At 39.9% G+C, this 231,851-nt stretch overlaps 13 protein-coding genes and 1 long non-coding RNA gene across 17 annotated transcripts; 6 read left to right on the top strand and 8 right to left on the bottom strand.

Annotated features, from left to right (window-relative positions):
* Nucleotides 1-19,158: 19,158 nt before the first annotated feature.
* helt (helt bHLH transcription factor) lies at nucleotides 19,159-20,889 on the bottom strand. Its single transcript, XM_070828521.1, has 4 exons — nucleotides 20,863-20,889; nucleotides 20,167-20,271; nucleotides 19,894-19,990; nucleotides 19,159-19,634 (listed from the first exon to the last, which is right to left on the bottom strand). Exons 1-4 carry the CDS (start codon nucleotides 20,887-20,889, stop codon nucleotides 19,159-19,161), a joined length of 705 nt encoding a protein of 234 aa, XP_070684622.1.
* Nucleotides 20,890-28,394: 7,505 nt separating this feature from the next.
* Nucleotides 28,395-50,700, top strand: acsl1a (acyl-CoA synthetase long chain family member 1a). Of its 3 annotated transcripts, none has more exons than XM_070854294.1 (21): nucleotides 28,395-28,454; nucleotides 40,631-40,840; nucleotides 41,886-42,000; nucleotides 42,346-42,410; nucleotides 42,516-42,617; nucleotides 43,421-43,520; nucleotides 43,647-43,822; nucleotides 44,066-44,098; nucleotides 44,300-44,351; nucleotides 44,438-44,511; nucleotides 45,305-45,382; nucleotides 45,992-46,126; nucleotides 46,304-46,438; nucleotides 46,560-46,655; nucleotides 46,758-46,830; nucleotides 46,951-47,039; nucleotides 47,910-48,026; nucleotides 48,149-48,292; nucleotides 48,403-48,504; nucleotides 48,586-48,657; nucleotides 49,059-50,700. In XM_070854294.1, the coding sequence occupies exons 2-21, from the start codon at nucleotides 40,646-40,648 to the stop codon at nucleotides 49,197-49,199; spliced, it is 2,094 nt and encodes a 697-aa protein (XP_070710395.1). In that variant the 5' UTR covers nucleotides 28,395-28,454; nucleotides 40,631-40,645; the 3' UTR covers nucleotides 49,200-50,700. The 3 variants fall into 3 exon arrangements, with proteins under 3 accessions (XP_070710395.1, XP_070710380.1, XP_070710387.1); XM_070854279.1 differs by lacking the exon at nucleotides 45,305-45,382 and adding an exon at nucleotides 45,168-45,245; XM_070854286.1 differs by lacking the exons at nucleotides 28,395-28,454; nucleotides 45,305-45,382 and adding exons at nucleotides 37,447-37,468; nucleotides 45,168-45,245.
* Nucleotides 50,701-50,970: 270 nt separating this feature from the next.
* On the bottom strand, nucleotides 50,971-56,279 carry primpol (primase and polymerase (DNA-directed)). Its single transcript, XM_070854306.1, has 14 exons — nucleotides 56,218-56,279; nucleotides 54,963-55,196; nucleotides 54,785-54,879; nucleotides 54,537-54,675; nucleotides 53,795-53,942; nucleotides 53,489-53,591; nucleotides 53,246-53,394; nucleotides 52,983-53,145; nucleotides 52,785-52,882; nucleotides 52,546-52,632; nucleotides 51,676-51,784; nucleotides 51,522-51,598; nucleotides 51,375-51,421; nucleotides 50,971-51,292 (listed from the first exon to the last, which is right to left on the bottom strand). Exons 2-14 carry the CDS (start codon nucleotides 55,134-55,136, stop codon nucleotides 51,059-51,061), a joined length of 1,623 nt encoding a protein of 540 aa, XP_070710407.1. The 5' UTR covers nucleotides 55,137-55,196; nucleotides 56,218-56,279; the 3' UTR covers nucleotides 50,971-51,058.
* Nucleotides 56,280-58,111: 1,832 nt separating this feature from the next.
* Nucleotides 58,112-60,782, top strand: LOC139199132 (ecto-ADP-ribosyltransferase 4). The gene is made up of 4 exons (XM_070828154.1): nucleotides 58,112-58,192; nucleotides 58,423-58,514; nucleotides 58,600-59,300; nucleotides 60,239-60,782. Exons 2-4 carry the CDS (start codon nucleotides 58,461-58,463, stop codon nucleotides 60,309-60,311), a joined length of 828 nt encoding a protein of 275 aa, XP_070684255.1. The 5' UTR covers nucleotides 58,112-58,192; nucleotides 58,423-58,460; the 3' UTR covers nucleotides 60,312-60,782.
* Nucleotides 60,783-63,344: 2,562 nt separating this feature from the next.
* Nucleotides 63,345-68,518, bottom strand: tacr3l (tachykinin receptor 3-like). The gene is made up of 5 exons (XM_070827481.1): nucleotides 68,151-68,518; nucleotides 67,223-67,411; nucleotides 66,974-67,124; nucleotides 63,669-63,865; nucleotides 63,345-63,567 (listed from the first exon to the last, which is right to left on the bottom strand). Exons 1-5 carry the CDS (start codon nucleotides 68,516-68,518, stop codon nucleotides 63,345-63,347), a joined length of 1,128 nt encoding a protein of 375 aa, XP_070683582.1.
* A 3,537-nt stretch (nucleotides 68,519-72,055) lies between these two features.
* Nucleotides 72,056-76,992, top strand: LOC139198711 (N-acyl-aromatic-L-amino acid amidohydrolase (carboxylate-forming) B-like). The gene is made up of 7 exons (XM_070827636.1): nucleotides 72,056-72,217; nucleotides 74,731-74,957; nucleotides 75,133-75,325; nucleotides 75,482-75,575; nucleotides 75,677-75,784; nucleotides 76,065-76,177; nucleotides 76,467-76,992. The coding sequence occupies exons 2-7, from the start codon at nucleotides 74,731-74,733 to the stop codon at nucleotides 76,659-76,661; spliced, it is 930 nt and encodes a 309-aa protein (XP_070683737.1). The 5' UTR covers nucleotides 72,056-72,217; the 3' UTR covers nucleotides 76,662-76,992.
* Nucleotides 76,993-77,673: 681 nt separating this feature from the next.
* On the bottom strand, nucleotides 77,674-83,556 carry cldnd1b (claudin domain containing 1b). The gene is made up of 5 exons (XM_070856566.1): nucleotides 83,439-83,556; nucleotides 82,565-83,128; nucleotides 81,455-81,562; nucleotides 80,956-81,093; nucleotides 77,674-78,986 (listed from the first exon to the last, which is right to left on the bottom strand). The coding sequence occupies exons 2-5, from the start codon at nucleotides 82,848-82,850 to the stop codon at nucleotides 78,766-78,768; spliced, it is 753 nt and encodes a 250-aa protein (XP_070712667.1). The 5' UTR covers nucleotides 82,851-83,128; nucleotides 83,439-83,556; the 3' UTR covers nucleotides 77,674-78,765.
* Nucleotides 83,557-84,741: 1,185 nt separating this feature from the next.
* On the bottom strand, nucleotides 84,742-92,024 carry glb1 (galactosidase, beta 1). The gene is made up of 16 exons (XM_070828196.1): nucleotides 91,811-92,024; nucleotides 90,961-91,130; nucleotides 90,081-90,231; nucleotides 89,241-89,301; nucleotides 89,046-89,140; nucleotides 88,750-88,930; nucleotides 88,487-88,545; nucleotides 88,285-88,406; nucleotides 87,978-88,018; nucleotides 87,298-87,410; nucleotides 87,141-87,215; nucleotides 86,896-86,985; nucleotides 86,693-86,806; nucleotides 86,423-86,554; nucleotides 86,014-86,247; nucleotides 84,742-85,470 (listed from the first exon to the last, which is right to left on the bottom strand). The coding sequence occupies exons 1-16, from the start codon at nucleotides 91,862-91,864 to the stop codon at nucleotides 85,216-85,218; spliced, it is 1,947 nt and encodes a 648-aa protein (XP_070684297.1). The 5' UTR covers nucleotides 91,865-92,024; the 3' UTR covers nucleotides 84,742-85,215.
* Nucleotides 92,025-95,360: 3,336 nt separating this feature from the next.
* On the top strand, nucleotides 95,361-98,493 carry ccdc86 (coiled-coil domain containing 86). The gene is made up of 4 exons (XM_070827794.1): nucleotides 95,361-95,926; nucleotides 96,720-96,849; nucleotides 96,944-97,018; nucleotides 97,860-98,493. Exons 1-4 carry the CDS (start codon nucleotides 95,448-95,450, stop codon nucleotides 98,016-98,018), a joined length of 843 nt encoding a protein of 280 aa, XP_070683895.1. The 5' UTR covers nucleotides 95,361-95,447; the 3' UTR covers nucleotides 98,019-98,493.
* A 2,715-nt stretch (nucleotides 98,494-101,208) lies between these two features.
* On the bottom strand, nucleotides 101,209-101,562 carry LOC139199230 (uncharacterized). The gene has a single exon (XM_070828267.1). It carries the CDS (start codon nucleotides 101,560-101,562, stop codon nucleotides 101,209-101,211), a length of 354 nt encoding a protein of 117 aa, XP_070684368.1.
* A 6,039-nt stretch (nucleotides 101,563-107,601) lies between these two features.
* rnf24 (ring finger protein 24) lies at nucleotides 107,602-138,518 on the bottom strand. Of its 2 annotated transcripts, none has more exons than XM_070856624.1 (6): nucleotides 137,952-138,518; nucleotides 123,015-123,164; nucleotides 118,895-118,937; nucleotides 118,024-118,065; nucleotides 112,507-112,586; nucleotides 107,602-110,579 (listed from the first exon to the last, which is right to left on the bottom strand). In XM_070856624.1, the coding sequence occupies exons 2-6, from the start codon at nucleotides 123,155-123,157 to the stop codon at nucleotides 110,438-110,440; spliced, it is 450 nt and encodes a 149-aa protein (XP_070712725.1). In that variant the 5' UTR covers nucleotides 123,158-123,164; nucleotides 137,952-138,518; the 3' UTR covers nucleotides 107,602-110,437. The 2 variants fall into 2 exon arrangements, with proteins under 2 accessions (XP_070712725.1, XP_070712724.1); XM_070856623.1 differs by lacking the exon at nucleotides 137,952-138,518 and adding an exon at nucleotides 125,883-125,969.
* LOC139222530 (uncharacterized) lies at nucleotides 113,167-113,989 on the top strand. Its single transcript, XR_011585928.1, has 3 exons — nucleotides 113,167-113,204; nucleotides 113,452-113,527; nucleotides 113,679-113,989. It is a non-coding gene; the product is annotated as an uncharacterized lncRNA (long non-coding RNA).
* Nucleotides 138,519-153,370: 14,852 nt separating the features above from the next.
* Nucleotides 153,371-170,175, top strand: smox (spermine oxidase). Its single transcript, XM_070828346.1, has 7 exons — nucleotides 153,371-153,462; nucleotides 160,367-160,601; nucleotides 162,125-162,351; nucleotides 164,300-164,473; nucleotides 166,328-167,072; nucleotides 168,430-168,590; nucleotides 169,692-170,175. Exons 2-7 carry the CDS (start codon nucleotides 160,394-160,396, stop codon nucleotides 169,842-169,844), a joined length of 1,668 nt encoding a protein of 555 aa, XP_070684447.1. The 5' UTR covers nucleotides 153,371-153,462; nucleotides 160,367-160,393; the 3' UTR covers nucleotides 169,845-170,175.
* A 9,895-nt stretch (nucleotides 170,176-180,070) lies between these two features.
* Nucleotides 180,071-210,194, bottom strand: fbxo41 (F-box protein 41). The gene is made up of 13 exons (XM_070828136.1): nucleotides 209,646-210,194; nucleotides 208,194-208,423; nucleotides 194,855-195,062; nucleotides 190,533-190,606; nucleotides 186,934-187,322; nucleotides 183,905-184,140; nucleotides 183,678-183,793; nucleotides 182,966-183,118; nucleotides 182,705-182,800; nucleotides 182,474-182,592; nucleotides 181,913-182,071; nucleotides 181,568-181,683; nucleotides 180,071-180,444 (listed from the first exon to the last, which is right to left on the bottom strand). Exons 1-13 carry the CDS (start codon nucleotides 210,192-210,194, stop codon nucleotides 180,382-180,384), a joined length of 2,508 nt encoding a protein of 835 aa, XP_070684237.1. The 3' UTR covers nucleotides 180,071-180,381.
* Between the last annotated feature and the right edge of the window lie 21,657 nt (nucleotides 210,195-231,851).

The raw sequence follows: 231,851 nt of genomic DNA, 5'->3' as shown, positions 1-231,851 counted from the left end.
AAAGCACATGTGTGAGTCTGTGTGTAAAAAGAGACAGCGTCACGCCGCCCGCGGTCAGGGCAGTGCCCATGGCAGAGCAGCCAAGGTGGACAAACACACACACACGCACGCTCCCCCACACACATAAACACACTGCTGCGGAGAACGAGAAGAAATCCCCATGACCAATCAGGAAGACCTGGAGACACTCAGTCAGTGGGGGACGAAGAGATGGACATGGTGGGAGTGGGGGTGGAGGGTGAGAGACACAGAGGCTGAGGGAGAGAGACGGAAAGAAAAGAGGTTCATGAGAAAGAGGGGTGGGGTGAAAATGAAGACTTGCAGAAAGGCGATATGACAGCAGGTCTGAGAGTGAAGAGTGTGAAGTCTGGGGATGGACGGGATTAAACAAATGTGAACTCCAAGTTCGTTGTCTTTTGCCGTTTGGCTGTGGTCGTGTCTGAGTGACACCACCGTTTTTGGAGCTCATCAACAGTTGTCCTTGTGTGGTTATCAGCTACAAATATCTGGTAACGATCTGCGTGGTCGGGCAAGGCTTGGCTCAGTGCAGTAACAGATTTTACAAATGTTTCCTTATAAAATATGTTTTAAACCAAGAAATTTTGACCAATCTGTGTTTAAGCAAATACTGACAGCCATAATTATCTACTCCACACATGTCCTTGTTGGAGCATTATCTGTATGTACTTTTAGCTGATTTGTGATTATTGACCAGTTCATTTTACTAACCAAGCTGACCATTATACTCGCTGTTTGAGGCTTATGTGTTGCTAATATAACACTGTAAGTATCTGGTCTAACTTTTAAGTATTTTACTCTTTTGGACTCTCTTTGGACAGCTAATTAGTACTTTGGGCAATTTGTTTTCCCTGTTACTGAACAACTTCATATTTTTAATACTTTTTGTCCAACTTTGGTTCTGTACAGATACCTAGTTCAGTCAGTTGTAGGCATTACATCTATATGGCCAGCAACTCAGACGATAGATAGCGTAAATATATCTTGTATATCTTATTAAACCTTATAGACGCTTTTGCTTTTCTTTATTAAAGCTCTGTACACTTATTAATCACATAGTCAACATCGTGTTGCATCTATCTTAGGACAGTTTACACTTTGAGTAACATAATATAGTATATAATAGTATACGGTGGCATAGATTTGAAGTGTTGCAGTCGCTGCTTTTGTTTTTAAGGTTTGGGAGTTTCCAGACTTCACACGTGTCGAACTGCTGTGTAGTTGGACTGAGAAGCAGCGGTGCAGGCAGCTCCATTCACAGATTAAGTTCCCTAAATTGGATAAATTAGACAAAGTAAACTTGCTCAGAGTCTATTTTTAGGGTTTAGGGCGGCTGTAGGACGAGAATAATTAGGATTAGTCCAGAAAGAGGTGACAGAGATCGTATATGCGTGTGTATGTGACTTGGTTATCTCCATTAGTTGTATGTATGGTGTCATTTCATGCCTCATTCTCACAAACGTATATGTGGTTTAGTTTTTGGCCTCCCCTGTTAATCAATCTTTTCTTAAATTGTTCACTATTATGGATATGACAACGCTTTAAGAATTCTTGAGCCAAAATTAGTTGAGAATCATTGCTCCATAATAAGCTTTTATCATGTTTTTGTTTTCTTAAGTTTGTCTCCAACACAAGGATTTTCGTAAATACAGGTATTATCCTGCATTATCCAGATGCAGTATTACAATATCACAGTATCACTCACTTCCACCAATTAAATGATGTATTTCTTGTGTATTTTAAATATCAGCAGCAGGTGCACAAATGTAATGCCATGCAATCGGATTTGGTAACAACCTCCCTCAACAAAAACCCCAATTTCTTTGCTGGGTAATTTCTCTCTCCTTTCCCTCCCTCTACCTTGTTTCCTTTACTTTTTTCTTTAGAGATGTTGAATAGCAGCACTCATTTCTCACTCGTGATGAAAGAATTCCACTTAGAGCGGCGCTCGTTCAAGACAAACTAATCAATTCAAATGAGTAATATATTTGTAGCACTCTCAAGACGATGGTCCCTCTCACGTAAGTGTGTGAACGTCATTCATCCATTCTTCAATCTCCTCAGAAAGACAACAACCTCTTCAAACCTCAAGGCCCTTTAAGACGGATTTTGAACCCTCTTCACAGCCCTCAGCCCCAAATTAGTGGGGTCATTTTGAGCTGTGAAATAATCTCATCTGGAATTAGAGAGTGTAATGAGGAAGACTTTGTCGCACGGCTTGTCAAGAGTTTAACCTGTAGTGTCTCTATTGTGCACTAGTGCTGGTATCTATGTAAATGTATTGGTTTTATCATGAACATTATGTCGTCCAGAGGCTGTCCGTCCTTGGGGAGTGAACATCTTTTATGTTCGTCTTGTATTCAGAGTAGAAACTTTAAAAGAAAAAAGGATGATTTCACCCAATTATACACAGGGAGGCTCTAGAAATGGTAGCTTCTTTTATCTCTATAACTTTTATTACTCAGGATATATCATTCATGTCTGTTATCATTAAAGTGAAATAGTGAACCTGAAGTGAACCTGCCCCTGCTAAATACAGAGGGAAAAAAATAATTAGGAACACAGTACCATTACTGCAGCCTAAACAATTATTTAACTGTCGAATCGATCCCCCTCTGGCACATTACCAACAAACACTGATCACTATGAGATTTAGTACAGTGCTATTTTTTGGCTTACATGTAGTGACCATCATTGATAAAATCAAATGTTTTCATGACACCAAAGGTGAGCAGAACCGTAACTTATACCTTTCTGTTCTTTTTCTATCCCTCACATTTACTCTCTCTGCTACTAAATAATTTCAGTGCATAAACCACCTCTAAATGTCACAGATGTTTAGTCAAATGTAATGTCTTCATACTCCTCTTGTCCCTGTCAAAACACGGTTTGAGATTATCTGAAAACCTTAAAAGTAGATTAGTCTAAAAAAGCCATAACACCTTTGATAAATCAATTTGTTTTGATGTGTGTTTCTGCATGTGTGTGTGTGCATTGGTGTGTGTTGCGCTTGTGTGTTAGTGTGCCTGACAAAGCATCACTGACCCTTTGATTGGGAGGATAAGTCGCTGTTTGTGCGTCCATCTTGATTTGATGGCCGGTGAGAGGGCTGATTGACCCCGTGACCTTTCTGTGTGGGGCAACGCTCCTCGGTGTCCGGAGCTCCTGTCAGCGGGTTAATGAGCGACGGCTGCTCAGGGCACGCTGGGCCTTGGCTAAGTAACTGGGCCGGATGACCACCCTCTGCTCTGACCCTTATTCCTCTCTACGGCCATCAGTTACACACCCCCTCCACCACCACCACCACCACCCTCGTCCTTCCTCCCCCTCCCAGAGAGAAGCTGGGACTCAGGACTTAAGCTCAGGTTTGTCCAGCTGCTGTTTGGGATGCAGCGGTGCTCCTCCCAACGCAGGCACACACACATACACAACAGCCACATCATCTTATTTAGTTTATACACATGTATAGATCTTTCACAGATGAGTTAAAAGTGTTGATACATATGTTCAGACATATTATAATTTGTGATTACAACTATATTATATTATCAGTCATTGATTATCTGTTTATACACCAGGTACAGATGCTTCATTATGCATTTATAGTACTGAAAATTCCCTTAACTCTGCTTAAAACTACATTATGTTAAGTTGTAAACTATATTCTAATTATTCATATGCTGCTAACAAATGCTAAGTTGGTGGTCACTCAAAATAATGTGCTGCTATTTTCGGTATATATTTTATAATCGGTTTATAAATTGTAACTCATAGATATATTGATGGTTTATAAATATTTCATTAAATCTTTATAGATCGATGGGTAGAATCATCTAAAAAGGCTTGCCAGGTTGTGAGATCTTTATTTGGCTGGTGCTCCTTCAAGATAACTTACTTTGTCTTACTAACATTTACAACTTCGCACTTAATAGATTATGTAAAAAAAAAATTCTGTGACCCCTAATTAAAATCTTACAAACATTTGTAACTGCAGACTTAACTTATTAGCAAGTGAATTAATCGTTACTAAAGAATCAGAAGTTTCTCAATTTATAATAAGCTATCTGTTTTCTATCTGTCTAGAGGGTTATTGTTTCTATCTATCTATCTATCTATCAAACAACAACAGCAACCCTTCATGAAGTATTTGTTACTGGAAATGGACACCAGATTTTGTAATGTGTTAATGGATTAATAGTTCTGCATTTCATTCGATGAAAAGTTTTCAAAATCTATATATAATATGTAAAAAATAAAGATATATGTATAAAGAAATGTGTCTGAGATGGCAACACCGCATAAAACATACAGGTTAGAATGTGACACTGAAAAATTAGATAAAGTATGGACAGAGTAATTAAGGATCACAAAACACATATGATCAATGTAAGATACATCTGCAGAAGTAAAAGGGCTGTTTGTTCATCCTGAAGTTTACAAGAGTTCATTTGCAAAATTGTGTGCACCTAATATAAGTGAAAACTTTGCTATTATCTTTCAGTTTTAATCCCAATATATCCAAGTTTCCCTGATTGTGTAAATGTATCCCATTCGGTCAGCAGATTTGGCCCACAATGCAACAGGCTTGTTCCTTGAAGCACGTGAAGTCTGGGGCCACAGCTGAGAGCAGCCCATCCCAGTGTGGACGTTTGTTAAAGTGAACAGGGTAATGAATTTTAAACTGCTATAGTAACAGCTCTCAGACATGTGGTTTTAGTGTGTGAGCATGGGTGAGTGGGTGGGCGTGTGTGTGTGTGGTTGGGATTTGCGGTTGTGTCTGTGTCTATGTAATTTCTATGAATGTAGGGGATATGTGCATAAATGGGGGTGGGGGCTGGGAGTCATTCTCTGTGTACGTGTGAGTGTATGTGCCGAGGATAAAGACCTAGCAAACCAGCCTGGCTTAGTTGACAGGTGACAAGGGTTGTTTTGAATGGGGATTTTGTAATACCAACAGTGAGGAAAAAGCCAGGGTACCAAGGGACTTCTGAAAAGAGAGAAAGAGGACTTTTCTTCTAGCAGTGACGGAAGAGAGAAAGGGCCGTGAAGGCTTCGAGGGACTTAGGGATCCCACTAATCAAACTGCTCCACCGTCTAGCGCACTCATTTTTATTCAAAACGCAGAAATGCTAAATCATTCCAATCGGATTGATCCCAGTGTCAGTGCCTGTGTGGTATTTTCATTCTCCTCTTTCCTCCGTGTCCTCAACTTTGACATATCAGTCAAGCAAGGACAGAGCTGTTACAAAGAGTACTGATCCAGAGGCAGCCTAATGGTTAAGAAGTGGCATTTTAAATGTTGTTTGTACATTTGCATAAATTAACAAGCCCTCTTGAAACAAACCGCTTCAAATCGCTTCGTCTACGATTTCCTCAAAAGTTTTTGAGGGTCGACCTTAATATGATATTTCTGTGTGTGTTGTCTCACATTGTGTGTGAAAAGAGTACGGTGTGTGACTGAGGGTGTTTAACAACATATAGTTAAAACACAATGCACAAAGCAGCAATATATTATGACCTACTGCCGCTCACTAACAGCCTACACACACACACACACACACTAACAAACACATTCGTAACACTCAATAAATCCCATCGGACTTTAACGCATAATCAATGTATTTTTTCAGTTAACTGAAACGTCAATCAGTCTGAATATCAGTGTAATGATAAAAAAAACACACATTTATTACAAACAAACCGACTGTCTGTTTGTTTGTGTGTGTGTGTGTGTGTGTGTGTGACATTTGGAGGCACAATATCTACATCTTCACATGTCATGGTGAGTTCAGGGACTCCTTTGCTAATGCTCATCCTCACACTGGATCTGTTTGCCTCTGTGTCATCAACACCTGCATCTGAACTTCTCCAAACTTATTTTTGCTCCTCGTTCCAGAACTGATGTGAAACTCCTCTTTTATCCGCTCAGTCTCTGTGTGAGAACAGGAAACCGCTTTGTACATGTTCGTCAGTTGACTAGTCATTAGAAGTACCACTCAGCTCTGTCAAGTCTGAGAAATCTGATTCAGAGTCAAGTGTGAGTTATGTTGCCTTGGAGATTACTTTTTTTTTTTACTGAAAACCCTGTATTGTAAATTGGGGGCATGGAATTTTTTTTTTTTTTAAGTGCAATGTTTGGGAAATGTAAGACCGTGCGTTTTTGGATCTTGACCCACACAAGGATAAAAACTCAGGACATCCTTGTGTCTGTTGTATCCTTTTTATTTCTCTCTGTCACTTCTGAGTCCCCCATCTTTATGAAGTGAAACGTTGCTTGCAATCATATCAACCATATAGCAATACAGTTTAACACAGATGTTCTTAATCCTCTTTTTGATACAAATTATCTTCCCCATACTAACAATATCTCTGTGATGGACAGCTGACCAGACCTCAGTGTTTACTCAGTACTTTATTTCCCATAATGAATACTGGGGTATTCGCTGAATCTCTTTTTTTTAAAGGAACAATCAGGTAAAGACAGTGAGTGATTGATAATTGGACAGTTTCATACAGTAATTACATAAAAACATATAACATAAGAAATGTTTATCAGTACATAATTTCTTCCCCTGAGAGCTCACACACAGCGAGGTGCAGATCAGTGTGAGCTCCAGTTCAAGTCCATCAAAATTAAAACGCATCGCACAACTCTTGTCCAGTACACCACTCTTGATTCACCAAACATTTTGGGTTTCTCATATAAATACAAATAAATGCATTCTGTATCCTTTCAACCCAAATAGTTCCTCAAAACTATCAGTATATAAAACAAATGGCGGCTGTGGCTCAGAGCCAGAGCAGGTTGTCTATCAGTCTGAAGATTGGCAGTTTGATTCCTGCCTCCTACGCATGTCAAAGTGTCCTTGGGCAAGGCACTGAAGCCTGTGGTGAATGTGAATGTAGCGTAAAATGTGTTTTGAGTGGTTGACAAGACTAAAAAGGCACTATACAAGTACAGTGAATTTACCATTTACGTGCAGTACATATACCAAAGTTTGTGCATCATACCAACATACATAATAGTTATATTTTAAAGCAAAATGTACCCATTATGTATTTCTGTGAGGCTTTACCCCACTGATGTGTGTGTAAAAATAATAGCTATTGCAAAATCAACTTTTTTTCCTATTTCTGATCGTATCAAAACCCAACATCAAGTATTGGAGTGGTAACATTTCAGTTTACAAAAAACTGTGATTATAAAATACAGAGAAATTCTCTTTGCCGAGAAGTCAAGTCATAGACAAAGAGCTGTAAAGTTATCTTACACAGCGGCGCTCCTCTCTTTCTATGTCTGACTCTCTGCTACACCTCTTATGAACAAACGGCAATAACAAAAGATCCTAATTCAGGGATATTATGATACAGATTTGGGGGGTATAGAACTGTGTTAAAAGTACTGTCAACACCAACCACAGATATAGAGTAACATAAAGTCAACCATGTTTTACAGCGGGGATCTTTGAGACCCCAAACACAAAGTGTGTTAGTAAGTATGTCTTTAGCTGAATTTGTTTACAGACAATTATGAAATTATACAAAATGTTGTTTTTGTACAAAATGCATGTTAATGCAATTAGCCATTAGTCATATGCATCATATGACTTCTTGTTCACTTGTTCTTACATCATACACACTTGCAGCATCATGCAGAGTTTTTACACTCTAAGCCCCCCTGAGTGTGTTCACCTCAGTAACTGGACTAACATCTGAGTGGATTAGCGACTGCAGCGAACAGAGAAATTGGTAATTGTATTTAAAAGAGACAAGTTTTTAAGGTTAAACACCCCTGCTGTGACCCAGCCTGTCCTACGAAGAGCATTTACTCAGGCAAACAGTGGCCTCTCCCCCACCCGCACCCCCCCCTCCACCCAATCACACCGACTATAGTGGCCTGTAGCACCCCAGGAATGAAAAGAGGAGCACTGACTCAACTCTCATCCTCTCCACTACCGTCCGCGATTAAATCATGAAATCATTTAGTGTTTGTGTGGTCTTCCCCGGCTATGAGGAGAAAGGATGGGCCGGGTAGAGACAGAGAGGAGGGATCCAGCTCGAGTCCGTGTGTGGGAACCACATAGGGAGAAATCCCTGGCTGATCCTGGCCAAGACACTTTGTTTTTCTCCCCTACGCTCCCACCCTTTCCCTCCCTCTCTTTCTCTACATCCATTTTTGGGTTTTCATTTTTATTCATAGGGTGATCGGGGTGGAGGGAAGGGTGTCAAGAAAGCAGGGGGCAGTTTGTGTGTGTGTGTGTGTATGAGTGTGTGTGTGTGTGTGTGTGTGTGTGTGTGTGTAGGAGGAAGGGATTGTTGGGTCGGCTGATGCCAATGGATGTAGGTGCAGGCCTCAGACCAGGCCTGCCAACAATAGCCACAGTGTTGTTTGGGTAGTTGCGTCCAGGACTCTTGGACATTCTTCCCATGTCAGTATAATCACTACTGGGAGGTAGCTCCATTACGGATTACCATATCATTAATAGTATCCATGACTTTTGTTCAAAGGCTACTTGTGTAATGTTGCCTTGTGGATGACGGCTAATCCGCTGAGCTGCAGCTGTAGGAAAGAAGAGGGGTAGATCCCACCATCAGTCTCTCTCTCGCTACCTCACACACACACACACACACACACACACACACACACACTACTACTACTCCACACATGCAAACACATATAGAGGCATCTCTCTGTCCAGGCCCACGGGGATCAGGCCCCTGAAAGACAGATACAAACAACAGTCAAATACAAAGTTCCCCCCATAGAGAAAAAGAAACATCCATTCTACACTTCCCAACTGATCCCCTCCTTAAAGCCAAAGACCAACCCCCTGCCTCCCCCCTTTCTCTCCCTTCTCCTCCCCTGTCCCTGAGTTGGCTCTCGTCCTCCCATTAAAGCCCCCCGCTCTTTAGCGCAGCCCTCCTCTCAGATGGTGGGCCAGATTAGGAGGGGAACAATAACAGTTTTCAATGTAAAATGTGCATCTTGTTAGTCCTTTTTCTCTCCTCTCCTATCTTATGATGGGGAGAGAAAGGGAGAAGCGTAAGCGGCCATTCAGAAAGTTATCTGTGGGTGTCTTCTCGCCACAAAACGATGGCTTGTTCTGTGGCTGTTTTAATCCTCCTATTTCTCAGTCTACTGCTGGATTTTAGCTAAGAACACCCAACTGAAACCTATAGACCAGGCTTTCCATAGGCGGCTCAGCGTTCAGTAGATATAAAGTTTTAGATGGAAATATCTTGATGCATTTCTTTCAGCGTTTTGGAATGACAAGAGGAACATCTTGGCGCTCTCTCGTTGGTGTGCTATTTAAAAGTTTTGAATTTGTTCTTGAATCATGATGATTCTACAGCCAAAACTAAAATTTAATTCAAAATTTTAAATAAATTCTCTTAGCAAACCATTCTTTATAATATTATATATATACACACACACACATATATATATATAACTACACAGCAAAACGGAGAGTGTCTGCAAAGAGTGTCTTGTTACTATCTCCATTTATTTACAGTACATTTACCCTGTGGTATGTTTACCCAGAACTTTACCATGATGTCTTCACAAAGCAATATGGAAATCAGTGCGTTTTTCTGCATAGACAATATGTTGTGATGCTGAAGACTTTGAAAGGCTTTGTCTAGTTTAATGTCTGCTACAAACAAGGTAAAATTCACAGAAGCAGTTTGTTTGAAAGGAACCCAGCCGCGCCTTGGGAAGCCTGAGAGTCACCCCCGGTGTTGGCATGTTGGAGGGGAGAGCTGCCAATTCTGAGTGCAGCAGATACCTCTGAATGATGCACTCTCAAGCCCTTGTTTGCTTTCCTAATGGGCATTAATGTTGGGTATAAAACAACAGTCCTTTGTGTGTATGTTGGCTCTGTGCTGACAGTGGGAGTGAGATTCTGCAGTGAAGTCATATAAACACCAAGAAACAATACGAACAGAGTTTAAAATTCTAATAATTCATTTGTTAATAAAGGATATATTAGTGATATCATAGTGCTGTTCACAAGGCTGTGAATGAACTTTCCCACTCACACATGAGAAACAGTTTTTTTTAATTAAATCATACATTTAATGTTTATTTTTAGGAAGTCACTGGAACAATATGGCACAACCGTACTGTAAACAATCAGTGTTTGTAAAATACTCAGTCAATTCAAATTTATGACAACAAAAACCAGAGGATGAACTTATTTGTATCGACTTTTGTAATCATTAATAGGATGCTAACGAGTTATGTCATCATAGTGAAATTATTGGTAAATAGTGTGTTGATGGAGAAAAAGGCAGCCAAAATTACTAAAGTGTTTTTTATGATTAAATTAATTTTATCATAGCTGTTGAAAAAGATAACTAAAAAAATATCCATATAGACAAAAACATTAAAGCCTGATGCACAGTAAAAATAAAACTTCTGAGATATTTTCACATGCATGTAGATGAACGGCACAAGCAATACAGATATGGTATACGTAAAAGAAAAGATACATCTCAACAGGTGCAAGCACTCAAAATGTTTATAGTCTGTTCATGAAGGTGTTGGTTTTTACGCAACTTGTTATACTTGCACAAAGACTCTTTGATGATATTCAGTGGGGAAAAAAACATACTGTGACCAATTTAGTGAACAGTGTGTAGGTTAGAAAATAATGTCTGTTTCCATTATAATCAAAATGCAGAATCATGAGATCACCGCGGCCGTCTACGTTCTGGTTTCCTGTCATCTCTCTACTGTTACCTACAGAAAGACAAAAAAATGCACAACACATACTTAAAAAAAGCTTTTCAGAACCATAGCAAATTGCTTTAACATACTTAAACTCTCACATGCAGTAACTGCTTTGGTTTTTTTTGATTACTGCCTTTACCTATTGTATACAGAATAAAACACTCACAAACATATGTGCATTTACTTAAACATACAGTATACATATTTCAACGTTCAATGGCCAATCAAAATTCATTGAAATATATGAAAACGGTTGCTTTCTGTGAGCTCTGTTTGCCCCATTTGATGAATGACTTGTGTTGTTTCAGACTGATTTACTGCCTCATGTGGATGTTGGTCCATAGTCTGTGTTGAGCTGCATCATGTTCTTGGTGTCGGACACGGGTGCCCTGCTGTGAAGGTCACGTCGAGGTCAGTGAGGGTATGACCGCTTCGCCCGCCACCACGATGACCACTGCCTTTACAACCAAGCAGACTGTTAAAACAACTATAAAAGCCAAGGAAACACTTAAATGTACAAAATTGCTTCAGAGTTTAAAAACGTCTGCTGTCATCTCTCCATCTCTCCTCCCACTGTGTGAAAGTCTGTCTTTGGCTCTGCTTTATCTCCATTTATCCTAAAGCTGCCTCCTACTAAAAAAAAAAAAAAGCTCTTTCAGTTAAATTAAAAGCATTCAGTCACACTTTCAAGATTCACACGAGAAAATGTGTCGCTGGATCTCATTCTGTTTGACCGCATGCAGTCACTTGAGATGAAGTCTTCGACCCTCACTGGCTGCCAATCTCACTTCTGCTTTATTTCTTTCTCTGGATTGGTTACTCAGATCGTGACCTCAGAGGGTGACCTGTGGCACCCCAGGGTCCCCCCTCGCCTGGCCCTACGCTGGCCCCGGACGCAGCTAAATACAGAGGAGCGGCCGTCATCTCGCCGGACAAAAGGGCAAACATACCATGCTCGCCCCTCATGAGTCCAGCCAAGCGCACAGGGAGCACATTAGGACCTCTGGGTTTTATTTACCCTTTCTTTTTGGCCCTGCAAAGAGTCGACTGGGGCGTCAAGTTTGTCAGGTGCCTCAGCTGTGACCGTCTGACCACATCACACACACACATCCTTTTCAGATTCCCAAAGAGCTTCGTGTTGCATTCTCCTGATTCACGTTGTCGGTTTTCATATTCTCCGTTCGCCACTGAAGCGTTATGTTTGAGAAAGATTTCTGGCAGGAATAAACCAGCCTTAGTACAACCTAAAGGCTCCCTCAAAGAAACCTTCACACGTGAATGCAGCCTCAATCAATCACGAGAGTGATTGAAGCTGAAAGGACGGCTCTACCTCATTGAATCCCAAGATGGGAATTCCAGTGCTGCTGGAGATCTTGAGCTCTACTTGTAGATTAGAGGAGAAAGAGGCGAGTTAAGTGTGTGATTCGGGGAAATAAAAAGTGAAGTGATGACAGGACTGAGATCAGGTTACAACTCAACAGGATAATTAAATTATTTCCACTTCGACGCACAGATAAAAGCTCAGCTTCTTGAAAAGTCCTACAGAATTTCACCCAAATTTCAACCACAGTCCTATATCTGTTTTTATGAACGCTTGCTATATAATTTAAAGGGCTGGTTCACTCAAATTAGAAATAAACATATTTTCCCTTCCTCTAGTGGACCCGCTGATAGTATTGGTTTTACCTGCTCAGGGTTTTAGCAGATAAAACCAAAGTAGTGCCACTATACATACCCTATTAGAATAAAAGCAGCAGTACCACAATGTGTTCATTAGTGCATTATTATAATTGATGTCATGTTTTCTAACATCAAATGTTTTACATGAAAACTATTCATTTGTGAAGTAACTGTCGCTGACAAATAAATGTAGTGGCAAAAAAAAGCACAAAACATTTCTGTTTGGAGTCTAGTAGCATAAAGTCGAAGTGCTTAAGCACGTCAAAACTGTATTTAAAATACTGTACTAGAGCAAATTATTTATATTAGTTATTAGTTATTTTATTACTTCCCACCATTGTGGATTTCTACTTGTGTCTCGTTACAAAGGACACAATGTGGTTTTCACAGCATCAAGACACTTTTGCTGTCAGTCATTTACTGACTGTTTCTTTGGTGAAAGTAGGATACTAGAAATTAAGTTGCTGCTTAAGTTGGAGACATTCAGGGTTTCTATTTGGGCAGTTTGAGCCAGAGAAGGTTAAGTGAGTAATTTGACTGAGATCTAAGATCAGCTTCAGGTTTGCTTGTACGATAATCGATTAAACATTAAGAAATTGAGAAGATTGTATGCTGTTTTGAAAAATGAGGAAGAAAGAGTGCAAAATGTCCCGCTTTGTATTGAAAATGTTTATCCATGGGCTGGCTATAACAGTCTGGTTTACATTTATAATATATTTGTTTTAAGGCTAATCTTAATTTTCTATTCTATAGTTTTCTTAGTTCGTCTTTTTCCTGTTGTGCCACCTGTACAAAAGCAAATTCCTTGTTCACACACACTTCTTTTTCAAATTCTGAAAAAGATGAGTGTAATTTTGTTTTCTATACATCTTTTATGATCTAAAAGTCATATGACAGATGATGAGCTGTTTATAGGGAGACCAGAAACAATGTCAGACATCATGATGAAGGCCCAGTAGCTCTATGATGTCTGATGAAAGAAGCTTGGAGCACTGGAGGAGAGTTATGTGACGTGTTTTACACCTCACTGTGTTAGAAATCACTGAGTGCAAACTGACATCAGAGCTTAGTAAGAAATAAAGCAACAGAACCTCGATATGCCAACAAAAGTGAAATGTTACAACAGAAAACTTTAAATTGCATTTCTGCAGCGCTGCTGTTCATTTTTCTAAATGTGAAGTAGTGCTATATTAATTAAATGTCTTTATTAAGGGTGCTTTAATTTAACATTTTCCTCCAAATCTGAATAATTTATTGATGTTGTCAAACTTAATGCCATTAGTCTTTAACAAAAAGGCCTTAAATCATAAATTATGCCACTCTATTGGAGACGTCCTGTGAAATTACCCACATGGTGTTATTATATGCCGCCTCTTTACACATACTCCCTTTATAAGCACACACAGGAACTGGAATGTATGGTGCTCTTTGTCTAACAACCATGCAAAATTACCTGATTTATCTCGAGCACTTTACGATGTCACACTGTCTGTGCTCGTGACAAAAGTGCCCCTTGTTGTGGCACGCCAGATAACCAAACCCACCCTCATGAAACTCTCAGCGATGATCTAAAACACGCTCTCTCAACCTTTTGTCCCCCAAAAACAAAGAACTGCACTTTCTCTTGGCAAATGATGCCTTAATTGTGCAAGTTAACAAGCTTGCTCTTTTTTCCCATGAATAACAAAGAGTGTTGGTCCCAGTTTGTTTCTTTTTGTTTTTTGTTTTGTTTTTTGTTTCTTTAACTCAGAGCTCTTTTCTATAGTGTGTTGTTGCACGCTTGTTGGACTGTTCCCATGCTGCTCTCTGCCTCCATATTTCTCAGATTGTCTGCGGCGGTGGCCGGGCTGCACACGAGAAAAACAGAAGAAAAAGACAAAGAGCAAGAAATTGTGTGACTGAAATGATGGTCCCCAGTGGGATATTCTGTACAGTATTCATTATGTTTCCATTTATATCGGAGATGTCTTTGACCCTTCCCTGCTTTTGCTCCTTTAAAACACTGCCTCTTTTATCACTCTATTCATTTTTGGCTTAAATATCTCAGTTCTAAATGGAGGTAGTGTTGAATAGGACATCTCTTAAGGATTTGCATAATCTGATGGCATCACTGGTGAGCACATGGAGAGTTGTGCCAAGTGCAGAAAGGTGAAGTCCTCATCCCTTGGCAGGGGGCAGAAGAGACTGGAAAAATACTCATACAGGAACTTTCATAGCCGATATGCTCAGCCGAACATCATCGATTCAGCGTGCAAAAACAACAAAAAGTATTATGTCTAGAAAATTAAGATTTAAATATATCTATTTTCTGTGTTCATCTCCAGAAACATTCACCTTTCTCTATAAAAAAAAATACGTATCAAATACGTCACTTTCCTCACTCAGCTCAGTGATGTGCTCTCAGCAAATCACCCCCAGACAATCAAAAGGCATTGATATGTGCTGTGTTTTTTTTCTCCTAACAGACTCCATTCATGTCTGCTCTCTTCTTACAGTGCCCGTCATTCTTCAGACATCACTGGTGCCAAGGCAGTAGGATGGCTGCCTCTCTCTGATGGGAAACTGTTGCTCATGTGCTGGGTTGGCTGCCAAGTTTTGGCATTATTGGTAAGAGGAGGGGGGAGGAGGAGGAGGAGGAGGATGGGGGGGGGGGGGGAGGGGTGTATACAGAAAGGGGGCCCTGGAAGATAGTGGTATCTGTTGTGGGAATGCTCTTCATCCCGTTCCCCCCTTTTCTTAACACTCCCTCTATCTCTCACTGTTTCTGTTTCTCTCACTCTTCTTTCTCTCTCTGTCTCCCTCCCCCTCTCTCCCTCCCTCCCCCCTGCTCTCTGTCTCTGTCTTTTCATGCTGGAGATCAGACGACCATCCTGAGGTGAGCCGGCGGAGGATCCGATGCCACTGGAGGACTTTGATTACCAACCAGCACTGACTGTTGGATTTCTCACAGCTTGTGTACTTCTTTGGCTTCGCTCCCAAAGCTCGACTGACGACACACACACACACACACACACACAGACAACACAAACACACCACACAACAGTAAAGGAAAGAAGATTTACTGTTGTACTCTCAGAAGCTTAGCTAACCGTCTAAGCCTGACTTCAGTGCTCATAGGGGTGCAAAGATCAAAACAGGAGCTCGCGACACTTATGGGTCCCTCTTTAGGCCACAGCAGTGTATCCCCACCTTTTTGCCTTGATACCCCTTAAAGGAATAATTCTACATTTTGGGAAATCTTAAAATCTTGAAAGTCTTAATTGACTTTCTTGCCAAGACACAGATGAGAAGATTGATGCCACTCGTGTGTCTGTCCATTAAAACTACAGCCAGCAGGTGGTTAGTCTAACTTACTGACTTACTGACTGAAGCAGGGGGACACAGACAAAATCCACCTCCTAGCAGCTTTAATGCTCACCAATTAGCACATATGTAAAGTAGAAAGATTCTCTTTGCACTGGCATATTTCACTCGTTTTAAAACCATAAGACTGTAGGTACTCTATAAGGTCCAGACCCTCAGGTTGAGAACCACACGTGTGCTCCCACAGGTGCTCTAGTTGTGTTTCTACAAACATAAAGTCTGAACAAAGTCCACATGAGATAACAACTGCACCACAACATAAATAAAAATGGTTTGGTATCTATTCATTTATAACATTCCTGCAAAACAATGCAAACAAATCTGCATATTAAACATTTGGTGGAGCTAACACAAACTATTATATGTTTGTAAAAATCTTAATTTTCACAGTAACTATGTCTGTCAGATACATGTAGTCGAGTAAAAGGTATAACACTTTCCCTCTGAAATTCACTGGTGAATATAAAATGATAAGATAAAATAAGTCAGCTTTGTTGATGACGCAATATTTATTGATGGGAAACTGAGGTGTTACATCAGCAGAAATACAAGAACAGATGGATAAATACATAACTTCAAACACTTTTAAAAACTAGAACATGATACACATTTTAGATTTTTGTTGTAAACAAATGAATAAAAGATACTGAATCTTACGACGTCATAAATACAACCTGTAAAGTGTATTACGACAATTGTAGTGGAAGTTGCGATAAAGAATTCGTAACAAAATTTACTACTGAGGAGATGAAATTGGGCCGTGGGTGTAAAGTGTCTGCAAAGAGAAGTGCAGCTTAAAATGTCGTTATTGTGCTTGAGCCTAAAAGCAGCAAGTGTGTAAAGTGTGTGTCTTATAATTGAGATAATAGTGCAAAAATCGTATCATAATCAATGAACAAAGAACAACTGTTAATCGTAAAAAAAAAAAAAATAGATAAACAATATAGACATTCTTTGTTTTCATTTATTTCTCATACATTGATAAAATACAAACACATTAAAAAACAATAATTTCTTGGACTTGTTTCCTTTTTTGCATGTTGATGCAACTTTTCATAAACCTGCGTGACTTCATGTTCATCAGAGTTAAAAGTATAAATTCAGAGTGTGAATTACTTTCATTCCAGTGATGAATAATTTTTCAAAAGAGTGGATTGTTATTGTTCAGCATGTGATATTAATGCGAAAGACAAACATTCTCAAACTGAAGCTTTACCACCGCGGCTCAGTTTACATGACAATAAATGGTTTGGAGTCCTTTTTTTTTATCTGTGCTCAATTTATTATTATTCATGTGAGGTTCTGCGGCTAAATCTTTCTCATCTGGCTGACCATGAGTCTTTTTCTTTCCTGTTTAAAGTCGGGATTTAAACCAATATTGGGGCTGTAGGGATCCAAGTATTCCCTCAAATCCTTTTCTGTTTTATCGTATTGTCACTTTTTCCATCTGCATGGACACTGTCTTTCATTTCTTTCCTTTTCTCTCTTGTTGCTTGTCTTTTTTTGGTCAGGGGCTGGTTAATGTGGGTTTATCCAACCATCCAGGCGATTAATGTGGGCTTATCCATGCATCTGTCATCTCCCCATCCACCCAGAAACGGATGGATCCTTCCATCCATCATATGGTATGTATGTCCATACATGTCACACACATATGAGGACCCCAATAACACACCTTGTTTTGTGGTCTTTAGTAACATGTCCAGGTATTACCGCCTGAGCTGACACAAGGAAGAGAGAGAGAGAGATCTGAAATGATTTCAACTTTGCTTCTTAAAGGAAAACTAGCAGGGAAAAGTGTTTTCTTGAACTCATTCAGAGAGAAACGTTGATTTCATGGTGTTGATTATTTTTCTTCGCAATCACTCAAGGATAAAGCACAAGGACGCAGAGATTGTTCTCCTTTCAGATGCCCCACAATGGAGCTCCTTGGTTAAGAAAACAGCAAGGAGTTTTCCTCCTGCTCTCTTTTCTAACTTCTCTTTTTACAATCCAACACCATACAACTCACTTAAAGAAAGACACAAGGAGCCTGGAAGCAGTTTAATGCATTTATTGAGACCCTGTGGTCACATATAGCAGACACAAGCTTGGCAAAAACAATTCTCTTTTGATCAGATTAATTCCCTTTTCTGTGGGAGGCAAAAAGCACTTTCTATCAGTAACTATTCCCAATATGGCGTTCCTTTAGAAAGTGAGAGAAAAGTTTAAAAGGCTTAGATCTCGCAGATTTAATGTAATGCTGCTCACTGGGTACTATGTTTGAATGAAGAAACAACACATTTTACATGAAAATGAGCACCAACTTTTACTTCCCTGTCTGTCTTCTCTGCATAATATCCCTCTTAAGTCCCAATGAATAGTCAACCTCATTTCCCTAAACATATGGAAATAGTAAAACTTGGCTAACGTTCAGAAGAAGGACGACTATTATCCTGTTTTGATACTTTCATCTGTAACTCTTTGAAATCCTATGCAACTTTTTACATGAAATACATCACAATTACTTCTTTGTGAAAGAGTTTATATACAGTAATGCCTTATATGAACATCTTTATTGACTTATTTTCCCTTGAAAGCTCCCAAAAATGGTTTGGTATTCAATAACAGATTTGAGTTTTAAGGCAGGGGGAGTGATTGGTGAATCAATGGTTTTGTTAACTGCAGGTTTGTTTAAGTCAGGAGCTGGTGGCTCAGTGGCTCATATCTGCCCCCTGGAAGCCACTGTGACACCCATTAAACACAGGGATCCACCCATAAACAGGTCTGTGGACCAGACTGAAGAAAAGTAGTGGCTGTGCACCCCAAACACTGAGCTTTTTGGGTCTTTTTTGGAGCTTTTGATAAAGTTCGAGTCTTTGCTAGTCTGCCTTGATTCACTTGCCTTTGAAAAAATAGTTATTTTTGTTTCTATTACGCCACTTTTTTCCATTTCATGACACACGTTTGTAAGCGCTTGGTTAGCTGTCAGCTCCCCTTCTATATATTTCTACTCAGCAATAATGCATAAGGAAAAAAAAACAATAAATCAGTAATAATTCTCTTAAGATTTAACGTTTTAAACATCTTGTCACACAGTTTCACTTGGAAGTGTTTTATCTCCCTCTTCACTTCCCTTTATTTTTTTCCGAACAGTTTATTCTTACAGGAAGGTAACAGGATCGTATTTGCTTGTAATTTTAATGTTGTGTGGTTTTACGCACATAAAGCGTCACGAAACCACCTCAGACTGAGTCTAAATGATCACAAAACAATCTGAGATTTAGTCAGAGATATTTATTCACAACATGTACAGGCTCTATTATCATCATTCACACATATATAAATTAAGAACATTAACAAAACAGGAAAAGGAAAACTATTTACATGGCGTGTTGCGCGCTGTGCAAACTAAACGTGTTTGCGTGTGTGTGGCCGATGAAGTTGAAATAATGGTGATCGAGTCCCTGCACCGGTGACAAGTATCCCGCGTGCTGCTGTGTGTGCGCAGAGAGAGGCACAGTTGGGTACGAGATGCCCGGGCTGCGTGCCGAGCTGTGCCAGGAGAAGTGTCCCGGTGGACTCTGCTGGTACACGGAGTCAGAGGGACTGTGGCTTTGGTGCTCCGGAGAGGAGTGCAGCTGGCTGAGGTAGTCAGAAGGCTCTGGCATCGAGCCGACGGAGCCGAACACAGGCTCGGTGACCACACGGGACTTTGACTGTAGGAAGGCGAGGATCCGTGCGTACTTGATGTCTTTGGTTTCAGCCCTGTCCTCTGTGGTCAGGTAGTGCACCAGGTTCTTCATACACTCGTGGTATCCGTAGTGGAAGTAGTTCGCAAACTCAGCCAGCAGCTCACCTGGAATGAAGCAAAGTAAGCAGCGATTACAACTCAGCTGATATCAGATGATGAACAACTGAGCGCAGCGTAGTTTTGGTGATCTGATTCCGGTGCGTAAAGCTGGACTTTCAACAAAATGTATAAATATAAGGGGGGTTAAACTAAAAAAGTACATAAAGACACAAATAACTCGTATTTATACTTAATCAGAATCATATAAATTGTCACACAACTTCCCAACAGACATGTGGGATTGTAATGCGTAAAGTGTATTCACCTTTTTCTCTCCCACGGGGGAAATCCGCTGAGTGGAGCGCTCGCAGGTACTGAACTGTCATTTCCAAGATTTCAGCCTTCTCCAATTTTCCAGAGTTCTGCCAAAATATAGAAAAAAAACTACATTATAAAATGTTTAGCTGCAAATATTACACGACCAGATTCTTTAATGAACATTGGCTGATAAACATTCCCATGCTAGATTGTCAATATTGTAGAATAAAGATGATATGATATCTCTCTCACAAAACACCCAGTACAAATTTTACAATACCTGTTTTGCTAGTGCCATTGGTACTGTTTTTCCTAATTCGTTAAGGCAACGATTAATGCGGTCCCGTCTTCGTTTCTCAATGACTTTGTGAGAGATGGGAGTTCTCTGTGAAAACAAGGAGAGAAACAACATAAGTACACGGAAAAATACAATACACCTCATTTATCTCAAATACGCAAAAAAAAAAAAAAACATTCATTCAATAAAATGTATGCAGCGACGAATTATTTTGGAAACTTGACGCTGAGATCTGTAACTCCAGGAGAGTTTGCGCGCCGCGCGCTGTGCTGCTCCAGAGCGCGCAGCAGGCATCTGTGCTCCGGGCAGTTTCTATAACTCTGAGGTCATATTGCGGATGCTTTGAACGACGTTTAAAAAATCCCCAACACGACCTCAATTTGGTTTACTCTAAGTGTTTCTAACCTAAGTAGTTACATTATAATTGCCGTATACTCCGTACGTGTGAGAAAGGCCAGTAGCGCGCTGTAGTTATCCTGTAACGCGCGCAACAGAGGTGTTGGACAATAGATTTCCCCTCCACTAGCATAAGAATCACTCCAAGTTGTACTTAAACAGTATTCGGTGTAAACGCTGAAATACAAAACTCCACAAAGTAACTCAAAAGTGTTTTAAAAAATTGCCGCGTTTCCAAAATAGTTCAGTCCTCATAATGCAGAGCGCACACGGAGCGCGTACCTTCCTGTCTTTCATTTTAGATGCCATCGACGAATATCTGACCAACTCGTCAAAAAATCGATTCAGTTGGAAGGTGGAGAGACGTGATGCTCTGGCAGGAGATGAAGCAAACTGAGGTTTGTGGGGAAAACGGGTCCTTATAAAGGGATCATGCGAGGAACTCTGGCATTCATGATGTAAATTATTCCGTGGGATTAGAGCCATGCATTGGGTAAATGTGTGCATTTAGGATCAGTTAAAGAAATAGTAAAAATCTAAAGCCATGGGCTAGCAGGGGGGCAAACCTGCTTTGTTAATCCACGTGGCTGTTCAAAAGACACGTGATTACTTTTGGAATATTATTTGCATAGTAACAACCCAGGCGGGAAATAAGAAGTGAGCGTTGGGATCGCCTGATCCGGCGGGGCGCACTGTGCGCACTGAAAACAAAGCCGGCGAAAAAAGAAACCCTCTTTCTTCCAACTCGCGTTTCTCACACGATCGCCTGTTTACAAATCCCAGCAAGCGATCTTAACTCTCATCCAAGCCCGGTCCGAGTTTTAAGGCCTGTCCAGTGTCATTAGAGTAATTAAGTAAGCCTTTAATAGGCTGTTCCGCCAAGTTCAGGGGAGATCTTTTGGAGACGGAGTCCCCCCGTTTGTTCTCGGCGTTTCTCACACGACTTGCTGACACGTCCATCTTTTATGAGAGATGGCAAGCTTTTTGTTTACATTCTTTATTTTGTTGGACTCCTCGGCAGGTGTGTGATTAGCCCTGGCACACGAGCGTCGTCTGCGTCAAGGCCAGCGTCTCCAGCAGCCTCTGGCACACGAGGGTTACCCACCACTGGAGACTCTTTGGAGAGGCTCAATTTGTATCCTATTATCCTATACGAAAATGTCTATTCAGTCGAATGAATAGTTTCATTGGCCTAAATTTTAATAATGCTGTGAAAGAAAGGGAGAAATAAAGAAGAATGCAGCTGGTGTGAACGCGCATTATTCCCCGTCACCTGCAAGATGGGTAGCCTGGAGACCCCTATTCATTTGCCTAATTTCGGTCAACTTAACAAACTTTGGGAGAAATTATACTGCCATTGTTATGAAGGGTGAAGCTTTCTGATCGAATTAACAGCATGTTTTGATCCGGTAAATGTCATTAGAAAGAAAGAAACAATCGCATTTAAAGGGGCCTGGGTAATGCGCCAAGTGGAGACGCCAAAGCGCAAACTGCACAAAGGGTGCTAGTAAATGCCACAGGGGACTTTTGTACCCTCACATTGCTCAAGTTTTTCCCCCCAAACAAAGGGCATTATTTTATACTTGAATACATTTCATACAACAATTGGCTGTTTTCTTCAAACATATTTTCACAGCAAGGTTAACAACAGGTTTATTGTGTGCGCTCCTCGCGGATTCAAACTGCTCTCATGCGCCAAAACAGTTTACTCCAATCCTTTTTATTTCACTGAGAACGTTTTAATCTCGAAACTTTCACCGTGCTTGGATATATTTGATCCTGTGAGCGATGTCGAAGAATAAAAAGCAGCGGAGATCGAGAAAGAAAGGCTCACAAGACATCTGAAGCGTTTGGAGAGTTTTTAGAGCACCATGGAGAGAAAAGCGCGAGCGAGCGGGACGGGGGCATAAAATCCAATTACTTGACTGTGCAAGTTTTAACACTTTTTATGTGTTTGTCCTTTGAAATATGGAGGGACTTGTGTGCTGTTGCTTTTTCAAAAACTGAATAAAATACTGGAAGTTTTTGCTGAGAGACTTTGTAATGCCAAGTGTTGCGTCAGTACTGTGCGAGGCCAAATGATGCGTCAGGATTTATTGTTCTGTGATGAGAACAATGTATTTCCGTGTTAAAATGCTTTGTTAAATGGCCCGACAGCTATCTGAATTTAAGAATACACGTCTGATATATTTAGATTCATGGTAAAATATATGCCCAGCCACTACATAGCCACATTTTTTACATTATATTTTTATTTTTTTGCCAACTTGGTTCCATTAGTACTATGATTTAAAAAGTACTTGTTGTTTTTTGGATTAGTTGTTTTATGAGCAATATTATTCATGATATTTACATAGAAATATATAACATTACTGCCCAAATTTGACCGAGTTAGTCAGACAGGCATCAGTCTTTACGCATGTGTAGGATAAATTAGTAGTTGTAGTCTTTATCGATTCTTATGTCGAATGTATGTTTTGATTGCATTGATCTAATAGGTCCTTTAGGCACTAATGATACAGTAGAATATTTAATAGTATACTGTATACTCCACCTGGCAATAAAGGCGTCTTAGTGTACGATAACAACAGTAATTTATTGGCCATAAAAAGATATACATACATACATATACTCAGCATAACCACAAAAATGGACTTTAGTAACAATATGATCAAACAGGAAATACATACATATCATACATAGATATTGTGGCTGTATCCGTTCTTATTATTAGTAGTATCTATTTATTTAGTATTATTTACTTTTCCTTTTTGTGGTTTCAGCAGATAGATCTTGTGCCAACAGCACATGACTCAGTAAAACGTAGATATGAATCCACTGTACGTTAAATTTAGGCATTTTTGGCGCACTGTTCTCTTTCTATCACTGTCCATTTAGCCAGACTCGTCCTGCTATCAGCGAGTCTTGATGCTTTAGTTTCTGGAAAATATCTAATGTGTCAATGTTTAGTTACTATCCATGCAGCACAGAGCAGGAAAATATTTACATTAAAACAATCCAGATCCTGAAATGGTACAAATGACTTAAAATCTATCAGGTGGTAGCAGTGAGATCTATGTGATGTTGCAAACAACAGACCACTAGATTGTCCTTAAGTGTGTGATATTTCTTAGATGCATGCAATACCAGTGGAATATACTGTAATTAACATGTTGCAGGCTACATGTTATGTGGCGCTAGTTTGCCGTTGTAGCCTGATCCTACATCTGTGGCTCAATATTGGAGCTTTTGGTTGTGCACGTAAAATAAAAGGACAAGAAGAAGAAAAAAACTTATTGCATGCGTTAGAGATGAGATGCTGTAATAGAGTAATGCTCTCTCTCTCTCTCTCTCTCTTACACACACATATAGACACAAAATCTGCAACAAAAAAAAAGAAAAAAATAATAATAATAAAGAAAAAATCTAATAAGTGGTAGCTTTATTGCTCCTTTGTATGTTTATCACCAGTGTCTGTACAGCGGCCCGGTACAGGAGACTATAAATAAGCCTCCAGCCAAGCCTAATTTGTGACAGCAGCTCAGTGAGGAGTGTGTGTGTGTGTGTGTGTGTGTGTGTGTGTGTGTGTGTGTGTGTGTGTGTGTGTGTGTGTTGTCAGGCGCTGCGCTCTGACCCGTGGTGACCCCTGAGGGTCCCGGACACAATCCTTTGGCTTGGTGCGCCACCCTCAGCCTGAACTGCAGCAGTTCACACGGTCCCCATTGAGCCCGTGGAAATTATCTAAGCTGGGTTCAGACTACATGGTTCAGCAGCTACAGGCCCCTTTGAAAAAGAAATACAACAGCAATAGAGGATGAAGTTTTACTCATTAAAGCTTGTGAACATGGCAGCAACAGTATAGCCCACTTCTGACATTAAGCTTTCTGTATATAGCATCTGTAAACATCCTTACTCTGTATATTCTGTACATAATCTTTATATATTTTTGTACTTGCTACTAATTGCACTTCTGGTTAGATGCCAAACTGCATTTCATTGCCTTGTTCTGTACAAGTGTAATGACAATAAAGTTGAAGCTAATCTAATCTAATAGAACAATCCTCACATGAAATTTGACGTAGTGTAATATTACAGTGTCCAAAAGAGAAAATTATTATAAATCACTATAAACTCCTTAAATAATTACAGGAACATCACAGGGATTTTACATCTTGAGAGATGAAAGAAAGAACAAAATGAAGTTACTTTTTTAAATCTCCCAGTCATCACAATAATGATTTACAACAAAAAAACACCAAATTTTTTCTTAAAACTCACTATTTTACCACTGACAAACAGTGATGAACTTCTGATCACCAATGGTCTTTAAAATATTAGAGAATGTCATTAAAAAATCTTTTAGAAAATGCCTTTATAAACAATTTGGTGGAGATATAAAGTTCTAACATCATTTTTTAAAAAGTGTGAAAGTGCTCCCTCAGGTGGTACACTTTGGAAACTTCACTGGTCTGTTCACAGGAGGATATTTGGAGATGAGGAGCTGTACTGAGTTTTGTATAAGCAGACTTCAACAAACTATAGATCTATCATTAATTTTACAGGAATATTTATGCAGATGTTAGAGCATGAATCTGTGGGATCAGATGTCCAAAAATATCTCTTTTCAGGGAAACTCCATTCAGTAATGTTATAGATAAGATAAATCATATAGTCACCACAAACCCACACCTAAGATGTTGTGAGTTAGTGAGGAGAATATGCAAAGATCGTAAGGATCTCCAAATTGTAAGTATTTGGGTGAATGTACTTGATTACTTTCCAGCACAGGTTTATTGACGGAAATGCTGACACTCACAATCATCAAATGCAAACCAGCACAACCAAATTTATATTTTCTATTTATTTTGTCATTGTCATGTTGAGCTGTCTGTTTTCCTTTTCCCTTTTATTGAGGTGCTGTAATGCTTTAATCTGAGGTTTTAGACCAGGAGTTGTGACCAATCTGTGTTGCCCACTGCTTCCTTTGCGTTATTAATTCTCTTTTATTGGGATTATACTCATTCAGGCGTCTGTACTCTGTTTGATTTGTATTTGCTTAATGTGTGGATGGCCCTCATGGGCCTCTGTAGTCACTGCAGCTTTGTGTATCACTACTCATGATGCTGAACTCACTTAGAGATCAATCAAGTGTGGCCTGTACTCATTTGACTGTAGTCTATTACGAGTTTATATCAGTTTAGATCCTTCCCTGCGGTATGTGGCTGTAGATGACTTATTACCTTATACGGTGATGGAAGAACTACTCAGCTCTTTAAGTAAATGCCAGCTGTACACTGTAAAAATACTCCATTACAAGTTTTACAAGTGTAAACTTCAAATTCAAGTTAAATCCTAATGAAGTAAAAGTGCAGAGATAATATATACATCTACTGAAAGTGTCAAACGTAAAAGTAGATATACTCATTATCCAGAAAAATGACATATTTAGATTGTTAATAGAGATGCATCAGCTCGTTCACAGCATTTTACTGTTGGAGCTCGTCAGCCAGTTTTAACTTCTTACATATAAATAGATATCAGTATAAGAAAGCGACTAAATGCAATTACTCAGGCACTGTACAATTTTGAGGCACTCGTTTTTTACATGAGTAATTCTATTTTCTGCTACTTTATACTTTTACTTCATTACATTTCAGAGGTATATATTGTATTTTTTACTCCTCCACATTTATTTGACAGCTTTAGTTACTTTGTAGATTCAGATTAACAAAATACAATCAACAATGATGTCATATTATTATATTTTATTTTATTATATTTAGAATAAATAAGACTTTAGATAGACTTTATATTATATCCAGTTTATAAAGTAATTAGAATTAACTCCGCCTTTCTCCAATAGTATAATATAGATTATTGTTAAATGAGTGGTTTTACTTTTGGCAGGTACAATTTACTGTTGATACTTCTGTACTCTTGAAACAGGAAAATACTGTATAAGGTGTGTTGTTGCATATGAAATATGAAAAACAGAAATTTTAACACTATTAGCACTATTTGAAACAATACTTGATTTTTGTAAAAGTAGTACCAGTAGTGCTCTAAATGTAGTCAAAAAGGTCGTGCCAGGTCGTCATTGTAAATGAGAACCGGTTCTAAATTGAGCGACCTGGTTAAATAAATAAAAAAAGTTCATCATTGCCTTTTCCAAATAGTATAGTGTTATACTTCTATTGTAACACAGCAACATGCCTCATACTTCCTGTTTCAAGATACAAACAGGTCAGACATTTGAATTAAAGACAGGTTGAACTGAATATCAGCTGTGGTGTTATCTTTGTAAGGTTGGGGCATTTGCACTTTTACGGACTGAACTGCCAAACAGCATAAAATTCAAACTAGGTGCTCCACAGTTACAACAGCAGCCACTCACACTCTGGGTTAGCAGTTACATAAAACACTTTGAAATGGGCCTCTACAGCAACTTCACTTTTGACTTTAGATTTTTTCTGAAAATGCTTTTTAACTTTTACTTTATTCAGATTCTTAATGCCAGACTTTTAGTTGTACCAGCATTTTTACAGCGATGTATTATTACTTAAGTAAATGGTCTGATACTTCCTCTGCTGGCCCCTTGTTACATTTCAGATAACTGTGAGTTGTTAGTGTTTTTTAACAAAGAGGCATTTCTCATTTCTCCTCTAAACTTCTCAGATAGTTTCATTGAAATGATGGTTTAAGGCCCAATGATATAATCAATTATTTTACGCACACACAAAAATAGAGAAAAGTCCAAAACATGAATGCAAATCTGTGTAGCAGTAGTTTTTTTTCACACCATCTTGAGACCCTTTGGATTGGCGCGACCCCGAGGTTAGGAACCACTGGATTAAATCTAATCTAACAGTGGTGGAAGAAGCAGAAGATTCTGATAAAGTAATGAAGAAATACATAAATAAGCAATACAGAACAAACTGCTGCATTGAAAACTTTCCTGAAGTAAAAGTGCAGAAGTATTCATAGTGTACTGCACTTAACTTTGCGTTATCAGTGATGCATTAATGTGTTCATCACTTTGACGCTGCAGCTGGTAAAGATGGACCTTATTTTATTTACTTTATACACTGCTGTGTAGCTTGTAAATATCCCACTGCATCAACACAGTTTTATTTAACTAAACACAGTATAATCTATTTGCAGTTTGTACTTTGTATTATTAATCTGACTCTTAACATAAACATACAGTTAAACATAGAAAATTAGATGTAAAAGTATACAAGAATTAGCAGTATATTATACTTAAAGTATCAATCTTAAAAGTACAATTTATGCAGAATGGCTGATTTCAGAATACATGATATCACTGGATTGATGCATTTCTGTGTAAACATCGCTGATGATGTAGCTGGTAAAAGTGGAGCTAATTTAGTTATAATATAATATACTTTCTATATTTCTGGGTAGCTGTGAATTTCCTCCTGGGATCAATACAGTTTTATTTTTACACATAATAGCATATTTTGTATCATTAATCCAAATACTGCAAAGCAATCAGTAACTAAAACTGTCAAATAAAAGTACAGTAGCAGTAGTAGGAGTAGCAGAAAGTAAAAATACTTCTATACTGAAGTACAAACACCTTAAAATCATACTTGAGTACAGCACCTGTGTCAATGTACTCAGGTTGTTTTCCTCCTCTGCTCCTCTGCATGTCTACCTGTTACTGACACACAACACAAACGCAGTAATATGGACCAATGACAGCGCGTCTCTCAAACTTTAGGCAGAGCAACACGTGTGGTCATCGCTGATTGGCTGAGAGCGGCACCACAGGAACAAAATGTAGACTGCTGCTGCCGCTGCTGCGTGTTCAAGGACCAGATTCAAGTCTCCGGACCAGCCGCTGCTCTCAGGTCAGTGGAAACATTTCCCACCTTCTGCCTCCAAGAATTAAAACGAGCATCTGTCGTATAATCCACAGAGGTTTGTTTAAGGCGTGAAGCTTTAACGCGCCCCCAGAAAACAGAGGCTGCTCTTCGCTTGTTCTTGTCTTAAAATAGAGCAGAATCGAGCCACGTTTTGTGTCCTTTCTCCACATCACATCATCATATTTCCGTCTGTCTCTTAATGCGCACATCGACAGTATGATCAGTCTTTGTGTCTTTAGCCAGAACACTGTGTTCATCTTCTGTTTTTGTGGCGCAGAGAAATGTACACGTCTCTACATGAAGCAGACTCCCTGACACAAAATAATGGACACGTAGCGTTAGAGACTGATTATGTTTGAATTTACTGTTTGTTTTTTGTGAACTTTTTTTTTTTTGGCTAATCTCCGCCTCACCTACTTTGTAGGCTATGTGACGCTGCGCAGCGCTCGTTAGATAATAAAACGAGATTATAACGACCGTAAAAGAGGAACAATGTGCCCATTATGAAGCGCATGTCGTGGCATCCCCGCCATATCAATTTACTTTAGTGTGTGTGTGTGTGTGTGTGTGAGTGTGTGTGTGTGTGTGAGACCTGGTGACATCCGCCATGGTGCACTTTCATGAGGAAGCCAGAGTGATGACACACCAAGGAGGAGATTGCAGTCTGAACCAGTGGTTTTCAGCTGTTAGTAAGAAATTACACAAAGTTGGCTCCTGAAACTTCTTCCAGTTGTTTTAAAGTTTAGTTAAAGTTTAATGTCTCTAGGCAGGTTTACAAACCTCTCAGATTAGAGCCTCAGCAGTACTGGATGTTTGCAACATGAACACACATAAACAAGCAAGTTTTTGATTTGTTAATTTATAATATTGTGACTGTGTGTGCTGAGATATGTACTATAAAGCCTGTAGTTTTTTGTTTTTTTTTTAAATTACAATTACAATTTCCTGTGTTACAGAGGAGGTTGTGTGTAAGATTAGAGGATTGCAAAGTGAAAGAAGTCACTGGTTGTGTTTTTACTTTTTCTGTATTCCCCCAGTTAATTTTTTTTTCTCTAAATGACATTTTCAGTCTCACTTCACATGGACACACACGACTCTCCTGGATGATGTAACACCCCTATAGGTTTATGTTCTAGCCACCGGTTTTTATTATTTCAGCCAGTGGTGGGCCGTCAGGGCCAGCAAGGCCTTCTCTGCTGGCCTAAACTCAGAATCACTGATTGATCATCTTTTTAGATTATTCCTAATAGTCTATGCTCTTCATTTCATAGCATGTCTCTGTGTCTCTGGGCCGGGGTGCTTCCAGCAGTGTATGTCTGTATTAGAGCTTTTATCCAATCATATTTCAGCCATCATGTGTTGCCAGGGTCAAAGAAATCTGCCCTGAGGCCTTCAGAATCAAAAGTGCAGGCGCCTGTAGCTTAAAATACATCGCAATGAAACTGTTGCTTTAACCAATCAGATTTCGAGTTGGTGACCCCAGGGCCTTCTAGCAGGCGTACGATGACGTTAGTATTTTCACGTCCTCTGATTGGCTGGTCAGAGAGCGCAGCCAAAGCTAGCGATTCTTATCTGTAGCGACCTGCACAAGCTAAAACTTTATCATAATCGTAAGTATTAATAGCAGTTTTTTTTAACCCACAATGGCTGACGGAGGAGAAGATGTTAATTTGGTCACAGATCTACTTAGAAATCCATTTTCAAGGCAGACTTTCCAAGAAAAGCTGGACATTTTGAGGAACTGCTGGCCCACCCTGAAGCTAGCAAGCCTGTCCCAGCCGGGAAAAGGGTTCGTCCGCCACTTTCAGGTCAGCGACTACGAGCGGTACCCTCGGCTTACAGGCTCAGAGGAGCAGATTGTGTTGCTGAGAATGTCTGGTGTTGGCAACTGAACGACTCTGTGTTTGGAGCCGAGTCAGTGGTTAGAGAGTTTGGTGACTTGTTGAATTCTTTTAATTGGGTTTCTTTCTTTAGTGATGTCATTCATTCTCGTAACATGAGATACCTGTCTGCAATGCAGCGTCCTGTTATACTGCCTTTCTGTATAATATTGATGGTTTCTATAGCCGTGACGTCATAATGATGGTATTAAGAGGTGGTTTGATTCAGGTAGGACGCCTCTGAAGGCCCAGGTGTAAAATGAACGGCCCGCCACTGATTTCAGCCTTGTTTTTTGTCTTTGTAGTCTAAATACCACAGTACCCATGAGGCTTGGCTGCTGTTGCCATGGAGAAGAGAGAGGTTAAAAGTGAATTGATTTTAAGCTGCGGTGTGTGTCTTCCGTTTTATTAACACTTAAATCTTAAACTTCCACCTGCCGATAGCGGAGCACCAACAGTTCAGCTCAGTGGATGTTTCCTGATGAAAGGCACCTTGGGAGTCGCAGTAAACGTCTACCTCAGAGTTTTTATGTACCCAAGATTGTACCTTCGACTTTTTATCGAGGAGGCAGAGATGAAGGGAGTTCCTGATCTTTAGAACAGATGATTTAGGACAGAGTGTTATGCCGGACATGTAAAATTATCTGTGGAGAAGAATAAATGGGAATGGGAAACCTTCTTGTATAACTCTTGGCAAGAAATACATCACGTGTATTACCCAAAGTGTCAAACAATTTCTTTAAAGATACACGTTTTAGTGCTCACAGGTGGACAAACTATGCAATGGAGACACTTTGGCTATATGGACTCAATTATGTCTTATGTTAGAGATTTAACAAGATAAATGGGAGGCAGTGAGTACAGAGAGAGAGAGAGAGAGAGAGATCACTTGTACATTGCAAACACTGGTGTGCTCCTTTAAACGTCATTGCATCCATTAGCCAGACAGCCGTTATTTAGATCAGAGGTTGGACTTTTGTGGCAGACAGATGATGGTTAGACAGTTTTTCATCTTATGGATAAAATGTCCTGGAAATGATGTTAAAGCAGATCTTAACTCAGTCAACACATCTAGAAACTCTCCCTTTGTTTTGTTGTTGGTGCTGGCACCCATGAATAAGAAATGTGGGTGACAGAGGTGTCTATTAGTGACGAATAACAGCGTATTTTCTTGGGGGTGTAGTTCAGGGGTGTACTGAAGTCTGCGTCTTATTGCAAACTTCCTCTACCAGGAATCTGTGGAATGCAGCTCGAGTGGGTGTCTTTCTGTTTCCTCCCTGTTAATGTTGTAGCATGTTTAAAACACTAGGAAACGCTCTGAAGGCCGTGCTGTGTGGTCACATGAGCAGCTACACCCAAGACACAGTAAAGTGACCATGCAGACTCAATTATGTGTTTCTGCCCTTGACTTTCATTAGAGCAAACGGAGGGACACATCTCAAATTTCCAAAGCAGAGTGACGGCAAACCCCAGCATGTCTGAGCTAAACTACTGAGCTATCTGATGTTTACACAACAATCAAGAGCGGCTCTGACATTTCAGAGCAGGAATTTCAGGTCAGGGCAGGATTTTCGAAAAGTCATCCCATCAAAATTTCCTGATGTCATTGACTCGCTTAATCGAGTTTAAAAGAATCATGTGAGAACAGCAAGTTCAGCATCAGGCTCTACAAACCAGCCTCAAATTATCATGCTTCTCCATGGAGCGTTAGGAGAGGAGTGAATTACTGTGAGTGCTGTGTCTCTCAAATGACTCTCCAGAGAAACTTCTTGGAAAACATCAGCCATTTAAAAGGAATCATCCGATTCTAGGAAGATAATGTGTAGTTTAAAAGAGCAATTGATCCCAGAAGATAATGATGATGAAAAGCTGGCTTCATATCTCAAACCAGCTCTTCCAGATGAGAGCGTAGTCCTGCTTCATGCTTACTTTTTAGTGTTTAGTGTAACGTCTGCTCACGTAACACCAAAAATACCTCCTCTTTTCATCCAGCATGGCTCCTGAAAAACTCACTCTTTGTGACAGGTGCATCATAGGTAGAGCTGAAACTACGGTGGCCGGGAGGTGCAAAACAATTTTACAATACAAGAAACACTTTTACAAAGCTGGAGACAAATTTACATTTTAGAAAACATTTTTACAAATCAGAAAACAAAATTACATTGCCATAACACATTTACAAGTCCTGAGACAAATTTACTTTTGAGAAAACAAATTTACAAGACGTGAAACACTTTTACAAACGCCGAGACAAATTTACAAGTGACGAAACACTTTTACAAGTAACTTTTTCAACCGGAAAGGGAATGTACCGCGTTAATCGGCTCATATGTTCGCCACAAAACGGGCAAAAGACCGCTTGACTGCCGTCCATCGTGGGTCGCCATGAACTCCTTATCACTTCCGGTTCTACTCGACAGTTGGCACATTCCCTTTCCGGTTGAAAAAGTTACTTGTAAATTTGTTTCGGCCGCTTGTAAAAGTGTTTCGTCAGTTGTAAATTTGTCTCGGCGTTTGTAAAAGTGTTTCACGTCTTGTAAATTTGTTTTCTAAAATGTAAATTTGTCTCCAGCTTTGTAAAAGTGTTTCTCGTATTGTAAAATTGTTTTGCACCTCACGGCCACCGTATAAAACGGTTAGTTAATCAACAGAATAATAATGAGCAGCTACTTTGATAAATTATTCATTGTTTTCAAGCTGCAGTGCCAAACTTTCCTTCATTCCTCGACCCTTCTGTTGTGGAGATGTGCAGCTTTTATTTGTATTAAGTGCTAAGGAACTTTTGGACTGACAAAAAGAGCAATAAGACATCATGCAAAGTTCAAGGACTAGTCAAAATGTATCCACGATGAAAATAATTATTGCAGCCTAGTTTTCCAACAGCAAAACTTCAAATTAACGTGAAAAACTGGCAGCAAGCAGCACAGAGAGCTGGACTTTTTCTTTTGATTTAGAATCACTAAAGGTGCCTTATTCAGTCTTTGAGCACCGGCAGGGCTGTGGAGCAGTGTTCAAATGGTTCATACGAGTGGGTCCCTACTGTTTGTTCATGCGTGTGAAGATGTGACACATATTCCTGCTGATGGTTTCATGTTGCTTTGCAGATTGACAGTTGGTGGTGGTGATGCATGAAGAAGCGTGGCATTGCAATCACAAATTCAAAATGTTTTTAAAGAATCAGCTTTGCAAGTGTTTTATTAGGAAGAAATCCTTAAGGATCCACAAAATATAGTTTTTGACAAAACAGAATCTAAACTTAACTTCTGAATGTTAACAAGTAAAAATCCAAAGGGCTTCTTCAAGCTTGACACGCTGCTCAGATTTTACTAAGAGTGACTCAAGTGCAGTACAGTTTCAGAATGACAGTATGTTTATTTTGACCTGCAGTGTTGAGGTTATGTGTCCTGATGCCGTGTTGGTGGCTGTTGACGGGTGTGTGACCTTTGCTCCACTTAACAAATCCCATCCTCCACCCTCCACTGTGTGATCATGTGACTGGGAGTGTGTGATTTCATGAGGGAGGTCAGGACCCGCCGTCTTGAGCGTGGCCGTCTTGTGCAAGGTCAGCCTTTGTTTCCTGAAATGTGGGTTGAATGTGACCGGAAGAGGATGGAAACGAGGGCTGAAGCAGATGAAAAATGTCACACAGAAGCCACGTGAGCTTCAGCAACCGTCAAGCAGCTGTGCGGTGACAAACCGCCTTCATTATATTCCTCAGTGAATTGGTAACTGTGTGTCGGCCGACCCTAAACATTCAGCACGTATGCAATGAGAGGGTTGTCTCTTCCTGTTCACGCTTCTACAGCCTGCCTTTAGACTCACTGAGAGACCGCAGTCAGTTGCTGCACTATATGTTGTGCCATATCCCTGTAAACCTCTATGCTAGTGGGTTTACATATAGAATATATCGACTCATCCTCCTAGTAAGACTGCGTGCTGTACTATTTGTAAAACTGTTGAATTATCAATGAGGTATTTGCAGCTGGACTGAAGCAGATCCAATAAATCAATAGCACATGAATTTCACATGTCAACGCCTTAACATTTTTAGAACGGGGTCGATAGTGAGCCACTGTATGTGCTTCTACTTGTCTACGGATCCTCAAGTGTGAAGAATTCAAAAGTTTAGACTGCACCAGCTCGTCAGGTGTGTCTGGGTTGTTCTCTTCTCTCCATCGAGGTGTCGTCAGAGGATCTGTCCGAACATGTTTTGTCTGTAATAGATGACTGACAATGCAACAAGGATGTGAAGGAGCCATGATTTATAGACTCACATTACATCAGGGCTGCATCCAGCGGTTGTTTTTCTAATTCATTAATCTGCTACGGCAATGAATTGATGTACAATGAAGAAAAACGACCAAATTATTCCATTTATAAGAAACTTTTCTTGCTAATTTTACTTTGTTATATCACAGAACTTTCTTGGTTTTTACACAGAATCTTGTTAAAACAAGACAAGTTATGTTGTTTTATCATAAACTTGCCTATGGCTCAATGTCATCTACCGGTTAGTGTGGTTTGATTAAGTTTTATTTCATGTTTGGGATGAAACGCCGGCAAAGCAGGAGTATAGCCCTCCCTTGTTACTGTGAATGTGCCTGTCGAGGTTTCCATTCAAGCACGGCACACAACAAATGCCAGCAACAGATGTCTGGTAGATTTGATCAGAAGTATCTGGCTAAGTAGTAAAGCTCATGTTAGCATCATTAGTTGGTAGAAAAGCCTCTTTCTGGGTGACTGTTTAATGTTTCCAGACTGTTATGGCATTCTTACATATGATGAAAGTAACTAGTCACTTATGCAGGTTTTACAGTAATTAGCCAGACATGTTAATAAGGTAATAAAAAGGTGCTGCCCTCCAGTCTCTTTTAAATGTCAAGTATCTCTCTTACGGCTGCCCCATGTGTCAGTTAATCCACTACTCTACCAGTGTACACAGGTTGGTGTGGCAGCTGAGCGAAAGCTGCTATTGAGATTTTAAAGCCACCGTCTTGTCAAGATGGGATTAAGTAAAGTTTGTTTAAAGGCTCCATGTGTTAATCCTCAAAGGTAATAATGAGTTTATATCATTTGATCTGACGCTCGACAGTCTGGAGCTGCTCGGGGGTCACACAGCTTTTGGTTTCAGATGTATCTCTCTGTCTGTCTGTCTGTCTGTCTGTCTGCCATCCCTCAACATTACTGATGAAATCAAGTGTGACTGACCAACCTTATGGTCCTTTTTTTTTTTTTTTTTATAACTTCCTGGCTGCGGTTCAGGGTGACTCTTTTAAAAACTACAGCTGTAGTCTGCTCTCGAGCTGCACGCTGCTGCCAACTAGTCTTGATATTCTGTTATGTGTCAAATGAACCAGCTGCCCCCCCCCCCCCCTCTTTTTCCAATGTCTTGTGTGTGCTTTAGTGTGGGGTGACTGGCGAGCTGGCTCTGCCATTGGCTTGTCATCTTCCCAGGCCAAGTATGGAGACTACAGTAGAGGTGGTGGGGGGTGTCGGAGTACCGTTCGTCTCCAGCAGCTCTCGGCCAAGCAGGACACCGATGACATTTGCGTGCTGTTGACAGTCTGACAGATAAATGCACCAATAGAACAGAGCTGCAATAAAGCCATATTTTCATCTTTGCTTAATCTAATGACTGCTCTTTTGATTCATTATTTAGTCTTTAAAGTGCAAAGAAAATCAGGACAAAAGTACAAAAAAAATACAGACCAGGTCATGTATTAGTATTGCAAATGTTGTGATGTTGAAATTCAAACAAAAGTGGTGAAGAAATGTTACACGTTCTCAGGGTTCAGCTTCTCAAATGGCAGGATTTCCTCCCTATAAAATGATAAACTGAATCTCTTTGGGTTTTGGACTTTTGTGCAAACAAAAACACAAAAACAAAACACCCGAACGCGTCATCCTGGGCTTTATTATTTTTTATAATTCATAGACCAAACAACTAATCATTAGTGGAAGAAATATTGGCAGATTAAACGATAATGAAAATAAACAGACGTTGCAGCTTTCAAATTTTATTCGTGAAACAGAAAGACACAAGCAAATCCTGGTGTTTCTAAAACTAAGTTGTAGTTAGTTTGTAATTTCATAAATCAATGAGGTGATTTATTGAAAAAAAATGATTGGATATATTACTGTTGATTTCAGCGGGGGTCGGCGATATAACTATATAAATGTGTCAGTCGTCAGAGGTAATAACCAGAAAACTGTGTATATCTCCATATGTATACACCAGTGATCACACATAGTTCACTCTCAGGCTTTTTGATGTAACCGACAACTTCAGCAGGACGTTTAAATCCATGAACAGTATGTACAAAAATGCTCTACATATTACTCACAGTGTTCACTTGTCTCAGTTGAAAATGTAGGATAATAAGGTGTAAATCGTCACAACTGTGGTTAATAACTGAATCTTAGACTCCAAGGAATCTGGGTGTCTGCTCAGGTCCTTTTAGTCAGCGATGGTGCTCACATACTCTGGGATATCAGTCGAAAAATGGGGCAATCTGTCAACATATTTATCATGTAGAATACAAAGACCTCCTTGTAATTGTTGTGTAATTCTTCGTTAGACTAGTTTCACCAGTTTTGACACACGGCAACGCAAGAATTGCACACTCAGTGTCCAAACAGTGTATGATAAGATACTGGTCGATTAGCCTTGAATAAACATTCCAGAAAAATGCGTAAATCACTCAGAGCAGCCCTCAGTTCATCCCAATCAGTCTGAAGTTTTGGCCAGTATTCACTTTAAACCAATTTTACAACCATCTGACAGCCAGTTGTAGTCTGTTCGCACTTTTGCTGTTTCCACAAGGACAGAAAGCTCATGAAGGTGGATGTGTTTTGAAAAAAACATATTGTATGGGTTTAAATCAGCCTACTATTTGAACTGTGCTCCAGTGAGTGGCTAGCAGTGCCTCACGCGTCGGTGTTTCTGTTTGAAAGGGGCGTGTTTCTGCTATTCATAGTTGTGAGAACCTCAGAGGTCTATTAGAGGTCAGCATGAGTCCTTCTAATAGCAACTGCTGCAGCAGAGGGCCTTCCAGATAACTCTGCCTCTCCGCCTTTGGACACAGTCTCTGCCCCTCTTCATATACACACCGTGGGACTGTGAGTATAGAGATTTATAATATTCAAAGGAGTCAATAATCGGTGGTACACTCCATGTAGCTGCGTTTAAGTTGGTCATTGAGCTGACAGAGAGACGGTCCGATCATTGCTGGTTGTTCACAGTGGGTAACAGTAACACCTGTAAGATTTAAAGGAGCATTTGTGAAGTTTAATGAGGCGTTTTTTTATGACTTTATTGTATTTATTATAGAGGACAAATAGAACTGAACAGCTTTAATTCATCTATTGAATGAAAATGAATCTTTTTTTTTGGATATTTCTGCATGAAAATGGAAGAGATTATCATTGATGTTCTTTGATCTTCAAACATATGCAACAATTTACTGCTCTTAAATTGTCAGTAAAAGTCAGTTAAAGAAAAGCAGCTTGTCGGGCAGCTTTTCTTCAACACTTTTGTCCCAGTTGGCACTCGTCCCATTTGTCATGGGCACAGCGTTAATAATAGAAGTAGGTGAGAAGTCAATTGTTACCTCTGTGATGGTGGTTCATGCGTTCCCTTACCTCTAATCTAGAGGTCAAATGAGTGGGATTGATTAAGTTTATCATTACTTACATAAAGTCAGATAACGGAAGTGAAGTGCAAAAAGAGTGAGTTATGAATTAATGCATTTACATATTCTGATGTAATGATAAAAAAAATAATTGCTGGTTAGATATTTTAGCTGGTGAGCTGAAATTGGACCTTCTTGCTACAGGCTCATCCAATTAACATTTCACATTAACATGTAATTAGAAAATGGATACGGATAATAATGGATGGATGTAATTAGGAGGCGCAGACAGTTCTGGCTAATATCTCACTGTTATATTAAAATTTTAGTGGAGCGGTTCCATATATTGAAGACTTTGAAGTGTGAGGCTTTCAGCCCAGTGAGCTCATTTTTAAAAAACATTCCGACCAGAAAGCCTCACTTCCCTTCAGACACAAGCAGTGTGTGTGTGTGTGTGTGTGTGTGTGTGTGACGTCTGTGGTAATGTCCTTATATCTCCATGGAGACTTGTGATCTGAAAATGTGTGTGGAGTCATATTTCCTTCCTGTGTCTTTGTTTCCAAGTGCACAGCTGGTGAATGGGATAGCACATCTTCCTTTTGTGTGTGCAGAACAGAAACAGAAACAATGTACTTCTGCTGCCTATTTCTCATTCATGTTAGAGGTTTGTCTTTGAAAACAGTTTAGTTTTTTTATGGGTTTTTAAACGTAAAGACAGCTCTAAAAAAGATTATTCCAAATTTTGTAAAACAGAGGATGCAGTCAATGAAACGGTCCTTTTAAAGCAACGTATGGTAGCTAGTATTCAATTTTGTGCTCTTAATGACTGTAGTCTTGCTTATATGTATCTCTCAGAGTTTACAGAATATTTTTTAGAGGAAGTTAAGGTACAACAAGAATAGCTGAACGTGGAATCAGAAGATGAAAATAAAGTAAAATCTTTACAAATTAAGATTTCCAACATTTTTCAAGATCAAAACTAATCCAAATCATCTCCTAAAGAGCTGATTTCTGACCGATTTATATTGAAGGACATTGTGTAAAGGCCTTTAAAACTTTATTTTGTCGTTATACTGCAAGTTTCTCACTTATCATTACATCATCATGCCCGAAACAATACTACAGATCAATGTGACTTTTTATCCCCTCTTGGCATGTGGCCCTTAATTGGGGACTTTTACTTTAGCTGGGGCAGCTGTTTGATTTCTAATATGTTCCATACCTGGATGGTAAGAGTTTAGAAAAGTTAAAAATGTGGTGGCCTGGTGTCCTAATACCCTGAAACTTAAACATCTGATTCCAGCCAAGGATGTCGGGGCCACAACTAACAGTTATTTTAAGCAGCAGGTTATTTCCTTTATTAATTGATTAAATGTTGGTCTATATAAGATCAGAAAGCTGTTAGAAATGCCCATCACAACTTCACAGATCCAAAGGAAATTAAATGTTAAATGTTTTGGCCAACCAGCAGTCCCAAATTCGCAATCACTGCAACCACATTGTTGCATCGACATAAAACGTTGAAATAGTTTCATCTTTTTGAGTAAAGTGTTGAAAAAGTACTGTGGAAATTCTTTCTATAATGTATATTTAGCTTAAGAACGTGAAGAAAGAAAACTACTTTCCTCTCTGTCGAGTGCAATGATGCCTCCCTGATGACTCAACATGGGCCATTTAGATGTTATGCACCTTTTTGTTTTTGGCCACTCCCACTGCCACGCCCCCTTTGATGCCACTTGGCATGAAGAGTTAAACAGCCGTCCTTTGGCTCATGACCAACCTTTATAGAAAATCAAGTCTGTGTATTCAATTCAATTCAATTCAGTTTTATTTGTATAGCCCAATATCACAACAGAGTGTCTCATAGTGCTTTACAAAGTTCACTGAAATAAACAAGTGTAAGCCAACAAACAATCTAATAAAGAGTCCAGCAGTTTGAATCCATTTGAAAGTTATGTGCCTTTTTGCCAAAAGCCATCTTCATGCCAATTGGCTTGAACACACACCCACATAAACACACTTGACTTCAGGGGCAGATTTCAGCTGCCTCGTATGAAAACTGTGGTCGTCAAACGCTGGTGGAATTTTTGTGGACTGACCGACCAACCAGTCAACCAACAGAGTGAGTTATAGAGCAGCTGGCCACAGCTAAAAAGTGAATGAAATGATTAATCAGTTGTCCCACAAGTTGGTTAAAATAAAGAATAATGGCTGAACATTAGTTAATGTTCCAAAAGACGTTTAACGCTCGATAGATTCAGTGTTACGTCTATTTGTGAATGTGTGGACACAGACGGTAATTAACTTCCTCTAACTCTCAATGGGGCCACTGTGCTCGTTCCTTTAACAGAGTTCTCATGTTGTGCAATGGTCTAAAACAAGAGTCGCATTGAAGAAAAGATAAAGCACCACATCCAGCTGTGTCAAGACATCCTAAGGACCCTCTGTATGACCAGTATTATAGACAATGTCCTTCTGAAATAAGAAAGATTTTAAATGGTGCAAAATAACAACTAAAATAAAAAAAAAATAAAGTCTGTGATTGCAGTTGTAATGGATGGAAAACAGGTTATTTTATGTTAAACACAAATGCAGTAGAAGTACAACTGAAGTGTCCAAATGTAAAGCTCCTCTCTCTGTTTCACTGCAGGATCAGCGAACAGTCATGCAGGCTCAGGAAGTCCTGAGACAGCTGCGGATTCCCGAGCTGGATGATCTGCGGCAGTACGTACGCAGCCTGCCAACCAATGCGCTCATGGGCATGGGCGCCTTCGCCGCCATCACCACCTACTGGTTTGCCACCCGGCCGAAAGCCCTCAAACCTCCCTGTGACCTCGGTCTGCAGTCGGTGGAAGTGCCAGTAGGTGATCTCTGTTCTTCCCCCCCTTGTGGTAATATCAGATGTCCTACATGTCTGTCCATCCATTGTTTGTGTGTTGAAGAATATCTGAAGTCTGACCCCAGTACTGGAATGCAAAACAAAGCCAGCCAGCAGACCTCATTCAGCAGGAATGTTAACACGACCCTCTCCAGAAACTTAAATCACAGCTGAAGTCACATTTAAAGCACTGAAAAGTTAAAGTCAAACTACTTAAAGCTGCTTTATTAATTAATAATTGTCCTTTTATCATTCCAATACCAGTTTTTTATAAACCACTTTCCCCTTAACTAGGGTTTATTAGTTGTAATCATTGATTCTAGTGATGGTTAATAAGTAATTTGCTAAAGGTCAGTTTACACAGTTAATTAAGAACAATGTTTGAGTTGTTTTTGAGGTTATGTGAATCGCCTTGATTGGTGTCCATCCTCCTCCAGCAGGAAGAGATTCACAAATGTTTCTTTCAACTTTGAAATATTGCCAAAATCAGTTCTGCATAGCCTAGGAAGATTGTAGAGCAAATTATTCATGCTCTTATCACCTTCTTCTTCTTCACATTAAATTAATTCTGAATATATTAGAATGTATTAGATAGTGAAAAATGAATACATGTTAATGAACATTCATAACTGTATTATTACCAAATAGGCTAAAGAGGAGACCAAAGGATTTTTCACAACCCTGCAGCCTGATGTTTATTCTTGTGAATGGGGGGGTTACTGATCTATCTGACTGTGACTTTAACTCAATCTGTTATGAAGCAGCTCCATTAGAAAGTGGTACTTTATTCCCAACAGTTTAGCCTCCAGCAGACTTGTGTTATGCCGGGTCTTTATGTCAAGCAGTAACTGTGTGTGTGTGTGTGTGAACAAAAGACACACAGTTAACTCCACAAAGACGGAAACTGCAGCAGTCATTTTTCTGAACAAATTAAAAATGCAACAGAGGAAGGAGAGAATAGAGAACTGTGATTTTAGTTTTTCTGCTGTACCACTGCTGTGTCAAATGTGTGAATTTTATCTCTTAGGGCGGAGAGCGTGCGAGGAGGTCAGTGCTGAACGATAGCGACGAGCTCATAACACACTACTATAGCGACGCACGCACATTGTATGAGGTGTTCCTACGAGGGCTCAGAGTATCAAGTGAGTGGATCTTCGGCTAAAAAGGGGTGTAATGGTGGACAAAAATCTTGGTTCAGTATGTTTTTGGTGGGAAAAAGACAGAGTGGTTCACTGAACAACATCCTGCCTTTTACGAAAGCTTTATTTTCCTACAGGGGAAACTCCCTCTTGTTCCGCACAAAGAAAAAAACTTGTACATGTGTAGTGGATAAAACAACGCTGCATTTGTTCGGTATACATGTGCGCCGACCCAAAAGACCCACACCGACAATATTCTGTACCAATGCACCCCTACAGTAAAATATGATTATTATTATGATTATTCCAGTAAATGTAGATAAACGTGAGCTCTATTTTCTTTCTCAGATGATGGACCTTGTCTAGGATCCAGGAAACCAAACCAGCCGTACGAGTGGCAGTCTTATAGACAGGTGAGACGTGGACCACAGACACAAGCAATCTAACAGCTCACAGTTCACCAATAACCGAGTCACAATTCATTAAAAAAAATGTGATTTTTATTGTGCTTTGGGCAGGTGGTAGACAGAGCGGAGCACATCGGCTCTGCCCTCCTCCACAGAGGACACTCTCCAACAGGAGACAAGTTCATAGGCATCTTTTCCCAGAACAGACCAGAGGTACATCAGATGTCGTCACCGTTTTGTTCAGCAAAAACATCCAGTAATCCAGTCTACAGAGTGTTCACCATGTAGTGCACTGAAATTATCCCACAGCATAATGTAAAAATGTGTCTCCACTAAACGAGCGTTAACTGCCGTCACGCATTACGAAGATGGGAACAAGGTTCATTTATGTGATTGATTACATGATCTCGGTAGTATCCAAATTAGGCCATTTGATGCACCGCATGTAGCCTGGTTCCACGCCTCTGAATCACTGCCCCATGTCAGATTTTTTTCAGTAGTAGTGATTACAAATCAGAGCAAAATGAGATACCAGAAACAAGAGTTAGGCCAAAGATGTCATGAACATCCATTATTAACAGTAACAAGGAAAATGGAGTCACAATCCTTTGTTGACTTATTCACGGTGGCACGATCACCACTAAGTAGCCGTAGGAGGTGCAACACACTAATTCATCTCGTAGTTCAATGTTGAAAGTTCATTCTTAGTCATCTAAACAGTAGTTTGATCAAAAAAAGTTAAAACTCAGAAAACTAAAAAAAAAAAAAGGGTTCTGCTGAGGAAGACCATGAGAAATGGTTTGGTTTTGTTTAGCTGTTATAAAGGCATTGTGTCAAAGTCTAAAAAGTGTTTTTCACCATTCAAGCTGGCATTGATCCCTGCTATAGCCGTATTATCAGCATTTCTGTTAGCAGTACACTAATCCTTTTGATTTTGGCAGGTGTTATGAAGTCATTGATTTAATTTTTTTTTCCTGAGTAATCTTAAGCTGTTTTCTGTGTTTTGTGTGTCTCAGTGGACCATATCAGAGCTGGCCTGCTACACATACTCCTTGGTCATAGTTCCATTGTATGACACGCTCGGCAAAGAGGCCATCGGCTACATTATCGAAAAAGGTACACAAAAGGGCACCTTTAAACACTAACCACACGCCGCCTGCAGCGCCATCACCGCGCTCCACATCGAGGTCACTGATACTGATGCAAAGATAAGTGTGTAATCTGGTGCCGTCTGTTTTCCAGCTGCCATGTCAACGGTGATCTGCGACGTACCCGAAAAGGCTCGAATGATTCTGGACTGTGTCGGCGGAAAAGGGCGAACGGTGAAGATGATTGTGCTCATGGAGGCGTTTGACAGCGACCTGGTGACCCGAGGACAGGAGTGTGGTGTCGAGATCCTGAGTCTGAAGGAGTTTGAGGTGAGAACAGCCACCTGAAAGTTTCCCAGTTACATTTGAATCTTTTCTGCACAATATTACAACATGTGTTTACCGAGTGGATGTTTAGGAAAATTAGCTACTGCTGCTTGAGTCTCACTGTTATTCACTCACTGTGGTTAAATGGAAATCAGGCCTCAAGGCCCTTTGTGTTTAAAGGATGATTATCATAAGCACAGCCTGCACACACTGTATATCTCACTATGTGTTTTGGATTTTTTTCAGGCCTTGGGTGAAGCCAACCTCAAGCAACCAGTGGTGAGTAGGAACAGCAAAAAAGCCCTTAATTCTTTTTAAATGACTCCAAGGAGAATCGTCTTTTCAACATAGTTAATTCACTTGTAATCAGCAGGACAATCAGGGTTTGCACTGCACTAAAATATAGGATCTTGCACATTTCTAATTCAACATCAGTTCAGGTTTCACATGCATTAGCGTAGATCTGTGGTCTGATTACAGCCGCCTAAACCAGAGGACCAAGCACTCGTCTGCTTTACGTCCGGAACCACAGGTAACAACACACCTTGTTTACAGCTTTACCTTTTGAACACGTTTCTTTAAGTTCATGTATATTCATGATCATCGTTTTCCTTTCAGGGAACCCAAAAGGTGCAATGCTCACTCATGGAAATGTAATCTCCAACACTGCAGCTTTCATTAGAATAACGGAGGTAAACAAACACGCCAGCTAGACTGGATGTAAAATTCAGTGTGTGTGATGATGTGTGTTTGATTCTGGTCACTGGAGTCTCTCTAAACACTGTCCAGCATAAAAATGTCACTTCACTTATCTGATTCATGAGCTTCAGGAAGTGGCTGGAAGACTTTTGTGTTTGCTCTGGACTTTACTGCTCAGGAAACATAAGTTGCTGAATCATTTTGGTGGAGGTGAGACAGACTGGTGACACCACTCAGAGTTAAACATCAAAGGGCAGTACGCTTTGTGGTAAAGACGGAAGTACAACATTATTTATCATTATCTTTAAGTCCCAGGTCTTAACGTGATTTTGAGAGAGATTAGCGCTTTATTAATGCAACAATTAACTGCCATTATAATAGAAAACACAAGAAATAATATCCATCACCATTTGTTATTTGCTAGATAAATGCACAAAAAGGCATCAAATAGCAGCCTCAGACTCAGGAGATTTGGAACAAATAAAACGTAAACTCTGAGCTCGATGGTCTTTGCTTAAAATCTAAAATCCCTGTCTGACCCTCTTTAACCCCTTTTATTATTTTCCTGTCCTTCTTGGCGCCGTCTTCCCCTTCCCGTGTTCGTCCGTCCCTCCTCCTCTTCCTCCCCCCCGTGTGTGTTGTCGTCCAGGGCACTCTGAAGCCCACCAATAAAGATGTGCTCATCTCCTTCCTCCCCTTGGCCCACATGTTTGAGCGGGTGGTGGAGGTACAGTACGCCATGGTTGACTGCATACATGCATGTTTTGCTTTGTGTTTCCTCCGCAGGTACACTGCATGCTGGACCTCCATGACATTCATGTATCCTATCTCCCCCTAGCTCACATGTTTGAGAGGGTTGTACAGGTATGTGTTGGACTTGTTTACCTTCAAATGTATCACATAATGAGATTGTACGTTTTAAAGGTCGTAGACTACTGCCAGAATTATTGTGAATCACTACAGTTATTATAGTTTTGAGTCTGTAAATCATAAAGAAGATCATGTCAGAGGTTTGGTAATATTGAAAGCATGTGTGATCTGCTTTTTGCTTTTAATAGTGGCGTGTTTTCATGATTTCCTTCTAACTTAACTGCTTCCGTGTTTAATCTTGTTTTAACAAAAAGCAGCTGCACAAGACCTAAGTACATGTTAATTATCCTTAATGGCATTAATTAGTAGTACCAAAAGATCTGAACTAACACTCATCCATTTGCAGCTTTAAAGAGCATCTCTGTGCTATTATGAAGTGACTCAAAAAATGCCACACTTGTCAATTTCATGTTCCTCTTAGCTGTTCTGATTCATGTGTGATTGATAAATGACCACAACAGGTAACAGCTTCTGACTTTGGAGAATACAACAAACATTGCATATGTAGTCAGAGGTTCACAACAAACACTGCCCCCTTGTGGATAAAATGCTGAACTGATTTCACTTGGAGGAGCAGGAATAAAGCAGGTTTCTTGTCATCAGGGTGTCATCCTCATCCATGGGGCTCGCATCGGATACTTCCAAGGGGACATTCGGCTTCTGATGGATGACTTGAAAACGCTGCGGCCAACAGTCTTCCCCGTGGTCCCACGTCTCCTCAACCGCATGTTTGATAAGGTCAGACATCGAACAAGTTTAGGTAGTTTATAGAGAAGAGCCAACTCTTTCAGGAACTTTCTTGAATAATTCTTTACTTTGCATTTTATTTTTTATTCAAATAATTTACTTGAGAATGTATCTGGCCTGCTGCCAAATGTGGTGACCACTACTAGAGCCCGTCTCGCTTCTCCACAGGTGTTCAGTCAAGCCAACACGCCGATGAAGAAATGGCTGCTTGATTTTGCTTTCAGGAGGAAGGAGGCAGAGCTTAAAAGTGGTGTGGTCAGAAAGGACAGCATGTGGGACAAACTCATCTTCAAAAAAGTCCAGGTAAACACGGCCTGGTCCGAAAAACGCAGCTTGTGTTTTTGTTCACTTTTACAAATTAAACTGATGATACTTACAGCAGATGTCAGGCGTTGAATGAGGCCCCGTTTGTTTCACTCTGCAGGCGAGCCTGGGCGGTCGAGTCAGACTCATGATTACAGGAGCAGCTCCGGTGTCTCCCACCATCCTGACGTTTCTACGAGCTGCTCTGGGCTGTCAGGTGAGCCACATTCACTCGCCTCGCTCACTGACAGTCTGGCTATTTTTATCAGTAACGACTTTGTTTTCATGAATGTCACTAAAAACATGCCCTGCGCTCCAGTTTTATGAAGGTTACGGTCAGACTGAATGCACAGCTGGGTGCTCCATGTCGATGCCAGGGGACTGGACAGCAGGTAAACACTACACCGGCCAAGATCTCCTGTCCATTCTCACGTATTGCGGCTTATGTATGAAATTTACTCAATTATACTTTTTAAACGTGAAACTGAATTGTGACAATTGTGTTTTTCCAGGTCACGTCGGGCCTCCTCTGCCCTGCAATGCTATTAAACTGGTGGATGTGGCAGAAATGAACTACCTGGCAGCTAATGGAGAGGGCGAGGTGAGGAGTGCTGCTTCAGTAACAATCAGAAACATACGGTGGCAACAAAAGTATTTATTGGCTTTGTCTTAAACAGTATTTTTGTAATACTTACAAAGAGACCAAAACCAACAGTGAATCCTGCTGACAAGTATTTCCACAGCCTGATAAAACACTTGCCTCAAAGCCACACAACAATTTTTAAAAGCACATAAAAAGAGCCATACTGTTGCTTTTGGGGTGATTGTACAGTATTCATTCTTTGTAATGACATGGCCAGTGGAGTTTATTCTAAAACTGTTCCATACTAAGCAGAATTAATGAGAAGAACCAAAAGAAAGGGGGAAAAATGTTACAGTGTTGTGAGGGTTGGAAAACACACTTGAATACACAGCAAAATAAAGAAGGCAAATTAAATCAGGAAAAGTTGACAGTCTGAAGCTGGTGAATAAGACGGTCTGTAGGCATGTTAGCACTGTACTTGAGCTAAATGCTAACATCGGCATGCTAACATGCTGATGTCCATCAGGTGTATGATGTGCCATCATAGTTTGACACGCTAGCATGCTAACTTTAGCTAATTAGACACTAAATGCAGCAGAGGCTGATGGGAATGGCTTCAGTTTTGCAGGTTTTTGATCATTAACCAAAGTAATAAAGTCATAGTGGCGCCACATGAAAAAATTTAAATGAAAAAATGAAAATGAAAGTCATCCTGAAAGGGAAATGAATGTATTTTCAAATGTCATGTTAATACATTAAGTACAGCTGTCAGAGACATTTCAGTAAAATCTACAACTGTCATCCTCATGGTGGCGCTAGAATCTGGGCACCATGAATGTCTGTAGGAGATTTCATGGATTTTCACCTATTTATCATCTCTGCCTGTAGGTGTGTGTCAAGGGACCAAATGTATTCCAGGGATACCTCAAAGATCCTGAGAGATCGGAGGAGGCGATCGACCAGGATGGATGGCTGCACACAGGGGATATTGGGAAATGGCTTCCTGTAAGCAGCCTGGAGGCCACTGTCGATCTTTGGTCACCGTTTTGGTTAGATGTACATAAGTCTAGCTGCATAGCATCAGATACTATAATCTCAAGCTGTGTTTTTCTCCTGGTTTGTGGCAGAACGGCACTTTGAAGATCACTGACAGAAAGAAGCACATTTTCAAGCTGGCACAAGGAGAATATATCGCCCCAGAGAAAATAGAAACCATCTATAATCTCAGTGATCCAGTGGCTCAGATATTTGTTCATGGTGACAGCTTACAGGTGAGTAGTTAATGTGAAACTGCTGTGGCACTAAATATTAGTTATTCTGATTATAATGTGTCGTCTTTGTGTAGCACTGATCCTCCTGTTATCCGTCTAATATTTGTCAGGCATGTCTGGTGGGGATAGTGGTTCCTGATCCAGACTTTTTACCTATTTGGATCAAGAAAAAGGGGATTGAAGGATCCTACTCTGAACTGTGCAATAACGAGGTGAGATTTATTTCTGTCAGCAGCCCAAACACACAGATCCACCTGCTACACATGCTAAGATGCTTTCCTGACTGTTTTTAGGATGTGAAGAACGTCATTCTGGAGGACATCCTGAGGTTGGGCAGAGAAGCAGGACTCAAGTCTTTTGAGCAGGTGATTGTTGCCACGTCAACTGGTCTGGCATTAGAAACTTAGCTTATAGAATGATTAGTCAGTTAATCGATTTCTTTGACCAACTGAATGAATCGACATCTATTTTGCTAATGGATTTGTTTTCAAGGCATTTTCAAGCAAAAACATCTTATGTATTGTCAAAATCTGCTGTTTTGAGAATAATCTGCATATTTTAGGGTTTTGGAGTGTTGGTTGGACAAACAGTTTGAAGACATCACCTCGGCTATAGAATTTATGATCAATTAAAAATAGTGAAGCATGCCTAACCTAAAGATTAACTGAAAAAATAGCTGCCAGATTATACGACAATAAAAAGTTGCTGCAGCCTTTTTTTCACCCTTTGTTAATCATTGTGCTGCTGTTCTGTTTTTCCTCTGCAGGTGAGAGACATCGCTTTACATCCTGAGATGTTTTCTGTCCAGAACGGCCTGCTGACACCCACCCTGAAGGCCAAGAGGGCTGAGCTTCGGAGCTGCTTCAGAGAGAAAATTGATGAACTGTATGCCAAAATTAAGATGTAGACTGGGATTGAGGAGTATTGTAAGGAAGGTGACAATCATTTCTAGTACACAGCCAGAACCTCTGCAATCTTGTGGGGACTGCTGTCAATCAAATTGGATAATGAATCTCTGTTATAAGTATCTACTGTCCCAGCTTCATCTCGTGAAAATACCACAAAATTTTCCCATCTGTCACTGGGCAATTAGTTCAGATTATTCCAGACCACATCGTCGTGTTGTAAGGGTTAAAAAGTACAAGGGGAAATGTGACTTGATCATGCCTTAAATTGTAATGGGGAGAATGGTGCCGCTTTTGTTCCCACTTGGCGCCCCGTTGTCTGTTCTTGCACTATGTAAACCTGGGTGGAGCGGGAACGATGTCCCGTGTGAAGTGCCTACATCACACACAACTATGAGTCTATGGCTGTAACCGCTGAGCGTGAAGATGTTTTCAGTTGCCCTTTGCGCTTTGGCTCAGTCTTGTGTTGAAGTCTGTTCTCCTTCAAATATTTTTGCTCGTGTTAGAATAGTGCAGTAACTCAGATATCTACAGAATTGAATGTGCCAGCAGTAATTTTACTAATTTTGGCAGCAGAGGACGCTGCTGCTCATCATAAATTATATAGCCTTGCTGCTTTAACTAAATGAAGTTAAAGGTCATGGTCAGAAAGGTCCAGCACATGAAAACATTTCTGCTAGTTTTATATTGTGGGAGCTGCCGAAAATAATCCTATAAACATGCTTTTATGACGGTGACAAAGTATTTATATACCAGACTATTTAATGTTTTGGTTATGTATTTAAGTTGATATTTAATGTAATCATTGAGCCTGTAAATAGTGTATCTGCTGCAAAGTATCGTGCCTGATACTCTGTGGTTTCCCTGCATTCCCATGTTTCTCAACGCTTTAGGCTAAAGGACTGATAAACCTGTTTTAGTGCACAGTTTAGTTGGTGGCCTGTTGGAAATGTTGTTGCTTGACAGAATTGTTTTGGTTGTTTTTGTTTTCTTTTAACACTGCATGGGAAATATTGACTGTTACCATTCTGTACATGCAGTTCCCTCTTTTAGATTTTTTTTTTTTTTTTTAAATTTCAGTGCCACAGATTGCAGGATAATGCTGCAGACTGATTTATATAATGCACAAGTCTTCAGGGTAAATATTTGGATTACTGGTATCACAGTTCATTCAAAGAGGCCGGTTTTTCAAAATTAATTCCATGTCCTTGTCAGCATTTCATATTAACTTTTAGCAGATGGTCTATTAAACCACCAGGCCTGAGTAAGACAGAGCAGCATTTCAGCTGTTTGATAATATATTTTGTTGTAAATTCAGATGTTTTCACTAAATTAAGATCGTTACACACATCTAATCATGTCAAGTCCTCCTTGACAGTTCAAGCCATATTGTTTTTTTTAAAGACTTGTGATATGAAATGGGCAAAGGTGCAGTTTTGTGCTGAAGTTAAGTACAGTGTTTTTATTTATCTACTGTACCAAATAAATCAGTTTCTTCCAAAACTGTGTATTTATTGTCCTGTGTAGTGGGAAACACATTTTTATAGATCCCTAATCCATGATTTCTAATTGAGGCTAGAATCTTGAAAGTTTTATGTTGTAATTGTTAATAAAGTGCATTAATTAATGTGTCTTGGTAACACTTTAAATCTCGCCATTTAATAAATAAATTTAATATTGCCACTCATTATCTCTTCATGCACCAGTCTCCACTTATAGGTACTTCATTGTGTGTTATAACACATTTTTCATGTTTTTATACTGTTTATAAATGCTACATAGGAAGAATAAAAGTAAAATGTTACTAATATCAGTGATGCTGTACAGCCAGTGCAAAATAAAATAAAATAAACCTCACCCTCTACTGTGATTCAAAATCCACCAAACATCTGAGCAGCAGCTGATCAGAGATATCCCCACTGGTCTGTTCAAACTCCTCCAGGCTCTCTAAATAGTCCCGGTCATCCTGGCCGTCTCCCCACTCATCAGCAGCTTCCTCCTCCAGGCACGCTGTGCTCCGTGGGGCCTGGCTTGGTGCCTGGCTGGGTTCAATGTTGCCAGCCTCGTCCATTAAGTAAGCCTGGTCTTCCTCATCCTGTCAGTGAACAGAAGACATGATCACAAGCTGCTGTGTGCTGTGAGGAACATCCTGAACTTTAAAAGGAAAGCAAACAAACCAGTGTCATGATGTAGCTGATGCAAATCTCCTGAGGCAGCGGGTAGCCTGCAGCATTAGAAAAGTTTATCTCAGACAAGCGGTATTACCCCACACACAGATCATGTGCCCTTGAGTTGTTATTGCAGCTGTTAGGGACATGACATACTTGACGACCTGAAGTTCTTGCATTCGGGATCGTGACACTTCTGGTACCACATTTCCTCTTTGAGATCCACGACGATCCTGCAGAGGAGGATGAGACCGAGTCAGAAGGGTGGAGCTCACTTTAAGATTGTCAACAGAACATGAAACATACGTACATGATGTTGTTGCTTTTATGAAACCTTCCCACATTTTCACACCAGCGGTATTTTGCAATGTCGTAAACAAGCAGCTGCTCAGCAGCAAAGTAGTTCCATCGTCTGATGCCTGTTTAAAGAAACATAACAGAAACACAGTCCAGACATTACTGATATACACTGTTTCAAGTGTCTGCATAGTGCAGATTAGCTTACCCTCATTGGTATAAATGGGATGGACAAATTACTAGAAACATCTGTCAGTACAACATAAGCTACATCCTCCAAAACGATCATACAGTTGAATCAATTCCTTACTGGTAAAAATTGAACATGAAGGTGGAGTTATTGTAGAACTGATTTACATAAGAAGAAAATCAGTATTGTGATAAGATTATCAAACACATCGTCCATTTCACTCAGCAACGACTTAAGCTCTGAAATTTGTCATTCAATTTTAAAGCAGGTTTTAGAACTGAGAAAACATAAGTTAAAGGTACTTCATGAAGCTGCAGAAAGTTTGTTGTGTAGGACTCAAACAATTAAGTTGATCAACAAAAAAAGCTATCTGCTATTTTGATAATCTATCGTTTAAGTTATTCTCTCCACAAAAGATGCCAAACATTCACTGGTTCCAGTTTATAAAATCTGAGAGTTTTCTTCTGCTCTCTGTTTTGTACCATGTTAAGTTGAATTGAATATCTTTGGGCTTTGGACTGTTGGTTGAATAAAACAAGATATCTGAAAGTATTACCTTGTCACTGGCATTTTTCACTGTTTTCTGACATTTTATCAACCAAACGATTCATCAATTATGAAAATGGTCATTAGTTGGCCCCAAACTAGACATACAAATGTATTGAAAGTGATGAGCATATGCTCAACGCTTACTTCCATGTACACCATCCTTTTTGACCAGAGTTAATACAAAGTTGTCTACTTCTTGATGAGGGGACGACTCGCAGCCGGAAAGTGATTCTGTCAGTGATGGATGGAAAAAAAGTTACGTAAATTAAAACTATGTATGCTGAAACGTATGAAGTTACAATGTTGATACACTGACTGATTATATAATACACTGTATGTATGCACAGTATAGAGAGAAGTGTCTGTTGTCACTTCAGTGTTACCTGGATTTGTGACTGATCCTTTTGGGCAATGAGGCCTCTGGGTTTTGAACTCCTTTGTTTCTGGGACGTCCCACGTAAGAATTTTCTGACCTGTAAAACTAATGATATATGAATATATATGAATTAGCTATAATGTTGCGGCTTAACAAAGGAAATATTTCAGCACACAGAAAACTGAGTTAAAGATGCTCAGTGTACCTCAAATTACAGACCAAGGAAGCCAAGAATACACTTTCCTCTGCAGAAACTCCCTTCACAGGTTTGGCAATAAACGTGTTGTCGTCTGCAACCGTGAACGCAGCGTTCTTTCCTGCTTTCGATGACTTGTAAAGGCGGAAATTTCTGTTCTTGGTGTAAACTCCTGTTTTTGTAAGTTATGGAGAGATGAGTATTTCAAGAGGAGTAATCTAGAGAAGCATTGAACACAGATAAGTGCAAGAAAAACTTGTGGTTTGTCTTACCAAGATCAACAAAGAGACAGTCTTGGCCATCCTTGTTTTTCACCTGGAGAAAGGTGAGGTCCTTCTCTTCCTGCTTGCGCCTCTTGGTCTGAGGACTCTTAGCCATCTCGTGTGCCTTTCCTGGCTTCTCCTCAGGAACTGCATGTGATCTGCTGTCAGCGCATCAATGAAAAAAATTACACAACATGATGATAGCAGAGAAATTAAAATAATTATATTCACAGATTCAGATTCAAAACAAACCGTGTTTCACTGTTTTCGGCCACTGAATTCATCCCAACATTCAGGCAACTTCCACTTTTGGGTGTACTCAGGACTGGCTGAAGAACTGCATGGATAAACCCACCTAAAAAAAACAGACAGAATATTCAATTAAATCGTTTTATTGTCATATGTACAGATAAAGACAAGTTTCACCACATAATGAAAATTTCACTTTGCCCTTTCACCTTCAATGAAAAATAGATGAATAGAAAAAAAGGAGATATGTGACTGGAGTTACATTTGAGGAAAAAAGGTTTTGTGTCCTCCATGCAAAACAAAGCATACCGACATGTATGTTGTCCTTGAAAGCTGCATTTTGGAGATTGAAGATGAGATGTCGACTGAACTTCTCCTCTGTGCTGGAGTCAAGATTGAGGACATTTTTTGTCGAGCATTCAATCCCATAAACGTCCATTAGCTTGTCGCAAACATACTGTCAACACACAAAACGCAGACAGGTAAATATAATGTACAATATGTCCTAACTCTTTAAGGTTATAAAGTAATGAGATAAATTACACATGAACAGATGTTTCCACCATGTGTGACACATTCCAGTCTACAGAAGCAGCTTGAAGCTAGTTTAAGTTGCACATTTGAGCAATTTTCACTTATTTCTAAAGTCAGTGCCTCTAATCTACAACCAGACCCTTTACTTCTCATATTTTGCTCCTCTGAATCAACAGTGAACTTGACGTCCCCTCAGAAACTCTTTGATTTAGAACACATTCTTTGGCTTTATAATTGTTAAACAAAGTATCATTTTTATTCGTATGTGAATCAATCAATTCAACTTTATTGTCTGTTCCAGGTAAAAACAGAAAATTTTCTTTTGTCACGGCTATAAAACAAGGTTTAAAAACCCACATTCAGGCATTAAAAACACCCCCACACATCAGAAACACAGTACAACAGGTAAAACAAATAAAACACATAAAATAGACTAAAAACACAGTGCAGTCTATCTTGCTCCAAGCTGCTCCATAAAAAAAATGAATTGCCAATGAAGATGTGAAAAGTACCCTACCTGGATAAGTGAAGACACCATAGTTTTCCCATCAGCTCCTTTGTTTGAGGGCTTGTGGAACTCCAAGTCAAAGTACAGCTTACAGACAGCGCCCTCTGGTATCACCTCATAGCAGTGCATTAGAGACTGTCTATAAGTCCTGGAAGAGATCAAGAGACAAATATCCATCAAAGCATATCATCGCATTTGTTCCAAACACACAAAAGAAGATGCTCCTCATTCTGCAATGTAGAGCTGATGATAGTTACCTGTAATAATGCCACAGCTCACTGTAACTGGTAATCAGGTAGATCCTTTTACCCAGGGGTGTATTTTCTTTTTCAAGTGCAAAAACATGTACAGCCTAGAGAATGCGAGGCACAAATATCAATATTTTTGATGTAAAACCTGATGAGATAATCCGGCATCAGCAACGCGTTGTGTTACCTCTTTGCAACTCTGAGCGAAGCTGAAAGCCAAACTTTGACGAGGGAAGAGCTTCCAGACAGAAGAGGGCTGACACGGCCAAAGTCGAGGTTTGTAGCTTGCGGCCAGAGGATTCTGCTGGAACGACTGAGCAAGCTGCTCAACCTTCCTCATTCGGTCTTCCCACTTCCTCATCCTCAAATTATTTTTAGTGATGCACTCAAGGACACTTTAGGACTGCTATCATCCTTCAACCTGAAAAAAAAACATTGTACAGAGTGGTAACTTTCTACTACTGCTAAAACTACTACTACTTCAGCACACCTTTTTCAAAACACTACACACAATCCTCTACATTTGGCACAATCTTCATGAATAAATTATTCTATGATCACACTGCCATACAAAATGCTGAACTTAAATGTCCCTCTGTCCTCTCTTCTCCCGTTACCCAGAAATCTCTCCCCTCTACGCCATCATGGAGGATCTTCTGAATCTTATTAGAATATTAAATGAACGTTGAGGAGACCAGTAGCAAGGAGAGAAGCAGCCAAACACAGATGTGTCCTACACATCACTTCCTCGCATCTCGCTGTGACATCTTCAGTGGGAGGAAGTAAAGACACGAGGAAGAGAAGCGATTTAGGGAAGCGAGGTAGCGAGAATAGTAGAATAATAAGACCTGTCAGTAAAGCACAGTACAATTCAACAGCACCACAAACTATGTCTGCAAAAGTGACCACAGTCTCAACAAAAACTGAACATTATAACCTCCATAAAAAGGGATTTACTGTTCTATGAGTACAATTACAGAAGCAGGAGTACTGTGTGTTATGCCATTGCATGTCATTGGTATGGCTCCTGGCAGACTTGTGTTATGATGTATTATTATCATTACTGCAGTCATGATGTTTTCACGTGTTTTGTTCAAATCTAGGTCTAAAACAAAAGCTGAGTAAAAGTCCAGGAGTTCCCACTGGTTCGCGGTATAATAGAGGGAGACACATAACAATTTAACTTTTTAAGTAAAGCACCTAACATCTACTTGAAAAATAAGCTTAGTTTCATTGTATTACGTTTTTTTTTTTAAATAAATATAAATACTTCTAGACTAGCTGCAGTATGATGAACAGAGCTGAAACTTTGACTCACTCGGGTGTCAGAGCTAATTTAGCAGCAGCCATATCTTGAGGTGATAGCTAACTACACAGACTGTATCTATGTTTAGCCCCCGTCACTTTAAGGTTAGCTTTGGAGTATTCTGGCCATAACTCACCAGTGTAGCTCAGGTTCTGTCCAGTGGGTTACATTAATGTTATGTTAGCGCTAATAGTCCACTCAGTCGCTTGTCACTCGGTGGAAACTGAAATATAAACACAAGCTTCAGCAGCAACGTCACTTTTTCTTTTTGGCGCGTCTGTAACCGGAAGTGGCGCTATTTCCGGGTACAACCCGGAGTCATGGCAACGCATCTACGTTTCAATATCCCAGCTTGTGTTCCTGCAATGTTTATTAGATGTAACACGATGTAGTTTAATGATAAAACAAAGCGGAGGAGACCAATTAGTTTTAAGTTAGATAATCGGCAGATGCGGCAGACCCAGCGGAGTCTTCGTGTTGAGTTTCCCCCAGAGTTGGCAGCAGGAGGACAGTTAGCTCAGCTCCCACAACTCGAACCATCAAGGCCATCAATAAGTTACTGTTTCACTGACACTCAAACAGTTACTTTTGTTTACATGCTGACTTGATAAGAGCAGTAAATATTATAATGTAAAAAAAAATATTAAATTGATTTCACTTAGAAAACTTATTTTCATTGCTATCATGGGATTTATTTGATTTAAATAAATGTTCTATTAAAAATATAATGGTATTTTTTCAAGAGCTTCCATGTAATGTGACCCAGTGATTACAAATGAGCATCACAATGTACCACTAATCTGGACAAACAGATTTCTAATCTAATGTGAAGAGGTGTGTCCTATTTGTCAGGTTTAGGGGTGGATTTCAGTAATGATTTCGGGTCTCTGCCACACATCACATGGAGGCTGAGAGCTATTGGAACATCATGATTTTTCTATAAAAAAAATACCATTACTTTTTATCTAAATATTCATTTAAAATAATGTCCTCCTCCTGTCAGCACTGGTTGAAACTGAATACGAACACACAGCTGGATCTGGAGTGAATGTCTGGGTATTATCCAATTTAAAACTTCACCACGGCCATTTGCTGCGGTAATTTTTAAAATATGAATATTAAACGACATAAATGACACAAACTGGTACTAACGAGCTATACCAAAGTATCTCATTGTCATCTGTATTAGTGATGGAAGTGTTGGCTGCATGTAAACTGTATGCTATGGTATATAGGCTACTTTTTTTCCTTCTCTTTGACGGCCCAATGTCCTCAGAGAGATCCTAGACTTTTGAAATTTAAGTTAGTCATAACCCACAAAATAGGGCCTTACTTTGTTAACAACCATAGATAAACTTTGAAACAGTGTTTGGATTTAAAATTGCTTAAATCTGTACATTTTATGTCCATAGAGTGAATATTTATTTATCATCACAACATATATTTATTTGCTATTGCTTATTTTCTACTGTTGCTTTCTTCACTCTTTCTTTTCTATTGTTGCTGCTGTAACATGTGAATTTCCCCCTATGGGGGATCAATAAAGAAAGTCTAAGTCTAAGTCTAAGTCTAAATACCATTTAGTGTCCACACTGCCACTGGGAAATCATTGACTGGCTCATTTAGTGACCACTGTAAAAACATTTCTCCCTTCCAGCCAGGAAGGAAGGAAGTGAGAGGAGGTCAGGAGGTGAAACACAATCTTACAGGACAGGAATTAGCTACTCACAAGCCCAATGCCTACAGGGAACAGCAAAGAATACAACAGCATGTACAATAACCAGTCACCTGGAAGTATTGGTGCTGTGTTATTTTAATGAATCATCAAGGAAGTGGTCTCTTAAAAGCCAGAATGAATAGGAGGAATGATTATAGCAAGCAAAAACTGCTTTCGTGTACACATGGGCATGTGAGTATTGTTTACATCAGGGCTCCCAGTGGCATGCTGTTTCCTTCCACAGGAAAGGAAAAGGAGTTGCTCGACGAGATAAGGTCTTTCACATCCAGCAGTGCTCTACAGAGAATGATCACACCCCTGTAGTTTGATTTACTTGGACTCGATTATTTGAGTTGCTCCCACAAATTTTATATTATATTTTTTCTTGCTTAAGGTATGTGCCTTTCAACATTTTCAACATTTGCTTTTCATTTAAGTGTTCTTATCGCTAATGTTTATCTTAGCTGTATTCCAAGGAAAGAAAACTGATAATGACACATTGAGGGCTTGTCCAAACAAAGCATTTGAGAAACACTTCTGATCATCCCATTTCTGGGCTGTGTGTAGCGTCACAGGACTTTTTATTTCAACTCTGGTCCTGCTTTTCTTTGATTTCTGTTACAGCAGCCTGTGCAGATAGAAGACAAGAAGAGCCCTTAAAAATGTGGGAAAGACGAAAACTCGCTGCAATCGTTTTCACTGCTCTCTACTACAAAGTGAGTATTATTTCTCTTACAAATACCTATTCAAAACTTGTCTCCTCTCTTGAACCCATATTTTAAACTTTATATTCAATTACAGGCGACTGCGAAACTACTGGACATGGCCCCAGATGCTGTAGATGACATGTATGAAGGATGCCATCAACAGGCCATGGAGAAGTTCATTAAATTAGGCCTGTTAAAACAAGAGCTAAACAGCAGTAAGGGATTCCAGAAAGCATGGAGTACAAGTACTCACGGGTGCTCACCGGTGATCCCCGGAGGAATAAAAGAGCACACCACTGCACTTTTGGCATATTTCAACGGGGATGTAGATTTTATAAAGCCCTTTAACAAGGATGTGGAGAGACTGGGCGTAAATGTGAGCACTTATGAAGAGGACTTCCATTTCAAGTCCCTTCACTTCCTGCTCATGGATTCCCTGAGGCTGCTGAATCCGAAGACGTGCAGCACTCTGTATGTTCTCTCAGAGGAGAGTTACACAGCAAAAAAGGGCTCAAAGGTGAGATTTGGAAGCTTCACCACAGTTTATTCAAGCTATAAAAAAGTAAAGAAAATGGAGGATTTGGACGGGCAAGTCATATTAAATATCACTTCCTGCTTCTTTGCCACCCTGAGAGACTGCACTGAATACAAGGATGTGGTTCTCTTATCTCCAACTGAAGTCTTCACTGTGGATGAAGTAAATAAAAAAAGTGATGCGGATGACTCGGAGTACACTGAGATCGTTTTGACACACTCAAAAATGGACAGCTTACACAACTGTTACATTTTTTCACGGTAAGGCTCCCATTTTCATGATAAAAATGAAATATTTTGCTCAATCCTGTGATTATTAACAAATACTGATCTTGGAATTATGAGCTTCAATCTGATTTCTTGATCTAAACCGTATGTGTGATCGACAGAATTACTAACAATCAATGATGAAATGTTTGGCATCAAATATTTGAAAAAGATACAAAGATCACGTAGTTTTAAAATACCTGCATTTAATCTGACCTGCCTTTCAGTCAAAATAGTCACTTTAAGTTTCACATACACATAATAAAAAGAAAATATATTTAAAATCTTTAATATTTCTCTCAAACCTTAAATATTAATGGCTAAATAAGCACATTCAAACATGTTTAACAAATAATCCAGCAAATCAGTTTCTTACAGGCAGTGGAGAACATTCCCAATATCAATAATTAACCTTTAATCTAAACAAATAATGCTTGATTTCTATCTTTACTTGAAAGAGCACCATCTTATATTTGATTCAAGATCAATTCTGTTGTCTTCTCTGGAAAATTATCTGTAAATAGAAACAACTAATTTTATTTTTTATATATATATATATAAATTATGTGCAGGCGTTCCCGTCCCCAGTGGAAATCACACCTCTGCATGTGGGTGTGGTTTGATCAAATTTAATAATCCCACATCTTTCACCAGATTATGTCACTACTTCTTGATTGGTAGGAAGTACACGATGTCCTCTTTTTCCATGCTGAGCCCTGCGGACTAAAAACGGGGAAAAACAACAAAAATTCTTCTCATGAAATAACCAAAACTGTTCTAACTTTGGCAGGAAATTAATGTACCGTGGGACCCCTTTATATGTGTAGTAAGAAGATGGTTGAATAAATAGGTTTGTAGGGTCTTCAGGGTATTTTGATGGTACAATATTATATTCTATATTAATATTTCTCTCTTTGTTTCCATCCCTGTAGGGCCCCAGCTGATGTCTCCACCCAGTGGCTTGTGTTGGTGTTTGTGGTTTTATCTCTTTTTTTCTTTAACTGATGAGCAATAACAATCAGTATCCCAGACTGTTTCTCTGTGATGTTTGCCAAAGACGGGGCTGCAAGCTTCTGTAGTCTGCTGCGATAATATAGTCATACAACTGTTAATTTCTTCTACCACATTTTTATACACAATTATACACTGAAATCTTATTTTCTATATGCAAAATGTATACTAATATCAATATTTCTAAGATAAGGCAATTCTTTTTTAATATTTCTTTTTTGTGTGTGTCTTCATTAAAGCGTGTACAGAAGAACTATTATAGGAAATGAGAAGGATGAAGGGGTTATTGGGGTTGTTCAGCAAAGGTCCCCGCAAAAGAGGAGCCGAGTATAATGCAGTTCATGGTTGGCATCTTAACACCATGGCCAGGTTTGAAAAAATAAGGCACTTTCAGCTGATAATGTCAGCTTTAGGTGCATGATTTGAGCTTTAGAAATGAATAAACAAATAAACTGGTTGAATCGGCCTTGGTCTCATTCTCTTTACACCCGTAGGTACACCTCAAATAACCTACAATAACAGTGAAGTGAAGTCCTCACATGCAGGCTGGATCCCATCTTAGAGCTTATAACCGTTTTATTAAACTTTTAATAGTTCTTGCAGAGATAAGGATGACTGATGTCCACAGAAACTATGTGCCAAGAACAAGAGTCAACAGATCTTTCAGCAATGTGAAAACGCCCTGTGTGAAAACACATTTCATGCTTTTCAGTTGATCATTGGAGCGACACTACACTGAAACAATGCAATTTAGTTGAGTTCCTGGGTAAAGCTGTATGAGGTTAATGCCACTTTACTAAAGCCACCAAAACACCCAATAGGCTGTATAACATCAGGAATTTACTCATGTTTTATCATTAACTTAATTAAAATATGTAAGTTTGATTGATCACAAGTTAATTTCACTGAAAATGTTTTCATTTTTAAACCACTTCAACGCCATCGTTCTGAGAGTGGCCACATATGTTGTGTTTGTAACCAAGCAGTTATTGATTGAATCCATCATCTTAAGTTTATTGAACTTCTTTTCTCAGGTTGGGTGAACCCCAAAACCCGTAAAAAGTCTAAATATTCTGTAACATAACTGCTTCAGTTCAGCATGTACAGGAAGTGTGAAGGGCACAGAGTAAGTATATATAGCTGTTTATATAATGAAATAAAATTAAACAAAACGGTTGATCGCACACAGAAGCAATGTGAGCTTTTATTGTATTCTTACATTATAATAACAACAATAAAACACACACACACTCTCTACAAGTGTTTGAGTCTGCACCAAATATCAGAATATTATGACACATACTGTACATACACTAATTATATACAAAAAAGAAATCATACGTACAGTAAACACTAACTATTATAAAAGTCCCAAAAAAGTACATTTTAAAATGGCACATGCTTTCTCCAACAGAAATTACAGCAGCAAGCACTTGTGAATTTACATTCTGTCATTAAATGCAGATAACGTCCAACCAGGATCATTAAGTGTCACTATAAAAGATTTAACGGCATTATCGCTGGTAGAGCAGCATTAATACAGTTGCTGCAGTTATTGTTGATGAAACCCACTGAGTCATGGTCCCATGAAATGATCTCATTAAATGTTTGACTGTTGTGATAAAGTATCAGATGCATTATTATATTGTTATATAATAGCAAACCAAATGTAATATTAAATAAATGTGATTACAAAATGTCAAAAGCAGCTTATATGATTTCTGATGCTTACAAAGTATCTTAATTTCTTCTCCACAACAAAACTAGTACTAATACTACCATTATTATTATTATTATTATTATTATTATTATTATGGGCTTGTATGTTTGACAGCTGAATGACTCTGAGCTCAGTGCGATATTTTATTTATATATATATGTTTTCTATTTCATTTTACCAACAGAAGAGAAATAACACTATCAAACAGTTTGAGTATTTGTTGTTGGTGTTTGACACTAATATCAATGAATAAAAGTATATATCAGAAAATTGTTTAACATATATGATTATAATACAATAGAGATATTTTAAATACTGTGACTCAAACCATCAGTCACATTTTACAACAGAAGCATCAATATCTTTCAGGTGATTAAGTTCAAAATTGATCAAATTGATTGATCAAAAGTACAGAACATAAACATATGTTTGCAACATCCCATGCAATAGATTTAGTGACCGATGTATTCATGAAACGCTGAACACTTTCCTGTAATATGTCATGTTAGAAATCCATCCATACATTAATCACCTCTCACTCACCCACTCTTATGGGATTTTGCTAAATTAAAACTGACCTCACATTATTTTGTCTATTTACACAAACAATCCCACCTCAATACATTTCAGGAAGCAAAATAAAAATATATATATATAAGATTGCACACTTTGTCAAACAAGTTCAAACTAATGGATAGCAGCATTTTACAATTCAAAAACATTAACCTACAAAAAAAAGGTGTTAATGTCAAACGATATCAGATATTTTGTATATATTTAGTATAACAGGACAATAATATATTTCTCAAAACCGATATAATGTGGATAATTTTTTTTTTTAATATCTCAATCAATTTTTTGATAAAATAAAACAATACTCCACCACTGCTGACATAACTCACTCAGCTACAGAGACAAGCAGGCTGTGGTCCCCATTCCCAACGCCTCACCTGTATTTGTTTATATTTTAGCAAATTATGCCGAGTTAGTTATTAGCTGCTCATATATGCACAGGCAACTGTATCATGGATTACTTTAACACTGAAGAAAACGTAAAAACATGATGATTCTCAGGCAAGTTCTGCAGTTATAAGTAATCTATGATTTTTAAGCAGGTTTAGGGACCCATGGTTTATTTATTTATCAGAAAGTGTAAAATTCATAGATGTTCACAACATCCATCAGAGATAATATTCATCAGCTTTATAAGTAAGCAAAAAGCAGTCCAATCTGCATTTGTCACCTCAAAATAATGAGTCTTGCAAACCTTAGTGAGCGTTTGGCTGCTGTGTCTCCAATGGAGACGACTAACTGCCTTTATTAACGGGCTCAGAGTTGAGCCTTGATCTGTTTCCACGGGAACAAGTGCTCTTGTCTTTGCTGAGGATGCTCGTGTCGACCCGAGAGAGGGTGCACATGCTGCTCTGGTGACCTGGTCGAAGTCTTGTGTTTTGGAGCTGCAGCTCGTCGTAGCTCGAGACCCGCACAAAGGGACACCAGCGGAAAGCCTGCTTGAAGCCGGCCCGGAACCTGCACCCAAAGCAGCCCCTGACATGTCAACATGCTTCTGTGCCTATGTGTGTGTGTGTGTGTGTGTGTGTGTTTGGGTTGTGGGGGAGACTTAAACTCACCTGCTGTTGAGGCAGCAGTAGATGATGGGGTTGTACATGGTGGAGCTCATCGCCAGCCACAGCACTGACAAGTACACCTGTTGGATGTACTTCCACTTGCTCAGACACTTGTTAAGACCCGTCACAATGAAGTAGATGTGATAAGGCAGCCAGCAGAGAGCAAAGGTCACCACCACAATGATCATCATCTTCACCACCTGCAAGAGAAACACAAAAATTATTAGCAGGGCATAATTTTAGTTGTATATATCTTATTTATATTATTTACTTTCTTGCTGGTGTGTTTTTATTTGATACTGTTAGCAGTGTTACCAGGACCCAGAGACACAAGAATTTCACTGCCAGTGATTGCTTCATGTAACTGCTGAGCATGTGACAATAAAGTCTTTGAATCTTGAATCTTGAATGAAGTGCAGTGATGTGGCCAATAGGGAGTTAAAGGAGCCTAAACTGAATTTGGGTTTTCGTTTTTTGTTTTTGCCACTTCTGTGCAGTGAAACAAGCTGTACACACAGTAGCTGACATATCATCAAATTATCAAGACATGTTAGCTAGCACAGCTGCCTGATGAATGTTAGACCAATACTCACTCTCCTTTCAGCTCTACAAAATCAAACTTTAAAAATGCAGTTTTCATGTATGAAAAAAACCACTTGCAACATTTCCAGGTTGTTTTTGAAGAACCCTCTATCCAACGTAACATAACATAAGCCCCTTTTACACAATATACGTATATGTAAAGAAAACCCACCATTGAGCTGGCTTTACTTTTTTCACACTGAATCAAACAACCATGGAAAATTGACGCCCTCAGTGTGTGAGGAAGGAAAAAAGGTGTGGTTGGCATGTAGAGCGTCTGGTCCTACTGACTCACCCTTTTGGCTCTGGTGTACATCCCTGGTGATCATGTCTGTTCAGGGACGGAACAAAAATTACTTCTGGCTCTGTCTATGTACGTTTTACACAGACAGGTAGGCTGAATAGCAGCCATTCCCTATAGAAAAGCTATATCTACCCCATACACACTGAAACAACAAACCAGTGTTTTAAGATTCATTTGCTTGGTGGGTGAGAAAACACTGTACTCTGCTTAGTGTGAACATAATCTGAACCAAAACAGAAAATATGTGAGCTGTGTGAACAACAAGGAGCTGACCCTAAAACACTGGTGGTAGCTGGGAGGAGTCAGGTGATTATTCACAGTACACATAAAAAAGTCTTGATTAGTCTTGCACATTGAAATTACTCAGCTTTTTTCAGGCTGACTGATGTCCCACTGTTTTAGACTTCTGAAACAGTCCTACCTGCACCACGTTCCTCCTCCTCAACTGGAGAAACATAGAATTAAGCAAGCAAAGCACTCCCTAAATGCCATTTGTTATTGCAGCATGCTGTCTGTTTTTTCTTCGTTCTGACCACAATGGCATTTCCATTCATTAAGTTCTGAATGGCTGCTGTATGGAGAGAAGGAAAGGGCAGTGATGACGCACCAGACCCGGCAGGTTCCAGGTAGAAACGGACGGCAGGCCGCCACAGAGCTCATCAGTGTGCTGCAGCACAATGCAGAGGTGTGGGGGGTTAAAAGAGGCAGACAGCTCTTATAACATCAGCACAAGCTCATCTGCTGGGCGAGGAGATGAGAGCGACTTCCTCTTATCTCCCACCCAGATGGCATCTTGTCAGTGTGGCCCTTTGAATCCAGCCTAACATTGTCTTGTAGCTTTGTTTCCTGACATTTATGAGTCCCTTTTATCTCTCACAGTGCAATTTTGACAGCAATCTGAGCCCTGATGATTTATTTTTTTGCATAAAGCACTTGAAGAGATTGTAAATGGTGAGTGTGCACCTGTTTCTGTCTCTATTTCTGGGTACTGAATGTGTGTGTCTGTGTTTGTGGTACCAAAAAATATTCCTAATGTAAGGTTTCTGTTGTCAATTACTGTTGGTTGTGTTTTTATTTCATTACACTAATTTTATAGATAAGTAGATGTATCAGTATGAATATTAGAATATAAGTGTGAGGTTAATTATGATGAAATTGATTAGTGTGACTTGAAATAAAAAGTTGCTGGTACAAAGTTTAGGATATTTTTTTCATAATTCATTTATCCAATTTTTCTTTCAATCCATCCTAAACCTAACCTGTCTCTCTGAATAATCCGACATGTTAACCTGCAGTGATGATTATCAATAAATTGTATTCTTTGCTGTTAATCCCAGGGCTGCCGTGATAGATGCTCGTCATGACAGCTGTGATGACCTTAATCCCCGTTCAACCTATCCCTCACAGTAACTATTGCAAAGCACACTGTGGCGTCTGGCTGTCTGATGACGTCTAACTACAGAGGGACAAGTCAAGACTTTTGCTCCAAAAACAGATCGACGTGCCCAGATGGACACTTTTCTCTGCAGTTGCAATTGAACAAGTGCGCTTGTGCTAACAGAGATACATTTTCTCTGTTTGAGGTTTTTGAGATAATAAAGTGTGAATTGGCTTCACAGCACTGCACTAAAGTGCTTTGCAGCTCTGCAGGGCACATTTTGTGATCAAAGCTGTAAGTGATCCACATGGTTTTGTCACACCGCAGACCTGACTGCGTTTCTTTTAGTGCAGAGGTCTTTATAAATGTGGACTGTTACTGCTGCTGTGGACTGGTTTCTTTGCTCCTGGGAGAATATAATACAATAATGAGAGAATACATTTTTTCATTAATTTATGATAGGCAGAGTGCAGGTTAAGATAAAACAGCAGAGGAGATTTTAGTTTTCCAGTCTGTTTTTTAATTTCATTTCTTTCTTGTCCTTTCTGCAGAAACGATCCCACTTGGAAAGAACTTTTTTAGTAAGCTTCTGTAACATTTAGTCTACTGAAGTTTGACTTTTCTGAAAAGTTATTGCCTCGCTTTTCAAATGAAGGCTCTAAATCATACAGTATCGATGAAATAAATAAACAACAGTGGCCTACAAAGAAAACTAAAATAAAACTGTCACAAATACACAGCAAAAATAGACAGTAGCACACGCACACACACACACACACACACACACACACACACACACACACACACACATGCTAATCTAGACTAGACGAGTAATAACTGTTTTGTTAGACAACCAGGTAAGAAATCTATATCACATCCACCACTTATACACCATTTTGCTGTCCTTTCATAAAAACTGTTTATCTTAATTTTTGAGGCAAAAGCTCAACTACATATGAACATAATTTGGCTCCAAATAGACCTGTGTGCTCTAAAGACACACAACCTAAGTGTAAATATATATTAAATAAATGTGGTGTTTACCTTTCGTTTAGCCCTGAGCTGTCCATGATAGTTATCAGATGAATCTCCTGGGATCTCCCCTCCCCACAGACTCACTCCCACGATGGTGTAAGTGATGCCCATCACCACTAAGGGCAGCACGTACACCAGAACTGTCACTATGATGTGATACCTGTAAAAGTGGAGGAACACATCACAAGTACGTTTTAATTGGTGTGACCTATTCAGTTCAAGTAAAAAAGGGGTTTGTCATTGTGTCAGTGTGCTCACATAAAGGGGTCGTCGGCCATGCGGGGCCAGGCCACGTAGCAGAGCGTCCTGCGGGGTAGAGCTCGGGTGGTGGAGAAGTAGCAGAGAGGGAAGGCCAGAACCACGGCCAGACTCCAGATACAGACGATGACTCCTATGGTGGCCTTCGCTGACAGACGGGGCTTCAGGGGATGGATGATGGCCATGTACCTACAGGTCAGAGGCCTGAGCTATGACTTTAAACACATTAATGTAAACATCACATGTAAACCTGACACACAATATTTCATAGCCATGGTCACTGTCACAGCTCGCATGTTGCAGAATGGGTAACTGTGACTTGCTCACTGTGTTGCTCAGATGAATATCTGAGTCAAGTTAAAAGCTGTATAATAAAATGAGCCGGTGGTTCAAGAAAAGATCCCATCACCTTTTGAAATCAAAAGTCCTATTAAGCCATTAAAGAGGATATTTTTGTTGCTGATTCCATTTTTTTTTTTTTTAATAGAAAGTGCTCAGGATCTTAGGCGTGGATGCTTTGAAGTACAACAAATATCACTCTTCATTACAGTTGTAGTTAAAAGCTTAAATCTTTCTTTCAGTGAGTTTTTTTAAAGGAAGAAAATTACAGTAACATAACAGCAAATGAGAAAAGACACATGTCATCACATACACTCTTTTTACACAGAAGTCACAAATCCCTTAATTTTCATTTCATCTTCAATTGCATCTTAAATAATCCAACATAAAAGAAAAAGAAAATAATGGCTTTTCTTAAATTATCAAAAGTTAACTGACCCAAATTTCTGAGTTAATTCACTGAACTGAATCAAACTTCCACTGCCAATTTGTTTGGCACTGCTAGAGAAAGTGAAAAGAAACTAGAAATGATTGATATATTATCCTCACTAATAACACGTCCATGCTCTCTGTGTGATTTCATCTCTACCTGTCGATGGCTATCGCGGTCATGGAGTAGATGCTCGCAAACACCGCAGTGACCGGGAAGAAGTTGTGAAACCTGCAGTAAACTTCTCCAAAGTACCACTCCCCGTGAGCCGCGTAGATGAAGTTGATGAGCGTGTTGAAGGCAGCCATCGAAACGTCGGCGAAAGCCAAGTTCAGCAAGAAATAGTTAGTGACAGTTCTCATCCGCTTGTGCGCCAGAATAATCCAGATCACAATCAGGTTTCCGAAAACAGCCACAGCCAGCACAGTGCTGTAAGCCACCGACCAGAGCGCGATGCGCCACGCCGGCTGCACAAACTGGTTGGTCAGATTCCTGGTTGTGTTGGACTCACCTCGTTCAGAGGCCATTCCTCAAGTGTCCTCAGTCCGATCTGCTTCTCTCCGCTGCTGACAGGCGACATAAATCACTTTGGCCCCTCTGATGCGCAACATACGCGCAAGAGTTTCGACATGTGACCAGAGAGACAGGCAGCGTGGTCCTGATGCTGACACCCCTGCCTTCACTCACAGAGATGCTGTAGATAAAAAAACAAAACAAAACACAACATATACGAGCAAGTTTATCAGGTTTTAGCCTGGAGCAACCCTCAATCAGATCAATCTATCAAAGGCTGAGGAGCTGATATGAGCACATGGCGCATAGGCTTAAAGTAACAGTAGTACTTAAAATTTTAAGTAAGTAAATATGTCCGAGCCATTTCAGTCCAAAGGGAGTACGCAGTCATGACCTGCATTAAAGCGATCTGAAGCCTCAGATGGGTTTGATACAGTTAATCCTCGATAGCTGTGCCATCAAAACAACTATAGCTTGAGGATTTTATGTAGGTCTCTATTATGCAACCATAAGCTCAAAACAGATAAAGAGTAGAGGCCATTAAGTGTTGTGATGGCACGACTCTCTCTGAGTAACATTTATGAGAAGAACGCTTAATTCAAAGACAGCTCCTCATGTTCCACTTCTACAAAACTACACTAAAAATCAATTATGAATTAAAGCTCAGATCAGACTCAGTGGTGGCAATCAGTACTACTCAATGCTGAAGGGTCAGGAGGAAAAAAAAACATGATCGGGATATGCTTAGATAGATAGATAGATAGATAGATAGATAGATAGATAGATAGATAGATAGATAGATAGATAGATCATGTATCTTGTATCACTTTAACTGCTGACTAACAAAAACAACTATCTTGATGACGTGAACACTAACATGACACACTTTCTCATCCAACGTGGCAGGAACGCAGCATTGAACACCTCATTTCTTGATGTGAAGTGAGTCAGCTTTTTAGTAGACTAAAGTAAAGTAAAGAAGGAAAAAAGCTTTATGGTTTTACAGATCGCTCTAAATGTTAACTCTGCTAATGTTTTTGTCACTCAAACATCAACTACACCACAGAGGTAACAAATGTGACGCCAGAAGTGTTACAATTCAAACTGAGGCCAGTGAAGGCATCTGTCTCGCAGAGAAAACACTCAATTAGTGTGTTTTTCTCCTGCTGAGTACCTCAATTAGCTAAAAGTGCACCTGCTGTGCTTGTTTTTATGGGGCGGCGTTGTAGCACTGCAATCTGTTGCTTCATGTCCGTCCTCACATCGTCAGATGAGGCCTTTATAGTTTGGGATCCCCAACAGTAAAACATTGTCTGAGCATGTGGAAGTGGACTGGTAGATTCTGAGTTTCACTGTCTTTAGAGCACACAAACATATAAACATGTGCACACTGGGAAAAGACCACAAGAAGGTCAAAAAGTCTGCTTCCTCTCAGCAAGACCTAATTACCCAGAGGCCACCTCTTCTGGGCCACTCCCTGTCTCAAATGTCACTGTTCAAACCTCTCCTAAACACACCCTGTCCCCCATGCTAAAAAGGTCACAGGCTATGAAGTGACAGCTTAGAATATCATCAGCTGCATCAAAACTCACTCCTCTGTCCCACATGATTAATTCAGGCATCATTTAATCACTGGGGAGGCAACAGCAGGGCTTCTCTTTGTCTGGTGTGTGATCTGTGTGTAACAGGATGACTGTGTAAATCAATTAACAGTGAAATTAACTGAAAAGAGTTTGATACAGCAGTGCAGTGAATTCAATCCTCGATGCTTCTAACCAATTTGTTTGAATACATACACCCCGACTAACATTATGCAGCATCACACCAGAGGAGGGAGGCTACATTTTCAAGTCCAAACCCTGATATGTCACGCGAGATCTAATGATTTGGAATCTGTCCTCTTTTTGTCCTGTGGCGTAACCACATTACATTTGTTCAGTGGAAACGTGGCCATGTCTAAACTCACTTTAAGCTCTTGGGGGTCTCGTTCTGTTTGATTGGATGGTTTGTCTCTTCATCTGTCAGCTCATCAGCAGGAGCAAAAGCTTCACGGTCATGCAGTTTGAGATGCCGTAGACAGGCATGAAACCATTTATGGCCAGCTGGTGTGTAAAGTTGATGGCAAAGCCTGAACATGTCCACACAGACAGAGGACGGCACTGGTGGAAGAAATACTCAGGTCCTGTACTTCAGTAAAAGTACCAACACAGTGATGTCTTTCATTCAAACTCTTTCCAAAAAAAGGACAAAAGTATTATCAGAAAAATTTATAAAATGTAATAGTACTTGTTCATCAGAACCGTCACTGATACATTATTATATATGACATTATTCTGGCAGCAAACATGGGGGTAGAAATCTTCAAACCAGCAGCTTGGTCTGTCGAACAGTCCTCCAAAATAAAGTACTGGCATATAATCTGCAGGGCAAGTTGGCAGTATAGTTTTCAAGGCTTGTATGCAGTTAAAGTTGTTGAATTCAACTGAGCCGGCAGAGAGAACGAGAGACAGACAGACAGACTCACTGACAGACAGACAGACAGACAGAGTGAACAAGTGAGAGGAAGCAGCTTATGATCAAGTGACTGATCCAACAGGATTACGTGTCTAAATGGAGCTTAGGACTTCTCTTGAGAGAGAGAGAGAGAGAGAGAGAAAGAAAGAGAAAGAGAGAAATGGAAGAGACCGGAGGGGTTATATGGAGGGCAAAGATGTGAAAGACGAGAGGTAATCAACATTTTAACATTTACTAGATTAGAGATTTGCATCCTAGATTTCAGTGCCCCTCCAGTGGGTCACAAGGTGCATCTGAGGGGTTTCAAGATGATTAATGGGAGAGAGAACAGAAGAAGAAGAAGCACATTTCTTGTGAGCAAATTTAAATTCATGCTCTGGACTGGTCTTTAATCTTTAGGTTTCGGTCAAACTTTGGATAGTTTTGCATTTTAAAGCCTAAAACATTTATTTAAATGACACAGTTTTGAAAACGTGGAACTCATATGACCCCTGAGACAAGGGGTCACATGTAGACTGTATTGTTTTATAAGGTTACAAGGAAAAAGCCCGAAATCATGAAAGTAAAAGAAAGTATTTAATAATAAAAGTATTAAACTCGTATTAAACTCATTTAACTCGTCGTTCAGCTTAGCTTGTTAACCGAAGACAGGTTTTAACAACAAACCCTGGTTTTCTGAGCCACCTGTATGAAACACCCCTCAGCTGCCGTGAATCAGTCTTCTCTATCAGAATCTATTACTTCTATTATATCTATTACTTGGCCTCAGTGAAGCAGCTGAAAACAGCATGTTGTCTTGTTGTTGTTGTTGTTGTTCTTGTTATTGTGGCACCTTAAAAGTTGCACCACAGTCCACAGAGCACTTGCTGTCACCTTCTGGAGAAAACAAGCTCCTGTTGCATCATAAAACTCCCTGAAATTTGAGCTGAAGAATATAAAGAAGGCTGCAACTACAAGGAAGGGGAAGGCTGGTTCAAAAACAGACTATAACTGCATGTGGCCTGATTCATGCTTGACTTTGCATTCAGTCATCTGGGCATGTGAATGGTTAACATCTCTAACTAGTAAGCAGTTTGTGCAGTGCCTGCATTGCTGCCAGGATATTAGATACTGCATTAGTGTCCCAATAGGACTTCCCTCTAAGTTCAAAGGTTGCTGTAGTTCACTGAAGTTTGTCACGGCTGAAGTTTGAAAGAAAGGTAAGACATGTAAACACTGCTTCTTCCTTATATTTTATGCTTAATTACATTGCATTATACATTAATTTGCAGTTTTTCCTGTCTGTGCTTATCATGTTATTTGAACTGTACTTTGGTCTTGTGCAAGACGTGAACAAACAGTGTACTGGAGTCAGCCGGTTGTGAAAAATACCCTATAAATACCTTGTTTTCAAAATTGCTTTCACGGTCATTCACAGTGCTTTGTATTTTTGTTACTTTAAGGGTGTATTCAGCTCCATTAAGGCAGCCTCCTATGTCTGAGACTGTCTCACTTTGAAACTCTGAACCACTTATATGTTTCTTCTCCCCAAATGTGCCAGTTTTGCATGACTTTTCGATGAGGATATAGAAATGAGTTTCTCTTTAGGAGCCTTTTTGTTGTACTGCTGATATCTATTATACATGTAAGTATTAAATGTTCATTTTCTGCATATAAATGGGAGGGTTAAAATGAAATGTTGCCACTGATTCAATAAAAACAGTGCTGAGTTTATTACTTTCTATTGCTGATGTTGTAAAATGCAGCTCCAAATGTTTATTTGGCATCATATGCCAGTGGGGCAGAGGCAAAATGACTGAAGTCTACTGGCAGTGAAGTTTTATTTGTAATTGTGGTAATACATGTCTCAATAGAGATTTGTCAATCACTCACACAACATCCCTGCATATTTTTGGAGCTACAATGCATGCACTAAATGTTAGATAATCGTGTTTATTATAAGGAAGAAAAGAAATTTCTGTGAAAAGTGGAAGATGCAAATTATGTATAAAATCCTTTAATTAAAGGTGTATAAAGGAAGTTTTAGACAATGCTTAAATTGGGACAGTGACCTAGTTTCCTTCTTAAGTTGGAGCCTCTAAGTGCAGATGTGTGATCCCTTGTGGTTTTTAGTGTTGACCTTGGAGGGGTGAGGGTGTTAAGGAGGAGGATCTAAGGGGCCCTTTCACGATGTCAACAACTTCAAGATGTGGCAGCCAGACCACTGATTAAAACTATGAAAACAGACCATTTAATTCTGACTTGTTTACTGGTTTCCCTTTAAACACAGAATTTAAGATTATTTTTATAACTTTCAAACCCCCTAGTTTACTTTTGTCCTATATTTTGGAATTTCTTTTACTGCAATAGTCTTGGGGAAAGAAGAAACAAGGGCATTGATATGATACGAGCTGGAAAAAAACATATTAACTTGGTTATTCTGTTGAACTTTAAGTGATCTTGTCTAAGCACAAACAGTGCTTAAAATCAGTTAAAGCAGCTTGATGATTTCCTACTTTCCTACTTTCACAGGATGCATCAATTTGCCAAAATAAATAAGAACTTCTTAGGCTCCGCTATGATTAGTTGTAATCTAATGATTGGCCAAATCCAGAAAAGGACACATGATATAAAGTATGTTTGGCCTGTTTTTGGTGATTCCTTCTCCTGATGATCAGTTTACTGTCACCTTACCTCAGGTATTCTTTTAAAGTAAAGCAATATCAAATTAACTTTCATGATAATAACAGATCTGGAGAAATGTACAACAACAAGAACAAGAACAACATAGAGAGTAGTTAATATAGAAAATATTTAAATGTTTGTACCTTGTTTGCAATCGATTTTCCAATTTCCCCCAAATATGAGAAATGATTTATGCATATTTGATCACATCAGAAATATCAAATCTAGTCAAATGAATTATGTTCACAATTGAATTATAAACTGAATACAACCACAGTTTTGACAAATAATAACATTAAAGATTCCAAAATGATTTAGAACATTACTGAGAGAAATATCTGGGCACTGAAGTGAGTTTAATGTTTTTTCTACATGACTGTAGCGCACTAACTGTAGGAGGAAGGTTGTGCATTAGTCTTGCAAGCAGCTGCTTGATTCTCGTTTTATTAATTTGGAGATAATCCGAGTCATAAATAGCCATACAACCCTGGAAGTGGTTCACTGAAAATGGCACTAGTGCTTTGCAGGAAAGTTGCAGAGGAACAGCTGTGACGAGGAGGAAAAAAAACATCATTATGCAGCAGTTTTTAGAGTAGGTGTTGGGGGGATTCTTTGTGTTCTCAGTCGTGCATGTTTGTGCATGTACCACCACAAGCTAAAAAATGTGAAATAGTTGAGCTACACCACATCTACTGAAATGTCCTTCCTATCAGCAAAAGGAAGGACAGTTCAATAAATTGATGACTATAGTTTCAAAACTGCCTGCATACCATATTTATTTACAGGTAAACAGCGAGTCTCCTTTGACTTAGACTGGATCAGTAACTTATTAAATCAAATAACTCACTGACTCACTTCACCATTCCATCAAAGTCACTCTCGTCTATCTGGTTTATGTTCAACACGTCTTCATGTTAAACAGGCTTTTGCAGACTTCAGGAATGCTTAGCTTAAGACTTGGTGGCTTGCTTAGACATCAGACAGAGGAATAAATAAGTAAGACAGGACAAAACTTCTCAAACACCAACTTTTTTTCCCCTGCCAACAGATGGACCAGGGCTCTTTCCCACCACTCATCCGTGTTGCCATTTGTGGTGGCACTCACGGAAATGAGATGTCAGGGGTGTACATGGTGAGAGAAATGCAGAGGCAGAAGCTCGATCAGGCCGGATCTGTTTCTATAACTGCGGTCTTATCAAATCCGCGGGCTGTGGATGCTTGCAGAAGATACATAGACAGAGATCTCAATCGCTGTTTCACAGACGCCCTTCTGAGGTAAGTCGAAAGAGATGTTGCGTCAAAACCTTAAAGTCGATAGTTGAAAAGGTTTTGGCCAAGAAGTTGTTCATTTGAAAACCAGAAAAGACCAACAAAGCTGCTTTGTAATGGTAAAACTGATGGCAGCTAGGAAAAAAGTATGCATGTATAAGAAAACTCTTCTGGCTTACAGCACCCCCATAACAGACTCCACACCCTATGAGCTGATCCGAGCCAGAGAGCTGAACACTCAGCTTGGGCCCAAAGGGAGCCCAGAGGCTGTAGATATACTCTGCGATCTCCACAACACCACTGCCAACATGGGTCTGTGCCTCATCTTTTACTCCTTAGACTGGATCAGCTTGCACATTTACAAATACATACAGGTACGAGCTTCATGGAGTAATCCAGAAAAATATTTTCAGGGATACAATTTGACCTCATGATGTACAGCTCTCTGAATTTGACTTACATAGACTTTCAAGTCAATAAAAATCTGAATTACATGAACTGAAGCAGGTAAATAATCGACTGGTTTTCAGAGCAAGATGACTTCTGAGCCTGTGAGAGCAATCCAGCTGGATATACCCCTTTCTGAGGCTTATTCCCTTGAGTCAGTGGGCAAACATGGCTTCGGTAAGTGTGTGTATCTCTCTGTCTGTGTAAAGGGGAAGAGTTTTCCTCTGAATAGCTGAACTGATTAAAGTTCAAGATGTTGTTTCTCTTGTTCTCTGCAGCCATAGAGGTCGGTCCTCAACCCAACGGTGTGCTCAGAGCCGATATCTTTAACATAGTGAAAGAGGCAGTGGATCTCACAATAGAGTGGATTCAGGGATTCAACTCCGGTAAGAAACATGGAAATTAAAGGGACAGATCACCACAAATAACACAAAAACAACCAAAACACAGTAGCGCCGGTTTTGAGACATCTGCCTCTGAGATTTCTGTCTTTACCTCACTACAATGGAGAGGCAAGCACAGAACCAGTACGCAGATATCTCAAGCTGGCCACATTAAACCACAACTGGAAAGACACCACTAAGGATAACCTTTGGATTGACCTCAGTACCTCTGGTGCTGAGCCGCCTCACGTACTTACCACTCACACTGTCCTTTTGTCAACAGGAAATACTTTTGAAGGCGGAGAAGTGGAAGCGTACACTTTGGTGAAGAGCGTAGACTACCCAAGAGATCCTTCCACCAATGAGATGACTGCTGCGATACACCCCCAGCTGCAGGTACAGGACAATATATGTCAGTGTTGTATTTAAAACTTGTCTCCAGTGCCCCCATGTGCCTCTCCCCCCAAAAAACAAACAATGATTGCAGGTTTAACTCTCACCAACAAGTCTATTTCACAAAATGTTGCATTATTCCTTTAAACAACGCAACTTATGGTAATTTCTTTTGATAATTTGTATTTACATGAGTGAATCCCTAAAGCAAGGAACCTAAATATGCCATATTTGCATTCAAATGGTGCCCTGCTGCATCATGACTCACCTATTAGCGTTTCTCTTTCCCCAGGACAAAGACTTCCAGCTTCTCCAACTGGGCGACCCCGTATTCCTGTCTTTTTCTGGGGAGACTGTGAAGCACGAAGGAGAAGAACTCTACCCTTTCTTTGTAAATGAATGCGCCTACTATGAGAAGAAGATTGCTTTTCATTTAGCAAGGAAGATCACTTTGACCTTCCCATCCATAAGTGTGAAGAAAGACTGAGAGCAGAGACAGAATGAGACGTTATAATCAGAGAAAAATGTGTACACTACACTTCTAATCATGTTTTTAATCATCTTAAAATCAACAAATGCACAAATATAAGGTAATGATGATAAATATTCTACAGGTACCAGACTAAGTAACACGATTACCTCCTCATACTGTATGAAAAACGAATACAACAGCTCTACAACAGTACTACCTCTGTGAGGCGTAAAAAGAGAGACCAGAGTTGTTGTACTTTACTTTATTGCACTGGTGCAGACGTGTGTATTAACTAGACTAGGGCAACGATCTTTTTTGCACTTTGGTAAAACATGTTTGAATAAATGGAAACATTAATCACTTTGAACTGTTAGCTGGTCCGTCTTGACTTGATTTATGAGGTGGGAAGATTTTACAAAAATTAAATTCCAGTGGATCGCTAAAAATGTGTCAGTCAAAGGTATGAAAGGCCCTGGAGCAGGATAAAAAGGTGTCTTAAAAACCTTTACTTTGTCAAGCATATTGAGAGTTTTTATTAAAATAGCTTCCCATTGTCTTACTTGAATACTAACATCAGCATGCCAACATACACCCACAATGACGACAGTTAGCATGCTGACGTTTAGCAGCTTAAACATTTACCACATTCACCAGCTTACCATAGCATGTTAGCATGCTAACATTTGCTAATTAGCACTAAACAAAAAGTACAGCTGCAGCTGATGTCAATAAACCAAAGTATTGCATTGCTATCCCCAACGACATGTTGCTAATGGAACTCATCTATTGCAAAGTATTGCACAAAAACAACTACAGACATATGCAAATGTCAAGTTTATTATTACAGAAACAGGTACAGCGTGCATCAGAATACATAAAAACACATACAAAAGCTAGAGGATACACATCAGACGAGTAACAAAACATTGTGACACAAAAACATCACAATCTGTATTCTGGTGCTAAGAAATGAGCATGTCTGGAACTTGACAGACAAGAACAAATTCATTGACTTTCAACACAAAAATCAAGTGTGAGGATGTAAATTTATTAGGATTTTCACTTTCAAACAATTTCATTTTCAAAATACCAGTCTGTCTTGGTATTAACAACAAACATTTTAAAAGCTTTAATATATGCAAAATGTGTATTTGGCTGGCAAACCAGTCAGTTAGGTAATTGATGAAACTGAGCTCTACAGGGACAGAGATTTAGAAAACATTTCAAGTATCTTAAAACTGTGAAATGTCACTATAACGAATGTAAAATGGCAGTAGTATAATTTAGGGCTGAAACATTAGAATTTAAATGTTACAAAGAGGTCATAGGTTTGCTCGAGTGGCATCATATCAATTCAGTTCTTAAATTAACAGCGTTAATAAATATTAGATCTATAAACACGGGAGACAATGAGTGGTTACATTTTTAGTGAGTGACATTTGGTGACATTTCGTCAACATTTACCACAGACTGAAATCAACAATTACCACAGGTGACAGAAATGTCAGCTTCAAAGGCATGCACAGCAAAGGCTCGATATTTAAGATCATACAAAAATAAAACTGAACATAAAGCACTGAAAATAAAAAGGCTTGAGAAATATTTTTCATGCACTACTAGAGAAGGGTACCCTGACTTAGATGACAGCAGGTCTGAAATCTGTGCACGTTAATAACCTATAACTGATTTAAGGACACTGGCAACTGAAAAGAAGGCATTTTAAGACTGCACACCAACACAATTAACACCAGAAATAACAAGTCATCCATAATATCTGGGCATTAAAATATGTAAAAAACATGCTTTGGGTAAGATACAGGTTAGAAATGCTACAAAAAAAAAAAAAAAAGGTGAAGTAGCACAACTTAAAGGCATTAAACTCCTATTTATGAGCACTTATGATGATTAGCTGCAAACTAGTTTAGTTTATTATTCCTGCATTTAGGTCTGTGATATCATGTCATTTTTTTCTATTTAAAAGATTTGCTACAAAGCAAGTGAGGAGTTATGACCCGTACAGTCACTTCGTTCAATTTCCATTCTTTCTAAAAGTCACTTAGAAAGTCAAGTCTTCAGACCAGTGGGCAGTTTTGAGGTGAGCCGCAGTAGTAGCCTCTCTTCAGGCTACTCTGTAAGCGGTCATGCGGGTGTAGTTTTTGCGGTGACTCCTGGCTGCCCACAGGAACAAAGCAGCTGCCATCATCTGCAGAGGGAAGGAGATGAGGGCGAGGTAGAGGGACCAGCCCAGCGAGCCCTCCACCCCATCTGGAGGTGGAGAGGACTGGTGGAGCAAATCCACCCCGGCCAGGAAACAACAGACGGTGCCCAGAGAGCACAGACCTGATGAGAAGAGGAGAGACTTTAAAGATGACCACCACATAATAAAGAAAGTTTGAAGCCCTGCATTCTCATTGTGAAGTCAGACAGAAACTGTGTGAATTTATGGCTGAAGCCATAAGCTGTACCAGAAGCTGGATGCTGACTCCATTAGCGCTGAACTCTTCACTTAAAATACACATTTATTTAGTATTTACCACATCAGGATTTTGTCACGGGACATCTAACTCACATAAACACACATCAATGCCTGTGTGTTTAATTGGTGAGAAAATTGTTCATTAGACCATAATCTGATAGCTAAATTGATAACAACACAAGTTGATTGAGGATCTGTCTGATTAAGCTCACCTTGTGACAACGACTGATCAGTTAAATTATACGCTTGCTAATCGGTAATGAATCAAAGCAAATGAAAACTTTCTAAAGATTATATGTGACCGTGACGTCACGGGAAAGTGAAAGCAGACGGTTAACTCACCTCACAGGCAGCCCTGACGCGCCAGCGATAGTTATGAGTTTGCTAATCGCCAGCTGGACATGTGTTAAAAACTAAAGTCATCTGCGGCTTATGACGTGCGCACAAACACCCACAGCAATTATTTCCTATGTAGGCTCAAGCACCAGCGTCATCATTGTCAGTGAATCAGGAGGCTCCATTGTCATGTTCCGCAGCATCAACACGGTTCATCCCTCCTGAACATCCTAAAAATGTAACACCCTTGCTCCCCCAAGTTGGCTCATGCCAGCCTGTTACTGTCGTCAGTCGACACGTGTTAAATGGTGCAGCAGTATGTGATGTGGCACCGCTCTGCTGCACTTTAACCTACCGAGTCTGCGGCGAGTTAAAGTTAGTGTTAAGATAGATAATCAACAGCCAGAGATGTATTTTAATGTAAGTAGATCTTTTTCAATTGCTGCCATTTTAACGAGGAGCACAGCAGCAGCTCTGCCTGTCTGCTCCTCCTCAAATCATACGGTGGCCGAGTCACCTTGTAAGAAGGGATATTATAGACGGAAGACTCGCTCAATATCAGTCATGCTGGTTGCCACAGTACTTACTGCCCTCATTGTTCAAAACGTTTTTTTTCTTTTTTTTTAATCTTAAAAACAAATTACATGAACACACACTTCTCCCTCCGGGTCATGTGCCTCTGCTTTAGATGCTGGAATAAATTAGTTCCTGCTTTCAGTCGTCACAGACTTCACACAAACTTTACCGCAGACTGTGGTCTGCTTGAGGTCGGACACTGTAAAACCAAACCACTTCCAAGTGCCTTTTTGGGAACAAACTCCTCATTTTTATTAGCTCCTGCTGCCATGTTGATATTTTCTCTCTCTCTCTCTGGAGTAACTCTCACGTTACTGTGAAATAAGGGAGCTCAAGGAAGAGATTTTCACTTTTTAACATCATCCTAAACAATACATTCAAACTAATTGATGAAAATCAATCAATCCTTGAGCTTCAAGTGTTTTTTTTTCTCTTATTGTCATTTTCTTGTGTTTGTTTTTGGGAGTAGATAACCCTGATTCATACTCCAAGATAGTAGCACACCATAACACTTGCCATCCACCATAAAACCGAAAAAAGAAGACGATGAAGAACTGTGATGAGTAGCTGTCCGACTTGTCATTTGCATCTGTGACACTCTGTGTCCTTATTCGGTTTTGTTTACTTAAATAGAGATTAAACATGACAATTAACTTTAGCCTTTGTTGCTATTTGATAACCACAAACAAAAGAATTTTAATTAAGTAGATTTCTGAACCACATGCTTGAACGGACAAGCGAAAAAAACACAAACAAACAAATAAATATATAATTAAACCCTGCCACATTGTGTTTTCTTGTTAATATGCTATTGCCAAGATGATGGTGAACATTAAACTTAAATCCTTAAAAAAAAAAAAAAGCCCATGACTAATTTCTTTCTGTGGTCCTCGGCTGAAATGGGGCAAAACTGTCTCTCACCTGCGAGTAGATGGAGCACTCCTACACCCAAGGTGGGGGTGAAGCTGCGGCACAGGCAGGCGCAGACCCCAACAAGGCCGCTGAGGAACACCAAAGCCAGAGACACCAGGGGCAGGAGAAACTGGCTCCTCCACAAGTCTGCACAGAGAGAGAGAGAGAGAGCATTAACGAAAAAGAACCTCTTAAAACCTACGCACAAAAATATTATCCAGTGTTCAAAGATGGCAGGAGCATATTAAGACATTGGAGTGAAACATTTCACAATAGTCACAGTTTGAGGTGAAAATTATTAAATTAAATTTTAGACACGTTTAGCAAATTTGGGGCTTGATGCCTAAAATTCCTTTTCCGACATGTATACAGCAGAGTGAAAGTTCACAAACTGTGGCAGTGGCCTTCAAGTCTGGTGCAACTGGATTTAAGTGGAAACAGGATCAACAGAAAACTTAAACACAACATCATGCCACCTACAACGCGGAGGGGACCGGGGTAGACTCACATGTCCTCAGCAGATCTTCCTCACTGTTGGGGTTTCCTGGGTTTTTGTTCTTTGGACTAAACTGCTGAGGAAGAGTGAAGCTCACACACTGCGTCTCCATTTTGGGATCTAAAGTCAGAATCAGAGAGCATAAATTCAACTGAGCAGTCATTATTTGATAATACATAAAATGTGATGTAGATTTGGGCAGCAGAAAGACAACAGAAATTTATTTTGCAATATTGTTTATGTGAAGGTATAAGTGGTTCATTGTAGGGATGCAATGATTCACCTTTGTCGGTACGAATTCCATAATTAATTATTATATTATTAATTAATTGACTGCTCATCTGACACCAACATATAATCAGTATAAAGATAATATTACACACCAGAGATGCTTTGGCATCAAAAACTAAGCCAGTGGCCGTGACAGATTATGACAGATTAAACATTGAAGTTTATAATGACAAAGATAATTTAATGTGTATTTAATGTGGGTCACATCTGGCTGATACCTTAATAAGGTCTACAGCACATCTGTACTCACAGTATTTTTTGCATTCATGCCACTAAGTGCCTTGGATTAATGGATTAGCAGAGAATATACATTCACATATGGTTATTTTCTGAGGAGCTTGTCAACTGAATTCCCATGGCAATTATGAAATCACAATGTATACATATCAGCATTTCAACTTAAAATGTCACATACTGTGATAGAAGATTTTATCTACATCGCTCATCCCTTTGGTGATGTAACCAATAACCATGATGCCCCAGTATTGCTTTTTGTTCTTCGTTGTTTTAAATGACCATATTCTGTACCTGCTTCAATCTAGTGTTTCACCTAAACGCAGTACGTTTTTATTGCTTCCACAGTTTATGAAATAGAAAATTCTTCTTAATGTTTAAATTAAATTTTTCCTGTAATACAACCAGGCATATTTGGTGATTTGAAAGCCAGTGATCTTAACTGCAACGTCACATACACTTATGCTGCAGACATGTGCAGCTGCTTGCCTGCATAACATTAGCTCACGGTAGGAGATTTACTTGATGATGTGGGTTTAAAACTGTGAACTTAATTGAATGGAGAGGCACAGTGACACCTGTAGAGATGCAACATACCTGGCTCTTTGAACCAGTGTGTCCGGCTGGGCACCAGGATGCACCTCCACCACAGTCCCAGGGTGCCGTTCAGGCGGAACAAGGTGTCGCTGTAGATCTTCTCATCAAACTCTCCATTGATGAACTCCTCTCTGAGCTCGGAGGCGTTGCTCCCCCCATGTTTGACTGGTGGACTGCTGTACTGGTACCAGTGCTGGGTTCCCACAGCCACAGAGAGGTACACTGTGGCCAGCAGGCTCAGCACCGAGCCGATGACCAGAGCTGTGGCATAGCGGTTGTCTACCATGGTGTAGATGAAGACAGCTCGTTTTGAGCCCGGGTTTACAAGGAGAAACTGCTCTCTGATATAAAATATATATGCAGTTTGGTTTTCACTGTGAGGTGAAGCCTTCGTTGTGTGGTTAAAAATGATATTTCCGTTTAGTGTTAAGGCACCCCGGCATGTCTCTTAAGTACTGCCAGGTAGTATGACAGTGTGAGAGTAGCACAACATTGTACTCTATTCAGTCATGTTGCTACTGTGCTGCATTTTGAGCAACATCCCAAACACAGAGGCGTCACAACCTGCAGAAGGACCAAAGACACACACAGGTTAATGTTTAGCTAAGCGTGTTTAAGTGTATTACAGCCTTTTATCTAGTAACTAAACGTAACCGATAAACTACAAATGACAACAGTAAAGGTGTTTTTAGCCACTGAGGTATGTTTGAACTAGCTAACAGATTCAAACAGAGAATAACAACGGAAGAAGCTTCCTCGGGTGAGCATCTCATTGGCTAGTGCTAATGCTAATCAGTTAGCTACATCAGGAGTATCGAGACGTTTAACTGACAACTAAAACTTAAAAATTTCAATCACAAGGTTTTTTTTTTACCTCGTCGCTGGACAAAACCAAATATTAGCGTTATTTCTCCTGCTCGTTAAATTTACAAGGGGCCTCCGCCCTCTTCTTCTACGTTACTAAGTTTTCTTCTTCGTCTTCTTTTATTCTTTTTCTGCTTCTTCGTCTTCTTCTTTGAGTTTTAATGGTGGCTGGATGACTAGCTCATATGCGCATTATCACCACCTACTGCACTGGAGTTAAAACAGTAGATTACATGGAAAAAAAACCAACAATCTAAATTCTCTGTATTATTTCTTTCTTTAAGTAATTAATTAGAAGATTGAGAACGTTTCATTATGTCCTTCCTAGCAGATTACCAAATGTAATTTTGTGTTTCTCAGCATTTAGTTGCCTCCTGATATGAATTAATCATACCTTTTGCAATCGATCAGTACATGTTTGACACCGTTAGATTTCTTAGTGTGTCCAAAATCCGATGGAGTGTTTTTAATCAAAACTATGTGTCCTGTTCAACGACAGCATGTTTGTGAATGCTGGAAAAATGTCGCTCTGTGTCCCACTATTCCTGTGTTTGGTGTCTTTCAAATAAACCTTTATGATGTTAGGAAGGCTTCTTATTTTTTATTTTTAACTGGTTCGGTAGGGTGAGACAATAACAGTTTGCCCCTCTGAGAGCACCCACAAATGTATTTTTCAACTGTAAAATGCTCTACACAGTACCTTTTCTTGGTCACAGTTGTTTAAAAGAACATGTTTTAGGCACTCTCATCAAAACGTCTAGGCAAAAAATATCAGTCTCGGTCTCTGTTATGAAGTTTTTCAGAGGCCTGAATGTTAAAATGTGATGCTGCCATCTACTGTCAATGGAAACATTTGATTTAAAAGCTGATATTCACAGGTCTAATGATATGGACAATAGAGAAACTCCTTAATTATTGTCTTCTGCCTCATTATCTCTGTTTTCTATCAATTCTAGCTGATAATTTTCTGCACAAACTGCAAACCAATTTCCTTCTGGATCAATAACGCTGATTAAGTCACATCAACAACAATTAATGAAATGTTTATCTTCCAGTGAAAGTACTAATAGAGACCACATGTGGGTATTACCGTACACACACCACCAAAATTCTTGTGACTTTATTTAAATTAAATAGAGATTAACATTTCTTCTATGTTCTCCATCTTCACTACAGCTAATGAAGCACAGCTCTATCAAGACAAATATTTCTATCCATCTCCTGGAGATACATGCAGACGTCTGACTAGCATTACGTGACACAGTAAGGAAGAGGATCACAACAGTATTATCAAATCATATCTTTATTTTTTGGTTTAAAATGTGTGTCCTTTACAAGCATTCAACTAAATCAGACAAGTGTGCATAAAATAATGTCAAAATATACAACAGCTACAGATCAGCAGTCCCATAATGTATCTGTAATTGTATGATAAAACATGTAGTACTTCCCTGATGTGTTTTTCACAATAAAACATTCGCTGAATTACAGGCTGCCTTCATGTTTTAGCAGTGCTTCAATTGGCAATACTCCCTTTGTGAAGAGGAGAAAAGGCTTTGAATGAAAATGTCCCGCAGAGTCAATGAGGCAGAGTTGATCTGATGCTTGTAATACAGCATTTGGCTAAAAATTGATTTCATCACTTTTCATTAAAACGCATTCAATCATTGATGTCATGTCCCAGATTAACCTTCTTTCACATATCACAGCTTTGTAAAATCACACGCACGTCAAGCTCAGACAAATAGTGCGCGTAGTGCAAAAGGTTTTCTTTTGTTCCCTCCTCATCACATCAAATCGTCTCTACTGAAGAGTCTCCTGTGTTGTTTGTAGTCAGACTGGACTGTAGCGTTCAGGATGGGTGTGGTAGTAAACTCCACAGCACACGGCCCTGAGCTGCAGGGAGCCTGCTCCAGCTCCAGGACAGTCACATTGTTGGGTGCTGCTGTGCTGAGGATGTTGGCAGGGACGAAAAGGGTCACCTGAGGGCCTCGGCTCGGCCAGTAACGTCCCAAGTTGAAGCCATTAATCCAAACTTGCCCCTGGAAAAAAAAAAGAAAAAAGACTAATTATGCATTTCCATGCTAGTGAATATCTTGACAGGACACTCATTTTGCTTTAATTTATTTATTTTTAAATTGTAGTGAATCTGATGTATGGATGTGATGAAGGATGACATGAAGGTGTCTGGCAGAGAACGCAGAGGACAATAAGAGATGGATACAGATAGTCTGCTGTAGCGAGCACTAACGGGAGCAGTGGAAAGAAGAAGGGTTTTTAAGTAGCTAAGTTATTGTTTAGCCTGTAAAATGTCACAAAATAGTGAAAAATGTCAGCAAAAGTACCAAATCTTTACTTTTGACAAGCTGATAATGAATTGAATGATTATTCCGTTATGAAAATTGTCTGCAATTACGTTCCTTTCGATGTCTTCATCCATTAACTACTTACCCTGAGACCCTGAGTCATAAAAAATACTGAACACTGAAATCAATAACAAATGTTCTAACAAATGTTTTTTCCTGTTGCTTCAATTATGTAGTGCTGACTGTCTTTTTTTAAAAAGAGTCAAACGGCTAACATGCCTTCCTCCATTTGGGCAGTTTGATGTAGGTGTCCTGCGGGAGGTCTGGGATGCCGTCAGGAATGATGAAGCTTCCCTCGTAGAAGGCCGGGAGGGAGAGAGCAGCAGGCTGCGGTGGTTCTGTTGGTTTGGTTTCACCAAGAATGCCCTCCCTGACCGCTTCATCGATACTGAGACTGTACATGGTCCAGCCGAGGAGCGTATCTGCCCCCAGAGTCATATTGGACACCAAGCCCTGTGCAGCAAAGAAATATGAAGATATACGCTTAAATATAACATGTAATTTGATTGCGGTGTTTTCAAGCTTGTACAACCTGCAGCCTGCGAAGCAGCAAAGCCTTGTGATAGTTAAGCAGGCACCTGCATGTCAGAGCACACGTAGTAACTTTAAAATGTAGCTGGAAAAAAACCTTAAAGTCGTTGATGTCTTTTCCGTAGTTGATTCGGCCCATATTCTCCACCAGCAGGTCCACCTGACTGCCAGCTTTCCCCGTCACGTTGACAGTTATGGCTTTATTCCTTTCAAGAATCCCCACAGCCACCTTAAGAAGAAATCAGCACGCTTATGTCAGCATACTGTGCTTCCAATTCATACGAGAAATACTCAAGATCTAATTTTTAAGAGATCCACAAGTTGCGTGCGTGAGCCTTCCTGTAATACTCCATAAGAAACAACTCACCCCGTCCACTGACACATACGCTCTGTCATGCACCCCGTTCAGTGGAGATGACAGTGGAGTTGATGTGCTGCAGTCAACGGGCAGCGTCGTCCTGTAGAGCACATAACCAAAGGCCTACAGTAGGAAAGAGATAAGTTTTTAAATAAAAGTTAAAATCAACAGTACGTTTCTACACCATAAACTGGAAAAATATTAAAGTATACCTGGTTGAGTTGAGTGAAAGTCTGAGGAAACATGCTTTTGACTGGGCCAGAGAAAGACAGTTTTTCTAAGGCATCTGATACCGTCTGGAGCTGTGGTGGCAGAGGGTTGTCTTTTAGTAGTTATTCTAGTTTTAAATCAGCTGACAGAAAGACTTTTCTCTGTAAGCTACAATAAGCAATGTGTAATTATTAAATTGTTAAAAACACAGACAGGAGTGCATAGAGAGTGAAAAACAAGTACCTACCTTTTCCATCACTACAGGTCCATATGCATACTTTGGAGTTGTTGGTGGTATCGGTCCCTCTGGTATCTTCCTGTACTGTTGTGAAAAGACACATTATTTCATCCGTTTGACATATTACGCAAAAAATACAGTTGCCGTGATACACTAGGGCTCTTACCATTTTGATCACCTCGCGAATAGCAAAGTACTTCTCTGTGAGGTCTCCTGCCTCTGTGAGCGGGGCATCGTAGTCGTAGCTCGTAGGCTGTGCACCGTATGGTGCGTTGGCACCTGAGGTATCAAGAGGCATTCAGATTTTCTTGTTTTTTTGCAAAAGAATAACGCCAGTGTCTTTAAACCTGGGTCCTATTTTTACATATTTTGGGTTCAAAATGACTGGTACCTTTGGAATTGGTCTAGTGGATCACCTCCACCTGCAAGAATGGGCGCCAACGTGCCGTATTTGCTTTAATGTAATCTTTCGGGACAACGGCTCCTGTCATAGAACTTAGAACTGTTATTTTAAGTGTCAGTATTACAGAAAGGAGTCTGGTGAGCGATTCAACAGCTGCTTCTGGTTAAATGGACAGGATCTTACATGATCTGTCAGTGTGAAAAACAAGCACTTCTAATAGACTTCTGGTGCAACGGCCCCTGAATATGATATTATCACCATTGTAGCTGGTTCTCCCAAACGCTTGTTGGTCATTCTGAACCCAAACTATGTTAAAATAGCATGCAGGTTTAAAAACACTGTCTTCCTTTCAGGTGATGATTTTGGCAACAACAAAGTCCCATGGGGCTGTGAGTCAGCCGAAATGCTAATCTCATCAAACCTGTCTGTCTACATGCACTCACCATTCCAGTACCCAAAGTTTGTTCCACCTATGAACATGTACCTGTGAGGAGAGAAATTAAACTGAAATGTAGGTGCAAATAAAACACAAATTTTAATCAATTTGAATTACAAAGCTGATCTCTTTCTTCAGGAGAATGTATTCGCAGATGTAAATTATGATTTTTGTAGCTAAATAGTTTGTTGACTGGAGAGTCATCCATCGTAACATCTTGTATATGTATCTGGCATTAGCTGATGAGTGAATTCCAGTCTTGTGTTGAATCTGCACGTGTGTTGTGGAACTGTCTCACAAATCTGGACACTCACAGGTTGACGCTGGCTCCCATGGACAGGATCTCATTGAGGGACTTGGCCACTTTGGCTGACGACACGACGGAGTGACGTGACCCCCAGTGGTCGAGCCAGCCAGTGTAATATTCAGAGTTCACCTGTTAATACGGGAAGAAACATCATGAGATAAAAAACGCAGTGTGATTGAAGAGAAAACCATATCGAGGGAAATACCAACCAAAGGTCCGTGAGGTTCAGCGTGCCTCTGTGCATCAAAGGCAGCGGTTACATTTGAACCTAACAGAACACAAAGATAAGACAGGGTATTTGTGCAACTTCCTCATGACTTCTGACTAATCTAAGACGTGACTGAGAAAAACAAGAAGCTGACGTCTCTCTTAGTAATGCATCTAAACTTGGTTTTACATCACATTACTTAAGATACCAACACATAGCTGAACCGTTAAATAATTATCTGTTTTTACAGTTACAATAGCTTACCTGGCCCAAAGTCAACAGTGGCGTAGAGACCTTGTATTGAGCCACACTTGAGGTAGCCGAGCCCAGCTCCATCCGTGGTGAACAGCACCACCTCCTCGCCCAGGTGAGAGCGGAACAGCTTGGACAGGTGACGCATGTAGTTGTAATCGCAGGCGAAATAACTTCCATATTCATTCTCCACCTGCAAAGCAAAGCCATAGCAGGAGGGAGATGTGATTCCAACATCAAATTAAGTGCTGAAACGATACGTAACGCTCACAAACCAGCAAGAGATGAGGCCAGGCCTCCATACTCACCTGTACAGTGATGACAGGACCACCATTCTGGTACAGATAAGGCTTCATCATTGGCAGTAGCTTCCCCATCCACTTGTCTACTGCTGCGACATAGTCTGAAAGACGCATATTATCGCATTGTATGTACTGCAGCATGAAACGGTGACTCCGTGTAACTGTGTTTCATCATTCGTCCTGTTTTTCTTTGATTCTCACCTGGATCTGAAGACCGCAACACAATGTCTTTCTTGTTGAGAAGCCAGGCAGGCAGCCCACCCTGGTTGACAGACATCAAACATCGACAATTTCAGCAGGTTTTAATTTGAACACAAAAAATAACCTCATGTTTAAGATCAATTGAGTTAAAAGATGGCTGTGTAATGTTTCTAGTTTTGAAGAACAATTACAATTGTAGTGCGCTTTAATTTAGGTCAGTAACAACAGACACCAGTAATGACGAGTTCTCACACTGGAATACAAACACCAAAAGACGCGGAAATACATGTAAACCCGCTCCTGCAGCATTACACCATCTATGTGCTCAACCATGGTACAAACACTCATTTCTTCACAGAATTATTGCCAAATACACCACTTTGACAGTACAATATAACAGCAGTATGCATGTTGCCATATTATTACAAAATAAAGTAATAATCGATTCATAATTTTAAAGTTTAATAATACTTTATCATTATTTTATTATACTATTGTCCTATTGTACAATTTATTATTATCATAATTCCTTTGTGGGAGCAGAATAGTTAAAAAGCTGAATGGATGATGTGAGTGCATAATCTTGCTTTTCAAAGAAAGGGTGTAAATGAACTGGTGTAAAAATTGAATAGAAGTGCAACCTTTCCCTATGAAGTGGGTTGAAGGAGAAGTAGCTCTTGTTAATAAAAAGGAGCATTAGTTATATTGTATATCATCCCACACTGACATGGTCCAACAGTAGTCATCTAAATGCTCACTTTAAGGTTTCCAGTATTTCCACACTGTCTCTGATACCATTAAAAACTCAGAATGGGCACATTTACTGACAACCTGACTCACCATGTCCCACTCGGCACATATGTAGGGTCCAGGCCGAAGGATGACCAGCAGGCCGATGTCTTTGGCCAGCTGAAGGAAATACTCCACATCTCTGTCTCCGCTGAAACTGTACTGGCCCGGAGACTCCTCGTGGTAGTTCCAGGGAATGTAACTTCAACGTGAATGAAGTGTCAGTATTATTAACAACACACACAGAAAACTAAAACATATTAATACTATACTGCTGTGATGTCAATAGCAGCTATTGAAGGAGGTCTGGCGGTCTGTATGTGGTCTGATGGTCTGATATTAGAAGTGCAGCTCTGCTGATCACCCATTGAGTCTGGTCTATAAGCTGCTGACAATCACATTCAACTAACAAATATGAAATTAAGCATTTTTAATCCACTGTCTGAGAGAATAAAGATCATGGATTTTCTACATTACAGTTATGGCTGCAACAAATGATTACTTTCAATATTGATTAGCAAATTGGACTCTAAATGATGAAAAATTGTGACATGAAAAATGTCACAATATTTAAAGTCTGTAAAGCATTCCAAACCCCAAAGATATTCACTTTAAAAACCGAGAGGACTGAAAAATATTCATTTATAAGAAGCTGGAGCCAGAGAATTATGGTATTCTGTTCTTAGAAAACTGTTTAAAATGATTAATATATTATGAAAATTGATGCTCTATTGTTGCTCTGATGTGGCTCTAACTACTCAGTCACAGTTCAGCCTTTCTCTAAACGTCTCTGCACCCAACAGAAATGTGAGCAGGTTTTTCTCAGGCAACAAATTCTCTAACCTACATTTAAAACCTCTTTCTTGATTAGTTTTTGAAGTGAAGCCAGGGGGAAAGCATACAGAGAGTGAAACACATGAGGTAAACTTACATCTGGATGGCGTTCAGTCCTGCCATGTACATCTTGAGCAGCCGATCCTTCCAGTAGACTCTGGGGATCCTGCTGTAATGGATGCTTCCTGATATGTAACGAAACTCTTCCCCATCTTTCCGAAAGCAGTCGTTCTTGTAATCCACGCTGAATGAAGGTGGCGCTGCAAGCTGCAGGTTAACACAACATAACAGCTGCATTTACAGCCAAGTCGCTTTGTGCTGAGTTCATCTGTGTAGTTAAAGTTTCATGTTTTTTATGGTGCAGGGCTGATGTCTCAGCTGACTTTAGCATGCTCCATTCAGACATTGTAACCTTGACTGTCTGCTAGAGGGTAACGGATACTTCCTGAGATGTAAATGTAAAAAAGTTACTACTACTGCAATGTAATACTGTACCTACCAATCAACATATTCTAAAATACTTTCTTGTGGAAGGTGTTTAAAAGGCCAATGAGCATTTTAGACCACATAATATACAGATTATATATATATAAATAAAACTAAAATCTATTTGCTTCACTGAACTAACAGTCTGAGCCTAATCTAACCTATCTGTGTTGAATCTGCACATTTCACACACAGCACTGATGCTAACACACCTTTAGCACTATAAAAAGTTTGGATTATTCACATTAAGATTAAGTGTGTGGCGTTGCTCTGTGTATTCAGAGACCTGCCAATCAATCTGAAAGGGAGTTCCAATCTAGGGTTTTGGATTTTGGTGGCAGGTTTTTAATAAACCCGGACATAGCATCAATTTTGTGTTTGTTTATCAATGGAATGAAGCAGCAGGGCTGCAGCTACAGCTCCTTCAGTGTCGATCACAGACTGTACAAAGATTTACTCACTGAGTGTCCAAACAGCAGCAGCAGCAGCACGTTTCCAAATGTGAGCAGAGACATGTTGAGGTGATGATGATGATGATGATGATGATGATGATGAGACTATGCTGTCCGGTTTCACCTGCAGACTTTATTCAATCTGCCTTTTCATGCAGAGTTGTCTCGAAGACAGTCAGACTCAGTATTTACTTCCCTGAGCGAGTCACACTGTCGTGTTTTGAATGAGTTACGGAAGTACAATCACGTGACGGTGTGTGGCTGTGTGAAGGCAGTTTTTAATCGGTAGGTGTCAGTGTTGGATGTCTTATTTACGAGGGTTCGGGTGAAATAAAGAACATATATATATGAAGTAAAACACACACTGTTAAACGGGTTACTAATAAGAATCAGGTCTAAAAAAATATGTAATAAACGGAAGTAGCAGAAAAGATGGAGTTTGTTGTTCTGATAAGATCTCATCAGCTATAGCAGGTAATAATAATAAGAAGACAATAACATCTGTAACATGTTAAAGAACCATAACAAAAGTATTTTTTTGTCTTGGTTGTTCAGTCTTGTAGGCCAGAGTATGAAACAGATGGAGTCACTGGGTTAAGAGCATAGTTAAGACTAATGATGCTTAATGGCTCATTATCACAATGCATTTGTGTCACTGTTTTTTAAAGGAAAAAAATTGCATCGTCCTCATATTTTCAGGAATCATAGACGTGTTAAACTTGGTCACCAAACCATGTTTTGGTCACTGCTGCTGCTCACTGTGGTGCTCTCTGAGCTGTAATGCTGCTTTTTTTAAATGGGAAAATATAATGTAATTCTGTTCTTGAGTTAGCAGGATGAAATGTTTAAAAGGCCAGTGTACGAGATCTCATTAATACAGAGGAGATTTAGTGGATATAGAGGGCATTCAGGCCGAATCACTGTTTCCTGGCTTTAATATCCAACATGTCATTATTCTCTCTGACTCACTTGTCTTTTTACAGTGCCTGCTTCTATTATTAAAACTGTATTATTCAAATCCTGATTGGTTGTTTGATTCAGACTAGGTCCAGTTCTTTTTTCTTTTTTTTTTTTACACACTGGTGTGGTGGTTAGCACTGTTGCCTCACAGCAAGAAGGTTTCAGGTTCGAATCCAGGTCTTTCTGTGTGGAGTTTGCATGTTCTCCCCGTGCTTGCGTGGGTTTTCTCCGGGTACTCCGGCTTCCTCCCACAATTCAAAGACATGCAGGTTAATTGGTGACTCTAAATTGCCCGTAGATGTGACTGTGAGCATGAGTGGTTGTCTGTTGGCTGGCAAACAGTCCAGGGTGTACCCTGCCTTTCGCCTCTCGTCAGCTGGGATAGGCTCCAGCTCCCCCACGACCCTGACGGATAAGCGGTATAGATAATGGATGGAGTGAACAGTTGGTCGACAATGGGAATCCTCAGATCATGAGCTTCTCAGGGTCACATCTCTATGTTAAAAGGACGTTAAAACAGAATTTAGTGGTGATTTGTAGTATTCAATTATTTGTCTTAACATAGTAAAGGTCCTCCTTTTCACAAGTAAAAAGTAAAACGTGGATTGTTTATTACTGCCTTTCAGTAAAAATTTGATGAAGTAATTGTTGCCATATGGCAACATCATGCAATAGAGGGGCTATTTAGAATAATAGGCTATCAAATGAGATTCATATCATATGGTGAAGACATTTGGATCATAATTAAAAATGATGCACAATCAGTAAATGTCCCACTTGACCAGTACTCATCTCTATGTGTTTTAAAGAAAGTCTAAACCATCCGTACATTATGTATTTTAGTTTCTAAACATGAACAAGGACACTGGTCATTGCCCTCCAAACACATCTGAAACCATACTATTGCCTCTGATCACCAATCATATCATACCTGATTACACTATAATAATAATATATTACAGTCTTTATGTAGTTGGGAAACTAAATACAAGTAAACTCATAAAAAAGTTTAGCCTGGAGAGCGTTGACGCCCTTTCCTGTGTTATAATGGCCTGACTATGTGTGGGGTGTTGAAGGAGCAGGTGCAGATGGTGGATGTTAAGATGTTGTGACTTATGAAGAATAACAGAAGAAAAACGTTCTTATGTCATGACCAAAGAGAGGTCGTATAACACCTTGAGTGAAACTGTGTGCATCTCGCTGCAGTTCTATAGGGACTATAGTGGTGTGGAGAGTGAGTGAGGATATATCTGTGTCATATCTGTGTAATGGTGATGACGGCTAAAGCTTGCAAGCAATAAAGGTCTACTGAGAATCAGAATATTGTGTCCTCTGGTATTTAAGATCCCACGACACTGTCGCCAGAGATATTTCTACCCTCGTCCTGTGCTCCATGAGGAAATTGTTTCTCTAAAACAGAAATTGCTTGTCCTCAGACTTGTTTCTCTCTCCGTTAAAAAAACGGCATTTTCTTAGACTTCTTCAAGACTTTCTTCTTCTTTTCTTAGAGAAAAATTACACTTTTGTCTCTGAGATGTGTTCCTCCCATGCTGCATGTAATCAGGAAATTACCCATAATGACTACACTGAGTGTTTTAGGATTCCCCTCACAGTTACAAATGTGAAATACAAAATGTGAAGCTGCTGCATTGAAAAGTTTCTTAAGGCATAAACACACGTATCTTTCACAAGCAAAATATGATCATTTGCATTTAATACATTGACTGTGTGGTAGTTGAGTATCTATGCTGTCACTAAGGTCTACTGTAACCTAGTAAAAGTGTCTACATAATGATGAGTGTCTGGGGATTATTATTATTATCATCATCTGTCATTGTTGGTGTTATTATTTAATGGAAGGGACAAAAATCTGTCAAAATCAATCAATGTAATCAAAGGGGTCACTTCACATGGAACGTATTGAAAGGAAATCTTGCATTTTCCATCAAGTAATAAGAAATACAACAGAAGAAGCGTGAAAGTCCTGAGAGGCAAGTGAGAACAAAAACAATCTGTACTGGGTTTATGACTTAACAACAGTTTAAACATTTAAAATTAATCTAATTTAACCATCAGCCCTGTGATCATTAGCTAAAATCCCTACCTATAGAGATAAAATCTATATTTTTTCAATACCCCAAGCCTTATTTCAGAACTACAACAACAATCTGAAACATGAGCCTAAAAAATGTTGCAAAAGAAAAAAAATGCAAAAAAATTTGCTGGTTTTTGCGGATTCACTGCATATTTCATTACACACTGTAGAAAAAGCCATTATTTTTATGCAAATGTTTAGGTCAAATAAATGAATAACACATTATCAATCAAAATTAACATGCTACATGAAATCAGTTTTGTATTTCTAATCATAATTTTGACTCATACTGTCAAATCATTGTCTCTGTGTTAGTCAAACATTAATTAATCGATGGCCTGTAAGTGTGGACTCCTGCCACCAGGTGTGTGTGTGTGTGTGTGTGTGTGTATGTGTGTGTGTGTGTGTGTGTGTGTGTGCTGGAGGATTTGCAGTTCACCCTCCAGACCAGCAGGTGGCGGTAATGCGCCTCCACGTTGTTGACCATCCGCCGTAGAAGCGGAAATAAGGCAACAAACACAACTCTGGCGGAGAACACACGTGGGTACGCAAGTTTATCAAAGTGATGTGGTGTCAGTGTAGGTAGAAAACATGTCGAAGAGGCAGATACCCGTGTCTGAAGAAAACACCGGCCCCGGAGTGGGACATGAGGAGGAGGAGGTCCAGGAGCCGCCGCCGGAGACCAGACGGACCCGCAGCGGCCGCACAGTGCGCACCCCTGCCGCACTGCTCTACTCGGAAGCTCCGATAAAGACTCCGGCCCGGAGGACGAGGAGGTCGGTCCTCCAGGAGCTGCCACCGGTGGAGGAGAAAAACACGGAGGAGAAACCTGTGAGTATCCCCGAGGAGAAGCTCAGCGAGTCTGCCGAGCCGGAGGCTGAAGCGGACACACACACAGCCGAAGGAGACGCTCTTCCTCCCGGGCCTGGACCTGCAGAAACGGGGCCCACAGGTGCCGAGACCGTCCCGCAGAAGAGGCCTCGTGTGGGCTCAAGTGGGAACCAGAAGCCGGTTGTGCCGCTGGGGAAACCCAAATCAGGCCGAGTGTGGAAGGACCGCAGCAAGCAGAGGTGAGGATCCCACAGTGGCTGCACCCAGGGAGCTCTTCTTAAAATACAGCTGTCACACACTGATCCAGTTCTTCTGCTTTGCAAGACACCAAAAGTACAGTGGTCAAACACTTAATTCATTAGACAATTACAGGTTATTTTACAGCAGCACCTCTATTCTTCTTCTTTATTTACATGCTAAGCTGCTTCATACTTCTCCACTATATGTCAGAAATATAAAAAAAAAATATATATATAGGTGAAATTACTCAACAGTAAATAAAGTATAGAATTTCATCTTGACAAACTACAACATTATCTCACACAATAATAGGAATTATCCAATCACAGGGGCCAGTCTGCATAGTGAGTACTTTTAATACTTTCATGTCAGCCCACAAGCCTCTGTATGTTGATTTAATCCTTCTCAGCACTATAGATTACTGTTGATACATTCGTCATGAAAATGTGCAGCATGATGAGAAAGTCATGAATCCGTTCTACTGGTGTAGAAATATTAGTGTTGAGTATTAGTTCTGACAGCAAATATCAAGTCTGCATCTGCTGAAAATGTAAAAAATCTGCTGTTGGATTATTTGTTACATGATCTAAATCTGTATCAGTGTTTTTTCAGGTAAGATTGTTGTTTGGTAGTTTGTGTTAAAGCAACATGTAACACGGAGGAATTTGAGAAGTCTGGCTCATTTCATTGAATGAAAAAGTGGAATCGGTGCATCCCTGTTTTACAGTGGGACACTTTGTCAAGCGGGTTTGTATTATTTGTGAACCTGCCTGATGTGGTTTTGTCTCTCAGGTTTTCTGCACTGCTGAGAGATAAGCCGCTGTGCTCTTCTTGGGAAAAGAAGATGGAGGCCAAGCGGGAGAAGGAGCTGGTGAAACAGTACTCAGTGCAGCTAAAAGAGGAGAAAGCCAAACAGAAGGAGGTAAGCTAAAGCTGTGAGATGATTTATCCCGAGCGTCACAGAATTTGCACCTTTTTTTTTTTTTTGCTCATTCTCATGTTTCCTGGCTTTATAGGAAAAGAGGAAAAGGAGAGAGGAGAACCTGAAACGTCGTGCAGAGAACGAACGCAAAGCAGAGATCGTGCAAGTGGTATGTTAACTGTCGCTCACACACGAAGTCTAGCAGCCCCAATTTAAACTGACTCCACAACAACCGCACCATACACCAGTTCTACTTTTGCACTAGAGAATATAAGAGAAAGAACTGTATTCTACGGCTACGCTATAAAACGATCTTGATATGGTATCATGATAAAAATGTATGCAGATAATGATGATAAAGCTTAGACATTTTTACCTGATACGGATCAATCTAACAGCCTGGCACGGCAGAATGAAATTGCAGGAAATTAGCATCTTTAAACCCAGCGTTTATGACCATAAACCATAGGCAGTATTTAAGCATGGACGATACTCACAGGTGAAGCTAAAACATGTGGATCGCCCCCCCTTTGGTGACTGCCTGCAGCCTTGACACTTCACCTACACCTCCAAGTACTGCTGAGCATTTTAGAAGTATATAATAAGAATAGATAAAACATAGTAAGCACAATTAGCAATTAATGTGTCATTTAAGTGAATGACTCTAAGCAAACTGTTTTTAAATGTTTGTATGATGCAGTGCCTCATAGTGGGACACAGACAGTTATAGTAAACAGTTTGTATTATGTGATTTTTCATTTCTTTGCCAGGTTGATATAGAAATTTCTTAAATATATTTAAGTAAAATCACATATTGCATTAGTTACAACCACATGCAGAGTAATTGTTTGGTGAAACTAACACATTAAAGTTATGAACTCGCTCAGGCTTTGATTTGCACAGTGAAAACAGGCGTGATGAAGTGAAAAAGAAGTTGTCCTTCAGCAACCCAAGCTTTCTGTTGGTGATACGACCTTTGTTTATATTCTGCCGTCTCATTCGTATCGCAGATCAAGAACACAGCAAAGATCAAGAGGATGAAGAAGAAACAACTGAGGAAAATCGAGAAGAGAGACACGCTGGCTCTGCTGCAGAAGTCACAGAAGCAGAAGCAGAACGTGAAAGCCAAAGGGCAGAAAAGTAACAAGGTTGACCAAGATCTCACTTAAAAAGACTGTGGGGTAGTAAAAATGCATCTGTTAAGGACTTTGCCTACATGTTTTATAGTCAGATGTCTGGAATACAACAAACTGTGGGAGGACTACTTTACACATTAACCTAAGGTAATTAGAAATACAGAAGGATTATTATGTTGTAACATGTTGCACCATCACCAGGTGATCACACATGAACAATTAAGATTAAACTTTTTTTTTTTGGGGTATATAAATGTCCTCTTACTCATGTGCCTATTGCCCTGATATTTCTCCTTAACAACCTGTGTGCCTATAAAACCATACATACAACCAGCTTTGTTTCACCAAGAGGATTTTATATTGAATACATTTCTAAATTGTTCATCTAATAGTCACAGTAATTGATGGTCTGGAAAGCTGCACACATAAAAGGTGAATGAAGGTGGTGTCTGCTGTATGTTGATTAGCATTTCATACAGTTCATTTCATACTCTTCCATTGTTAACATGTGGAGCTCTGAGTTTAGTGTCATCGACAAAATGTGACAAGTAAAACTCTGAAGGACTGTGTGACGTTACATTTGTCTTGACAGTTCTTAAATCTCCCCCATTTAATCAGAGTACACTGAATATCTCTGAGTTTTGGACTGTTGATCGGACTAAACAAGCAATTGGAAGGCATCAGCCTGGGCTTTAGGGCAGTATAATGGGCATTTTTCACTACTTACCAACACTTTATAGACAAATCAGTTTTGTCTCATTACTATGGCATCATCTGAGATGTGCAGTGTGTGGGAGTTTTGGGTGGGATTAATGTAAGACTCATTGTTTTCTGTAAGTAAGACGTGGGCTTGGGCGACCGGTTCATAGTATTTACAGCACTGGCGCTGCACAGTAATACATTCTTGTTGTCATGTGTTTTTGTGCATCTTCTCTGTCTGCAACTCCTCTGGACGGACAATACTGGACGGATCAGTTTTACGTGTTGAACAAACTCAGTTAAAACAGTAGTTGTGATTCACTAGATTTTCCTCACCCCCCATAACTGGCCGGTTGACATCATAGAAAAAACACACCTATAGAAAGGTTTGGTTTTGTTTTGAACCAGAGCTTCTGCAGACTGATTCCATAACTGATTTGTTAGGATCCACTGAAGTTACTCACAATACATCATGAATCAATCCTTGTCTCTATTGGCTAGTTTGACAGTAAGTTGTTGAAAACGGTTATTTCCTGTATACAGCTTGAGTCTACAATCACAAGCACGCTAAGAGGATCAAAGGTTGTAACAACAAAGATGAAAAATATAAAGCTTACAGCAGGTTTGGCATCGACTGGTGGAGATCTGCACTCTGCTGAGAACAACTTCTCTAGCAAATGAGATTAAAATGAGACCATGTAACTATTGAAAGAAAAAAATAAGTTCCTTTTCCAAATGAAAAAATAAATTTATAAGCAACAAAATTTTTTTACCACTTCGACACACGAGGGGTTTTTGCTGCTACAGCTCTTCTGCGTTAAAGGTCCCATATTATGCAAAATGCACTGTTTTAATGCACTAGGATGTGTCCCGATGTGTCTACAGACACGCAAACGGTTATAAAAGACCATCTCTCTTTTTCTCCTGCTCCATCTTTCAGTACATATGTATGAAAACACACCGTGTAGATTTGGCTCTCTTTGTGATGTCATAACGGGGTCTGTTGATCATGTGTCCTCCTCCAGCACTTCGACAGGTCGACTGTCCCCGGCACTGAAATCCTCCTGAAACTACTTCGCTTTCCACCATTGTTTTTTTCCCTCACTAACGCCAGCTCCCACCAACAAGAAAGTGTAGACTGTGAGAACAAAGCACCAGATAGTTCAGAAAGAGGCCGAAAACAGCTGCAGCAGCCACATCTGCTATGAGAAAAAAAAACGTGTTCTGATCATTAAACCATGTGAACCTGTTCTCAAAAGACCTCCAAATACAAGTATCAACTAGAAAATGAGCAGAATATGGGACCTTTAACATTTTTAGACCTTTTTAGCCCCTTTTATATTTAGCCTGAGATTCAACATAATACACAAGGACATGAATGCACCAGAGACACTGGAGCTGAATAATAATGTTTTGTTTCATTGGCATAGTCTCCGGGGGTTTTACTCTAACCTCAAACAGCATGACAGCGATACCGATTGTGACGCATAGCTTTATAATGCGGCATCTATGTTTATGAATGCATCACAAGACAGGGTTTCAGTCGAAAACACTGTGCTGTACGTTCCACCAAAATAGATGGAGTAAATTTGGAGAGTGGGTGGCACACACAAAGACACCGTGCCTCTTCCTCACCTTTGTTCTCATTCCAGGCGCTTCACACGGCACAGTCATTATTTAAGTACTGCCTAAGGAGCCTATGCACAAATAAGTCACAATGGTCATATACACACTGCTGTCTTTGTGTCTCATGGAAAGTCAACTCCATCAGTTCGTCACCAGCCTGTTTGCTTTGTAAATCCTCCCAGCTGCAGTAGAATATGTGGCGTGTCCACATATATGTATTTCCTTTAAAATGCATGGATGAATAAGGCGATTTGTCACACTGAGGTGACCGATGTGGAAGGAATGATCATCCATCGGACGTGCTTAATGCTGGGTTTCTTTCACATCATTTTTCACGTCTGTCGTTGGCCTTATAAAGGCAGTGACAAACGGAGAAGGTCGAGTTAAAGGTGCACCTCTGAGGGTGAACTAATTAAAGACGGAGATAAGAACTCAAGGCAGCTCTAAGAAGTTTTGTAAGTACAATCTTTTTCTCTCTTTTCATCTCTTTCAACAAAACAGCTTCACTGGTTTTATTATAAGATATGATAAGATAAGAGAGACTTTATTTATCCCACACCAGGGAAATTTACTTGTTACAGCAAGAGGAGATAGAAAAGGGGCAGAAATAAAGTGTTAGTAAAAGAAGTGCAAAAACAAGGGAGATTTTAGTTTTATTTTTTTAAAGTCATTTTTTAGATATCTCTGACAGACTTAATTTTAATCCGTTAACAAAATAATTTTAATTTTTTTCCTTTAGATTTTTACAGAGATTTAAAATGCTGCTGACAATTCTGATACAACTCCTGATCGTCGGTGAGTAAAGCATGTTTTTATTGTTGCAGCACCTTTTTGAAAAGGAGTCCAGTCCTCTCTTACACTGAGGTTTTATGTATTGTTCATTAGCATCAGCAAAGGCTCAGACAAACGCAACCGCCGCAGCAAACACAACTGACGCAGCTACGACTGCAGGAGCCACGGCCGCAGGAGCTACGACTGCAGGGGCCACGGCCGCAGGAGCTACGACTGCAGGGGCCACGGCCGCAGGAGCTACGACTGCAGGGGCCACGGCCGCAGGAGCTACGACTGCAGGGGCCACGGCAGCAGGAGCTACGACCGCAGGAGCTACGACTGCAGGGGCCACGGCCGCAGGAGCTACGACCGCAGGAGCTACGACCGCGACTGCAGCAGCTACGATGGCTGCGATCACAACAAACTCGACAAACACGAACAGCACTGCCACCAGCACTGCTGCTGCTGCACACGCCGGCATCGTGTATATAAGCAGTCTGGTCATGTGTCACTTCAGTGTTGCTCTCTACAAGTTTCTCTTCACCGTGTAACCTGGTCGTCTATTTATGTATCTATTTTTTACAAAACTCTATTAAACACAGAGAATGTAATTTATGTTATATAACAGTCATGTTAGGAAGCACTCGTGTTGATAGGTTTAGAAAATCTAGATGATTCAGTGTGTTAAAATGGTTAAAAGTTTAGAAAGAACTCAGAATATCTCAGTTTGTGTCTTTTTATTGTCACGGTTTGTTTCAAAACTCTACATGTAATCAGGGACCTTTATGAAAAAAGTTTTTTTTAAATATTAATAATATGCCTGGAAACAAGTTATCCTCTGTTATCCTCTGTAAAATGTTCTGACATTTTATCCCCACTCAGTAAATACAAAACTAAATTTTCCACATTGTGGTTTCTTCTAATGTCTCTTTTGTTAATCAGGCAGTGAGACAGTGTTCTGATTAATGACCCTAAATGTATCCTGGGTGTGTCGGCATACATCAAAATGACGTGTTGAGACTGAGACCATTTGCCAAAGTGACACTGTTTTTAAAAAAAACAGGCTTCAACCACAATGAAAGAAAGGTTTAAGATTCCTGTTTAAGACACTGGTTTTTCTGTTACTCAAAAGACAATGTGGCCATAGGACGAAACCCGTTCTTGATTTCAGAAAAATAGAATGTAAACAAAGCAATTTGCTCTGTACGTGCATCCTCACACACCCAGAACAGATGAACCTGGGCTACGTTACACGTGAAGAGAAGTTTGTAATGATCAATGACAGGCTAACAGTGCTCAGATTAACCAACCATGAGCCTGAGCCAAACATTTGCTGGAGGCCCTTTTTTGTGGTTTAATGACATTTTGACCAGAGTCCCCCAAACCAATGAGTACTCCTGTTGTTTGCTGTGTGTCAAATTAGTTTCTGGTTATCTAATTAAACACATATTTACTCTGGAATATGTATTGATTTTCCACATAGAGCCTCTCTGCTTCATTATCATAACATTATCATTTTAGGCAAAGTTGCCCTTTAATGGTATGTGTTTTGTCTTTAATGTCAGTCACACATACACTACTCACAAAAAGTTAGGGATATTCAACTTTCAGGTGAAATATATGGAAAATGTAAAAAGTGAATGCTACAGTGATATTATATCATGAAAGTAGGGCATTTAAGTAGAAGCATGCAATGGTAATTTCATTCATCTTAAACAATTTATTTGAAGAAAATCTAACAGTGGTAGGTATACCACAACAAAACATTTTCGGTGTCTCAATAAATTGGGATGTGGCCAAAGGACGTCCACTCCTCTCCTTTCTGTGACTCTTCCAGTCTCTGTATCACTGTTACAACCTCCTGATGACACCCTGTGACCCTCTAAGCTCAGTGAACACCTCCGTCTGAGGACTTCCTGTTTGAAGCCTCGCAGTGTTGAGGTGCTGCTGATCAATTGTTAGGTGTCGTCTTGGTCTCATGATGTCAGAATGTGAACAGCATGATGAGGAGGACTGTTTAAATACCAATTCTAACTGAAGCAGGAAATGTATTGGTCGATTCATGGATCAAACCTGTTGTGAATTTTGCTGTTAAGCTTCTTGTTAGAGAACAGCAACTTGTGCAAAAAGTACTGAAACACTGAACAGTTGGACATGTGCATTAAAAAGTTTAGAGAAGGTCACATTAAGTTCACCTGGAAAGGTTAGAATGCATTTTAGGTTCATCCTGAAATTTCACCTGAAAGCTGAATCACTGTGGTGTATCTATTAGATCATTGTAAAAGGACAGTTTCATGGGTTCAATAATGGCTATGCTGGTTTATATCTGATCTCAAACACGACCATTAAACTAAACTAAACTAACTGATTGGTTCCTCATCTCCCATCAGTCCCTTTGTGTGTCTCTACAGGATGGTTACACTGGCTGTGCAGCAGTGACACAAAAACACAGGATGACAACACACCACTGAACAAAAACAGTCAAATAAAAGTAAAATAACACGAGTTTAAAACTGAGCTGAACTCTAAGGGTCACTGAGGTCACATGTCAGTCACGTGAGGCTCATCAGTCACAAGAACCAGGGCGTGAACGTGGCGACATTTAAGGTCCATCTACATAAGCACGTAAAAACAGAAACTTGACAGGCCGTTTACCTCATGTTAGCATGTTAGCATGTGTCCACGTCGTTCAAGACGTCAAAATAAAAAAACGTCTTTAAAAAAACTTCTGAGGGATCTCACCCGACCTCCGCTGCTCCTCAGCGGCTCCTCATCGCTGTTCGAGGCTGCCAACATAGCACACCTGTATGTCTGACTAAATTGTCAGGGGCCCGGTTGCATTGTGGGTGATGTAGGCGCCAAGTTTCGACACTTACGAACAATGTGTGAGGAGTTCGGGAGATGATATTTGGCCCTGCTGTATCAATTTTGATCATTTAAAAAAACATAAAAGAATCTGTCTTTTAAACCTCTATGGTACCGTGTTGCCCTCAGGCAACAAACCCATTTTTGGCCTGTCACATCTTCAAAATACATCCCTTTGAATGATGCAATACTTTAAAAAAGAGGGAAGACTATAGGGAACCAATAACAATGCTTTAATTTGTCACATGTCTTTCAGGAGGCCATATTGAAACCCTTTTTTGCTCCACAAAAAGGGTCTGGAAACATAATTTCCTGGCCCTTTTCCATCTGGAAAAAAATATATTCACACTAATAGGTGAGTAAACCTTAATTTTTAATAGTTTAATGCAATTTATTTGCTAATTAAATAATGGAAACTTGTTAAAATGCAACTTGCCCTGAGGCAACAGCGTACCATTATGGAAAATTGCATATGTTGCCTTGAGGCAACAGTGAGCCACTATGGAATCACCATGGCAGCATGAAATTTTGTTCAAAAACATACCATTCATCATAATTTGTTTTTTATCTTTACAATTACAAATACAAAAGATAAATTTGATGTTGGTTGCAGTAAAGTAAAATTCAGGCTATGTCTGTGAAGGTCATAGGTCATAGTTATTCCTTAGGAGTTGAGCAAAAGTCAGCTGGACTTGTTGAAGGTACTTGAAGACGTTTCGCCTCCCATCCAAATCTGAAGAAGCCTCTTGGATGGGAGGCTAAACGTCTTCAAGTACCTTCAACAAGTCCAGTTGACTTTTGCTCAACTCCTAAGGAATAAAGTTCAGGCTATTACTAAGAGTCTACTATTACAGTGACCACTGGCCTATTTGGGTGGAGAAAAAGGGCCGGTGCAGTGAAAGTGCAGTGCACAAAGTGTGTCACCTAGCTGTGCTTCTCCTGAAAACACACACTGAAAAAAAACTGCTTCATGGAGTTCCATCAGCACTGAGCAGCAACACCACAAATGATGGCAACGCATGTCAGGAAGGAAACATGCATTGAAATGAAGCAGTGATGATCAAACACTGGAATTTGACACTAGTTTCTTGTTTTGCAAATGGTTATGATCTTTGTTTTGATGAAGTGGTTTGTGTAAAGTTCAAAGAATTACGCTTGGACTCTTGGAGTCATTCATTTCAATGGGTTGTTCCACAATGGTACAATGTTGCCTACAGGCAACATTCAGACAAGAAACCCTTTAAAAGAGTTCCTTTTATAATGCTTTTACATTTAAAATGACATGTATTGTAATCTGTTGAAGCAATTGAATATTTTACACGTTTATGAAATAAATTATCTTCAAATTGAAAAAAAAAAATCATTCTTTTTCACTTATGCACCATTATGGTACAATGTTGCCTACAGGCAACGAACCCCCAAAACTTCCAAAAAATAAAATTTCTTTCTTTCACATTTCTTTAGATTATGTTTATTTGGTCTATTTTAAGACAGAAAAACACTCCAAAGATTTTTTTTCTAACTGGCATCAAAATGTGTACCATAGAGGGTTAAAATAAGTGCCTGAGCATTGAGATGTTGCTCTGCCAATGAACAGCAGATAAACTACCACTCATCAACCTCAGGTCATTAAATATTACTGAGGGTCAAATCTCCCTTTAAAGAGGTGATCCAACTTCAGCCTCTCTAAGGATCATATTCAGTATATATCATTTTACCTCCATGAGGAAAATGTGAAAAGTCATCAGATAGTCATGGTGATGTTTGACCACAAGGTGGTGCTATTATATAGTCTTTAAATATGTCCCTGGTCAGCCAAAGATATTCATAAGTCTTTATTTGTGATCAGTGCACAAGTAAATCTGTACAACCATTCATTGGTGTAACCTGTTGAGATAGAACTATAAGGTTGCAGCATTTTGACAATGCATGCAAGGAAAAAACTCACACACATTCCAAAACTTGGAAATTTTATTTACAGTTCAAGTCAGTCACATGCAACATTTTCTTAAAATGAATAAACATGAAATTAGCAAAAACAAGAAAAGAAAAAAAAATGCATATTATTTTCTCCAAAATAGCAATATACAAAAATAGAGCTTACAAATACTGTACAGCAATTGTCTCCAAAAATATTCTGCTGCAGAATTCTTAGTTTTACAAACAATGTCTGTGAGAGTTCACAAACATAATCAGTGTTAACAAAAAAGGGTGCGTGGGTCAGGGGGAGGGTGCTCAGGTACGCTGGTAAAGGTGGGAGGGTTTGTTGGGACAAAGAGGGGCGTTATTCGTGAGTTGGAGGGGCACTAGAAGAGCTTTAGAGGAATAAATAACACACCATACACCAACAGGAAGAAAGTTCACTTTAGGGAGGCAGTGATAGAGATTAAAAGTCCTCAATGGTCTGGTCGTCAAAACCAACCAAGGAAATCTATAGAGGATGTGTGTACCACGATTTTCTGTTTATATATATTTTTTATAAGTTTTGTCATATTCTGAGAGAGCACGTCTGCCATCAAACATCGTGCCTTGAACGGACAACCATGTGAATCATTCAGACACTTTCACCTTGTATATTTCTGCAACGAGGCGCTGATCCTGACTGTCAGATTTCATCTGACTGTGTCTTGTCTCTTTATGATGGAGTTATCTCAGTAGCAGCACTGACGTCAATGGTGATTTCAGTGGCAGGGAGCCATTTAATACTGTATTCATGGCTGGCTCAGTTTCCTTTCAGTTTGGCCATAATCTGACACTCGCCTACCTTTTTCTCTCTCTTTTCAAAATGCAGAACCCTCCTTCACGTTGGCTGGGACTTTGATTATCGTTCGTTTTGGGTTGGCACTTTGTTTTCAGTGGGATCAGGACGGCACATGGGAAGGAAACGGGGAAGTTTAGGTGGAAAGGCTTAAAGTGTTTACAATCAAACACAACACTTAAGATGGCCAAATGGCAGGAAGTGCTCAGCTGCCATTTAGTTTACATGAAGGAGCATTTTTTTGTGCACCTTATGTATAAATACACCACTAATGATACTACTCTCTACATACAATTAACAATGGTGATATATATCAGTGGCAACTTGACTATGCAAAATAGCATGCCTTCACATTAAATCTCTTCATATTCTTCTTCTGTCTCTCGTGAACCTTACATTCCAAGACGACGCCGTTAGCAGGAACGAAGCTTTAAGACTTGTGTTATTAGCACTGAGCTAGGAAATATGCCGTCTTCAGGGACAGTGGCAGAAATACTCGATGTATAGTTTATACAGTGACATTTTGGGGAGGACAGCATGAAGAATGTTGATTCTCATACTGTAACATTCGCAGCGAGATAAAGTTTAATGAGACAGTCACATCCTCTTAATGACCAAATCCTAAGAAGCATAAAGGTACCGAGCACAGTACATCACACAGCGGACTGAGGATGATGCTTGTTTTCTTCAACATGAAGCCATAACCTCTTCGCTAACAGGCCCAGCGATCAAAACGATTCTCTGATCATAAAGTAAATCATTAATCTACTGCAGAGAGAAGAGGTTGTGTTATTTTAATTAGCACAGCCATGGCCAGTTTTGTTTGTTGAGTTTTTGATCAAGCAGGGCTGATGTGGACAATATATTTCTTTGACTGAATACTTTTTTTTAATTTAGATTTAGAACTTAAGTTGCTTTAAAATGTTAATAGTTTCTCATTAGTGGTGGCGTAGAGCTGCATGAATATCAGAGGACTGGACCTCGCTAAGGGCATAAAACAACTGATTAAAGAGCTCCACATGGGATAGAGAGATCCTGCTGTTGCTCTCCTCTAACAGTTGACATTTTCACCTTACTGCACGCTCTGACCCAACCACAAAGGTCACGCCTGTGGGGTGTGGGCAGACATTCAACAGAGATGAAACATTCAAACCACAGAGGGCAGAGAAACAATGCTTTCCTGCCACAGAAGGTGAGGTGCATTGTCACTTTTTTAAAACCATTTGTGTGTTGGGGAGCTGTGCAACTCCATCCATGACATTTTTTGGTGTTAGGGAATAAAGTGTAATTGGGGATATTGTTGTGTTAAAGGCACAATCAATATTTTTGTGTTTTTTTTTTAATATATTCACAAATTCACATTTGAATTTGACTTTGAGTTAGTTACAAACTGGATTTAGTTTCTAAACCAATCAGAAATCACAATATAAGCCTGTTAAGGCTGTTTTGTCTATTTTCAGTCATGTTTGCAACATAAGACATCTAAACAAGCCTTCAACAGCACCTTGTCTAATGTATTTCATCTTGTTCGGCCTGATAGCAGGTGCCATTCTTTAGTTTCATGTTCTTATAGTGGGACTACTCTTTTTTCCCCCCACTTGAATCACCGATTGCCCCTTTAACAATTGTGTATGATTTTCATTTGACAATACACATCACAGGTGAAAGATAGCTTATCTTAGGTCCATTACTCTGAAGCACAGCTTTTTTCCTTTTTTGAAGCCACCCTTTTTAGGTCAGCACATTTACTCACAACACATTCACCAAATGCAGCTAACAAGGGATGAGGACAAAAAAAAAAAAAAGACCACAAAGGCCGACGGGGCTTAGAGTTACTGTATATGTGGCACAAAACAAAAAGCACCCTGTACCGTACAGAAAGAGGGAGAGGGGCGAAAGCACCAGAATACTGCAGCCAAAGAGCAGAACTACCCTGTATGTATGTGTGTGTGTGTGTGTGTGTGTGTGTGTGTGTATGAATGAAAACGCTGCTTCATTACAACCTGCTGACCACCGACTTTCTAACAGCCCTAGTGGGGCGAGGTGGGGGGGGGCAGCTCAGGCCCCAACCCGTGTACTTGTGTGTGTGTGTGTTTGTGTTTTACAAAGTAGTGTGTATCCAAAAACATATGCCAAAACACATGGTGATGATATGCTGAGGGCAGTAATTCTGATGCCGGTGTCAATCCGCTAACTCGTTCACTTTATGCAGCTGTACCAAGAAATTATAATAAATCTAAAAAAAAAAATAAATACAAATAATCTATTGGGGTAGAAGCAAAATAACGGCAACTGTATATGCAGCACATTTTAAGGAGGAGCTGAACAGCACAGACGGCAAAAGCCTGCTTCATCCTGGCCTCTTCCTACATTGAATCATTGATTGGTTGCTTGGCGGATATGTAATGCTAGTTTGAGATGAATCAACGTAACGCTTCGACATTTGTAGTTTTGTTTCGTGTCTTAATATGAAGAAAGCCACTGTAACATTCACACAGCTCAACAAAATGATGCAGCAGCAGAGCAAAATAAAACTGGAACCTTTACGTTACATTTTAGAGATTTTTGTCTAATATTGCCTCCGCACTGGTGTTTGTTCTGTAATAAACAGGTTTGTAGATAAAGCACCAGGTTATACACACTAATACTGGTTTAGATCATCACAGTAGTTGAAGTAGTTAATTTTGAAACTCTGATCTTCTGTTGGAGAGGTCCTGAATTGTTTTTTTTTGATAAAGAAAAATCATGGGCGGTGCCTGTGGTCACAGTATGTAGCCTGCACTTGTATATAAAAGGCTGTTACCTGGTAACATCCTTTGATATTGAACTAAAAATATAATTTGTTCACTATATCACCTTCCTGTACTGACAGAATGATAAAGAAAGGATAATAACAACAATCACATTTTAATGAATGACAAACAGGTGATGAGGGAACAAATTCTGTAGGCCTGGTGTGAAAAATTCAGGGTTTCAACACATTCAGACTTTTCACATTTAGTCAGACATAAAGTCTCGAGGTTGCTTTGAGCTTAATTTATCGTGTGTGCGTCTGTCTGTGTGTGTGTGTGTGTGGGTGCGCGCGCAATCAAAACACAAAGCATTGTCCAAATTTCCTGACATCTACCGACGTAGGTATTGTTGTCCCTTTGAGATACTTTTTCGTTTAAAAATCAAAGTCAACTAATTGAAAATGAAAATCCATGTGGCTTTGTACTGTACATAGAAATAATAGTTAATGATAAAATATAAAACATGACCTTGCTACTACGATCACAAGCAATTAAGGTTTGACTTCTCATAAAGTGCTTGTTAAAAAAAAAAAAAACTATTTATATTTTAGTGTATTGTAGTTCTTGGCTTTTTGTGTTTTTTTTTCTCCTGGTCTTTAGCTGGTGTCCACAGAAAAAGTGCTTTGGTTGTGAAAAAGTTATCGACCACATTTTGGCCAAGGAGGAAACTTCTTCTATATTAACTCTTCTTCATTGTCCGCGAAAAGAAAAAAAAAGAAAAACAGTTGATCATCAGAACTGTCAGAACTGATATCAGGAAATCCTTTAGTGAACCAATGCAACGCTAGGAGAAGAGAGGATGGCTGCAGATTCTCAGTTTTTGTGTTTTTGCATCTGTGCAGTAACTCCAGTTTCTGTCCACAGACTCATACCAAAGTGTACCTGTACAGGTGAGAGCATGAGTGATGGGATGTGTGACTGTAAGAGATGGTCTGAGTCCGCTACACCAGGTTCTCGATCCCAGGCAGAGGCTGCTGTATTGGCACAGCGGGATCTGTGTTGCCAGCCTGCTGGGCGAGCTGCAAGACGGGCATGTTGCACAGCGGGCACACTTTCCTCACCTCCAACCACTTAATGAGGCACCTGGAAGACAGTGGGCACACAGTTAAGGCAAGAGGGACAGACAGAGAGAAGTGAGGGGGTTCAGAAAATGCAAACTTGAGTTAGCTCAACTCTCAAAGCTCATTCAAAGTCACTGTAGGACACAGAGTACATCCATTAACGTGCCAAATGTCACAGAAAATTTGAGCAAACCTTTCAAAATTGACTTTTAATGTTAAAAAATGTAAGATGCCTAATTATTGCATATATTGCTATTGGCATTAACCTAAAAATCTGTCAGGCTCTGATACAAATGGACAGCAGAGAAGGTTTTTACAGGACTGGTTTGATTTCCTTTGGATGTTGACATTTTTTTCACCATGAAAACTTGTTATCAGAGGAATCCACTGTAAATGCCAAGAATCCAAGCTGACAAAAGCAAACCACAGACTTTTACAGCTGCCTTTCTATTCTACAGGACTGAATCATAACCAAAGGTTAGATTTTGAGTGGATGGTCAGTGGTACATTAGCTCCTATGTCCTCCTATGTCATCTGTGTCCTTCACCCTCTGGTCCTGTGTGGCTCAGAGGCTCTGTGGTTCTCTCTCTGCCCACAGGAGTACGGATACTGAATCACAGGTTTAGGAGGAGGCAGCTATTCAGGGTCAGTATGTAGTGACCAAACACAGACTGCAGCTAAATATGTTTTGATCAACTGTCACAATGTTTGGTTCCATCTTTACCAATGTGAGGATTTACTGTTTTTAGGAGGAAGTCATGTGTTTGATGGTGTGTGTGTGGGTGTGTGCATGTCTGTCACACAGCTAACCTCTCAAAATACTGGACCAATCATCCTAATTAATACATCACAGAGCAAAAGGCATTCGGGCTTGGCTAAAAACAAGCCCTAACCAATCTGTTGCAGGCCAAAATGTGGCCAAAATATGGCCTGCAACAGGCAAATCTGGTCTTGTTTTGAACTGGAGCTTCTGCAGATTAATTCCACACCTGATACATTATGATCCATCAACACTATGAATGATATGACATGAATAAATTCTTGTTTCTCTCATCTTCGCCACCATCTTGACTGTAAGTTTTTTTTTAAAAACAATTTAATTGTTACAGTGACATTATACACTGCACAGCTTGAGCCTAAAATTGGTGGTTGTGGTTGTGACTGCGAGTTAGGAAGTGTGAGTTTCGTAAGAATTAAATGCTGTAGCTGTCGATGGAAGTTCATCAAAAAACATGAATTGACCTTCAGGTTGCCATGTTGCCAAGTGTGTTTTACATGAGCATTAAAAGTAAATGGCCATAGGCAAATATGATATATCATTCATGAATGAGAAGTGTTTAAAAGTCTGTGCCTTCATTTTTGCTGTTTAATAATTCCAGTTTCTGTGTTTATCTATTTAAGCAGATAGCATGCTCTTCCCCACTGAATGTTTTTGGTAATGGTCTGCTTGGAATGTCTGTTTTCTCTGTAAAACAGCATGGAAAAGGAGTGTTTATACAGTGGATTCAGTGAGTGGTGGCCACTCTTGCTGCAACTGGGGAAAAAAACTAGGCCAAGGGAGGTGTCGTGCTGATATAAACAACTCAGTTGAAATGGTCGGGGCACGGGGGGGAGGTGTGGGACAGAGTTGGCTCAAGCAATGCATCATGTCCTGTGTAGTTTCCACTTCATACGCACTTGGCTTTTGTTGTGTGTACATAAAATTATGAACTTTTTGCCATTGTTGTCAAAGTCAAAAACAGGCACTCAACCCATCCGCACGACTTCACTAATAGTGTGTAATACATTAGATTTGAATTATTTTTTTTTTATATCTACTCACATGTCTTAAAAAGCTTAAAAGCAGATAAGAAAGCATGAAAATATACAACTGTGTGGAGGAAATCTGCACTGATCCATGAGTCCTTGACTCTGCGTACGCATTAATGTCAACAAAACCTCAAACTTACTTCCTATGAAAGGCATGTTTGCACGGACAAATCCCCAGCTCGTCTTTCTGTTTGAACTCCTCCAAGCACACCGCGCATATCTGAGAAAGAGAGAAAAGGATTTAAGTGATATTTTCTGAGGAATTCAATGCAACAACTTTCAATTTGCTGGTTGTCCTCTGGTGTTTGGAGCTTTGCCTTGATGGATTGGAAGCAAACTATCCAAACAATAAAAGGTAAAGAACTCATGGAAAAAGACAACTGTGGCCAACATCTGTAAAATATTTAACAAAAAAAAGAGCAGAAGCTGACCGACTATGCTCTGTTATGCAACTCTGACTTAATTCACACTGTGGACTTGTTTAGTTGCTGGTCAGAGGCCGTCTTTTTTTTCCCTTTCAGCAGAAAAAACTGCCACAGATCACTGTGATGGAGTCAAAGAACCACCTTTTTCAGCTTTTGTTTCCAAGGTACAAGACTTAAAAGGACTGGAGGACGTGAAAAACAGCCACAGCCATATACAGTAAGTGGACTCACACCAGTGTGAGGACAGTTGGTGCATATCAAAAAAATTATCTTTGAAGGTTGGCATTCTACATGGCTCTGAGTCTGTGCTCTCTGTCATAACAGATAAAACAAGTAAACAGTAGTGATAACCGTGACCCTGTATTCCAAGCTGGCATCCTTTTAAGGGTCACTGAAGGAATCCTGATGCACAGGTTGGGTTTGTTTGTCTTTTTGTGTGTTTGTTTCACACGCACTTTTAACAGGCATGACACTGACCAGCCACGGCCTGCCAGCGAGCACTAGTTAACTGTTTTGGCTCTGCGTGTGGCATGGTTATTAATGGTAAATCAAGCATAACATATGGAGGGGAATCTTTTTCAGTTACAAAACTGTCCAGAAATTCTGTTTTTGCTGATTCAGCCAGTTGACAAACACTGAAGATCTACTATATATCTACAGGGATAAACAGTCTGATGGGCATCCAGGAGGAATCCTAATCAAATAGCAGAAGCATGTGAACCGTCTCCTTTTAAGGGTAATGAGTACTGGTTCTCCTTTAAGCTGTTGCTGGATGTTAAGAGTGTGTCTCCTCATCCTAGCATGTCAGCCCTGTCCGACACTCTGCAAAGCAAACTTATTTGTGCAACTTGTACATACAATCTCATTATTTTCCTTTCACAATCCAGGCTACCTGTGACCATGGGTGAGGGCATATTTCGACTGATGAATCAAGACACTACAGTCTTAAAACTAAGCTTCCTCTTCACAGAAGTCTGGTTCGGACACTCACAACGCTGGAAATTTAATTTCCTCCTCATCTCCACTTGCTCTGCCTTGCGATCACTCAAAAGGACAGCCTCTCTGACCAGGGAACATTGGCCAAGCCACCTTTCTTTGCCCGCTGCCTCATTGGCAATGCAGGAGATCACTGTGCCTCCCTGTGCTCTGCCTCAAGTACAGTGTATGAATATCTACATGAGGAACATATGCCTCATTGGTCATTAAAAACATTTGCTGCAGATCTCTTTAGTTTCTGTTTCTTAGGGTTTCCTTTGCCTACAGAATTAAAGGCAATAACCTTAGTCACCCTGCATGTTGTCTTCATGCGATCAAATAATATGATAATAACCACTCAGTCTGAGACAGAGACAGAGTACATCACAGCAGCTGCTGAGTAAGGAGGTGGTAATGGATAAGAGTGAGGTTGCTTATGGCACATCTTGACAATCTTGAGGTAAGTAAAGGTCATGGGGGCGGCGCAGGTAAACCTCTGAGTGAAACTCTATGCGGGCTGCTGAAAAGCAGCGAGTGAAAACACCACGCACAGCGTAGGTAGCAGATGGCTGACTCCACCTTTTCCAGACCAAGATTGGAGTTGTTCCCCACGTGCTGTGCATAAGGAATTGGGCATTTCAAATTCAGAGAAAATGAGCAAAAATCTGTCCACGCAGCGTTCCCACCACCAAACTTAATCCAACCAGTGGGTAACACTCTCATGAAAGAGAGTTTTATATTGGCTCACAGATTTTTGGCCGTCTAACTCTGCAACTATTACTCCTTCAGACACACAGATTCTCTTTTTCGCAGCTCTACTTTATGGGGGGTGGATGAACAAGGGAGGATAAAAAGAACCACATGGGGGCTCTTAGCTTTCTCTCCTGATGATTTTTGGACACAGAACAATCCTCTGTTAAGATGTCGTCTTTAGTCTCTTTATTTGTGAATAGTTCAGTGTTTTTGTTCTGTTCAGTGCCTTGTCTATGGTGTCACACTCACAGTTGGGATCTGGCATACTTGGCCAACTTTTGACAGATCCTCTTTCTCCCCATTAAGTGAATAAACCCTGTAAGCTTTAGTTACAAATTCCATGCAAAACGCGTGCACTTAATTTTATGGTAAAACATTACCAGATCATTGATTTGTCCAGAGGAAAACACATTAACTTTTGCCTGTCAAGATGAATATATTTCATGATTTATGGTTCCGCTGAAGACAAACAAAAATACTGCCTGTGTCAGGCCCAAAATATGTGATACAAATTAGTTATTTAACAAATGTTGAGCAGAAAAATGTTACAAAATCATGTCCAATTTAATAAAAAGCTTGATCCAAATGAGCAAAGCAACAGAGAGAGATTAAAATAATAATTAGTGGAAAGAGGAGAAGAACTGAGGCTCAGAATAATGCGAGTGGGTATTCAGACCGACAGGCCCTCTCTTTCTGGATCTATAGTGATCACGACATGTTGCCCTTGTTTTCCTCTACATTCACCATTTTCAACTGTTTTTTTTAGTACTTTCTATTGTGTAAATAAGTATTTTACAAGTATATTACAACAGGTGCTTCTAATTGTCTCCATGTACAGATCTCCATCTGCTTTCTTGGTCTTTGTATTTCCACACAATTAATGAACATTTGCGCCATGAAAACATGCCTGAAACTCAGATCTACAGTTCAGGTAAAGAATTTTTAAAAATGAATGGCATACATTTTGCAATATCTTTACATTCTCTACTTTACGATCACTACTTTGCCATTCAAGTCCCAGTGGCAAAACACTAAATGCTGTAAATGCACACAAAATAATATTAGTTCTGGGATGGAGACACACTGACAAAATACAAAATAAACTATAAACTATATAAATAAACAATTCAGTTTAGTGACTGAAAAGATAAAGATAAAAAGACTCTCCTCCTCCCAACAAGCACAAGTTGCCTTTGATTTTAAGAACACGTGAAGCGTCTATGAGGATCTTGAAAAGCTCCTCATAAATAAAATTATATAATAGTATAAATTGTATAATTATAAAGATATAAAGAACGACTGTGTCTAATCAGTTAAGTGCCATTCTATGCTTCACGTACATGCATTAATTGAGGAGAACACAAAAAGGATACGGTAAGTGTGGTAAATTACAGACTGTGAACTACATTTACACTGTGGTATCATCTATCATCACGGACTGTCTTTTATGGTGTTATTTTACATGACTCCATCTCTTTTGTCTGTTTTTCTATTGCTGAAGCAGCTTCAAACGTTTCTACAAAGAGATATACCAGTGTAACTGTATTAGACATTTTTAAATGTAATTATCTAACGTTGCAGCCTTAGCTGTTTGTTTTGAAATGTCATTACTGTGTATTTCTATTTCACCATCACCACATTTTGATTCTTTTCTGAGCTGGCTGATTTGAAATCCCACTGCTAAACTTCCACAATTTGAACTCTCCATCATTGGTGGCACTGGTAGCTGATTACAGAATAATTTGCTGTATTAGTATAACAAGCACATATTACACACAAATTGTGAGAATGAAAGGCACACCACATAATGTCACAATCAGTCGCCATCCTATAAGCAACAGGTTTCACTTGGTTATTAGAGCTGGAGGAGGCTGTTAGAGCACCCATTGTATTTGCTGACTGGTAAGACGTATGTATTTACGTTTCTGTGCAATAGTAAAAAAAGAAGAAGCTGAAAAGGTGAAGTTGGTTTCGCATTATGATTTTCCTTCCAGTATCAACGGCATATCAGCGTTACTTTCATGCCGTATTGTATGACATGAATTCTTTGATTAACATTTGGGACAGTAAATGAGGAGAGGGGTCATAACACAGAAAGGATAACTGGTCAGGTTACACATAAAACAAACTCAAACATGACTTGACCAGCAAACTGATCCTATATTAACACTCCTATTCTGGATATTGCATTAAAATGCTGAGACTGAATCTGCGCAACTCGGTCTGTACTCGTGCCTCCAGGTTGATGCTTTGGCGTGGGAGCCTTTAAAACTGGGTCATCCAACCAGGCTAGTGTGTGTGTGTGTGTGTGTGTGTGTGTGTGTGTGTGTATTGTCCTTAAACAAACACAGCTTGGTTATTCTGTCACAGTCTTCACTCACATGACACCTTCTGATGCTTTCTTTCAGTTTCCAATAACATAAACAATAAAAGTCTGAGGCCTGATGGAGCAGTGGGAAATTCCAACACTGATGTCAAGAAATTGTGTAGAGCCCCGTGTCAAAGCACACATGAAGATGCTATTGTTAACATTTCATTTGCACTACAGTGTTAAAGGGATGGTGTTCCTGCCTGGGGAGTACCACTGTTCCACTGCAAAGCCAGCGCTGCTGCGTTACTGCAGCTTGTAATTTCCCAAACAAGCTGCGCTGACATACAGCATTATGTAATAATACCAGAGAACAGTCATCATTTAACCACAAGATATTTTTCACATGACAGTGTGTCAAGACGAATGTACTGAATGTGTGTGTCATGTAGCAGTTGTCAAACTAGAAAAAGACCAAATTTCTCAAAAAACCCTAGAGTGTACAGACCAACTGTGCACATAGGCCAAACATTAACCATGTAACCTGATATGTTCAGACATATGCCTTATGTCTGCTCCCGATTCACATTACATAACGGGAATTTTTACCATTTGGAAGCTTTAATTGTCCATCTCAAAGCTAAGGAACTACAGAGCTACGTTCATAATGATAGCATGAATTGCCTCTTCAGAGTCCCAGGCCTTTAGCTGTGTTTACGTTGTGAGCGGCAAAGCTTGTTGCCGTTAAAGTGTTGCTAAAGCACTCATTCACGTGGTAGTGTCGTCATGGGTTTGTGTACCACATTAATGCTTACGTGCTTTTGATCAATGTCTGAACCAATTTAACGTCACATTTTGCTGCCCCATTGCCCCCCAGTGCCCCATGCACGACGACACACAGAAACTAATATCAGCTACCACATCAGCATCAGCTAGCAAAAAGCTGCCAAAACCAGCTTTTGTGCATTTAGAGATGGCAGCACAGAAAGCATGACCTAAGTAAATTAAAGATATTGTGGCTGACGTATTGTTAAAATCAAGTAGCACATTAGCTGATATGACAGTACAGTGTGTACTTGTCAGGCTACATTACAGAGTGTTCTGCCCACTAGATAGTCCTGGTGGTTTAAGAGAGCGATGTTTACATTTAAGCGTCTTTGACAGATAACAAAAGAACAAAGAAGATGAGTGCTTACCTCATGCAAATTTAGCTCTTTGACTTTTTCCTTCTGAATAACCTGAGAGGCATCAAAAGAGATGATGAAAGATTAGTCACTGGTTGACATCAACACTGTAATACGGTAATGGAAAGCAGTTGCCTGGACATACAATAAAATACTTGTATAAAATGCTAATAATTAGAGCGTGATGAAAATGAACAGCTTAAAGTGAATAAAGGTCAAAAAGATAAGATGCAAATAATATAGTCGCTGGTTTATAGTAAATGCAGGTACGCAAATATTTGTGCGGATTTGTGTGTGTGTCTACTATATTAGCTTGGTAGCCTTACACAACACACAGTAAGATACATTGGGAAACAAATCAGAGGTAATGGTCACCATAGCATCTACTACACCGGTGCGCATATGTGCATGTGTGTATTTGACATGTTTGGGTGTCTTTGCATGCTAGTGTTGCATAATTGAAGGCCATGAGTCACTTCTACGCCCTCCATCACTCCCTCTTACTAGCTTTGCAGGCTACACTTTGCTGGCACGCTCAGCACCAGCCAACTGAGCCTGATTTTTCCAGCTGAGCCACTTGCTTCCCTTCAGCTTAAGTGCAATTCATAATTTTTGGGAGTGTACTTGTGCTCGCCAAAAACCTGCAAATATTTTGGAATGGGCCAGACGCATTGAGCGGCAAAACCCTCTGAATACCTACAGCTGCAAGAGCCAGCAAATGAATTCATGCACAGGCTGAAATGCCATTTACAGACCGGAGGAGATCTTCTTGATTTTCTCCACCCAAGTACAAATAGTCTGACACCCCATTTCTGCTCATAATGGGTTGTGTACAATTTCCAATTTCTTAACTGCAGCATGTGTGTGTCTCATGAGTACTTACTTGCTTGTATGCATAAAGCTCTTTGTGCGCCTGGTGCCGTAACCTGGGGAGATGTAAAGACAAAGCACCTTTTTGATTAACAAGTGACCTTCTCCAATTGACTATATTAATCAGAGACAAAGTTGAATACATCCTGGTAAAAGAGAGAAAAATGATAAACATGGCTGTAAATTTCCTTAGTAAATATTTGTCTTCTTACACTCAATGTAGTACCAAACAGGTGTTGAAATAATCCATGCAGAATATAATAATAACTTGGCATATATAAGGGCTCTAGATTTTACAAATAATATATCTCAAAAAGAGACAGCCAAGAAGAAAAATATTTGAGTTGTGTATGTGCTACATGAGTTCCCATTTGGTCTCTGGCATACATCAAGGGAGACAGTCTTGACACTACTGGCTGGGTAAATATTAATTGGATTAACCAATTACAGAGAGTGAAAATACAACATGATGACACCTCACTGAACCATGTGTTTTGCTTAGCAATGCAATGTAAGGTCAAGTTACACATTAACATATCTGTCTTTGTTTCTTGTCAAAACAAATTCTGGTACAATGAGTAAAATATCAACTTACAATATCACCTGAAATACATTGGATCAGACATTACTGCGGTTTGTTGAGGCACTCTAAAAAGGCTTGCAAAACTCCAGATAAAAAGGAGAGCACCCACAGATGAAAAACCAATGTTTAAATTTCTATCAAAGTCCTGGTGTAACTCTCGATAATTGCTCACAAACAAAACATCACAGTGAACAAGGAGAGAACAGAAAGAGCACTGGACAAGAAGAGAATCTAGGTACCGAGAATTAGAAAAAAACATTTGTAGGAAAAAGGTAAGAAGACAAGAGAGATAGGAGAAATTCATAGGTTTGTAAGATTTACCTCCATTACAAGTAACCTTAACCTCTCGCAGCAGAGTGAGAGGGATCTGTAAAACAAGCAGCACAGTCTAGGAGAGAAACTGACATTTTGAAAGAGGTCAGCAGGAAAAGGTGCAGAGACTCCCAAGGGTAGGGGGACAATTGGTCATAGGTGAGGGGGTCGTGGGTGACTGATGGGAGTTGTTCCATTCAAAATGAAAAACAGGTGTCCAAATTGACTTTCCTCTCCTATCATTGTCATAATTTGACTGCAGTCAATGAGCAACTTAAAAAGTAAAATATGTTTGTCAGCCATCATTATAGTCAAAAATGTTCAAAAGGTTTGGTCACACCTTCTGGTGTGTCACTTTGCTGAACATCCATGAGCAATAAATAAACTGCAGCGACGACTGACTTGTAGCTTGATACTGCTCACATCGCACATTCATAAACGTTGCTCATTTCCTGAAAGTTGGGGGCAGGGGGCTTTAAACGAACATTTGAGGCCTCCTGTCTCTTACTTTCAGAAAATGCTCAACACTTTTCAGTGCTTGCAGTGTATACTACACTGAATATTTCACATATAAGTGTGTGTGGACTTAAGACTCACTGATGATGGTTGAGTATTTCTGTGAGAGTGTGCCTAGTGTCAGCCAATGTGTGAATGTTTATCCTTGTTGGAATAATGATCGTCTTGTCAGCTCTAATGTAAATTCCTTCTTTCCTTTATTTGCCTGTTAATGTAAACAAGAACAATGACTAGGGCTGGGCATCATTTAAAAATTACCTGTACCAGTGCCAACATCCTTAAAGTGAAAATGATACCAAGAGTACTTCATTTGATCCTTTTCTCCGTGCTTGATGAGCTACTTTATCATCTTACTTGTGTTCCGGGTTTTTCATGAAATAATCCTTGCGCACTTTATGCATTTATTTTAAAGCAGACAGCCCACGCGCATAGCATAGCACAAACTTACACAAACTTTTTGGTGGCATCTCAGCACGCTGAACTGTCACCTGCGTCACATGCACCGCAATCGACTTCGCCACCACAGTGCACCAGTCGTGCCATGCGGTAAATCGAAGAACGCTTGCAGTGATTAGCTGTGAGCAAAACCATCATCGTTTTCTAGATCTGTGCAAGAAAAGGATCAAATGCAGGTATTGTTTGACTGGAGAAGTTTCAACACTACTTGGTACTAGGTTATTTTTGTCTGATACCGAGCCCTAACAACGTTGCTGACTGCACGCACCACATAGGATCCCCCCTGTATGGTGGCTTTGGAGGTTTAACTGATTTATTTATTTATTTTTACACATTTGACACCAATTTAAAACATTTAAAAAATCTCAGTAAGGAGGCTTTATAGTGTATATTCATCATGCATGATGGTGCATATCATTTAAGTAATTTGGGGCCAATCCTTTGGGAGACTGCATCTTTAGACGCCTTTTATGGAGCAAAATTGCTCTTTTTTCCTTTAGTGACTACACCTGGTAATCTTGACTTTCAGTATTGAATCATGGTACTGAATCAAAGTCATAAAGTGTCTCTTTACAGTTAGATGAGGAATTGGTGGAACACAGTAGTAGTTAACCTACTTACCATTTGCCCTGCAAGATAGGATATGACAGGGTGGCGAGGGGTGAATTTTGTTGGGAGCTGCTGCTTCTCACTGTCTTAGATAAAAAATGTTGGACATTATTTCTGTTCAGCTTGTCGCTGCCAGGAGAAAAAAAAACACTGCAGCAACAGCAGCCAGGACAATTTGGTTAGACCACTGGGGTTAAAAAGAGGGGCAAGGGAATGACTAGTAACCACTTCCATATTTTCTTTATGGGAAATAATGATAATAATGTGATAAACAGGATTACACTCAAAGTTGAATTCTTTGGCATTTCACCAAATGAACACTTAAAAAATAAAACAAAATAGTTACAAAATATTTAATATCAAAATTCAAATTTAATGTATAGACAAAAGTAAATTCAATTAATGTCGATCCATGGTGAAGATATTAAGGAGGTTAAAAAAGGGTTATATCTAGTTTCTTTGACGCCAAGTGCCATGATCATAATAATGTAGACAAGCAGCTGTTTTTCCCATCAGTTTACAGATTATAAAGTGACCAATTGCAGTATCATAGATATCTTCTCCAAACTGTGCTGTTGAAACATTTTTCCCTTTTGTGAAATAAAAATCAGCAAGATAAATACAAAAGCACACATTTCCTAAAAGAAAAAAAAAAAAAAACATGCTTTGATTTTAGCCACAACAAAAAGCCATTGTGACAAATGTCATGCAGTTTGTTGGACAGACACTACTTGATTATTTGATATTTAATTTCACTGTTTTGCAAAGATTAGAAGAACCTAACAAAGTGAGGGTGCGGACACATTTAATACTGACCTTTTCGATGGTGTTTTCTACATTTTTAGATTACTAGATTTAAAGTTACCATTGGTATCAAGGCATTACATTAAGAAATATCTGCACTGTTAATGTATCCTCTTTATGCATAAATATAGACACCGCTACAGTAAAGTAGTACATGAGGGCACTTTCGAACAAATATTTCATGAAGCAAAGTGACCTGAAATGTACAGTGATGTGTTATGAGGACAGAGAATCTACATTCAGTTCTCATTATAATTTTCAAGTCTCACACATAAATCTGCTAGTCAAAAGAGGTACATTATGTTAAAAGTTACTGTGCTTTTCCAGGTCATGCTGCAAGAAGCCTTTTCTGAACAAAGCTATGCGAATTGTAAATCACATGTAAATTTAAGTGTGCAGGTGTGGAAAGGAGCAATGGTTGCAATTTGCTTTTTAATTTGACTGTGTAAATGAAATTTTATGTGAATCACCTGGAGCACACCTCTAAATGAAACCTGTAGTGTTCAGTGCTGTTACTTTTGTGGAGGTATTAATGCAGCTTTTGTTTTGTGCAAGCCTAAAAAACATGTTTCTTTTAAGAGACATAAACATATATGTGTTTTCCATCTTGGCTTTTTGATGAGTGGCTATGTGTGAGCTGGAAAATGCAACCCATACAGTTCATTAAAACCTTGAAATAGGTTGTGTTGCACTACCACCAGATTCATGACCTGTCTCAGCCAGTCAATAGATGATGTTGCCTAAACGAAGAGTCTGCTGTATGAACGCATTGGCACAAACTCACACAGCAAAACATCAAACACAATAAATAAATTCCAAGCAAATCCAAAGCTAAAGGATGTACGGATCTTACCTTATTAAGTAGCAGCAGAAGAGGAGGCTGAGGATGAAGACAAAGATGGCTGTCCCAAACACCACGATGTAGATATTAAGGGGAAGGTTCTGGAACCCTATATTTGGCATCCTGAAACTGTAGTGCTGGAAATCGGAGGTCATGGATATTCTGAATGGAGCAAGACAAATGACATAATATACAATAAGTATTTCCACACACTTCCAGCACACTCTGGGCCAACTTGGACCAATGACACAGTGTTAATGATTCAAAGGAAAACTGGAACTCAGTTTTACTTTCAATATTACAGGAACTAATCTCAGGGTTTGGTTTCATTTTCAGTTCACTTTGACTGTAACTGTTAATGTTAGCTTAGCTTTAATCAGTACACAGTTTTACATCTTTAACTACATGTTTCGGATGCTAGATCTCTTTTGGCATTATTCTGAAAACATAATGTTTACTTTTGCTGCTTTTATGGGTTAACATACTAAGCCATGACTAAACTCCGTTTTTCTTTTTTACATGTTTGTGGATTCTAAAAGAGATCCATCTGCATTAATAACTGTAGGCATAGACAACAACAGGCAATTTGGGGTGGCGTTTAAGGAAGAGCCACACCATATTTTTTAACATGCAACCTGTCACAACACCGTTGAGCTAAAGATCCAATACTGCCCTATTTAACCTCTACTCACAATGCCTCTAGACTCAAACCCAATGAAATTATTCTGTGATGTTCATAAACTCTGTTTGTAATAGCCTTTAGGGGGAGGCTTGGTTCCCTCCTGCCTTGGCAGCTGGTGCAGTTGTTCTCATATAGCTTAACTGTTTCAGCTTTGGTCCCTGGAAACACACAGACACTAAAAGTGGAGTGGGTTATGGAGAAATGTGCACTTCGCCCCTTTATCCCCTTCCTCCCCTAACTAATGGGCAACAACCATTCATGTACTGCTGATTTATGACTAAGGGCAAAACCTGCTCCTGCTCTAGGGTTTGCTTGCTTGCTGCTTGCTCAGAAGCCCAAAGACTCTGATTCTACACTGAAAGACAAAAGCAAGGCCAATGGTAAAATAAGTAATAAAAAGGCAACTCGGAAAACACACTGTGACATTGGAGCTACAGTGTGCCACTGCTCTCTTTACTTTCCATACACACAGCAAGTGGCCATCCAGAGAGAAACGGCCCTTTCTCTGTTTTAAAATACACACTGGTACATTGCTAACACAGCCTTTATTCGTTATAAAATATTCATGAAGGATTCATATTAACATTTATTTGCTCACTTTGTGCGAGTCTCCTGGAAAAAAAAAAAAACATCCTTCTGAAAATCTGATTTATAAAAGCCAGGCCCCACCAACAAACGCCTACTGGTCAACTGCCCTTACTCAATATACCAAAGGAACATGACCAGACATGTCTACGCCTACCCAGAGAAGAGGAGCAGGAGAGGACAGGAATAACTTTGCTCCTTTGGGAACTCTACCCTGTGCCCCTCCCCTTCTCTTCTCTAAACACCGAGAGCTTCATTCCTCTACACTCCTCTGGATCGTGGAAACTTTAGGTTTTGCTGAGGTTATTAACAATCCTTCCCTGCTTATGATTACACCATATGCATATCACAGTGACCCAAAAACCTGCCTACATATAACATTACTCCAGCCGTGATGGACGCCTAAAGTGCAGTAATTGACAGTGTTCTCTAGGATACATGGAGTCTCACTTTGACTTCAATATTACCAGATGAGCTTACATTAACAACTGACTGCCAACTCAGCAGGTCCAATTTTTACTGGGCAAAAATACCACTGAAATGTTATGCTGATGTGACAGCCAAACATTGTCTTAGAAAGGTAGCTTCATCGCATTCATGAGGTTCAAACGGTGTCCAGCTCTTAAAAATACAGAAAAGGAATGAAGCTAGAGTGCTACCTTCATGAAATGGAAAGAAAGTACTGCGCCCAAAAGCTAATGGGACTTCCATGAAAATCTTTATCCAGCAGCTCCAGTGAGGAGAGAAAACTGCTGACACAGGCCACAGGAATGAAATACCTGTGATTTTAGAGATCACTGGATTTACACCCACCACTTGCCTTCAGGGTGTTGTTGATGGGGGCCTGGATACTCTAAACATTGGTTGAAATTACAGCGACGCTTAACTGTAATCAAATTAAATGCCCATAATCTGCGGCATTCTGCATGAGGATGAAATATCTCGCCTGATGTCTGGAAAACTAGGTCCAGGTCGTGGTTAGTAGCTGCGTGCGTAGCTTAGGCTGAGTGATTAATTGTTTCTACACCAAACAGCAACTTAAACAGGTGCAAATGTCCACACAGGACATGCCATCTTCGCTGTTGATTTCCCAGTCAACTTTCTAACCACTGCAGACAATCTAATCAGCTGCAAATAAATCATGCAGTGGCGTCATTTTGATAGTTCGTCTTTGCTCAATTCCAAGGCTCCATGCCAAGCCAAGCCCTGCTTCTCTCTCTGTCTTTCCTTCCAAACAAAGCCCAGACAACCTCCCCTTCTTATCTGCACACACACTAACATGCTGCAGAGCTCCACGCTTTTCGCAAAAAATAAAAAGCACCTCTGGAGATATAGAAAATAAATGAAACCAACATACTGACACTCTATTCTTCGCAGTGGGTTATGAAGTAATCTTACGGGATACTGGCATATGTTTTGAATATCAATTCAATGTAAAGATATGAGGCGACAAATAAAGTGACAACTACATAGTTTAAGCTCCAAAAAAACTTATTACAAGCCAACTACTTGTTAGCACACTGCTACACTTGCTTTAAAGCTGGCTTTACACTGGTTAGTTTAAAAAAAACAGGGACTTTGTCGACCGGTCTTGCACATACACATACACATACCCGAGCGGCGCCTTCATGCTGAAGAGCAGAAAGTCTATATAGAGCTATACCACAGGCCCCTCAGAAGTGACACAAGTTGTCCTTGAGAGCCTTCTCAGTGGGTTGCCTCTTTCTGACCTGTTACATCATAGCGCTTCTTTTTCCCACATTCATAAAGCCTGCATGAAAAAAGTCAAGCCATGCTTCTTGGTGTTTCTCACACAACAGCCATAACAACCTCCCCCTGCATGTCTGAGCACACAAACATGCTGCAGAGTGACATGGTTACCACACGCACAAACAAATAACTCTGAAGAAATGTGAGACCAACGCACTAGACGCGTTTCCAGCAACGGATTTTTAAGCGCATTTTGAAGTATCACAGTAGAAGACGTTGATGGAGACGGCAAAATTAAAGACAGAAGTTTTCATTCTTGCTTGAGGAGGTGTTTGTGCATTAATTCTCTCGTGAAAAAAACAAACTGGGAGAACATTGGGAAACATTTAACTCACACAGCTGAAGTTTTTCCCGGCCATCCGGTTCTGTTGGTCTGTTCACCAGCCTTGATAGAAACACGCCTAATTCACATTGTCTTTTTATCTATTTTGTTACATTTCAAAAGTGCCCTTAAAATCTGCTTGACATTAGATGACAACACAGATACTGACACTCCATCCTACATAGCACTGTAGATAGTGAAGTAAAGACGCATCTAAGCAGTGCATCAAAGGGACTTCTGTCGTTTCCACGATTCAGAGTAGTTATTGATAACCCACAGTTCTGTGACACACTGTCGTCTCTATGAGATTAATACTACTTTTGAACTTTTCTCCAATACCCAATTATTTACTGTCTTTCCAGCTTCCAGCTTCCTGCAGCCATGACATTAGCAAATGCTAATTCCTTGGTGTTTAAAAGCAGGTCTACATTTTTAGCACTTTATTGTCAGCAGATCAGTTTTAAATAGCAGACATGCACCTCCGGTGAATTGTCAGCTTAGGCTACAATGAGCTCTTCCCTACTTGTTTCCAATGGTGGCAGACACTATTGAACTGCAAGGAAAGGGAGACAGGCTCAGTAATCTTCACCTTTCCGGTAAAACCAAAAACAAATGTGTTATCTAGCAAAGCCATTTCCACTGAAATCCTTTGGCTACAAAAGAATGCACACATAAATATTGACATTCATTATACATGGACGTGTTTACATTTCAGAGGCTACATTCACCTGCAGGCAAAACTGGCCCATATCTGATTTATTTTGCTCAAATGTGACTCAGACAGTGTGAGCAGCTCAAATCACAATGAATTTGATCTTTTCAGTTCTGATTTGAGACACTTTCATATGTGGTCCTAAATCAGATTCAGGTCTGATTTCTTGCAATGTGACCTCAGTCTGATCAGGCATATCAGAATTTATGTGATGTTTATGTCACTCTAGGTCAGCTTTTGTCACATGTCTGCACTGGTGGGATTCTCTCTGTGAATACAAACATGGAAGACGACTGTGATGAAAGCAGTGTCTTGCCACAAGAGTACTGTGAAGAGGCACTGAGCGAAAAGCGAAAAGTAGCCCTTGACATCCTGAAATTTTGGATGAAATCTGTTTCTGTGAAGACATTCACATCACAAACCTAGCACTCCTGGCTTCAACTCCACATCCACACACACCTCCGTACAGAAGTGGCAGCCACTGCTTCATTAAAAGCCATAATTAAAAATCTGGCTTCCTCCTTATCCTCTCATTTGTTATCATCTGCTCACGATTTTGCTGGTTTCTACCGCAAATCAACTTATAAATGAAAGAGCAAATGCTGACTTCAGTGGCCAGAGGGCTGTGTCAAACAGCTGATTTTGACAGCATTTAAAGAATAATGTGAAAAGCCCTTCTTCTGTAGATGATTGAAAATAAGGATGTCATATTTTTGAATAGCCAACTGGCTACCAAGCAACATCCATGAAACATGGCAAGCTACAATTACTACAGATATTTCTCACTTTATGTTACTAATATTTATTCTGCAGCCCACCTCACCTATGATTATCATAAATGTATTATTCACTCCCTGGTAGCATCTAGACTGACAATTGCAAATAAGGTCAACACAGCTTACAGATTGTTGTTGAGCATAAAAGAAAAAACTCTTGGACAGGAAAATTACAATTTAACTACACACAGCTGCTGCGTCACCTAAAGATGACATTAGCATGGCTACTATGTCAATAACTACTCCTAGTTGGGGCAAGACATAAAAATTAACTTCCTGCTGAATAGAAATTGCCTAACGTGAACACGGAAGTATGTCATGCAGGTATTCAATGCAGGTTAGACTGAACGACAGATTTAAAAAAGGTCCCTCTTCAAGTGAAGTCTTCTGCTCTTACACTGTCCCCTTCATTCTGTGCACCAGCCCTACAGTATCAAGATACACTGACCTAGAGGAACTTGGGCTCATCAAGCGATCTAGAAATCCAATGCCTTCGCAGTAAACAACCCACATGCCACAAAAACACATTTGGGGTGTCACATCGTCAAACACAGGAGTCCGTTACAAGATGAGCCAACGTGAACTGCTAAACTGTTAAACTTAGCAGTCACTGTATACACATAATTAACCCTAGAACACTAACGTCGGGTGATTTTCACCCACGCCATTGTGGTGACGTGATTTTCATTGTGTTTTTCGTTAACGATTCCCTAATTTTTCACTAATTTTAGAGCGTTTTTATAGGGTCCCCCCATGATACCTTTTTTTCGTTTTATGATACATTGTATAGGGGAAAATAAAAGAAGAGTACTTCAATCTGCCATGTATTGTTGTATTTTAATATATTGTGATGAGAAGTATTTTTTTATCGGGTATATTATATCGGGTAAAATATACCCGACGTTAGTGATGGTGTTACTAATTGTTAGGTTAATGTTCTAGGGTTAAGTATATGTTCAGACAGGTGATAATGGAGTGAAGAAACATAATAAGCCCATATGACCTCATACAGGCTGTAAGGGATGACTGAATGGTCCCATGACTGATGGACTGATGTGTTGAACAGTGCTCTCAACCACCACCATCACCAACCTATGCTGAGGCCCACTGAATACAATTAATGTTTCAGTTTTATTAGTCACCTATCTGTATTTTGACTCATGAAATTCAGCAAATCCTTAGAGTTTAGGTACAGCGCCAGGTCCAAAATTCCCTCCTTGATGCTTCCTGCAACTAAATGCTTCCTGTGCATCTAAAAATAACTTGTTGCCCCTTTCCCTCTTTGGAACAGAAGGGCCCACTCAGGACAAAAGCCAAACTTGCACGCTTCACTGGGTTAAAACTAGTTGTGCAAAAAAATGTGAATGTACAGTGAAGCAGTGCTGACGGAGCTATCTCTGCTGCACAACGACAGAAGCAGAGATGTACAGCAGTTACAAACGCAATGTTATTGTGAACACATCTCACAAAGAGCATAATCCTACAGCAGACCAAAGAGCATTCAGAGTCAGTGTGATGACACGCAAACAAACAGCGTCTTCTGGTTGGAAAGGGCAGATGTGATTTACATCTGCTCTCCTCATCCCACCATCTGCCTCTCTCACAGATATTTTCACATGGCCTCGCCCTGTTACGTAACCAGCAACAACACCACGCATAGCACAACACAGCACAGCACAGCACAGCACATCACATCATATCACATTTATAGGAAATGAGCATGAGTGAGTGAATCAGTTTTCCCAGTCATTGTGCACCATTTCCTGTGGTATAATGGAGCAGAAATAATTTTATATTTGTGAGTGAGAAACAGCTAAAGAAAGGGAATGAGAAGGGGAGTGAGAACAACCAAAGACCGAAGAAGATTAGCCTCTAAATTTAAGTTCATCCAATTTACAAAAAAGATTACTTTTCCGCCAACTAGTGCCACTAGTTACACAGATTTTCCTCACCACATATATCTATACCTGATATATTGGTGTATGTGTAGAAACATATTTTTCATACATGGTTGTACATATGCAGTAAAACTATAAAGAAGACACATACCTAAAACATTCAGTCTTTACTGACACAGAATGTATAACCAGGGAAAAAATAATTAAAATATATGCTCCTATGTTACTATGTAAAAAACTGGACAAGAAAGGGGGCCACACTCACATGAATGCATAAAAGGGCAGCTTAATTTCATCAATAAGACTACAAATAAAATGGAGAACTACTCACTAATCAGCAGGACAAAAATACACTAAATACACATGATGATGTGACATCTCTCACATGTTTGAATAAACTCTACCTGTTTGTATTTTGGGTTCACCGTGTGAGATTGAGAAACAGTTTAACATGCGAGTTAGATTCTGTTAAGATCGAGAAGAATTTAAATTGGCAGTGAGCTTTTCATTTCAAGTGAAACTTTCTATAAAACCATTTTATAAGTAGTTGTTCCACATGTCTGGGAACTCCTGGTGTCATTCAAGGACAACATTACTCCCTGACTAAGTGAAGCAAAAACGATGCCTCAGTGTTACACTTTTCCCATCTATTCTTCACCTTCTTCTGATTATCTATTAACCCACAAAGACTACAAACCACAAACACTTTCTGAACAGCCTTCTCCTCTAGGCCAATGAATAATCATCTATTTGGGTAGCAAAATGACCCCATTTTGACGTATGCCAAGTCAAACAAGTACGCAGCAAATTAAACACACATTCAAATCACAGTTCAGTTTCACAGTTTGACAAAAACATTCGGATCAGGACAGTGATAGCATAAGTATCTGTAGAGCACAGAGAAAATAATATGTTTTTAAGACCTATTACAAGACAACCACATCGCGTCCTAACCAAACAAAACCTCTAAACCTTCACAAAGCGTCACAAACTACTCACATTTAAGCATTTCATCACTGCTGGTAACAATTTAGCCAGACTGGAAGAAAATTCCACTAACTCGTTAAATCATCCTGATGGTTTTACTAAGTTTTGGCAGACTTGATGTTTTCAAATAACCTCAGATCAATCGTAAACATCTGACCAAAGAACCCTCCCTTTCTCTTTGCTCAGCCATTACATAACGAACTAATGACTGTGGAGCCACTCTTCCAGTCTTCTTCTACAGCTCACTCATAATCAATAGTGGCTGGACCACTAGTAGACACATCACATGGACAAATGATGACCTTAGGACCCATGATATTTCATACATTTTTCATGTGAACTAATAAGTCTCGGGCAGCTGTTGAGTAATACTGACATTGCTTTCTTCTTTGTTATTTTCTAAAATACCCTCTCCAAAATGAGAGTGCAATTGTTTTTCATTTCCTTGTTTTATTCTACTAAATATAAAATTCCCTTAAAAAAAAACCCAAACCACAGCTCTGTTCAGGAGTTTCTTGTGCTCAGCCCACAACATCACATTCACAAGATACTGTCCGTATGAGAAGTGGAAATTTCCACTAGCAGCCACGGCCGGCCATGAGATTTGCACATCTGAAACTTAATATGCCAAAGGGCAGCAACAAACACCAGGGCCTCAGAGGCAGAGCAAAGGACTCTTGAAAATGTGCTGGCTGTGTTGAGTGAAATGCCTACATTCATATGATATGACACTGAATTTTCAGCAGCTTGACTTGGGGGAGGTTGTGGGGCACTGGCCATTCACATATCTGACCTTCTGACAATACATAATTGTTCCTGGTTAACATGTTTTAGGACAAGAGTGGCTGCTTAAATCATCCCTTTAGCCTGAGAGGAGGAAAAACAGATCAGCCACAAAGCATACAAAATGCAGGCCTAGGATACAGCTGTCAGTGAGGGATGTAGAAATTTAACTAAGCTCCTTTCTGCATTTAAACTGTAGCACAATGCGCAGCGTTTTATCATGATACTTCCTGAGATGAAAGAAGATGATGACATTAATGATCATACACGCCATAAGTCATGAAAGTAGCCAACAGTGTTTCTACGTCAAGCCCTGAAATATGCATTACAAAAAGCTTGTTTTTCTAAAGTTGGGCCAAGTTCTACAGTAAGTAGGTCGCTGTAGCTATAACTCCAGTTATGGAGATGTGGGAGGCACAGGACATGAGTGGAGCTGACAAGGTCAACCTGATGTCAGCTGCTGATATAACTCCAATTACTGGATTTACATCTAATGCCACTCCATGTACCATCCTTCACTCATTGTATATACATGTATTCATAAGCATGCAACAAATCATGGCAGGCATACAATAAGTAGCGGTACGTTATCATGATTTTCCGACAAAGTGTATTAATTCAAAATCCTCTCTCAGTGCCACACTGTTTGCTTACTGAAGATATTGGGCTTCTGAAATAAGTGTCAGGTGTTATGTTAATCATATCAATGACTTGCAATCTGATTTTACTGCAAGCAACGAAGATGTATGAGATTTTGCAAAAAGTCACACTGTCATGGAATGTAGTTTAAGTCCCTGTCTAACCCTGTACTGTAAATATAGTCAAAAGCACGTTATAGATGATCAATGTCTAGCTAGCTGTGCTAAGTTGCTACCAGTAGCAGACCACCAACCAACACTCAAGACAATCTGTAGCTATTTCATAAAAAGGTTTATTAGGGTATCTAATAATACGATGAAATAAATGTGATGTAATTCATATAGTCTACAATATAAATCAGAAAGTTACCATAACCTTAAGTTCAAACCTAACTACTCTTCATTTGTATAAATAAATATTTTATGTCTTTGAAAACGAGCATCTGTGTTTTGTGGTATGTGATTAATCTCCAGAACAGCTCCTGACCTTGAGACGTTAAAGTTAATAAGAAAAGCTTAACTGCCAACCATTAAGTAAAAGCTACAAAACGCATGAATAGAGAGGCATCAAATATAGAAAGTAAAAGGTAATTATCTATGAATGAGACAAACAGAAATGCACATCTTATGGCTTGCTTCATCATCGTCTTATCTACATATCATCTAAATGGAAAGGTTTATTATGACCTTTTCTATGTGTGCTCCTTTGCTCTCTCTCCCTCCCCTTTAAGCTTGTCATTCCTCAGTGGACTCCGATAGTAACACAAGCTGACACAAACAAGAGGAACTGACACTCACAGCTGTCTCATAGCACTCTTGTATCTGTGTGTCCAGTGCCCCCTTTTTATCTAGGTTTTTTTTTCTTTCTACTTTCCATGTCACCTCTTCAACTCTTGCCATTTGGCTGCCTTAGTTTTACTTTCTTTTCTGCTTCATATGAATCTATTTTTATGGACTTTGTTAAAAATGATATTCAAACTATAACAGCTTATGCAATGTCATTTCACAGCCACGCACTTTAGAGAAACAGGACCCTTGGTCTGTGAAGTGCAGGGTCACACCCGCTATAAATAAAACCTGTAGTCATGTGAGGGTGAGTAAGTCAAGCTAAAACATGAAAACAACCTGAACCAAATATATCAGTTCATGGGGTTATCAGCTACTGACCTGCAGCAAATAAACAAAGAGTCTAACAAAATGAAAAAAAGTTGTTACAGAAAAGTTGTCAAGGTTCACAAACTTTGACAAAATCTCAAGTATTCTTTTGTTTATTTCCTAATGGATACAGATGTTGTATGAACCTAATTTCAGCTTAAGTGATGTATTACATTAGGGAGTCTATTTGGGAAATCAGTGTTGGGTTAGCCAAGCGCCTGGTGCTTGATGCCAAGAGCAACGACGATTATGATAAGTGTCTAAAACGAAAGGGTAAAACAATAAATAAGTGCTTCATATCAAATATACAAATATAGATTAATATACAATAGCATTCACTGCTGGTAATTGCTATTGTATTTACAGGTTGCCCTGGTGAGTAAGCGACTCAGGGTTGAGCCGTTAAAGGCCCTTTAGCAGGGTTAGCTCTGTTAGCACTGGCTATGTTTTTGATGGGGCGGTGGCTCTGGCTGAGGAGGTAGAGCAGTCATCTGGTAATTTAGAAGTTCTATTATGGCTTTTTATATATCTTTCATTTACTGCAATACATAAATGAAAGATACAACTTTAAGTTGTGGTAAATAGGTTTGTTTTTTTCATATTGTATAATTGCTTTGAGTGGAATAATGCCAAGGTGCTGAAACATAAAACTGCAGAGTTGACACAGACTACTTAATCTCAGCCATTTGATTGGTTTGATGAGGTTTATAGTTTTTACATTATAAAACTCACAGTACAATATTGCCATGATATATGAAATTTATCACAATATCAAAAAAAGACTAAAATACTAAAAAAGGTGCACTCAGTAGAGTACTATTTTCTTAGTAGCTCTATATACAAAGTGCCTTAAACTTGTTGTACACTAACTGTTTCAATTACGATTTTAAAAAATATAAAATTGCAGTTAAGATGGTGGCAATGATGACAGAAATAAGGATTTATTCATGCGTAACTTGAGTGGATTATAATTTATCACGTATACAACTAATCTGCAGATGCTCCTGTTCAAAAGGAGTAAGCTGATAGACAGCAACTGGTCCACCGACAAAACTTCACACGTAAAAACTTGCGCTGTTGAATAATAGTTTGTGTATTTATTCATTTATCATAATAACATATACAATTTAGAGTTTAAAAATAAATTCAAGTCCCGACTTTGATTGTCATCTGCTTAGCAATTAGGATTGATTTCACCAAATAAAAAGGGAAAAAAAACAATCTATTGTTTTCTATAGTTTGTCGTAATTACATGTGAATATTAATCTATGTAAAAACCACCTTTGTCTTTGTCTGTTTCTTCTATTCACAGTTCTAGCTGTATTAATGATGCCATCTAATGATGAGCTGATCATTTAAAATCAGGTGTGCTGGAGCAGGAAAACATCTACAACATGCATGGCAGTGTTCCCCCACGACCAATATTGGGAAACACTGACTTAGAAAATGAAAGAGGCCCTTGTCAACAGACGTGTGGACTTGGGAAGGTTTATCATCATAGAAATACACCTTGGTCACGGCATCTTACTTACCTTTAAATTCAGCTAATTAACCTTGGAGTTAAAATCTGGCCTTCAAACTAACTACAAAAAAAAGCATTTTAGTTTATTGAGGTTTTACCTCTCAGGGACATTTACATGTAGCCACCGATGAGATGATCCTAAAATAGGATAAAATAATCGTTTATTGAGATGAAAAGGCAACACTGTGTTACGTAGAATAAAATACTCTTGGGTTCTTTCCCGCTCTTACTAATTCTGCATATTGAACCTTCATTATATGAGAGCACTGTGAGCACTGAAGGAGGCTGAAAGAGTCTGAAGGAGGCCTCTTGATCACCCACATATCAAATACTGCGGCAGAAAAGCTTCTTTTTTCCAAGCTGAGAAATGTGTGTTTAGAACATATTGGACCAGCTCTACATATTTAAGCAGACACTCGTTTGCCTAAAATATGTCAGCCTATGTGATATGATATTTCACTATTTAACCTTTGCTCTCAATGTGAAGAACCTTTGTCCTCAAGTAAGTTCCCTTCACTTCATGTGCTTTATAAACTTCGCCACTGTCCAGTAATGCTCGTTTCCTGTAAACTGGAAAATTACACAAAGATCGTATGAAATTACATTTCTTATACTGCTGTTGTTTCCCAGGCTTTGTGTTCACTGTCAGAGTAACCTTAGTATAAGTGATGCCTTTAATCACAGACTATGACCTAAGCCATCTAAATACCACTACCTTACTGTAACGGTGTACCTACATGTTCTCTTACACAAAAGAAACATTCACTCTGTATAATCAAATGAAAGAAGGCATGGGCTTCACTTACTCTCTTCTAGTAGGTATCTTCAAGGTTGTGTTGCATAAGCTAGCCTATCTGTAGGTAGGTGAGACATTTCAATAATGAAGCCACTTCAGTTTGCTTTATACTGAAAAATGGAAATGTTATCTGTTTAACATCTAGGGAAGTAACATTATCTTGAAAATGCTAAATGATTCACCAATATTACTAGATAGATGGTCCGTGTAATACTAGGCACATCAACAGCTATGAAAACAGATCCCTGATATTTCTTTGGAAGCACAATCTAATAAAAGCTGTAGATGATGAAGGGTTCTGTATTACAGTGAATACGTGTGTTCACATACTTATTTCTCCTAAGCCTTACAACTGTAAGGTAATACCTGCAGATCATATTTGTTGATCTGCAGGCATTAGAGTTAATGTGTGTAAGAGCAGATACTACTGGAGGGCATTCACATTTGTGCACCGCTGAGTTCAGTGCAGTGTTTAACCCCTCCAGCTCAAGATTCGGTGAGTGCCAATGCTCACATTGCTAAGTATCTCTGATCTCTACCAACACTGTCTCAGGTGAAGCCTTTGGGGCTTGGTCGTTAAATCTAAATGACGGCAGTCAGCCACAGAAAGTTTTCATCTGTCGTCTGTGAGTTTTAAAAACAGCCATATATTTGTAACTTAACTTTTGAAAAGCCCTATAAAATAAAGTTTAACCGTACTGGTGCAGGGTGGTAGCTAGTCAAATAACCTGGATTCAATACAGTGTGGAGGAAGGATAAAAACGTCACTTCTGTGACCGCTTATATACACACCATAGATGCTAGAAATATGAATGTAGGAACATTATACAATGTGTCTAATTATTTGACAGCTGCTTCCATGCTAGGAAGGCAACACATTTTCGGGCACCATCAGGGCTGCATGCTTCAGTAACAATACTACTTGCAACTGAAGAAGCATTTTAGGGAGGTCACTAACACTGCCAATCAATTTTGTCCTCTTTTTGGACAAGATGTACAGTCATGTGTGTACAGGGCCATCAATCGTATCACTCTCTGGGGTCAGTGAACTGAAAGTTTAACAAACTTGAACTTTTGGTGCAGGTAGACTATCTTATCCACCACGTACTTGTACGCAAGACTCAAACCAGTGAACAAAATCAAAAATTACAAATCATGCATTTGCCTCAGAGGGCTTTAAAATCTCTATAGCATATGATATCCTCGATCCTAAGACTATATTAGCATGCTTTTTGGGGAGGACACACTGCACATAGTTTCTGGGTACTTGACAGCTGCTGCCACAGTAAGCAGTCTCTGTGGAAGAAATAGGACCAGGATTTGTGCCACTATCATGGCTGCATGGTTCAGAAAACAACACTAACTCCATCTCATGCAGTGTTTTATCACTTTGAAGACGACAAGCCCTAATTTCCTCCTCTATACAAGGCTGCTCCTCAAAAACGAGTAATGAGGGTATTAAAATAGTGGATGCAGGCAGTAACACACACACACACACACACACACACACACACACACACACACACACATATCCTTAACAGTCTGACACTTGGATAGCTGCCCACCATACGCACCGAGGATTAGCGTGTTTTAGCTCAGGCGTGTTACAGCCCACACAATGCTGTCAGTGTTGACGGAAACACAGAGAAAGCCCTACTGTTTCCCCTACCATGCGTTTCCACAAGGGTCATCGCTGTGTGGCTGACAGTGAGGAGAGTTTAGGCTTGAAGCACGGTGGCTGGCTGCTCCATCACTGCAGGACACCGTAACGCACTGACGGGACTATAATGAGCGGAAAAATGTGCGATTGTCGCGGCGATAGAACATCATTAAGACAGCTGACTTTTTGGACGCCCCATTGGGCGCTATGAAAGCTAAGCTAACTTTAATGATTCCATACATAGAGGCAAGCTGGCGTTTTTGCGGTGTAGCTTACCAAATCCTTGGTGTGGTTATTGCTCATTACGGGACGGGAGATAACTGGGCGTGGGCTCGCTAGCTAACCTAGCAGCGTTAACGGCTAACCTTAGCTACAAATGACATAGCGTTACTTAACGTTAGCCTCACAGCAGCACACAGTCTAAATTAACTTAAAAAAAACGGCGTTAAGTGAATTCAAACACATTTTTACATTCCTCTGACAGGTCTGGGTGCTATTAAATAATGACTCACAAGCTAGTTTAGTCGGTAGACCACAGGCTTGACTGCCATTGAACTCTAACGTTAAATATGAAAGCATCAATGCAAGTTCAGTACATTAAACGCAGCAGTTGTATGTTAGCAGCTAGCAGTAAGGGGTTAAAACAGAGGACCGTCCACTCACCAGCGATCCCCTCAGCCCCAGTAGTAGCTACGCTCCTCTGTTGGGTATTTCTTCACACACTCGGGGTGCTGGAAGGCTTTTAAAAAGCGGCAAATCGACCCAAACTAGAGAGACTTTCCCCGGCAGCTTAAAGGCGTTATCTGAAGGTAACGTTGACCAGACCTTCGCAGCAGGGCGACTTCATCACACAGCACCCTGCCTGAGATGGTGGCGATGGAGGCGGTTTGTGGTCACCGGGAACCTCGCTGGGTCTGATTGGGAAACGGCGATAAATAAAGAAGGTCGCTAATAGTGGTGGATGGATGGATGGGTGGATGGATGGATGGATGGATGTACGCTACGTCGTCGGTGGCAGGGAGGAGGGATCCCGTCAGGGGCTTTCTCGTCGTGATTCCCCCCTTCTCTCTCTCTCTCTCTCTCTCTCTCTCTCTCTCTCTCTCTAAAACAAAAAAACAAGCCAGTCGTTGACAGTGGGAGTCGAGGTTGACAATCTGCACGGTCCGCACGTAAACGCCTGCTAGCCCACTACCACCAGGAGCTAGACCCCACCTCCTCCCTGTAGGCTCAGCATACACACACAGACCGATGCGGGTAATGCCGCTGGCGGTTTTGAGGACAACGTGTACGAGGGGAGTGATGCTGGCATGAGAGAGGGGGAGAGAGAAAGAGAGGGAGGGAGAGAGAGAAAGAGAGAGAGAGGGAGGGAGGGAGGGGATGCTGCATATGGTCACGTAGCTGATTGCAAGTGATCCTTCAAAATAATGGTTCAGGTCAGGACCAGCAGTGGTCCTTTAAAGGTGATGCTATGGGATAAACCTCCATTTCACAAAATCCAAGAAAGTAAAGAGAGCTTTATTTTGTGTTTTCTCAAGTTTAAAGCTGCATCTCCGCTCAGGATCCCAGTTATTCAAAGATATAAAAACAATAACGCAAAAGTACCCAATTGATTATATAACAATACAATTTACAATAGCACATTTGCACAGATTTAAAGTAGTGGTAGTCATAGTCAGTTGTCGTCTCTATCAGGCCAGCGATCAGCATGGTGACAATAAAAATATACTACTGAAGTGTGGTATAATGGAAACCTTTTGCACTTGGTCTTTGTGGATGTTAACCTTTATCTACATACTTATTCTTTTCATCACACTTGATCTGCAAAAGACCATTAAGTAAATGCTAAACAGACCATAGCCTACACTCACTTGGTTAAAGCATGTTGTGTCATTTTATGATTTCTGATTAGGCAGTGTAATAATGTGTAGTTTGCTTTAATTTGGTAGTGGAAGTACTCAGGTCTTTAAGTTAAAGTAGTACCATATTAGTTATGTAAGAGGTATTATCAGGAAAATGTACTTAAAGTATCAAGAGTACTCATTATGCATAGAGGTCCATTCAGAGTGGTAAAGGACTGACACCATCCAAAGGGATTTTCACAACATACAAACCAAAAGTAGTCCTTTCTTATTCATCTATAAATCGGGTGAGATTTAATGATTGCTAACCATTAGTTAATCCATTATTTACAACACATAAGCCCTTTAACAGGCACCTTACAGCAAAGTGGAAGTGGGACTAAGGAGGGTTGTGATGGTAATAAAAATGGTTTAGATATAGGAATGACCGACCAGTGATTCTAGATTGAATCATTATTTTTAGTGGGGAGTTGTTGCAATAGCAGCCGGCAGTGTTCATTCATGTCTGCCTGCTGTGGGGAACTGTACACTGTTGGTCTTTCTCAATAATGATGATGGTGGAGGTGATAGTGACTACTGATAAAGCTGACACAGAGAGTCACGCGTGGCTATAATATCTCAAAAATTCCCTCTCTGAATAATATGGACATCAGAGTGGGCCATTTTTAGGGATTGTATATCCTTTCATTGTGTCATTTGCTGTATAGTAAAGGCAGTGTCGATTTGCTCTGAAGCGTGTAACTTGTAACTTAATGTTGGCCTATATCTGGCAGTCCCCCCCCCCTTTTCATAGTGCTCTGCATGAAAAATACCATATGTTACTAGATTAGATTTGCCCGCCAAATCCAAATAAGCAAAACACAAAAATGTCAGCTTTGAAAGACTGGCATAATCAAAATTGCCTCCATGTGAAGTAGCATTTATCAGCTCTCAGGTAACAAGATTACCACTTGCAGGTAGGAGGCTGAGAGCTGCAAGCTCACCCCTGAGAGCAGCACTGGACTGGACTCTAGATGTAGTTTTCCAGTGAAATTGTAGTCTGGTAGGTATAACAGAAAACTGTCATAATTGCTCTGCTTTTAAGTTGGAGGAACATGTCGTTTCTCACACATCTCATCAAAGTCATGAATTTCTATAGCCTGATAATCAGACAAAAAGTATTTGTGAGTGGTGTTACAGAAGTCTGGAAACAGGTTTGAATTTCTCTACTTCATTCCTGATTAATTGCACTTGTCTTTTACTGTACTTCACACATGAAAGGCTGGGGTTTACACACATTACTGGCGGCCCCAGCACTTATTTAAAAAAAAAATTCTATAGTAACATTAAATTATCGTCCTTTATTGTAACACATGATGTTAGGAAGACTACTGGTGTTCAACAAATATCAATCAAAAACTTGTTCATGGTAACAGTTAAAGGTGTGGGAGTTTCGTGCGACACATTTGCTGAAACTCGCTGCCAACTCAGAACACACACATACACACACACACACACACACACACACACACGTTTCAGCACTTCCTCCTAAGAAATATGAATACCGTATCCAGGAAGCCACACTTTGGCCACCCAGCCCGGCACTTCATTTCCTTTGAAACTAGTGGAGGAGCACGACCATTCCCCAGTGTGCATCACTATGAGCGCATGTCAATGAGGTGCAAATGACAGGGCTGCATTGTGAGATGGGCGCTGAGTGGGAGTGCCATGTGACACTCCTGAATGGGCTGCCGGGGGTTGGCCGGGGGGGGAGGATGGCAGCATCCACAAAGGCCCATTGACTGATTGCAGACTAGGTACAAGACTGGCACTGGTCCTCCTTCCCTTCCATGGGATGGCAGGAGGAGGCTGCTGCTTGGTACTGACTGAATGGAGGGATTATTTAGGAAGAATTGGAGAGAGGAGGTTTATTATCACCATGTTACACTTCCTTCAGTCTCTTGATGGCCATTATGTCCACTTCTGCACATACACTACTGTCTTGTGTGATTTACCACTGCGTCTCGTTCACACAGCCTAGAATAGGCTGTTGTTGTGTGCTCTCAAAATGGCACAAATTGAGAGTCAAGGACTCATGATTACACACTTTTCTACTCCACTATAGGTCAAAGTTATAGCACTTCTATCCTTAATCAGAATAAATACTGATAGCTCATCAAGCATTCTGTGTACAGCCCATAGGAATAGCTTTGTTTTAGCAGTTCTTTGAAAAATAATATTAGAGCTTCAAAAATACGTGCTATCACATGTTTCAGTCCACAATATATGATGGTTTGCCAAACCTGTTCTTGCCAAATCTGGCTATGAAAATCACATGTTGTATCCAGGATTTTAGGAGAAAAATCAGAAAAATGACCCTCACTTCTGCTAAAATTACAACAAACGCAAACTATTTAATATGTAGGCACTATCAGATCAGGTTTAATTACTTGCAAGAATTAACTTAAAATATGTAAAACACAGGAGACTGATTAGGAAATGGTTTTACGTTTTGGGGTGTAATGGAAAGCAAACATTTTCTGGACAGTGTGTTTGTGAAAAGACAGCTTGCATTTTGAAGATGACCCAGCAAGGTGTTTCTTTAATGGAAGTATGGGACCATGATAAAAGTGCATTCAGTCTGTAAAGCAGCGGGAATGTGTTCAATATATTCCTCTGGAGCACTTACTGTAACAGCACTATAACGCAATCAAAAGGGCATAGTGCCATTACTGTAATCCAAATCAATAGAGCAGTTTTTTCACCACAGCATAGAGAGGTGTAGCTGTACCAGAACACATTGTTGCACTAATATCTATTTGCTACTCTCTAGTGGTGATCGTAGTGCATTACATGTTTAGATCCTTTTCTTCAAATTCCCAATTATGATAGTGTGAAGGTGCAGTTTAAAACATACACAATGTATATGGTAATGGATGTGGAACAGATCAGAACAGAAAGAATAGGCAGTAATGCTACATAAGGCCTGATTAGATGTCTCTATTTCTAGAGCTGGGAGGTTTTTGGAGTGATTTAACACACATGAGTCACTTAAAGAGTCGGGAGAAATACAGCTAAAAGTTATGCATAAAAGCTTTGTAAAAAGTAAACTTTTATTATTTATGTCAAATTGTAATAATTTTTACTGAGGTGTTTCTTATTTCATCTTCACTGAATCAGTTTCATATGTTTTGTTTCACTGTCTTTATTTTTTATCATTTATTTGTATAACTTTTTATTTATTTGTGATTTGTGTGGATTATGCTTTGCGGCTAAGTTGTACTGAATTAGACTGTGTTTCGAACGCTCAGCATCCTGGTTTTTCTGTCCTGCGTTGACAGTAAGGTTGAGCAGGCCTGTGGAGGGCAGAGTCGTGCTTTTAGCTTGGCCACTGTGGAGTCGGTCTACTCCACAGCATTTACTGTATTACAGATGTCATGATTATGTTACAGGTACTGACCTAGTGTATTTGTGTCCAGGACTTTTCCAAAATAGCATTCAAGAAGTATTACTCGGTCATATTGGGACAAAGAAGGCAGAGCACATGACTCCAGTTCACCGGCCTGCCGAGTGATAAAGGGTTCATTTTTAAATGTCATTGCTTGGCTACAAAAAAGCACCAAACATTTTAGATCTCTGGTTTTCTTTTTTGTGCTGAACTCACCACACCTCTGAGGTCCTGGGGCTAGTCTGCTGCAGTGAAATTACACAGTAACTGTGTACACTGTGTGTCCATTGTTCATTGAAACGTGATACTAAATCAGTGTGGCTACATTTCTCAGACAGTGGATTTCGCAGAGATGAAAAATACCACCAAAGAGTCGTTCCTTAAAAAATATAACATTTGTTTGGAATCTGTCTCCTTCCTCTATCTCTCTGTTTCTCTATCTACTTCTTTCTTTGTGTGGCCTGTTCTTGTCCCGATCTCTGTGGTGGAAACGAGCTTGTGTAGCTCAGGTCCTATTTGGCTATAATATGTTTTACAATCTATATGTATCAGAAATTTTTGTCATTGTAAATTGTATATACCGTTATCTTGTTGATCTGTCCTGTACGCACAACATCTATTGCATGTCTCTCCGCCCTGAGACAGGGATTCCTCTATTGTTTCTCCCATTTTTTCCCTGTAAAAAGGGTGTTTGTATTGAGTTTTTCCTTATTCAAATCGTAGATCTCAGGACAGAGGGTGTCGTATGCGTTAGCCTTCATATTGTAAAGCCCCGTGAGGGAAATTGTGATTTGTGATTTTGGGCTAGGCAATATTAACAAAATTTGACTTGACCTTACCTATTAGAGTCAACATTCTTTCCACTGCAAATCAACTCCTGCTGCTGTAGTTACAGATCAGCCACAGACAAGACTTTGTTCAATGTTTACACGCCTGCCAGCTTGGATTAGAAATTAGGCGAACATCCTCCACGTGTGCATGAGAGTCACCATCTCCTGCAGTCTGTGTGACATTTAAAATCAGCTAGGTTGTGCGGCTGTATGTTTTGTAACAGGAGAAGTCCACGGTCACATAACTCCCCCTGACACACGCGTAGCGGAGTTGCCTGTGACGAGGCGGCATATCCAGTGACAAACACAGGCGAGATGGAAACAAAAATGTGTTTGCTGACTTCACAGGGAGCAAAGTATGGAGGAGTGTTGCTGCAAGCCATGCACCTGTAGCTATAGTTTGCAAAAGTTTAATTCTAACTACGGCAAATATATTTTAGAAGCGGCACTGCTGCCTTATTTGCGGTGTGTATATAGTTTGTCAATTTGCTTTTTGAGACTTTTAAGACTGTAGTTCTTTTAAGACTGGAGGATCCTTAATTCTTTGTGATTTCACAATAACATTAGAGTGGGTCATCCACTAATCGGTGGTTCGATTTCTCCAGTCTGCATGTTGAAGTATCCTTGAGAAAGAGAGCTTGTGCATTCGGGTGAATGATTAGTCTCATCAGTCTTTGATTTGAGAGCAGGTGAACACCTGACATGGTAACACCAGCCATCGGTGTGTGAGTGGGTGAATGTGAATGTGAATGTGGTGTTACACCGCTCTGAATGCTCAAAAAGACCAGAGAGGTGCTATAGAAGAACGGTTTCTCCAGAAACCTTTGTCATTAGTAATCGTCTAAAACATTGTGAGTTTGACAACTGACAACTAATCACAATATTAACAATGGATCAAATGACTTAGTGTAATTAAAGCAGTCACTCATCAAGCAAGAGCCAGATATGTTTCTCCGACTAAATTAACACTTATGTTTCCACATATCTGCTGGATGTGTGAGTAGACAACTGTTTGTTAACATGTATACCATACGTAGTTTAGAAGGAGAGATGTCAGTGTTATCTTTACAGCCTGTTCTGCTGCCCTCAAGAAGCCAAAAAGAATGACTGAATGCTACTTTAAATCAGTTATATTTCTGTAACCTCTTGCTTTTCCAAACCTATTGTCTAAGTATGAAGTATTTCTCAAAGTTCAGAGCTGTTATCTGCAACAGTAGTTGGTGACTGAAAGAAGTATTATTGGCTGCAGGACATAGAATGAATCAGGGCGCTGGCCTCTCATCCCTTTCCTGGACTTCTAAAATAACCTCCACATGTGCACAGGTCAGGTCAGGGGGGTTATCGCCCACCTTCTATTCATGTCCTCATTGTCGGACCACCGGATGACACCCAGCAAAGGGCCTGGACAATAATGTAATTATCATACGTCATTTTTTTTGTTCTTCAGGCCAAAGATAAGACAGGAAGCTATATTTATTATCCTGCCCCTCCTTCCTCATGTCTATCTTTGTCTGCCTCCTACCTCCTAAGACCTCAACCTTCATCTCACTGCCTCTTTATCCTTTGATGTAACCATTTGAGGTCCCAACTCATCATACTTGACTTGTTTGTTAAGGAAATCAAGAATTAGTGGATGACACTGAAATGAAGAGTATGGGGGAGTTTGTGGCCACATGCTTGCGAGGCAGCCTTAAATCACCCCAAACATCAGGGATAGGAGAGAATACAGTGTACAGTTACATTTTATTCTGTCAAGCCAAGGATAAGTTTTATTTATGAAATTCCTGTAAATGGATAAAGACTTTACTCCCTTTATGTTTATTTGGGACTTTTTTCTGGAGTCTTGCAGTAACCACGATGCTGCCAGGCAACCAGGACTCCAGGAGGTCACAGCACCCGGCCAAGAAATAGTCTGGCAAGACATCTCATTTTTATTTTTGTACAGATTAAAAAACTCAAATATAATGAGTTAATTAGTAAGCGTTAGAGGTGTTGGAAGGGTTGAGTTTGTTACCGTTGGACAGAACCAAGCTAGCTGTTTCCCCCAATTTTCAGTGTTGGTGCTAAGCTAAGCTAACCAAACAAGTTACTGTACAGATACTAAAATGGACCAATCTTATCTAATGACCTTCCTTAAAAGGTTGCCTTAATTTCATCTTCTTTATATATAGTTTTGTTTGTCATTCACTTCAAAGAAAAGTCGACAAAATTGCCCAGCCTGTAGAAGTTTTAAGGGGTTCAGGTGCAGCTCCTCCTATTTATGATCCTTGCTGTAAACCAAAAAATAACATGTTGTGGCTGAGATACAACTCAAGTTTGTTTCCTCCATCAAACCAGACAGCATTCGTTTAAAAACAAGGAGGATTGCTGTCTGTTCTGTTGATTCAGAGGGAGAAGTGGACCCAGGAAATGAATATGCTGAGTAAAACAAACGTCCAGACAAACAGATTGCACACTGACAAAAGGGGCAAGAGGGAGCTGCGGCAAAAAATTTGATTTAACTGTGAATATACAGAATACCATGACAACAAGTGCAAAAATGTAGCAGAGAGGTCAAGAAGTTAATGATTTTTATGGTGGAGCCTAAAAGAGACGACAATTAATTATAACAATTATAAATAAGTAACTAAGTAATAAATGTTAGCCAAAAAATTAATTGTTTAGTGCCCAAAGAAAGCCTCAATTTTTTAATTGAATGAAAGCTATATGAAAAGTCAAAATGATTTATCAATTAAATTTCCTCTTTAGCCTTTATGTGATGTTGGAAGTACAAAATATAGCCTATTAAGATCTTTGTAGTACATCACATGGTGCGCGCTGAACTTTGTTGAGGAGCCACTTGGTGTCACCTATTGCTCAAACTCGACTAATTACCTGTGTAACTATTTAGAAATCATGATTGTAAAGTAGCAGTAGAGATATTGTCACAGATCGCTCCTGATCGCTCACATTGTTGCATTCTTCTTCCTGGTTTTTCTTTGTCTTTACCTCATGTTATAACAGACCCAGCCACACCCGCTTTCTCTCCCCTCATCTCCGCTCCCACCACCTGTCCAGACCTGCTCCAGCTGCTTAGTCAGCTGCTTCCCATCAGTTGGACACCCACTATATATATTCTAGTCCATTTCCATTGCCTTTTTGCCAGCTTGTCCTTTGCTAACCTTCCCAGTTTTCTGGTTGTCTGATCCTGTTGGCCTGAACTGTTGCCTTTTTTTCCCCCGGACTCTTCGCCCGTTCCTTGCCCGTCTCATTTGTCTACCTGGTTTTGACCTTTGTCTGATCACAGATATAAAAAAATGCGTGCCTGCTTATGTCAACTGCTTTGTCTTGCGTGTGGGTTTCTCATTGATCTGTGCCTGCACTGTACAGATTTATGGCTTTTTGATATCTTTGAGAACAGTACCAGCTTCCTTAGATTTCACAGTGCTCCAAAGTGCAAATGTAGTTAGATACCTTTTATAATGGGTGTCTGTAAGAAGCAATATCGGCATTATGGTGGTTAAGAGGTCCAAAGGGACCTCTGCATGGATGAGGATGCATCAACAATGCACAGTAGATTTGTGTCTAAGGAGACCCAATGATTTTGTTCTTTAGTTGTTGATTACTGACTTTTAACACAGATTTTCATCAATTGTAGGAAAAAAAATCTGCATAAGAGTTTCTTTTGCAAGGCATAACACTTGAATTTGTTTCTTTTCATGAATTCAGATGAACTGAACTACATAGTGTAGTCAGTTTTTGAGTAAGTTTTCAGGTAGTTCAGGTAGGTTTCTTTCTTGAGACAGAAGTAAACAAAGACTTGCATATAATTATGAAGTCACCCTTGTTATCTTGAAGGGAAAACACTAACTGTCGAGTTAAATGAAAACATGTCCTTGTAATGATTCATTTGCTTTACAATGCTCAGCACGTCTACAAGTATCACTGTGCTTCTCTCTCTAAATTCTTTTGTTTTATTCTCACACTGAAATCACAGAGGAGATTTATGTGGGTGCTGCATAGACTCTTATAATCCTCCATTTTGTAAGCCTTGTGAAAATCTTTAAGAAGGGGCAGAAATGCTTCTAAAAGCATGCCATGTCTTTGCTAGAGTTTATTTTGAACTGGCATTGTTTTTGAAAGGAAAAACAGATATTTGTAAAGGTAATGAGAATGTCAGGGTAGTGTGACAAAAACACTTATTAATACAGATTATCTTGGCCCAGTCATTGTTTGAATTAGGATCGAAGCACATCTAATGGATGATTCTGTAGATGGTCACAGGCATGCTAGAAGTAAAATTGTGTTGTAGAACTAAACAGAGACAGTCTCTTGCCTTGTTCTCACTTTATCTCCTGGCATCTTTAGTGACTTCATGCTTATTGATTAAAAACACACAGACTTACCCGATTAAAATCATCCCATTAGTTCCAAATATATGGTTACTATTGAGCTTTTTCTTTTCTCAAGTCACACAATTATTATTTAATGTACTAATAACCACAGTTAGCATGATCCTCATATCAACAACATTATATTTTTGCTATTTATGAGTAACAGAATATAAAGGAGGGAGGAGAATGTTTTAAATGGCAATGTACGCACATTGTTACCTCTTAGCCTTACTTAAGATAAGCTCCTTTGTCCTTTGGGTCATCCTGTAAGAAAGGCAGCTCACCAGTTAACATGAGTGATCAAGAGAGACTTGAAAGTGGAGTAGGAGAAGGAGGGGAGGAGCATCAGTTTCAGAGAGGGGGGAGGGATTTGGCCAAAACACTGTGACAGGGCTCCTTGTTACACTACAGCAACAGAAAACTCAGACCTTGGGCCAAGACCTGTTGCGCAACCGGTGGTGTGATAGTGTACACAAAAGGGAGTGAAATAGAGTAAGGGGCAACAGATACAAAAGGCCAAGGGAAGATGTACAGGGTATTAGGATATTATAGTGAAATCTGTGTATGTTTTCTTGCTCTGTTGAACACTTTGCATTTACTTGTTCTTCTCTTTTGGTGTTTTAATTCCTTTACATGATGACTCTACTCAGTCATGGTTTCCAGCAAGAGAAATATCTGCCTTCCTCACAGATTGCCTTTCATGGATGTGACAAAAAATATATACATATGTATAAAAAGTCCTGTTGTTTAGATTTAACATTCAAGCGGCACCATGGCTTAGTTAATATCATTTATCAGCAGGAAAATACACAATATTCTGTGGTTAAAACGTACATGTGGTCCACCAGAAACCGCCCCCCTCCTTCCTGGAACAGGCTATGTCCAATCATAGCTAAGTAACTGGAACTAGAGAGACGGGCCTCCAATTGTTAGCATGTCCTGCCAGCAAGCTTACTGCCTACAGTAACTGAGGGTTACTTCCAAAGATAAAGACTACATAACTGGTCAAAGCTATAATCAACATTTATATTATTATAATATGAAAACAATCTGACATACAGAGAATTATCCCCCAAATATACAGCTCCCCACTGTTGTACAGAGCTGCTGCTTGCACATAAGAAAGCCTGCCGTCCAAAATGTCCTGCACTGAACTCTGAAGCTCTGTTGTGGATGTTCTTTCCCATTCATGGGACCTTAAAGTCCGACCAAAGTTATACTACAACAATGAACCTGCCATTAATGAGTACACTCTGATTGGTCCGTTGCACCCACCCCCTCACTGTTTCATGGTGGCGGTGGAGGTAATGAGTCACTCTGTAGTATTCATGCAGGTTGCTGGTTGCTGGGGAATGGCTCAGGATCATGAAAGGCAGTTGTAGCCAGCTGACTGACTCCCCTCCTCACTGAGTTTCTTTTGCATGCTTCAACTGACCCATCAATGAAAAGCCACTTTCTTCCCCCTCTCTGGTGCGTGGCTGTGCAGGAGTGCGAAAGGGAGGTGGGAAAACGATGGACAATACAGTAACCCAACGCTGGCCAGACTCACAATGTGAGGTCTCTGTGCCCTGGTGGACCAACTAACAGAGGGGCCTTTCTCATGATCCAACTGCTTCACCAATCCCACGCCAGCATTCCTCTGCACCTCAATTATGCAGCAAACACATGCATATTCACGTGCCATTCACGTCATCTCAGATGGGACACCCTGTAAAGTAATTAAGATAGCAAAGGAACATGTGATCCCAGTGGACCAATACATACAAAGGACATAACTGACCTGTGATTGCATAATCCTGTCAATAAAAGACTGAGGATGATTGTCTAATCAGTGCTGATGTATCTTGTAGGGACCTTAGGGGTCTCCTGCTGTGCCTTTACAATTTTAGCTTCAATGAGCACAGTATGGCTCCATCCCATGTCACAACAATAATCCTATTAATGCAAATATTCTATTGAAACCCAGCAGTTTTTAATATACTAATGTATATCTTATGTACGCTGCTATTATGAAATTCAGTTTTCACTATCTATTTATAAATAATTGGACTGTAACTTTTTATTATTCTTCTATTAATTGCTGTTATATTCTATTTTCTTCTTCTATTTTTGCTTCTCTTTAATCATGTTCACGTCTTTTCATTTTGCCTCACATATCTCCTTTACATCTTGTCTCAATGCCTATAGTGTATGCTCCATATAAAGCACTTTGAATTGTTGCGTTGTTGAAAGGTACTGTACAAATAAACATGCCTTGCCTCTCAAAGCTATAGCATAGCGACTGATGTCCTACAGCTCGCAGTCGGCACACAAACATGAGTGTAGAGAGCTACGTCATTATATACATTATTGATATCAGCTTGTATTTAGTGTTCATCCATAGAACTGTGAACAAGTCAATAATCAGTCCAGTGAAGGCATGCGCTCAGTCTGTCATGATAAGCCTACTCAAAAAGATAGGGCTCCAACATCTATGATGGCCTGTTGTGACTGTGCACCTAACTAATGGTATGGTTACTGTAGCCTTTGCAAAATGAACACGAGTCTCATCTGGGGCTATTTCAGTGCATTAACCCTAACACCAGCTAAACTGAAAGTTTCTAGGGAAGTATTGCAGTCTACTCCGCAGAAATACTAGGGAAGGAAATGATTTCACCCAAAGCATGATGACCTCCACCCTGCTATCTGAGATATTTGTAAGTGAGTAGTTGAAAAATGAAAACTATGGCCGCACTTGGAGAGCCACAGCTTCCAAACAAGTGTCTTCACTTCACTGAGCCAAACAATATTAGAATTTTGCAGTTGAGAAGTGGAAGACAAATACAGATTTTAAAGTCAAACTTTGGTTTCCACACTTGAGAGTTCATTAAAATGCATTGAACAAACACTCAATCAAGGTGGTGGAAAAGTCACAACAGGGGATGTTTAATCAATCTCAAAGTTAGTGATGTTCACAAAATCAATGACCCAGTGATTAAAGAGAATTGTCGCCCTGTTTTGCAGAAGCCTGCAATCTCTACTAGCTGAAAAACACCCTGGGCAGTGATGTCAAATAGGTCATATATCTAGCATATAATATAAGTTATCTGCTAACGTATCTTGAAGCGCTTGACTTTTAGAATTGACAGTTTCCAACAGACATACTTTTACACAGTAAGTGTGTTCATCGTATTTTTAAAATATGATTAAATTCATCATGCTGTCATTGGTGTTTTGTTAGTTTGTAAGTGTAAATCAGATTTCCGGTGTGATATGCTTACTCGCAGAAAAGAGCTGAGAGGACTTTGTACATCCTTGAAACTGGAGGCAGATTTACAATCCATGTGAAAGCTGTGGGGATCATTTCAAAACCTGATTTACTCACCTCATGAGCCCAAGTACCCCTAACTCCAGATCCTTAAGACAAGCACCCAAAACAGTCTGTAAAATGTTCTGGTTTTTCATTGAACTGTGTCAATTTTATTGTCCAAGTGCTGTTTTAGAGAATTTTCCAAACAGCCAGGAATATGGAGAAATGCGTCTCTACCAACTACAGAGGGACACATCTGGCTTTAACTAATAAACACTTCATTATTTTCACTATGCTAGGTGGTACTTCACTCGTTGCTTGTCCAGGGAGAACATTGTCTATAGTATTGAGGACAAACAGACACAGGATGCAGCCTCTTTTTTACTGTTAACAGTAAATTTTACTACAATTTGTTCTGTATGTAGAACATTTTACACATCTAACTTTGTGTTTGTTGGGATGTATACCGTTTTTTTCATATGAGATAATGTAACACTGAACATGCAAAAGGTATATGTCTTCTGATGAGACATTCATACTACTTTAGTTGGTTCTTAGAAATTTGTATGATGGCGTCTGTATTCAGACGCGGCCGTAGCTCTGTACATAATTTCTTCCTGCAGTGAGCGCAGTACATATTGTTCATTTTGCTCAAGCTCCTATCTTCAAACTATCTAGACCTTAGAAACTATGCTATTTTTATGCATGAAACTACCAGACAATGCAATCTAATTAGGACATTGAGTCATTGTTTCATATGTACTTTTAATATGTACCTACCAATTCCAGTTTGAGCCTCACCAGTGCTGTTGTATTTCGAACGTTGTCGTTGTGTTTTGTGAACTGCTGTTGTGTTTTGCACCTCAGTGTCACTAAGTTTTCTGCTGATTATTCAAATGATTGTCTGACAAACTTCCTACTTTTAACAAAGCACAGACAAAGCACAGAACAGGAAGGGAGGCAACCTGCAAGATGAACTTCAGTGATTATTAGCCCATACACAGACTGATGACATCCGAGAGGTGCACTGCGCCACTGGATCATCCACATGACTTCCTGTTGATTTATGGGTTAGGACCTGTAGACAAAACAGCTGGGGATGGCCTTTTCGAGAAGTTAAAGGGTCAAACACCAAAACAAACAGCGCCTGCTTCCAGAGGGATTTCCTGCTCAACATCATCCACCACAGGCACAATCATCACTCTAAACTACTGTGTCTTGTCATAGAGAAAAGACCTTTTTCCAAACATCAGTTAAACAATTCTGATTGTTATGCTTAATGATGGATATATTGTTTGTTTTAATTGAGAGCTTTTTGCGTGTGTGCGTGTGTGTGTGTGTGTGTGGTTGAATGGTGGGGGTGGAGTTGAGGCCAGGTCATGAGGACTGGATTTGTCCCAGCCCAGCAGGACAGTGGAGGATCACCAGTGGTGTAAAGTAACTGAGTATATTTATAAGGTTGAGGTACTTGTGATGCTACTTTGTACTTCTACTCCACAACATTTCAGGGGGAAATATTGTACTTTTCACTCCACTATTAGTATTTATTTGACAGCTATGGTTACTACATTCTTCCAATATCAAGATTTTACACCAAATATACAAGATTTTACACAGAGAAAATATAATTACGTTATGAAATACTGTGCCATGTTGAGGATTAAACAACCCAGCATCATAGTATAACCACATATAATAGTTGAATACAATAGTTAAATACCACCATATGTAAAACCACTGTAAAGTATAACTATTGATAATCTAATAATGCAATACAACACTATATTTTAGATGATTTAAGCACTTATCACTGACATGCCTGTACTTCAATTTCGGAAAAATTTTGAATGAAAGACTTTACTTTACTTATAATGGAGCACAGTATTCTTACGTTCTAATATAACCATTTTAATGGGTAAAAAGATCCCAATGGCTACAGGTAACCAGAACAATAAAAATAACTTATTACTTATTAAGAATATCTAGCAGTGTTTCACTTTTACCTCTCTGGTTGGATATATGGATATACATATACACACACACACATACACACGGTGAGTTTGGATTTACATTTGACGATGATGAGGATGATGTAATGTGTGTATTTAAACTGTAAAACGAATAGTTTGTAGGTACAGTCATCTTTCCGGTATAGGATGTACGTGTGTGTGTGTGTGTGTGTGTGTGTGTGTGTGATAGCAGGCTTACTCAGTGGAGGGCTGGTCCTTGTCGTCACGGCTGCTCATGTTTATTTGATGAGGAGGCGGCGGCCACGGGAAAACTGGCTGCTTCTGGTTTCCAGGCATAAATACAAAGCGGAGCCGGTCTGAGGGAAAAACGGCACAAAGGAAAGCGGAGCACTCAGAGGTTTAAAAGCTGAAGACCAAGAGAGTCAGGTAACCAGCTGCCTTACCAAAAAACACATCTGACAGACTTGTTATTGAACAGTGATGGTGAGTGCTGTGATTGAAAAGAATAGGCTGTATCAGGAGATATCGCTGAAAACACTGAGAACAGCTGATCTACTGTAGTTGTCAGCGCGGTGTAGATACATTAGAATAAATGTCACTCAGTTGTTTGTGTTGATAAGAAAGAAAAACGCTGCGCAAAAACAACCCGTGTAACCACAGCGCCGGCAGATCAAATGTTAGTCACACTGATGTATTGTAGGTCTGTGTGTGTGTGTGTGTGTGTGTGTGTGTGTGTGGTTAACGGGACAGGCTGCTCTTCACTGCCTGGAACAAGGTGGATTTATGTTTTTTTTTTTCGCTCCGTTTGTCCGCTTTAATATGTTGCTGTCTCCTCAACGTGTTGTCCTCCAGAGACAATCAGTCAGAATAACTCAGCGAAGTTTCAAACACTGAAGTTTTTTTTTTTGCTTTGTATCTGCTGCCACTTTGGCATCACAGCTTATACGTGGCAGCAAAGGCTTTTCCCATACAGCTGAGTTTCCCCTCAAGGCAGCATATAGCGTGACACAGACATGGAGAGGATCAGACACTTTAATTTACAGGGGCTGTCTGTTTTATGTCCTCTTTTTTCTCTCTTCTCTGGCTCCCTTTTCTGGTTAAAGCTGTTGTTTTCTTGTCATTATTCATATTTTGGTACCACTTCTTAAATAAACCACCTTTTTAAGGTTTTAAGCTGTAACTTTAAGCTGCGTTAATGGTCAATACATCATTTGCAAATGCCTTACAGATCAGATATCATCTACAAATAAAAGATCAAGAAAGGTCAGGTTAGGTCAAGAAAAATTCCTTTAGCTGCTGTTTACCCTTGCTGTGTCACTGGTTTCTGGCTTTCTAATAAGCCTGCACTTATGAATGTTATGAAACCATTCATAAAGGTGTTTAAACACATAAAGTGTGCACGTATAAATGTTAACAAGTTATTAACAGAAATAGATTTTGCTCCAAGCGGTTAAACCATCCAAGCAGAATGTGTACACCATGGCAGCCCAAAAGTTGCACTTATGAGTGTCTCATAATGGATTTATGGAGCATCAATAAATGATTTTTAACTCCCAGTAAAGCAGTTTCTCACAATTTATAATCTCTTTACAAAAGGCGTTTTATTAAGACGTGGTGCCTACATTTATTTCAACGATGTGGTTTCTTTTTCTCCATTAAATTCTTGTTTGTTTCATTTGTTTTATTTGTCTTATTTTAGTTTATTTTCTCTATCATCTCTCTCTGCTGTGATAGTTTGCCTGCCATCATTGTGTGCTAGACTGTTCTCTGAGTCTGCACCTCTGTAACTTGTGTGTATTTTCGGGAATACTACAATAGTCTCTGGACACTCTTTATCTGCACCAGGGCAACATCCAGTGTGGTGTACAGTAGCACAGCGGTGGAGTGTGTTTGTGTGTGTGTGTGTGTGTGTGTGTGTGTGTGTGTGTGTGTGTGTGTGTGTTTGTCCATCATCCCAGCTTGGGAAAATCATAGCTGGGAGAGAAGTGTGGAATGTCTAGTGTTCGGCACGATGCCCCCGGACTATACTGCACTACATTTTTGTTTTGATGTAGGGGTGTAGAAATGTTTGCTAGCATTGAAATACTCACATGGGACTGATGAAGGAAAAGGCAGATGTGAGTGTTGTCACAGCTGGAAAGAGCGATGTCCACAATTAAAGGAGAGCGGAAATCAGTAAAGACAACAGACATTTAAGTGAATCCTGCATGAGGTTGGCCCTTTTTTTTTCCGAAAAGGCCACCAGCAGATGCACTATTCTGTACATAGCCATTTCTAGGTCAGTGGTAGCCCCCTCCCTCCCTCACTCCATCCCTCCCTCCCTTCTCACTCCGCCCTACCCTATATACCCAAGCCCGGCCCACATGTTAATCTGTCTGGTGCGGTAAAACATGGAGTGGCGGCATGTGGCGAGTCCATTAACCAGCTGTGGATGTACAAGCAACCAGGGAGGAATGCGCAATCTGCCAGAGAGGCCAGTGTGTGAAGTGATCAAACGCTGTCTATAAAATAGATCAATCATTCATTTAATATTGGTGTTTCCTACATAGTTATAGAATGGCCTTTAGAGTGGCTTTTATTTCATAGGTCAAGCCCAAGATTGACAGAAACATTGTGAGTGAACACTGAATATTAAAAGCCATCATCAGTTTTCCTATTAAGAGGATGCAAAGATGTTGTTGTCTCCTGAAGCCTAAACCTGCTTTTTCATCCATCAACTCCAGCAACATATTTAGCAGATAGCATTTAGCATTACTAACACAGCACTATGGGTTTTATGCTGGTCCCCGTAGTTCCATCTACTGCAAGTGTTGCTGTTATTTCGACCCCTTTTGATCATACTGTTGAACACCACCATATTAACAATCTAAATATATATAAATATATATAAAAATATACGTCCATACCTATTATGATACTTGTCCATGTCAAGATAATGTCAATATCAAATAAAAAAGAGAGTGAATCATTTATCCAAATATGTACACCCAAAATACAAGTGCACCACATGAAAATAGTCAGATGAGCAGGAATTTAGCTTAGAGATCTTAAAGATAAAAATCAGGATTTCTGTATTTTACAATTCAGGAAGCAAATGTGCCTCTGATTCAAATAGTCCCAAATTGCTGTTTGTTGCTAAAAGGTTTGCTGGGGAAAAGTGTGTGTTAGGCAGCTGCCCCCTGGGCTCTCCTGGCAGGAAACACTTTCACACCATATGTATATATTTTCTCTATTAGCAAAAGAACATTTGCTTATTGGACGTTTCATCAGAATCGATTTGATCGGCCGTGGGTTATAAAACCATTGTAATTCATAGTCTAACAGTTGCACAACCTTTTTACTTATACAGATATTCACATCTATATGCAATAAACCTCACAGCCCAGGTTGTCAACAGTTACTGGGAAAATATGCCATTGTATTTAGCAAAAAGCAAATAAATGCAACAACAAAACCACCATCAAAATACAACAAACACAGTATTTTACAGCAAACAACAATTCCATCTACCTCTGCGTCCCCCTTTTGTCAGATGTGTTGTCCGCATTTGCTGTTTCCCACAAAAAAGCATCCTCCTGCGACCCTCATCTCTGCCAGCTGTGGAATATAGAAGAGCAGTAGTTGTATTACTGAAAGCACTGAAAACTCCTACTCAAAAGAAACCATAATTTCTAACGTCTATTGTTTAACAAACTGCACATGTAGCCGCATAGGAAACAAAGATGCTAGCCTCAATTCATGACCACAGATTCTATTAACATATACTCAACAATCACAGAAAAGCTTTGTGTTGGAGGTTTGCTGGTGGTGTAGATGATACATCTATTACTTTATTCTTACAAAAATATAAAGTGTAATGAGCATCACCCTTTACTGTTTTTGGAGCCTAAGAATGAGCCTATTCATGTTGACATTGCGATGAGGTTTCGGGTGAATCCAAGTGATGATTAACATCGTTGTTAAACTGTGTTTTCTGTGTGCGCAATGTGAGATTTTATGCAAAGCAATGAAGGCTGAGATTAGTTTCAGAGAAAGGCACAGCGAGAACTGAAACTTGGCTTTATTTGATACATACAAAGACATAATTCTGTTTAATAAGTGCAACAGACTGTAGATTATGTGATATGGATACAGTAAATCAATTGACAAGTTGTTTAAATAAATAACTGTTAAAATGGCTGAGGAATTTGTCAGTCGAGTTATCAACACATATAAACAAGATGAAATATGTTGTTTCTCCATATACAGTATACTGTCATATCGCCACTTGTAATGGAAACCCTGTTCAGTAAATCTGTGCCACATTCAGGATGAGGGTCGTGAAATCAGATCAGATGTCGTGTGCTACTGACCCGTCTACAGTAGAAGGTCTGATCCACATCTGTGTCGGACATCAGTGTTCAAGATGAAGAAGTTAAAGAGATTTACAGAAATCTTTGATATGTCCTCTTTAGTTTGACACCACAATCTAGCTCTAAAATCAGCATTCTTTATCCGCACACATCTTTTCTTGCACAGCTGGCCAGAGGTTTCCTCTCTGACTGCCTTTGTGAACTATGATCACGTGACTCCTCCAGCTGAGTAGAAGATTGACAGCTTGCTTTAAACAGTGTCTCAAACATCGAATTTGAATCCAGGCTAAAAAAACAAAGTGAAGCTGGCCACTGTCTTCAATTTAGTGTCCACATCGTATGAACTTGTTGAGTTCTGGCCAATGAGAGGAAGATTAAGGGCGCATGTGTACCACAAAAATGAGCTTGATATCCACATTAACTGAATTCTTTCTTATGTGTGACCTCAACCTGTGAGGGAGACTCAATGTGTATTTTCTACATCGTATCATATATGCTGCCATGTGTCCAGTGTTGCTGTGGTAACAAAGTAGGAAGTATGTGTGTGCATGTGTGAGTGTGCGTATTGTGTAACAACAGGTTATCTCCGTCTTACCTCAGAGGACTTGATATAGGACTAGTCAGAACTGGAAAAAAAACCCAGACCTATTTCATATTAAAAGCTCCCAGATAGCAGTTATAACAGTATCTTCTATTTAAAACTGCCACTAACTGGTTATGCTTTTGTAAATTTCTCTACTGGGTTAAGAGGAATGTCTTCTGAATACACTCCCACTGTGTTCTCATGCACAGCTGTCCATGCATTCACAGCAAGCGGGCTTGTGCACTGGGATAATAAAGGCACTTGTGCATTCTTCGCTCTGAATGTTAGTGTCCCTGACCAATATAATTAGGGAAAGACATATTTGTATATGGTGTGTTCTCTGATAGAAGTAATAGACGTTCCAATTACGCCATATGCTCAATAAACAGTGTCATACAACGGGATAGATAGCGGGTAGACAGAACAGTGTAAGCATGTCATGGAAAAAGACCCTTAATTAAAGTTAATCAGTTATAAATGCAGCTGTAAATGAGGGCTATATTGGGGGCAATGCTAATAACATGTATCAGGTATAAAACAGATCTGTGTAGTCAGCACTTAATCAGCAGCACAAGGCAAGGCCATTTTATTCATTTAGCACCATTCAGACACAAGGCAATACAAAGTGCTTTACGGGGACATAAAACACAATAAAAACAAGACACAAAGAAACATTAAAACATTAAAACAGACAAAAGCTCCAAAGAAAGCCAAATTATCTGCACCAGAACAATAGGTGTATCAGCCTCATTTCATTGTTAAAGGATCAGTTCATTACAATTATGATCTTTATTCACTTGTCTCTTGTGGTGTCTAGTCATGCCTAATTTTAAGAGAGCTGTCTCTGAGTTGTCAACCCATTACTCTGGATGTAATTATTTTGTGTGTGGGGCTCACAGCACTGAAATATAGCACTTAAACATTTGACAGTGTAGTGCCTGTGTTACTCTCTGGGTAATCCACAGACTTCACTCCCAACAGTTTTCACAGTCTCAGTGAAAATGTGTTCATATCACATGCACAAATTATTATCATGTAGATAAGTTATTACACAATGTGTATTTTATATGGGATATAAATAATAATAATAATAATAATAATAAGAGGGCATACAAGATAACATACTGCTGACTCACATGCTGCACAGATTAGATAGCGTTTATTGATCCCTCAGTGGGGAAAGTTTGCTGTTACAGCAGCTCAAAGGGGACAGACAAAAGCACACAGTTAAAAGAAATAGAAAATTAAATAGCAACGATATAATATATACAGAGGAAAAACCTATATACACAAAGAAACAATTATATGCACGATAATTACAAAAAAAACAATAACAGGGTGAGGTGGAATGGGATGTGAATTATTGCACAGTTTATGTAATAATAATAGTAGTAAAGTGCATAGGTGGTGGTAGTGGTTGTGTTTGTGGTTGGTGCAGCAGACTATAATGCAGCATTATACAGTCTGACTGCAGTCGGAATGAAGGACCTGCGGAAGCGCTCCTTCTTACATTTAGGGTGTATCAGTCTGTCACTGAAGGAGCTGCTTAAGGCCCCTACAGTCTGATGCAGAGGGTGTGAGGCGTTGTCCATGATGGAGGACAGTTTGGACAAGGTCCTCCTCTCTCCCACCACCTCTATGGAGTCCAGGGGGTGGCCACAGACTGAGCTGGCTCTCTTTATCAGTCTGTTGAGCCTGTTCTTGTCCCGCTCAGAACACCCTCCTCCCCAGCACACCACTGCATATGAGACCACAGATGCCACCACAGTCTCGAAGAAGGTCCTCAGGAGTGGTCTGCTCACTCCAAAGGATCCTAGCCTCCTCAGCAGGTATAGTCGACTCTGACCCCTCTTATAGAGAGAGTCAGCGTTGTCTGTCCAGTCCAGTTTGTTATTAAGGTGAACACCCAGGTACTTGTATGTCCTCACTCTCTCGATATCAAGTCCCTGGATGTTCACTGGTGCAGTGATGGAGGGTTTCCTGTGGAAGTCGACCACCATCTCTTTCGTCTTGCTGGCGTTGAGTAGGAGGTTGTTCTGTTCACACCAGTCGACAAAGTCCGTGATGACCGTCCTGTATTCACAGTCGTTCCCCTCTGACACACATCCCACGATGGCAGTGTCGTTGGAGAACTTCTGGAGGTGACAACTGTCCGTAGCATATCTGAAGTCTGATGTGTACAGGGTGAAGAGGAAGAGTATGATTCCCCTGATCAATGTTTGCTGTCAAGAGTTAACTATTTCAAGATATTTAATTATTAATATGTTATGATATGTAATGTGTCATTTTAGTTTTCTTTTTTTATCTTCTGCTGTATGAGCATCTGTCACCTGCACACTCAGTGTTACAGTGGCGCCATTTTAAACTTTGGTCCTCTTCTTTAATTTGTCCTCAGACTCCATCGAAGAGCAGCTTGGACGGCATGCAAAGTTGTGAAATTTCCTCAGATAGCACTGATGATCCTCTTAGTAGCGGCCTACGCACTCATCGGCAGCCTCGAATAGTAGTGATTGGTGCTGGCCTGGCCGGCCTTGCTGCAACTAAGGTCCTACTGAAAAACGGCTTCACGGATGTCACTGTCCTAGAGGCGTCAGACCACATCGGCGGGAGAGTTCAAAGTGTTCAGCTCGGTGAGTGGATGCATCTCTGTTTACCTGTTTTTTTAACAGCAGCACCATAACTACTAGGGCTGTAAAAACACACTAACTGTGTAAGATCAGTTAGTTTTATATACCCTAAGTGCAACACAGTTATTTGGTACATACTGCACTGAAATTGTCTTTCCTCCACCTTTTTAGTTTCATGGCTTATCACAGATTTGCCTCCCTCACCAACCCATATCTAAATGTCTAAAACCGTTTATAGCTATGTGCATTATTTTAACTCAGATGTCCTAAACGTCATCTTATAAAAGAAGAACAAAGTGGTAACAAATAATGCATCAGTGGAACTTTAAGTTTTAAAATATTTTGGAAATGATGCTCATTTGCTTTCTTGTAGAGGATTGATACCAAATATGGCAGTGAAGTCTGAGGATAGCTTAGCATAAACACTGGAACCAGTGGGAAACAGGTAGCCTCCAGGAAGTCAATGATATCCAAGTACAGTAATAACTCCCTGTAGAACTACAACGTGTCATTTAAACTTTGATTTGAGCACAAATGACATATGATGGATTATTAGTGAGCTTTAAAGGTGCTTGTAGACAGATTTTGTTACGTCTGGACAGAGCCGGGCCAGACGTTCCCCTTGTTTCCAATCTTTGTCTTCCAAGTTGCTAACTCTTTCCTGGCTGTAGCAGCATATTCAATATACAGGCACGAGAGTAGTTAAACAACTACTTTAAGACCATTAATATGTGGGTTTATGGTAATAATTTTCTGTAATAAGTTTCTTTTTACAGTACATATTACTAAAATGTCAAAAACTGAATTGTTCAATGGCTGATTCTCATAAAACAGCTGATACTGCACAAAGATACATGTTTCAACATCAGAAATTTGCATTACACAGACATTGCTGATTTATGAACAAGAAATCTTCTGAAGTTAATTCAGTTAAGTTAATTTTACATTATTTGAAATATAGATCAAAGGTCAAAAGTCACATTCTCTCAGAAAAATTAGTAAATACTGTTCATATTTGCTAAGAAATTAGCAAAGAAATACATTTACGCAATCAGCTTTGTTTCCTTCATTAGTCATGAAGAGATGCATGTCTCGTCCCAAGAAAAATAATGGTGCTTTTCATTTGTTCTGCTTGAGTGGTGCTGGTAGATTTTCCCAACAAAGGCGTCTGAACCGCAAACTCTGTCTCGGTCTTAAGCCAGAGAAGGTTGCCTGCCACTGATTTCCATCATGATAAATTCTTTTCGAATGGCAAGAACAAACAAGTAGGGAACAGCATCTGCTTGTGGTGCTGATGCACGGCTGATACTGTACGTTCTCAAAAGAGGTCATGTGTATGTGTCTCACTCATACTACACTGTTAAATGTACAACCGTGAGTCATGCGGATGGATAACTGCATCTATTATGTAAATGCATGTTAATGTGCCCAGATATTATGTAATCACAGAAACCTTTAACCATTTCTCTCTTTGGCGTGTTTTTATTAAACTCACACTGACCTGTGTTGCTTTTTTTATTTTGTAGGAAAAGCAACTTTGGAGCTTGGAGCCACCTGGATCCATGGAGCCAATGGGAACCCAGTGTACCACCTGGCAGAGGACAACGGGCTGCTGGAGCACACCACAGACTCAGAGAGGAGTGTGGGACGCATCAGCCTGTACACCAAGAACGGGGTGGCTCATTACCAGACCAACGTCGGAAAGAGGATCCCCAAGGACCTGGTGGAGGAGTTCAGTGACCTGTACAACGAGGTGAGGGGACACATGCGCACAGGTACACACATGAATTCACACTTACGTGCACAGATGGATGTATGCAAGAACAACAGCAGAGGAATACTTCCTGTTCAGCCTGCCTAACAAGTGCATGTAAGTTAATAAATAATAAACTAATAAACTAATATTCAACAGGAAATAGTGTTCAAACCTACAAAACTTAATTTTAAATTATGTTCCCGAACATATTTTTTATCTGCGGAAACTCTGGCCATTTGCACAAAATGATGCACCAAGAAACTCCTAACATCCATGGCAACACTATTACATATATCTTCAGATATTTTTTAGTGAAGCAGCAAATAGTCTGCCAAAAGCTTGCCGAATTTAAGAATAAATGGTCCTTTTCATTTGTCCAGTTATCAGCTCTGTGCTCTGTAGCTGCCCCTGTTAAAGCATGTTTATTATAGTGAAAGTAGGTCATGTCTGGGAAAGCAGTTACAGAGGGGAGGTATAGAACACAAGGAAGGCATTTTGTTTTCATTAACCTTTGTACATCTTGGTTTTCTGCATGGTCTCCTGACCTCCTGGTCCAAAATAACCTGCCTATGCTGTGTTCTTGTGATAAATTGTCTTAACACCTTCAGGGACACTGGGGCAGTTTTGGCATCCTAAAAACTGGAGGTTTTTCTTGCCTCTGCTACATTTCGCCTCGTCATCAGCAGTCATCTTGTCAATCTTCCTCCAGTTTTCTTTCAGCCTATAAAAATCCTCATTGTGCTTTCCTTGTATGTTGTATAGATTGTGAGGCTCTCTCTGTTTTGGAGTATGTATAAGTAAAACTGACTTGAGCGTAAAGCCTGCAGTCTCCAGGATGTGCTTCTCAAAAACTGGCATAATAAAAAGAGAAAACCAAATGAGACATGCTTCAGTCTCACTTCACCTTTGTCACTCTTTGTGATGTCACTCAGCCCTGACTGAGTGATGAGGACCACAGTATCTCCTGTGCCTTCCTTTCACACTGCTCAAATTCAAGGCCAGCATTATATAAAGATGACTCATTGTGCTTTGAGAGAGCAGAGGGCAGCGTTTTCTATAATCTGACTTTCATAAACAAAATTGTTATCTGCTACTGCCTTTACCTCAATACAGCTGTTATACATTCTGTTTAGTTTATAAAGTGGAAGACAATATTTAAAAAGTGTGACCTCTTTATCTGACCAACGGCCCAAAACCCCAAAATATACAGTTTACTGTCACAGAAGACTATGAAAGCCAGGTAATATTTATGCCCTGAGTACCCGAGGCCAGTTTTCTGATGATCATTTAACCAACTGATTCTTTCAGCACTACTAAACAACACAACACATTCTACAACACTGTAAGTAATTACATCAAGTTATGTTTCATTATCAAGGGTTATAATACCAAAACTTAAACCTTAACCTACCATGACATTGTATTCAGCTAATACTCCACTTTACACAACACGCTACTCAAAGTAAATACATTAAAGACGCACTTTACTTGTTCTGCAAGGTTTTAAAGGATTTAAAGGATTTAAGGGTTTTATTTGTTGATGTAAATGTTATCCATACTCATACTGTTTATGCTTTTACTTGATACACGTTAATACATCACTGGCACTGTTTCAACCTGGTTCTACTTTCTAAGAAATTGTGTATTATCAACTTTTATATCAAGACAAACACTTATAAACAAACACAAAACAGTATTTATGTAGCATATTGCCAGTACAACATTTCTTATTAGTCTCTTGTTCTACTTTCTACTTTCTTCTCCTTAACAAGGTGCTGCTGTTGTAGCGCCAACAATCAAGAATCAAGTGATCTGATCTGCTCTGAGCTGAACTAAACTGGTTTCTTTTCCTTCCCTCTTTCACCCTCCTCTGCTTGCTTTATATCCTTCCTCCTTTCTCTTCCTCCTGAATAACCTCCACCACTTGCCTTTCATCCTACTTTAGGTGTACGAGCTGACTCAGGAGTTCTTCCAGAATGGGAAGCCAGTTTGCGCTGAGAGCCAGAACAGCGTCGGTGTCTTTACACGGGACGTGGTGCGCAAGAGGATCATGTTGGATCCCGATGATTCTGAGAGCACCAAGAAGCTCAAACTGTCCATGCTTCAACAGTACCTCAAGGTGTGTGTCTGTGTGTGTCTGTGCTTGTACTTGCTACATAGAGAGGACTAAAACAAGTTTTTGACTCACAAAGTGAGGACATTTTTGGGAAGTCAGGACCTTTAGGCTTAAAGTCACGACTTCAAAGGATGGTTATAGGGTTAGGACTTGGTTTAAGGTTAAGGCTAGAATTAACTTAATTGTAATAGTTAGGCATTAGGTTAGAGCAAGGGGCTGGGAAATGCATTACCTCAGCGATGGTCCTCACAAAGATCAAAGTATAGGTGTGCGTGTGTGTGTGTATGTGCGTGTGCACTCTATCAATGTCATAGCAGATATGCCTGCTGGCACTAATAGCTAAGGTTAATAAGACAACAATTAGCCAGTTATTAGAAACAGGTTGGTTTGCTAATTAGATAGTAATTATGACATTTTATTTACTTCCTCCTAACCGTGTAGATATTCAGTGACAAATATCCAAGCTAGGGCTTTTGTTATTTCAAGCACAGCACGTCTGAACATGATGTTAAAACATCCTGTTCATGGTATGAGTGTGCAGTGACAAACAAAGGCAAACATGCAGAAAGGAAACATCTTAATAATTAATCATCATGTGGATGCAACCAGTGAGGATGACAATCATGTTCAGATGACTTTTTTAAAATGAAAATGGTCCAAAATGAAAACATATTGCATTTTCAATGATATATAGCAGAGAAGAGCAGCAAATGATCACAATTGAGACCTTAGAATTAAAGAATCAAACAAATAAAAAAAAAACTTTCTCTATTCTCCTTATTGTTTCTAAAATACAGCACTTGAAACACTTCAGCTTTTGTCAGGAATTGAATGTACTTTTATGCAATTTCACTAGGTTTAATGCACATATTATAAGTTGCTTTGGATTAATAATCATCATGTGATGTAATTCAGTGTAAAAGTCGCAAAGTTGTAAAGTTGCTCATATTTGGCATGTTTGCTTGATTAAACAACATCAGAGAAACTAGAAATAGTTTGAAATTGTGGAAACACTTTCTTGTCTATATGGTAAATATAAAGCTATAGCCAGCTGCCTCTTAGCTTGAGTAGCGCAAAGATCGGAAACAAGGGGAAACAGCTACTGTGCCTCTGTCAGACAATTATAAAATCTGCCTACCAGCATCTCTAAAACTCACAGACTAACACATTATATCTTGTTTATATAATCTATACAAAATCAAAATTGGAAAAACAATACGCCATTTCATGTGCCAGACTGTCATGGCCGATCATTTCTTGAATTCTCCGCTGGTTACCTGGCAACTGCTCTGAGCCAGAGAGCGAATAAAGTATATTTCATAAAGTGTCCCAAGCCCCAAGTATTGCTTTTAATAATTAATCTATGATTAAAATTTAAATCAATTAAATTTCTTTTGATCGGCTAATGAATTAATGATCAAATCCTTTTGGCACTACATAGTAGAACTCGCACCATGCATACGGTGTTAGTTGCCATTTAATATATTCATGTGAGCTCTATATTCATTTGAGCGCTCTGCCATACGCTGCCGCCCACACACAAATAAACAGGAAACAGAACATGTTGTGAAATGCAGCAGAGAAGAGACTATGACACAGTAGCCACCGGGTAACCTCCACCATGCTGGCTGACTATTTAATGAGGCATACGCTGTAACATATTTCTGCTTCTCAATAACGCACCACCTGTAGGTGTCCTCTTAATGAAATGTATGTGTCCCCATATTTAAACCAGTTTAATCGTGCTGATTTGCTTAAAGCTGTACTACTACATAGCTACATTATGAATTCAATGGTTGTAGAGAGTTGACTCAAAATATGGAAATATAACTCAGTTGATCTGTTCACCTGTTTCAGGTGGAGAGCTGTGAAAGCAGCTCTCCCAGTATGGATGAGGTGTCTCTGAGTGAGTTTGGTGAGTGGACAGAGATCCCTGGTGCACATTACGTCATTCCTGAAGGTTTCATGAAGATCGTGGAGCTCCTGGCCCAGGACATACCCTCCCGCACCATCAGCCTTAGCAAACCAGTCCGCTCCATCCACTGGAACTACTCAGCCCACCATCAGGAGGTGATTGCCAAGAGCAGCGACACCAACCAGGACAACAACCACAATAAGAACAACCACGGCTGCCAACCTCATGAGGACCCTCTGATCCTGGGTCACCCCATTTACGTGGAGTGCGAGGACGAGGAGTGGATACCAGCCGACCACGTGATCGTGACGGCTTCTCTGGGCGTCTTAAAGCAGAACCGCGAGACCATGTTCTCCCCCTCTCTGCCTGAGGACAAAGTGCTTGCCATCGAGAAGCTGGGTATCAGCACCACCGATAAGATATTTTTAGAGTTTGAGGAGCCCTTCTGGAGCCCAGAGTGCAACAGCATCCAGTTTGTGTGGGAGGATGAGGCGCAGCTAGAACAGCTGGTCTACCCTGAGGAGCTGTGGTACAAGAAGATCTGCAGCTTTGACGTCCTTTACCCTCCTGAGCGCTACGGCTATATGCTGAGCGGCTGGATCTGCGGGCAGGAAGCGCTGTACATGGAGCGCTGTGATGATGAAACGGTGGCTGAGACCTGCACTGAGCTGCTGAGGCGCTTCACAGGTCAGGATGCACGCACACAAGCAAACAGCTGTGCACTTTAGGCAGTTTTTACCCAACATACATCCTGTTTACAGCTTAGACGCTCTTGAGGGTTCTGTGGGTTGATATCTACACAGGATTGCTTGTCATTATTTCTTCATCCTTTCTTCCCACATTGAGATATTTTGCTTTTTTGACTGTTTTATGTTGTCTCTTAAGGACAAAATAGTCTTTATAAAAGATAGCACTGCTTTTATTATTCTGACTACTGTGGATTTTGTTTTTGACAGAAAACAGACAAGATGAACTTCCATATTCCAGCGCTATTCTAGTTAAGCTTTCACTAACAATTAGTAACTCAACACAAACACAATAGCCTTGGAAGGCTGAGACTGTCAGCTCAATGACTCATACAAACCGTGACTCGGGGTGGGTCGTTTCATATAAAGAAAATTACATAAGCTTCAGTTGTGACGTAATGTAGCTTTTGTCATGACAAAAAGGTTGACAGCTAATACAGCTGAATGACACAGATGTGTGCTTTTGCTTCCAGTGAACAGCAGCTAACTAGTCTGGTGTCACCACCACAAATGAACAAAACACAGAGAGGAAGAATTGATCTTGTGTTGGGTGACGTGATGAGGCCTTCTCTTGAATCGACATTCGATCAGTCCCCTCTTTTTCTTGTGACAAACTCACCCAAATTGCGTGGGTCCTATATTTTCTCTGAGGCTTATTCAGTGCTGATCCTACCAGCCATCTAAAACACCTCACTTCTTGTGCAACAAAGGAATTTTCAGGGGGGGGAAAAAAAAAGAAGACTTAGCTGCTCAAGGGTGATTGCAACATAAATTGTGAAAGGTTTCATCTAATGGTAGTAGGTTGACTCACTGTTTGTCGGTTGGCAGCAGATTAGGAATGTGCGGATAGAAATGGCTCAGATTATTACTCTGTAAAGTGATTGCCTCAGAATTAGGTCACAGTTTGAGTACAGAAACAGACACTGTCATTTAATGAAAAAGTCGGTGGACTTCCTATAAATGCAAGACTGTACATCACACAGAGGAGCGACTCACACATACGCATTCCTCATTTAGGTCAATGTGGTTTAATCCCTTCAGCTGTTGCTTAATTACATATAGACTCGCTGGTGCCTCTTCACTCACAGAGGGTCACAAGTTCATTAGCGTCGGCAGATTGAATGTCCCAGTAAATGGCCTCAACTCACAGCCGCCACCAGCAACTGGTTTGATTCTGTGATGTACTGGATTTTCCAGACACCAGGCTGCACGTGATCGTCATTAGCCCGTTGCTGGCCCTCCATTTAGCCCTCTACTATCTGTACTGAATCTCTGTCTGTCCGTCCGTGTGTCCACAGGGAACCCTGACATTCCAAAGCCCTGGCGCGTCCTGCGCTCCTCCTGGGGCAGTAACCCCTTCATCCGAGGCTCCTACTCCTTCACCAGGGTGGGATCCAGTGGTGAGGACTGTGAAAGGCTGGCCATGCCACTACCTTATGCCAACAGCACCAAGGCTCCGGTGAGACAGCCACAAACTGCACAATAATAAAAAAAACCTCTACCATATGATCCAATTCAGCAGCCCCGAAAATAATTAGCTCATAATGTTAGATTGTGTCAGAAAGCTGTTTTACTCACCTTTTTAGTAGTGTTGGCACTGTATTATTTTGTTGCATACAATTTTGTCCAGCACACTGTTTGGTGTTAAGTGCAGTTAATATATGAAAGCACTGTGAACTGCTCAGAGTAAGCTGCTCACATTAAGATGAAGATTAGAAGAAGATGTTATAATGTATTTATTTCAGTTTAGCTTAGCTTAGCTTTATTTGTTGATTTTGAGTGGAATTTTCTCAAAAGAATTGCTCTATTTAAAGCCAGCTAAAAACTGATTTATTATCCATTTATTACCAGAATCCTCATTAGTCTTTATTTAAGTTTATCAAGTGAAAAGTGTCTCTGAAATCTTACATAATTACATAAATCTTTCTAGAAACCTTCCTATGATTTTGAAGTCATATAACAGTTCTATCGTAGCAACGTTTGTTGAAATATTGTTTATATATATTTTTTAATAATTCCTTGAAGAACAATATTCATTGTAGGAGTATTTTTACTGACTGTACATTTGGTTGTTTACAGTCCCTGCACACACTCTGAGCGCATCTGGCTAATGCGACAGTGTCATCACTACCATGTCACATTGCAGCACATGCAGAGTAAATACAGCTGGTGTCAGGGGAGTTATGAATCTGTACTCTTGGCCAGCAGTCTAGACCATGAAACCTGATGCGTTCTGGGTGAAGGGGGTAAGAGGGTGGGTTTGTGTGCTTGCTTGACACAGCTGAAGGAACGGCATGAGCCCTCCGCTGAAGTCCTTCAGCCCTTCAGCCCTTCAGCCCTGTCAAACCGAAATCTTCAGCCCTCAGGAAAGTTACTGCAGCCTCCTACATGAATGGCGCTAACAAGATAATCAGTGATGGAGATAGGAAAAGTGCTGCAAGAGAAGCCAAAAATATGTCAAAATGACTGATAGATCTTGTTATAAATCTGGTTTTCTTCTCTAAAATCTTTTCTCCTTTCTCTGTGCTCATTTTCCCTTTTCGCCCCCTCCCCTCTTCAGCCTCTACAGGTCCTGTTCGCTGGAGAGGCCACTCACAGAAAATACTATTCCACTACCCATGGTGCTTTGCTGTCAGGACAGAGAGAGGCCACTCGCCTAACTGAGATGTACCAGGACTTGCACAGAGCTGAAACCACAAAGCCTAATATGTAAAATAAAACAAACCTCTCACTAGTGAAAAAAATTTACAAAACTGTTGAGTTTTAAGCGTTTTATCTTAATGATTAAGTTATACTTAAAAGCATAGCTCGGGCATTATTACATTGATAACAAATGAGTATTGTTTCTATTGTACTGTAGATTCGAATCATGCTAAATTTTATGTACTGTTCAAAAGTTGCCAATGGTGCTGTCATTTATTGTCTTTATCATTCTGTCATTATGTTTTTTTTAATCAGTAATTTAATGTTTATAATAACAGCATCTGTAATTTAACTTGTTTTTGTAAGTGCCTTCTGTACGTAATGTTATGTTATTTCAATAATAATGGAAATATGAATAAAAATTGAGAAGGTTTTAACAAAATAAAGGTTCTATCATCATCTAACAAGACCAGTTGCTCTTCTCAAGTCATTAAGATATTAAACACACCAGTGGTATCCATCGGATTTCTCCTCCTCATCCATTTCTGTCTTCATGAATATTTTCCAGGAAAGTACAACCACAGACGAGCTGTTTCCATAATATCATCATTTTGGTATCCCTTTATATCTATGAGGAGGAAGGCAGAGAGTGAGTGCACATGGAAAAAAAAAGGCTCCAAAGCCACAACACTGTGCCAAAGTGACAGATGGTGTCAGAACAGACCTCAACCCAGTCTTCACTTCTGTTGGACAACAGTGTTAATCCTCTTCTTTAGTGACAAACACGATCAGAGGCTGAAAAGAGCTGGGAAAGTTTCAATTAACATCAAAAAACAGAAATTGGTCCCCAGATTTCCTCCTTACCAATTAGCCACTTGTTTCAGATTTAAACAGTTACAAGAAAACAGGTTTTCTCATCTAGATATGTTGACATATTTTACAATAGTTCTTCATTCTTAGTGATGTAGACTATATTTGACATGTACCAGTGACAAAATGGCCTAGATTCCCTTAAATTTACTAAATAAAAAGACCATCAATGATCATGGCCTTATCTCTGTCCCATAATGCTTCTCTGTAAGAGGGAACCTCTGTCTTCCCAAACCACTCTTTGCCATGAAACTGATCAGAGAAAGAAAAAAGACGTAAAAAGATTATTACAAAGAAAGCCAAAACAGCTACAGAATAAGCAGATATACCTTAATTTCCAGTCCCCAGCGTGGGTTAAGCTCCAAAATCATTTGATCCTGCATTTCCTCAAAATGTAACTTAATAGTTAATTAATAGATTTGTTAGACCCTCTCAGCCTGGGAAATGCCCATGTCCTTCAAACTTCACACCGCATGTTTATAACACAGGCTTTCTGTTTAAATGTGTGGTTTCCAAGCTGAGATAAGCTTGATGTCTTGATGTCGGGGTTATTCTCAGACTTCTGTAAACCCACAGAAGACAACAGTTTATACAGTCTATACAGATGAGTAAACCTAACTTCTAACTACGTAAGAAATGGGTAGAAAGCCCCTTTCAGAGTCAATAGATTTTTGTCAGCACTGAAATTGTGAAAGTTCAAAACCTCACTTCATTAACTGTAATAGACTCATTATTCATAATGTTAGTCTACAAAGTTACTCAAGCAATCAGACAAATGTGGCACATGTGGTGGAGTACATGAAGAAGGTAGCAGAAAAATGTTCAAGTACAATTCCTGACAGTTTTGAAGTCACTGGAATATTTATTATAATCTAGAGAACATGCAACCATTAAAAGTAGCAATAATTTGAGGATAGAGAATATATTTCCAAATGGGAAAATGTCCTTTCATGAGAAACAGCTTAAGTGCAGTCTAATGACAAAGTGATTCAAAGTCAAACATGCACCAAGGACACAGAACTGATATGCTGTCAACTATAAATATCAAGGAGCATCAGAAGGAGCAACGTTTCAGAGAGTGACATGCCATTATGTGGAGACGTCTTACTTAGAAAATTATATATCTACTATATATATATATATATATATATATATATATGCAATAAAGAAACAGTCAGTGCTTTAACATGTTTTAAATGTTTCATTTAAAATGTTTGAAAAATGAAGTACTTGCACACTCATAGTCCACACTCGCACACATGCAACAGCATTAGCCATAAGTCAAATGAAAAGGGGCCCGTGTGCTAGAAATCCTCAATACTGAATATACTGATTCTCAGCAGCACAGTAGAAAAGTTAAAACCACACAGAATACATATTACTGTAAATACGCTCTTGTTCTGAGTGTGCAGTCGATGCACACCGCTCTCCAACACTGTAATGGACAAAGGCAATATAGGAGCTGCTAACAGCTGGAAAAAAAGCAAAAAAAATAATTCTGTGGTGGTAAAACAGCTGCAGGGAGATCTTGAAAAACAACAAAAAATGTCTTAAATCATTTTCAAAATGTCTCAAAAATAATGTCTATTTGTCTATGTGAAGTTAATTAGCAAGGAAAATATTCCAAAGTCACACTTCCAGCACCACACATAAACTGCTAAAACAGAGTACTGTGATGAGTAGTATGTAGTACTGTAGAATTATTATGTACTATGGATTTGAGACTCAGGTCAGGTCAGATGGCACACAAACAGGAAACAGTGGTACGTGCTTTAATTTAAATAAATGAGAGGCGAAGCAAATGTTCACCCTCATCATTCTTCATTATAGGAACATCAAGCTTGGTAAGATCACGCAGTCCTCTGCGTCAGTCGGCCCAGCTTCTATGTGAGCAGAGATCTAATCAACCACAAGTGAAAACACCAGCGTGGGTTCAAGGGGCTTTTAGGAAAATATATGAGAATGCTTTTTATCATCTTAATCTAGAGAGGTTTATAATCAGTTACAGTTCATTTAACTGGGGCACTAAACGGATCAGATTAAAAAAGGATTTAAAAATACATAAATATTTCAATCTAATATATTGCAGAGTTTACAAATACAGTCAATCAATGCAGTCATTAAGATGTTACCAAACTTTTCTATTGAAGTCTTTTCTATCAATCAATCAATCAATCTTTATTTATATAGCGCCAATTCACAGCAGCGTTATCTCAAGACGCTTTCCATAAAGAGCAGGTCTAGACCAAACCCTTTAATTAGAGAGAGAGACCCAGCGATTCAGGAATTCAAAATTAAGGATTCAAGAATTCCCACATGAGCAAGCATCAGATATTATATTGAGCAACAGTGGCAGGAAAAACTCCCCTTTAACGGGAGGAAACCTCAAACAGACCCAGGCTCAATGTGGGCGGCTTCTGTAGGGGTCCACGTTGGGTGGAAGTTGGACAGAGAGAGAAAGACAGAGAGAGAGACAACACAAACAGCAACCAACGTACTAGCAGTGACTATAGCACTAACAATAGGAGTGTGACTAAAAGATTAGCAGTATGATATTATTGAAAAACATGACGAGTGGCCGACTAGTTTAGGTGCTCTCTGGTGCTTTGTCGTGGTAAAACTTTGGTAATCCATTTTAAGATGTAACGAGAGCTTCGGCTCCCACCGACATCTCAAAGTGTCTTGGGCACAGAAACACGGATCCTGCCAACAAGTTCATCTCACAGCCAATCAGAGCTCATCTTACATTTCATGGCAGATTTGCAAAGATTTGCCACAACAAAGTTTCCCCCATGAGCTCTGAGTAAAGACACAGCTGTGCCCGAATAAGAGTTAACTACCAGACAACTAACTAGAGAAACACAGTGCTGATATATTATCACCTTATAAAGTTGTTATGGGCAACATATCAAACATATGTCTGCCTCAAAGTGCTGCAGAGAAGCTGGTTGTACAGTATTTACACACCATAAAAGCAAAAGTGAGTTAAAACAGGCAAAAAACCTGCACAGAGCTGCAGACATTTTGTCATATAATCACTTCAAATCACAGCATTAACATTTTAATCATTATTAATACAAAGACAATGATTATTGGGGCTGTGAAACTTGTGTTTCTTTGTTATAGTGTGTACAAAGCTCAGAAACTAAGACCGTGTTCTCTGTACTCAGCTTCCTCCTTCGCTCAGACAGTTGGACAGCAGACAGCAGAGAGGGAAACACGGGGACAAAGTTCTGGCAGGAGTCCCGGTCCAGCAGGGGAACACGAGAGGCTGCAGAGGGCTTAACCATTCAACTACAGCTGCCACCAGAAGGTAAAGTCATCTGTTGTTTCGCCCTTTTGGTGAAACACACATCATTACGCAGGGAAACAGTGTTTTAAATGATGTCTGTTTTAAAATCAGGACTTTATGGAGCTTTCAGGTGGCCCTTGTCAATTTATATGTGACATTATTCGGAGTTAACCCTTTATCGGGCAGAGGACCATATTTGGTAACTTAAGTGGGAGTTCAAAATACCGCCCCTTGCCTCACCATGAGGCAGTAGAACTACGAGATTTCTCCAAGCCAATCAGTGACAAGCAGGCTACATGACAGACCGGCAAGAAACCATATATGGTAACTTCATAAACCTTGATTTTCACCATAACATTAGATTTTTTTTTTTAAAACTCCCAAAAGAAAAAAAGTCTTGTAATGACCACCAGTAATGGTCTAGGGTTGGAATTTCTAAGTATTTCAATGAGCGCCCTATAAAGGGTTAACCATAAAGAATTGCAGTCAAACGACCAACAAAGACATTAATATCCAGTGGTAGACGTTTACTATCCGTGACACATTTTACAAGTGACGTTTTATGACTTCTAGGATTCTTATGATGAACTAATCATCTAAAAAGTATCTCTTTGGCAATTAAGTAATTGCCAAATCATTTGTGAATAATTTCCAATGAGTTAAATTTGCACATTGACAGATACTAATAAGACTTAATATTTGTAAATCATTTAATTGCAATTGTTTTGTTTCCCCAAATGAAAGAAAAAATCATCTAATGTCATCTCTCTACAGAGGGACTATTTTTGTGGAATAAAGTGGCTAAACAGGGCTGTTTTTTTTTTGGAAAAGCGTTTGCTTAAATGTCATTTTCCAGTGCAGCGTGCACCAGCATTAAAATACCACACATTTATCAATATACTTATATACAGATATTCACTTGTCTGGTTAAATATTTTAAAATCTGGCTTAATAACTAAGATACGACGTGTATCTATGAGGTTAAAAAGAGTACCCAAGCTTATCTGCAGCGGTTTCCTCATTACAAACTGTAGTATGTCATGAAGCCATGCATGTGGTTGCCAAAACAAACCACCAGCACCTCCGTGTCCCACAGGTAACACCGTGGCAACACTGTGTCACGTTGCCTGCTTGATGTTTCACAACACTGCACTTGAGTTATTTCACCACTGCTTCCGCCGTCATTGTTCTTTCCTCTCAGGTACATAGCGGCACACTCAGATTTTAGATATAGGTCCACACTATTTCTGCTGACTGTGCCTTTAAAGTATATGTATATACTATTTATTATTTATTAATTACATGTGTTAGAGCCGCATTAATGATTTCTGGCCACTAGGGGCACTTTTGTAAATCTGTTTGAGTAGTATCTCATGATCACCTGATGAAAGCGTTTTCACTTTCCTTTTGCCTCTCCTTTTTTTGAGAAGAAAAGCCCAACCCTGTTCACCAGCACCCTCTAGTTATTTATTTTGTGTGAAGTAGCTTGCAGGTAATGAGTTTATCACAGTGTTTTGAAGCAGCTTCATCCTTGATGAAAGCTGCTTAGATGCAAATTATTGAATGGTGCAGCAGACCTTTTTTACAGCAGACATTTTGGCTGGTCATAGCTCGATGGAACTGAGCCATCGTTAACAAAATTTGTTTCACATGCACTTATCCTGCTAAGACAACATGTCTGATGAGCAAAAGGTCAATAAACATGCAGACATTAAACAGCTGCAGGGCTGGGTAACAATTTTTTCAGTGGGTTTTTGTCACTAAGAATGATAAAGTGTCAGTCTGCGCTACAATATATAGAGCATAAGTCTGTGTACTATCCATAGGTCCAACTGCAAGGTACAGGCCTAATAAATAAAATAACATTTTCTCACTTATCTCTAGTAGTACCTGACATAGAAATAGTTTTGGTCTAATATGGTTTTGAGAGAGATTTCTGCGGTGCTGAATTAAATTTGCTTTGCTTGCAGCACTCACAGCTTTATTACATTCAACTGTGTCACATTAAGCTTCACTGCAAAAAGGCTTTCTCTCTTCAGATGTATTTAACCTTCTCGCACCTTCGCATTGTATTGTGAGTGCAGGGAACGAAGCGACGAGACTTTCCTAACACAGTGTAATGGTTCTGAGTAATTAGCAGACATCACTGTAAATTTGTGTTATTGAAAAAATCCTTTTTACCAAACAAATTGTTCGTTTTAAAAAAGGAATTAGACCCTTTAATCTATATTTCCACATTTCAAGGTTTCTCCATTTCAAAATAAATCTAAAAAGTAGCTGAAAGTACAAACAAATACAATTTAAAGCAGTTTTATTGATGACAACAAATGAGTGAAAATGAGTAGTAAAACATTTCCATCTATTGCAGTCATCATAGAAGGCTGATCATCTTTTGGGGAAAGTTTGTCTGTAACAGAATCCATTTTGTCCTTAAAGCAACATGGATGAAGTTCATGGATAGACTGGCATACCTGTCGATGGTAGTCAAAAAGGAGATTGTACAAAGACCAACTGCACACTTAATTGCCCAGATAAGTGTTGAGGTAATGTGTAAAATACTATTCAGATGAATGGGCAGAGTACAATCATTCATACATAAAATATGTACAGAGAGGTACATGAACACTCAGACGATGTTTTTTCAGTTGCACAGAAGGATAAATGGGTGTAACTGCAACAGAGGAGGAATGAAACTTGATTGAAATAAACATGTGATTGAGGAAGCACCTTGGTTTATGAGCGATGCTTCAGTTTCTGAATAAAAATAAATTAATTTGAAAATTATTCTGCTTTATATTTGGAGAGGCGGAGAATGGAGACGTAAGCCAAACATGATTCTGGCTAATTGGCACCTCTAATCTGCAGTTTCAGAGCGCAGAGGCTCTGCAACGTCCTCAGCAGGTCCATTTTCACAATTAAGCAAATGTACTGTTGGTATGAGCCTGAAATCTACAGTATGATGCAAAGCCAAAGCAAAGACAGTGACAAATACAAACGTGAGCATAAGGTCATATTGGCAATGAACCGAAAAAGCACTTAAATGTGGTTGAATCAGTTTCAATCTTAAACTCCCCAATCAATGACATATGAGAGATGGTGTCAGCGAGGCTGACTGTACGTCTGTTAACTCACAGAAGTTCATATATAATCGCCATATTTCCAAAATCTTCTTTCCATGAAACCGAACGTGTATGTGAACAGTGGGTTTCATGCCACAGGAACAGGAAACGCCGACAGATACAAGGTTCGTTTCCGGCGTAACTGATGACCAACGGGCCGATAAAAGTGTTCAGGAAAAAAAGTGCATCATATTTTGTCAAATACTGAGAAATAGCTGAACATTAAAAACAACACTTTTATAATAAACATCTGAAATATCTTCTTTTTTTTTCTCACTAGTGCAACAACAGACTGGATCAAATAAAGAGAAACATTATTATTAACCTGCAGGCAATCAAAGCTCTTTAAACATCTAATAAGTTTCTTGTCACAGTAGCAGAACAGTTAAGAAGGCAACTTAATGATTGATGCTTGAACACAAACATGCCAACATTATACACATCGCTCTTTTTTTTATAGAAATAAATAGCTGAATTATCATCTTTATCCTCTTCTTAAATAATTTCCATCTCTATATGACTCTGATGCACATTTAATATAAAGTATCTAATACACAACTGCAATTTCAACACTACTGTTATACATAATATAATTCTCTATGTTTATCTTTCATTCAACTTTGGAGAGAAAACGCTTACAGAATGAAGACCTGTAAACTTCAACTTTTTCCACTCATAAGTATGACCTTAGTATTATATAACATCGAATGTTGGTCCTTTTTTTTCCCGTTTTTGTGTAGTTTTTTAGCAAACGTTATGTACAGAGTAGCTGATAGCGAAGGCAGGATTGTCTAAAACTCAAAATCAACAAGTGCTTTGTGTTTTCTCTGTTGTGTCAGTTTTAAATGTTTCCCCGCAAACGTGTTTCCCTCCATGAAACCGAGCGGACAATCAGTACCAGTGTCGTATACTAATATGCAGTACTGGAAGAACATGAAGAAATGGACGTCCACGACGGTTCTCACATATTGATCTGGAGCATCATCACAACAATAGGCAGCTACACAAGTCCTCATTAACATGTTTGACTATGAAGCAGAGAACAAAAACTACAGCTCACAGCTGTCCCCGTCAGTGTCATCTTGCTCTGTCGCACACTCCGCCCACGAATGTTAAGATGCGTTGTTGAGTCGGGGCAGGTTGCCTCGTGACAAATGAGGTGTGTGCCAGGCAAAAGGAACAACTTGTCAAGCAACCTGCGGTAAAAGTGTCGCAAGGGAAGAGATGCGATGTTCTGCCTGATATGTGATTTTTCTATTTCAACCTGTTTCAAAACGGTGTGCATGATTTCTTTGAATCAAAGTGACTGTAGGTGTCTATCAGGAGCTCTGCACTCCAGTGATTTAATATTGCACTTCCGTAACAATCGGGGACTCACAAAGAGTATGATTTAAAAAAAAAAAAAAAAAAGAGTTGATGCAGCAGAGGCAGAAAAATCCTGACTTTTGGTCCCTAGCATGGGTCAAGCTCCAAAAAATAACCCTTCCAATAAATAGTCTTTTTCTACAGACCCTCTAGGCCTTGTAAATGCAGGTTTATGTGTTGTAAAATTGCAGTTTCCAACACGAGATAAGCCTGATTAACATTACGAGGGTTGTTTTCTCAGACTTGACAAAGCTCCTCTAGAGCCACGGAACACATTATACAACTGGTTTTGCAGGCTGAGAAGTACACCTTGTGAATCGTACGCTGATCTTGATGAATAGAATTGTTATCTGCTGAAAAGAGGAGTGTATATTAAGTGCCAGCACAGTAAGTATTGCTACTCATACTTGAAAATATCTGCAACGTTTGCAACTTAATTGCAGCTGTGAATTTCACCAGTGCCTAATTCGAAGGTGATACTGAAGACTCGATCCCTTGGCTTTGAGTTCTGCAAAATACTAAAGGTGGCACATGTTCAATGCTGCAAAGAGTAAAAAGTGTCCTGTCACACCAGCTGGCCGTTGGCTGCGTAAGTGCTTGGAAAAACCAGCAGAGGGAGCCAGAGTGTGTCAGGTGAAAAATATAAATAATCTAATAAATTGTTCAGGGCCTCAGCCATGACAAGCACTGTTAAGAGGAATGGCACTGTTTAGTATGATAAAGAATGAAACTCACATGATATACAAACACTGTAACACCTGTATACACCTGGAGACCATGTTCCATATGCAACACAACACCCTTTTGTTCAGTTAGAGCTGCTTATGATGTAAGTTAGTTTTGATTCCAAGAGACTAAACACTTGCCTTACATGGTCCCCCTTCGCTCATTAATGGCACATTGGAGAAAACGCTCACTGGAATGAGGACAGACACTGTTACAAATGGCACCAGTTTTTGACAGAAATGCATTATGGATCATCTTCCCGCCTAGATACTGCATCCTGTTCTCTCAGACAAACAGGTCTAGAGATCCTGCAACCATCGAAAAACACTGAGTCCACGTTTGAGACGCAAATGCTGTCACATGAGGAAGCAGATGATGGTAAAAGAGGCTAAATGCATTGCTGCCATGCAGTGGCGAGAGGTCTGTCAAGGTCTGCGTGCTACAGGGAGTGCTGTCTCTCTCCACTGTGCCTGGAGCTGGTGTAGCATGATTCTGTTCTGGCTGGAAACAGTAAGCGTTGAAGGTTGCCCATTGTCTGGTTTTCAGCACGGGGTGTAGTGCACGACAGGCACAATGAAAACCGTTTATTCAATTCTCGACTGGATGGTTCGCACATCCGCCACACGTAAACATAAAGCTCCCGTCTCAAGACTTTTAACCTTGTATTTCTGTGGAAAGTGTGTATGCCTTATAATGTGCTCCTGCCCACGGGCTGTTAGTGTTGAAGGTAGTCTCAAGTATATGTCAAGCATTATGTTTATGCAGACAGTTAAATACAGCGCTGTCACCTGGCTCCAGGCATTTCAAGAAAGGAATCTGGCTCTGTGCAACGCCACGACCCATTTTTTATGCTGAAAGCGAATGATGACTGAGAGAGACGAATCTGACAGTTTTGTTGGGTTATTTGAGTCCGTAAAATTTAAGACAGGCTCTTTGTGTGATATATATCGTACCATGAGCCTCCTGACTGGTTGTCAGTCATAACCGACATGAAGTAGATATTGATTTCCCCTTACTGGAACAGTGAACAGTGAGTTTTTTTGTTTGATGGTTGTACTTGTAAAGTATGCACATTGAGCCTCGGTCCTGGTTCATCATGGCGATCTTCTGTTGTTTCTGTCCGTGCTGCAGACGTATTCAACCCCGTGGAGTATGCTCAAAACAGCCGGGTCTTTCTGATAGACTGAAGCCAAGATGGCGCCTCTCCAAAACTTGAAGAATCAGCACAAAAGGTGTTAGCAGAGACTGTCTGCTTTAACGTGGAGGATTTTGGAGAAGCCAGGTCTCTTCTTCAGAGCCTGAAAGAAGAAGGCAGGAAGGGACATCAGAATCTCATGTTCTCGTTTTCGGTTTGATTTTTTTTCCCTAAATATCTGATGGTCAAAAAGCTACATTTCCCCCTGTTGTCTTTGTGCCTTTATGTTTTCTCCCATTAGCATTAAATGTGTACAATAACTGACTCTTCAGAAACTTCAGCTCTACAGATCTCCCTTCAAAAAATGGATGATTAAACAAAACAGGAGAACTTTGGCTCCCTTTACAAAGCAAACTCAAAGAGGGAGGGATAAAAATAAATCATAGCTGTTTGCAGCTTTTGGAGAGGTTACCTAACTGCTGTGAGCAACCCCACCATCTTGAGTGTGATATCCAAGAAGAACACACTGTAAACTGACTCATAAAAACAAAACATAAATAAAACCTGGGATTTCACAGCTTTTATGTCTCTGTTTGTGTGTGGTCAGCTATAAGAATGACCCGAGCCTCTCACAGTAAGCCTCTGCTCGAGTGAGTTAACACCAGCGCATCCACAACCAGCCATCACTGGGACTTCAAGGTTTGAGTCATGGTTTAAATTGTGTGTAGATGTGATAAAAATAGATGCAACTTATCCTCTGAACTACCGTTGGCCAAGCTGTTAGTCATGTGCATACAGTGGTGCAAAAGTCCAAGAACACGTTAGCTGAAAAAAGAAACTAAACTCACAAGAGAGTTCTTAACAGAAAGCAGCCCTCTGTTAGCAGCTCTAACTATCTCTATTATATTACCTTCACAAAGCCAACACTGCACTCAATGGATGGCAGAGCAGCTATAAAGGAAAAGAATAGGTGTGTAATGGTGGTGCTCAGGGAAAACTCAGTTTGTTTCTTCCAGTCGGGAGCCTAAATGTGCACACTAAATATTGTCTGTTTATTTGCTCACGTACTCATCTTCTCATCTGAAAATTGAAAGTTCAGCCAGATTGTGGTGTTAGAGGAAAGGGTCATGTGTTTCAAAAGGTTTGTTCCTCATGGAAACATGTATGTGCGAAGCAGCAGTGGGTCCTTGTCTTGATTTTATCTGTGAATTATGTTATATGTTTCATCAGCTGACATGTAAACTGTGCTCGGTGTGATGAGGCGTGAGACACAGAGGTGCTGTTACCTGCAGCTTGTTAACCATCTCATCAAACAGTTTTCTAGCTTCTGGGCTGTTGGGGTCCTCAAAGTAGTCTTCTATACCGATCTGAACCACGATGGACTTCAGGTTGCGACAAACACCTACACAAGCGGAAGCTCTAATTATTTGGGGGTCAACAGGGTGTTCTCTGGGTAACATTTGTATTCATAGCTATGAAAATTAATTGTACCATAGTTTTCTTCTCCTCTTCTTTTGATTTATCCATAAATAACAGTTGTAGCCACCTCAGTGATACTTTAACCCGCTTTGTTTTAGCAGGATTTTAGCCAGTAGGCCTAATGCAATGAGCACAGCAGTATTAAGACTCACTGTTGAAGTGGAGCAGGGCTTTGGGGGTGACTGGTGTTGAGGTGAGCACCAGCATCTCCAGACCTTTCAAGCCCTCTCTGCAGACCTCTGCCGCCACCTCCTGGTTGATCTCACTCACATGATCCAACTCCAGCACCTGCAGGCGCATGCAGTTCCTCGCTGGTGGTGGTGGAGAGGGGTTAATGGAAGTGAGGAGATGTGTAGATGGGGAAGACACGCAAGGGAGCGTCAAGATAATCACAGCAATGGTTATACTGGTGCATAAAGGATTGTTCAAAGTCTCAGTCAATAGTGCCTGCAATGTAATGTAATAATGAATAGATTTCATTTTTTAAGACACTGGTTAAATGCGGTATCTGTGCCATCCCTGTTTATGTCCTGATGTGACAAAAATATAGTTACCACCATCTTATTGTTTCTGCGTGATTACAGTAAAGATTAAAGTATGACAGCATTTAATACTTCCTGAATATCATGAATATTGCATTTTTCATGATGCAGCTAAAATCTCTGAAATGAATTAACCATTAAATGAATTAGCCGTTGTTTTACAAGCAATACCTAGAGAGGCCAGACCCTGAATGCCACATCCGGCTCCACCCACACCAAGAGCGCGGAGGTGTGGCCAACATCTTCCAATCGTCTGCAGGCATCGGTTACTGAAACGAGCAGGTTGTTGGCTAAAAGAGACAAAATATGGTCCTCAGTCATTCATTTAATAACCTGCAGCGCTGACAGCATAACAGAAAGATCAAAAGTCACTCAGGTACAGCATATTTGTCTGTCTATTACCATGGGTGTAGAGGAGCCACCTGTAGGGAGATGATGTCTCTACAACCTGCTCCGAGGGCCCAGATCACCTCCTGGCCAACTGGATCTGTGGCACTCCTGGAACACGAGTGTGCACACAAGTTGGGCTTATATTACATACATGTGACACTGTATGTCTATAAAACTGAGAGCCAAAAACGACAAAATAAACATCCGTGCATAACACATTGAACAGAGTGCAAATTTACAAAAGAGATGGGATCTGTGTGTGTACTGGTCTACCTGTAGGTTACCGCCTGCAGAGCTCGGCAGTAGCAGCTGGCCAGCCAGAGGGAGCGGTCGGTCAGCAGGTTGGGGCAGTGTGAAATCTTCAATATCAGCAGGTTACTTCCTGTGGCCTTTAACAACGCCTCCAGACCTTCCTCCAGACAGCCACTTATGTGGAAACGTAAGGGAAGGTCAACAAAAGCAGACGGACAGAGACAGAGCAGAGGAAGTAATTGTCCTGTCCTTCAGAAGAGCACTTCCACCATTTACAGTACATAACAAAATGTCCCTGCAAAGCTCACAGCAAAATATGCAGGAAGCAGCATGTCTATGAATTGTCTACGCAATAGAAGAGCTGCATCGAGTTGCTCAAACCATTCAGACACAAACAACTTCTCTTTTTTCCACACATATCGAACTTCTGCTTGTCTTCTTTCAGGAAATGAAAATCGTACATGCTGATCACAATCAAACGGCGCAAAAACATCAGCATTCAATCTCTAGTCTTCCTCTTCTAGGTTTCCTCTCATCCATCACTGTTTGAGGAGTCATTTAGGATGTTTCTCAGTTCAGTACTTAGCAAAGAAACATGTTCAGTGAAGCAAAAATAATATACGAGGCAGTCAGAAGTGTCCCAAAGTAACTTTTTTATGTGTTTTTATGAAACCGAGCAGCTGTAAATTCCTCTGTATATCTGTGTTTGTGTTTCTGCTGCATACGTACTCACCGTGTGCTTTTAAGGTAGTCCTCCTTGGTTTCCTTCTTGCCCCGCTGTCTTGGTTTGAGGTTTTGCAGGATGAGGGAGTGCGTCTGAGTGCACCACTGAGACAGTATGCTCAGGAACTGAGGGGCAAACACGGAGATCAGTGAAAATCTTCATAATACGCAGCAAAGACGAAACAGCTAACTTGCACTTGAGTACTGACAGCACAACAGTAAATGTTTGATTTGCACCTTGGAAGAAATGCGAGCGTTCTCTAGCAGCACTCTGGTCCACACGGCAGGGTGACGAGCCACAAACTTCCAGTCACGGCAGACCTCAGCGGCTCTCAGAAGGGTTTTAGTATCAAGGTAGGTGAAGATACAGAAGAGAGCCGCACGCATCTTCAGAATCTCTGGACTGATCACCTCGTTGGATTTGGACGGGCTCTTTTCGTGGCGGCATGGCTTGTAGACCCCATCAGACCGGCCTGTGGGGGCGGAATAAGCCAACAACATAAGACGGCATAATGCATTACTTTAAATGTCTTGGGATGCCTGTGTGTTTTAGACTTGATTTTAAGATTCTGCTCATTACATTTAGCACTTCAGATAGAATCTCTTATTTATTATTTTCTACTTACAATCCTGCATGAAGTAGGTGTAAGACTTAATGTATATGTATGTGGTCTATACATTTGGTATGTTACCAGTCCTTTTGTCTGATTTTGTTCTCGCTATTTCACTTAGACTCTTAACTGTTCACTTGATTGTTCTATTTATTTATTAAATGTTTTATGTTTTCTTCTGTAAAGCACTTTGTAACTGTTGATTTGGAGAACTAACCACATAAGTAAACTTTATTATCATTATATAACCTGTAAGGGCACATTTAAAAAAAAGACCACATGGCTTTAAGTAGCTCAGTAGCACCAAGCTCGGAGAGACGGTCCTTATGTTCCTTCTATTACTGTAGACAGTTTTCTAAAGCACATTTCTAAAGAGAAGACACAAATGAATGACACTTTCACAGTGTTCAAAAAATATTCTGTCACATGGTGGCGCCAACCTTCAACAAGACACTACATTAGATTACATAAATTTTTTTCTTCTTTTCACCTTTTCATTCTCTCTGATGCTAACTATTGGCTGATACTGTGTGTCCAATCCAAGCCTGTCTTGTTCCTCCCAGCAAGATTGCTCCTAGATGACTCATCTCATCTTTGGCCTTGGAAGGCGTCTGCTCTAAACCATCGGGGCTATGAACCATTACTTACACTCACACTCTCTCTCTCTCTTCCTATTTCTATGTCACACACAATATATACACACACACACACCACCTACGCTCAAGACTGCCAAATGAACTAAAAAAGCCAAGCTGTGTGTTACATGCTGAGAAAAAACTGCGTGCTTGTAGATACATACCATCTGATAAAACCTGGCAGGGACTCTCCCAATAAGGAGAACTACGTCAGAGCAGAGGAATGCCAGAAACAAGCTGGGAGTTACGTGAGAAAAATCTTTGAGTTAATGGGGCAGTCATAGCAGTTCATGTTAATTTGTCATAGGGCTCTGGCCCAGTTTTGCTCCTTCCCAGACTGCCTCAGTCCACCTGGTATTTAGAAGAAACCCGACAGCAGGTGGAGAAAAATGGAGGGCAGCAGCAGTGAGTTTAACGATCTTGGCATGGCATGAAGTTAACAGAGCCATGTACAATCTGTGGTGGATCTGAATAAATGTGCAGGCATGATTGGCGGTCTGACTTGGCTCACTCAGAGGAGCCAAACTTAGTATGAGAGGAGGAATTGAGATGATACAACAGGCAAACAGCGCTCTCGCTAACACAAATATGTTCAACAGCTACCAAAGACACAGACGCTCAAAGACGGTCTATCACAAGAACAGCAATGCATGACTTGGTTTACTGATCTGTTATATCTATAACAGACACACTGGTGGTAAACCAAATAGTGTAAACACCTCGTGAAAAAGGACTTTAGCCGATTAAACCACAAATCAAATCACAGCAACCCAGATGGATCATATTAGGTTTCATGCCAGTTAGCAGGATTTATACTCCCTGAACTGTATATGTTCAACTTGTCTCTGAGCATTAGTTATTTCCATTTGTTATTTTAACAAGATAATGCAAAACCAAGTGCACTCAGCACAAGTATGTAAGGACACACATACTGAACAAGACATGAAACCAACTTCCTGAAGACTTCAACTTCAGCCACTTTCAGATCTAGGTTAAGATTCTGCTGTCAATTCATTTCTTTACTGCACTTTTGCTTTCTTTTTATCGGATGTGGGGTACTGCACTTTAACTGATAAAGCACTTTGAATTGCCTTAAATTGTATATTTTTTGAAAGAACAAAAAACTTTTAACAAAATATACACAAACTATACTATGCATGCACATATAGTATGCGATTATGATTTTTCATATACTGCACTTTGCTTGCAATTCATTCACTGGATAATCTGCATCTGTCACTCTGCGTGTACAATCCCAAAAACCAAAACTAAATGAAACATTATTCAAATTAATAGCATTCCCTTTCATGCTGGTTTGTATCAGCTTGAAACGTCTGTCCTCTTTTGGCAATGCGGTGCTGGGCATATTAAATCCTTTTGCAGTTTTTGATTGATTTGGACACACAGTATCATTTTAGAGCCCTGTGTTTTTGTCTCATGATGCTTTATAAATCCAATCAGAGTGCTGACTGTCTGACCTTTTTAATAGCTGACAATGCTACTAATTGGTATTTTAACTAGTCAAGTTACAAAAAATGAAGCTCATTCATTTAGGCCAAAATAGGCCAAGTTTTTGGGCTGTAAAGCGTGCTGCATCCTCTATCTTTAGACCCATGATTTGTATGAGGAAAACCTCCAAAAGACATTTGTGTCTGTGTTTGTGGTTTGTGATTCAGAGTTTAATTTTCGAGTGTTTACATTGTTGTGTGCGCACACCGCAGCAGATTCAGAGCTGCTTTCCTTCATGTTTACCATATATGTTCATGGCTGAGCTACGCTCAGTTTGCAGAATGAGCTTTGGTCAGCAACACAGCTCCAACAACTTTACAACGACTGCAACTCAACCTGACCTAGATCCACATCAGTCACTGCTCTCATGGGAGTCATTTTACGGCCTTTATTCCACGAACACTGACTCCCATGTGTCTGAGCTGCTGGCTGGATGTTAGATTGGAGAGAGTGTCTGATGGTACGTGCATTGCTAAGAATAACTGGTCTGAACAACTTCCCAGGAAGTTACCTGTGTTAGGGCGATATCCTGCCCTGCTGTGGTGAGAATAGGGAGCGGCAGACTGCTGGACTTCAGCCACAGCTCTCCTCTCTTGTTCCCACATCTCCACCTCAGACTCGGTGGTCCGGGAGCCCACGTCTGACACGTCTCCTTCCTCCCCCTCAGTGCTGTTCCTGTAAGGTCGCCGCTGCCAGTTCTGGATGGCCTGTTTACGAAGACCCCAGTTCCTTGATCCACCACCGCCACATCCAGGGGAGCGCTCGTAGCCCCCCTCACCCAGCCGGCACTGCATGTGATAGTACTGAGCCTCGGGACACTCCTCCATGGGATGCATCTCCACACTGTCACTGTCATAACCTCCAGAGCCCTGTGAGACGGACTTGATCCGCCCTGACGCTCTGTGGCAACAGAGAAGGAAGTTCTCTATGAATGATGATTACTCAAATAGTCCCACATCCATTAACATCCACAATGATGAGAATCAACAACAGAATACAATAAAAACATAAACATCAACAAAAGTTTAAAGGAACAACTCAACATTTTTGGAAATATGCTGAATTTGCTTTCTGGCAGAGAATTAGAAGAGAACATTCATATCACTCTCAAGGTTGTTTGTTAAATATAAAGCTACAGCCAGTTAGCTTAGCTTAGCACAAAGACGGGGGAGAAACAGCTAATGTCGAACGGTAACAAAATCCACCTTTGAAATTAATTAATATTAATTAATTTTCATGAATTCACATGGCAAACACCAAAGTAAAACAAAGTCATTTTCCAACTTGTTTTCTTCTTTCTCTCTTTTTTGCTAAGTTGATTTTTATAGCATCTCTAAACAACAAGTAAATTCAATGTGCTTTACATAAAACATAAACAATCCACTTGCGACTTAGAGAAGATAAAACGTATTAACTGCATACACCAGATACATAACTTAAATATGATAATCTAATGGCAAACTCAGGCATAAAAGACTCTCACACACATAAAACAGTAGCATCATATCACCTGCTCTAAATCGTTTGGTGATCTGTTCATTTGATTTCTCTGATTAGTTGTTTTTGTAAAGGCTCCACAGAGTAACATTAAAGGTCCATTGAGGAAAACAGCAGTACTGTTAATTAAAGGATGCACTTCTGAAACCAAAATGAACCACAAATAGGTACTGCGTGCGTGACTGACAAGGAAACAGCTGCATTTCAGAGGATTTATAGTGGAATGAGGGCAGCTTTTGTACATTTGTACTGCTACGGTACTTAAAATAACCTCTGAGCCAATACAAGTAATGAGCAGTTACAAATATCAGCCTCTTGAAAAGTAGGACATTTTTCTTTCTTTTCTCCATGTCTTCCTCCTTAGTACTCCCTGCTCGGCATAATTTTGAAGAGTGGAGGCATCTGCATATATCATTTTAGGAATAAAAATGAAAGAGAATCACGGATAGTGCTGCAGGTACCATTTATCAGTATTAGTAAGGGAAACCGTTGCACAGAGGATGAGATGCATTTCTGAAATGAGATTATGTAAAACCAAAACACTGCTGTGTGTTTCAACAATTCTAACTGGGCCAATGACGAAACTGTGATTTATTACAGTGTAATGAGCTGGTAGCAAAGCAGAAACCTGACTGTAGCTGCAGTAGTAACTGCCTGAATGTTTTATCAACATTAAATAAGAAATAATATGTGAGATGTAATGATATGAATCATTTATCAATTATGAGAAGCTCATGATTAGGAACTGCTGATTAATGATTTCAGAGCATGTATCCAGAATGCCAAGTGGCATCAGAGAGTAAATATAAAACAACAATAATCAGTGGGGACACACTCGCTCCTGTGTCATCTCACTGTTTGTATTGTTCCCTAATGTGCAAATCAGTATGAAAAGGTGGGTGTTCGCTTTCAAAAGTTTAAAAAGAGGAGAAACATATATATATTTTGATGAGATCCATGAAAATCGAAACTGCTACTATTACTATTATGAATAAAACATATATTATATAAAGAGGTAGTGGCCATGGTGATCAATAAAGAGATACAAAATGTAAAAAAGACCAATGTGTCATTTTGGTGTAACACTGACGCACATAGACTGATCATTGTTGCATAAATATCTGCTGAGGTCAATATCAATAAATTGCTAAAACTGCTTCACACTGGTGATTATGAACTTTGCTACATCTAGGGACCAAAATATTTTGATCCCTGATGAGGAGCCGTTAATAACCAGAAGACAGACGGCTCAGAGGGTTGTTGGGCTGCTGTGTGTGTCGTGCCATCAATGATTCAATGGGGAAGGCCTGACAGGTTCTCTATGACGTCACGTTAGGAAACACATTCACATACCAACTGGGAATGACAGTTGTGTTACTCAGAGTACTACGGCACAGCCATGTGTCTGAAATCTCCAGCAGGGACCCAGAAATACTTCAGTCACACTGCATGCTGAGAGACGTCCAACCTGCACCTCACTGCTTCTACTGAATGAGTCCGAGGAAGAACGACATTCATTCCATCACGTATCACGGCGTTCGATGCTTTAATAACATCTTAATGTGGATGTCTAGATATGAAACAACATGCAAGAGGAGGATACCCTCTATTCCCAAAATGAATCTGTTATTGTGTAAGTATTATAGGGCTGCAACTAACAATGATTTTCATATCAATTTAATCATTGGTGAAAAAATATCACATAATAGTGAAAAATGCCCACCACAAATCCTCAGAGGTAACATCTTTAATTTGCTTGTTTTATCCATCCAAGAGTCTATAGCCCTTCATTTATAAACTTGTATAACTTCAATTATTATCATTGATTATGAAAGCAATTGATTTCTATTTTTCTGTTAGTCAACAAACAGATGAATCTAATGATCTAATAATTGTTTTAGCACTAAGTACTGTTGTATAATTTCTGTAAACAAGTCATTGTGTGCACCTGCCTTTCGAGCACACTCACTGGTATATGAATGCGACAGAAACCTAATCTTCTATTGTGTGAATCTACTATCTAACTGCAGTATAATCTGAACTAACGTGGAGCAGACAAAATAATATAAAGCACTGCAGTTTATAACCATGGCGCTTCCACTGTTCTCGTTGTTTTCTTTCTGAGGGGCTGTAACCAAAGGCCCAAAGGCCCAAAGGGGCAGCAGTAGACGGTGGCTAAAAGCACTGGGGCTCCAGAGGCTCCTTTGTATTTCCACATAGCTGACAGATCGTGTTTCACTACATCAGCACTCGAAAAGGTAAGAAAGAAGAGGTGCACCAAATTCATTTGACAGCAAAGAGCCACAAAATCTCCTGCTGGACCAGAAAACCAGTTCTTTTTCCAAATAAACCAACAGACTAACAGACAGAAAGATGAATAAATGAGATAAAAATGAATAAATATAATAGATCATCATAATAATCATCATCAAAAGAAAAATACAGTGATGGGGCAATTTTGAGCACATATACTCTTTACTTGTGAAGTACAACACTAAGTAAGGGTCTGTGATCGTACCACAGACCTCCTTAAGGCCCAGTGGTGGTTTATGTTACATTTCAGGGGTGTGAAATCATCTGTAAATGGGTAGCAGGAGCAGCGTGCGGACTTACCCTGTGCTGGGGGAGGACCGTCGCTCTGACACTTGGTACATGCCTCTTGTGCTCCCAGAGAGGCTGGAGTTTCTCTGGAGGGACACAAAACCATGCAGATTGGAAGGAAATAAAAGGTAAGTATATAATAAGTATGTAAGGGAATAATAAGTATTATTAGTTAAATCCATGTAACCAGGATCCAAAGCGGCATCAGTGCTGCTTTGTTCTTGGCTCAAATGTTATGTGGTTGTGTGACCCTAAATAGTCAATGACAGCTTTGACACGATTTGTTCCACAATCCGCATGAGATTCCAGATGACTGTTATTCTTCGTGACATATGCATTTGATTTAAGTATAATAAAAGCAATACACTCTAAACTAAAGCATGTGATATACTGTATAGTATTTCAATGTAAGGCATCACTCTAAGTTTGCTCTGCTATAAAAATGAAACTGATACAGAAGGCAGCTTGACAAATTGCCACTGATCTTTCCAATAGTAAATCAAAAAGTAACCTATTTTGCTGTTAGAGGCTTCTCAGCTGAGATGTTTGACAAATAATCAAAATCGTAATGAGACAAGACGTCTTTAAATGAGGAGATTTTCTCTGTGGTTTGGTAATGAGGTTTGATCTCATGTTAGTTTACAGATTTGAGAGTGTACATTATGACTGGTGACAGCATCAGGCATAAATCAGGGACATCAATGGATAAATCTTTTCCCAATTCGATGAGAATAATTGATGACAGTTAGGCAAAAAGAATCCTCCTGATTATTGGGATTATTTTGGCCTGAAAAGGAGTGAACGTAAAATGGAAAAGTTTCAATGTAATGAGTAGTTTTTGTCTATTTTATTGTGTCCATCATAATAAACTTTTGGCCTTGTTTTGGCTGCACTACAAGAAAGCTCAGAGGGACCACGGATTTTCACAGCAAGTTTCATGGAAATCCAGGGACTGTTTTTAAATATACCTTGTCATAGACTAAAGTGCTGTCAACAATAACATTTTGACCTGGTGATCTTTACAAAGCATCACTTGGGACCACGAATAACTGAAATAAGTTTCATAGGAATCCTGTCATTGCACCTGAAGGGTGGATCATGAATATCCACTACAACCCTCCAGGCACTCTGGCCAGAAGTAGTCACAATATCTTGCTCTTCGCCAAATGTTTGATGTACTGACCAAACAGCATTTCCATTCCTAAAGCCTCACTATAGCAACACAGAACCTCTCGGCATCATTCCTACAACCTAAAATATTTGGTTGCAGCTCTGAAAGCAGGTGAGATTTTTTCCAAATGATTTTGGTTGTGGGTGTGCATTCTGACTCTCACTCTCTCTCGGTTTGCCTGAGAGCAAAATCCTCCCAGTCACTCTTTCATATACCACTCAAAGCTGCCTGTGCACTGAAGTATGCCGAGTGTAGCGTTTGTCCGTGTGTGTACTTAGCTGTGTGTGTGTGAAGTAGTGCCAGGTGGAATTCTGTGTACGAAGCTGGCGATGTGCCACACAGGGACAATCTGCACAAACACAGACGCTGTCACTCCCTCTCGTTCTTTCCTTTTTGCTCTGCTTCTACTCGCACAGCTTGTTTCTGGCCTGGTGCCAGCGAAAATGGACCATGGAGGAAGCAGGCAAACACCATCCATGGCTGTCATTCCTGGCCAGCCTGCAGTGAAAACTAAACAGGAACAAACATCCCAGAGATGGATGGAACAAAATAAAACTCCGATTTGGTGACCTAAGTTTGGTCTTAAATTTCTAGTCTTTCTCTATTGCTCCTTCTTGTGAGAGGCCAAATTTATGAAACTCTACGACCGAATTAAAGCTATCCTCACCTTGCACTTCCTGTGAAGAAATGCATTGGATTCAACAAGAGAGAAAACAGGAAACAAGTCATCCGTCCCTTCTCTCACTGTCAGTCTTAAAATACCTCTGTGGCTCTAAAGCCCGTCTCCTAGGGGATGAAGGCGACCTCGCTGATGCCGTGACAGAGAGATTGAGAGTGAGGTTGTGAGGGTGTGTGGTTGGCTGGGTGACATCTCTGGGCTTCCCTTGACAGTGTAACAAGGTGCCAACCAGTCTGTGACTCCACAGACTTGTCACTTGTACTTGTCACTTTGATTATTCACAGTCCAACAATGGTGCGCATGCACAGAGACATGAAACTGACTTATGTCTAAATCAATAGAAAGGACCTCTAAATTTAGGCAGCCGGGCAATCACAGGTTTAATGGCTCTCTAATATAGCTCTAATAACTGTGAAAGTATATTTCTTTCTCATTTTTCTTTCATTTCTTTGCGACAGGTTGCTTGCAACATTACAAAAGAGGTGTTGCTTACATTGCTCCCTGTGCTGTACGACTATATAAGGAGAGTGAGGATGTCAACAATATCTTTCTCTCAAATGAGAAGCAAAAATGAAACAGCTAGTTTTTTCTCAGGCAGATCTGTTCCACATTACATCTGATTCAAAATCATGTTGGATCGTTCAGCGAGAGCAAGAACTGGTTTCCATGGCAGCACACAGATTTTTGTGCAATGAAACAGGTCGCCTTTTTTTTCCCAAGAGGTGCTGGATGATAATTTGAGTAAGTGACATTTTTAAGAACAGAAAGTGTCTGCTTGTACATTGCTATCGTGGTGTGCTGAGGCGAAAGCAGACGAAGAGACAAAGAGCTGATCTCCAGATTCCCGAGATTTTCGTGCAAGTACTCCCTCTGGTCAGGATGTTGCCTGCTTCAGAGCTCCACTATTTCCCCTCTTCTGATGCTGAATAGTGTCTAGTGTCACTTTGCTATAACCTAACTAAGTCCTAACTCTATGATCTTGCGGCAGATGAGCATCAAAATCCAAAACAAATGCTGCAGATGTATGTACTGCATCGCCAAAGGCATGTAGGCACCCTGGTCCAAATATTTTGTATGCAGTATTGGTCTGGAGCTGTATTGCAGAGTTTGGGTTTGGCCACTAAGTCCCACTTGATTAAGGGCGATCTTACAGGTAATGCTTCAGTATGCAATGATATTTTGGTGTGTGCTAGTGTGCTTCTAACTTTCTAGAAACAATGTCGGGAGGGCTCTAAAACATGACTTCTTTTACACAAAGCTAGCTCCATGAAGGGGCATCCACATTCATTTGGCCAGGAAGTGTTTTCAGCCAGTTTATCAAACTTTGTAACTTTGTAAAATGTTACAATGAATCCTGGACAATTTGTTAGGGTTAGACACAGCACAGAGTACTTCAGTGCACAGGCAGCATTTAGTGGTATAATGAAAGAGTGACTAGGAGGATTTTGCTCTCAGGCAAACTGAAAAGAAATTCTATGTACAATTATTTAAGCACACATGTCATAACTTCAAGTCATTGTTTAATTTCAGTTTATAAAAAAACTCCCATCTCTGTAAGGTTTAATTAAAGTCATGATAATACAATCAAAGACAAGGCAATGGCTGACTGGTTCCTGGAACAGGAGGCACATCAAATAAGCTAAATTACTTAAAACACCTCAAGCACATGTTCACAGCACACTTACACACACACACACACTGTCATGATCCTCTGTTCTACTAACAACCACTGAGCATCTAAAATCTCAGCTCAAATCAGACACAAACACATAGTGAGGAAATTTATCACATTTCATTGTCCTTCTCCTACTACCCACTGTCATTTAGTCTTGTATTTTTTATTTTTTTTAGATGATTCTAATTTATTGAGTTTCACCAGCTGATGTATGAGACAATGGGAAAGTCTCTGACAGTTACTGCACTACAGCTCTGTTAAGAAGAGTAGACATGTTGTCTCGGGCATCTTAAAGTCTATTATGGTTTCGACCTGCGGTGCAGTACAGGGACATTACTCAATATAATCAATGCTTATGCACTATTCAAAAGCAAAAAGCCGCTCTGTCAAAGACTGGTGGATGGCTGGGAGTAACACTGTGAGAGAGGAGTCTCTCATAAAAGAATTGGTCTTGTGAAATAACACTGAGTTAATGTGATAGAAAAAAGCCACTAAAGACTAAATGAGTTGTCTTATTTATTATGGTAATTAAAATGTATCACAAAATTAGATCTGAAACAGTTTGTATGATTTGAAAAATGATTTTTATGCTGCTTGCTGTATCATCAGGACCAATTCAGCATTGATATAAATAATCATTTAACGTATTTGTACATTAGCAGACATCATTATGTGGGACTGACAAATTTGTGTGTTATGCTTCCAAAGTGCGAAAGGAACACAATGCATTGGGCGCAGTGCATCTTGCAGTGTGTTCTGAGCACTACTGTAGCCCAACAATGCAGCAGAAGGTGTCACGATATCCTCACCTGGCGTCCATTGCCCTTTGAGGCCTGGAGGCTGCAGCGTCCCAGGCTGCCGTTCGGTGTGGTGCCACAGCTGCTGATGATCTGCAGCTGTTTTTCGGCGCGGTCTGCTCGGTCCAGCAGCTCCTCAATGAACTGCTGCAGTCGCACTTTGGCATTGGCTTCACGTGCTGCCGTCTCCTGTAGGAACTGGTCGATCTGGGCGACTTCCCTGAGGGCAGAGAGGGGAATGGCAATATTAATGAGACATTCTTCAAACTCTGCAGGACACTCTCTTGTATCGTATTTGTAAGCCTGTCTCGTCGGGGAGCAACGAACGAGCAGCTCTTGTGCCGAAAAATTACATTTGCAGCTTAGATGATTGTGTATTAAACAAATGATCTTTATGTGACTGCATTTTTTTAAAGCCTCTCTCACATTCACACCAGCTGCTGTCCTGCTCTTTTTATGCAGGCTGAGGGTTGGTAACAGAGATAAATACACTACACAACACAAAGGGAGGGAAGAGAGAGAGGAGGAATACAGGGTGAGAGAGCAGCTGGATATTTATACAACCGCAGACCCAGCAGGGCCAAGTTCCAGTCGTTTTAAGGGACAGTGTGTTACTCAGACACAGAGGCAAACAAACCACGAATTCAGCCAGTGTTAGTAGTTGTCTGCTGACTGCTTTGTATATTTCTGGTGTTCCCTGCAGTGATTTTATTGAGTGTCATCTGATCTGAAATGGTCTGGTGATAAAAAAATTCCTAAACATTCAGACATAATTAGTCATATTATATGAATTACATAAGCTGTCCCTAATGTACACATGAGCGCTACATCCATGGGAACTGGCCAAATCAGCCCCAAGAAAAATGTTAAACCAAAAACTTATGTCAATTGGAAATGCCTTACAGCTGCCACAGTGAAAAAACACATCTGATGTAAAGTGTATCTCATATGCAGATACAACTCTGTCCTCATACAGCTCTGTTTATCCTTGAGACCATTTTTTTGTCCACTTGGGGGCAGCAGAAACAAGTTAGGAACACAGTAATAACATATCATCATCTTTTAAGTTGGCCAATGTTTTAGCAAACAGTTGCGTATCTACACATCCAGCAGTAACACAGTAACATTGTCATTTAATTGTAATCTATTTTATAATAGTACTATTTTTGGTTTCTACCAACTCCTGAGCGAATACATGGCTGTTTAGCTGCTAAACGCTCAACTATTCACATGTGAAATACAAATCTTCACCAGCTAGTGGCTAACTTTGTCTGTTGTTTGGTGCTGAGCAGGTAGAGTATGGTGGGATTTTAGAGCCTTTTTTTTTGTCAAAAACACAAGAGCAGTGAGCATGAAGCAGCCAAATAATGAGCTGAAATCTTCCTATAAGAGCTTCAGATTCAGGTGATAATTCTCTTTATGTTATCACACTGTTTTCACATTGTTGATATGCTAATTACTATCTTTTATATGTTTTTATAACAGCTTGATCGTGGATTAGTCTGCTGTGTATTTTCGTATTAATCCACAAATCATTTATTCGATAAATGTAACAAAATAGTGAATTCACATCATCATCTCAGCGCTTCAATTACTTTGGGCTCGCCAACTGTCCAAAACCCACTGGTATACCCACACATATTCAGTCGACATTAAATGTAACAGGGAAAAGCAGCCAAAACTTATAGTGGAGAAGCTGGAACCAGCAAATCTTTTGCTTGATAAAGAGTAGCAACTGATCAATTATTCTGATTGCTGTCAATTATTTTCTGTATATCTAATCTTAAATTAACTGTTAACTGTTTCAGCGCTACTTTTACATCCAGACAAACCTTTTCATATGTGAATATTTGTCACCAACTAACCCAACATCCCACACACCCCTTTTTCTTTTTTATTTTCATGCAATTTAATGTGGAAGTGACCCCATATGGGACTTCTTCAATTCCCAGACGCTATAGACTTCCTCCAGACTTGTTTTATTTATATATCTCTGTTTGTGTCCTCATAAACTGGTCATCTTAAGCCCGTACTGTCGAAACAATGCAGGCAGGAGAGCTTAACAAGACCACTCAGACAACTGACCTTGATGAAGGCAAAGGAACCATTAAAAGATTCAGACCATCACTACAGACGGGGAATGCGCACATAAAACCTGTGTCCCTTCAGTTTAAATAGGTTCGTGCTCATGAAATAAACCCAGCCGCTTATCAGGATGGATTCTGTTATGTCAAACATCCACTACTACTAACCATCCAAAAACAGTAATGGCACGCACAGTGACTTTTCTTGAAATGGGGGCATTGTGAGATAAAAATAGTTTGGAGTCTGGCACAGTTAACTTTTCTTATCCTCAGGCAACGATTACAAAAATATGACTCCAGAATTAGTCCAGGTGTCAGACTGTTGGGGGACAAATTAAAGCACACGTGCTATAAAATCCGTGAGTAAGCAATCTGTGAATCAGTAAATGATATCAAAACGAAGTGCCCATAACTTCTCTTCTGGGATCAATCCTGAGTTTGTCTCTTGGTAATTGCTCAAAATGTGAGATAACATGATTTTTATCTACTTAGGGCAACAAACAAACGTTAAGTGTTAAGTGACTGAATGAGGCCTATTACTGTACACTGTATCCACTACTGGAGATAACGCTTCTCACTGTGGAAATTTACAGAGAAAACATGAAGACTGTCTGTGTGTATGTGTGAGACATAAACTATTTCAGGTCAAAGCTCCCCAATTAATCTCATCTTCATACAAATATAAACTCCTCTCTCTACTTCTGGAAAAGGAAATTTCTACATCCAGCGAACACATCTCCAAAAATTGCATCAACAGGGACAGACTGAAGATACAGACAGGAGGCAGAGCCTGGTTTCAACCACATGAATGGACATAATAGGCAGGAAATCCTGGTTTAAAAACTGTATGTTCTCCACTGTCAAACTCAATATCAAATCACATATAGGATTACAGGGATTCAAAAAAAACATGTCGAATCATGTAATATATTCTCATTCTTTTTGATGGATTGCTGTAGTGATGAGGCTTGTGAGACCATTATGCACACCAAAAAACACAGTGAATGAGAGGGAAGGCAGACACTGTGTGTAGAAGTGCTCATGTCAAAGTAATATGCATTAGCAATCTGCCTCAGCAGATTATACCACTGATTCATCCTACTGTAGCCTATATAATGCATCTTTTTACAGTGCACAATTAATGAGCCCACGTATCATTTATTTTGATTTAATGATTGGAGCTGTATCTAATGCAATGTATGATTGATTTAACAGCCTAAAGCCAAAGTTTTGCGCTCATTATTTCAACTTAATAAACGGGGAATAATGACTGAGCATTGCTGTTAGTTCAGGCTACACTATAATAACATAAAGCTACCTCACAACTGTTACTAAGAGAGGAGCTGAGCTAGGTTTGTACGTATCGTACATTAGGCCATTTGTATTTTGGCATAAAAACTGTGATGCATCTATAATTTGTCTTGGTTAATTATTCAACTGAATCAGATTTTTGTTGTTACTGAAGACAGATATCCCATGAGGATGAATGTGTTGGCAGCAACAATGAAAAGCCTTCCCTCTCTTTCTCTGTGTTAGGAAGAAATGCACGGATGCACCAGACCGCCTCGCAGGCTAACTACTCATCCTTAAGGGGATGGAAGGAAATCAGGAATTTAATGAACAACTGGGTGTTGCAGGGTAGGCAGAAGGGGAGAGAAGGTAAAAAAAAAAAATCTTCACCAGATCCCAGGAGACATTCAAGGAGAAAAGGGGTAGGGGAGAGAAGATGAGGACTGAAGCTGATAAAATCCCATGTAGAGGAGGCAATGGACACAAAGACTGTGAGGGAAAAAAAACACTGCAGAGGCTAAACAGACAGCAAAGAGAAATCTGCAGTCATGTGGAAGCAGAAAGCACAGGAGGTTTGACAGAGGAGGGGAGAGAAATGGGATGTGGCTGCTTCCTGTTGTCAATCCTGATTTCAACACGCACACACTCAGATGTGTACACACACTCTCACACACACAGACACCTCGCTCTCACAGAGTGACTCACTCTGACACCTAAGAATAAAAACCTCAAGGTGGCAAACATGCCCACGTGTTTACCCGGACGCTGGGGGAGCTGGAAAGGCAGACCGCCATCTTTTCTGGGTGATGAACATGCAGGTTGTTAGTCTGAGGCATGATTCATAGAAAATGACTTGGTGGTGGTTCCACCGTCTTTAAAATGCAGATTCATGCTCGTGGGTGAGGGGAAACCACATATTTGTGACCTTCGCGTTCACAGTTTGCTGACGGTGCCACCGTGCAAAGTTTTGTCTCCTCTCTATTTTTGTTTCCATCTCACACACACACACCGAACATCCAGTTACAGACTTTATAATGCACACTTACACTCTGCTGTGATGTTCAAAGTCAACAACATATTTACTCTATTCAAGTCCATGGACTTTGTAACAGCATAGAACTTAAAACAGTAGTCTGACATTTTGGGAAATATGCTTTTTTTGCTTTCTTGCCAAGAGTTAGGTGATAAGATTGATACCACTCTCATATCTATACAGAAAATATGCAGTGAGAGCGAGAGGCCAGTTAGATTAGCTTAGATTAGACAGCATTGTTGAATACTCGATTATGACTGGTCAATTATGGCATTCCACAGTCTGTTATTCCTGTATAGCAGACCATTGCTATGGGCACAGATCTGATAGTGGAAATTCTTCTTTAAATCAATAAAATCGTTTTTATATCAGTCTTTTGTATCTAATTGTTGATTTCTTTAGTATGAAGCAATTTGATAATCACGATAATATACAGTGAGCGGCGGTCATTTTTATAAAACAGGTCTTGAATCATCTTGAAGGTGACCAGCTCGTCTTACATTATCCCTTACTTAGCATAAAGAGCTGATTGATTAATCATACAGGTCTATATAACAGCTGATATTAGCAGCTAAATAGCCAAATATTTCCCTCGGGAGTTGGAAGAGACCAAAAACAGAGTTAAAAGAGAGTGAATATTAGACATTCAGGTGATCAGGAGCACGACTCCCAATGAATGATAATGCTGCTCCCTGACTGATTGGTGTAAATAAGCTACTGTTTGCCAACAAGTTTGTCACCTTCAAAGAGTATATGGTAATGGTGTGTTCATAGCTTCTTTCCACTGCCTCCAAGTGGACAAAAAAATCTATTAATACGGGTGTCAATATCACTACAGTGTCTTACAGACCTGCTTTTACTCAGCCAACCACCTCCCCACCATCACAACCATCACAAACATCTAATATATTAATAGGATGTTCAGGAGTTTGCATCATCCACTAACTGGTTTTACTCCAGCAGCAGTGTCTAGACTCCAAGGGATCCTATCCTATCTCTTATCTTTATATTGTTACACACTTCTAATTATCAAATTATATTCTAATTATGAATTAATTCTAACTATTAAAAATTATATTATATTTAATTCTGATTAAATATTATATACAAGAGCTAAGCTCTGATGTAAACACTGTGTCTCACTAAACCCGAGCATGAGCACTAACAGCTAAATTACAATCAACACCACTGATTAAAAAGAATAAGGTCACAGTGCTACATTACAGTTTTACCACACATTCCCCCTCAGCAGCCAAACAACAAACAGTGGTTCTGTTCCCTGCTGCATTTGCCCATGAGACCCATGCATTTAAAATATGGTGCCTTCTTGTCCTTTTAAGTTCTTGGAAATGAAAAAAGCAGAATTTACTCCAGTCTTGCTATATTTAGACCCGGAGCTTGCAAACCACAATCTAAGCTACAGCTTTTTTATTAAATGAAAGCGGGCTTTGAAGACTTCAACGAATGTCCAGTGCTATAGCGTGTGCCCAGAGAAATAAAAACGACTAGCTAAGCCAACCGTGCTCCATTTCCCTGCCACTTAACAGCCATAACAAATAGTGTACTATAGCAAAGACATCCAGCCTCAACAGGCATGATTAATAAGGCATGATCTTCTGAAGGATTCTGTTTAAATGTTAATTACAATCACTGGTCAGCCTCCTTTCAGTGTTGTCATCATCTTTGGCCATTAATTCAAAATTATGCCTCATTAATATTTAAGAGCAGGGATGATTGACTGAAAGGCCTGCATGAGGACGACGAGGCTGTTGTATGAATCTGCTGTAACAAAGGACAGCTGCTCGTGTGTCGTTCTGTTTTGACGCCTGGATCAAATAGTGTTTTTCTGGTGAGACAGATTCGGGGGGCCACATTGTGTCATCATGTCATAATGTCACACATTTGTATGCATCACATGCAAACACACAGAATGAAAGGGAGCATGAGGAAATGTGTAGGGAGTACGGCTACACGAGAGGAGATGTGACACAGACAAGGATAAAAGGGTGAGAGAACAGGAATAATGAAAGATACGTGGGCCAAAACGTACGGTTTTCAAAGCCTCTCAAAAAAAAAAGGAGAAAAAAGCACGACTGGTTTCCCAAGAAACCACTAATCCAGGTCTTCGATCCATCAGGGGGAAAGTAAATATTTTATTGAGGTTGGACCAGTCCTCTCAAAATCTAAACTCCTGTTACAAATCACAAGTGGCTGAATCATTCAGAGATACAACAGCAAGGTGATGATGAAGAGCATCGCTGACATCTATGAGAGATACATTCATTATGGGAGAAAAGGCCACCTGAAATTCAGCTGTCAGATTGCTGACAGAGAGAGAATCTGTCCTCCAATGCTTGCTTGTGATGATGACAGTGATTTCTGGCCAACAGAAATGTAATGGGCACAAAACTGGGAAAAATAATATTTGTATAGAAAGTGGACTTTCGTTAAGATTAATCGTTAAATCTTCTCAAAGTCAGAAAATGTCGAAAAATGACCACCATAAGTTCCCAAAGCCAAAGGTGATGTCTTCAGATTGCTTATTTTGTCCGGCCAATAGTCCAAAACTCAGAGATACTCAGTATACAATGATATAAAACAGAAAAAAAGCAGCAAATCTCATTTTTACCATCATTCATTAATTAATAAATAAATTAATAAATAATAAATAATTAAAATAATAATGTTGCTGACCATTGACCGATCAGCTAAATATTTCAGCTGTAGTGAAGAGGCATTTCTACCTTGACACACCAGCAGCATTCATTCAGCTATATGACAGCTTGACAACTCAAAAAAGAGAGAGAAAAAAAAAATGACAGCATTGTTTCAATATCAGTTTTCCACTGAAAAACCACACACACACACACACTGACACTAAACCCTGGTATATCCTCCAACCATCTTACACTCTTACAGTCCATCTGCAAACACTGTAACGTGCAAATGGTTGCTTCAGCCTTTCATGTCGAGTCTTAACAAAATGAGAAAGGAGAGAGACGTGTCCACCGACAGACTGGCTGCAGCATCCTTCCAGTCTCCTTTGTGTTCAAAGCGTTTCATTCGGCCTCAAGGACACACACTCGTCAGCTTCTGACGGACACGAACAGCCCTACGCTCATAAATCCTGCTCTAACTGAGGACTAACACCCACAGGATCATCCATACTCTACAATCTGAGCTATCTAATATCACGCAGAACCCTTTCTTGTTATAAGCCACTTCATACCGCTGCAGGAGATCTGAATGTGGTGTCTGCGTACGTACGTTCATTACACACAGAGCATTTCTCTCTGAGCATACAGCCCTACATTGTACATCATAGCCTTAATAGATCTAACTGCAGACATCCAGTGCGATTAAATGGGCTCTGTAAGTGCATAACAGTGTAGCTAGCATGTGAGTAATTCATTGTGAAGGATACGTCCTGTTGATGAACATACTTCACATAAGGAGTACAGTACATTCTGTGTGTCATTTGTCGTGGTGTGAAAGTGTTTTTCTGTCATCCAAACCATTTACTGGCTAACATGACATCTGTTCATCCAGGGTTTGGACAAATGTTGCTCTATCATCTTGTGACATATTCTGAGATACACTAGACTTTCACATTCATATCTATCCATTTATATATATATCCTTCATTAAATCAACATTTAGAGCAGGTGCCAAAATCAAGTCCAAACCCACCACATTCTCGGATGTATTGCAGATCTCGTTCTTACTCAGATTCCTGTTCGTTAGAGAGCCTTCAGCCATGCTAATACTACATGCTCCTCTCTCTCTCTCAGACACCGCCGTTAATGAGGTGAGTTCTCCCTGCTCTAACACCTTCACTTTGCATTCAGGATTGCTGCTCAGTGAAAAACGAGCTTGTTTTTTGAGGGAGACACAGTGACGGCAAGACTCTTCCATGTTCTTAGGTGTGTTTAGAGCCTCCAGCTTCTCTATGCTGCACGAGGAGCTCTTACTTTATCGTAGATGGTTATAGGAATAAATCAAGGCTCAGCATGAAGGCCTACTGCAGCAAATGTGTGTGTGTGTGTGTTGACTATGATATGAAAACCTGATGAGAGTTTTCTCTCTACTGCTCTACTGCCTTTTCTTTACAGCAACCACGAACACCTGCACAATACTGCAATATTTAGTCCTTCCCCTGTTTGTACACTGCATGAGGAGGGCACAATGCAAATTACTATATAATACAATCCGACATAACAATGCCAAAACGTACAGCTACAATAATTACCATAATAACCACCTTTCTAACACAATCCCAGTCCCATTAATTGGTTTGGTTTGGTCTTTAAAATATCAGAAAAATCTAAAAAAATACCCATTGAAATGTCGAAATGTCAAAATGGCATGGGTTAAGTCTTCAAACATGTGCAAAAGAGCAAACCTCAGACAGTCATGCACAGAGAAGCAGGAGCAGATTATGTAGAGTTTTAATTACAGCATGATTTGCTCAAATGAAGAGACAATAATTAGCCAACATGGAGTCTGGCTAACTGAAAAACTGTCAGTCAGTTAATATGAATGCAGCACAGTGTTGTCTTATTTAGTCCATTAATATTTCCAATTTTTCATGTCTTGTATTAAGGTCTTCAAACAAATCAATGACTTTGCTTCGGTTAAAAAAATATAAAACTGAAAAGATTGTCTGATATTCTCTTCTCTGTTTATTATTACTCTGCATGCTAGAAATAATCTCAGTGACTTTAAAAATTCTAACATTTGATGGTTAGTTACAGAAATATTTACTAATGTGCACTCGCACTGTTATATAAACCAATAAATCAATACGTAAACAATGAATGATGTTGTGTGCCTCCTTAATGAGGCCTTCAAATTGCTTGTTTTGCCTGACTGACGGTCCAAAACCAAAATATATTCTATTTACTACCACATAAAATGAAGCACACGTTAATCAACAGACCTGAGAAGCTGGGACATGAACCTGTTTGCCATTTTGCTTGAAAAAAAGTCTTAAATGATTCAACAATCATTAAAATGATCATGAATATTCTTATGTTGATTGACTGATTGATTAATCGAATAGTTTTAGCGCTATCTCGTTTCAGGCCTGGATTGTAAATATTGCACGGGTCTACATGATACAGCATCAACATCCTGTACATCTCATACACACATTATTACGTTCTCCTGCAGCACCCAGTGAGGTCAGCCATCGTTTCCATATGAAACGTATCAATATTAAATGTTACAGACAAGCTTAAAGTTAATGAGAAATAGCTCTTCAAAATGATCTGCTAGAACAATAACATTAGTGATTTTAATAATTTCATAGCAACTAAATAAACAATGATTTCTGGTGCCATTAATGACTGGAAAGATTACGACAATATTCAACATATTTCTGTGAAACACACACAAAATAAGGCTGTTTCTCTAATATGAGTAAATCTGTAGCACGCTGAAATGATGGAAATAACCGTTCCACCGCTTTTTATTTCATTTCAAACTCCAGTTTCAGCTGATTACAGCTGCTCTCATTTATCCCAGTTGCTATTAAACCACTTAAGAGCCATGCTGGAGGGACCATTCAGTTTTGACTGCTACAGTGCAGTGTGATGTTTATCATAATGTATTTTCAGTGACTGTTACACTATGAGCATGCAGTGTATTTTGTCTGTATTGTTGTTTGTGAATGAATTGTGCTACAAACTAAACTGCATGCAGATTATGATGAAGACCAAGCTGAATTAAACAACTGTACCGGAGGCGTTTTATATGCTTTTCATAATTATTTACAGCGTTTCTGAGTGCAGAATAAATTATTGGGTCGTGTCATATTTTTATGCACAGCACTGCTAGCAGCAAAAGCCAGTTCGTAGGAGTTATCTCTGGTTGCATAGCAACATAGCACATAGAGATGACTCGCATATTTAGCATTTGACACCACCGATGTACAAACATGATGCGAATCTCCTTGAAGGAGTTTCACAGAATCTCCAAAGTCACTTGTGAGCATCAAAGGTTTGGAAAAATCAGCTGAGTGTATAAGGTTGTTAGGCAGCCATGTTTGAGCTGCTGTGTGTCTTTTAACTACTGCTTAGTCATCAGCCCGCTGAACATTCACCGACTGTGATGCTCTTTTTCCACCTCAGACCTACTCTGTATTTTAGTCGTCTGAATGAGCTTACTGTTTGACTGCCAGCTTCTCCTCAGAGAGACAGAGGCAGAAAATGTGTGTGTGTGTGAGTGTGAATGTGAGTGTGAGTGTGAGTGTGTGAGTGTGAATGTGAGTGTGTATGTGTGTGTGAGTGTGTGTGTGTATTTGTGAGAGACTGGGGTGCTGGCATAACTTGGAGGCAGTCATACAACCCCGGCAGAGATTTTAGGAGTCTGACCTTCCCAGTCTGATGCTGTAACCTTTACAAGTGAGGGGCGGGATTAAAAAGAAGAAAAGCACACTTGTCTTCTGTTCATTCTACCCAATGACACACTGTTTTGTATCATGTTATCACAAGAGCAGCCAAGAAAACTTTAGCTAACAGACACATAGAGGCTTGTGACCTCGATGAACTACTACATATGTACATATTTATTGTTAACCACAGATGCAAGGTTCTAGTCCTTTCTATTAACATTTTTGCTTGACAAAAGATGTTCTGCTGTCCATGACTGGAAACTGAAAATCTTTTGAGTGCTAGTCTGACAAAACAAGGACTTTATTGTCAGAAACTCTACATCGTTGAAGCAGCAAAGACCCTGGATAAAAGACTGAATGAATACTTGAACCAGGCAATGTGAGCAGAAGCAAGCATCAGCTGGGAGGGGGTCAAAGTCATCAACCGGGCACCAGTGGATGACCAGAGAAAGAGCAAAGCCGGCAAAGACATCCGTGAACAGAGACTGGGTTCGTGATTCTCCCCCATATACAGTACAACCACTTGTTTTCACATGAGTGAAGATCCATACTTAGGTTACATGATAACAACTAAAAAATCCACATGACAACTGAGCTACTTCATCCACTGATGAAGGCCATAATATGTAGCAGAAAGTTTTGGGTTTTTGAGTGGCCCTTGTGGTAAGATGTTTTTGTTAAAACGTTGTCATGGGAAATGATGGCATGTACTTTTAACCTTCTACAACATTTTCCAGACTTAACTATTAAACGTAATGACAATGACTGTTAGTTGCAGCCGTACATGACACATAATAATGCCTCACTATTAACATCCATTATGAACCATTAAATGGATATGTGCATTACCTTTTCCCCCATTCATTGGTACCATTACTAAGAATCAGTAAATGGCAAATTCACATAGATGCACACGCACAAACATACAATGCAGCTGTGCAGTTGCGTTCTTGTGATGAGATTGGAGGCCTTGGAAAGCACCTTTCTGTCCCTGAACTACTGTTGACGGCCTGATAAAGAAACTGAAAGGAAGTGATAAAAACCGAGAGGAAGATAGAAAGACGAGGCTGGCTGTCGTGTCAGATAAAGACACAGTACAGATACCAGATGACTATATATGAGCCTTCTCCAGCCACCTTTGTTGGGCTAACAAAATCAGATTTAAGTAGCTGTTGTAATGAACACTAAATAATCAGTCTATCACATTCTTCTGTTTCAAGAGCCTTTCTTCAAACTAGACTGTTATTGTTCCTCCTGAATCCCGTTTGCAAACAATTGCCATTAATAATGAATGAGAAATGGCACAGCTCTTTAACAGTGGTAGGATATTTTTCTGAAATTCAATGTCAGTAAAAAAGTAGAAAAAGGCAAACCATTTTGTAAAATATAATGGTGGAGGATGCATTTTTTTTTTTTTTTTAATCAATTACCATCCATTTTTTAGACTTATATTCCATAGAAATAATATATTTTATTTTTATTTTACTACTATCCTGTCAAACTAAAAATAGTATAAATGTTTGGAGCACTCAAAAAAATCACTTCAGGATTAATTTCAATAAAAGCTCTAAAGCCTGGTCACTCATTGTGCCATGTTGTGGGAGAGCTCCAAATCATCAGATTCAGAGCCAGCAATAACTTGCATCGCCACGCTGTGATTCATATCCAAGTACTCCTTCTATTTACAGCAGCCGTACTTTTAAGTGGTTCTTGAAGCGGCATGGCAGCTTTATGGAGGGACCAGGCCGGAGAGGGAAGCTGGCAGGAGGGCCGTGAGAGCAGCTAGACATCTCTGCTACCGACCCAGCTGCTCCTGTACAACTCTCCATTCAGCATGAGCAGCTAACCAGCCCTGGAGGGCACTGGTATACGGGGACAACAGATGCTGCCAACATCTGGTGGGCGGATGTGACTGAGAATAATACCGTCAACAGAGAGGTAGATGTGAAGGAGAGCAGGGGAGACTGAGTGAGTGTTTGATTGCATGATAATGTCCTTCATAAAAGGAAGAATAAGGAAGAGTTAAACTATCCGTACTGAGGTCAAAGGTGAAGAAATTGGTATTCAGTGGTGTATTTAGTTCTGTCGTGCTACTTCATTTCAGTCCACCACAGGAGAGGAGAAATGGACAGATTGATTGGCCTACTAACTGACACAACATCAGTTCAGCAGTAAGTGTGACAGCTTATTAGTTTTCACTTTTACTCTTTGAACACACAATGAAAATTGCGGCTTCCACTAAAGATTACGTTCATCATCGATTTAAGAGACATCTTTAAATTGCTGGTTTTGTCCCACCAATGCTTCAAAACCCAAAGATATTCTATTAACTATCGTGGAAGACAAAGAAAAACAACAATATTCATATTTTAGAAGCCACAGCCAAATGAAAAAACATGGTTTGATCAAGTATCTTCCAATGAAGCACTTGATAAATCAAAAAGCATTTCAGCTCTAGTGAAAACATATCTCTTGATTTCCTCACCAACAAGCCAGCCACAGCACTAAGCCCACATCAGCTCAGCAGCACAGACTCAGTACATCACTCACTGTTGTTTGTGATTGAGTTCTTCCTCCTTGTTCACCAGGTCCTGCTTGAGGCTGGCTAGCATTTCCACAGAGACGTCCACCTGCCGAGAGAGCTCGGAGGCCTTGTCCTCCAGGTCTTGTTTCTCCTGGCTCAGCCGCTCGCTCTCCTGCTTGGCCCGGTCCAGCTCAGAGCTTTTCCTCTCCAGCTCTGCTTGAAGACGACCTACGCGGGCTGCTATTTTCTGCTCCACCTGCAAGACAAAAGGCAACTTAGCTGCCTAACGTCCCATCGTAATCACCACACTGCAAGAAATATAACTAATTATGCAAATGAGACCATTAACATAATAATAATAGTAGTAGTAATAATAGTCATAAACACTTGTTCATTAACAAAGATTTCTCTCAGCAAACATCTTCACATGTCCATGTTTGGCGTATACATTTTCACATTCAAAGCCCTGATGAGTTCTCAGGTAATCCACTGACAGCCACAAGAAGACAGACATCATTATGACAACATTTTAGCGATAAGTGAATTCAGCCAAATTAGAAGTTATTATACCAGCCTCGACAATATACCTCAGCTAATACACCCGCTCAAATTATAATACATCATAACCATGATAAATAAGTGGTGCAGTCACACCTCCTCTAACCTAGAAATAAATGAAAAGATGAAGCTCTTCTGCCACCTAAAAAATGTGTACATTGCTATTAAAGTCTTAATTCCTCCAGTCCTTGATTAACGTCATTCACTATGTCCTCATTTTGGTCAGCAAAGAACTTTGCGATTACAATTATGCAGCTGCTAAGCTTCTTGCAACATGTTATTCCCATTTTACCTATTGGTTATAAATAAAATGTACAAATGAAGTGTAAGTGATGAGATTCGGTGCATGTCTGCGACAAGCTCATTAATTTTCTCTCTGCTGCTGAGCTCATTGTTCTCAAAGCAGACTGAGAGCATCAGGAGGAGCGCTGCTGGAAGTTTAATGTCTCGCCTGGAGACAAAGGGCGATGACTATGACATCAACTATTTCTCGAACATCATGGAGAAGATCCCTCTGGTGAGTATACACTTTCCTACCTCTCTTAAAGCCACTATGTGTGGATTTTTTTTACGTGATTATAGTATCTTTCAGGTCACTCTAAAGAAAATTTTGTTTGTAGACAACCCCAGGAAAAATATGCATGTTGCTTTTATTCCCTTCATTTTCAGTGTCCCCAGGCTGGACCTTTGGGCAGTGCATTGGCATGTATTGTTTGATACGACCACTAGGGGTTGCTTAATTGAAAAATGCTCAAATTCAATGTTCAGCTTTCTCTAGTACAATCATGTTTGAAGAAAGTGTAAAGACAGTTTGTGTCCAGCTTGTGTGTGTATGTAATAGCTATGTGTTTAAGCTTGTTTATGTTTGTTTAACTTGTTATCTTGACTCAGCTACATTTCTGTATAATGATCTCATTTACCTCTTCAGACAGCTTCTCCAGCCTTTCATCCAACTCCAGTCGTTCAAACGCCCGCGCTTTCAGCCTGGCCAAGCCTTCCTCATAGGCCGCCTCCACTGCACTGGCCGCTACATTAGCTGCCACTGCTACAGCAGTGCTGGGGTTACCATGGGGACCCGGGTCTGTGGATGTCATGGCTTTCTTCATGAAAATCTCCCCCAGGGGAAACTCCACATTGGGAATGTACCTGGCAGCAGTGTTGGAGTTAGCCGGGGTCAAACTCAGGTCGTCCGCACAAGGAAGCTCACGGCAAGGGAAGCGGCGCTCCTTTAAAGCTGAAGGCCGCAGCGGCTCAAAGGGGTCGTTGTTGTTGGCAGGTGTGAGGAGAGCTCCCTCAGCCACTAGGGGCAGCAGAGCAGCAGCGTCACATACACTGTTGGATTTGGAGAGGACGTAGAGGGTCTCGTACGTGTGGTTGTACTCCAGGTGGGCGCGCAAGGACGACAGGCTTCGGAAGCGCTTGTGCTCCCCGCAGCGAGGACAGCGGTATGGCAGGTCCAGAGAGGCCATTCCGTGCAGTAACTGCCGGAGGAGAGGGGGCGCTCACGCGGCACAACGGTAGCGCCAGTATGAGGGCACAGAGGTCAAACACCTGACAGGTCCTCTCATGGTGAACACAGGCAAACGGGTCAGTCAGTAGGAGGAAGACAGATCCGATGTGCAATAGAGGAGCCCAGCTCAGTCACATGACCACACATAGTGGCAACATTCAACTGGTCTTTTCATGGTTCCCCTGCCTGAGGGCCTAGAAACAGAGCAAGAAAATACAAGCAAGTTTAACTCCTTCATACTGTGCATTCAGATGAGAATGAGAATCAAATGAACAAATGGCACGATCAAAGTGAATAAACTACTTGTTGAAAGTCTATGACAAAAGCTAATCCTTGTGCCACTGTAAAAACCATAAACCTTTGCGATACGGAGCTTTTTTTCTACAAATATATGCAGCATTTTCTGGCAACAAGGCCCATTAAATCATGTTACTTGTTAAATGTTACAGACTCCTACAAGTGCTGACTGAAACTTATTTGCTTTGTTCTTTTATTTGAGCATAAAAAGTGGAAACTTGGCAGTGAACCATTAGACAGTTGTAAACAAAGAAAGAAATCAGACAAATTCAGTCATGCAACACTGAAGAGAAATCTTTCACGAAACTAACAGTATGATATTAGCATTCTGACACATCTTTGTAAAATGTGATTATTGGATATGTATATACACACACACACACACATATAGCTGTGTAGAGCTGTGGGTTAATTGGACTAGAATGAGGCTGAGGAGATGTTCGTTGTAGCCGTCCATCTCTCAGTATTTATTCTCCAGCTGTCTGGACACAGCAGACATCGCAGCCTGCTGTGTCTGAACTCTCTAAGTGGGAATATTGATCTCTAAGTTTAGTGGTCAAGAAACATGAAACCTGCATTTCTCTAAGAGTTAAAAAGCAAACTTATGCACTTGTACCCTGAAATACTCAAGAGGAAGAGTGGGGAAAAGCAAATGCCTCCATTAGTGAAAGTGCTTGTTAGCGCCAACATCATCCTCTAGTCTGAAGTCTACGAGGTCAGCTGGACAATACTCTGAGTCCTTCAAAGGGGATTTGGTAACTCACACTAGGAAAAAAAAAAAAACACTCCTCTGTCTGTTATCAGAATGTCCTCTTTATTCAGCCTTTGCCTCTGCAGTTCCTTGTAAGCCTTAAATGCTGCCTTATTCACCAATCCTCGATAGTGGCTTGAACCAGAACAGACTCCCTCTCAGAACTTTCTACGGCAGCCCTTAATGAGAGAAGCAGCGGGCACAGAGATTGGTGGTGTGATCACAAATCACAGATGCAGGCAGCTCTTCACAGAGGGCTAATACACTGGAAATCCCCAGAAGTCACAGAGACTGTTATTAGAAGTCTGGTGAAGCTGGAACAGGGAGTGTACTGGCAAGCCGTGCCCCTTTATTAAAGGAGGAGGATCTCACAGATCCAGTCACTACACTGCAGACAGCAGGCATTCCCATCTGCTTAAAATTACTAAGTGAGGTATTTAACCAGGCAGGAAATGGAAGGAAGTGAGGCTGTTTGGTAGCCACATGTCACATCCTGCCAATGGAGCTCAGCTAAGACATCCCAGAAGACTGTCTCCAATGTTTTACTATGATAAGTGAATGGTGGACATGTGTGTAGCACATAAGACACACAGACAGCCTTGGCCTTCAGCTTCCCATGTTCCTACCAGCACCAAAGGGCTGGTTTATATAAATCATATTTATTTTGAATATTTTACAAAATCCTAGTGAAAATTACAAAATTACCATTTGTAGCAGTTCCGCCAGTTACTGTGGTTTTACATTGATTGACTCACCAGAAGCAGCTCTTTTGTGTTTTCCCATATTGTCTGTCTACTTCCTATCATAGGAAATTCTACTATTGATTAATCTGGTCATTCTTTTTTCATAAATCGGTTATTTGTTTGGTCTACAAAATTGATGTTAACAATCTCTTGATTTGTCTGACCAAAACCCAAAGGTATTCACTTTACTGTATATGACAAAGAGGAGCAGCAAATCCTGCCATCTGAGAAGCTGGAGCCTTGAGATCATGTAGCATTATTTCACCTCAGCTTTGCTTAAGAAATTAATCTTCTATCCAAATAGCTGTAGACTATGTTTATGTCAATTGACTAAATTATTTGACTCTCTGCTCTTCTATAAACCTACAACATCTTCATACTTAAGCTACAAGTTGCAACATCCAACTAAAAGGGGACACAAATCACAAACATCTGTGACAATTACAGAATCAACAGTAAAATCTTAAAGTCTTTATAATATGAATAACGATATTTTATGCCAAAATGTATTGATTACAAATGTGACATTGACATCTAAATAGTTAAAAAAAAGGGACAGAGGACAAGTTTTAGCCTCATATGCAACATTAGACAACACTTAGTTTTTGATGTGTGGAGACGAAAAATGTGACACTTATTTCAAACAAATCTCCTTTTCTGTAAAAATCAGTAACGACCTAAAACCACCAACCTCACCAAACCAGCTGTCCCATCCAGTGGACGCTGGACTGTTAAACTGCTACCTGACAAGCTGTGTGACCAAACACTGATCAGACACACAAGAGGTCCTTTGAGTCGAGGCAGGAGGACTGGAGACAGGAAACTCTCAGTTGTCACTCACGCACTGACCAGAAGCACATCTTCCCCAATCCCAAGGCCACATTTTGTGTCACGCCACTATTTTGGGATACAAACATGCACAGAAAGGCTCTGTAATAATGATTCTACAGAGCAGACACCTGGTGCTACAGCAGAATATCACAGAGAGCGGCAAAGTATTCAACATGAAGCTTTTAAGTCCTAATAACTTAAGAAGTACAGTAGTTAACGCAACAATACATGTTTAATGTTTAATATGAGCATTAAATACTAGGTAAACTAAGAATCTGCCTTTGCCTTTCTTATGAGCTTGTATGCCCAGTTGGGAACTTTTGATACTTACTTACGGAGTTTCATCTCTGACTTATGTAAGTCCAGGGCTGATGGGAATACACACTCGTTAGTAAAGGTCCGAGTAGTATTACTGCTATAGGCCACATCCTTGACTGACATGACAGGCCATCAAAAATATCACCCTAATTGGTTGCTGTATTTCTGTTTCTTGAGTAACCATAATGTACAGACTTTTAATGGAAAGCTACTTTTTAAAGGCTCTTTGCTGGGAGACAGTAACAACCTCATTTTCATTGCCCGTCAATCCCATCAAAGCTTTCAGACGGTCAAACAAGGAATTAAAGTCAGTCCAAATGAGTAACATAAGGTCCTTGTATACATTTATTATTGTTTTTATTTTTATTTTTTAAGAGAGAATGTATAATGTTAAGCATAAATGTTACCATTTGATGCATGGTACCAGAGCTAGAAGAACATGGGCTTCAATTTGTCCACGGTTCTTTACAACAAGGTCATGAGTGAGAGCGAGGACTAAAAGGCTTCATATGCTGCTGTCAGCGATGGAAAAAGTATTCTGATCTTTTACCATCAAAATATACCTAAAGTAGCAAAAGTAGTAAAGCTCTTAGTTACCCTCCACCACTGATTGCTGTTCACATCAGGATATTAAATCTGAAGTCAGATTAGAATCTGAATGGAGGCTGATCTACTGAGGTTGCCAACTTCAACAGTTCATGTCTATCCACAGAGGAAATGTTTCTGAGCATAAAGTCAAGAGGGAGTCGCGGGTGAATAGACAGAGAGAATAAAGATACAGAACGGTGATTATAAAGAGCGAGAGGTGGACAGGCAGGGGCAGCAGAGGTGTGGGTGTGAGGAAGCTGCACAAGTCAGATAGACAGAGACGGTGAAAGTGTTTCACCGTGATGGGGAGGGATGTATAGATACTGCATGAGTTTTACAAATTAAAAAGATGTAATCGATGGCCAAGAGAGCAAAGCGACTGTAAAATAAGCTTTAAATTCTTTGAGCTCACCAAATGGCAGCTGTGCTTCCCACACTGCCGACGAGGGGGCAGTTGGGATTTTACTCTTCAAGGCTGGGCAACAATTCAACATTTTTTCGAGGCACCCTGTGGAGTTTTTGACCCCTGTAGTGATCCTATGTTGGTACCACTGACAAGACATGGAAGAGGCAAACACGAATGTAAACAATGAAGGTTTCCAGTTCTTCCAAATGATCTATGAGGAAGGAAATCCTTTATCGTGCATTTTGGTGAGTGACACTGAATGTAAACATTAGTTCCTCCGCGTCTCGGTTGAATTCTCGACTCTGATTGGTCAATGCAGTCTACAGTCTGTTATTGTTGTATAGCAGACCGTTGCCATGTATATCTGATAGGGGAAGCAATAAAATCATTTTAAAAATCAATAAAATCGTTATTTAATTAAGTATTTTGTGTCAAATTGTTGATTTCTTTAGTACAAAGCCTTTTAATAAGGAAGATAATGTGCAGCGAGCGGGGGTCTTTATTGCAAAACAAGGATGATTCCCGACTGCATCACCCTGTCAGGGTTAGTTTTGCAATAATGACCGGCTTGCTGTACATTATCCCTTATATGGAATCATACTGTGATATGATCTTATTGTGCTTTTCCAAAATCATGTTGTCTAAATAGGCAAATCCAAGCCAACTTTTAACATTTAACAATAACAGAATTACTAAGTTAATTAACAAGTTAACTGACTAAATTCCCCATATTTTGATATACAGAAAACTGAGCATGGAAATGTAAGACACTGAAGAACAGTTGCTGCTGATGGCTTGGCAAGCACCTTGCAGGGCAGCTTCAGCATCAATAGTGTGTGTGTGTGTGTGTGTGTGTGTGTGTGTGGGTGGGTGAATGAGAGGCACATTGCAGTCCATTTGACTAATGCATTACTCAGCCCTAATCAAGAACAAATAAGCACTAAATCATAGTTTTGAAACATAAATATGTTGATATGGCTTCCGTATACCTAATAGTATTAGTAATGCCTACTATGATTGTTGTGTTTAGGGCCTCCATCAGTCTGAGAGTGTTGTGACACAGCTGGAAACATTTATCACATCTATGTTGAGGAATTTATTAATCAGATGCCTTTTTTTTTTTTTTTTCATCAAAAATGATTACAGACACACATCTGTCCTCAGTCTCGCCCTCTCCCTGTGCTACGGAATAACACTTTGTGTACACAGCAGTATTAAAGCAGTTTTAATTAGGAGGTACGGGGTGCATTGCAGCTCTGAATACAAACGCCCTGATTGTGCCTGCTGTGCTGCTGTGTCCAGCACAGCAGCATCTTATCTTCTAAAGAGAAGAAGGCAGAGGCTAACAACAGTAACATCTGTTTCAAACTACAAGCGTTGCAGATCCATGCAACATGATATTTTAATATTTTACCCCAAAGCTCACTGGAGCTTAACCATCCTACTGGGTGATCCCTCTCTGACTCAGCCTATCCAAGGTCACTCTCTTTTCAAGTCTCTGTCTAGTCATCCAGGCTCATTTAAAGTTTTCTCTCGCACCATCCATGGTCAGAAAGTAGAAAGAAGAGATCATCTACAGAGCTGTGTTCTATGTTCTTCAATACTGTATTCAATCATTTAACAATGTGGGACTTATTCTCGATCTCTTAGATCTAAGCACTTTTTTCATCCTCTGTTATATCCTTTGACACATACTTGTCTAAAGGTCCATATAAGCAAATTAACTTGGATGTCAGTGAAATGAACATGTAGGTCGAATAACCATGAGATTTTAGTTTAAATGTCTCTCTTTGGTTTGTGTGGTGCATCTGTTGGTTCCTAAATTCACTATGAATACAGATGGTTTTGCCTTGTTTTCACAGATCACTGGTTATTCAAAAGAGGGAGATGATTAGTGAAATTACCCAACATTACTTGAACTGGCTCATCACTGTCATCAGTGTGAGAAACCCATGGAACTAATGGGATGACTGTTACCAAAATGAAGCATAGCGTTAGTTCAAGTACAATCACTGACTCTTTCACTGCTGTGTGGCCGTCAGCTGACTAGTAACACCCATGCAATGTTTATGTAGGTATACAGCGCAGGACTCATACCTCCCTCCCCACCCCCAAGTTTGTCCTTATGTCTAGGTATTGTTGATTTAACTAAGATTTAATGCCCATTTATGTGTTTATCAAGGATGAATTAGTCTTCCAGCAGAATCTTAGCTGCTCAGATTCTTTGAGCCTTTTCTGCTGAATCTAAACATATAACCATTTTCCATGAACGTACATTTTAATAACAAGCCTTTCATATCCACAGGATCAGCTGACCAGAGGCACAATAAGCCCTGTTACAATGATAAATGATCTCATTCAAACTCCTTACATTATCAGTGTGAAGATACTGTGGCCTGTGCTGCAGTCGTTGCTACAGAATTCTTAAATTCTGCACCATGTGCATAAAACATCAGCTGGCCCTCAGGCTACACTAATGACGTGACTGTTTAAAAGTTCAGCTCTAAAGGACGAGCGCAAACTGATCACACTGGTCTGAATTCATTCATAAATAATAAAAATCACCACCCACAAGCAAAATGTCACATAGCTTCACACGATTTAGGTTCACCAGACCAGCTGTGGAGCTCTAGCTCTCTGTCAGGTAAGACTTATTCCTGTGCGCCTGTGCTCTCTGATAAAGATTTGTTTTGCTCTGAGGTGTGAGGAGCAGAGTGAGTCAAGGTGTATCACAGCAGACATGCCAGCCCTCTGCAAAGCTTCACCCAGAAATGCTGCGGCACTGAACTCAAACTAGCAGTCAGCAGTATCCTACTGTACCTAATGCTGGAGGTGCCAGGACTTTATGAGAGGTGTGACACGAGCACCGGCCCACGCTTCGACAATGGAGCTGTTTTCACTGCTGGGATTTCTGATATGTAAAACATGCTCCTCCCACTCCCACGTGATTGTTTTCACAGTCAATGTCATGATAAAACTGAATATCCTATAGGATATTTTTCTATAGAAAAATTTGACAAAATAACTCAAATTGCCCAATCCTTGTTTGCTCTGCATAGCATACAGTATGATGGCACCAATGTATAATGTGACAGAAGCTGACATGGACGAGACACGCTGCATTACAATGTACACTCCTTTATAAATTGAATGAGAGGTTTAGTGAAATCTCCTAATGCCCTCTAGGCCCTTACACGAGCATGTCAAAGTGTGTTAGTCCTGAGTAAGCTACGGGACGCCCATGACAGGACAATCTCACAACCTGGGGCTCCTCACCTGACAGCAAAGGGCAAACCTATCCACTTATGTTGAAAAAGATTCTGCACACATTGGCTTTTATAGAGAGAGCCGACTTTTTGAAGAAATGCCAGGCCAAAGCATTTCATCTCATGTCACAGTGCTACCAGGGCACTCACCTTCTTTCTCAACTGGAATTTTGAAGAAAAAAGTAATACCTTGAAGAGAAGCAGATATGCCGTATTTAACATCTATACAGAATCAAAATCAATGAAAACAAAACGACCAATAAAAACAATCTACCATGTTACCATCTAAGAATCAGAATTAACCAGTGGATTCAGCTCTGTGGTCATTTATAAAGGTTATCTATTGTAATGGTACTATTTTAAAACAGTCCTAATAAAGCATCCAGAAATTTCACCGGAGTTTGGCATTCTTTCTTTATGTTTTTGTAGACGCAGAACGTTACTCGCACACTCCTGTTAAGTTGTTCTGACTGCTCTCAGGCTCAGTCTTGTAAGCTTGCCATCTTCTGACATAAGATTCTGTGACACTGTATTTCGTGGTAGTTTGGCAGTGCTTAACTTAACATGCATGACCTGAGCTAGAAGGTAACTCTTGCACATGTTTTTGGCCCTGTCTTGCCTCAGAGGACACAAGATACGCTGAAACTGGCTGAAACTCACTAGCTTAGCAACATTATGGCTACAAACAACCCATAATGCAACACTAAAATTATCATCAAATGCAGGCCCTCTAAAGAGCATAGTAGAGCTTTAATCAGTTTTATTATAATAATGATAACGTATCAACTGACAATGTGAAAACATGACAATGCCAACGGGGTTGCTTATAGTGATGAACCTAGAGAGGATTAGTTTCAGCTCATTGTTTAAGTGCTTCACTCTCACTGTTCTCATGTTCTTGAGCAAAAAAGGCTCTATAAACCCACCGCACTCAGTGACAGACAAAGTTAGTTGCGAGAGTAGAGTTGGTGGAGACCAAACACAGAGCTAAAAGAGAGTGAATATTGTACATACATTCACTACGTTGACAGAACCACCACTCCACGTGAATGATAATGTTGCTTCAGAACTGGTAGATATGTAAATAAGCAAATGTTTTCTATCAGGTTAGCTAAACCGGCTTAAAAGGTGGTGATGTGTCGATGTGTTCACAACTTGTCTCTGTTGCCCTTGAGTGACCATATATGCTACTGCAAGTGTAATGAAACAGGCTCACCTGTAACCCAGTAATCCCTCCATTCAGAGAATAAAACTGATATCGTCTAATCCCACAGCATACTACAGCCCCTAACCTTTTCAAATATGGTCTCCGTTACTTCATAAAATACGTGGGAAAACGAAGGAAGGAGGTGTCTTTTCGTACTTTGTGGCATAACCCCAAGCCAGCAACCACTGAAGCAGTATAAGCATTCAGTTGCCACATTGAGAATGACATGCAGGAGGCTAAAGCTGCACAGCTCTCACTGCAGCGACACAGAATGAGAGCATTTTATGGGAGCTCAGGTCAGCATGAGGCTGGGATAGTGAATGAGATGGATAGACTTTACAGAGGCGAGCTGATGGACAGACTCATTCCTACAACTGTCTACTATCGATCCAAACGGCTGTCCACACCAACAAATATCCTCCAGTACACATGGATCAAAAACTGCATGTCAGGAGGATGTTTTTAAACACAATGATAGCACCGCTTTCTGCTGTGATTACTATGTATGTTGGCAAGAAACGTACAATTAGAGTATGGGTCAATTGCTGCTAAAACAAATTGATCTTACAGTTTCCTCAACAGGTAATGAGATCCATTAACAAGTCATAGCAAGTGTTTACGTAGCATTTAGTGGCATTAATTTAAGCCACTGCTGGCTATGCAGGTAGCCCTCTCATATACTGTATGCTGACACATTTGTCACGTCCATCAAGGAGTGCTACCACACTGTATCCAATCAGAGCTGGATAAGATACTGTACTTTCTCAGTACCTCATATCCTCTTAAAAGAAGTTAAGCTTCTTATGTATGTACATTAAGCCCAATGTGTTAGCCAAAACAAGACCGGGGCTTCTATAGAGGACGTCTGTGGGAAATGATGCAGAAAATGGCCTCTGTGATTTGTGGCCGTGTTTCGTCTGTCTCTGAGGTCCTCTTATACTCATTAATCCTGAGCCTGTGTTGGCATGATATTCACATTTCTAGTTGGGGACTGAGAAAATCAGCACAGACTAAATATTTCCTGTTCCAACATATGGCCCTCTGTCTAACGAGGATGAGAGACATCCAATGAGAGAGCTTTTCATGAAATTTGGTAACATGTCAATCATAAGGCATGTCATTATTCAATAGTTTGAAACCTTTTAAACAATAAAGAATGATCAGCTAATATTGAATGAGTGCAATTTAAACATTAGTGTCAGTGTTTTTCCACGTTCAGTTTTTGGCCGTCACAAGCTGTCAGAAACATTTGAATGCCCTGAGGGCAGAATGAGTCTGATCCCTGATCTCTAAGTGATGGTTGGGTGAGCACTATTATACAGGCAGCTACAACAATAACAGAACTGCCCGGAGACGCCTGAGCCAGCTGTGCATGGGTTCACAGTCAAAACAGAAGTGAACACAGAGATGGAGACATAAATTAATGATTAGCTTAAGACAAAAACAGCCTAAATGGACATTTGAAAAGTGAGTTTTAAATTGGGCATAAAACTGAAAACAAAATGGATTTGTCAGAGGGATACTTTTGTTTTGAATGATAAGACCAGGGATATTCTATCTTTTTCCTTACACAACAACAAGACATTCAATACAAAACAGATGAATCACTTAATGAAGAAAATAATCACCATATTAATCAGTAGATTGTTGATTGAACTTGTTAGTTGCAGCTGCATTTTTCTTAAAGTTAACAAATCCCATACAAGACCAAAACTGTCCGTGATCCTACTAAAAAGGAGTGACTGTGTATCCAAACCCTGATTTTGTTTATTCCTCTGAGCCACAGACCTGCTGTTTCAGGAAACGACTAAACATTTTTTCACTGAAGCTTCCCATTTGTGACCCTTTTTCTCAAAGATTTACATTTTAAGCAGGTGCAATTGAGTTTGTAGAGTGTCAGAGACAGGGTAAGGACGTCCTCTCTAAAATGAGAAAATCAGGAGCTGTTGGATGTGTGAATTTCACTGTGCTAGCTTGTACGCTTGTACACCTGAACTGACAACTTCCTGACAGGTAGATCTGCATCCCTGTCTGATTTATGAACCTCACACCCAGAGAGAGAGGGAGGGATGGAGGGATGGAGGGATGGAGAGATAGATGGCACAAACGCAATATTGTTACCACACGTGTTTTCTAACAATGGAGGATTTCTATCTGCTGTGGTATCATGGGTTATGAATATGACATTTAGCCTCACAGTTCTGAGACTCATGCACTCATGCATGCTGAATGAAAACACACATACATAAAGTAACATAACTGCACACACACACCACTAACAACATTCAGCACTAAGGACGACACAACAGACAAAAGTAAAATATTCTGCATCAGTATGAATTCCTGCCTCACATGTGATCTCTGACACCATCTGTCTGCTGTGACACTTACACGACTGCTGAAGACTGCAGGGACGCTGTCACAAAGCATGTCTCCTGACCAGTGAATGAAGCTGCCGTGGGGTTCTGCTTAAAATGCATGTAGCACTTGTGTATGCATGTTCTACTGCTGCAGTGCACACACACAACACAACTCCTTCTTGAATACAAGAGCAGCCAAAGACATTAAAAAGCCTTTTTGGGCAGTTAAATCTAATCTCATCCTGCAAAATATCCCATCAAACATGTTAATCTTCTGCTTTATTCCTACTGTTTTCAGCATGACTGCTCCAACTTTTGTCACATCTGATTCCTACAGACACAGCAGCATATAGGCTACAGCCCACTGACTCTGAGTCAGATCTCTCATGCACTGTAGTCACATGACAGTCTCCCAAACTCCAGCAGCCCCTTTCTGTTTGGCACTTGAGCAGTGTGCTGTCTCAAGAGCTGGGGCACACCAGGAGAGTTTGAGGCGTCCCATGGGTATTATTATTATCATTAGAGAGTGAATATTTCTGAGTCCTGATTTCTTTGGACACTTTCCTCTTGAATCCAAGTGAAGATTTAAGGTGGAATATCCAGTCTGTGAACACGACTGCAAGAAGCTCATGTTTTTCATTCATTTCACGCCACATTTGAAATAATGTCGCACTCCTGCACTAAGATGATCAGGTTGTCCGTGCACTACATAAGCAAGACACGTTGAACTTGCAACACAGCACATCTTATTATTTCTAAACGCAGCAAGAGCAGGTACAATCTCCACACATCCAGGCCAAACAGGCCGATCAAAGCTGAATCGGTCTCCCGATTGACAACCACTTCACGATGTGACAGTAAACATTGGCACATCCGGCGTTAAGAAAAAAAAGAAGAGAAATAATGATTGATGATCATATCTGCACTGCACATGGATCAATCACACGCAGCGTAGCATGTGGGTGTGGACGAGCGGCATCACCGAAATGTCATCATGGAGCAATGAACGCCACCGTAATGACTTAAATGCACGAACAGGCCTGCAGTCAGGTTACTTCACACCGATGCTGATGGCTGCAGCTGTGCCCCCTCTGAGGACGAGGGCGACAGCCTGGCATGTACCCGATTTTCTCGTGTTTTCACAGCAGCGCTGGCTCATCGCCGGACTGGACTCCCGACGTTGCATAAAATTGTTGCACGGCGTCAATGAGGCGATCGTTGCAAATAAACATAAACAGGCACGCACGGGCAAGCTGACACAAATGTGATCGCGAGCAGGAGGGTTAAAAAAAAAAAAAAAAAAGAAGGAAATGTGCGTCTCACTCACCTCACAGTCCTCTGTCCATTTTTTTTTCCGCTTCAAACCAAGGAACCGCTCCAGCCTTCACTGACGTCACGCAGCCCCTCTCTGCAGCAGGCCTGCAGAGGACGACCAGAGAGGAGAGACAGGAGGGAGGAGAGAGGAGGGAGAGAGAGAGAGGGAGGGAGAGAGAGTGCTTGAACAGATGCTAAAACCATGAATCATTAAGAAAACAAAAAACAAAAACAAAAAAAAGACTGATTAAGGAGAGGCTGCTGTACCTGTGAGGCTGTGGGTGTGGAGTGAGATGACAGACAGTACAGAAGGACAGACTGCATGCCCCACTCATTCAGCTCAGCATTACAAGCTGTTAAGACAATCGGGTCCTGCCAGCTGCTGCTTTGTTTGTGAATCAGTCTGCATGGAGTAAAAGAGGGGTGGTGAAACATCATCTATGTGTCATAGCTTTGACTATTTAGCATCCTGTCAGTCATCCAAACAATGTGTTTGTCAGCCAGCCTGGATACAAAGTGTAGGGGGGGGGGGACATTAGGAGTGGTGCAATCAATGGACCCCCAGCTGTTTTTGCTCCTGGAGGTCCTCAGCAAAATAAAAGGAAGTCAAGAGCATGAATGTCACTGCTTTAATTGATGCTTGATTCACCGAAAGTTTGCCTACAGTTACCAGGGATGAAGGCGTTAACTTAGTGCAGCAGCAGCACAAGTAGAGAAGCGTCTTCGAGTCAGCAAACTGAATCACTTACTGTCTAAACGCCTGAGTGTTGTGAATTAAGTGATTAATTTACAATTAAACTTTTCATTTGTAGGAAGAAGCATGAGTTCTCTTTGTCTTTGAGCACACAGCTACATAAATATAATGAAGTCCAGTAGAGCTACAGTAGTCCTGTGGTGAATGACCAGGTTCTGTTTTTGTTGTCAGTAAAGCTGAAAAGAAAGTTAACTAGTAGTATCTGGATGATTAATGAATTAAGCCTCTTATCAAGTAGAAATGTCAAACAGTCTGTGGCTCCAGTTTCTCATATTTGTTGCTTTTTTCTGGGCACTGTGGGCAACCACCAGTTTACATTCTGCAATCATAATCAAATATAATGAATTTTTAGTCAAAGTCAAGAACTGTATTTCTTGGACAGTGGGGAAGACTTGGAAACAGGACCAAGAAAATGGCTCACAGAGATTTAAAAAACTGCAGAAAATATACGTCTAATTGCCAGTTTATTAGGTACACCGAGGTAAAACTAATGCTGCCTAATGCAGGTGTTTTAGCTTGGTGTTCCTAATGCACTTACAACTGAGTGAATTTGAACAGTTGAATTAATATAGAAAATATGAAAAAAAACAAAAACATTTTACGGATTGGTTTGAGTGGCAAGTCCAGATTTCTTAGGGCAGGTGAGGATGCACAATGGCTCCTTTAGACTCTTGAACTTATTTTTAGTATGTCTAAAATCCTGGCTATGGTTCTAGAGTCACTGTCCTTAGTGGTGGTGTTAGATTGGGTACATCGGTTTACCAGAAAGTAACAGGAAGTCCATCAATTTAACAATTTAAAGGATTGGTTATTGTGTTGCAGCATGTTAGATTTTACAGGTGTCTGTTTTGGTTGACCTGCTGTAGATTAATAACCTTTATTGTAGATTTAATCTGTTTTGCAATCACTTTTTGTACTATATTTACTAGTTGCAGTCATAATAACAGCAATGAACATGTCAGATAAGCAGCATGGTGTTAATTACTTTGTGGGTCTTGTGGACCTTTGTATGGCGGGTGTGAGTGTGGGGGTCATAAGTCATCAAACTAATCATATGTTAAGTTGCTATGCGGTTACAGAAAATAGAAACAAGAGTACACAACTAGAAATCTGCTCCCAGCGCTTCGTTCTCCAGCTGATGTTTTGCTCCTATGCATCACAGCTCCGGGCATATTTTCTGTACCAGTGATTAAAAATAGCTGTGTATTTACAGCAACCAGTTAGCTCTTGATTTTGACTGGAAAGTTCCCCTGTGGGCCTAGGTGTCGCTGAGGTGATGCCACATTTAGGATTAAGCATGTAAAGCAACCAAATGAACAAAACCTGAATAAAGGGTTTTTGCAGTGTTTCTGCAAAGAAGCAAAGAAAGAGTTGTTTTTGCACTGTTTTAAACCGGTGTGAACCAAACAAGAACAATGAAAGCAAAATAAAAGCAAAATGAAAGCAAATATCTTAAAGGTTGTGAAATCCCAAATCTCTAATCTGTGTCGTTTTTGCCAGATTGGTCTCCTGTACACACACAATCACACAAGGGTGGTGATTGGTCTGCTCAGATGACATCACACAGTATTTGGATGGATATACATTATTTAAGGGGCATATAAGGGGCAGGAGGGTGACATTTTGCATTTACACTTTCTGATAATAGCTTACCAAAAGGATGTGCTTAAAAAAAAAGGAAGACATTACATCTCAGCTGCTGCATGATTTTATGATGTATTAATGTCTGAATTAATACAAATTGAGGTGGAAGATGCTAAAAGCCTCTTTATATTTCAGCTGTAACAAGATGAAGCTCAGAGAGAATCCCATTTAGGAGCTCAAGCACCACTTACTGGTCAAAGACCAGAACAACACCATGTGCAGGCTGCCATTTGAAAATACTGTGATTGTAAATTATCGCAATTTAACAAATAGAAATATATGAGTCAACACTTCCTTCATGAAAAACCTGTAATTCTGATCATGCCAGCTCTCTGTAATCTTCTTGGTGCATGTAATGAATTGAAATGATATAAAGTACATAGAGTACATGCCGTCAACTTTACTGTGCAACACACAACTCCCTCTACTCAGGGAGATCATATTAATTTATGATTAAGTACTACATACAAAAATGTTTGTTAGAAACACATTTTTTTAGAGCCAGCATGCAAACGGACGTCAATTCAGCTGTAAGAGACGCAAAAATCATTGTACAGAACAAACTCCAAGCTGTCATCAGTCATGTCATCAATCAGAAAGAGTATAAAACTCTTTGCATCATTACCATTGCAACAAATGACAGAATTACAGTTTTTTTTGTCCAAAGTAAAATGACACAAATACAATGAAATGCAAGTTGTCAACAGACAATAACCCTTTTTACTGTGGCTTCTACATCAGGATGCCAAATTAACTCGTAAAATACTTTCACTGCACTAACTGTTTTTCAGATGGAGTCTTTAATCCACAGTCATGTCTAAGATACATACACTCTGGCTACATTTTAGAGCTTTTGGTTCTTTGGTGTTTTCTAAGAAATGATTTCCACTCAAGTTTAGATTATTCTGAGCAAGTACACAGAACATTAAAGTGTCAAATGGGCCATAATTCATCACACTCCTGCCACTGTCAAATTATTCATGCCAAATGCCAAATTTTTTCTCACTAGTTTTCTCACTAAAGCTTCAAAGGTACAGCGCGTTCTTTAAGGCCAATGAGTTTTCATTTTAAAGCTTTTCTTATAGTGTGGTGAATACAGAACCACTGCTGTCTCTCTGTCCATATTCATCTTGTTATTTAAAATCCTCTTAATTAACACTAGATTAGGGGGGAACAAGCCACCGCTGGTCAAAATATATTAGTGTCAAGTGCTAAATAACTTAATAACCTTTGTTTAGCTAGCACTTGGGTTCCACGCTGCATTTGATGATACAATTTTCTATATATAATTTCATCATCAGTGATTAAGCATAAGAGGTTTTTTTTTACTGCACCTGCTGTTATCAAACACCTGATATGAGCATGATCACATTCAGTGGTGCTTTTTAAATGAAATATAGTTGCAGAACAGTGGTTATGATCAGGCCTACCTTGGTGACACTGAGAGAATTCTCCATGGATGCTGGATGGATTTAAATCTAGACAATGAAACAATCACAGATTGTCCTTGACACTGTCATGCATTTCATAGTAACAGCTGACACCTTCAGGCTGTTTCTAAAAACTGTAACCCTTTTCATAATTTAAAAAAAAAAAGCGAAAACCCAAACCTGTTACATCAATCTCTACCCCTCTACGCCCTCTACATGCCGCACTCATCCAGTCATGACAGGGAAAGACTGACACACAAAAGCTTAAAAACTCTCTCCCTCAGGAGATTTTGATAGGATGAATATGATGCTGGGCCGTTTTCTCCTCTCACGTCAAAAACCGTGGCAAATTTAGACCGAACACCTTTATCCATCCCTCCTTATTCATATTTATGAGAAGTGACTGACAAACTCATTGTCTGGTAATTACAGTGTGGTGAACCTTCATTGTTTTTAGATTGGTAGAGACTGAGACATGCTGTGCTTTGGCTTGCTGCACTAATGCAAACCTCTTCCATGTAGATATTATTAGTCACTGTTTGCTTAGCAACCACAACACATGTCTGACATTTTTGTACAATGAAAATGTTTTGCCCAGAGTTTATTTTATTTTGGCTGTGAGGATTTTAAAAAAAGGATGAAAAGGAGCAGAAGACTGAAAGGACATAGGCAATGTCTGTTATCATGAATATTATGTATGATGCTCAAACTTAAGTTATTTAAATGCTTGCATTTTTAAGTGATGTCAACATCAAATGTAAGATCAATGGAGGAGACAAACATCTAGGAGCGACTGTGATGTTCACATGCTTAATTCAACCAGCAATTTTGTTTTGGGGATAATACCACCACCAAGGTAGTTGTTATTATAATAATAAAAAAAGGAAAAAGATTAGCCTGTCTATCTGACCTCGAGATCAATTCAATCCAATAGGTCATATTGGACTACATAACCCACTCTTAAACATATCAATAAACCATGGCCACTCTTAAACATATCAATAGGCCATGGCTGTATGATGCAGCAACAGCAGGTCAAGGAAAAGAGAGAGAAAGCAGTTACAGCTTTGAACAGCAGGGGGCACCAGTAATATGTAAGGATTAACTGATGAACACCATAACATTGACTGAAAGAAATATTGCAGTAGTTTTCAGTCAAGCTCAGTCAAACATTAGACATGTCTGTAATTGTGTGTGCAGTCATTGTGTCTTGATGGATGATTATTGTCGGTCTGTTGTCTGTATTTTACTCATTTCTAAAATCAGGCACACATAATGTTCAAGAATCATTACCTGAACAGTGTAATATGTATAAGATTTGACTGCCGGTGAATTTTCAAAAGCTAATCTCACTGATCAGAGACCACGCAGAGAGCAAAATGACAGCCAGCCTGGCCTCTCAAAGGAGGAGGAATTCTTCTACATCAGTAAGTCAAATGAGCTTTTGCCGTCTGCTAACACTCAGGGTAACAGAATAAAACAGCATACAAGCCTGTGGGGGCTCAGCCAATATTAATATATCACCTCAAGTGCCAATTACACTCATTAAAGGGATAAGATGTGATGAAACTACATGCGAACAGCTTGAAAATCATTCTCACAGTCACTGCAGAACAATGCAACTTAACTGTACGTGTACAGTTTATTATCAAGCAGTCCAGCTATGAAAATGAGAGGTGAGAGGCCAAATAACGGGTAAATACTTTTGGCAAACAGTGCTGCTATAACTTTCAGTGGGCGCTTAACAAATTTATCAGTACTCTGCAAAAATGTTAGAACTACAATGCCAGCTACTGAGGAACTATTATCTAATTTCTCAACTCATGCAAATGTATGTTTTAAACGTTTTAAAGGCTGTTAGATTGTAGAGTGTTGCAGACAGTGCCACTTTTCATTTTCACTAAAATATCAAAACCGGAAATAGATGCTTAATTGGCTGACTGTTTGAATTTACTGGTCAAGTTAAAATGCAATAAACCAACACATACCAAAACACGAGGAATTCAAAATGTTTATAATGTGGAGTTGTGTGATTTGTTTGCACCAGTAGCCACAAAAGACACACTGACACGCCTGCACACACATTTAAAAATGCTCTATTTAATAAATTACATACATATAAAAACTAAATGCATCACTCATCATGTTATACATATTATATTCAACTGACATTTGATTCCTGCAGGATATTGTCAGGAACAAAATATGTTAACATGATTCTTCATTTGTGTAACCTGCCACAATATTGTCATTTTAATTAGTGCAATGTGCAACTCATATCTGTACATGTTGGACTTTATAGTATATTAGCCATGAAAACTGAGATGTAATGATGGACAGAGGCTTTTGTGTTGCAGGCAGCTCAGTGTATGTACTGTATAGCCATTGCTGAAAAGATTTCTGAATGGAAACAGATATTGTTGACTGCAAACGCATTAATGTCCCAATATAGTAATGCACGGGTCTTATAGCAAAACCCCATGTATCACAATGACAACGATTATCCAGATCTCTGCATTCTTAGCTTGAGCCATGGATGTTGCCATAGTAACACGAGTATGTCTTATCAAGTACGGCCCTTGTGATTTTTCACTGCAACTTATTTAGGCTGTTCACTGTAGGTATGACAACAGGCTATTGAGTTGTTGCATTCATTTCCATTTTAATAGAGCTAACAGCCATTGTGTGTTAGCTTAACCTATGATCTTACCTTGTCAAATTGTTGTCAGCTAATATTAAATTAGGCTAGTAATAGAGGCTTTTCATGTAAAATGCTTCAAAACTATAAATAGGCATAATTCAGCTGAGAGCTAATATGATGGTCTCTGTGATATCAAAACATAGTTGCTGCGCTTTAATGATCAGATTGTGAAAAGCCTTTTATGATACAGGATATTCAGACGTGCTGATGTTGAATGTTAATCTTATTCATCATTATCACAGTACATTTTCTATTTAATACCACGATGGCTCAGCATGCATAAAGCCAATTTCTGCAGTTTTGCTGCTGAAGACGCTAAAACCATTAAAGGATTTTACATGATTTTCACCAAATTCTATGTAAATATAAGTGAAGCCAGTGACTTAAATCTCTATTTCACCAGTCTAGAGAAACACTTTAATCTCTGCAGCATTTTGCTTGCATAGCAAAACCACAAAGGGTAGATTTTATTTGAACTTGGTAGTCACTTTGTAGCTCCAACTCGTCACACACTTGCGCTTCCTCCCTCGATGAAAATAATGAGGCTGTTTGATGTGAGACCACTATGAGCCGTAATGAGAGGAGTAGACTGTTCAGGACACATGAAAGCTCTTCAGTCCATTTGGACCATGAGCGGCCATTACGACGTGGGACCGAGACACCATGGAGGTCTGCTGATTTTATGAGGGGTTACAGGATTTAATGATGGAGGCAACAGCTAAATCTGTCACCCTTTTAACTTCTCGTGGAAGGAGGGAGAAAATATTTCAGAGGTGTGACCTACAACATTCAAGGGCAGAGTGAATGGTCCATATGAACAGAAACATGGTCACATTAAAAAGGACTGTGTACCCCACAGGTGCTGCTGGAGATCACAAATGAGGAGAATCTGCTACATAAATTAAAGTCCTTGATTGTACCAGCTCTGCGACTGTTTAAGTGATTGTTCAGCTTCAATCATACTTCTGTATTCGTTCATAATGATAATTTCTTTGAGGGTTATTCTTTGTTAGAAAAAAAAAGAATACAGTTTTCACGACCCACAAAGTGATGAGTCCATAAATTATCTTTTTCTCATCCAGGAGCAGGAAGCAGCACATCTACCTCTCATCATATCAATCTCTTCCTCCTTCACAAGACGCCACCGTCGGAGGTGCCAGAAGAGACACAAACACAGAAAGTGGATGAGTAGGAGGAAGGACGAGCTGATGGTGATGGAAGGATCAGCATCTCTTCATTTATCTGCAGGACGATAGAGGAAGAGCTCCAGCTGAGACGGGGTTAATATTTCTCCAGCCTAAGTTCTGGGGAACATTGTGATTTGTCACCTCAGTAGAAAGCCTGAGTGCCAAGAATCTAGTTAATGGTTAGACACAGCATCCTGCCACTGGGCACCATTTTGGCTCCATAACAAAGGAAGGCCTGCCTCAGCCACAGAGAACTGTGGAGGACAGGGGACCCTGTCACTATCTGTCTCCCCAACGATGGCAGTTCCTGATTAGTTAATAGTTAACGCACATGTGGAGGCATCAATCCCGAGGAGTGACAAGGAGTATAAATGCACAAATACACAGACGGCGGGAGCCCAATGCTGATGCTGTAAACATATCTTGTTAACAGGAAGCAGACCCTATGCCACCACAGCATTGAGTGACAGGATCACGGATGACTAACAACAACAGAGCAGACTCTTTTTTTTTTTTTTTGCTCTTCCGTGTACTCACCAAGCATTTATGCTGCTAATCTTTCAAAGCTAAATGTTGCATTTCTTCCCGTTTTTGTTCTTTGTGGGAAACTTGATTTAGCAAAATGGTTTTCGGGCAACCAAATGTAAGGATTTGCACCTTTGACACCTTTGATAATGCATTTTATACATTTTTGTAGTATTTTATATCCTGCTCTAGTGTGCTACATTGTAAGTCGCATTTTAAGTCCCACAGTTTCTCCATTTTTTAGATGTAACAGGCCATAAAATAGTCCCCAAAGCCACAAGAGCAATTTTAAAAAGACTACAACTTAAATCACATTGTTAATTCACATGGTGATTGCTTACAACACAACACAAGAGATTTTGGGCCATGCAGAGAGAGAGTGTTTTGATTTTTAAATGTGTACTGCTGATCTGACTCATACATATGAAAGCCCCTATTTAAAGCATCAAGAATCATAGGAGGGGGACGAAGCGCGTCTCTTTAGGTTTCCAACACTCGACAGGTTTGAGATCAGAGACGGCTTCTGTCCGATATATGGTGGGGGTTTTTAGGCTTGGGAAACATACTTTACCGTATACGCCCCTTTGTGACCCCAGCATGGCTCCTATACACTCAGACAGGGAGAGACGTCACTCTCTGTGCACTCCCCCCCTGTGAAAGTGACGGTCCATCACCAGCTAAAAGCCACTGGGGGGGCAGAGCCAGCCATTATCCTCTGCTCAGGGGAAACACTGAGGAATCAGGAGGGGAGGGGACCGTTTGATGCTACAGCTTTGCTGCTAAACAGAGAGGGGCAAAGCAGCAAGTACAGTAGAGTATTTTTCTCTGAAATGTAGTGGAGGAGAGGAAAGAAGTAGCAGAAAATGGAAATACTCAAATGAAGTACAAGTACCTCGAAATGGTACTTAAGTATAGAATTTGAGCATATATACTTAGTTACTCCCTACCAGTGCAAGCAGAGCTAACTGAAGAGCAGAGTATGTTTAATTTGTGCTCAGCGTGGTACAAGATATCCTTACAGGCTGACATGGAGAGTAACGAAGGGCAGTTATTACTGTAGTACTGTAGCTATACATACAACTCTGAGGTACTTTTATACTTAGGTGTATTCCACTAAATTTCAGAAGGAAGTATTGTACTTTTAACTCCACTGCATTTACCTGACCACCATAGTTTCTAGTTATATTGCAGACTATGAGGTGATTGAGGAAATGTTGGTATAAAGCTGCTGAATAAAGAACAAATAAAATGACTGGAGGCTTGTCATCCTGTCAGTCAGATAGAGATACATCCT

The sequence above is a fragment of the Pempheris klunzingeri genome, chromosome 3 (genome assembly GCF_042242105.1).
Source record: "Pempheris klunzingeri isolate RE-2024b chromosome 3, fPemKlu1.hap1, whole genome shotgun sequence".
Classification (NCBI taxonomy): Eukaryota; Metazoa; Chordata; class Actinopteri; order Acropomatiformes; family Pempheridae; genus Pempheris; species Pempheris klunzingeri.
This window is presented reverse-complemented; position numbering and strand designations above follow the sequence as displayed.

What these genes read in the sequence shown, in the direction of transcription:
- glb1 (XM_070828196.1), bottom strand. Translation starts at nt 91,864, where the DNA reads ATGTCTCTGCTCACATTTGGAAACGTGCTGCTGCTGCTGCTGTTTGGA. An exon ending in TGCTGCTGTTTGGACACTCA is followed by an intron (nt 91,131 to 91,810) that starts GTGAGTAAATCT and finishes GTTAACCTGCAG; the next exon opens with CTTGCAGCGCCACCTTCATT. An exon ending in GGACTGAACGCCATCCAGAT is followed by an intron (nt 90,232 to 90,960) that starts GTAAGTTTACCT and finishes TTCACGTTGAAG; the next exon opens with TTACATTCCCTGGAACTACC.
- helt (XM_070828521.1), bottom strand. Translation starts at nt 20,889, where the DNA reads ATGGCATCTAAAATGAAAGACAGGAAG. An exon ending in CAATGGCACTAGCAAAACAG is followed by an intron (nt 19,991 to 20,166) that starts GTATTGTAAAAT and finishes ATATTTTGGCAG; the next exon opens with AACTCTGGAAAATTGGAGAA. An exon ending in CCCCCGTGGGAGAGAAAAAG is followed by an intron (nt 19,635 to 19,893) that starts GTGAATACACTT and finishes GCTTCATTCCAG; the next exon opens with GTGAGCTGCTGGCTGAGTTT.
- ccdc86 (XM_070827794.1), top strand. Translation starts at nt 95,448, where the DNA reads ATGTCGAAGAGGCAGATACCCGTGTCTGAAGAAAACACCGGCCCCGGA. An exon ending in AAGGACCGCAGCAAGCAGAG is followed by an intron (nt 95,927 to 96,719) that starts GTGAGGATCCCA and finishes TTTGTCTCTCAG; the next exon opens with GTTTTCTGCACTGCTGAGAG. An exon ending in AGAAAGCCAAACAGAAGGAG is followed by an intron (nt 96,850 to 96,943) that starts GTAAGCTAAAGC and finishes CTGGCTTTATAG; the next exon opens with GAAAAGAGGAAAAGGAGAGA.
- LOC139199132 (XM_070828154.1), top strand. Translation starts at nt 58,461, where the DNA reads ATGTGGGAAAGACGAAAACTCGCTGCAATCGTTTTCACTGCTCTCTAC. An exon ending in TCACTGCTCTCTACTACAAA is followed by an intron (nt 58,515 to 58,599) that starts GTGAGTATTATT and finishes ATTCAATTACAG; the next exon opens with GCGACTGCGAAACTACTGGA. An exon ending in AACTGTTACATTTTTTCACG is followed by an intron (nt 59,301 to 60,238) that starts GTAAGGCTCCCA and finishes CCATCCCTGTAG; the next exon opens with GGCCCCAGCTGATGTCTCCA.
- tacr3l (XM_070827481.1), bottom strand. Translation starts at nt 68,518, where the DNA reads ATGGCCTCTGAACGAGGTGAGTCCAACACAACCAGGAATCTGACCAAC. An exon ending in ACCGCGATAGCCATCGACAG is followed by an intron (nt 67,412 to 68,150) that starts GTAGAGATGAAA and finishes TCTGACCTGTAG; the next exon opens with GTACATGGCCATCATCCATC. An exon ending in TACTGCTGCCTCAACAGCAG is followed by an intron (nt 63,568 to 63,668) that starts GTGAGTTTAAGT and finishes CTTTGGGTGCAG; the next exon opens with GTTCCGGGCCGGCTTCAAGC.
- acsl1a (XM_070854294.1), top strand. Translation starts at nt 40,646, where the DNA reads ATGCAGGCTCAGGAAGTCCTGAGACAGCTGCGGATTCCCGAGCTGGAT. An exon ending in TCATCTTCAAAAAAGTCCAG is followed by an intron (nt 46,439 to 46,559) that starts GTAAACACGGCC and finishes TTCACTCTGCAG; the next exon opens with GCGAGCCTGGGCGGTCGAGT. An exon ending in TTCATGGTGACAGCTTACAG is followed by an intron (nt 48,293 to 48,402) that starts GTGAGTAGTTAA and finishes AATATTTGTCAG; the next exon opens with GCATGTCTGGTGGGGATAGT.
- fbxo41 (XM_070828136.1), bottom strand. Translation starts at nt 210,194, where the DNA reads ATGGCCTCTCTGGACCTGCCATACCGCTGTCCTCGCTGCGGGGAGCAC. An exon ending in CAAAGGGCAATGGACGCCAG is followed by an intron (nt 190,607 to 194,854) that starts GTGAGGATATCG and finishes GTGTCCCTCCAG; the next exon opens with AGAAACTCCAGCCTCTCTGG. An exon ending in GTGGCTCCTCTACACCCATG is followed by an intron (nt 182,593 to 182,704) that starts GTAATAGACAGA and finishes TGTCTCTTTTAG; the next exon opens with CCAACAACCTGCTCGTTTCA.
- LOC139198711 (XM_070827636.1), top strand. Translation starts at nt 74,731, where the DNA reads ATGGACCAGGGCTCTTTCCCACCACTCATCCGTGTTGCCATTTGTGGT. An exon ending in ACATTTACAAATACATACAG is followed by an intron (nt 75,326 to 75,481) that starts GTACGAGCTTCA and finishes ACTGGTTTTCAG; the next exon opens with AGCAAGATGACTTCTGAGCC. An exon ending in AGTGGGCAAACATGGCTTCG is followed by an intron (nt 75,576 to 75,676) that starts GTAAGTGTGTGT and finishes TGTTCTCTGCAG; the next exon opens with CCATAGAGGTCGGTCCTCAA.
- LOC139199230 (XM_070828267.1), bottom strand. Translation starts at nt 101,562, where the DNA reads ATGCCGGCGTGTGCAGCAGCAGCAGTGCTGGTGGCAGTGCTGTTCGTG.
- primpol (XM_070854306.1), bottom strand. Translation starts at nt 55,136, where the DNA reads ATGAGGAAGTGGGAAGACCGAATGAGGAAGGTTGAGCAGCTTGCTCAG. An exon ending in AAAGGATGGTGTACATGGAA is followed by an intron (nt 51,785 to 52,545) that starts GTAAGCGTTGAG and finishes TTCTTTAAACAG; the next exon opens with GCATCAGACGATGGAACTAC. An exon ending in CAAGAACTTCAGGTCGTCAA is followed by an intron (nt 51,422 to 51,521) that starts GTATGTCATGTC and finishes CTAATGCTGCAG; the next exon opens with GCTACCCGCTGCCTCAGGAG.
- smox (XM_070828346.1), top strand. Translation starts at nt 160,394, where the DNA reads ATGCAAAGTTGTGAAATTTCCTCAGATAGCACTGATGATCCTCTTAGT. An exon ending in TGCTTCAACAGTACCTCAAG is followed by an intron (nt 164,474 to 166,327) that starts GTGTGTGTCTGT and finishes CACCTGTTTCAG; the next exon opens with GTGGAGAGCTGTGAAAGCAG. An exon ending in CCAACAGCACCAAGGCTCCG is followed by an intron (nt 168,591 to 169,691) that starts GTGAGACAGCCA and finishes TCCCCTCTTCAG; the next exon opens with CCTCTACAGGTCCTGTTCGC.
- cldnd1b (XM_070856566.1), bottom strand. Translation starts at nt 82,850, where the DNA reads ATGGTAGACAACCGCTATGCCACAGCTCTGGTCATCGGCTCGGTGCTG. An exon ending in GGAAGATCTGCTGAGGACAT is followed by an intron (nt 81,094 to 81,454) that starts GTGAGTCTACCC and finishes CTCTCTGTGCAG; the next exon opens with ACTTGTGGAGGAGCCAGTTT. An exon ending in AGTGCTCCATCTACTCGCAG is followed by an intron (nt 78,987 to 80,955) that starts GTGAGAGACAGT and finishes TCTTCTCATCAG; the next exon opens with GTCTGTGCTCTCTGGGCACC.
- rnf24 (XM_070856623.1), bottom strand. An exon ending in AGCTTTATGCATACAAGCAA is followed by an intron (nt 118,066 to 118,894) that starts GTAAGTACTCAT and finishes GATGCCTCTCAG; the next exon opens with GTTATTCAGAAGGAAAAAGT. An exon ending in AAACATGCCTTTCATAGGAA is followed by an intron (nt 110,580 to 112,506) that starts GTAAGTTTGAGG and finishes ACTGTCTTCCAG; the next exon opens with GTGCCTCATTAAGTGGTTGG.